Genomic DNA, 219,026 nt, shown 5'->3' with positions numbered 1-219,026 from the left:
GAGATAAATACAGTGTGTGTGTGTGTTTGTGTATGCACTGACCATATGGATGCATACAATGTGTGCATGTACATGTATGTGTGCCTATAAAGCATACAAATGGTAGATGCTGTACAGTATACAACCTATTTATGGTCACTCTCCTTCATGCATGGAAAATTTGTGTTACCCGACAATATAAAAACACGGACAACAAAAACACGGACAATAAAATAAGAAACATAGACTTGTTTAAATTAAGGTCAGCAGGGCATGTGAGGGGAGATTGGAGTAAGGAAAGAAACATGGACCAGTAGCACTGTTGACAGAGCACAAGTAGTGGTTTCCTGAGCCCATGGATGTACCCTTAATGAGGAGATAGCTGGAAATTTCATCTTCTGGACAACAGAAGGAAAAAAAAAAAACACACACAGTTTTTCCACCACTGGCAGTTACTTATATATCAGAAGAACAGCAGCTTTCACTTTCAAGTTTTTTAAACCCAGGAGAAGCTCAAAAAAAAGAACCTTCCTCTCTCATTTTATTTTACATTCTTTGATGTATGAGCTTCTATTTATTGCATTAGTTAATGCTGAATTAGAAATCAGCTTACAGGGCACGGCATTCAGCTGCTTCCGTGACAAACATTCCTCACTGGAACCTGGTTGTATCTGATGCTTACATACAGTCCAGTGCCATATAGCTTTGACTGGCTACCATTTGCTACACAATAGAGAGGCCTAGAGCACAGTAAGATAAATCACTATATGTAGGTAATACCAATTTCACTGTTGCACCAGGAAAGAAAAAAAAAAAAAAAAAAAAAAAAAGTGCAAAAGCCAATCCCGGTCTACTTAACATTGCAGAAACAGTTGGTTAGATACTGTAATTAAAAGCAGGATTCCAATGGAGCTCATTAGCTTTAGGAGGCCAAAAGTAGGACTAATTTCTTATGGTCAGTTGCACATAATAAAAACACAGGCAATAAATATGACATATGGTGTTTTAAATGTATTTGGTCTTTTAGCAGTGAGTGCTCTGAATTTTTAAGGGAATAGCAAACAGCTGTATGGTTGGACTTCGCATCCAGCACTGATTTTGGGCAGAATATTAAAAGCAAAACTACACAGGGGTGCGTGTTGCCATTTCACAAGAAATTTCTACCTTGCTTTTTATTATTTTCTAGATACTCTGGATTGGTCCCAGACCATTTATTTTCCAGGAGTTTTTTGCAGGATGAACACTACAAAAATCCTGAATTTGAGAGTCTCTCTGCTAATAGGAGCAGACTCTGCAAGAAGCCTGATGAGCTGCCGAGCAGCTGGAAGGGCTGCAGCTACCAGGCAGCAGTGCCGAGGAGCTGGGGCTACCAACCCGAGGACACCGCTTGCCTCCAGGGCGAGTGGAAGAACAGAGTGCCCAGGGGAAATCTCCCCACAAGCAGCACCACGGGTTTTGCAACAAACCCAGCCCACACCACAAAGGCTGCTGCCTTACATTTGACAGAAGTCCTTCAAACCATTAGGTTTCAGACACAGCAGTCAGGCTCGATGAACCAGAATTTTTTCTGATCAGTTCTACTTACAGATGAGTTCCCCAAAGGCAGGAAAGTCACCCTTTGCCTCTGCTGCTATTGAGTTTTATATTTTTTTTTTTCTTTTCTTTTCAAATCTTGTTTTTTACAGTCCATTTGCACCATTTTCTGCTAAGTCTGGCCCTTCTGAGTCAGCGCTGGGGCAGGAGACAATAAATCAGTGCTGTCCTGGACGTGCAGCAGCCGGAAAACTGCGCTAGCCTTCCCAGCAGGAAAAGGAACCTGCAGCCACCTCTCTGCTCTGTGTGCCCAGCGTATCTCAACTGAATGGGAGCCTTGTCTGCACCCTGCAGAGTCACAAAATCCAGAGGGGAATCTCTGTGTACAGTGAGTAGTCAGAAGACAAACTATGTGCTTGTGTTGGTTTGCACAACTTTCTCTTCAAGCAGTCCCGAGTAACAAACACACAGCAGAGGAGCCCCCAACTTCCCTTTGTTAACCCTCAGTGAAAGCATCACTTCCCTCAGAAAAAAACTGCCTCTCAAAAGCCATTCAGGCAGCTCTAATTGGCTTTAATTTTAGGAGAAGTTTTTAAGAAAACTCGGTATAGCATAAAGGAACTGGGATGGGTTGTTAAGTATCTCTTGATTTGAAAAGACACCCGATTTGGTATTCAGGAACAATATCCTGCCTTTTCTTTTTAGAGAGCTGTGAAACTGAGGTTTTGACTCCATGCATACAGGAAATCCTATGGCAGCTTCTGTAAGAGCAGGATCATTGCCAAGCCCCTGCTTGGTGTTAAAAAGTACCAGGATCAAACAAACAAACAAACAAACAAACAAAACAAAACAAAACAAAACAAAAACTCATAGAATTGCTCTCAAATCAGAGCATTTTCAAACACATAAGCTTAATTTATATCTTTTTACATTCTCCTATTTATTTCCTGCTTTGGGGAGTCACACTGTCAAGCTTTTTCCAGTCACAGTTTCTTTCCTCGCTGAGCTAAGATCCTTGTAAGATCCCATTATACAAGGATATGCACTTTTAAGAGCAGCAACAAATATTGAGAGACTTGCCATAAAATAGCAAGAGTTGGCAGTGCTGTAGTCAGGATATTAACTTTTGTGTCCTCCCAAACTGCACTTTCTATAAATAGCATGCCTGCTTTTACTCCTCCTGCAGTTAATTACAAAGATTTTCCTGCATTTCTGCCTCTGCTGCGTCCCTGGGAATTGGTGGTATGTTAGCTGGTGGACTGAAGCAATGGATGTGGCCACCTTTGACATAAAACTACTGTAAAAAAAAAAAAAAAAAAAAAAGTTTTTCTGTAAGTGGGAAGGTTAAGATGGCAAGTGGTAGCTTCTGCTTTCCCACTGCAGAAGGGGACAGCTTGTGTCCCCAGTGAGAATTCACTACTATTCACTACCAACTCACCACTGAGAATTACATTTTGTTGGCAGGTGTGCCAGGCCACAGGATCATGACATGGCTGCAGTTTCTCATTCACACTTCTCTGTTGCATGTGCCCCATCTGGTTCAGTCTCATCCTTTGTGGTGTTCTGTGCTCCGGACTTGCTTAGGCAAGGCTTTAAGGGGGAGATTCACCTCGTCCAGCTTTGATTACCTACCAGGGAGATACCTTCCTCTTAATGACTTCTACAGTCAGTGGAAGATGATAAGTGCTTTTGAGCATGGGCTTCACCTGACCTGCTTACCTACTGACCCACTTTAGGATGTTCTTGGTGCCCTAGAAGTGCCAGCCTCTCCCCACTAACCATGATGAGACCTCAGCTCAGGTCCACGTAGCATTGCACTTCCTAAGGGCAGTAATGTTGTACCATTACACAAGTGCATTCCAGCAGGCACAAGGTCCTACGCTGCAACACTGAACATCTCTTGTTCCTTCACACATGGAGCCTGCCCACCGTGGGACCTAAATCTGCCCCCTCCAGGAGCGCAAAAACAAGGTACCGGATTTGGATACTGCCTGTGGTCCATACGTACGGATGCCTTTGGATACTGCCTGTGGTCCATATGTACAGACGCCTCCGTGTGTGCACGCACGTCTGTGTGTATCTATCCACATATGATGATGCCAGTATCTACGAAAGATGCCAGTTCGGCTGTTGCCTCTCCCCTTCCAATTTTGGCATTTTTAGCAGGCTGTTCACACTAAAAACCTCTTGCCTTCTTTCGTGCAAGCCTGTCCCCTTTATGGAGAGCCAGATGGGATATGTCTCACCTGCAAAGGGTATAACAGATTTTGTCTGATGCGTGGTACCATGTCTTTACAGCTATTTTTATAGCTCTGCAAGTCCCAGATTCTTACTGAGGCCTCTGGGTGCTTCCATAATATTAAGCATATTAATATTAAAATGAGTCCTTTGGAACAAAGGTGATACTTTATGAGAACCAGGGGTAATTTGATAGATGTTTCTGGCAATATCCAACATGAGAAATCTTTATTTTAGGATTATATAAATATTACAAAAGTGGCATAGTAAATTAGAAAATGTGTTAAAATTAGATTTGCTTCACCTCCTGACAATAAGAAGCAGTTAATTTTTAAAACAGAATAATGATAACTCCAAGCATTCCAAAATCATGACAAGTCAAATCATGAGCTTTTATATCAGTAATATAGCCAGGATCCTTTCTCCTTGCCTACAAAAGCTTCATCTTTAGAGATCAGGTGTATGCCATTTTCATATTCTTCTGTGTAACCACCAGGCCAAAGGCATTTTTTGGTCAATGATCTTCACATACCCACGTAACTCCAAAACCATAGAAAACACTTTAAATATCATCAGAGTTGATGACCCTGAGAAGATGAGAAAGATAGATATCCTACCTCTACAAAACCAGCCTGCTCACGTAATGAGCATTCAATAATAATTTTAAGCTAGAGGGTGTGTGGCATCTAAAAGGCCAAGGTAACACCTGAAGACTCAGCTCTTAATGGCCTAGGCTATCAAAGATGAGCTCATTAAGCATATTATCAGCATAATTGATGCTTCTAACCTCTCTCTTTTCAGCTTGAGTCCTTGATGAGAAAAAAATCTGTACAGTTGAAGAAGAAAGTCAGCAACAGGAAAAGCTCTGGGGAGAGCATGAAATTCAAAGATACTGGGCATTGGAGGCTGGACTGTGGTTAACAGCAGAAGAAATCAGAGAGCAGACACCCAGCAAAACACAGAGAGGTTTGGCCAGTGGGATGGAGGATGGCCAGAAGGAGGCATGAAGAGCACTGCACAGAAGGGAGACATCTACGAATGGCAGGATTGGTGGTATCAGAGCACAGAGTAATCCTCTGACACTTCCCAGCTTTAGTGTTTTCATTCAGTTAACCCTCAAAAGAGCAAAGGGTCTATATTTTGGTTCAGGTTATCCAGCAGATCTAGTCCTTGGCACTTGGCTCCTCCAGCTTTTCCAGTCACATTGTGTTTCTAGATGGTAAAACCTTGTAAGGACCATGCACAATCCGAACTGAGTTAAAGCCAACCTTCTTCTGCCTCCTTTCCTCCACAAGACCCCATAAGAAGGAAATGCACACGTATCCTAACTACCAACAACATACTTGCCATTTTGCAACTCAAAAGCTAAGGCCAGACTTCTGTACATGCGTTTTGCATAGCTCGAAAGTTAAGTTTGCAGCCTGCCTCATATATGCAACCTCATCTACCTGGACTGGTGTGGGCAGGGAGCACTAGGATATGAGTTCCAACACAAATATTTATGATTCTCAAACCTTACAAACAAAGTTTTACTTAGAAAGGGAAAGGAGAGGCTGAAATCTTGGGAGTGTCTATATTGCCATTGTCTTTGGCTAGCAAACACTGCATAATATAGGCATCTTAAGCCTAGCCCTTTTTTTATTAATCATGGATTACAGGTCCTTAGGTTTTAATATAAATTTACAGGACTTTGGATTCATTGTGTGACTGAGGGGTTGTTATATTCAATGGTAAGAAATTCACTGCCTAGTGGTATTCTAGCTTGCCTATATTAATAATTAAAACAAACAAACAGTCCTGCCACCGACCCCACCACCACCACCACCAAAAAGTTTACCAGCAACAAAGAGTCCTAGATAATGAGAACAGCAGTTTTTCAGCTCTTGACCAGTGGGGTATTGCATACCTTCTACACTTTTTTTTTTTTTTTTTCTTTTCATGGTGAAGTTTTTCAAGGGTGGCCCTTGACTCTGACATGTTCAAATAAAATCTCTTTAAACTGTTTTGAAATTAAGGTCCTCAGAGGTTCCCACCCAATCATTCCATTACCATATCTATTTGTGAAACTCAGCTATGAGACTTGGTGATTGCATAAAAACTTTTAGCTTCTGCTTAATATATTAACACTAAGTTTGTTTTTTCTTGCTCCTTTACTTGCAGGAGAAAGCTTGTTAATGTGAACTCTGAATGCTCAAAACACAGCACAAGCAAAACAGTTTTGGAAATACAGACCACCAACTTACAGACTTTCTCTCAGTTGTGGGGTTCTGCCTGACAAATGTGGAATATCTGGTGTTGAAGGATCAGCCAGTATCACTTAGCCTAAGTACAATTCATCCCTGGGTTAGGCTTTCCAAGCTTGCCATCACACAGGCATTTTCCCTAAACAAACAGCTTAAGGGTCATACAAACACGAATCATTTCTTGGAGCTGAGCATTGCGATTGAAAGTTTAATATTACCACATACACAATCCTTAATTCACTTTCAGTTACTGTTTGCTGAATATGCAGTACAAAACCTCATCTACGCACCTTTTTTATATGGGATCAGAGCATGAACTTACCTATTTCTCAGTGGCTCAGCTCAGCAAGCAAGTGCTTTTCAGTATTTGAAATGTCTGCTTGTTTTAGCATCTCTGCTAGCATTTATAATAATTATTCTTTTTTTTTTTTTTTTTTTTTTTTTTTTTTCTAATAGAGAGATTGGACCACATTTTTAGGAAAGCTCTATTACAGATTTTCGACTACTCAGAAGCCACACATAGAGTAAGGCCTCTAGAAAGGGCCAGCCTGCATGTAGGACCCCAGGTGAACACCTGGGAGATGATCCAGACATTTTTGAAGTTGATGGAGATAGGAATTAATTCCTAGGGTGGTTTTTGTCTTCTCATTGTAGTTCAGATTCCTAAAGGCACTGTTTCCCAGCAGGCTGAGCCCTTTCAGAAAATGCTGCAACTCTCCAGTAGCTCAGGGTTGATCATGGTGGATGTCACTAGCAGCACCTACAGGGAGCCAACGCTGAGACCATCCCTGCTAGGTCCCATGTGTCTCCAGACAAACATCTGCAGGCACAAACGCTGGGTATCAGGGCTATGGTGGGAGACAGCATGGCCACTCCAGCATTTCTGAGATATGGTAAAAAGACTTTTGTTAATTCCTGATCACCCATGGAGTTAACCCCATGTATATGCAAGTTGGGAACTGGTTAACCAAGGAAAAAAAATTACACATATTTATTTATTTATTTATTTATTATTATTATTTCTCTCCTTTTTCCGTGCAGGATAATATTTTTGTACATTCCCTTTACCAACAAAGCAACAGACTTCAGAAACCCAGGCCAATCCTCCCTTTTCCCCTTGCACAAACCAAACCTGTTGGCATTTCCATGTTCCAAGGGCTGGGAAACCCAGGAAACCCCTGCTGGGTCTGCAGTAGCCCCAGAGCAGATAGCAGGATTGGTTAAGTACTCTGCTTTAGCATTGGGTGTGTGGGTTCACCCAGTACTAATATCAGGCTGTGTACTGTGGTGTGATATTAAATCCCACCCTGAGGGGATGCTGCAATGCCTCACATCATGTCCAGTGGAGATAATCATAGAATCATAAAGGTTGGAAAAGCCTTCCAAGATCATCTGGTCCAACCACTCCCCTGCCACCACTGTCACCCACTAACCCATGTCCCCAAGCACCACGTCCAACCTCTCCTTGAACACCCCCAGGGACGGTGACTCCACCACCTCCCTGGGCAACCCGTCCCAGTGCCTGACTGCTCCTTCTGAGCAGAAATGTCTCCTCATTGCCAGCCTGAACCTCCCCTGGCACAACTTGAGGCCATTCCCTCTAGCCCTATGACTAGTTATCCCCAGCTCCGCACATCTTCCTTTCAGGTAGCTGTAGAGAGCAATGAGGTCTCCCCTGAGCCTCCAGACTAAACAACCCCAGTTCATTATTCCCACAGTATTTTGGGGCCCTGCCACGTGTCTTCAGGGCGATACCGTGGCGCTGGAGCAGGGAGCTGTGGGCTCACTCACTGATGGCGCCTGCCCGCGGTGCTCGCGGCCTGGGACGAGCACTTGAGTGGAAATATTTTTTCTTTCTCTCAACCCACACCTCCCCGCCGTGTCACGGAAAGTCGAAGGCGGCAGATAACGTGGCATCCGCCGCCTTGCACCCAGGGCTGTGTGTGTGTGTGTGTGTGAGTGCTGGGGGGGGCTCCGCTTCCCCGGGCAAGCGGCAGCCCCGGGGCGAGGCGTGGCGGCTCCCCCGGGGCCGTGTGGCCGCGGAAGCGCCGCTCTCGCTCCGAGCTCCCCCGTGGCGTGGGCGCCGGGGTCCTCCCCACCGCCACCACCAGCAGCACCCCCGGGTCCTTCCCCGGCTCCCTCCCCGTCCTCTCGCTGCTTGGGGGCGTACAGAAGCGGCCCCACCATGCCGAAGGGTGTCCCCCGCCCCCCCACCTCTCCCCGCCCCAGTGCCCCGGGCCGGCTCCGGCGTTGTGCCGGGGCGAGGCCCGCGGGAGGAGGGCTCGGCTCGCCGCCTGCCCACGTCCCCTCCCCGGCCGAGGAGGGGAGGAGGAGGAGGAGAAAGCGAGCGAGGGCCAAGCGGAGCAGTTGGGAGAGGGTTTGCAAGAGCCCTCCTCCCTCCCCCCCGGAGGGGAAGAGGAAAGCGAGAGCCGTGGCGAGCGGCTGAGGATGATAACTTAGGGCGGCGGGGCGGGCGGCTGTGCCTCGGGGAGGGGAGCTGCCCGCGCTGCCTCCGGCGTTTTTTTTTTGGAGCCCGGAGGGAGGCAGAGATGTCCCAGGGCGCTGCAGGAGGCGAGGGAGCGCCCCAGGTGCGGCCGGAGGGGAAGGAGAGGCAGAGGAAGAGGAGGCGGCGGCGGAGGAGGAAGGAGAGCCAGACGCGGCTGGTGCGCTCCAACTTGCTGCTGCTGCCCGAGGCCGAGGCGGAGAAGCCCAAGAGGACCTCGCTGGCCAGCAACCGCCTCAAGACCACCAAGTACACGGCCCTCTCCTTCCTGCCCAAGAACCTCTTCGAGCAGTTCCACCGCCTGGCCAACGTCTACTTCGTCTTCATCGCGCTGCTCAACTTCGCGCCGGCCGTCAACGCCTTCCAGCCGGAGCTGGCCCTGGCCCCCGTGCTCTTCATCCTGGCGGTCACGGCCATCAAGGACCTGTGGGAGGACTACAGCCGCTACCTCTCCGACAAGGAGATCAACCACATGGAGTGCCTGGTGTACAGCAGGTCAGGCTGGGCGCCGGGGATGGGGAGCGCTGCGGGCGGGCTGCTGGGTGCATGGGACGTGGGCTAGGGGATGTGTGGGCACATGGCAGCGAGGACATCTGCCCCCGAGGGGTTTCGTGTCCACACCGAGCGCAAAGAAGCTCTCGGTTGTCCTTGGAGTTGGCATCTCCCGTCTCTTTCCTCAGAGCTGCAGGTGTGCCTAAAGCCCGGTACCTTTGGATGAGAGCGGATTCACTCTGATCAGTGGGACCTCCACAGCACGTTATAGATCTATGAGTAAGCGACAGTTAAGTGTAGGTCCACGTAACTGGACCTACAGTAGTTACTAAGTAGTGTTTTAAGTTTTAGAGGAGGGACCGTGCATCACAGAGGGACAGCAGCGTCGCAAGTGTTGCTCGATCCACAAGCCCTTGTGCGAATACTTCCCAGTGTGAGCGGCCAGTTACACTGGTGTGTAGTTTCAGGCGTTCATTTGGTTTAAGTACTGTGAGACACCCTTGAAGTAATCTACTAATAAATCTTTGCTGTGCTGGGGGTAGAGGCCGGAGGCTTCTGCGTTTGAGCTAGGAGTGTGAGGTTTCGTGTCATGAATTGGTGAGCCTGACCTGTGTCCGCATTTCTGGAGAATGCGAGGCTGTCCCTTCACTGAACGTGTACTTCTGAGTGAATCGTCCCAAGTGTCATCATTCCCCGAGACCTTGCCATCTCCCAAAGGTTGTGGTTGGAGCGCTAGATCATTTATATCCTTCAGACTTTTCTCGTTGTTTTTAATGATCTGAGTGCCAGGTTTAGACCACGTCCTTGTTATCCACAAGTCAGACTGAAATGTCTTTTACATTAACATTCATGTGTAAAAAAATCCATCTTTAGAAAACTTTAGTTTTGTTTTCCTCTCCGTGCTAGGTAGGCACCTCATAGCAGCTCAGGCCAAGATTTTTTGGGGGATTGCGAGAAGAACATAGTTTCCAAGAGTGTAGGTTTCGTTTCTCATTCTGATGTGTAGATCTAACAGAATAGAAACACGTGCCAAGAAGCTTTAGCTCCTATTCCACAAGCTGTCTGGGAGGGGTCCTCTGGGCTGACGTAAGCATGAAGGCAGGGAACAGCTCTCCTATTTCAAGAAAGGCGTGTGAAAAAAAATAAAATGCTAAAAAGAACTCGGAATAGCCTGCAGTTTCAACATGCAGTGGGCTCAGTTTGTTATTTTACAAACTCATATCACACAAGAAATCTCACCCTGGGATATTCCCCTGCCACTAGACATGCATGCCTGGGAACACAAATAAAACAGGCTTCTTTCTATAAACTAAAATGAATATAACCCAGCCACATCACGTACGTGGGCATTGCTAGCCCAGGGCTCTGCCCAGTGCCTTGCTTGCTTGTAGCCATCCTTAACTCTGCGAATGCTTCTGGAGTTGAAGGAAATGAGTGGCAGGAGGGCCAGTAAGGGACTATGCTTGCACAAAAATAAAATAGTACTAACGTGGATGGCCCCCACCAAATAAAACCAGGTTAGAAATAAGCTGCTGTGTCTCCGAGGTTGAAAAGCAAGAAGTACCTGTTGCAGAAACTGTTCAAGATACTAATGAATACCAGTACTGGAATGTTAATTCCGGAAAGTTTATCCCCCTGCAATTTTCCATACCCCTCTCTGCTGCTGAAAAGGTGGATGCGATGATGAGAAAAGGTGTCCCTTTGGTCTTGGTATCACTTGTACCATTTTGGGTGTCCCAGCTAAGTGCGTTGCCCTTTGTAGTGCTTATATTGTGCCAGAGTAAAATTGAGAATTGTTTCTTTTGCTGCAGAAGTCGGATTACTTTTGAGTGGCGCTTGTATGGATTAATTTGGGAATAGTTTGAGTAGTCTCTGCACTTGCAAGAAAGGTGCATTTGGGCCTGAGCCCTGCAGGGCAGTGAGTGTGGAAGCTGAGGAACTCTGACAGCTGTTCAAATAGAGCTTTCTGGCTAGGAGCGGGGATGGGAGATGCTTCCTTACAGCTGTCTGCAGAAGCCTAGTTCCTGATAGCAGCTTGACTATTTCTACCCTTAGGCAGTCCTTAGGAAAAGCTCCACTCCTGCAATTGAAAAGGAAAAACAAAACAGGTAGTTACAATGATTTGTTTATATGCCTTTATTTACACACTTTTTCTTCTTTTTCTGTCCTTAATTTCAACATCACAAAATCACTTTTTAAAATGTCCTCCAGCCCCAGTGGGTGAGATGGGACGAGAAACTTGCTGGTTTTGCAGATACAAACAAAGATTCTTGGTAACGTGCGTGACGTCTGGAGCTGAAGTGGGAAACAGGAACCAAGGTTGAGCGGTATCAAGGTATCAAGGTCGTGGAAGTTGCTGGGCGTGGGTTCAGAAAAGCTGCTTTCTCCAAAAGGTGTCGTGCTAGGAGAAGCACAAGGAATTGGACGTGACTGTTACTTTGTTTCCTCAGACTCTTTGTTTCTGGAAAAATGCTGAGGTATAGGTGCCACGTGAAGAAGCAATATGTGACAGCTTTTCTCTCCACATCCGTTTCATGCTGATCACTTTATCAGTTCTGCTACCTTTTGGCCGAGCCAGACTGATTGTCTCTTCCTTGTGGTGACAGTGGAACTGACCTCGATGCAGATGCTGCCCTCAGTACGGGTGCTTCTGTAAGTAGGGCAGGTTGATGGACACAGCTGCAGTCCCGTGCGGCTACCAGGGAGCAGAGACCCTTCTCTTGCTGCCCATAGATCTGTAAGACGGGATGTGTGTGAGTGCCAGGTTGGTCCTCCACGCTGTCCTGGCCCCCCCGTTCCAGCCACCCACCCACCCCACTGAGAGAACCACTTCAAACACCACCAGCAGCGCTCAAACACGGCCAACAGCAAGTGACAAGCTGCAATCAGCAGCTTGAAACAGGGCCTTTTGCAGAGAAAAGCCCTCAGTCTTGGGTAATGTTTAGCAGCTACGTGAAGTTTCGTGTCAGATCACGTATGTTCTGCCGTGTGTCCTCTATGCCAGCTCGCTAGGAAGAGGCTCCAGCAGCACGAGGGCAGCACCCACGGCCAGGTTCCCTGGAACAGCCCACACGGTCTGGTGGTGTCAGTAATCTGAACTCGGGGGTTGAAATGCTGCTCTCCTGCTGCGCTGGCTGCTTAACAGCTGGTGTGCAGGCGAGGCCTCCTTCCTCCCGCCGTCCCAGCGGCGTGGACTCAGATGACCCGTTCGCGTACAACCACTGCCGAATCAATGAGTCAGTGGCTCAGAGTTGGCAAAACTTATCAGACGATAGAACAGCAAAGGATGATGCAACCTCAAGTAAAAAGCCGGAGATGCAGCTTGCTTTTGCAGAAGGAGGAGACAGCTTTCATGTAGAAATTCTGGATGTTTCGGAGAGTCCCTCAAAAGCTGTTGCTTTCTAGAGTCGGCTGGCGGACAGGGAAAAGACCCAGTTCTTCAAATAAATTGAAAGAAGCTGTTGATTTTGAACTGGTAGCATATGTCATGGAATGAAACACTGGAGAACTGCACGCTTGAGCTGCTGCGTGATGGATTTTGCAGGTGCGCCTGTTAGAGCATGCAGGTTTGATAGGCAAAGAGGGAAGGTTTCTTAGCCAAGAGGAGGCAATAGGGCCTCTCCCTGGAAGCCTTTCAAGGCACCTGTCCTGTTGAGACGACAGAGGACACTCTTTAGGAGGACAGTTGCACAGGTCACCTAGAATTTAGATTCAGTGCAGGTGCTCAGGCTAAAAAGGCTGGATCCCAGAAGAGTGCAGAAACTCTTGCGTAGTTGGTTTAAATGGAGGGAAGTTACAAACGCATTAGAGCACAGAGCAGAATATTGTTTTGCGTGCATGACCGTTGCAACTCGGTGATCACCTTAGTTATCATCTCTTTGTTCCTCTTCCTCATTTCCATGACCCAGAGATGGAGGTCGATGACTGGAGATGACAAATTTGCAACCTTGCAGTGAAATCTTTGGTTTGTTACATTTCTAGGTTATTATCTTGATCTTGGAGGACAAAAGGGTGTTTTTTTCTTTGCAGTTGCATGTAAATGCTCACTCCAGATAATTCCAGGATGCGCACATTACTGCTGCTCTTAACTATTTGGTAGAACTAAATTTGTCACTGGAGCCAAAGTGTTAAAACTCTTCTAAGCAGGGGCTTTGCTTTGGGTGTGCTGTTACAAAGTATGGTATATATTTGCATGGTATGTAAATAGGAGATGAACAGTGATAACTACAATCACAACAAATAATGGCGCTCATCCAGCAGGGAATTACATTTTGTTACTGACTAAGTGCTGTGTTGGTGAAATAATCTCTTCTAACGTTTTTCTGGGAGCCTTATGTTCAAAACCGAAGGGCTTTGCTTTTTAAATCTACTCTCTAATTCTTGCTGTGTCCATTGAAGAGTATTGTGAAAGACTGTAATGGTGTCTGCATACTGATCAGAGAGTGATAACTGCTTCTTCTGTCAACCTGTGACTTAGAAAATCCATGACAAATTGGAATTTATGACCTGGCATTTGTCTCCCCCGAGGTGTGGAAAATGTTTAATGGGGCACTGAGGCAGCTATCAAAGCAAGCTGGTTTACATTAAATGTTAATTTCCTTCTGCAGAACTCAAGAGGAGGAGAAAAGAGAGCCTGATGTGGGCAACTTGTTTCACACAATTTCCAAAATATGCTTCCTTCTTCCTCCCCTCTGTCAGCCCGCCAGTGAAAGCAATTCCAGCCCAAGGGAAAAAAGATAGAGCTGTGTCACCGAAGCCTCACAAGGGCACTGCTGGTGCCACTCGTGGCCTCTGAAGCAACCACACGAGGACTCGATGTGCAGCCGCTCCAGTTCTTGGGTCTCACACATTTTCCTGGCAACGCCAGCCTCTGGGGGGGTGGGTTGTGATCATCTCCCACACTACCCGAATAGACCAGAGTAGCTTCGTGTCCCGGGTACTGCAGGCAGGGTCTGACATTTCTCTCCAGAAGAAATACACTTGTCTCATCCCCTCCAGAAAGCAAATGTCACTAGATGTGATTCAGAAGGAAACTACCTGGGATTACTCAGTTTCCTCTGTGAGTGAGCTTCATGCACAGAAAGCTGAAAGCAGAAAGTAGTGGTCTGAATCTGTGTCAGAGAAGCCAGTGTTCCCTCCTCCACTTTTGGAGAGGTGCTGCGCTGTTCATCTCACTGTGCCTTTGTCCTCAGCTTCGCTTTGGGCCAGGCTGGCAGTGAGTAAACTCCCTGAGAGACGTAGCAGAGGCTTTTCTGTTAGACGAATGAAGTACTTTGATTGTGCAATGGAGTTTCTTCTGTTAGCAAGGGCAGCCTGTGCCAGTTTGCCGAGATGCAGCCAGCTGTGGTGCACAGGAGAACCCCCGTGCCCATCTCACTCTGTGTATGCGGTTTATTTGCCGTTCAGCGGAGGGCACATTTTCCAGATGCCCGAGTTTCACTACTTGAAAAGGCGAATGCTTGCTTCTTATTAATAAGCTCTTCAGTTTGCAGAGGATGTCCTGAGAGCAGTTGCAGGCTGTTTCACACGCTTCTGGCTAACTGCCAGAGAAGACACTGGTAATCTTGACTGAAAGACCCAGCGATGCCCCCAGATTAATTTGTGCAGAACCATGCCATGCTCTGTAGACACACCATAGCTCACGTGAAGCAGGCTGCAGCCCACACGTACAGGTGGCCACCTTGTGTGCAGATCTGCTTGCTGTCATGTATCGTGTCAGCTTGAGGTGGTGCCTACTGCTAGAGGTGGCTGGAAGAAGATTTTGTCGAAGTGTCTTTCCAAAGAGACTGTATGAGGCAAAAACTGAGGCCCCTTGGTTTGCTCAGCCCCGAGCAGAGCAGGCTGAGGGGAGGCCTCATGGCGGCCTGCAGCTCCCTCACGAGGGGAGCAAAGGGGCAGGCGCTGAGCTCTGCTCTCTGGGGACAGCGACAGGACCCGAGGGGATGGCATGGAGCTGGGACAGGGGAGGGTCAGGCTGGGGGTTAGGGAAAGGTGCTGCACCCAGAGGGGGGTCGGGCACTGGGACAGGCTGCCCAGGGCAGTGGGCACGGCACCAAGCCTGACAGAGTTCAAGTGTTTGGACACTGCTCTCAGACACAGGGTCTGATTTTTGGGTGGTCCTTTGTGGAGCCAAGAGTTGGGCTGAATGTTCCTTGTGGGCCCCTTCCAGCTCGGGATATTCTGTGATTTTACTGTGGGAGTGTCAGGGGACTGACTGACGTTGGCTGATAAGGAAGATGAAAAGAGAGGAAGGACGAGGCCCCCTGCCGCTGGGCAGCCCCATCCAGGCTTATGCAGCCCTGCCAGGTGGGTGGGCAGGCTGTCGGCCTCGACACAGCAGCAGGTGCCGTCTGGGTGCCATGCCTCATAGCCCAGCACTCTGCACACTTGCGGTGTCATTGCTGTGCCCGAGAGCAGCCCTTTTGCTGGAGCTGTCGTGTATACGCAGAGTGAGGGCACTGCAGCTGGCCGGCCAAATGCACGGCCTCAGGCTTGTGCCTGGTTTTCAGGCTTTACGCTGTGCAGGTGCGGTTTTAGCAACCACATGTATTGAGAGCAATAAAGCCCACGAAAAGCAGAACGCTTTGTTTCACTTCGCACAGCTGCAGAGGCGAACCCGTTTCCACAGCTTGCCCTCGGCCTCGGCGATTGTGCTCGGGAGCTGGCACCGGCACAACTATGCTGGCGGCCGGTCGTGCCTGTACCTAGAAGAGATCCGCAGCAGAAACACGAGGTGAGCCCTGCTGCAGTACGCCCTGCCTGACCCTGGCCCTCAGGGACACGGGGAGGGGAAGGATGGCAGCCAGAGTCCATGCACAGGGCAAGGGAGAGAGAATTTCAGTGAGTGGCACGATGACAAAGCGAGGAGCCAACGTGGAGCTCAGGCACTGCCCTCTTCCTGGTACCTCACGTAGATCCAGGCAGCTGCTTCCTCTGGTGTATGTCAAGCACAGACACTGACCCACACCCAAAAGGCAGCCGCAACGCAGAGGTGTGAAAGACACAGCTCGTAGCTCTTCCTGAGGTACCGCTTGTGGTGTCGTGGAGGAGAGGGGAGGCAGAAAGAGCGTGAGAGTGACATCCTGTACCGGGAGCTTGAGTAGGCTTAATACGAAGCTCAGCCCAGGCTGCGTACAGACACAAGATACGTCTTTGAACTGGAAGATTTGATAAAGCCAGCTTCAGATTTAGTTAGAGGAAGAGGACCCGCACATTTCTGAATGAGCTGGTTTAATCTTTGCTGCATGTCCAGGAAGTGGGAATGAGGGGGTTTCAAACTAAGAGTTTTCAGTGCGTGCAGGATGTCAGCTGAGAGGAACAGCTTGCTTTCTTTTCACCGTTTCTAGGATACAGCTACACAGCAAACGGCGAGCTACCCGGCGAGTGCTGTGCTCTGCCCTGGGGACTGCGGAGGCTTGCGAGCTGGCACACTGTCTAGTCCTGTGCTCCAACAGGGGCAATGTTTCATTCTCTCCAGAGTATTACGGGTGAAAATCTCAGCTGTGGTCAGCCTACATCCTTAAGGCCATGGTGTATGGTGCGAGGACAGTCTTGCACAGGCAAGGCATGCATTTTCTTCACTCAGAGGGTGGTGATACCCTGGCACAGGCTGCCCAGAGAAGCTGTGGATGCCCCATCCCTGGAGGTGCTCAAGGCCAGGCTGGATGGGGCCCTGGCAAACCTGATCTAGTGAGTGGCATCCCTGCCTATGGCAGGGGGATTGGAACTAGATGATCTTTAAGGTCCCTTCCAACCCAAGCCATTCTATGATTCTATGATTTTAGGGGGTGGGAAACATCTGCCATCTCTATTTAATTACAATTTTATTCATTTCTGACCACAATTTCTCTGGAGTGGTGTGGCAAGTAGGCCAGTCTCTCCCATGCAGGAACCAACATTTGCATCATCCTCAGTTATTTTATAAGCCCAGACTCTGCTGGAGATTTATTATAATAGGCATAGAGGTCACTTGTTTTATGTTCTGGTTGTCAGAAATACTGACCTACTTCAAGAAAGAATTTAAATGTTTGACTGACAGCTGCACTCCAGTTTGGATATGTCTCTGCTGCCATTATAGTAACCAGAAAGTGTAAAGGCTATTGCAGAATATTTGGTATTTCTGTAGTTTTGGCTGGCTTTAGTTGTGTTCTTTAGAAGAGACAGTCCATCACAAAGTAACAGCATTTGTAATCACAGCTCTTTATCTTTGTATTCTGCCTTGTGCTTGCTAGACTTCTCCTGGACCATGCAGCCATACACCTACATGCTTGCCCTCTGTGCATTCGCCTTCTCGCCTCCCCTTGGCAGGTTCCCATGAATAACAACCTGGACGTGCCTATTTTGGCTATGTTAGCTGATTTTGTTTGTTCACCAACAAGTGCTTGGACAAGTTGTGAAATCTCCCGAAATACTGAGGCCAACATGCAGAGTGCTGAAGAGTAGTCACCTAAATGCAGCAGTGAGCATGCTTGGGATCTCACAAAGTGCAGGCACGGAGTAAGGTACCTCAGAGGGGATGCCAGTGGACAAATTTTAGCAGGCTTATTTAGCAGCCAAACCTTTACAAATGCAGGAGATTCAATAAATGCATTAGAAAGAGATACCTGTTTGGGGCAAAAGTAAATTATAAGAAATCCAATATAATCCCCCTAAGTCTGATGTTGCAAGTGTGGTGCATTCTTTTTGTGGATGCTCCCACTTACATTTGGGGTTTAGATGTTTTCTGCAGTTTCTTTTTTGTCCCTTTTCAAATTCCTGTGTTCCCACTGTCAGCTTCCCCTTGCTGTACACCTGCAGAGCTGTGAAGAAGTGTGGTCTTACACAGCTTACTGAACAAATAGATTTATTATTTTTATTGAGAGCATTTGGATCTTCCTTCTTTGGCTGTCCCATGTTCAGATTTTATCAGAAGTGCTTGGAATCCCTGTCCTCCTGATAGACGGGTTGATTCCTGTTTTACCTCTTCTGCATATGCCAGTAATTGGCTTCCACTGATGGTAGCTGTCAGGAAACCTTCTCACGTGCTAGTTAGGTGCTCTCTGACCTGGCAGGGGCATTTCCTGAAGCAGTCTGTCAGGTTCTTGCCAGGACAAGAGGAGAGGTTTATTTCAGCTTAGAGTTAGGTGTCCGATCTGACCAAGTCATCTAAACTTCTGCCACAACCAGAGGAGAGCATTAAGCACTTCAGGGCAGGGTGAGGAAATCCTTCCAGCTTGTTGGAGACACTTTCCGTAGCAGAGTTTGAATCAGGAGGTCCGTACCTCTCTAGTGATGACACAGGTGAAGCCTGACTAGATGGCCTGCTGAATTTGGGCAAGGTGAATCCCATTTGTAAACTCAGAGAGGATAGATTAGAATTCCTGTCAATGCTCCATACGGTTTGGGGGCTGTAGAAGAAATGCCTGCCCTACTGCTTGTATTTCATAATTTATTTAAGACTTCCATACTGAGAGTTGTAGACACAAGTATGTTCACCTGTCAGGTGAAGGCAATAACTCAGTACCTACCCTTTATCTCCTGACACATTTTGCCTTCAGCATTAGCCATTAACATGTTGTTCATACTTGAGAGTTATGTTTATATAGTTTACATAGTTTATCTCAACGCTGAGAAACAATGTAAGAGATGAGTTGCGACCAATAAATAATTTTCCCATTTGACTAACTGAAGACATTTGCATTTCTGAGGCGTTTTTCAGGCAGCCCACGTAATGTGAGGAATCTTGGTATTTTGGGATGCGATTTGCTCTTTAACCTCAGATGCAGCTTTTGGGGGGGAGTGTTGAAACAGAAGGTAGGAGGTTCCTACTTAGGCTTTCTGCTGTTTGTCTGGATGCACCTAAATGCAAAGTCAACTAAAATGTCTTTTCAAGCTGATGCAGAGGGCGTGTGTTTGACATACATGTGGCTGTTACAAGAGGCATCACTGTCAGGTATCTCGCAAATACCACATATGGCTGTTATTTGGCTTATGCTTGATGTCTGGCAGGATGAGATGTTAAAATCTGCTAGGGATAATGCTGAGTGGTGAGGGACAGTATCAGAGGGATCAGTGGTGAAAGTTCCCTGCTAATTCTGAGTATCACCAACCTACCCTTGGTTGTCAGTTTCTGTGGTGCAGTTGCAGTGCCTGTCCCTAAGCACATGCAGACACACCGTATAGCCATACAAAAGGTGCAGCACCAGAAGAAGTCAAGCCACTGTTTGCTGTACTGAAAGTCCTAAGTTCTGTTCACTTGATTGCAGTATTTGACGTCTGCTCTTCCTGTTCATTCAGGTTTAAATGTCTGTCTCCTATCAGGTTTTTCTTACATATGTCTCTCATTCATTTCCAGTGCAGTTCCTTCCCCCCTCTGCTTTTGGTGAGAGCATCAGGGTTATGTGTGGGAGCTCCTATTTCTGTCAGACCCTGTGGGAGCTTTCCAAAATGCATGTTCAACAGAAATCTGCGCCAGGGCTGAGCTGACTATCAGTCTAGTGGTGCTGCTGTCTAATCTGCAGCACCATTTTCCAGGAGCCCAATTTGAAGTCTGTCACAGCCCTTGCCACGGACTGAGCAATCCATGATACCCCCTCAATTTGGGGACTGCCAGAGTAGACTCCATTTTTTAAGTCCTACTGCACTGTGTAATAAGCTTGATGTATTAACAGCAAAATAGCTGCTGGAAAAATACGTGTGTACCTGTAAGGCCAGCTGCCACAGAGCCTTGTGGTGTAGGATCTTCAGCCTGACGGGGTAGCACTATGCATAGGGCTCACAAACCTAGCGCTGAAATGTAGTCATGATGAAAAGTCAACAACCAGCGGGCTTTGTGTATTTGTCAAGTGTTCAGTAGTTGAATCGGTTTTTATTTTTCTCTAGTTAATAAGCCAAGTAGAAGCTACCAGTTATTTTCAATCTATCAGTTATTTTACAAAACTGGCTAAGAATCTGTCTGATCACTACCAATCCCACTGAAAATAAAACTCATGAAAAAAAATAAGTCCAAAAAGGTGATTCCTTTTCATACATAAGTACTGAATATAAGAGTGAAGAATCTACCATGATAAAGACAGCAATAGTGTCTCCTAAGCTCATACAGCGTCTCTACCTTTTAAAGCTTATGTTCAGCATTTCAGTGTAAGATTTCTCTCAAATTCCCCATGGTTATTCTAAATTCAATCCTCCTTGGAATGCAGGGAGCAAAAGAGAAGGAGGAGAGTTTCTGAGTTTATTTTCAGTGGCATTTGGTTTGGCTTGGAGGATTTTTATAATGCTTATTTTGTCATGGCATATTAATTCATGTCCTTCCTCTGCTGCTCCTAAGTTGGAAGCTTTCCATTTTACATCTGGCAGGCTTGTCCCCAGTTGTTTAACCTTTATGCTTTATCACTGGCAGTAGCTGTTCTGTGCAGCCAATCCAGCCTTTTAGTCATAATAACATTCCCTTAAGCTCTCCTATCTAGCAGCTTCTGGGAAATATTTTTGTTTTGTTTTGTTTTTATTTATTTATTTATTTATTTTAACCACCGTCCACTTTTACAGAAAGTATGCCTGCGTTGGTAGTGCTGCACCCTGCCAAAAAGTCTTAAGAAAAAATGCGGTCTGTATTCTTTACTTTTCACCCCTGAAAGAAGGTTTAGATCTACAGCGACATCCACACAAGTGGCTAAGGCCAACGGTGCATTGCCCAGATAGCCAAGCAGCATTCAGATTAAACTCAGACCCTACGGCTGATCATTTGAGAGCAGTGTTCTTCCTTTTCAGTTACTAGGTATACAACCAGACGTCCAGCACTTCCGTGAGACATCTCCTCCTACGCGTCTTGCACTTTTCTGACCTGTTTTTGTTAACTGACCAGTTCTAACTTGACACGGCAGCTTGTTTCCTTGAGGTCGCACACGGTATGGAGATGCTGCCAGCACGAGGCAGGGTCCCCAGTCAGCGTTTTCCCTCTAACTTTTTTTCAGGTGCCACACACCAGTACATATTTACGTTGGGAGCTTTAAGGTATGCAGTTCACAGTGGGAAAATATGAGCCGTGTATTTAGAAAACTTAGTCTGTTCATCTTTTTGGCCATGTACAAATCAAGTAATATGCAAAGCTTGGAAAAAAGAGGATTTGCTTTGTTTTCAGGTTGATTTCCTAGGCAACTGCTTACCTGAGTGCCAGTCCTTCAAACTCACAGCTGTAAAAAGTGTGTAAAAGTGTGTGAAAAAGTGTCTTTATACTGCACACATTGAATATGAAGCAGGTCTGTCCCAGCAGGTATGTCCAAATACCTCCAGATCACCATGCAGAGGTAGGTGCTCGCTGCTCTGGAAGCAAGGTGGGCCCTTGCTGCTGTGCTACCTCTTAGCAGCGCTTACTTGCTCGAACACAGCAAGTTCACGACAAAGTTTTCTGTTTGGGGATGGGGCGCAGCTGGTAGGCTATGGGGCCCTGCACCCTGCTCCATTTTGTACACTGCAAGTGTAAAAAATACTTAGACTGAAACAAGCCCATGCACATTTTCAATAGACAGAGATACAAATTGCATAGCTTTATTTTCAGGGGTCATTTCAGTGTAAGTGTGACCAAGTGGCAGGTAAACCCTAATTCTTGTTACTGGCAGTTAACACAGCACTGTTTCCTGTGTGATTTTGGCTGAGGAAATAATTTATTAATTTGTAAAAAAAAATAGAATCCTGGTAAAAGGTTGTTGTTGCTGTTTTTTTTGAAAAACCTGTGTATAATGGTATAGGTGTGATTTACCGTGTCAGCACAGATCAGATTAGCAGAAGATTCGTAATCCGCAGTTGAAAAGCAACCTAAACAAGACGGATATAAGCTTGACGGATATAAGCTTGGATATAAGCTTAAGAGATTCAGCAGATGTTAACAAGTATGACTGCATATTGTTATCCTTCTACCTTATTTCTGTCACCTGAATCCATTTTTACAGAGAACTTCAGTGAACTCAAAGAGCTGCTTTTGAATGCTTAAGAAGAAATCACAACAAGGTTTGCAAAGCTTCAAGAAAAGAGCGTGTGCTGCAGCAGCTTAGGCAGCTCATGTTCCAGAGTAATGTTTACCCTGCTTGAAGTCAGCAGGAGAACTCTCTTTGAGCCATGATTTTTCCCCTGGCTTTCTAAAATAAGATCATTATGGCAAGTCAGACACAGCAGAATCAGAATTTTGCAAGAACATTTAAATCCAATTTTATAAAAAAAAAGGCTAAGTGGTAATAGAAAGCAAGTGTAAATAAAAACTGCTAATGACCGTAAGCGGTTATTAAAATATTTGTAAATAGTCATAAATAATTTTTGTAGAATTATGTAGTATAATATTATAAATACTAAATAACACTAAATTGTTTTTTAAAGACTTTTCAGACCCAAACTTCTGGTTTTAATGTTCCTAGCAAGAGCTGGGCTGTAAGCATCTAGCAGTAGTGTTGGGAGGGATCGTCTGGGAGGGAACAGGAAGAAAGTTAACTAGCAAAGGGACAGGCCGTGTGCTTGCTTTAAAGGCCTAAAAAGTGAAAATTAAAATACCTCCAAAAAGCTCCACTGTCTTCTCACATGGCACATATCTCCTCACAGTGAAGCGGCCTGCCTACTTCTGGACAAAACTCCCTGGGCCTCAGAAACCCAGCTGGCTGGGGACCTTCCCTTACTCAACCTGATGTCCACAGGGTGAGGTACTGGGACTCCCTACTTAATCTTCTGACTTTCATACTCGATGTGTGCCCACGTCTGTCCCTGTAGCAAGCTTTATCCATGTCAGTTTGTGTGGAGAGCTCAGAAGGACATTTATGCCGCCATTTATGGGTCTCATTTATGAGGCGTGTGTTGGCACTGAAGCAGGCCGCTGTGTGTCCATGGGCAGAGCACAGCGTTATCCAGATCCTCTCAGAGCCACTCAGCAGGGTTTGTTAGTCTGTGTGAGGCACATGGTGCTCCCAGACGAGAATATAGGACTTTCGTCCTGATGTCTGTACAGGACTTGGCTCAGATATCTCCGATTTCAGGCTTATTTTGCACCTTAGAGGTCTCTGTGAATCTGGTTTTCATACGTATCCTGGTCATGAAAAAATGGTGAGGTTAAATTGTCCACAGTTGTAGGTAGCACCATAAAACATTGAGTCTTTGAACTGGGAAAGTATTAAAAAGACGACTGGCAGTTTAATAGGTCTTAAAACCTCTGTGAGTGGACTCAGTCTTGTTTCTCTGTAAGTATGCAGAGGGCATTTTGTAAACAGTCGATTTGCTTTACAACGGGTTAGAAATACAAGGAGAAAGAAAACTGGAGACAAAAAAGGATTAAGGCATCCGTCTAAGGTCACTCAGGAAACTGCTATAAAATACAAGGAAATAATCCAAACCTAATTATTTTCCTTTCTCAGAGCCAAGATGACAGTTCTGCTCTCTTGTCAAGAGAAGGTGTGAGTTCACACCTACCAAGTTAGCAGCTTGTATGCTGGGACCGTTGTCTGTTTCGTGTAGCTGTGCAGATATCAAGAAACCTCCAAAAACTTGACCACCTAGTGGGTAACCATTACAAAAGCAGGGGTAGGTCTTTGTCCACAGGCCTCTGAAGACTCCAGAAGCTGATGGCCAAAATAATCACAGTATTTCCATGGCACTGAAAGCGGGCAACACGCGGTAGCCGAGAAAGTTGAAATCCAGTCTTTTTACCTGGAATGACCTGGAGTTATGCTCCGGCCAGCTCCAACATTTGGTGCTACTTTTTACATTCCCAAGAGAAGTGCTTTACTTCTGAAGTTGTGCTGTGAGCTCTGCAGGCACGGAGATGGCTGGTGGCTGACAAAGCCCAGCCTGCTAGGAGAGGTAAGAACAGAGCCAGGCTTCATGGATCAGTAGCACTGGCTTTGTCTCCTTCTGTTTGAAGATATTAAAATAACACTTCAGTGGTTTTTTGGTTTTTTTAAAAGACATTTGCCTTAACTGTTCTCTGATGCCCATAATAATTTTAGATGCTGGGAAGTAAATATTTTTGTTCTACCAATGTGTTTTTTTTCCCACTTGGCACATATTGGTGTTTGGAGGTTTTATGTTTTGTTTTGGTTATTTTTCTACAGTGTTTAGGTTGAAGTAGAAATTAGTTTTGCTACCAACACCTTGCAGATATACATGCATAAAATACTTGAACTTGCCAAAACAAGTTATTTTTGCACCGGCATTCTTGAGGCTTTTTTTTTTTTTTCTGCTCACATGTTTTCAAAAAAGAGTGCTTCTTACCAGCTGCTGTGAACAAAACATTGTTTCTGCAAGATCTACAAAATGATAGCATTTTAGTTAGTGCTAGTCAGTTATGGGGGAGACATTTAGAGAAAAATGGAGAAAATTTGATTATTTGAAGGACTTCTTGGATAACACCAATGTTAAGATAAATTAAAAAGTAGGACAAAAGGCAAATGTGGTTCTGACCTCTAATGCCAGAAAAATGAACTGTTAGTGCTTAGAGCCTGGGCCTTGAAATTACCCCCAGGAGGAGACCGGGGCTCTGTGATGGTTTTGATTTACATCCAGCCATCAGTTTCTCTTTATGACGGACAGTTTTCTATATTGTGACAGGCTATAATTTTGCTTCACTAGCACATGAGCTCTTCCTGCAGCAAGATCACCTCTGAGGGAAAGCCACCTGTCCCAAGGCAAGCCATTTTCTTCACAACCCAGGGCTATAGGGGTATCAGGGACTGAAGATGGCTTCAGTATCCATCCTGTTCATCCAGAGCACTGCTAAATACCCTTATGCTTGAGCTGTGCCCACCTCCTCCCCACCTTACTTATTTATTTATTTGTTTGTTTGTTTTCCTGTTTGGTCTTGCTTCTTTTTTTTTTTTTTTTTTGAATTACTGAAAGGCCTTCAGGCATTTTGGGAAAGAGGATAGCACTGAATTTTAACCACAGTTACTGGGACTCGGGAGATCTCCACTGGGGTCTTGGATGAGGTCGTGAGCAAGTTACGTTATCCTTTTGTGCTACAAAGTGCCTATCAAATAGGAATGGCATGATTTATTTCACAGGGGTTTTGAGGTTTGAACTGGGACATTTCAAAGAGGTCTTTGTTATGATTTAATTTCCCCTGAAACAATTGGAGTACAGCATCTTGATTTTCTTATGTCAGGGATTTTCAAAGGAGCTAGTTTATGTGGAAAAGCTTGGTGGTTTTTGGTTTTGTTTTTTGGGGTTTTTGTGTTAAACTGATTTCAAAATCGGTTTAAATGGAGTGAAAGACAAGTTAGGAAAAAAACCTGCAGTCCCAGCGATAAGAAATCTGTATTTACTATCCATAAGGACTCGATCAGTCCCAACACTACAGTGGTAAATGGCTTAGAATTACTTGTCCCATCATTCTCAGGGAAACTCTGAACTTGAAAAAAGATTTTAAACAAGCAGTGTGAAGTGCCCCCAGAAGAGACGGGCGTGTTTGGAGGTGCCATGTGCAGAAATAACCACTTTCAGAAATGCCTCTTCTGAAAAAATGTTCCTGCACGATGACCATTGCCAGTTGGTAGACGTGGAAGAATCGGGAAGGAAAGAAACAACGCAGGACAAAAATGTACAAATTGCAGGTAGAAAGAGAGAATATTCCAACTTCTCCATTGTGTTCCTTAGCTACAAATAATCAAATAATCCTGTGAAATATTTGTTCCAAAGGTCGAATTAAAAAAGGCTTCAAAGCAGAAAAAAAAAAAAAAAAAAAAAAAAGGTAGTAATGAAACTGTCTCTAGCAGGTTTATTCTGAAAATATTTCAGAATGTGAGAAACCTCACTCAGACAGCAGTCTCGTGGGGTTTTACTATAGGTAATGAGCTCTGCAAACGTTGAGATGTTAGGATCTCATCTGCCATCACAGTAAAACAGAGGTGTGTGTCCTTGGAAAACTTGTTTGGAGGAGAAACTGCGGAGTGAGGGGTGCATTAGGCCCAGGTCTGCGCTCCCCGACCTTCTGTAGGACCGGCCTGTGCAGCAGGGTAAGGGACTTCAACATGAGCACCCCATCAGAGGGAAAACTGGGATCCCAGAAGGGGCAAGAGCAAGGCAATAATTATATTCAGTATCTACCAGCCAAACTTTATTTAAGCTGCTGAAGTTGCCTGTTTTTCTCTGAAGCCATCTAGAGCAGCATGAGTTTTGTCCTGCTTCACTTCAGCATTTTGGATGTCGGGCATGCGGTTCCACCTCTCTCTGCAGAGCCTGGGCAGGACTGCCATCTCCAGCGAGCTGTTTGTCCCAGACATCCTCTGTGAAGGATGTTCTCTCTGAAGAACCACCCAGCGCAAGTCCCTTCTCTCCTTTCCCATTTGCAGAAGGCAAGGAGCCCAGGCGAGGTCCCTCACTTCTGGGCAGCTGACATCAGGTGAAATGAAAACAGCTTATCAGGAGGGTATGGGTGGATGTGTTGGCAGACTCTGTTAAGACTTTTAGCTTTAATGTTACAGAGTTTTAGAGGACATCAGAGCTTTTGAGCCAGTTTTAGTTACTGCTCTTCAGTTGCTTCTCACAAGCCAAGGACAGGCGGCCTCCAAAGCAGCTCTCACAGCACCAAATCCCGTGCTCCGCTGTAGGCCTATTTTATCAAAACTCCCATGATTTTGTCAGTGCATGCACTGGTTTTTCTAAAAATTGTCATGCTTCATTTGTCAGCAGAGAGATTTTTTTTCTGACAAGTGTGACTGAAGTTAGGAAACCTCGCAGCAAGCCAGAAGCCAAGAACTAGGCTTTCCCAGCCCCTGCGAGCTCAATGCCACAGCAGCCCTCTAATGTCACCGTAGTTTCCAGCCCATGGTGCCCTCCTGCCTCCGTCGCCTGCCTCCTTTCCAACCAACATGACACACGGCTGGGGGCATACCAAGTCCTCTTGGATCCACTGCCAGAACAAAGACATTATCCTTCAGAAAAAGGGCTTGGGAGATCTTCTTCCGTGTTCCCTACATGGTACTTGGTTATTCTTAAATAAAGTGGGGCACCAAAATGCTACTTTTGGACATCCATAATTAAGAAATTGAAATGTATAAAGAGCTCTGACATCTTTCTGGGAAAGACTTTGATGCTGCTGCAGGAAGCATTCCCCTATCAAATATTCAGGCATTTTAAACACTCTTTCATTTTCAGCCCCATTGAGATCTCTACAAAATGGAATCCTCCACGAAATGGGGGAATATCTGAAAATGTTAGGTATTTTTAAGTGTCAGCCCATTGTTTATCCCGTCTTCTGCACCTCTACAATCATTTTGTAAACACTAGGCTGTTCTGAGAAATACAGATGTTCTGCTTTTCCCTTCGATATATGGAGGGGATTTCCCCTATATAAGGAGGGGAAAGAGACATTGCTAAGGGTTAGAGCTGATAGGAGTATGTTGTTTTGTGAAGAAATGGAAATTTTACATCCAGTATGAATTTTTCTAGATCCTGTTGGTGGTAGTGACACACCTTCTTGAACCTATCCAAGCTTGCATTTTTTTTTCCATTTGTTTTGTTCTTCACTAGCTGGAAGAAACAAAAAAAAACAAAAACAAACAAACAAACAAACAACAACAACAACAACAAAAAACAGAAAAATGAGACAGAGGAACAAGATTTTAACTTTGTCAAATTCTGCTGAAATTTAAAAAATAAATAAATAAATAAAGGTGAGGAAATGGAGGAGATCTTTCCTGCCAGGCATGTAGAATAGCTTTGGGCTATAGCAGTCCAGGTATGGGGGCAAATGCTAGGACACGGGAGTGTTGGAGTGTTACCTTCCCTGACTCTGACAGTCTGCCTGTGTGGACATTTTCTCCTGAAATGCACCCAGCGGTAGTTTTCCACCTGCATTTACAAATCCGAGGAGATGCGGGCGGGTGTACCTGTAGGTTCTGTGAAAGGTAAAAACAAGCTTATTGTGAGTAGGCTTAAAAATGCTGCATCTGTACCTCACTAGAAAGTGCTTGCGTGTAAAAAATAATCTGAACCTCAAAGATCTCTGCTGTCAATTATGCGAAGTGAAATGGTAAATTTAGTGAAGTGTTTGGGACTGAAGCCTCACACTCTGAAGGCTCTGAGACATCTCCTTATTTGAACCTATCCAGTTGAGCTCTTCTGATCCATCTCAGCTAAGTTGCTGCCTCAGCACCGTTTTGTGCTATTTTGGAAGGTTACAAACATACCAAGTGGACAAAATGTAATTTAGTGCACTTTCCTTTAAAAACGTGCTCAATCATTCTGTTATCACACTTTCTGCTGTCTCCCCCTTGTTTACTTCTAGGCCACGCAATGATGAACAAAAGCAATTTGGGGTATTTCTTCAGGGAGAGAAGACATAAATTTATTCTATAAATACAAACCGAGTAGATTTGTAGGAAGAGCTGAGTTGCATGTGTTCTTTAAGGAGGGCTGTACAGTAGGTAGATAATGCCTCAAATAAAGGGATCCTTGCTCATCTTTTCTGAATGGAACAGAGAGCCTCTTTCCTCCAAAGAATATTTAGCTTCTTTCTCTTGGGAAAACAAACAACAACAAAAAAAAGGTGCCAAACAAACAGAAAATGGAAGTGTTCCAGCTATCTGTAAAAGTTTTGTTTTCACACTGTGCTTCAATCTCATTATAGCTTTTGAGGAATAACAGTGATAGGCAGACATTCCTCAGATGGGAAGTGATTAGGGTGTGAATCGCTGTAGAGAAAGCACTATTTCCAGTAATAACACGGCAGGTGTTTTGAAAGAAGGCTTCTCTAACCTTTCAGACTACAGAGGCATCCCAGTAATTTTAAGAATCACAACCTACAAATGCCTAATTTCACTTCTGCATTCCTAATTAAGAGGGCAAATAAAGGTGCAAGGAAGCAGATTTTTAAAAGATGTTCTGCAAATTAACAGCCTCCCCTTTCTAATTTGTCACTAGGAAGAGGAAGGGCATTCACATGGAGTTTCAGGACATCTGTGCTTGGGCACAGTGCTGCTAGGCTAGCATTGATGGACACTCCAGGTACAATAACTTGTGGTTTGGTCAAAGACAAATAACTTTAAAGGTGTTGAACCATGGAAAATAGATTAGAGTTAATGGCATGAAAATGATTGTTGTCTGATAATTGTGTTGTCTTTATGGCACAGGAAGAAAACACTTTAAGCAATTTCTTTGTGCATTAAGTTGGTGTTTGGTGTGGAAAGTCTTGTCTGATAGATTGAATTGAATCTGAATGGAAACCACCGCATCCCTCACATCCCTTTTGACATCTTCCCTGTGCTACGGTGGAGAATTTGCATGTTATTTTCCATCTGATCTTTGTTTAGATCCAGTTCTGAGCCAGTGAAACTTGTCTTCCTCACCTTATCACCTTTCTCAGAAAGCTGTGCCCTGAGTGGCTGTGAACAAGTTTTGATCAAATAACTTCCCAACCCTTCTCTTTGCTAATTTATTTAATTGACCCATGGTACAAAACCCCAGTATTATCCTTCTTTTTCAGGATACATCACAAACTCAAGATTCGGTTAGATTTTCCTCCTACACAGTTTTACATTATCTATTCAGCTTGCCAAGCAAAGACCTTTAGTTAAATGTTAATCCTTGATAACCCAAATGATAAATAGCACTGAAAGGATCTGGGGTCTTCTCCCACTTTGAATCAACAGCACAAGTCCCATTACTTGTAATGGATGCAAAATTAGTCTCTTTGCATGGTAAAAATGGAAGAATCAGAGGGAATGTGGACTGTTGAAGAAAATAAAACTAACCAATGTCATATTTTCAGGGCACAGATCACACGTTGCTTTATTACTTTAGCCCGGTATTCTGTTTTTCACTGCTCGCTGAGGACTACATTTCGCCTTCAGTTTTCCTGCAAGTCAGCTACTGATATGGGGAGAAATCCACAGTGTCAGACATCGTGTGAGATATTATGCACACTGTGAGACTCAAACCCGCTCCCATCGATCCCAGCAGAGGAGCCTAGGGGTTACTTCAGAGCCTTTTGCTGGCAGAAATCTGATTGTATCAGAGCCCTGTTCCAGAGCACACGGAAATAACTGCAAAAAAGCTCAGCGACTTCAGTGAGTTTGGGAGAAAGCACTGGGACTTTACTGAAAGGAAAAAAATGGCAAATATTTCTCATTGTAAGTCTCTTTAAAGCAGACTGCTTTGTTCTCAAAAATCGCTTTTAAGGAGCTGTTAGAGACGAAAAAACACGTGTAAGTTGATTAGTTTGATGTCTAGGATATTTTTTTCCTGCTTATTCTTTTTAGATGATGAGGAAAAAAAAAAGATATTTTCTTACAAGCTTACCCCAGATTGATCACAGATAAATTAAAGAGCTTTGATGTGGCCAGCAAAGCATACTTACTGATCTAATAACAAATGCAAGTGTTCTTGGAAAAAAACTTCTCGGGCGTATACTTGAAATTTGGTGTTTGTTTTTCTCCCCTTTTTTTGAATAATAAAAAAAAATTAAACCCATTTATTTTCTTTCGGGAATGTTTCCTCAAGCTGATTGTTCTGCTTCGGTTTAAGCATACACAGTGTGGCAGAAAGGATAAACAAGTGGAGCTTTGTACTTGGTCCAGACCAAGAGACCCTATGTTTGAAATCCTTGTCACAAACAGCTGAGAGCTTAACCTCACGTAGGTTTCTGGTGTTTGGCTTTTGCTGCTTGTGAGATTTGGGCTCCTAGGCCTGTTCACTCTTCTGTCTGCCAACGTTAGGAAGGAATATACAGAGATTAGGATATTCTCTTCTTTGTCATAAAGTTAAAGGGCGAGATATCAACTCCCCATTCCTCTGGTGGTCGATAGATCCTTCTTTAGATGGGGAGCTGTGAATTACGATGATGCCCAGGGCTCAGTTCCTGTGGCCTCTCTTATCTGACCGTATGGCAGCATGCTTTCGGATGGCCAGATGCTTCTCCGACATCAAACTGAGGGCACTTGCTTAGGAACGACAAAGGTGCCAGGGCTCACTGTGTCAGTGCACAGGTCTGCACAGAGTTCACTGGGGTCTCAGTGTCTTTGTTTTCACCAACTCTTTCCCTTACTGAGGAGCTGAGATGGGTCTGGTTTGGTTGCCCTGCCCCAGCTCACCTCATGGCCTGGCCTGAAGGTAGCTGCGCTGTTGCTCCAGCTGCTGCTACAAGGAGGATGCCCAAGTTGAGCTTTCTGTGATCCTTAGAAGCCACATTCTTTCCAGCCTTAGTTTTTCATGGCCAGTTTTATACCTACCTGATCTTATCCAAGGGTTTCCCTCCTGATTTTATTACCATTCTCTCCCCATCGTGTTTGCTCGCATGGAAGCATTGGAGCCACTCTCTGGGCTTTGTTTCAGAGGCCAAGAAAACCAAGCAGGGCTAGACGGAAAGGAATTTTTCTTTGATTTACCTTGAGATCATTTTAAAAGCTGGAAGTGGAAACAAAAGCTTTTTAATGAACACAAAATGTTCTTTTATTGCCAAAATTTGATCTCTGAAAAGCTTGAAGGTATTCTTCATTCTGGACGAAAACACTTTTTTAAGTTCTAAAGTCATTAGGGAATAGCAGTTTGAAACAAAGTTGTTTTAAAACAGCAAAACAGCAAGCTTCTGAAAATGCTTTCGCTGCCCTTGACACACCGGCTGTTCGGAGCCCTGGGCTTTAGAAGGAAAAGCCCTCTCTAATTTTCAATTTCTTATAAATTATCTGTTTGTTGTTTTTTTTTTGAAGATGCCAACCCCTTGTTTCCAGTGGTAGGTTCTGTATGGATACACTTGCTCTTGTTTATAGTTTGTTCCAGTGGTTATTTTTGTTGGGGAAATTTCTTTGAGTAAGTGTGTGCTGTGCCTAGCTGTTAAGTTAACAACGGGCGGTTCTGTTGAAAACTGGAAGCCGAAGGGTAGGGTTTTTTTTGTTCTTTTGGTGTTTTTTTTTTTTTTTTTAATCCCCTGAAGCTATCTGGTAGATTTCTGTCATGGCTGACTCCAGAGCTTCTAATGAAAAACAGAGCAGAACAAAGTTGTTGGGAGACACATAAACCTAATATTAGTTTGGAAGGAGTAAATATTTATCCAGGGAGAAGGAGATGACTTATTTAAAGACTGACCTAATTTATTATTTAGGAAAACCACCTTTCTGTATCCACCCTGCAGCCAAGAATTGTCCTTCTTTTTTCCTGGGGATTATTATAGTTTAAGAAATGAACCGCACAACCCAGAATATACTGGCAGGGGCTGCCTCCCAGAATGGAACTACTCATTAAACTCATTTATCCTCCTAACAGATCATTGTGAAGGTATTGCAGCGCATTAGGAGCAAAGCTGGATGGCTGAAAGGTCACAGCTCTCAGAGACGGCAGCTCTAGTGGGAGGCACCCCGGTCAGGTTTGGGTTTATACCAGCAATTTCACAGGAGGCTTGTCCATGACAGACACCTTCACTCAGCAGTTCCGTTCAATGCCTTGTTTTTAAGCTACTTGCCAAGCATGCCCCCAGAAAAACAAGTCTTGGAAAGTGTGAAGGGGTCAGGGAGGTTGTTTTTGTTTTCCCCATTTCATCCTTGATTAAGGGAAAATACTGGAGGAGGCAGGAGATTAGAAACATAGCAGAGTTTCTTAGTCGAGGGTGATCTTTTCGTGTGCGTCCTGTCCAGTCTAGTAATGGTAAGGACATTTCGTGTTTGCTGATAGTGTCTAATAGTTACGGTCCTAGCTTAGTGGGCAGTGGACAGGCCACCACAATTATTGTCAGCTGCGGTGCTTACTCAGCTGAGAGGACTTGAAGATGCTTAGAGAAAGAGCAGAAGCATCCTCTCTGAAACAGAGCCGGGGACAGCAAGCAGTGTGGTTACACATCCTGTGCTAGCAGCAGCTGAGCACTGCAGATGCGGTTACCCCCAGGACCCTCTTCCACCTCCTCAGTTGCTCAGCTTAACTGCTGCCTCACTTCCTAGCTCACTTCAGTCAAAATGATCCAGATTAGCCTCAACATTTGTAAGATGGGGATTCAAGGCTGTGTTGTTGTGGGTTATTTTTGGTGGTAGTGGGTTTTGTTCTGTTTTGTTTTGTTTTAACTGACCTGACCTAAAAAGCAGCCACACCAGCAGTTGTGCCAGCAATCGGAGCCATCAGTCACCTATTACAGGAAAGCACTGGTGAGTAGTCTGTGGTGAGCTAGAGACAGTAACTATTCCCCTTGGCCCAGCAGTACTCAGAACAGGAGAAGCTGTTGCAATACCTTCCTAGAACACGGCCAGGAAATCACAAAGTACCACCGCCTGTGCTGGGTCACTGCTTGGGGTGAGCCAGGAGGTTATCAAGCCTTTCCCACACTGGAGTGGGAATAAAATACGGGTACAATGTTCTGTTAACATTGGTGGGTGTAGTGCTGCTTGGGTTTCCAGGAGTCCCATAGTCTGTGTTGGTGTAAATGCTGCCCCGGTGTAAAACACTTGGTGGGCTTTCCTTCCTCTGCTTCTGTCTGTGCTCCTTTGTGCCACACTAAATATGCTTTCCCTCTTTCACATAACAGCTTGCAGTATTTGTAAGTTTATCGCGTCTCTGCAGATCTGAATGCACTGTACAACCTAGTTATTTTTATATTTCCTCATAAAGCCCTTTCCATGTTTTTGTTCTCTGAACTCTGCCCAGATTCTCATCCCTTTCGTTCCACTGCTGAGGTCCCTGGCAGTGTTTCAAGCTGCAGAGCGGTAAGAGGAGTAGAAGTCCCTGACAGATGATGGGATCATCTCTGTGTTTGTCTACAAGTTGTGCTGACCCTCAACTGTTGCCTTTCAAGATAGCATTGCCATCCAAACCCACTACTAGCATGAGCAGGACATGTGCTTCAGTGTGTTCTCAGGTCCTAATCTCTGTGTCATCTAGACCTGTGTCTTGACCAGAGGATATCACAGCCTTCTTCCACCCACACTCTACAACCCCGTGCTTATGTGTTGTGTTCAGTAGCTTGCTTCATTTCTTTTTGTTACACATAATTTCCATTGGGTGTTCAGAAGGGGAGCTCCGCAGTGCTGCTGACAGTGATCAGAAGTCTTGTATTTAACCTAAGTACCTCGTGTCTCTTCCACAAGCACCCAAGTAAGAACCTCTCTCTGAAATAAAGAGCTGTCTTACAAACTGACTTGAGTACAGGCTCCTGCTAATAAAAAAACATCTTTTTTTTTTTTTTCTAATATAGCTGTGCCTTTGTAATAAAGCAGGTATGAAATAACTTACCTCGGTAGGTCCTGTTCTGTATGTACGTGGTGTGCCTGGTTTGCCGTCGTGCATCCAACTGCCTACAGATCATTAGCTTTGATGGTGACTGAAACTGGAGTTAATCAAGCGCTCCTCTGGGACTACCTCTCACTGCTCCTTACGCTGTCATTTTATTATTAACTTATGTCAACAGCCCTTCAAGTAATTTATAAGCCGTATTGCACCGCTTTTTGCACCTGATACCATTAAAAGTAACACTTCCAAAAACCTTTCATGGTCAGACTCTTGCATACTCTCTTTTTTCTCATACTTACAAGGTTTTGGAAAGGTAATTGCATTTAGATTTACGTCCCTAAAGGTGTTTTTCTGTAACTGTTTATAGTCAGACAGGCCAGCCAAAAATCCACAGTTGTGATCGGTGGGAATTTTGGCACGTAGCTCTTTGAGAGGCATGTGATTTGTTGTCGTTGTTGTTCATTCTGGAGCTTAATATGAAAATGCAGATTTTGAAACTAATATTACCCAACTCTTTTTCAAACTTATGGAAAAAAAATAAAAATGTGAGATTTTGAAGTATAGCTGTGTAGTCCCCTGTTACAGTGGGGACAAAACCCAGGCTCACATCTCGTCATTGTCACTTCAGTTAAGAAACCACTGTAATAGCCCACATCTTTCCATAAACTGCAGAGTTTCTCATAAACTATTTTTTGAAATATTTTTAATACAAAATTGGCTAAATACTGTCCAATAATAACGCAATATGATCAGTACTTTTATTTACAGAGCTATTCCTCCCTGCAAAGACATATACAGTGGCCTTCATACGTGGTTTACTTTAGGCACAGAGTTGAATGAGGCACATTAGCAGTTAAAATAGTGCTGGTCCCCAGAGAGCTATGTCTTTGCTCATTTTTCCACTAAGCTATTTTAGAAAAGTATAAAAGCGTATGATTCGACTTGAAGAAAGGAGTGCATGTCTTTATATAAAAGGGAACCATAGGTTATAACTAAGGGAACAGAAAATTCACCTCCATAGGTTGTAGGCATAATTACTGGACCTTAGATCTGACTGGTTTCTTAGGTTTGCTTAGTCATTGATTAATGCCGGAGAAACATGTTTCTCTAATTTCTATATTATGCTTCCCACAGCTAGACCTAGAATAATTTAGTGATACTTACAGATGATATTGTGACTTTTGCTGAAGTACTGGCATGCTGTCCGTCCAGAGCCCTCAAGAGAAGTTTCCACTGAAAGCTGGGTGTCAGCTGAACCAGGGAAACTTGGGGAGAATATGAAAAACCACTACCTATTTCTGCATAGTTCTTAAAAGTACAATTGTAATTTCAAAATGCTTTATTTCAGTGTTTTATGACCTGGCAATTTTTATTGTTTTCTTAATACATCATACTTTTTTTTTTTTCCCTGTTAGAAAATAAAGAGTCCTCTTTGTTCTTTTTCTCTGGGTTTCAAAGGAAGGTGCCACTGAACCTGTGCCAAACACAACTTACTTTGGCTTAGACTGACTGGTTGGCTCTAACCAGTAGCTCATCACTACCTTGACACTTCGCATCTGTGTCAAGCTGTAGCTGGAGGACTGTTGGACTTTGGCTAAGCCTATTGAAGTTTCAGTGCCAGGATTGCCTGACAACCACACCCGTATCTAAAACCTGTATTTCATTCTGAAGCTGTACTGTGTGTGCTAGCTCGAATAAATAATGCCTCGGTACAGATGGGTTTTGAAGTCTAATCTCAATTTCCACACCTTGAAATGTCATGCAGTGTTCTGTTGGGGAAATGCTGAGTCCAGCCTGAGTCCTGAGCATCTGAATCCAGTTTGATACTGGAGAGCTTTAGTGGTAGCCATCAGCAGATGGGGCTCCACTGGCCTCAGTGTTAAAGTTTAAGGTTGTTAAAGAGCATGTAGAGTGCTCAGTTTGATGCAAGATCAAATCGTTTGAGGGCAGAAATAAGAAATGTTTTGTTCTGAGGGCAGAGAACAACTTTCCATTTGATAACTTACTTCCAGTACCAGTTATTTTACTTAAATCTGTTCCTCTCATTCATTGGTATGTTTGGTTGTTAGAAGTTACTGAATTTGACTGTAGTAGCCACTTTGTTTTCCTTAAAAAGTCATGTACCTTCCAAGTACCTTATTTCCCTCACATATCAGTTTTCCTTCATATTTAATACTTTCTTCTTTTTTTTTTTTTTTTTTTTTTTTTTCTGAAATCCTGTTAGTTAGCATCATCTTGGTTTTGAGGAGACAGAAAAATTCATAGAATCAGAGAACAGATTAAAAAAAATAAAGTGTTGCAGTTTGCCTTATGCAAGTTTATTCCTACTTATGTGAAGTTTCTGAGTTTTGTGGTCATGAGTGGAGGAGGATATGTAAGGTTTATTGCTGATTTTAATATCAGTCAGTATAGGATCGGCTCTGTGCATTGTTCATGCAGGTGCTCCCATGTTTCAGGTTACCATAAAGGTAGATAAGGTAAGATCCAACAGTGATTTCTTTGATATGACTCTGCCTTCACTTCATGTATTGGCATTTCTATTAGATGTCCTGCCATAAAACTATTTGGATTAATAGTGAAATTCAGATCTTATGAAATACTGGGAAAATGGCTTTGTATAATGCCGATATATTATTCCTAGGATTTGCAAAGGCATTTTCTGAAGCAGCAAGGCCTCCAAAAGCTTAGTAACTAAAGAGAGGCCTGCAAAAGGATGGAGCCTGACTCCCATCAGAATGGGAACAAGCATCTCTCCGCCGGTAGTTGTTTCCTTTATAGGTGTGTTTAGTGGAGGGGAGTCCTGGGTTCTGTTTCCTAACCCTGTTTTCAACTCTTGAGGCCTGTTTTTCTCTCTTCATAGGTTTGTGAATCACTAATGCTGAAAACAACAAGCTCAGCACTTTTTCTGCATTTTGTTGTGTTTGGCAGCTGTCCTGGACCTTCATTTGGTTTCTCCCAGTGCAAGAAATAGTGTTCTAGGCCATCTAAAAGAAAACCAGAGGAACTGAAAACAGTCAGGACAAGGAGTTGTCATCTTCTGTTCTTTCAGTAACTGAGTCAGAAAAGTTTGATAGTTCTGTGCATGTTAAACTGTAATCCAGCCCTTGGTGTATATTAAACACATTAATTTATTTCCGAACCCTGGTCTTCAAAGACCATTGTGGCCTGCAAACTGGTGGGGTCCCAAAACTAGTGTGGCAGAGCCAGAAGGCAGAGCTGCACAGTGCTGCTCTGTTTTGCAACCCTAGCAGTAAAGTTTGGGAGTGCACAGCAAAGGTACAGTCATAGAGAGAGTAGCCTTTTATTACTAGCCAGCCTTTGTTTCTCCCCATTTTCAAATTGCTGACTGAGTCTCTCCAAAAAACAGAACTTTTGCTCTCTTGCATAAGTTAAATAAAGTTTTCCCTGACAACCTTTGTTCTATGTTTTGAAATTGCCATGAGCTCCTTTTCTCTGTCTGCTTTTTGGCTTCTTTACAGGCTTTTTTCCATGTATTCCGCACACATTCCTCTTTGTATGCATGCCTCTTGTGTATGTCTTCTCATCAGTCTGTCCCCATCCAGCACACTCTCCTGCTGTCCGTCTTCATCAGTGTCTAAAACATACTTGCAAAATCAGGATTCTTCTAGAAGAATGTAAGTCCAGCCTGAAGGAAATCTTACTGGTATCAAGACAGTAAGAAAGGAGATAGTTGTTCCTTGTTACTTGTCAAAAACAAACATACTGACTGGTAAATGCTTAAGGTTAGAAGCCATTTTTTAGTCTGAATTCAAAATTAATTGCATTATAACTAAGCTGTGGTTTGATTCCGTGAGTGCCTTTCCTTAAAGTAGTCCCACTGCACGGCACCAAGCAGTGTGTACTGCAGGAGTCTCGTCTGGTGCTGCCTTAGGCTATGGCAAATAAATCATGTTACAAACCAGGTCATGGTCTTCTCCAGCAGGTTGCCAGCTGTGACGGAGTAGTGCATAGACAGTAGCATTGGTTTCAGAAACCTGTTCACTAGAGGCTTCTCTGAGAATGCCACTCTTTCCCCAATTCATTTGACAGTCTTCAGAGATTAAATATCACTAATAGTCCATAGTGAACTGTATGCTAGAAATGGATGTGTATGTGACAGACACTTTATCCATTGCGGAACACAGCAAAGTTTCCATTTATTTTGAGAATTTATCAGTTTGAATTTCTTGAAGGCATGCTCTGTAGTCAGAGGAAGAACTTGCGACTGCGAAGATCAGGTTACTGTTTCTGCTTTGTCCTGGTTTTTAAAAAGATGAAGGAAAATGATGCTTTGTACATAAAGTTTTCAAACAAAGTTTGGGGCCAGTAGCAATATTTTTTTTCCAACTTAAACAAAAAATGATTGAAGATGCTTTCGTGTGCTCCATAAAACATTCTGCTTATTTTTGTGCAGAATAAATGGATATGAACTTAAAAATGTTAAGGAAACATATTTGTTTGGATTACATTCAAAAACATTTTTAACAATCTTTTGTTTAACCCTGAAGAATTTACACATCCTTCTGACACCACTCTCTTGCAGTAATACCACGTTGCAAATAGCAGAGTAGGTCAGGGCTATCTAGAGGTTGCAGTGGTATGGCTTTTGTCTCCGGAAACAGACGAAGCTGAAAGCCACCATCACACTGAGTGACCTGCTGCGTGTTGGAAGGCCTCTGGACTGAATTTGTCACCTGATGACACGAGCAACTCTTGACATTTTTACAGAAGAAATGGACTGTTATGAAGAATCAGAAAAGCATTTTCAGAATTGGTAGTATACCTTTACAAAGCAGCTTGGTCAAAATTCATGCCTGCAGATGAAACAGGGTTTTCTGTAGATGAATCAGACAAGCCTCTTTTGAAGGGAAATAGCAACCATAAGTTTCAGTTTTACAAATTCTACAAGCTCAGGTGTCTTTCTGATGGAGAATTCCCTTTAGTTAACTTCATAGGTATGGAAGTAAACGCAATCCACTCAGTGGCTGGAAAAGTGTTTTATCTGTACGAGTCATAAAAGAAGACGTAAAATAATAACTCATGAGGTGCCAAGAAGAAAGATCACCATTTACAGGGGTGTTGCAAAACCTAGAGAAGGAGGAAGAAGTTGCTTTGGAGTCAACTTAGCTTTCAACTGGTTGGAGCAAAGAGGAGCCGCTGGGTTCAAAGGCACTACTTACTGAGGATAGAGGAGGAAAGCGGTGGTAGCAGTACTGGTGTGGACAGGGCAGGGGCAAGATAGAAATGAGCATTTGGTAAGAGCTTGGCATTAGAAAGAGGAAGAAAGGCACACGCTTCAGATGTGGTGTGGAGAGAGTGTGAAAAATAACCCTCAATTACGAGTTTGAGTACTGGAGATGAAAATGATGACATGCAAAGGACATGCAAACATTCAGCTAGTGTTTGAAGACATTTGAAGACCTACGTACTCTGTAAAAAACTGATTCACATTTTTTAAACCTTTTTAAATTTCTTACAAACTTGTGGAGAAAGGGCTTGGGGTAAAAAATACTCTTCTTAGGTCTGCAAGCTTTACCTGCAGGAGTATATGGGTTTAGTTTGGAACAGTACATTGAGAGATCAGAATGAAATTTGAGTTTAAAACTGATTTCCATGATTTTTCTAATTTAGCTTCTGCCTAGAGGTAGTGACACACGCTTTTTGGTCTTAGTACACTCTAGGCTGCAGAGTGCTGCTTTTTTCTGTAGACAACCAGGGTGGTCTGCCACCTGCTAAGGTGTTTCAGATCTCACAAGTTCTTTAGGCAATTTGTTCTCCCTCTGTGATTCAAACTCTTCCAATAAATAGTCCCTTTGTAATTGGCTCTTCTAAGCTCAGTTCCTGGGATTGTCAAAAGTGGAGCTGCTTGCAGCCAGTCGCTTTCTTCTTTTGGCTGCAAAGACCTTGAAATTTATTTTTTCCTATGGTATTGAATTTCAGTGTTTTATCTTTCAATGTTTTCAATTTTCAATGTTTTATTTTTCCCCTCAAAGGGAGTTATGAATGCGAACTACAGAAAAATTTGCTTTCTGGATTTTGGCCAGAAAGAATGCTTTTCCAACTGAATTTAGACATACATATAGGTACCTTGCTAAATTGGGGCCAAGATTTGTAGCCTCTTTTGTGGAGTTCAGTGAATAATAAGTGGAAATCATGCACGCAGATTTTTTTTCTAATTCTGAGAATAATATTTTCAAGCAAATTTTTAGTAATTAACAAGAAAGATTGCACTTGAAGAAGCATCCCTTTTGTGTAAAAAGAATCAAAACACACTATTCATTCCCCTCACTACAAGAAGGACATCGAGGTGCTCGAAAGAGTCCAGAGAAGGGCAACGAAGCTGGTGAGGGGTCTGGAGAACAAGTCTTACAAGGAACGGCTGAGGGAGCTGGGATTGTTCAGCCTGGAGAAGAGGAGGCTCAGGGGCAACCTTATCACTCTTTATAAGTACCTTAAAGGAGGCTGTAGTGAGGTGGGGGTTTTCTATTCTCCCCCGTGCCTGGTGACAGGACGAGGGGGAATGGGCTAAAGTTGCGCCAGGGGAGTTTTAGGTTGGATGTTAGGAAGAACTTCTTTACTGAGAGGGTTGTGAGGCATTGGAATGGGCTGCCCAGGGAAGTGGTGGAGTCACCATCCCTGGAAGTCTTCAAAAGACGTTTAGATGTAGAGCTTAGGGAAATGGTTTAGTGGGGACTGTTAGCGTTAGGTCAGAGGTTGGACTCGATGATCTTGAGGTCTCTTCCAACCTAGACAATTCTGTGATTCCTACGAGGTGGCCTGCTTACGTTTGAAAGAAATAAAATACAAGGCTTCAAAATGAATTCAAAAGGAATTTCCATGAACCAGTGTTCATGAATGATCCTATTTCTTCATAATAGTGCAATACTGAAGAAAGGTTTATTTTATATTTGTAAGTCCATGTTTTTGTTCGAATGTGTACAAATACATACCAAAATTCTCTTGAAAACGTTCAGTCGACTGAAAACTGCCCCAATGATTTTTAGAAAGTGTGGATGATTATAATGGAAATATATACTTTGTTGTGAAAACACATTGTCTACTAAACTGTTGGAAACAGGCTATCAAAATTTATATTGATAGCAAGTCATTCTATATAAATTGCCCTTTCTACTGATGATAGTTCAGTAGTTGTGGAGAAGCAGCAAAGATGACTTGCTTCCCTGCAGAGCTGTGTAATTACAAGGTCTCTGAATATCCGTGTTAACAGGTTGAGATGTACTGTGTGTGTTACGGGGCTCTACCTCGTGATTCCATTGTACTGTCTATAATTTATAGTAAATCAATGGGACAGAAGGAGAATTCATTTATCTCCATGAAAATAAAAGCATTACTCTAGCTTAGAATTTCATATTCAAATGTATTCAGTGACTGGCTCCGGTAAGTTTTGAATATTAATAGATGGTGACCGATATCTTTAACTTAGGGAAGCAACAGATTGTGTGAAAACATGGGCTCTCAGTATAGCCAAACTGACGATGAAAACACTAAATGAATTCTCATCCTAATTTTTTTGTGTGTGGGTACCAACAATAGTCAAGTTGTATCTGAACTAGTTGAATGTTATTAATGGCATCTTACATTTCCTCAGTAAGTAGACTTTTGCATTTTGTGGTTTTCACTTCTTCAGTGTGGATCTCTATTACTTATTTTCACCGAGAATTTTGAATTTAAAATTTGCATCCATAGACATACTTGTTTTGACTCAAACCTTCAAAGATTTGTATCTCCACATATGATTTGCATAGAGTTAGGTCTTCTAGTTCTTCTCTGATGGGAGTTAGGAACATTTTTATACTCTGTGAATGTCTGTAGAAGCAAAACAGTACTGTAAAAAGATTGATAGGCCTGAATTCAAACTACATCAGAACCTAAAGCATCACAATTTGAGGCTTTTGCACTCCCTGCTTTCAGGCTGAGGCAGGATTAAACCCAGCGTATGTAACTCAGTCATGTAACATTGAGAAGTCCTCCGATGTCCCAGTTTGGATGTAGCCTTATTGATCTTCATTTAGAAAGCATTCTTGGGAAACACCTTGTGACTATGTTATAGCAGAATTTTAGAGATTTTCAGACTTCTATTTGTTATGAGAGCAATAAGGTAATTCAGGCACCTCAGTAGTGCAGTACAGCTTGAGGCTGTTTGCTTTTCCTTGTGTTAGTATTCTTGTCCTGTTGGGGCAAGTGGTCATCCCGAAAGGCAGAGACCACATAACCTGTGAGAGCAGCTAAATATAGAGAAACTGGTACATGTAATGTAGGATAAGTCATTAAGTTTAAAACTTTAGCTGTGCTTCTCAGATCAGCCTGAAGTGCTAGTTTTAGTTAAGGCCTATCGTCCTGCCAGCAACACAGAAGAATGAGGATTCCTCTGAGTTGTAATTCTTTCTACTGCTCCTTCACTCCTGGGGATATGGTAATGCTGGAAATAGATCTTCATGCTTCAGATCTGGGGCTCCCCAGGGATTTACACTGATATTGCCTCTCACAAAGCAACATTGTAGGTGTAAATTTAAGTTATCGGGCGTTTCTTCCACTTTGGCTACACACTGATGAAAGCAAGGCAACAACCTCCAGCTTTTCAGCATCTGGTTTAGTGACGTCTCTTCTGAGAAGGCTCCTTGCTCTCGTGTTTAAGAAACTACATGGAGAAATATCAACAAAGAAGAGTTAATAATAGTAAGTACTAAAATAGGCTTTGAATAAAAAGATCTTTATGTTCATATTTCAGGTCCTTAGCTGACCCTTCTGTTCCTCCAGATCAGGAAAAATCTTCCAAGAACACATTTATTCCAAAATTGTTGCCCTCATTTCAGCATACTTCCTTGAGTACACCTCCTCTGACAGAGAGGAAGGTAATTCCTTAGTAACTCTATATAAAGTTCATAAGAATTGAGGAGTACAATGAAACATACTTCAAATGTCCTCGCAAACCCACATATTACATAGTTTCACATCTCAGTTTCAGAGTAGAAAGAACTGTTAACATGTTACACAAAGATATAGCAGCCAACTTTGTTTTCTTCTTCAAGATTCTTCCAATAATACTACAGACAACATGTATTTTCCACTTTTTATAATTATGAGTTCTTTGAAGAGTTAACTTTTGTGTGGCACTTCAAGTAGAATAGTCTTGTGTGTGGACTAAATCTAGTTTGTGGAACTGCAGCCAGAAGAAATTTAGAGGCAGCAACATGAAGAGCATCACCTCAGTTTTTCTGAAATAAATATTTTTAATATTATAGATAAATATTTTTCAGAGAGTAAATAGGATATATTTTTCAGATAGTAAATATTTTACTGATAATTAAATATTTTTCCTATCCTCAACCTGAAATTTCGATTGTCCAAATGAGAAGAGATGAGAACATCCAGATGTGATGAATGTCATGGATAGACATCAGCCAGACAAGAAGAGAAATGGAAGGAAAATGTAAAATGTCCTAATTTTTTGAGGAGGAACTGGAGAAGAACAAAGACTTGCACTTCAGTCTGAGATATTAATTTTGCTGTGAAATACAAAAGTGTTGAATATCAACATTGTTTTCAACAATTCTCTTGCTAACTTAAAATAGTATCTGAATTATGTTAACTTGTGGGGTGCTTTTGTGCAGTGATTAGATAACGTGAGCTTTAAAGGAGGTGTGTTTGTATGTCATAGTTATGTGGAGAAAAATAGTCTTCCAAACTGAATATCAACAACTCCATCAGGTCTGTGCACGTAATTAACAGGAAATGCCTTTCCCAATAAAAATTCTTTCAGCTCTTACATGAGCAGTTTAGCTGAAAGAACTGGAATGATTTTTCACATGAAAACTCTTGCGGTTAAGAAGCACCTTTCTTTAGCAGTTCTTTACAGATGACTTTGTGTGTATATGTAGTGAACATAGTAATGCATTTTTGTGAGCTGGGTCATGTAGCCCTGAGATAGAGTCAGGCAGGTGTGTAGAACCAGGGGAATGAGAAGGGGAAAAAAAATCGATTGAAGTGTCTGAATCTGTTAAAGAATCGATTTCCCTCATTAACTGCAGAGCCATACTAAATTTGCCTTTTAAGGTGTATCATTAAGGCATGAAGCTGTCCCTTGGACTGGCCAACCAATTACCCTGGCCTAAATTCAGTGGGAGAACACCCAAACATAGGATTCAGTCCAACAAATTTATGTACATAGCATGCACCTGAATTTTAGACACTCAGACGGTTCTCCTAAGTGTCCTTATGTTATTAATTATCAGTGTAGAGGACAAAAATTGCAAAATCGCAAAAAGTTGGCACCTAAGATCTCCCTTGGAAGGGTTCCCATTTCAATTGTTTAGGAAGCAAGCACAGATGGAGGTAGGCATCATGAGGTATCTCTAATTTGAATGGCTCCCCTTCAGGCAGGGAATCGTTTCTCCTTCCATGTTTGCACAGCACTGAGCTCAGTTGAATCTTTTTGCTGTTACTTGGAGCACTACTGTAGAGTAAATATTCGATCTTAATATCTGTGATAAGCAGTTAGCAGTCTTCTCTCCCAGTATATCTGCTTATTGGAACAATGATACAAGTTTGTTAGCATTTTTGGCAGGAAACATAGAAGTGTTGGAAGTTATGCCACTTATTAAAAATAGGATACTAGACGTTTCTCCAAAATTGTCTTGAGAATTTTAAAACCAAGTTCTGGAAGACAGCTTCTTCTTTCTCCAGTTTCGTTGCATGGTCTGCCTTTATGTTTCATGTTGTTATCGAAACAACAAGTTTCTTGGCTGAAAGATTAGTTATTCCGGTTAGCAAATGTTTCATTATAGTTAACAATAGTGAGGTTTATTTCAACAAGAGGTATAATGGAGATAACACTGCCAAGAGAAGTTCAGTGATTACTTCCACATTATAAACCTGAAACACTGAAGTTTCATGGGTACATTTTTTTTAATAACAAATTTGACTTGTAACAGAAAAATGAACAGAAAAATCAGTTTTCAGAAAGTGTGAATTTACTAAAAGGCACCTTTATGCCTTGTTATTGCTCTGCAAGCATATTTGCTTCTAGCAGCTCTAAGATGCATTTGAACTTGATAATCCAAAAAAAATGGGTATTTGAAGTCCATGAAAACAAGGAAACTTTTTGGTGCTCTTAAAACAATGCGAGTATTAAGGGATCTATACCGAAACAACAGTCGTGGAGAATTTTTTTTTCCTCCAACATTTCTCAAGAACACTCTCTCTTAATGTCTTGTCTGATTAATATCAGATTCGGAGCCTCTTCATGATTTATTTTCATAGAAACAGATGTTATCGTTTGTGGTGGAATGAAGACATATTCTGGGCATTATGTAACCTGCTTTGGCATTAACTTATGCTACATGTTTTTCCTTCATTCTGCCACAACATTGTAATTGTACCCAAATGGTGCTCTACGTGTTTCCATAGATACTTAGCATGTTCAGGCTTTGTGTAATGTATGCCTCGGTCTTGTAGGTAGCCCTTGTTTTTTAAACCCCGGGCTCTGCAATACCTGTAGTTTTCAAATTGTAGTTGGTGCTGGTTGTAACAGCAGGGTTTTTCTGTGTATTTCAGTGTTGTCCACCAACTCTGCTTTTGAAGACTGGGATGCTGCAGTGCTTGGCTCCTGCCAGTTGTCCTCAAGTTTTTTAGCTAGTTTGTTCCTAGGCAGGAGACCTGTCACGGCACTTGTAGCCAACTGACTTGAATAGGTTTGAAGTCGCTGAGGACAGAGATGTACCAGATGCTTTCTTTAGTTCTCCCCCACTCTCTTTTCTGCCTCCAAAGATGGAAGGGGAGGACTTGGCTGGCATCACGAACAGCTCCAAAGTATGCCTTGTACACGGCTCTTTGACCTGCCTTTTGTGGAGAGATCTCCCACACAATTAATTTATTGCTGTGTTTCTTTTAAAGCCTACTGGTTCAATGGCCAGCTTCAGCTGGCAGGGAAGGCAAAGGAGCCAGATTTCTTTTGAAGTGCAGACAATAGTTACTTCAAAAGCAGGTCAGCGGATGGGCTTGGGCCAGGAAACAACATTTCATTTGGATGCTTTGAAAGGCTTAAAAACTTGTAAGCTGCAGTCTCAACCTGTGTAGGGAGAAGCAGTACACTGGGTGTACACAGACGGAACACCCCAAAGGATAAAGAAGCAAATTCTCTGTCTTCTCCTAAATGTCTTTGACAAGCTCTGCTGAAGTTCATAGAGGAGCTTATGTTGGGACTAAGATGGGGCAGAGCTACAGATTCCCAAACCACTCACTTGAAGCAAACCTACATCGGCCATTCCCACTCATTAACTGTAATTTTTGTCAGTGGGGAAGGGTAGGAAGCAAGAAACAATTCCCTTTTAGTTCCATCTTCTTGATTTAAGGTGTAAAATTTCTAGTGTAGAGGAGGCCTTGTACCAAAAGAACGGATTGTGGCTGCATGGCTTTCACATTTCATAACAAGTCTTGCTTGTGATATTTTCATCAGACTTTGTTTGAAAAGGGATTGAGAGAGAGAAAGAGACCAGGGAAGATTCCTGCTAAATTTTATGCATGCGGAGCTTTGTTATCTACATTTAAGTATGCTCAATTTGAATAATGTCTTATCACACTGAAACAGTTAAAACTTGTTCAGAAAAGGGAAACAGTTATTTCGTAATCTTCAAGCAGAGACAATTTACAGTCTTCAGCCTTTTGTAGGTATAAACTGATATTTATGTGGCCAGAACCATAAAATTAGTGGCATGATCTTTATCAGCATGTACTAAGAACAAGAAAAGAAGAGGGAAGGGTATTGGTTAACAGGAAAACAAAACTAATTTCTGAGTTTCTGTTTTTATTTATTTATTTGAATATAAATTTTAGAGACAAAAAAATAGTATTTTTGGTTTGGTTTTGGTTTTGCTACTGACCAATGCCATTCTCAGATTTGACACAAATTCTGCTTCAAAGCATAGTGTGGGCCGAGTATATGCAGTAGGTAGACTAATGCAAGTTTTTAGATAGCAGCTAGAATTATTTTCACTATCTTTACACACGTAAAAGGAAGTTGCAAACTTCCCTGTGTGTTTGAAAGTGAGTGTGCTGGAGTAATTGCACGCTGTTGCAAAGAGCATTAACCTCTGGAGGAGTTTGCCTCCTGCCAGCACCAGGTTTGCTGTTGGCAAACAGTTGATGTCCACACGGCTGAGCCAGCTGACCTGTTAGCCATCCATCTTCAGTTTTCAGTCCATGCCTACCTGCAAAGATGTGCTTAGAAAAGTGAAAGCCCTGGCAAGTTCTGTTTTAGGTTGTGGCAGAGAGGAGAAGGAAGGTTTATGTTACTAAGAGCGTACAACCACAACTTACAGGTCTGTTCTTTGCCTGCAGACGTGTTGATCAAGATTAGGTGGTTTTAAAGAGGCCGGACATCTCTGGTATGTGAGCCCCACACAGCACCTGACCTAGCTGTCTGAAATTGGGAAGAGCTGTCTGAAATTAATAGTTCATCATCAGCTTGTTACAGGCACTATAACATACCTGCAGGCTTGTTACACGTGGGGGCAGGTGGTGGCACTTGAGCTGTGGCTACTGGCTTCTGGCCTGGACATGCACAGCAGGCCTTCCTGTGGGGTACGAGGGGCTGGCCTCACGAATTCGGTTGCTGTCTTCCAGCCCTCTTCTGCTAGAACCCCTTGAGCACTTCCACATCACATATCAGGAGACGACATTCACAAAGCCAAAAGCTTTTGTGGAAGAGTTCCTTGCAGGCAGTGCCTGAAGTGCTGGGACTCTGGAGGACGGGCACTGACCACACCATAGCTAAAGACTCAGGACTAAGCCAGAGGAAATGGCAGGGTCCTGAAGAAATAGGCCCAGGTGTCTGTGCTTTAAACACTAATTTATCAGCTGTCTAACTATAAATGGAAAGACAGCAAAGTTTGCTGGTTTAGGACATTAAAGACCAGAGAGACAGGAGGGCCTTTCAGAAGCAGCTACCAGGTAAATGGACAGACAGGACTTTGCCAGGAAAAATCGTGCTCACTGCTGGATGAGTAACAAGTACCCACATTACTGCGTTTCACTGATGTCCTGCTGTAAGAGTGCGTAGTGTCTGTTCTGATTTCTCTTCTGGGCTTGGTCTCCATGACATAAGTGCCTGCAGGCACAAGGAGCGGGTCTTGGTGATCTCCATTACAGCCCTGTGCTATAAACTGCTGATGTCCTCTAAGCCTGGCCATGGCTGTGAAGAGCTCAGCTAAAGCATCTGCCTGGCTGTTATATTTGCTTTGAAGGAGAGAACTATAGCAAACCATTTGAAAACAATACTGAACACGTAAAAATGCACATATGCCTCCACATGGAGAGTGTGTTTAGTTCAGGTTTTTTATCACAACAGGCTGATGCTAAGTAAATCATTAGAGACACGGAAAGGGTCCCTTCGGAATAATGTCTGGAGGATACACTGAGGCAAAACTGCTCAAATCTCTGAACTTCAAATAAAATTTAAATCAAGCATTCCTGTGTGCCACACCTTACAAACACAAAGAAGGGCGTAAATTTTAAAGGCAGGCTTTCTCTTAAAAGACGCGTGGCATTTCTAACTCTATATCATATAACTTCTGGAACTTACCAGTACAATATAACAGCAAGAATAAACATTTAGCAGGTAGTGTAAGGCTTGAATGATAAAGTCCTGTCTCTGCTAGAGTCAATGGGAAAATGGTAACTGTATTAACAGGGTCACTTGGTGTGTTTGTACTGCTTAGAGGTATGAAAGCTGTTCTTAAGCGTGCTGGAGCATCTGCTCAGAAGAACAGGACAAGCACACTAAAGGAGTGCTCCAAAAGGCCTGAAGTCTGTCTCGTGCACCTAGTATCAAACCTCCAGGTCTGAAGGCTGTACTAAATACTTGCAGTGACAATTCATGTGTTGCAGTGGGACAATTATGGTTAGGGACTGGGTTAAAGCAGCCATGGCTGAGGAGGATTAGAAAGTCATTTTCTTTGTGGGCTGGCAGTTCATCCACTGCAGGCCCCTGTTAGCTGAGAGCTGCATCAAGTCCAGTAATGGGACAAATTATTCTAGTGCTGCTGGTGAAGGGGGCTCTACCCCACAGTCCCAGTGCATGTGCAGGAGGTCTTATATTCATTTATTGATGCCACACAGGTGGGAGATGAAGAAATGCCAAAATAGCCATGCTTTTCAAGCAAGTTAAATAAAAAAATGCAGTCCTTATAGCATAGTATGGGACTCCTTGCTATTTGTAGCCTGATCATACGTCTGCACTGCAACTCTGTACGTGCATCTGAACATCACCCAGTCACACAGTTAAATTGAAAAGGATCAAGGCCGTGAGTGAAGTGATTTGGAGTTTCAGGGTGCAGAGCTGACAAGCTCTTCAGATCTGTGACGTGATGACTTGCACTGTGTTACAGCGTGCTGGGTTTCAAAGCAATTCGTACTCCTTAGCAGGAAAAATTAAATGTTGCCTTCACCCTGAGTGTGAAGGGAGTGGGTGATATCTGCAGCTTACCTGCCCTTGTGAGACTATCATGTTTTACACTTTGCTCTTATTAATCATTTTCAGGCTTTATCAAAATAGAAAGCAGAGCCGTTGTTTACATTCCTCTCTGTAAAGTGGATGTTAGGAAAAGGCAGTGAAATTCTGGGAGATAAAGCTTAATATGACTCATACTTCATTGTGCTATCTTTCATGTTATCATTCAGGGTTTAGGCTAAAGAAGTGAATAAAAGCAAACTAAGTTTCTAATTCCTGTAACCCCGATGAAAGCGTGACAAGGATGGCAAGGATGACTAGGTTGGGCATAGCATCACTAACAGTAACTCCAAAGTGACATCATTAGCAGGAGTTCCATATTTCCTCCTGTTCACAAGTCAATTCACATTACTACTGCAAGTAATGTATTTTTAAATGATATATTTTAAAGAACGTAAAACAACAGCCCCCATCATAATCCCCTGGCTCCAGTGTCAGCGGGAGAGGGCCAGCACTGACAGCAGTGCCACTGCCTGCACCGTGCAAGGCGGTGTGCTCTGACAGCTTGGGAAAGTGTCAGAACAGCAGCTTCCTGTTTTCAGGAGGTATTGTACTATGTTAACATCAGGGCTGTTTTGAGATGCATTTCTTTCAAAAACGCAGCAGAAGAAAGCAATTTACACAAATGCCAAGAAAGCATGCGAGCCTGGCTGTTACAGAACTAAAAACCTGAGTTTTAACTCGAATTAACCAAGCAATCAGCTGTGTCCTTTTCCTCTTGCTCTCAAGAAAAAGTTAAAAAATGAAAAAAAGCAAACTAATACGACCTATAAAAGTAGACAGGTTTAGTGACTGTGTCTAAATGCACATCGCATGGATCAGTGTTTCAGGTGGGTAAGTTTTTGAAAGAACAAAGAAATTACAACCCAAATAAAAGTTTCAGAGAAGCTAAGCAGAAATTGGCTATGTAACAGATGGCACTATGGCTAATATGCACAAATATTTAAAAGGAAGAGTCCTTTAAAAGGACAGTGTCCTTTCCCTGTACAGCAGGTAGGACTGTGTTTTTTTCCATGACGTGTCCTTGTAATTCTAGATGTAGTGACAAATATTGGAATTTTCTTTCATTAACAGACTTTAGTCTCTTTGATCCAAATATCACATGGTACTTGGGGCTTTAAAGAGCATCTGGTTTTCTTAGAGGACTTGGGAATCCTGACCTGGGGCTGAATTGGTGACAAGACACCTCCTGGCAGCCTTCACAAACTTTTGCTGGCATAACTTGAGAGTACCTGAGGACCTTCCAAAGGCACCGTATTCCTGTTACAAATGAAACTGGATTGTATGTGAGGCATTCTAGTCTACACATATTTTTTTAATGTATGTTCTATAAATGTCTTTTTTTTTTTTTTTCCAGGAATGAGAAGAAATATATAAGCAGATACTGGAAAGAAGTGCAAGTTGGAGACTTTGTTCAGCTTCGCTGTAATGAAATTATACCTGCTGATATCTTGCTGCTCTCTTCAAGTGATCCTGATGGGCTGTGCCATATAGAAACTGCTAACCTGGATGGTGAAACTAACTTAAAACAAAGACAGGTGGTGAGGAGGTTCTTAGAGCTGGTAAGTCACCCTTCTTGGCTCTCACTTAAGATAAGAATTTGTTTCAGGTAAGTTAATTGTTCACCAATCTACTTCACACCAGCTAAATCTGCTTGTTGGAGGAGTGCTAATGAGTTGCTGTTATGGTTGTCATTAGAGGACCAGCACTTGCCAGCAGCTGACCTCATAATAGTATCAGAAGTTTTACCATATTTTTTTTCCCTGAATTTGAATAGGAATTATTTGGGGCAATTGTGTGCGGTTGGAAAATGTTGGGGGGTTTTGCTGGCTTCTATTGTGGCTTGATTTTCGAAAACATTTTAACCACCCAATGAGAAGATACTCAAATATAAACAAACTACTTTTCCTGCCTGCAGACCAGATCAGTTTCAGTTAAGAATTTTGCCTAAAACTCTGTGCTGCAGAATCTCTCTCCAGCTCTGAAAGCGTGTAAGATTTAAAGGGGCAGGATGCATGCCTTCTGGAGGTGTGTGTGCTGAAAATCTGTTTTATTGCTCTCTCACGGTACTTATCTCTGCCCAGCAGCACTGTTTTAAAACAAAACAAAATGCAGGAGTTCAGTTGCTGTCAGCAGAATTAGCGGAAATTACCTGAAGGAAATTACTTGATTTAACAATCTTACTGAAATAGTATTTATTTGTATGCTCTCCATTCCCACCTCCTGCAAAACTAACCCCAGTTTCCTGTATTTCGCTGTGAAAAAAATAATTATCTTATAGAACTCAGCTACATCTTTTTCCATCGTAATTCTCATGCGAGAGATTTTGCAAACAATGGGAGCTTCTGCCCTTACCACTGTCATCAAAAGTTAACTACAGAAGCCTATGGCTGTACTGATGTGTATCAGCATTAATGAAATTGTAGCCCAATCAATAGGATAAAAATCAGTGTGCCTTCCAAATAACAGTTTATGATAGACAGAGCCTTTCTGTGAATAGCTTGGAAAAATGTGAGATAAAGACTTGTTTAACTGTAAGTGAATTCCACGTAGAATTTCAACATCACATGTAAGCTACCACCATGACGAGAAGCTTAATAAGCTACAGGCCAAATGTTTCAAAAACTCTGATTGTTCCAAAGAAGCTAATTAAATTGCTTCTTAAAAGTCCTATCCTGTTCCCACTGAGAGGAAATGTCTCCCAGTGGGTAGAGCTCCAGGGAGGTACTCAGATGATGTGTCCCAGTTCTCTGCTAACGGAGACGTCCTAAATGACCTCAGGCACATTATGTAGGACAAAAGCTATAGATGGCACGTAGGCTACTGAATACAGGGATGCTTTCATTATCATGCGTACAGTTGGAAGATAAGGGCATGGCCCAGCTCTCTCTCAAAAGAAAACCAAGGAAGGTACCAGCTGCCCCATTCATCTGCAGCAGATGGCTGGATTTTCATGATCCAAGACCTTCTGACACACAGCAGAAGGTGTTGGTAAATACAGTGAAAGAAAATGATGTATACAAGTACAGAGCATCACAAGAGGATGCCCGGAAGAATCCCTTTTACTTCATTAAGATCCACGGCCTCCCTGACAGCAGCCAGGGTTCAGCACCTGGAGTGTGATTCCTGGGGGGTACCTGTCAACCTTACAAACCCCTGCTCTGGAAGCTGTGACCCCTTAATGTGTGCCTGAGCCATGAGCTGTGAAGTCAATCTGTCACTACCTAGCAAACATAACGTGCATTAGTACATCTTCATTAATGGTCTGAATGAAGGAATCAAGTGCACCCTCAGTAAATCTGCAGATAACACAAAACTGGGGGCAGTGGCAAATTCACTGGAGTGTCATGCCACCATCCAAAGAGATCTCAGCAGCCTGGAGAAACGGGCTGACAGGAACCTCATGAAGGTCAGCAAAGGGAAGTGCAAAGTCTGACAGCCAGGAGGAACAATCCCAGCACCAGTACAGGCTGGAGGCCACCCAGCTGGAAGCCAGCTCTGCAGAGCAGGCCCCAGGGGTCCCTGGGGGTCCTGGTGCCCAAGCTAAACATGCACAGTGATGCTCCCTCACAGCAAAGGTGGCCTGCAGCCTCCTGGGCTTCACGAGGAAGAGTTAGCACCCACAGGTGGAAGGAGATGATCCTTCCCCTGTACTCTGCTGTGATGGGCCAGCTCTGGGTTCTGTACAACAGATGAAGACATCATGGACCAATTCCAGGTGATTAAGATAGAGTGGAGCATCTCTCATAAAGGGAAAGGCTTAGTAAAACTGGGACTGTTCAGCCTGGAGAAGAGGAGTCTCGGGGGGAACTCATCTGTAAATACCTGAAGCAAAGGTATGAAGTGAGCCAGACTCATTTCAGTTGTGCTGAGTGCCAGGACCAGAGGCCCTGGGAACAAACTGGCCCCCAGGAGGCTCCCTCTGAGCACCAGGCAGCACTTCTGTGTTGCGCAGGTGAGGAGCCCTGGCACAGGCTGCCCAGAGAGGCTGTGGGGTCTCCTCCTTGGGGATCTGCTCTGGGTGGCCCTGCTTGAGCAGAGGGTTGGACCAGATGGCAACCAGAGTTCCCTTCCAACCTCAGCTACTCTGTGATTTGGTGATTCTGTAGTACAGCTTTAGTAGGAAAACTGGGAAGGGACTATCCCTGCAATCTCATGTTTGTCATACTTGCTGAGGTTTAAGTTGCTGATCTAAACCAGGCAGCTGAAATCTGGATTTTGTACAGTTCGGCAAGACTTCTAACCTTTAGACTGTATGTGTGAGTGGCAGCGTGATTTCCTCCTCAAACAGGTTAAAGTTTATCAGAGATGGAATTGAGCCTCCTTGGGGAAGAAGGCTGGGAGTACCCACCAGCCACACAGCTAGGTTTATCTGCCAAGCAGCAGAGTCAAGGTATACGTGGCATGGCTTACTCAGCCATCCTTTATTCAATGGCACCTGAGCAGGCATTCTGAGGAAATCAGTTAACTTGTAGGTAGGTGTAGTCAGCTTTGTAGACACCTAACACTGTTTCCAGCCCATCCTCCTGTAGTTCCCTGTATCATAAGATGATTATGGAACTTTTCCATCCCAGAAGTATGTTCCCAAATACATGGATAAGTTATTTCTTAAAATAAATTTTAGATCACAGAATGCCTACCTAGGGTAGCAGTAGTGTCCATAGTAATTTGTCAGGGGTTAAACTAGCATCAGTGACAGAAAGCTCATTCATTTCAGTGAAAGAAGGACTGGAAAAAGTATCCAAGTATCTCAAGTATTGAAAGAGAGCTTGTAAGAAAACCACACGTGACTAACACCCCTCTCCTAAAATAGCTGAGCAAGCAGGAAATATCCAAGCCCAGGTTCCTGTGTCAATTAACTTGCAGGCAAAGTGCGCACCTGCAAGTTCTGAGTCCTCAGTGGCTGCAGCATCACAGAGCCTCTCTGTAACAGTGCCGTGTAAGTCATCCAGAAGAATACTTGCCATCCTCATTAAAGTCGTGGCTAAAACCTGTCTGAGCACACTGTTAATTCATGCACCAGTGTTACATTCCTCGCCTGATACTAGTAGTGGTGGGCTCTTACTGGTTCTTGAAGGTGTTGCCCTACTGAGAGTCATGCAGTGAGATACAGGATGCTGCTTGGGAAATGTTGGATGAATATGAGGCCCACAGCCACGTGGCATGGAATAGCAACATGATAGCAATGATTTGGAGTGAAGCTCAGTTCCCATCTGGGTATGTCTGAGTCACCACAACTGGAGAGGGCTTATTGTTAGATCTCATAAAGGACTTTGGAAGACCAACTTTTTCTTGTACCAAATGCTGACCATCCTTTTACCAAACCTCAGCAAAGCTCCTTCCTAAATCTTTACTATGACCTGCATCCCAAGCTACTCACGTGTTGGATGAGAATGCTTCTTTATATTTTTTTATTAACATTTGACACAACAGAATAACTTGGTTATGCTTGTAGCTCTTTGGTTCTGTCTCATTCTACAGCCTTGTTGTTCAAGCAGGAAAACAAACAAATAGATTATGTAGTCCTGACCCTCTCTTTCCCACACTGCTAAAGTCGTCCCCCACCCTCCTTACAGAATGACATGCCTGGTCATGTGGCTTATCATGGGACAAGAAACAAAGATTTTTTGGAAGCTTCTTCCTAAAATATCAGCTGCCCATAGCAGTCTTTGAATAATGCCTCTGTACCAGTATCTCAAACCTTTAAAAGAAGCTGTGTTACAAAGCTTGGCATTGCTGCGTTTCTTATATGAACTAACTGATGGCTTCTGAGCACGTGCCTGTGAAGTAGGTCAGTAAAGGATAGCTATTTCTATACCCACAGCTCTACTGGGCATGGGAAAGGAGTGGGGGCAGAGGCAGGAATAGTTGTTTTAAGCCACTTTTATGGCTTCCTACTTCTGTCGCTGCCCTGTGCCCACCCATGCAATTTACAGTCCCACAGGTCTACTGCAGGCTGTTTTCCAGCCAGCTCCATTATCCGTATGGGCTCGCTGAAGTGTGGTGTGCTCTGAGCAGTCCTCCTGCAGCCACAGCAGGCTCTCCAGTCCCCCGTTTGAGAAGACAGAAAGCCCAGAGCTGTCACGTTGGGCAGCAATGTCCTCTAGAGCAGCCACTGTTCAGCCAGGATGGTCTGAAGTGTTGCTTTGTGTCCCATTTCAGCATCAACAGCATATAAGGTCTGTAGTCACAGTGTAACAGGTCTTACTGTTTCCCTCTTCTAAACCTTTATTCAAAAAAAGCACCATTCTGATCTCTTTTTGGCCTGACCCTTGATGCAGCAATAAGCACTTACAGAAGCAGTTGTGTATCCTTGCCTCCAGTGTTTTGCAGACATTATTACGCTCTAAACATATGCTCAGAAGATCCAAGATCAGCATTTGTGGGCTTGGATCAGACCTCTCCACTTGTGAATTCCAAGAAACTGTTTTCTTTTACAGTGCAAGTGACCAGAAATACCACTTATTTTAGTGCTGCTTTGATTCGTCTGAGTAATTTATAGTACACCGGGAACATACTGCTTGTTAGCTTTGTGTTTGTTAACGAATGTGATCTGTCTGACACAAAACTGTGCTTTCTGTACACAATTCTGCATCCTATCAATAGGCAAGCTGTGAAAAGCTGTCGATATATTCATTCCTCAGTGGCTTCTATGTCTGACAATTCCAGTTAGAGGGTGTACGTCGTTGGACACTCAAGACAGTCAGTCTTGCAAGTAACGAAATTATGCAGTGAGTAGGTTAGAAATGGGAGATTTTTCATTTTTTCATCCAAGATTTTATATACTTCGGTCTTGTTACCCAGATACTATAGTGACAGGGTGCGTTAGAAATGTTTAAAATAGTCAGAAATGGATTTCTGTACGCTCTGCCTTTCAAGTCAAAAGGATAGGAGACTGTCATCACACCCAAGCACAGATCACTTCTGTGTGTGCAGCGTGACACTGGAGAAAGTACTTCACTGAATCCCCCTGTGGCTGATCTAATGGTGTCAGCCACGGCCAGTAAGCATCTCTTGGAAAAAAACAAGTGCTTCTTGGTATTGCACCAGTTTCCATCTAATTTCTAACCCACCCTTGCTGCTGTCTAGTCACAGCAGCCATTTCTGGCGCACTGGATCTAATAGGAGACACATTATGAAAGAAGAATCAATGTGTTTTCTGTATGACTCTCCGGGTTGCTTTGCCACCACACCCTGCATAATTGCGTGTGGAATGTTTTACATGCATGTGAAACATTTTGTCAGCCGCTCTTCACGGAGTGGATAAGCAGATACAGCTTTGGCTGCAAAAGCTCAAAACTCCCTTTCAGGTCTCATAAACTTGATTTAGGATATTTTGATAGTATGAATCTAGACTCATGAAAAACATTTACATTTTCTCGCTGCCTTGTAGTACGAAACAAACAAAATACTCCACTGTTTTCACTCAGTATGCCTTTCAACAAAGTCCACAAAGACTCACTGTGGATCCTGGAGCAGCTTATGGTTTATTAACCACTGGCCATGTCCTGGATGTTTATGTGGAAAGCTTCAGGTCAGCTGAAAGCTAGGTTAAATCTAGCAGCTGCCATCCCATTTGAGAAGGCACATGTATCCCCCAAAGAGCTGCTGGGAGTAGGTGATAGATTTGTTTTCTCTCTTTTTCTCGTAAGAGTAGACCTTTGTTCAAAACAGACTTGTACTAGCATGATTAAACAGGTTTAGATAGGCCTTGCAAATGACTTTGTGGCTGCTTATTTATTTTGTCTAAAAAGCACATTTGATTATGGTGTCTGCCTGTTTGGAGGGTTAATTTGCATGCAGACTAGCACCAAAATAACTCATCAGGCTGATTTACTTGCAAGTCAGTATGTGAACCCTTCTGGAATATGTATAAACTCAGAGCCTATGCTTACTGCAAGCACATTTGCTCTTTTATCCTGGCCTGGAAGCTGGGCTGCATTTACAGCTCTAGCTTTCATCCAGCCCTACCTGCTGCTGCACAGTGGAGGAAGCATCCTGGATACAGCTGGACGTAGAGAAGCAGTCCCACAGCTCCCTGTTCCAAGCATTAGGTCATTTATATGCCTCTTTCTTTCCCTGTAAGCTGGAGGCAGAAACTGGTCCAGAAGAGAAGATGAGACTGCTTTCTAGAAGGGCTGCACTCTAAGCTTGGCTGTATAGGCATTTGTAGGCTGCACTATCAATGAGATACTTTGAGAAGGGCAACTCATGCTTCTTGCACAAAAACAGCTTGCAGGGCAGCCCGGTGTCTCAGTGTGGATGTTCCTTGTGCATTCAAGCTCTCTTTCTTTCAAACTTTACCCTAGAAAATAAAAGAAAAAAATGAAAGAGGGGAAGGGAAGGGAAGGGAAGGGAAGGGAAGGGAAGGGAAGGGAAGGGAAGGGAAGGGAAGGGAAGGGAAGGGAAGGGAAGGGAAGGGAAGGGAAGGGAAGGGAAGGGAAGGGAAGGGAAGGGAAGGGAAGGGAAGGGAAGGGAAGGGAAGGGAAGGGAAGGGAAGGGAAGGGAAGGGAAGGGAAGGGAAGGGAAGGGAAGGGAAGGGAAGGGAGCAATTTCTGAGTTTTGATTTAGACTAAAAGAAGTTAAGATTTCTCACGTAGCCATCTGTGTTAGTTAAGCTAAGCCAGTCTGCAAGAACAGGTGAAGTTAACACAGCAGCCTTCCCAGACAAACTAGTTTTCAACTTGCTGATACAAGCTCATTGCCTCAAAGATTCTGATTGAATCTTCTAAATCAACACAAGAATGGGCATAGTTATATCCTCCTTGTCACAACTTGTCCCAGTAATAAACTCGCACTGTCATCACAGAATCATAGAATCACAGAATGGTTTGGGTTGGAAGGGACCTTAAAGATCATCTAATTTCAACACCCTGCCGTGAGCAGAGACACCTTCCACCAGACCAGGTTGCCCAAAGCCCCATCCAGCCTGGCCTTGAACACTTCCAGGGATGGGGCAGCCACAGCTTCTCTGGGCAATCTGTTCCAGCACCTTACCACCCTGTGAATAAAGAATTTCTTCCCAGTGTCTGATCTAAACCTACATTTTTTAAGTTTAAAGCCATTACCTCTTGTCCTATCACTATACTCTCTGTCAAAGAGTCCCTCCCCAGCTTTCTTATAGGCTCACTTTAGGTACTGGAAGGCCTCTAAAAGGTCTCCCTGGGGCCTTCTCTTCTCCAAGCTGAACTACCCCAGCTCCCTCAGCCTGTCTTCATAGGAGAGGTGCTCAAGCCCTTTGACCATCCTTGTGGCCCTCCTCTGGACTCACTCTTAACAGCTCCATGTCCATGTTTTGCTGGGGCTCCAGAGCTGAATGCAGTGCTCCAAGTGGGGTGTCACAAGAAAAAAGTAGAGAAGGGCAATCCCATCCTTCACCCTGCTAACCACGCTTCTTTTGATGCATCCCAGGATACGGTTGGCTTTCTAAGCTGCAAGCACAAATTGCTGGCTCATATTCAGCCTTTTCTCCACCAGAACTTGCAAGACCTTCTCTGTAGTCTCCATCCAGTTGTCGTCCAGCCTGTATTTGTGCTTGGTATTGCCTTGGGCCAGGTGCAGGACCTTGCACTTGGCCTTGTTGAACCTCATGACATTCGCACAGGCCCACCTCTCAAGCCTGTCCAGGTCCCTCTGGATGGCAGCCCTTCCCTCCAGTTTGTTGACCACACCACACAGCTTGGTGTCATCAGCAAACGTGCTGAGGGTGCACTCAATCCTACTGTGCATTGTCACTGATAAAGACATTAAATAATACCAGTCCCAGTACAGACCCTTGAAGGACACAACTCATCGCCGGTCTCCACCAGGACATTGAGCCATTGACCACAACTCTGCAAATGTCACCATCCAGCCAATTCCTTATCCACTGAGTGGACCCACTTAGGTAAGTGGGAACAGTACTCTGTTATAATCACTTAAATGAGGACTAATCAGCATACTCAGTCACATTTAGACTGCAAGTACTTTTAAAGGGTAGAATCAGGCCACAAGAACAGTGAATGTATTTCTAGCATCTTTTGGGGATTATCCCTTGTGCCTTGCTTTATTTGTGGTATTTTGGAAAGGTTTACAAGTTCAGGAAAAGTGACTTGAAAATTCCAGATATACACATGTTAAAACAGAAGATTAGTGCTCTGTCCCACACACATTGCCAAAATTAGATTTCCCTCGGGGAAAAAAAAAGAGTTTTTGAAAAAATAACTAAGCAAACAAAATAAAATAATGTGGTTGTTTTTTTGTTGTTTTTTTTTTTTTTTTTTTCCTATGCACTACCCATATATTAAATTAAAAGCTATTTGCTTACATTTTAGCTGAGGGTTCTAGTGAAACTAACCTTGTAAGAAGACCTGTGTTTGTCAGTGCAAAACACTTGCATGTCAAACCCCGTGAAGACCTTTTTTAGAGGTCACACTCTGAACGTTCAGTACATTTCTTTGATGGAGGTTGAATCACTCTGAAAAACACTACATCTATACTGTTGTATCTTTTTTTGGATAGCACCACGTTCAGAGATGACTTGTGTAGAAACCATGAACATCACTAGTTAAAGAGGAAGCGACTACCATCTCTCCAACAAAGAAAACAGGCATATAACAGCTGCTTGCAGAATGTCCTGTTGCAGAGCAGGATCCGAGTCAGTGCTTTGGCAAACTCTTGTGCTCTCCAAGAGTCCTAGAGGACTGCTGAGCACAGTTTTTCACTCTACTACTGGCCGTGGCATTTAGTCAGCAGCCTCACACTGGGAGGTGAGGGCAAAGGATGCAAATAAAAAACTAAAGAATGATGGTTCACTTCCTGCTCAGCCAGTTTCGATCAAGGTTGCCATCTCTTTCTGGTTTCCATCGTGCAGGTGTCCAGGCCACAAGTTCGATTGTCAAGAAAGATTAATCAGAGGGACAAAGAATTTGAGTAAATGTGAGACAAAATTTTCGGTATCTCGATCTAAGCATTGGGGGTGAAAGGTAGGGTAAAGATCCTGATTCGGAAAGGTGCTGAGTAGTTGATTTTTACCACTGATGTTAGCTGTTCATGCTTTTGTGTTCACATATTGGTTAAAGGGGCTGGAGTGGTGAATCTAAGTTTGAATGCCCTGGCTGCGAGGGACCTCCCATCCCCAGGGTAAGACTTCCTGCACCGGTGGAACAGTGGTGAAGCTGCATAAGGAACTGTGTTATGTCAGTGTTTGTGCTGCAACTGATCTCTAGAGAGGCGGAAGATTTAATTCTCTGTATGGCTAGTCCAGCATCTCCTCATTCTGCTGTTTCTCTGAAAAAAAAAATATTAAAAAAGAAAGGAATATTTCAGGTCTGTAGAGAACAAAATGCTGCTTCCTTTGTAGAGAGAAGTAAGCATTTATATGTAAAGCAATTTAAGAAGAGGTTTTCCCATTAAAGTCATCTTTTTGTATTGGTTTGTCATGACCTTTGTGATCTCCTGGCATAATTCAGTTTTACTAATCAAAAATTCAAACTGTTTATTCCTTCACCATACATTGGCCTCTCAGCTGGGAATGGGACATACCTGGAAACTGTTCTCAGAAATTAGATTTTGTAATATAATGCTGAGAAGTTCTGATTTTAGGGCCAGGATCTTTGAACTGAAAGCACATCTTAATACGCTTGTCTCTCACTATCCCAGCTGCGGTATCAAAAGCAGGAGGGTTGATGGTATTATGCCATGAGTACCTGCAGCAAGGATGGTATGGTGTCACGTTCCTTTGGAAGCACTGAGGTGGGGAAAGGGTCTGCTTTTCTGCCACAAAAGGCAGAGGAACATAATGAGGAAGTCCTGCCCTTATCTCAGCATCTGGGAAGTAAGCCTAATCCCACTTCTCTTTTCTCCACCTGCTACCCTCCAAGTCTACCTTCAGTTTTAGTACTGATAAGGCCACAGAGAGCTGTAGAAATTTGCATTAAAATGTTATTTACATGGGAAGTGGCTGGCTGTATGTCTCAGAACTGTTATTTCAAGAAATTCATGACAATTTCCATTCATTGGTTATACTCAGGCTCATATTTTCAGGGTCTGTTATGATTCTGTGGTGGTCATTCACTTTTTATATGTGTATATGCCTGTGAGAAAGCTACAAATGTCTTATGGTTTCATGACTTAAGATGATACTGTTCTCTGTAAAGAACTATAGTGCTTATACTTCCATTTGGTTTTGAATTAAAAGCCTCAGGAGTGCATGGAGATTTATGGACAGCAGCCTAATTCAGTGTTGTTAATGACACAGTAACAGACTGGTTTATATCAAAGCAGGGAGCACTTACCCTTTTGGCGTCTAGGAGGAAGAGATTTTGGTGTTTACCCTACAGTGTGGTTAGAAAGCAAATATAAGTTTTCATGAGCTTTACCAGCCTTTACTTAACTTTAACAAACTTCTTTGCTTCTTATATTTTTCCCTGACTTGATTAAGCAGCAGATTCAAAACTTTGTCTCAGGTGGCTAAGCATACTCATATAACAGTGTGACCTGTATGGCCAAGATCACAGGGATATGACTTACAGAGTGTTGAAGTGCAACAGGAAGGGATAAAAATGGCTTTGTCCTTCTATTAACTATGTAGAGGTGGGTCGTGTCAGCTATTAAGCAACAAAAAGGCATATGGAGTTAGTGGAGTTAATTTGTGCATGCCAGAGCATGAGGACTTGAACTGTAATACCCATCTGATAAATGTTTGTCCCCCTCAGATTGTTTCCCAGCTCTTCTGTCCTGTTTTGTAGCTGTCAAGGCCATCATGAGTTTCTTTTCATAAAGCCTGTGCAATCAGGTGGTATGTAAAAAAAAAATCACACCTTGAATTCTTTGAGTTTGACCTTCACTTCTGGAGTCTTTAGTGTATTGATTGAAAAGGAATTTGATCAATGGCATGGATAATAGATGAGAACAGATGGACCAGGCAGCAAAGCTCTTGCCCAAAGTGCTCTCAATGCCATGCTTGCTTTGGGAGCATTATGAGGGCAAGCAAGGGATGATGGCTGTGGTTACAAGACACAATTCCAAGCGCAGACTGTATGCCAGTGTCCAGCCTGGGGACATGCTACTTGGGTATATAACCTCACGCTAGAGACACTCAGAGAAAGGCTGACAAAACTGTAGCAGTGCTGATATGAATGCTGCTCTGTAATACTTGGAATTAAACGTCTGTTTTCATTAGGATTGCTTTTTTCCCTCCATGCTCTCATCTGACTGGTAAGGACTGGAATCTCTCTGGTACATGGGAGGTTGCTGTATGCTACAGATTTCCCCTCAAATCTTTTTTAAACATAATGTGTATAGCTCCTTTTGTCATGGTTTTCTGTCTTAAGGGTGAGACAGACACATCAGGCCTTGGTGCATGGGACAGGATTCAGACACTGCAGCCTTTCCTGTTGGGTTTTCCTGCTCATAAGGAAAAGCTTTCATTACCAGCCACGCTCAGTCTCCTATGACTATGACTCCTATGGACTCTGGTGATCTTTTTTTATTTGTGAAGTGATGTAAGAGAGATGCTTGGCACTTCCCTCTTCTTGTTTAAGGGTCTTAGTCCTTCCTACTCCCGTTTCTGCTGGCAGAACTTCATCCCACAAGAAGCTGGACTGGCCAACTGCCCAGCGTGAGAGCACGAGTAGGCCAAGGTATAATTGGAAGCTGACCTGAGCTGTGTGGTGTTCCTAAAGGAAAATGACCGTTCAATGCTTCTGCCACTAATCAAGTGAAATTTCTTCCAGCACTTATGAAACGCAGCAGAAAGATTGCTGGAAATATCTCCAGAAAGGGGAAAGTCCCGGTGAGTGGGGAGTGTGCCACAGTCTGTGGAAACGGAGAGAAGAAGCCTCCGGAGGAGCAATGCAGGTTGTGTGCAGAGTTTTGTAAGCCCTTAAGAGGCTTGGTCTGTGGTTGAGTTTAAGGGCTGAGCTAATGCTGAGGTTGGTTCATCCAAACTACGAACCCATTCATTTACTTCAGTGGCTGGTTTTTGAGACAGCCAGATACCGCTTTCTTAACTGTCCAGGTCTGGATCCATCCTTCAACCATGACATACTCTGTTTCCTTACTTCTCCCCAGCACTGCTGTGTTCACTGAACTGATTCATTCACATCACTGTAATTTTCAGTGCACTGCTTGCCGTCATCCTCAGAGATACTGGAACTTGCATGTTTGTATTTTCAGCATTAACATTTCTTTTGGTATTGTTGTCTCATGACTGCCTAAAAGCAGCTTCTTCAGCTGTCTGTCGTAGAATTACTGAGGTCCTCATAGGCTTTACCAACAACACATTTCTCTTCCCACAGGTTGACTGTTGTGCTGTTCCCTCATACTGTTTTCTACAAAAGGGAAAACTTTTACTTAGTTCAGTGGGAGGAAGATCAGCCCCCTAACGTGTAGTTGGCTTGCTCAGCTGTTCCGATGTTTCTAAATACTGGACATCTCTGTTCCATTTAAACAAACAGTACTGAAAAAAATCCAATTATAGTAGTAGTTGTCAGTGTGGAAAACAAAGCTATTAAATCCTGATGTACAGCTGGATCTGTTTAGTTCCTAAATAGCATAGATCAGACTGTTTCTTCCTTTTCTTGTGAATTAGTGGCACAAATAAATTCTGCCAGAGACTAATGCAGTTTAGACATGAAAACGTTTCACTGTTTCAGTGTATAAACAGTCTGCATGCTTTGGATACATAAAATCAATATGTAATTCCGGTTGCACATTAATAAAAGGTCAGATTAATTTTATGGGGTAAATGCGGGGTACTGCTATATAAAGCAATAATAGGATGGACCAATGCATTAGGGGGATACGTTCTTATTGCACTTCAGAGCTTTTAAACTGGAAATCTGTTTTTTGGCTGAGGCAGATTTCTGTCTATTAAATATTTCCTCTGAGTTGCGCCCATGACTCCATTTCTCCCCTTTTGTTTCCTCCAGACATACGCGCCAAAACAAATCCCAGAGCCCTTATCCAGCAATTGTACTGCAAGGAGAAGTCTGGATAAGATCCCCACCATAGCCAATAAACAGAATATGATAAATCGGGTAAATGTCGCTGTCATCCAAGGGCATCCTGGTGTGCTCATGCGGTCCTACTGGAAGGAAGAACTGCGCATCAAACTCCGGTTTCTGCAGCAGCAAAGTAGGGCAGAGGAATAAAGGAAAACATTTAATAACTATGCATTATTAATACCACTAGCAGGCCATTAAATCACCCATACAACACACATTTAATGAAGGGGAATATGTTGTTTGAACACTGTGTAATTGTCGAACTAACTCATTTGGCAGAGCAGTGTGTTTTGCGTCCTGAACTGACAGTTTCGTGAGGTTGCCAGCAGAGCAAGGTTGGCATTTCACTGTAGAGATTGAGAATGATCTCAGAGCCCTGAAGTCATGTTGGAGAGAGCTAAATTCGGTTGCCTTTTTTGTGACAGATCCCTATAGTTACTTGATTTGCCTACCTATTGGTTTCCCACTCTGTAGAAGAGGTCTTGTAACATCATCTTCCCCTCAACATTTTGCCTTGGTAGAATAAAAGCTTTCCATAGGGTGGTATATCAGCAGTCACCAGATATGTAAGGGACAGTGGTTTGTTTTAAGGAAAATTTTAAAGAAAACACCTTTCCTTTAGCTCTTTCCATTATGTTTTCCACTCCTTTGTACCTTTGTGTTTCCCCAAGAGACACAGCCCTATTATTGTGGACCTATGTTATTGTTTTAAATGGAACTCCTTATCAGGTTTAATAGGTTTCAGCAGAGCATTGTTAAAGCCTACACAAAACCCTTTACATCTGCAATTTAAATGAACTTTAATTTGAAATTCAGCTTTGAAGGAACCATTATTTAGCAGATTTTTGCAATCTGACTAAGTTTGCTTGCATATGGAAAACAAGCCTTCCCATTGCTATATTTAGAGTAGGAATGAATTTCCCATATTTTTAAGAAATTGGAAGGACTAAGATGTATAGGTAGGGTACTCAACATTTTCCTAGCAAGAAGACTTGTGAAGAAATGAAATACATTCTGTGGAATCCCTGAGTACATAAAATACCTAATATAAGTATCACTGAGTGTCCTTTTGACAAGTTTCAACCTTTCAGAAATACTTATGAGTTCCTAAAATGTCAGCACTTTTTCAGAGGAAGGCAGTGAACTAAGGCTACTTTGGCAAAGTCAAAATGTGAAGTCAGGTATTTGAGGAAAGTCAGTTTCTTCTTATTGAATTAAATTCCCTTTTTTTCTCTTTCCTTTTTTTTTTTTTTCTCTATTTTTTTCCTCTATTTTTTTTTTTTTTTCCATTTTGATATGCCATAATACAGCAGAAGAGCTAAGCAAGAAGTGGTCTTCACTCAAGTGATGTATCTTGTCCATCATTTCATTCTGCAGAAACCTTCAGGTTTTCTGTTTTTAAAATGATATTGCCAAGAAAGAATTCTTACTTCTGCTGCGAAGTGGATAATATTTAGTCACCAAAAGCTTCTGAATACAGGATATATGCAACCACAATATGGGGATATGCACGAATGTTTCTGTGCATTTGTGGCTGACAAAATAATGTATTTCTTCTTGATTTCTGTATTTCTGAAACTCTGAAACCATATGGGAATAAAAGATTGAAGTTATTGTAATTTACCTGCATAAAAAGAATTGTGTTGTATCATGATAGTCACAGCAACAGTTTACTGGGTCCAAGACCATGGATGAGGCATGCCACCAGTTTCATCTCCTCATTCTCTGTGTCCAGACCTGTATTCATTTAGTTTTTCAGACAGCATTTAACAGCCATCCATCTGTTCCCTACGTTCTCTAGAGTAAAGGCATACAGACACATTTTTCTGTTTTCTTTTTCAAGTAACTTGCATACTCTTGGTACGCAGGTAGTATTAAAGCTTGGACCCCTGCTGGAGAGTGACAATGTTGTCATACCATGACGGTGATGTGAAATTTGAACCCAGCAGGAGGAACAGCATCAGTCTTTTCAGAAAACAAAACCAGCAGAAAACTAAATTGGAGCCCATACAAATGATGCTTACATCTGTGTTTGCTGTATCAAAGAAGCAGGAGGAGTACCTAACATTTGGAAAAGAATGAAGTTACTCATTTTTTCAGTCTGCAAATGCTCAGATAGTGTGAATAGGATGGGTAGAGAGTTAGTTATACGCTGGTCCCATTTCTTGAAAAGAAAGGGAAGCAAGGGTTCAGGTCCCTTTTTAGCTTCATGGAAGACAAATCTGCATTTCTTGGCTCCTAAATACCATCCGTCTCTCATACTGTAGCTCTTTCACAGTTTCTAAGAGAATTTAAGGTTGATTGGACAGGAGGGAATATGATTGCGTGCAACCCTTGAGCATTAATGCAGGAGTAAAAACTTTTGAGTTCTGGTTGTTGTTTCTTTTTTCTTTAGAGTATTTGCATGTGCTTGACTTTGCTCAGGCTTTGATGTACATGGTGCTCATACAGGCTTTTTTCAAGGTTGGCACTCACGGAGATTAGTATAAACATTTCTGGCCCTTCTTTCAGACTTCTTGGTTCTCCAGTGACCTTCATGTATCCTTTCAAGCACAATTTTCTATGATGTCTTAACAACAACCAGATTGTGCACTGAATTAAAGCCTACTTAGTAGTAAGAACTGTGCCTTAAGGGTAAGCAAGCTATTTTGCCTTACTCATGGTTTACAGGGACTCATCCTTAGAATTAGTGATGGCAATTAGAATTTATATTCTAGCAAAAGGAGAACAAGTTGTTTAAGAGAATAGTCTGACTGACATGAACATAATTTAGCCCTGGCCTTAGTTTTGTGAAATACTCTGGGAAACTTAATTGCAGTCAGCCTGTATCTCCCAGGTTTGTATGAATCAGAAAATCAGTTGTTCAAACCCACAGTGCACAACACACAAACTTGGAAGACATGCAGAGGAACCATAGGACAGATGTACATACTATGCAATATGTTTGCTACAAAAGGAAAAAAAACACCTTCAGCTGCTTTTTGTGAGTGACCCAGTCTTGCTGACGACTACTGGGAGACCCTGAGAACACCAAATACATCATTTTTTTCAGGAAACTAGGTGCTGAAAAAACTCAATTGAGATTGCAGTCTGGCTGAGCACGGAGCTTTGCATCCTCTCAAGGTTGGTGCAGCTTTAATACCCAGTTGCAGTTTGCAGTTCTCTAAGTGGGAAGTAAAACACTTGAAAACCTGTTACATGAGATAACTGCTGCACAAAGATCTGCAGAAGGGCTATTTTCAACCATATATTGACCTTATATTCTTTATCTTAACAGTGACACAGTAATTCACTGTAAGAGAAAAAATAACGGTAGTGGGGGAGAAGTTAATATTTTTTTTTTCACCTAGAAAACAGCACAAATCATGATTCATGCACTTCAAAAGCAATACTTTTGCATTAACTTACTTCTAGCTGTAGCTTCCCTAGCTGTTAATACAGTAGAACATCATCACAGTTCATGTTTTATTTGTTGCTGAAGTGTGGGTATCAGCATAAAAAGGAACAGAACTTTGATCATGGTGGAATCTTATGTTAACATTGTGCTTCCTTATAGCCAGTGAAAGCAGTTGCACACAGGCAGCGTTTAACATATTTGTTCATTCATTTACCAGAAACATTTTCATTTCAAAACACTGTCATTAGCTATAAGATACAATGTATCTACACTTCCATTTCATAGGAAAGAGATGGAGATGCAGCTATTTGATTTATTAATAAGCCAAAGAAGCTTTTGCAATAAATCAGAATTTAGCAGCTTTGTTCCCTTATGTAAAATACTATTCTAATTAGATTTTCTCCCCTCCCAGATATTATCTGGTTAAAGACCATAATCACATATTTCAAGATAATTGTAAGAGTATTCAAGTACACAGACGGTTAGATTTAATGATACAAGACTTTTAGTTCCAAAACTGAATCAGAAATGCAAAGAATCCAACAAACAGGAGAAAGAGCATGTTCAGTCGTAGTGGTGAGGAAGTCAGGTAGGTTTGGTAATCTCTGATCTTGATACATTTTTGTGTTTGGTTTGGTTTAGTTTGGCTTGTTTTTGTTTTTGTTTTTTAGAGTTGTTGGCTTTGCTGGCAGGAATTCACAGCAGCAAGGAAGTTTGGTTGCTGTACCAATTAATGCATCCATATGGCACTGAAACCATGCTCTCTTTGCTGAGTTCTGCAACCAAAGAAAACCATTTAGTTATGCTGGTTTTGTTAGGTGTCTCCAGGATTCTCTCAGAGGCGTTCATCAAAGACACTAAGATTTCTTTCTTTTCTTTTACGAGGACCACTAAATGAAAATTTGCACTGAACTGAATAACACTCTTCACAATGTGTATATTGTAACCAAAAGACAAAAACGTTTCTCTTTCCAGCCAATATTTTCCCTCCAATTTGCAAATGCAATTTAATCTACTGTGGTGACTCTTCTTTACCACAATACTTAGGCAGCCAGAGAGTTTATTATTGAAACACCTCGAGCACTATTTATAGGTTATTTTTCCCGTACCTTTTTTTTTTTTTTTTTTCTGCAAAGGAGTATACCAAGACATAAAAGAAAAGAAGGTGGTGTTCTGGGGCAGCAGAGCAGGCGTTACAAAGACAGCACAGGCATTCCCAGCACAACGTGCTTCTGCATGAACTTCACCCTCTGCAAGAAGCTGACCTGAAGCCTGCTGCTGGCTGCTGCTGGCTGGTGGCATGGTGTTGATAAGGAAGAGGAATAAGGGTCAAGGGGGGTGAATGTGCAGCTTTACAGCATCTGCCCCGTTCTGCAGCCTAATCAAGGCTTAGCTGCCTCCACAGGACTGGGTACTTCTGAGCATTCCCAGCATCAAGCTTCAGTTACCTAGAGAAAATTAAGGCTAACCAGGAGAAATATCTAATGAGCTTAAGTACTGACAGTATTTGGTGTGAAGATCATCTGGACTTCTTGCAAAGGCTCAGGTGTTTGACTGCTGACTTTGATGTAATTTAGGGAGTCTGATTCTCAGCATAGGAGTCTTATTCTTTGCTCAAAGCTGGCCTTTGGTTTTGCTGCTTATTTTTTTCCTGTTTACAATCTGAATTCTGCATATAAAAGTGATTCTTCCCTGCAGTGGGCTGTAACTGTCTCAAAGTGACAGCCCATCTTCACAATTCTTACATCTCTTCTTTCTCAAATGTACAGTAAAGGTTTCCAAAAGTGTCAGGTGTAGGAGGTTTGAATTGTCTCCTATGTACTATAAGACTGTCTTTCTTCCAAGCGTAATTGGCAGAAATTCCACACCACCTCCCTTTAAGGAGGACCATTGATGGTAATCCTGACATATCTTCTAGTCACTTTTACCTCTTATTTTAAATGTAGTTTCTTGCACATCTTCTGAGTGGATCCAATTTAAAAATGTATATTAATAATAATAAATTGAGACTCCTGTGTGTTTCAGAGAAGCTGGCAATAAGACTGTCCTTTGGTTACTGATTTTCAGGCAGCTATTCCCATGAAGTAGTCTAAAAGGTGGTGGTTGGGGTCTACAGATGCTCAGCAAAAAAAAAAATAAATAAAATTATAAAACATAACATTTTCAATATGATCACTGTTGAAAGTTCAATAATATGATGATTCATAACTGGTTCTTTCATTCAAAGAGTGTGCAAAGCAGTTTTCTAATGGTTGTCCTTACTGATGGAGACAAACAGCTGTCTCAGCAGCACCAGAACTGGGCATCTGTCATTTCACTGCGTAGTTTGTTTAGTCTGGAAAAGAAGGAAGAATCTTGATTTTTATTTAACAAAATCAAGTAATTATGCTGTGATAAGATGTTTTTCCTCAGGCACAACAAGGTGGTGCCTGCAGGTAAACATATCTGCAGTCAGCAAAATTACTGGCTTCAGACTAATGTGGTAGAGAACCAAGAAGAGTTTTTAAGTGTTAATTAGGAAAAAGTTATTCTGCTATATGTTTCTAATTTACTGTAATAGTTTAATTTATCTTTGTTCTCATAAAGCATTTGAGAAATCTAGCTAATATTTCAAAACCTCACGTTAGCTTTTTCAGAATGGACAATGTATGGACTTACATTGTCCTAGATTTTCGGTAGCTTCATTGAACGTGATGTGTAGTGATACTTTTGAGTATTCTCAGCCTTCCCAGGTAAATTTGCTTTTTCCAGTCCAGATCAAATTCATTTGACTTCTGGGTTTGGCTTCTTGTATCTAACGGCTTTAAAAACTCATATTCTTTCACTTGCAGAACAAAAAAGTCATCTTTGTAAGGGAGATTTTACAAGGTACCTACAGAAATCTGGCGCCTGGGTCTCTTTGATTTTCAGTGCCAGTGGTCAGTGTCATTCAACTGATTGCCTTTGAAAAAATGGACTTTAGTATATTATGAAAGCTATTTAAGAAAGTGATTCTGACTGTAATTTGCAAATCTTTGCACTAAGTACTTAGTATTTTTATTTTTCCAGGACTCAGAATTTGACCCGTTGAAGTTCACCAGTGTCATTGAATGCGAGAATCCAAACAACGACTTAAGTAGGTTTCGAGGTTACATGTGAGTATTTCATATAATATCCTTCAGTATACACTCCCTTCCTCTGACATGGAATTAAGCACATGCTGTTTCTGTTTGGGCTGTGTTATATAAGCTGTGCCATCATCATGCTAAATATCTAGGGATGCATATGCAGCTCTTGTAGAGGATCCTGTCCTATAATGGAGGTGAGAGCCTTACATTTCCATTCCTTAGGATGAATGTGTTTTCTAGCTTTGATCAGTTTAAACTCCAGTACTGAATGCACAAAGCAGTGCAGTTATGGACACTCTTCGTCCTTTCCCTCACTCCGAGGATCAGAAAAGCCCATCTGGAAATGGGAGGAAATAGAAAACCAGTCCAAGAGAGCCAACAAACAAGCACAATCTGTTATACTCTGTTTTTATGAAGATGTGTCTGTTTGATGTTTCTTTTAATGTAAGTGTCATTGAAGAAAATCAGAAGGCAAAACTGATATTTCTTCAGCTATGGCAGTATTCCTTTACTCTCATTCAGACAAAATAAAACAATTATCTCATACAATGGGCGTGCTTGTTCATTACCATGCAGAATCACGTACGACCGCTTGACTTAATTCTAAACAAACAGAACTGCATTAAGTGGGTGCTCATCTCTGGCCAATTAGGCCTACTCAGAAACAAATGTGAAATGTTTAAGTATGTACAGAACACTTTGCTTCTAATGTAGCCAGGATTGTAGTGTGTGGGCATGCCGACAGTAGTGGTGACTTAGGAGGTGCACTCTTGCGTGACTTATTTTTCTGCAGTCTGTAACCTCATGCAGCATGAGAGACCAGGATACTTAATTTCTTTGTCTAAATTTTAATGAAAAGAGCTAAACAGATGCTAATTCTGTTTAGAATACCATAATTTATTATCCGTATGGATTAGGAGTTATGAGCAGTATTGAATTGCGTAAATAGCACAAAGATTGAAAATTACTGGGGCTTGGGGAGTTTTTTATAGTGATGCTATTTACCAGCTCGGTTACTACTCTCAGATGTCACAGATTGTGTAGGATGTACTGTCAACTGGTGTAAATCAGGATGGCTTTTTCGAAACTACATCAAGTTGTAGTGTGGGAAAATGTGTTCCTTTATTTAACACCACAAAGCCCTACAGTTCATTTAAAGATAAAAGTTTTGTATTAGACATTACTGTGTGAGGGTGTGCAACTGTCTACATTAATAGAGAGCCTGCTGTACTGCAGAAATGACATTTCCAGATATAGAAATGGAAAGTTTGGCAACTTTTCTAGCATACTTCATGTGTGTGAATCTTAGTCCGCAAAATATTCAGCATAGAATCACAGAACGGTTGTGGCTGGAAGGCAGCTTTAAAGATCATCTGGTACAACTCCCCTGCCATGGGAAGGGACATTTTAAACTAGATCAGAGTTGAATGCTGTAGAAGATACGTATACATGTGTCTTTCATTATGTATTTATTTATGTACTCCATGTGAAAAATGTCCGTAGCACGTAAGTTACAAAACCAAATTATGTAGCAGATAATACTGTAGTATGTTCTGGAAAGCTATTTCACAAATGATGTGGATGTATTTTGACTCAGCAAAAATCAAGACATCAGTTGTGAACCTGGCAGGAAGCATCAGGTCTCATTTTCTAGTTCTCTTCAGCTATGCCGCAAGAGATTTATGACTAAAGGGCCATAGGGCATTTGAAGAGTGGGGGCGGCCATTGACAAATAATATCTCGGTCTCCCAATTCATCAAGGGAGAGAGCCTTTTTTCCACCTCTTTTCAGATTTTCTTCATTAGTATCATGAAATCGAGAGTATATTTCACATCACATGTTAGCAAGATGAATAGTAATTAGCACATCTCAATTGAAACATGTCATTACTGTGTCAAAATCTTAACTCTTGTTCAAAATCTTACCAGTAGTCAGTGCTTGAAAGACAGATTCAGATAACTCCAAGCAGATAATATCTTAACTGCAAAGAAATGCTACTTAGGTATTTATATAGGGATGCTATGAACTTAGTAAGTTTTCATTTTTGAAGAAGTCTATGTTTTTCTATTTAAAATATGAACACCTTTGGTTCCAAGGTCTATGCTGACAGATCTTTAGGGGAATAGAAATATTTGAGTGTGTGCATGTTATATACATGTAAAATGTCCCCACCGTTAACCTAACTGTGATCACTGTAGGTAACCAACATAGCACAGACAGCTCAGGATGAAATGAGATAAGATAAACCAACAATAGTATAAACCTGCATTGAACATGCTCTTTATGTGCGAGATAGACAGGGAGGTTGCCTGTCTGAAGTGCTTGCTGTAATACTGTTCTGCTGTTTCTTCACCCTCAGAAACATATTTCTTCTTTCTTGTTTCTTCTATAAGTCTTGTGGGTAAAAAGAATAGAGAAAAACCTTACATGCCCTCTGACTGTGTGCATCTAGCCAGAGTATGTACAGTATGCATGGCAGGGATTCAAAAATCCTGTTTCAGGTTACAAAAAATAACAAAATTGGCTTTAAAATCTTGTTTCTAGCTTTTTGTATGTATGTGTGCAAGGGAGAAAGAGAAGTAGTCTTCCACCTTCTCGGCTTTTCTCTGAAAGGTAAAAGTTTTATCATTAGAAGAGTGATATCAGAAAAGTTGATTGGGAAGTTCCAAAATGGGTGTAGGAAGGAACAACAACAACAGTAATAATAATAATATATGAATGCATGTGTGCATTTCTATTTCAAAGGTTCTCCTGAGTTTACAAAAACAAAATAATATAAAATCACATAATCACATTGCAATTTTTTAAGGAAAAAAGGTTTGGCATCATTGTCTCTCTGATATACTGTAGTGACTCAGAATTTCCCAAATGAAACTGGAGTACGTTTCATCAGTGTTGAATCGGGAAGGTTCTGATCGAGTATGGCGACGTTTAAGTATTTTCTTTGGGATTCTCAAGTGCTGGGAAGCAATGACAGCTCCACCATTTGCTTTTTAAGAAATTTGAGTGAAAGAAAATACTGCCTTTTGGATTTGGCATTGATACGTCGCCTTGCTGCTTAACACTGGCAAACAAGGAAAAGCATGACAGAAGGCTGAAATGAGCGCTTGTCGTACTTGTGTTGGAGTTACTGTATTAAGGCATATATGCAGGCAACCCGGTGGTCTTGACACCTACATGTTATCTTCAGATACTGCACCATTGCTGTGGAGCAGGATCAGATGTGGTATAAGCTAAATGACAACAAAATCTAATAGCGTAGAAAAAGTACACAAGTAATTGTTGCCATGAACAATATGCCTATTGCAGTCCACTATTACTGCCAAGTGTAAAGAACTGATGAAAGCTGTAGGATCATAAGCCATTACTTTCTAACTAGGTTTATCTTTTAAAAGTCCATTTTTTAACAGGAATCGTAACTGTGGTTTGGAGACTTCATAGAAAATCCAAGCTAACATTCATTTATGAGGAAGGAAGGCTAATGTACAATTCAGTCTGAAAAAGCTGGCAGAACAGCAGAACCCTGGAAATAGCATAATTTCTACAGTATGGATTCATTAAAAAACTATTTCCCATAGTGTAAGCCCAATTAAATGTGGGTAATTCTCCAGCGGCAATCAGTGTTTACACTAATTGACACCTGCTGTTGGGCAGCTCCCAGTTTTGGAAGCTCCACTGGCAAAAGGAGAGGCAGTGAGTGACAGAGGGTTGCTGAACAAAACCTCTTCTCTTATACATGAGGCTCACAGGGTGGACTGAGCAGGGGAAGTTTTCTCCTCATGAAAAATAAATACATAAATAGATAGATAGATAGATAGATAGATAGATAGATAAAGCCTGCTGCAGCTACCTCAGCTCTCAGATCCACCTCTTTTTCACCATTTCCCTAGCAGTGAACAGCTAAGCATACCTGTTGAAACACCCATGCTTTTAAATTAATTTCTTGTGCTCTTAGAAGCAGGGAGTGGGTATAATATGTTATACTGAAATAAAAAGGACTATGCATGTGTCTATATATATATATATACATAAGTATTTATATTATTTATGGATGTGTTCCATTCATTCAGAGCACTGACTAGAGGCTATTTAGCATAACCAGTTCCTTAATCTGCAAGCAGTCCTACTAGTCTGGGAAAGGCTACAAAGGATTCAACATTGTGAGCCTTTTTTTTTTTCTTGTAGATCTCAGGGGATTTGATATAGGTCTTCAGGCCTGAGATCCTAGAAGCATTTCCTGAAGTTAGAGTTTTCATTTTCATTTAGAAAAATAAAAAATTCTAATGAGAAAAGCATGAAGATACAACCCAGGTATGAAGGCTTAGAAAATAGAAAGCAAATAAAAAGAACTCCTTTTTTTTTTTTTGTGTGTGTGTGTGTGAAAGTCACAATTTTAAGCCAATTTTTAGATTTCAGGGGACACAGGATTTTAAATGCTTAAATCTAGGTATCCATCATTTCACGTTATAACAGCACAGTGTAAATTTTAGCATTGCGCATTGCAATTTACCAAGATTCCAATTGCACTCCCAGCTTTTACTAATTTCTCATTGCAATTGTTTTTTTAGAACTTGTAAGTATGATGGTTTTGATGCTTTGCAAGTGAAGGCAGAACATGGACACATTTCAGATTGCTTTAATGTGCTCTGAGGCATTAGGATACTGCAGTCTGTTAAATTAAATTTTACTCATGCAGACAAGGTCTGAAAGGATTATTTGATTTTTCTTTTTTTTTTTTTTACCTAATAAAACATTGTGATGCTATGTTTTAATTGTTGTTACTATTGTTGTAATTTCACTTGTGACAGTTAATTCTCATAAGGCTGTTTTCTGTAGTTCTCTGACAACTGAAATTTAAGTTACTCCATCCATACATAGCAGAAGTTGCAGTGGAAATGTAACTTTCTGATTTTCACATGTGCACATCAACAGGAATCATCAGGGCGCATGCCCTCTTCTTTCTTAGACAGTGAGACACTTCTGAAAAGAATCTGTCTTGCTCTCACTGATGCACACATGGATATGTTTTCCTTTCTTTATTACTGAACTGACATGTATTATTCCTGGCACATCTTCCTTAGTGTCACTGCTTCTGAAGCACTGCCTTTTCCCAATTTCCCAATATTTCGTTTTGGGATTTCTTTGATAAAAACATGTGAATACCATATAAATGTTACTGACTACACAACTACTCTTAGATGGATTGGTTTTACTATTACTGAACATTCACAACTGTGCACGGGCAATCTGTACAAGCACAGAAGGTTCAATGTATTTTCAAAACATTAGATTGCCTACACACGTGGTGTAGATTTGGCCTTCGTATTGCTAGTGAACGTATGTCCAGTACATTTCTATATCCCATTTGTATATCCCACAGCCTAGCCAGAGCAACTAGTACTACTCCAGCTGGGCTGCTGCATGTCTGGGATTCCTGGGTAGGTATTCTCAGTTTTCAAAGTCTGTCAGAGGATCTTCCCAGGAGGAAGATATAAGGAAATATTTCACAGTCAGGGTAACAAAACTTCTTAAAATTTGAAGATGCTTCCTGGGCTTATATTACAAAGTAGTGTGATTTAACAAGCCTAATGTTTTGATATGTTCTGCTTTGTTCTCTTTTTAAATTTTCTGCAGAATACATAAAAATGGAAAAAAAGATGGACTGTTCAAAGAAAATCTTTTGTTACGTGGATGCACTATTAGAAATACAGAAGAAGTTGCAGGAATTGTAATCTACGCAGGTAAAAGTTGTTTCTTGGTCTGACTATGCATACTGTCTCTCCATAGTTTCCTTGAAACACTAACAGAAATCCCTATTACATAATGCAATTGCTTTTGCAGGGCATGAGACCAAAGCTTTATTAAATAATAATGGACCCCGTTACAAGCGCAGTAAGCTTGAAAGACAGATGAATGCTGATGTCCTTTGGTGTATCCTCATACTTTTAATCATGTGTCTGTTTTCTGCCATTGGTAAGTACTCTTTAAAAATAGAAACTTAAGTGTCAGACTCACTTGGGATTCATGTACTTAGCTGTACCAAAAACGTGTATATGCCAGAGCATGAAATCTATATAGCTGCCTCCATACTATCCAATTTTGGTTGTGTTTCCTTGAAATCAAGATGTATTGATACACAGTCCCATTACTTTCCTAGTATCGATCAAATATATGCTCTTAGTACCAGAGATCTGAATGCGTAGATTCTACCACCTCCAAAAATGTCAAGTCAAAAAGAAGCCACTTTATAAGCAGTGCCCTCAGAATTACAGGTGGTAGAGCATAACATGCCATTAATCAGTCAACAAAGTAATTTATGAGCAGAGAATAAACATAATTAGCACAGTTCTATTCCCCAGTACTGTTTATTAAATCAAGGGCACAGCGTACAACATTTATGCACTGTCCCTAAGGCAGCAGCTTTAAACCCAAAGAAATACATAAAAGTCTAAATCTGCATAAATCCAATTAGAAAACCCTCTAGACTTCCTGGAGTGTTTAAGGAAATGCTGAGGTTCAGGTTAATACTCTGCAGGCTGTTTTTCTGTTCACTTGTGAGAAAGAATTGAGTTTTACATTTGGCACTCAAAATGATTGTTAATATATTGCATATGAATTCCATATCCTTCATGTTTGTGTGTTCTCTAATGTTTGTGTGTGAGTCATGCTGCAGAAACACCAGAATGTTTCCTAACAACCACCGTGGAGTTTAATAACAATCCTTTGCCTTTTTAATAAGTCTCAGTGTGCCTTTTTCCAGGTATTGTTAAATACTGCTTAAAGATGAGTTTTTCCAGCTGTGAATCAGTCAGGGTATTTGTTTCCATTGAGTTCAAGACACTCGTGTGTAGCATCTCAGCATGGGGGAGAAGTGCTGCAGTGGGCTTAATTGCAGGGAGTCCCTGCCTGCAGCTGTCCCCTCTGCCACTGCAGCAGAGGCGATGTCCCCAGAGCAGTGGCAGCAGGCTGTGTGCCACCGTGGCTTCACTACAGCTGTGACTCCTGGGCTGCATGAATGCAAATGGGAGGAGGTGGCACACGGTAGGTGACACGCGTGGCATCATCTGCTCTGGCACATCTGCTCCGAGGACAGAAACCACCAGCAGAGGGCCAAAGCAAACCGCTGGAGGTGGTAGTAGCCACATAAAGCTGGGAAGAGGTTTGCTCAAGTGCTTCAAAACCAGAGGTGCCTGGTGCTTCAGGCGCGCAAAGCTGCGTTCTGTAAGAGTCAGGCAACTTCTGTGCCTCCTGTCAAGACAGTGTAAGTGGAGGAAATCTGAATCAGGATATTTATAAAACAAGTCTTGATGTAGGTCATTCTAAGTGTGGGAGTTCAATTTTTGCTCTGAAGAATAAAAATATAGACATCAGTCCGATGATATGCTCGTATTGGTAGCACAAGGACAAAACAGTTTTCTTACTTGGCTTAAGTATTGTTTTTATTTTTCAAGAGTTCAATGCTGTTTTATTGTATCAAGATGTAAAGGAAAGTGTAAAACCTAGTAAAATGTGCCTTTCAAAAGATTACTTTTAAAGTAGGCCTTTGTCCTCTTCTGCTGATTTTTGACATGCTGTGAAGACAATTTGAAGGCATATTATGGTGGGGGAATTATACTTTGGTTTTAACCCTAAAACATCAGGCAAACCACTTTAGATCTCTTGGGGGTCTTCCAGAAGATACTGGCTGCAAATCCTAGCACTCTACTTAAAAAGGCAACTTTCTATCTTTAACAAGAATGTGCTTTTCCCAAAATAATCATATCCTTATCTTTATGTAGTTACCAGCATGATAGATAAAAAAAGGCTTTTGGCAAGACTCTAAATTTCTTCTGTTCTTAGTTCCTCAGCTTCACTGCTGTTGGCTCTGCTGCTAGTCAAAGCTTAAACTAATAATTTAGACTAGCCAGATTGCTTTTTTTGGATAAAGTTACAGTAAGTGACTCTTAAATGCCATCCTTAATGCCAAACAAATACCTTTCCAAAATCTGAAACCCCTGTAAAAAATAATAATAATAAAATAATAATAACAATAACAATAACAATAACAATAATAATAATAATAATAATATCTTTGGGACCACTTTCAAGACAGAGAGAGTAGCTGAAAACAAGTATCAATTTCCTATGTAACTCATCTCACTCATCTCTAAGGACAAATTTGTATCATAAACCTTTTTTCTTTGAGTTATGGATCTTTCTCTCTTTCAACTCTTCTACAGGTCATGGCCTATGGGTATGGCAATATGGTGAGAAGAAGAAACCAGTTTTTGATGTTCCAGGGCCTGATGGCAAATACTTGTCTCCTGTTTTAGCTTCCGTGTATTTATTTCTGACAGCGATCATAGTTTTTCAGGTATCTGAGTTGTATATAACGTCACCTGTGTTCATTCTGTAATAAAGGTATAAATGTGCAGTGTGTGTAGTACCCTTTCTACAACTAAGGCATGTGAGAAGCTAATCAAGTACTAAAATTAATACTAAACATGTAGTCACTTTAAATTTTATCCACAGGGAATGTGATAATATATAACCAGAAATCTAAACCAAAGAAAGATACGGTCTACTCCGTGGTAAAAAGATGAGAACTTTTCTTAAAAATAAACAAACCAAACACTGTCAAACACTGTCATACAAACTGATAAGCTGTCAGAACTGCACACTGGTCTTCAAGAAGGAAACCATCTGAAATCCAACCTTCCGCAAAAGACTCAGGTCTATTTGATTCTATTTTATTAAAAAAAGTAGGAAGAGAGAGGATGCAATGGATCCTCCTGGGATAAAACAAGCTTTATGCTTCACATCCACCCACTGTGGAACAACACATCAGAGGTTCAGGATGCCACTTTGGGTACACTGTCCTGGTATGAACATAGGTTGCATACTTCTTTAGCCACTTTCAAAAACCGTGCTTCTTAACAACTTCATATCAGCTGAATAAATATCTGGAGGGAAAACTCAAGTACAAGATAGGTATTTCATGGATCTTTGACAATCTTTAGTAAACAGCTGATAATCTTCTCTGGAGACGCTTCTCACATCTCTTTCTTCAGCAGCTAAAGAATGTGTTCTTCATTCAGATTACCTGCAGTGCAAAAGCCATGGCCAAAGTGATTGTTCCTGTGGAAAGCTTTACAATTCTCATTTTGATTCTCTTACTGCTGCAAAGTGAATTTGTAAACAGTCTATTATTTATGCAGAATAAAATTATTCTGTTTTTTAAATATAAAATATCACATTTACAGGACTCTGACCATGCTGTTTTATTTTATTTTGTTTTGTTTTCCTGGTTAGTTTCAGGCTCAACTTAAAAGTCCCAAAAATATTTGCTATAATAATAATAATAATGTATTTACATAATAATGTATTTCAGATCTGCAATTCATTGTAGGTTTTCTTAATCTAGCTCTATAAATATACTTTTTTCAAACGTGTTAATAAATTTACAGTAGATGTTTAAAGTACATAGTCTCTTCGTGTTCTGTCCACTGCCAAATTAGATTTTATTAATTTAGAGTATCCTTGCTTGTCTCCTCCTAATTCACTTTCTTTTTGTGTATTCCAGGTTATGATTCCAATTTCTTTATATGTGTCCATTGAAATAGTTAAAATCTGCCAAGTATACTTTATTCATCAAGATAAAGATTTATACGATGAAGAAACAGACACTCAGCTGCAGTGCCGAGCTTTAAATATCACAGAAGACTTAGGTCAGGTGCAGTTTATCTTTTCAGACAAGACTGGGACGCTTACAGAAAACAAGATGGTTTTCCGAAGATGCACTGTTTCTGGAATAGAGTATTCCCATGATGATAATGGTGAGCTCACGATCTTGTTTTCTATCTAACTGCCGTACTTTGGTGCAATCTGAAGTAGATTAAAAAGTTGCTGTAATCTTAAATCAAAGAGAAAAATAAAAGAAATTGCATGCATCTTCTCGGCAGACTCCATAATAGCTGTTTTCAAGTTATTATAATTTGATGGCTGTGTTCAGCTAGCAATGACAATCTTATCAAAACGTTCTGTAACATCCACAGTACGGCATCGAGGCAGTTAGGGCTTCCAGCTTTAGCTCCTGATTTAGTAAAGCACTTGAGCGCATGGCTAATTTAAGCAAATTGAATAGTGCTGACGATACACAACAGTTTGCTTGAATATACTATGTAAAATACCAGCTTTAAGCACACAGCCAGATTAATGTCTGATTGAATACCTGGAATGAGGTTATCCTTGTGTGCTGAGAACAGAACATAAACAAAGCTTCTGCTTTTCATATTCACAGGAAACATAATCTCATCTAATAGCATATTTTATGTTACCTTTATCAGATTCTTTTCAGTGCTCCTTCATGACAGGTGTCTGTGTTAAAATACCTCCAGTGCTATGGGAACATTGCACTTGAGAGAATGTGCACAAGTATCAGACCTTTGAAACGTTAAAAAGCTGTTCTTTGTCACAAGGGAAGGTGAGGGTGGTCATCCCTGTGTCTTCTCATCACCCTCTTAAAATAACAAAGTGAATTCCTGTTGTTGTTTTGTTTTGTTTTGTTTTGTTTTTAAGCTGTTTTCCTCTAACGTTTATTGTTTGTTATGTAACAAATCTTAACTCTTCCAATCAAACTCCATCTGTGTACCAAGCAATATCAATACCTACAGTTTTGCATTTCTAATTGCAAAAATTAAGTTTCTTAATATGCAGAACATTTTAAAATCACTGATCAGAAAGTTTTCTTGAAGGCCATTAGGGAAGTTAAGCGTACAAAAAGTACCTAGAATAAGAGAAATAATCAAATAGACTGGAAAATCTAAAACATGCTTTAAAAAGTTCAGAATATTCCAAGGTAGTAAAAGATGTTTTGAAGCTTTGGATTATACAAGGATTGTTCTTTTTTTTTCTCTAGTACTGACACCTTATATTTAAGGCATTCAAAAAAAAAAGGGGGGGGGGGGTAGTATTATTACCCCAGTGTCACAGAAATAAGAACTGAAATAGGGAGAGGCTATCATTTCTTATCTCTGTACTGTAGGTAAGAAAGAAAGAAAGAAGAGTTAGAATTAAGAGCATGTTTCTGGACTCCGAGATGTGACACTCAATATTCATTCTTTTTTTCTTCTTTGCCATTGCTTGTTTGCTTGTTTATACTAATTTCAGAATGTACTGTGTTCCTTGGAGGAACGATGATGGTACTGCCAACTAAAACAGTGCAGAAAGGGTATTTTTATGAGTTTAAGAGCATCAGCCATTGTGGAGGCTGAACTCAGGCTCTTGAATTTGAATCTTGACTTTCAGATCCTTTTTTCTTCAAATGTAATGCATTTAACAGAAATCTAAGTTTGTGCATGCTTTCATCTATTAATTTCAGGTTATAATATAAATATTAACAAAAGCAGTGTGAAATTCACTACAAACAAAATTATCAGTTAAATACCTAGAATAAACTAATTGATTCTTTTTTTCTGTCAATCCTTTCGCTTACCTCTATGTTTGGTCTACTTGTAACTCCATTTGGTATAAAATTACAGACATAATTTTAAAATTGGTACTTTATTTATTTTTTCTCTTCTACAAAAAATAGAACTCTCTCTGCCATTTTATGCTTAAATTGAGATCATTTCTACTGCTTTTGTTCCCTATAACTAAGGAATAAAAATTATTCTTCATTCAAGTCTTTTGTGAGCTGCTCTTCAGTCTGATTTTCTAACCATCTCTTATCTTCTCTGTTGTTGAAATCTTTTTGTTTAGATATATAGTAAGATGTCTATCACAGCTGATTCCTTTTTAGTAAGAGAATCAATAACATTTCATTGCTCTGTGCTTAATTGCAAATGATTTGTCGGCAGCTTTTCTGTGTCTTACACTAGAGTATCTGAATTCCCCTCTGAGGTTTTGGGACATATGTTTTAACTGCTGGATGCCATCCAGCTCCCCTCCTGAGGCTTTACTGAAGATTTCATGAATTAGAAAATTCTAAACTCTCTCACTTGGCAAGTGATTTGGGGACACAATATATGCAAGAAAACCAAATAAAATGCATCTACCTTTTCTCATCCATTTCAAAGATGATCTGTGCCTTTCTTCACTTGTCTGAGTAATTATTCAGGCATAGTGATTTGTTACTAGGGATCAAACTCTGAGTAGTCTTTCAGATGTAGAACTGAATTTAAAATTGCTGTACACAGGTCAAGATCCAAAAGCTGAAGATAACAAGTCATTTTCTACTATAAAAGCAGATTATTCAGGATGGAAATATACTTGTTCTGAGCTCTTCGGCCTAAGTTTGTTATTCTGCTGTGGCTGGGTAGCAGTGCCTGTTATTAGAGTTGCTTGACCCTTCCCATGCTAAGATCCGGTTTTCAGCTATGGATAGTTTTACAAACCTTTTAACTGTTTGGTTAAAGTTTTCCACGCTAACTGTCTGCCTCAGGCATGAGTTCTGGGGGAGAAATTTCAGTCAGAACAGTTCCATTCAGCCATATCCAAGAATAAAGCTAAGATGTAGCGTTCTGGCAATTTTTACTCTAAAGTCATCTCAAGCCCCTGTATTCTGAGGTTCAGCCATGCATACACAGTCAGGGGGAAACTCATGCCCATGGTGGCAGATTGAGGTCTGAAATTTCCTCACATTGGAACTTGAATTTTCTGCTGAAGTATTTTTTCAGCATAATCTAGGACTGCTATATATCTGTTAATTGCTCAATCAACAGATTGTACATAGCCTTCAGAAATTTTATGCATGCTACATTGTAAGTTTTTCTCCATAAAATTTATTTTGCTGTGAACAGTTATCCCATTCTTTTCTGTTCTACAGTCATTGGCATCCCTCAGTTATCATCACCATATCTGAGTTCCTATCACTAGTATATTAAGCAATGTGTGACATTCGTTATGCATACATAGCTTGTTCATTCCCCTTCTTCTTCTCCCTTTGTGCAGTGTGCAATTTGTGTTGATTCAAGGGCTGCTTAAAAGGCATAAACTGTGCTGTGTTAGGTTTGGCATTTTGAGGTGGCATGTCTTTTTTTTGAGTGGTGGGAGTGTCCTTATTTTCTTTGGAAATTTGTTCCAAGGAGTCATGTAATTCACCATGTAAAAGGTGAGCTTTATGATTACGGGGAAGAGTTCTGTTTTCCATCAAAAGTGGGCATATTAATCATGGTTTTCATCACAGAGGCTTATGTGGACCTCATGCAGGGTTGAAGCAATTCAAATGTTTCTAAAAGAAAAAAAAAATGAAAAAGACCTGATACTTTTTTAGGCAGTGTAGGAAGCAAGGGACAGTTTTCATGAATTTGCTGGAGGAGACATTTTCCTGCAGAATTTTGCACTGGCTCTATGTTTCTTCTGGGGCTGATGGCACTATGCCCAAGGATACTGTATTGTTTTAGTCTAGACAAGAGGTGACAAAACCATGAATAACAGAGGCCAGTAAATTCCACCAGCGTGGGACAGAATCTCCTAGCCAACTGGAGACAGTACAGAGTATTACTCATGTGTACTGCTATGTGAGAGCTTAGCACCAAAGAGGATCCAGGAACACATGTGAAAGCTGAGAGGGAAGGTGTGAGCGTGCTTGGCAGCTGTTCCACAATGTAAACTCTAGCAAATATTCATCATTGTTGAACTCACCTATAATGTTTTGGTGATGGAATATGCACTGATCAGGATCAAACTGATCAGTGGGCCTTGTGGAGACTGTGTTGAAAGGGATGGGATCCTTGTTACCTAATTTTAGATATTTATGTGGAAGATAGACATCTAGTAACTTTATAGTTAATGGAGAAAATTGATCATTTGTAGGATGTAGCTCATCATACTTGTTCTAGACATTTAGATTTATTGTATATGACATGGCATTTTCTGTGTGCTTTAGGATTCTAAATACAGGTGAATAGAATTCCCATCTCATATCTGTGTTATGTGTTTTCTCAAATCTTGTTTCCTTCAATGGCTCTCCTTGATTTGGAATTTGTTAATTCAGGAGCAGGATATGTCATGGACCTTTCTGAGTGGAATAATGATTGTCCAATTCATCAATGTCCTCAGCATTTATGGAATACCCATTGGCACTATACTCTGGTTTAATCCCAGAAGTGGGTGGAGTGGTATCTGTCTCTTATTTCTTAAAGCTAACACCTTGCTGTGTGACACTTCCACAATAAGGTGATACTGCAAAGGAGTGCCACACCACCAAAAAAAAAAAATTACTCTTCTAATCAAGTACTTCCTCCTGCCCCAAAAGAATGTTAGCACCAAAAAACAAGGAGTTGTTGCCCTATACGTAAAACTACGTTGCCATACCACAGCTCTTTATTTCGGGCTAGTCTCCAGCTTCTAACAATTCCAGAAACTGGACATGGCCCAAGTCTATCTGCTGATCCCAGGGCGAGTAGGTGCCCAAAAGCTGACTGTGCTTGTGAAAGTCGTTATATGATTTAGCTACAACCAGATGCTCTTGGCCTGACATTTGTCCTAGATGTTTTCCAAATGCTAAATGAATTGCCTCTTGTCTATGGGGTGTGATCTCTGTTTTTCTAGTTTTGGCCACCCATTGTATGGAACTTTTGACAAAACACAAGTTGAAGCTCCATGAATGCAACCACACAATTCTGAAAAAAATATTTTTTTCAATCTTTGCATTCTTCTCACTTCCTTCCAATGACTGAGAAAATTCTAGAGAATGTAAGAAAAAGATAAGTGTATACGTTTTTGAAGGCAAATGGTGAAAACCCCGGTGATTTTCCTTTGGCTAGCAAAGTTTCTTAGTCACTGAATTTAAGAAGGAAGAAGTTTCTGTCTGTACTTTATTTTTTCATGCTGAAGATTGTTCAACAACTACTTTTCATAGGAAAGAGCATTATGTGGAAAAATCTTTTTCTTAGTTTGTGGGACTGTTTTGTGGTGGAACTTTCTTATTAATCAAAAGACATAGACTGCACATTCTAGCCACACTGGAGTTTACTAAATAAATTGAATTTACTAAAAAGTTGAATTTACTAAGTACATAAATAAATAAAAATCAATAAAGCCTTTTCCCTAAATGTGGCTGTTGCTTCCAAAGGGACTGCTCCTCTGCCTTTCTTTTCAATTTGATAGCCTTCAGAAATCAGGATAGTCCATTTAGGTTTTCTCCAGAAAGATCAAAACTATTAAGAGGACCGGGTGCTTCAGGCACTCTTTGTAGCTTGCCTGTAGTTTCTCTTTACATTTGTTATTGCTTTCTGAAAAAATGTAATTGGAGACTGTGGAGAGAACCAGGGCCAGCAGATGTAGAACCAAATAAATTGGGAGTGCTGTATTTTAAACTCCTATGGAACACAGAATAATTCATGATGGACAGATTTAGAGAAAGGTAATACTTTCTCCTAAGCGTATATCTACACTAACAATTTCTCTGGAAAATCTCTAGAGGAATAAGGATAATCTCCATTTCTAAGTGGAGTAAAGAGTCCTTAATAAAAGACTTAAGGTTATTCTTTTCAAGCCCCTGGGGTTGCCAAGAGGAGAGAAGATGGAAAATGTTGGTGTTTTCTAATCTCAAGACTTTCTTTACGAGGAAGATCTTGCAAAGTAAACTAAGTTAAGCTTATGCTAGCACACTCATACAAATTTATTGCATGCTAGCTGCTTGAGCGACTCTTTGTGTAGACACTAGAGAGCACTTAAAAGCAAAATAAGCTTGCACTCATAAATTAATTAGGAAATAAGGTGGTGCGAATACATACTGTACATCTAGACTTACTTCATGGTAACTCAGTAACAGCCTTATCCAAATGGTTTGGGGCGAAATTTCCCCATTTCCGTGGGGAAATTAGGGCTCACACACTGACAGCTGAATTAGTCTGGTCTAGGGGGGGTCTGGAATTTCATTCTGCATGGAACAAATTATTTTATAGTTTCATGATCACTCTTTTCTACTTAGTGAGACATCTGCTTGTATGGCAGTGGTGCCTCCATCAGCTTCTAAAATGGATGCCTCGTGGTAGAATAGAGGTAGCATGGAAAGTGTATTTATTTGACAGCTGAATAAGATAATCAAAACCAAAAAAATATAAGATAAAAGAGTTTTTTAAATACAAAAATAAATACTATTTTCAAATACATATCAACTACAAGAGGAGTTTTATTGATAGCGTACTGCTGTCTCCTGAAAGATGGAAGAGAGTTCATGGAATAAGTATTAATTATCCTTTCTTCTTTGTGCTGTAAATATAAAGTGAACTAGAGGACAGTGAAATTTGACTTTCATGAATTGCATTACTGTGCTTCTCAGAGCTGTTTGTGTCTCTGCCCTTAATAAAAAACTCTCTATCAGACAAAAGATCAAGGCCATGAATTTTCAGTGCTGAAACCAAAAAGCATCCCACAACAATGTCTTTCAGGTTGTAATGTTCATGCGAAAAGGTTCTGAATTTGAGAGGGCTGAGTGGGTGGAGAGAACAGAATGTTCCCAAAGAAGCACGCTTCGCGCTGTTGAAGCATTATGAACCTTAGCCATAACATAACAATCGCACTGTGCTTCATTATGTCTTCAAACTTCTTAATTCTTGCTGCATAATATGTAAGACTGCACTTGAGAAGATGTTGAAAGGTGCTAAGGCCTTTTTTTTTCTTTTTTTATACAAGCTTACCTTGGTATGAAATGGAAATAAAAGCCTCAGTATCAAAAGAGTTACATTTTACTTGGTTAAATGAGATTCCAGTCTTATATCTACTTTCTGCATGGCTCTTTCCTTCTCTGCATGCCTGGGTTTCCTGTGGAAGGAAACTGGGATGCTGGGAGAACCACTGAGCAGCCTGGCTCACATCTTGATCGAGGGCCTGGATCGGTGCTTACGGCACGCTGCAGGCTCCTTTTGATACAGGCAAACCTATGAGCTGTTGGATTAAATTCACAAGTAGGGATCTGCAGTTCCACTGGGAAAATGCATAGAGGCTTACAGAGCAGAAGAAGGTGAGAATTAGTGAGCGTGAGTGATGGAGCAGGTCCATTTTGTGCTGCCATTTTGTTGCACACGCAACAAGTCCCAGGGAGCAGCCTGTGCGGGTGAAGTGAATTTTATTTCCATGCAGCCCATTACCATACAACAGAAGGGCCAAGAAGACCATAAACCCTCATTTTTTGAGCTGTCTTCTAGGTTTCGTCATTCGCATCAAAGTACAAGGTGGGCAGTGAAAGGAGAAGCCAGTGGTGCTGTGCTCTTCTGTGTGCAACTGTGTGGCTCACGGAGCAGCTGCCCTCACAGCGCTGGAGGTGCTGTTGCTCAACCTCTTTCCCATCACATAACACAGAGGAGCATGAATCACTCCAAATAATGCTAATGAAGGAACATCCTCAATCATCCAGTTGGTCTACGTAAATCTCAAGGTCCAGCCTCTAGGGCTGTATATGAGCTATGGGGCAAAACTTATCTGCAGTGTGCCCTGAACTCTGCTCTCCATGTCTCCAGAAGCACTGTGGCCCTTCCTACCTCCATGGTCTGAATTTTCTTCCAGCAAAATCTAAGGGTGTTGCATACTCCAGACTGCTCTAGGCACACAGTCAGAGCAAGGCCTGGGTGTGTATTTACAGCCAGGAACTGGGAACCTCTCCGAGCTCCCGCGTTTCAGACAGAGCCTGAACACGTTCCAAATAGATGTGAAAAACACTCTGATGTACAATACTGTACTGGTAGAGCTATCACTAGATACTGTGTGTGGTCCGACTTCAATGCCTCTGACCACCTTCTGACAGCTAAAACATGTTTGAAAATTACAGCGGATGGCAAGGATGGGTTTTTCTTTGATCATAAAGCTAGCCACATTAAAATGATCCCATGCCAAATGCACTGTATGTGATACAAGCTTTTTTTTCCCAGGAAATATTTCGAAAGAAAAATCTTCATGTGCAATTTTTTTATTTTTTTTTTTTGTTAAAAGCCTGAATAATTAACTTACATGCTAGTGATTTATCATTTGACTTTAGGAAATCTAATTTGTTACACTAGGGAACCGAAACAGAGCAGAGCCACAAGTATGTAACTTGTACTGTACATCTGCATAGTGTGGATTATTTTGAGAGTATAATGAGAGGCTTTTCAATGAATACCTAATGAAGGAATAAATAGGTACCTGTTAAAACGGCATGTGCCTGTCTAATGAATAACCTAGGCTATTAAGCGCCCGTGATCTTTAGGAATGGAAAAATATGTTATACATCAGTTACAACTAAATGGAAGCTGTTATTAGATGGGCTGGATTGCACAGCTCTTTCACACCTTTTCCTTCTGCTTCATTTTTATCTTCTACACATCGAAATGTCTAGATTGGTTTCTAACTGTAATTGTTGTAGCTGGAGTCTCGACTAGCAAAGTACTCCTCTGAAATGCCTCATTTGGAAAAATGGGCTCATTCTGTGCATGTACAGCAGTTGAAGGTACAGTAAGTGTGGTACCGCGTGTGGCATTGCTCCCTCTGTCACGCCAGTCACAGGGGAGGGGACAGACCCCAGTGTGCTTTTTGTAGTAGAATGGGAATCAGGCATCTGGGTTCACATCTCCCCTCTGCAGCAGATGGACCTGACTTTGAGCAAGGCTTTCACACAGTCTGAGCAAGTTGTGCTCTGTAGGCATGCTTGGAGGGTAGATGCTGGACACTCTGGTTGTCAGCTAACTGCAGTTGGATAGATGTGACATTTTTGCTGGAAAATACTCGGCGAAATTTCCATATGCTGTTGGGAAGGACAAGAAAGTTTTCTGGATTGTTTAGTTCCGTCTCAGACTGCAGTGAAATCCCTATTATTTGGCTGATTTCATCAAGCTGAGTTGTGGAATAGTCTTCGGGAGCACAGAGAGTTACCACAGAGTCTTAACTGCCTCGCGGAGAGTGTGATGATGAGGGAGGCTGTGCATTGCATCACATTTCTCATTATGTTATCTGAATCCTCCCTTAGATACTACCAGGCAATTAGGACGTTGTTATCCCCTGATAATGGAATCATTCATTCTCACTGGGAAAGCACAGTATAAGAGTAAAACCAGATCGCTTCGACAAAGTCAGCATGTCCCTTTTCCCTCCTTCTCAGCCACGTTTAACATATGCAATGTGTATTTTTCCTGATAGCCAAACGGTTAGCGATGTACCAAGAACCTGATTCCGAGGAAGAAGAAGCAGCCCCCAAAGGAGGAAATTTATCCCAGCGTGACAGTATCTGCAGCCATCAGAGCATCAAAGTAGTCCACAGAAGCCAGAGTACCAAAACCCACCGCCGCACTGGTAGCAGAGCTGAAGCGAAAAGAGCAAGCATACTCTCGAAGCATACTGCATTCAGTAGCCCAATGGTAAGTCGTAAGAACTAAATGTGCAGCGTCCTGTATTTTTTAGCAGAACAATGTCCTGAAAAGGGAAAGATAAAGAAAGCTGTGGTGCATTGCGTACCTCTCATAGATTTCATCTTGGCATTTTTTCTTCTGGACTTAGAGTTTATACAAAAACAACCAAATGCAGCCATAGATCTTATCTAAATACCTTCTCTGTAGGAACAATCTAAAGGCAAAGAGAATCTGAAACCTTTGTTTTTGATTTTGAAAAGAAAATGTATGCCTCCCCTTTATTTACAGAGGCTGAGAGTAGCATAGGGTTGGAGATAACGGATTCTAATTGCTCTGCTTATGCCTCTCCTTTTATTTTTTGACAGAGGGTTTTAAAACTAACAAGTGCTGGACTGCAATGCTCCATTCTTAGACACTGCTGACATACACAACAGCATAATTTTTATTGTGATTCAAGAATATCAGTGGATTGCACATGTATTAAAAAAAAAAAAAAAGAAAAAAAAACTTTATGTTTCAAATGCTGGTGAATTTGTGTCCTTACAACTTTGCTTTGGTTAATTTATTTTATGCTATTGTAATTCCATGGAAATTTTGCCTGAGCTGAATCATAATAGGAGAGCAGAGAAGCCAAGTCTTCTCTATCTAGGGATTTGTATTGTTGTACTGTTGACACAAATCCACCCTCAAAACAAACTATGAATATGGGCAAAGAAAGATGCTGTTTGCAGTGGTGGAACTTCACGATTTCAGTCAAGAGTAAGTTCTTTCAGTACAATTTGAAGCTGTACTTTTTGCACACGTGGTTCAGTGGTTGCTCATATTCATCAGCTGCTGAGCATCAGCAGATAAAATAAAATTCTACTGAAGAAAAAGCCTCAGTTCGGTTTATCTATTAGCCTTTTGTATCCTAGTATCCTGGTATCTTAAGAAATACCAGAGTTTGCTCTGATAAGAAATAGATGAAAGAAGTGGAAAGTGCTGATGAAATAAGAGTAGAAAGTGCTCTGTGTTTCTGTATAAAAAAAGCACAAAGTGCTCGCAAATGTGTGGATAGAATCTGATCTCTAACAAACAATCCACCAGGCAGAGGAATATTACTGTGTAACTCTTCCCCTGTCCACTACTCCTAAAGTAGATGAATATTGCCAGTATAATTATCCAGTATAATTAGTAGGGAAAAAAGCTGACAACACAGTTACTCACATTTCCATTTCTATCAGTAGCCGTATTATTAACTGTTTATTGTCTAGAATGGGTGTACTACAGTCCTCTCCACCTCCACTCTGTGGCATGAGGCCACCATAAAACTCTTGGTGTTGACACTGTTTTGGACTCTTTGATTGCTTGATGCTGCTTTGGAAACTTGCAGAGTCAATGATACTAATCACTGCTATTTATTATTAGGAGAAGGATATCACACCAGATCCTCGCTTGTTAGAAAAGGTGAATGAATGTGCGAAGCATCTGGAGATCATGAGGAGCCATGAACAGCCATTATCCCATCTGAGTCCAGAGCTATGTGACATTTTTGACTTCTTCATCGCTTTGACTATATGCAATACGGTTGTGGTTACTGCACCAAATCAGCCCCGCCAGAAGGTAGGTTAAAGAAACTGCAAAACAGAGTTTAAGGGTCACTTCTACTGATACTAATTTATCTCTTAAGAGGGAGATGTGAAAATTGCTTGTTCTAGTGAGAAACAACTAGAACTAGTTGCGAGATGATTCCTAGAAGTGCAGTGTGAATGAGCAGGTTCAGTCAAGCATTGGTTACATGAAGCAAGTTGACTATTTCATTTACCTTCAGGGTAAGAAATGCTTATATATATATATATAAGCATTTATAATTTGAAGATACTTCTGAAAATTTCCTGAGTTCATGTACTGTAACTTAATTGATAAATATATATATACACGTATATGTATATATGTAAGTATTTAAGTCTGTGTGGAAACAAATTTGTAAATATGCAAGGCTTCCCAGAAAAGAATATAAGCTGTCAGTGCATGTTTTGTAAATATGGATTAAATTAAGAAAAGGGTCAGATGTTTGTGTTTTTTTTTAAAAAAAAAAAAAAGTTTTGAAAGAGAATATGCTTGAGAAACATTGCTTAAATCTTTCAAACTGTGTAAAAGATGCATCTTTAGCTCATTGTGAGAAATAATGATCACTAATGCTTGAATTGGCTTAAACCAGTATCACTGATGAATAAGGACTTCAACAATGCAATCCCAAGATGATCTGTAAGACAAAGCTATAGTGGAATGTAGTGTTAAAGCTAGCCCACAGCTGGAATTTCCATTCTGGAGAAAATTCTGAGATCTGTTTCTGTTCCAAATTGGAATAAAATTTGAACTAGTCTGCAAGATCACATGGTTTTGTGCCAGGGAAGCATTTGGAGAATGCTAAATTCTGCTGCTTTAGGAATGCTACACTGTTATGCAATAATTGAAAATATATTACTATGAATGTGCTATTACAGTTTATAGCATTGTATAAAGGATTTAAATAAACTAAGGTAAGTGATAAAGTGAAGTGAACTGAAGGTAAAAGAGAAGACAGTAGAAGTTATTTATAATATATTGCTACTGAAGACATCACTGACATTGGAATATTCTCATAAAACTTTTCTGGTACCACACTTCTCAAAAGAAAGCTCTGGCATTAGCGTATTTTTTACTACCTTCACCAAATATGCACAAAGAATGCCAATGCTTCCTGCTAGCAATAGCCTTTCAGTATGTACTACTGGTGGTGGTCCAACACTGATCGTCTATCCATTAGTCATATCTGAGGAGGTGAAAGGAGAACTAATATTTTAAATGCAAGCATACATACTTTCACAAAGAGACACAGTTCTGAAGTTTTAGGTTTATGGTTTTGGTTTTGTTGTTGTTTTTTTTGCTAATAAGTCAGTTTTGTCCATTTACTTTCCCTTCTCAAATGACAAATGCCATTACTTTCTGCCCTCAAAGAGATTCCCTTCTTAAGTTGGAGCTCCTTAGACTGAATGTCACTGTCTAAATTCTTGTACAACTTTTCTTTAGGTTTTGTTCATTGGTTTGTTTCTTGCTTCTCAAGGTTAGAGATCGATTTGAACTAAAATCTCCAGTAAAAACCATAGAAGACTTCATCCGAAGATTCACTCCCAGTCGCTTGACCTCTGGATCTAACAGCAGCAGTTCATCTAGCCTAGCTACAAATAAATCAATGCACAGATGTGGTTTAAGTGTTCTTTCATCTACATCTACTGAGAGCACTTTATTAAAACTGGAAGAGAAGCTGGCATACTCTGCACAGATGAATAACAATGGCTACAGCTCCCAGCAAGGCAGGATACCTGTAGGGAGTGGACCTGAGGAAGGAGAACTCCGTTATGAAGCAGAGAGTCCAGATGAAGCTGCTCTCGTCTATGCAGCAAGGGCATATAACTGTTCTCTGGTTGGAAGGCTGTCTGACCAGGTATCAGTGGAGCTACCTCACCTGGGAACATTAAACTTTGAAGTATTACATACGTTGGGCTTTGATTCCATCAGGAAGAGGATGTCAGTAGTGGTCAGACATCCTCTCACAGATGAGATAAATGTTTACACTAAAGGAGCAGATTCAGTTATTATGGATCTTCTTCTACCCTGTTCTTCAGGTATGTCTCTCCTTTGGGGCCTGGGGGAGGTGGTTCTGCTTTAGTGCTGAAAACTCACGTCTTACTGCCTGCTCTAGCATGTAGACCTGCCTGCTTTTGTTGTGAATACAGGGAATGGTAGAATGGCAGCCATCTCTCTTCTTTTATAATACTTTGTTATTACAGCAAATTTTCTGTAACAAATTACTGGTTCTTTACCTTACAAGAATTAGTTAAAATAATTACTGTACAAGAACTTCGACTAGCAAACTTTATTTTGAAACTATTATATCTTGAAACTCTGCCAAAGCAAATTTCTTCAGAAAAACTTGCCTGGCGGTGCTTGGCTATTTCAGTATTTTATATGAAACTCAAGTGGTTCCTACTCCAGCTCCTCTATGTGTTTAATCTGTGAATCTTTACCTCCTTTTGTTATAATATGTTTACATAAATCAAAGTTTTTGTATTGCGTTTGACAATGATGCTAACAATCGGACATCAGAACAGAAAGATAGTGGCAAAATAAGGAGAGATGCTGTTCAGATGAGAAATTTTTGCGTCAAATAGAACAGACGTGTAGCTGGGAACAGGTGACCATGGACTACTTCCCTGAAGTCTGAAGCACCCAGATGTCACCTGAAACAGGGACAACTCTAAATAGCTGCTAATCGTAGTGTGTTAGATTCAAGAAGAACCCTGTAAGATTTCAGAAGTTAGTGGAAACACAGGGGCGTCAGTTCGCATGAATCAGTTTGCATCTAATTTACTGCATGTTCAACACTGAATTTAATCGAGTGTTTAAGGGTTACCCCAGTATGAATGGACAGAACCCGAAAGTGCTAGAGGTGCTTCCTGTGTGTCACTAGTGCATTGACTTTGTGGTTACATTGACATTAGCTGGAGTAAACAATTGTGAAAGGCTTATACTGTGTAATTTTAGTTTAATGAAATACAGAAAAATGTTGGCATTACTTTTCTGTTTACAGCGACATAAATCAAAGCACAGCCAAAAAATTAAGAACAACTTGTCCTTAACTAACAACAAAGTATTCATGAATAATTTTCTGGTAAAGATCTGATATCACAGAAGGTACATACAGCATCTTTGGAAACTTGGTTCCCTCTAAAGAACTGAGAGAATTTGGAGTACTGAGAAGAAGTACTAATAACATACCCGGAAAACAGTGTTTGGGAATGAGTTCTCAGAATGAGAACTGAGCATTAAAATGAAATGATTATTTTATGCCAAGTCTCAAATATTTTTTCACCTCCGTAAAATAAAAATATTATAGACTATGTTTGAAACTACTGTGTACATTCATGGTAGATACAATGGGTGGAAGAATTTTCGAGCAAATTTCAGGTGGGTCTAGGATCTAGATGGGCAACAAGACCAGCTAGAAACCAACCAACGGCAACATTACAAAAGTTGGTGTGGGTCAGAAATGCAGGAGCAGGGTTCCTGTATATTGTTAGCAGCGAGGAAATTCCATAGCTGGGCAAATACAGTGATTCCAGCATCTTCACAGACAAGCGAATTGAACAATGCTTTGAGTTTGTGCTTTTCTTTTTCTTCTTCTCTTTTTTTTTTTTTTTAGCCCAAAATGAACTGCATTTTAGTGTATTTTGCTTTAGCAAGCAATGTAAAGTGCAGTCACTATAACTTCATAAGCAGTTTCCCTTATTTTCTAGCCATCTGATCCACTGCTGGCTTCAGTAATTCTGTGAGTTTCAGCGGATCTGTCTGAAAAATGTTTGACATTTCTCTTGAACAGCTTCACTCATGGAATTGAACTCAGAGTCTCTGCTTGCTGTATCCTAACATTAGTGGACAGTTTGTAAATTCCTGAGGGAGATGCCTCTTTTTCATGCTACGGGGAGGTATTCCCCAGGTAGAGGGGTCCTCCAAGGACTTATGCTATGAATATTATATATATATATCGCTGGATCCATCTGTGGTTTAATTCTGTTCTCTGTTGATAATGGTATGTGTGAGGGGAAATGTAAATATTACAAGAATTCAGGCATTTATCCTTTTAAGTAATGGACCAGTAAGTGAATCAATGTGACAGCTAATCCCAGTGCTCTTGTTTTGCTATCTTAATGCCTCAGGGATGTGTAAATTGTACACAAGTCAAGTGTGCATTTTGAGACTTTGTGATACGTGTGCTCTCAGTCTGAAAGATCAAGGCAGTGCTGTGTCCATAATCTCCTTGCACAACTGTGTCCTACAAAACACAAAGGTTCTGTTTCTGAGGAAGAGACTTTTAAAATGCCACAAGGAGCAGCCCAAAATTAGATGCAAAAGCACTGTGCTGTAGCTTCAGTTGTATCTCATCAAAAAAAAAAAACAAAAAACACTGTGAGCTTTGAAACTTGCAAGTTTCTGAATTCCCTCCATTCGTTCTGCTTGTGCATCTAGCTGAGACCCTGAAAGCTGACATTTTCTGATAGCACACAGATATTTTCAAAAGCCTTGAAATGATTCCCAAAAGCATATTGTTTTTACTTTATCTCAACAGTCTCTATGTTCATAAATAAGAAAGTTACTGTTTGAGTCAATAACCAACTCGCACAGGAACTGTGAACATAAGTCACTGAGAAAACAATGACTGGGCTGGCTTTTTACAGCTTGTGATTATGGAAGGAAATGAAGCAAGCAAAATGCCACTAGCTCTCTATCATTCTTCTGTAGAAGACATATTTACTGGTTTTCACTTCCATAGTGCATGCGGTCGTGCTGCTAAGCATAGGAACTGCATCATCCCAACTAAAAAGAATCTCCACTACTGTATTTTGTCTGCAAGAGATTTCTTCCCCCCTTTTAACTTCTGAACCCAAGGTGAATCTCCAGATAAGACCGATAAGGCATATGGAGAGCTAGCAGGAGTTTTAGCTCTCATTGGTGTGCTGGTGGAGGACAGAAGTGCAGTCATTCCTGCTGGAACTGAGAATTCACATGGAAAGTGGTGCGCACATCTCTGTTTGTAGAAAATTACTGTCTTTGTTCATTGAAACATTATGATCTTGCATTAGTGCCCATGGTATTCAGACAGATCTGAAGTGATTAACGCCACTTAACCTAAGAGTAGGTAGAAATGGCTTTTGCTGTGTTTAAGCACCTTTTCAAATTTGCACTGTTTGAAATCAGTGAGTGACTGAAATAACCAGTAGCATAAGACTGTGTGGGACATGCAAGAAATACAGCGTTTGTCTCTGGAACAGTGATGTATCACAATAAATTAGGAACAGTGCTTGCCTACTTTATTCTTTTAAAGTGAAAAAAGGCTGATTCAGTCATACAAGCAGCCTCCAAGAAGATGTGCTGCAGTACTTCTCCCAGAAAAAAAAAAAATAATAATAATAATTTATTATACAGCCAACTCGCATATGCCAAAAAGACTATTATGCACAGATAGAAACAAAGCTAAATGAGTAATACATCTGCACTATCCATCTGAGAAAATCTGTATATAGGTAGCATTAATAGATAGATAGACAGGCCTACCAGGATATTCCTACCAGTATTTGCCACATGACTTTAATTAGAGATGAGGAATGCAAGGAATACTCCAGTCTTTCCGGAGTCCTTTAGGAACATCTGGGTGTGTGCACTTCCAGCTTTGCAGACCTGGAGAAGATGAAATAGTCTTTAAAGGTGACAAAATAGCTATACAGAAAGTAAAATACGCTGACATATGGTCAAGGTAACAGGATCGAAAAACAGAATATCGGGATTCCAAACACCCAACTGCTTCCTTCCTCCAGTATCAGAATCACAAAATCACAGGATGGTTGAGGTGGGAAGAGACCTCTGGATATCATCTAGTTCAACCCCCCTGCCGAGCAAGATTACCTGCATATTGCACAGGATGGCATCCAGGCAGGTTTTGAATATCTCCAGAGAAGGAGACTCCACAACCTCTCTGGGCAACCTGTCCTAGTGCTCTGTCACCCTCCCAGTAAAGAAGTGCCCCCTCATATTCAGCCAGAACCTCCCGTGCTTCCGTTTGTGCCCATTGCCTCTCGTCCTGTCACTGGGCACAACAGAAAAGAGACCAGCTCCGTCCTCTTGACAGCCTCCCTTCAGACATTTATACACATTGGTGAGGTCTCCCCTCAGTCTTCTCTTTTCCAGGCTAAACAGGCCCAGTTCTCTCAACCTGTCCTCGTACAACAGGTGCTTCAGGCCTCTAATCATTTAGTAGCTCTCCTTCGGACTCACCCCAGTAGCTCCATATCCCTGTTGTACTGGGGAGCCCAGAACTGGACACAATGTTCCAGGTGTGGCCTCACCAGGGCTGAGTAGAGGGGCAGGATCACCTCCCTCGACCTGCTGGCAACACTCCTAATGCACCCCAGGACACCATTGCCCTTCTTGGCCACCAGGGCCCATTGCTGGCTCATGGTTCACCTGCTGTCCACCAGGACCAGCAGGACAGCCCCCAGCCTGTACTGGTGCTTGGGGTTATTCCTCCTGAGGTGCAGGACCCTGTGCTTCCCCTTCTTGAACTTGATGAGGTTCCTCTCCATCCAGCTGTCTGGCCTGTCGAGGTCCCTCTGAACGCAGTACTGCTAAATGTACTGAAGCCTCCAAATGCCCAATTAGAGATGGTGCTGCTGTATAAATAAAAAAGTGTTGATGTGTTTAGTAGACATATATATGTACACATGGTCACATACAGCAAGATCAAGTTGAGTATGGCTGCATGCTGAGAACATGGGCACTGAAAAGTATAAACAAGAGGAGATTCCTGTCATCTAATTTAGATAGCTACATTTTTGGTCAGTTGAGAGAGATATGCACATGCAGTGGTCAGCTCAGAGCATCTATATTAGGTCTCTGCAAGCGCTCAGACTTCTGGTGTTGAGTAATGCTCACCTGACTCAGTGGTTACAGTACAAATACCAGATACAAATGACACAAATAGCGCATTAAGAAACAGCTCCAATTACAAAATCATAATCCTGAGATGATTCTACAAAGCCAAAAAACATGCAGACTTTTTTTTTTTTTTTAAATGAATGACATCAGAGAATAGGAAACTTGCCTCAAGGCACCAGTCATCCCCATCAATGGTTTCAATCTAAAAACAGTTTCCTTTAGCAGTAACACTGCAATTCGTATTATTGAAGGTCGCTATGACAGTACATTGTACATGAACCTGTCTTGATCCCAGATGATAAAAAAGATACATATCACCTGTTTTTAACTTTTGAAGACCTCATTTCAGGTAATGAGATGGAACAAAATGTGTTACCATCATATTCATTAATCTTTTTGGAGCACAGTGTGAGTACATTGAAACAATCCCTGCTAAAGGGAGAAAAGGAACAGAGGTTCAGTCCCGATTCTGAACTCTGACACATGGCTTTAAGGGGGGAAAAAACTGAGTAGAAGTTGGGCTGATGCACTCAAGGTAGAACTAGTTGTGAGGTCTGCATAAATGTAGATTGTGTTTTGAATGCAATCAAAGTCACACCTAGAACTTCTTGCATTGACTCAGACCAATAGGTAGTGTAGTATCCGTACAGTACTGACAGTAGTACTAGTATCTTCATATCCTTAGATATACAAAACAGAGCACCGCTTCTCCTTCTTTTGAGATATTAACCTATGAGGAAAACTAAGTGCTATTTTTAAAAGTATCATTTTTCTGTACGTAATGATATGTACAGAAGCCTTTGCTAATACTCTATTTGAAATCATACTTCTCTTTCTGACATTATTGTTTGCTGTGAAGATTATCAAGATTTCTCAAAGTATTCAAGACAAACAAATACTTAAGGAGTTAGAAAAAGACAGTCTTTCTAACATAAAATCACAATGACATTTAAAGAGAGAGGAAAGAAAAGATAGAACAAAAAGATACAATTTTTTTCTAAATTGAATGTTTTACTTGAAAGTTTTCCAAGAGATATTAACAGTTCTTTAAAAGTTTCAGTTTTAATGTGGTGGTACAGTTAGTACCGTAGACACATTCGTATTCTCTGAGGCCATTCAACTGCTGTTATTTTTCAATCACCTTTTATTCTGCTCTAGGTGACCCTCGGGGCAAACATCAAAAAAAAATCCAAACCAAAACCCAGAATTACCTTAATCTGTATGCTGTAGATGGGCTGCGGACCCTGTGCATTGCAAAAAGAGTAAGTAATAAGAATAAGTAAAAAGTTTGACAAAGATTACTGAAGACATTTATTAATTTATTGTTCTTGATTTATAACTTTCTTTTTCATTTTATTCAGTAAAGCATGAATACCTCTGCATCACTTTGACTGTGCCCTCACATACTCTTTTAAACAGGTTCTCAGCAAAGAGGAGTATGCCTGTTGGTTAAAAAGTCATTTGGAAGCAGAATCTTCTACAGAAAATCGTGAAGAACTCCTGTTTCAGTCAGCACTGCAGATAGAGAAGAATCTGCATCTGCTAGGTAATGAAATGAGAGCTGGACATGAAGTTAAAGTGTGTTAAAAATTCTGAAAGCTTGGCTATGAAATCCATTCTTTCCTTTAAATGCTTTGTGACAGTACAGAAACTTGCTTCTTTTGGACTTTGTTGTAGCTGTCATGTGCAGCACCACAAAGGAATGGGATTATAATTAATGTAAAAGACATATCCTGTTTTTCTTGCTCCTGCAATCATTTTATCACTAGTGAAATGAGTGGAGTAAAACAAGAGATGCATTTGACGCAATATCATAAATGGGAACTGCTGCTCTAAGTAGGAGGAGGACTTGTCCGAAACCTGTCTACAGAATTTCTTTGGCTTAGTGCCACTTTACCATGTCAGAGAGTTCCATGACTCCAGGGGCACCAGAGATGCTCGTAAAGCAAAGCTCATAAACTACAGTTGTGAAAGGCATCAACTCTCATATACATCAGGTTTAGCACGTGTTCTCGGGGCCTCTGTGGAAGGGGACTGCAGTACTTTGTAATGGTGTAGATAAGATCAGTGTATGTAAAATGTATTCCGAGGACAAAGTCATCCTGTTTCCCTGCTCAGCTGAGATGTAGAAAGCACTGAGATTCTAAAATGTTATATACCCTCTATTACTCCAAACATCCAACTGCTTTTTCTGGCAGGAGAACTGGGACAGTCATCACACTGAGGGAACTAACAACCTTCAGTATTTGCCAACAGGCCTGTCTCTGGGAGGCGAGATCCACCTCACCCAACTTCTGATGTGTCTACTCTAAATCTCTCAGGCTCCCTATATAACCAGAGGAGAGAGAAAAAAAAAAAAAAAAAAAAAAAAACAAAACAAAACAAAACAAAAGTGCAGTTCATTTGATCTGACTTAGATACCTGCTTTAGGATTAGAAGCATGGCTTCTCTCTGACTTAAAGGGGTCCATGAGGTCACTAGTTCTGACCACATTAATTGGGAAAATCCCACCATGTTTGTCCCTGTTGGCTCAGTAAAAAAATAGTGAAATTGAACTGTGGGATTAGTAAATGAGCTCTAGGCAGAAGTAAACTACCTGTTCAGCCAGGGATCATTACCCAGGAACCTCATAATGTGGTTTGTGTCTTGCAGTGGTCAGTTAAGCTTAGGTTTTGGGAATAAAACAGTGAGTCTGGTAAGGGAATGTCTTTTCCTTTGTGCACTGTTAAGATAATAAAAGCTTTCATCACATTGCACTAGGAATGTGTTTTCACCTACATGACTGGTGCTCAGATTTTGGGAGGATTTCTAATGCTAAAATGTTTTTGTTCAAAGAACAGCCATAGCAATAATAAATAGCTGACAGAAGTTCACTTTCTTTTTCCTGTTGCTCCAGGTAATTTGCATGTTTGTTATTTCCAGGTTCTCTGGTAGTGAGGGCTTACATGTCCTTGCATTGAAACTACTCTGAAACTCAGTGGAACACTGACATGTCAGTGATGACATTGAATTTGGTTCTCAGCTGCTTTTGCTAGAGTATTTGAAAATGGATTTATGAAAGCATAGGAAAGATACTCAGTTTACTATAAGTAAGTAGGAAGATATGCTGAAAGCATGAAAAAGCCACATTTTACTTCCACATCATGACCAACAGATACATAATTTATTCTCTACTACATCTTGTTTGGCAACCAGTGTCTTTCTGAAAGAACAAAAAGCAGCAACAAGACAGGAAGAGGTATAAGTCTAACGCCCAATGTGCAGTTGCCAAGCTGCAGTTCTGCTGTCATTCCCCTTTGAAAGGGAGAAATCTCTAGTGATCAGGCCTCTTTTAGTTGAGGAAAAGCAGTCAGGACCCTTTAGAAAAAAGCTACCTCCTAGAATCAGTATCTTTTCTAGCACCATTCAGAAGAAATGGCAAAGATACAGAGCAGAGTCACAGTAAGCAAAGGCACATCAGCCTTGTGAACCACTGATAGGACAAGTGGCATCAGGTTGCTTTTGAAGTTTTGAATTCTGGATTTGTTGTTGTCTGTTGATGCAGGTGTTTACCCTAGCTGCTTTATACTCTCTCCTGATTCCTCTAAAAAGCTGCCTGTGCAGTCTTGTAGCTATTGTTAGTTTAGTGTAGCTGTTTCCCAATGTAAGGGACTTGTTTTTTTTGAAAAATTCAAACTTAGAATTTGAGGTGAACTCTTAAGTGCTTATTTAACACGGAATAATTTGCTTTTTCTGTCTGCTTAGGTGCAACTGGCATTGAAGACCATTTACAGGACGGTGTTCCAGAAACCATTGCAAACTTGCGCAAAGCTGGGTTGCAGATTTGGGTTCTTACTGGAGACAAGCAAGAAACAGCTGTTAATATTGCGTATGCCTGCAAGCTACTAGATCATGATGAGGAAATCATCACTCTGAATGCTGAGTCACCAGTAAGCAGATCCAGTACTATACTGAAGTCTATTTGTGAACTAGCTTTGCTTTATTTTCAACTTGTACAATTAAAAGTTTGATGGCTTTTTTTCCTTTCCCTCTTTTTTTTTCTTCTTTTCCTGCTTCAACCGTAATTTTCAGGTAGGACATGTCTTTGAATACTTTTCAGTGAATTCTATTTCTAAGTTGTAATGTCATGTCATATACTTACTGCAGACATTTAACTGTGTGTTGGGATCCACCACGAATGAAAACATGCCATTAACAGCATAAATGCCTGCCTTTGGTATGCATTCTGAAAGCATCCCTAGTTTTGCTTATTGACACCAAAAGCAATCTATTATTAAATGCTTGTTGAGGGAAAAAAAAAAAAAAAAAAAAAGCTGAATTGAAAATTTCTGCTTTATTTTACACCACTGAAATGTAGTATTTTGATAACTTCATTCATGTTTTCTCGGGTGTTTTATTCTCTGGAGTTAGAAGCAGTGCTTAAATTTCAGTGCTAGCACTCAGAGTCAGAAAACCACATCTACATTAATGGCTTGCTTCCTAACAGACCTTTTCTAATTCTTCTGAATTACTGATCTTTCCTGTGCTCAACTTGTCGCAACCAGACAGTCACAGTTTACTGATATGGTCTAACATACAAGGAACCAGACCGATAGTGCTATAGTCCTTTAATGAGGTGATAAAATTGGACTTCAGATCAGCAGAGGAGAGGTAGGCCAGCAGTATCCAGCTCCAATTCCTTTCGAAAAGGAAGAAAAGATAACAGCATTTTCCGTTCTTGAGTGTATCAACTGAACTGGTAAACTGACTTTCCGTGATCTTTCGTTTTTTGTCATACTTTGCTGTACAACCAGTAGCATTTCATTTTAAATGTTCATATATTCTCAATAACATCTTTTAGTTGAGTATGTCTAGGACAGAGAATTCAGTTTAAATAACCTTTAATTGGCCTTTAACAATGCTTAACTACTTGATATGAGTTGTAGGCGTATACATGGTGCTCATCACCATGTTTAACTTGGTACTGATACTGATTATATCATTCCCCGACACTGTTATTCTGAGAAGGAGCAAAAAGAAATTAGTTTAGCATACAATAATGCATGTTAAAGAGGAGTGATTTTTTAAGCTTTTCTTGTCTTCATTGCTGTCATATCTTAGGCCAAAATTGTGTTAAGAGCTAATAGCAAAAAAGAATATTAGAGATTAAAACTTTCACAGTGCAGCAAATATAACACATTCTCCATATTCCTTATGCTTAAATATACAGCAAACACAGATGTTTGAATACATGTTCTTTTCTCTCAAGCATATTTATTCTGAATTTTTTTTCAGGAGACATGTGCTGTCTTGCTGGAGCAGTGTCTGCAATGCGTAGAGTCTAAATTTTCAAACAACACAATAGACGAAGCTACTGGAAACATGACTATTGGGTTCACCCCTCTCTATCCACCCTCTTCCTCTGTGCTTTCCAGCTTGGGCCTAGTGATTGATGGAAGGACTCTAGCTTATGCCCTGGAACCTACTCTAGAAGATAAATTTCTTGCACTAGCCAAGCGATGCCGTTCAGTACTGTGTTGTCGCTCTACCCCACTCCAAAAGAGCATGGTAGTGAAACTAGTCAGAGACAAACTCAAAGCAATGACCTTGGCAATAGGTAAATATCTCATTTTAAATATGCCCACATTGATGTTTATTGTGCCTTGATAATCTTGGGTTTTGACTTGCAACATGATCTTTCCAGCTGCTGTACAACTCACATACCTCCTAGTTTTGTCTGAAAATGTGTCAGACCACTCTAACAAGTTTATTCAAAAACAATATAAAACTCTGGAGTAGTATTTGGGATTTCCTCCTAGAGAAGTTAGGTACAGGCGATCTAGGGATGCTATGAGGTTTTAGCATGTCCAAACACTGCTGTGAAGAATTGTGTTAGCTGATACTGCGCAGAACACCATTTTGCAATACTGTGTTACACAGACCAAAAGTGTGCTCATTGTTTTTTCATCTGGTCATGATTCAGTTCAAGGTTCTGCATTTTTCATCACAAGTACGTCATACAGCATAGGCATGAATTGGCCATCTCTGTATAAGGAATGAATTTATGACAGGCATCGTGCCAGCTCTTACACTACATCCCTGCTAATTGTTCCATTGGCAGAGGTCAGATTTTGTCAGACACCCTGGTTTAAATCTTTGAGCATTTTTCATGTTTCCGTGATTTTTACGTATGATTTATGTATGACATATCAACCAGCTTTTCTTTCCCTATCTCAAGTTTAGGGTCACGTTACGCTAGAAGATACAATTGTAACATACATTGTCACAAAGCACCCTAACTTTCACCTAGATATCTTGGTTAATCATAACAGCAGCACACGTGGGTTGGACCTACCCATCAGAAATCCTAAGTATATATAATAATAGCCAGACTCCTGTGACATCCACAGCACCAAATGTGTGCTGATTATAATAATTCTCATGCCTACTGAATTATATCAACTCAACTATGCCTTCCTTGCACTTAATTTATGTCTTTGGCTGTCTGACCATGGAAATAATCATTTGAATACATGGTCAAAATGTCTAACTGGTTAACTTGAATTATCCAGAAAACTTAAAAACATTAGTGGAGACTGGGCAGCTTTGTTTTCATTCTGAGCAACATAAACATGTGGGTTAAATTCAAGCTCCTGCTCTGGCTTGAAAACTGAGTAGTTCCACTTCACTTTTAACCAACATGAGCTAACTTTGGTTGTTTCACACAGTCACAAAGACATCAGTTTTATCTCCTATCGCTTGCAGTATCATGACTAGAAACAGAGCAAGAAATGGTGACCGTGCAACCACTGTAGATAAATCTACATGTGGTGAAGTATTAAAGATCTCAGACTGGTCAACCCAAGTCAAGAATTCGTGTTTGCTTTTTAACTTTATTGCACTTTTCAGTATGTAGGCATCCTCATTGGCTTTTGGCATCCTTGCACGTTTCATTCTTAATCATACCTGACTGCAGGCAGACACTTGTCAGGAAGCAAGTGTTAGGAAGCTCATGCTTGGGAGTGTTTTAGTATTTGTACAGTTCAGGCCTGACATTTAGGTCTTACTAAAAAGAGAGGTGTTTAGTTTATTTTTGCTTGCCATGATAAAAACAGTCTACAAAGATCAGAATGTATCGGCAGCTTTGCCAAGCTTTGAAACTTATGTTCCAAAGATGGATCTTTTCCTACATCATCTCCCTTACTATACCCAGCCAAAACTCAATAATAACTAGTTTTCCTTTCCTTTGCTGTTTCCAACCTTTCCTGGTCTACTAATGACAAACAAAACCGTATTTTGCCATTTTTAGGTGATGGTGCTAATGATGTCAGTATGATCCAAGTTGCGGATGTTGGCGTGGGGATCTCTGGTCAAGAAGGCATGCAGGTAACGTTGCTCGGTCACTGAAAAGCACTCCCATGAAAGGCTGAAATAGGCACTTCCCATGCGCTAGCTTGATGAAGCTGTCTGTGGATAGCCAGCACAAATAAAGGAGCAGCTGCAAGTTACACTGAGGAGTGCCAGTTGTGCTCCATAAGAATGCTTTCAGCTTGAGTTTAAGCTTTCATTTGTTCTCAGAGCTGTGCTGAGCTTACACATGTAACCATCTCAGAAAATTCAACTTACCGGATCATTCTAAGCAATATATTTAGAGAAATCATTTATTAAATACTGGTTTCAAGGAGGAAAAAAGCTTTTCCATGTATTATTTAGACAGGAAAAAAGGTTCACTTTATTCTGGCTTTATCTTCCTCTCTTGCATTGCTTGGGTAAACTGACATTGAATAGCTGCACAAGCCCATTCAGCTGAAGCAGCTTATTTGCATGGTGTGGTGGTATCTCTTAGCCCAAACACCCACACATCTCATTCACTTAGCCCTATTCAGACAGCAGATCAGTGAAGAAAGAGAAAATTGCAGCTCTTTGCAGAACCACTGCTCCCAACAGCACCATTCCAAGTTTTGGTTTTCGCCCCATTTCCTGCCACAGGGAACATGAAGATAAAGGGACTTCCCGTGCAGGTTTTTGGATGTGTTCAGCCTGTTATTATTGTATTTGCCACTGTATAAGAGGCACTTCTCTCATCCCCAAAAGAGAGTATGTATATTTATAGGATATATTTACCTACTGTACTACCTAGTGCCTCTGCCTCCTAATGCTAATGCAGCTCAGTTGCAGTGCTAGCACCAGAAGTGGCAATAAGATGCAGAGAATGAGGAAGATACATCATTTCCACAACCTACCTTCTATTTAGTCTGGGTGCAGACAAATTACATGAGAAAAGAGTAGCTCAGTATATGACAAAGAGTTCGTCAGGCAAGATGGGAAGTGTTTCCATCCAGAGAACGTGAGCAGATGAGCATACTCCTTAACTTAGTTACCAGTGGGTGGTTCTCTGCCCCACATTGTGGTTTTTTTCAACGCTGGCTGGATGTTTAGTTCAAAAGGGAGGAAAGGCCTCCTTCACACTGTGTACGAGCTGGTGACAGATTTTTATTCCATGGAGATTCATGAATACTGTGACTTAACTGGGTTAAAAACACAGACTCATGAAATAACAATCTCATGGAACCAATGAACTTGGATGGCAACTCTGTGCATTTTTGACATGCAAATCACCAGAAGCTAGGACAGTACTCTGGAGAAAAGCCAAATGTTTTTCCTATTTGTTTGCTCTTCCAAAGGCATCATCTCTTGGCCCTTGTTGGAAGCTGAATACTAGGGAAGATATGCTTCAGTCTGACCCAGTTGAGCTATTACATTTTTTCTACTTCCTGTTTTAATTGTTGAGTGGGTTTGGTCAAAGTCATCTCCAGTGCAAGTGGAATTCTATCAGTTCTATTCATACAGAAAAATTTCAGGCTTAACATCCATTACAAATGCTTCTTCAGAGATGGTAGCATCTTTAACTTAAACTGGAAGAAGCTACCACAAAATATTCAGACATTCATTGTGCATATGGCATCCCAGCCCTATGGTTCTGACTTTGGTGGATGGAGGGGGCAGGAGGAAAGAAAGTCTTGGATTAAGCTAATGCCAAGTACATTCACTGCTATGTAACAAAGCCCCGAGAGCTTTGCATAGCTTCTGCTGTATCACTCTGCAGGCATGGCTAGGATCCACAGAACCCAGAGGAGACTGTGGGGTCTCCTCCAAGCCATCAATTTTAAAAAGGTCTGCCCCTAGCTCCTTGGGTCTTAGCATCTCTTATCAATTTATCAGTGCTTATCACCTATGTATTAATTCAGATCACTGCCTAACGCAGACATAGGTAATGCTCGTGGTATTTTTTTTAACTCCTCTCCCCATTATGCTACTTTGAACAGAGCTCAGGCACTTAAAATAACTAGTCCTCAAATGCCCCAGGTTTTTGCATGTATTTAAATCTGAAAGCTGTTTGTTCATTAACCCATTAAACTATCTTTTTTTGTTTTTTGTAAATGAAAGTTCAATAGGGTGGAAAATATTTGCAGATCCCATCCTTTGTTCCAAGGTCCTAAGAACTTTGCAGGCCTTCTTACTATAAACAACTGTCAGAATCGTACACATGCAGATACTCAAAAGGCGTTGAGGATTTGGATGTCTAAAACAGCAATACTGTCTGATTTATTTTCTTTCCACATTCTATGGAAGTGTGTGGAGTATGAATCATGTTTTCCTGTGAAAAAGCTGGAAGAAAAAATGTGAAAACGAAGAGGATATTTTGAGGTGAAATAAACATGCAAATGTAATTGGATAATACTGTCTTTCCATATTCCTCACACTAATCAAAATGGAATTTAAAAAAAAAACAACCTGACACTTCTCACAATGCGTTGTGAAGTAATATGCTAGAAACATAACAGGAAAGAAGCTTTAATATTGGAATAGACCGAGATAGGGTGGAGGACAAGCAAGCAGGTGTGGCACAGCTCTGCTCTCAAACTGTGGAGAGCAACTTTTCTGCAAGACAAATAAGGCTGTTGTGTACAGTGACGTTATAACAACTGCATCTCGGTACCTGAGAAATCCCAGTGTGGGTCAAAATATTAAAAAATGTCCCAGTGCTCATATAAATCTACTGCTTAAATTACACTGTATGTATACTTGCTCCTGCGTGCTGTTTCTCCTGCATACTGTAGAGTTTAATAGCTTCTAAAAGCACTTACTGGTCTAAACTGAGCCCTTTTGATGATTTAACAAGAAAGGGGATTAGGAAGAATTAAATGGAAAGAAGCCTTTTGTTCAAAACCACTGCCAAAATAAACCCGACTGAGTATAAGGAAGACTTGGGTCCTCTTGAGATTTTCACCTTTCGTCATGCTTCTGCTGAACTTTGAGAAAAATGTTGATATAAAAATTAAAATTGAAATGTAAAGTAGTATTACATGAAATCTTAATGTGATCCTAGGGATATGGAAAGCCATGAAACAGCTGTGATAACCATTATTTACAAGACCGTCTCATCTAGATGTACAGTGCCTTGAATTTTAGTCAGTCAGAAGTAGAAAGTGGGTGACTCATTTTGTCAATGTGTTTGGCAGGCTGCACTGCCCCAGAGGAGTCTCATCTAGGATGATTTTTCATAGACGGTTTTAGCATGCAATTTAAAAAATCCCTCAAAATACTGATACCTCAGTACATTTGAGTCAATATTGTAAGCCAGGTTTGCAAATTTTATTTTAAAAATAGTATTTTTATTGTTTTGTATTTTAAAGTCCAGTGATTATGATGCAAGCTCTTAACTGCTTATTTCTTATTTTATCTTCTGGAATTTCATTTTGCCCTGTAAGTAACCCTTTGGTTTTAGAGAAAAAGACATTACAGACACCAAGATGTTCACACATGTTAGTACCCTGAGTCTTCATGTTCATGCAACTAATTGCTAGCCGTTCTCCCACCTCTCACTTTCATGCTGCCTGTCACCACCTGGAGTGTGCACCGTAACCTCCTCTGTGCAAGGCCCAGGTCTCCTGGCATGTTCTGCAAAGCCATGGGGTTTGCTTATGGGTATTCCAAGGCCATCGCTGCATTTCACATGCACTGTAGTGGATTTGATGCCTCATCACCACAATTCCCATTGTTTGTATGAGTAGACAAGATGACTAGATACACTGGCGGGGCTGAAAGTGGTGCTTTACAATAACGGTTCCAACTTTTCTCTCATTAAAGGCGGTGATGGCAAGCGACTTTGCAATCCCAAGGTTCCGGCATTTGGAGAAGCTCTTGCTTGTTCATGGCCACTGGTGTTATTCCCGGCTTGCCAACATGGTGCTGTATTTCTTCTACAAAAATGCAGTAAGTGTTTAACTTGGCAGTTTTGTGGCACCACATGTTTCCAGCGTTTATTCTGTGCTAAGTGAGCATTAGGTCAGCCTTCAAACAGTTTATAAATAAGCTGCAAAGAAACTTGCAGAGTTGAAAGACAGCTGGCTGCCATTTGCAAAAATACAAGACCCACTCCATAACAGCTACAGTGTGCTGCTGAATGTGCAAATTAGGTAACAGAAATAACAAGCACTGCTTAAGAAAAGTTTCTTTATAGAGTAGTTTTGCAAAATTTAGCTAGACACGGGAGTCTTTAATGCCAAGGCCATCCAGAACTGGTCCAAAGTAGCAGTTGGGTGTGTTTTCTCTTCCTGACCCTATCTTGTAATCGCTTATGAATCACTGTACATTTTCCCTAGTGACTTGTGATAATTTGAGTCATCTGTGTGTCTCAGATGCCAAGATTTGGAAGATGTTTTTTATTGATTTATCTTATTCCCAACTAACCCAAAGAATTCATTAGAAAGGAAGCACACAGAGGTAAAGAACAGACTATGGGTCTGCGTTTCCTCTCTGGTGCATTCAACAGGAGTTAGTCCAGTACTGGGCACTGAGCCAGTAGCAGCTCAACTCCTTGGCTCTAACAAAGTCCCTTTGCATTGATCTTGGAGTATAAACGTGATTGATTGAAAACTGCTTAACAAGACAACCAAGAATTCCATCAGCTGCGTGGGAGTCACTACCTGGCACACTGATCTGCTCACTTTCAACACCTACAAATCACCCTGGGAGCAAGGGATATGAAGAAGCAGGAAAAAGAAAAGAGCCAGAGCTCTCAGACCTCTGCTTGCTCCAGAGGTCTGTCTGTGTAATGTGTGAACCATGAGTGGAAGAGTGGATTTCATCCTCAGTATCCAAATCTTACTGAGAACAAATGTAGTTCTCAGTTTTGTAAAAGCTGCATTCCAAATTCTATCTAGACCTCAATTTTTTAATCAATGGTAACCTTATTATATAAATTCCTCTTGGCCTGACTAATCTTTTTGATCTCAATCTGAAGGTAGGTTTCTTATCAGAAAAAGACCATTATTTGCTATGAATTTTGAATGTCATAGGAAATGCTAGAGGAATAAAGCATTAATAAACTAGCTTTGTGTTAACAGAAGTATGATAGAATACATTCTGTGGTCTGATCAGAAACTGCATGCAAGCACCCTTCCAGACACAAAAAACAGGGACTGTGAAAGTCTGAATTTCTGCCTGAGTACGGAATAGCAAGCAGATTTAAATAATGTTGCAGTGCATGGAGATCCACCTGTTGAAACACAGCAGTGAGATACATGCTGGTGTTCAAATGCCTGAGTATTAAGGCTTGATACTGAACATCTGTACTCCCACCCCCAGTGCTCTACATTTCAAGATACCCTTTGGTGTGACAATATTGAATCTCATCAACTTCTAAGAAGTGTTTTCAGAGCCATCTTATATTAAAATAAATAAAATAATAATAATGAAGTAATACACGTAAGACATTCCAGCAATCAGCAGCCAGAGCTGTTGTTTATATACCTACATTTTTGTTCAGCCCTTGTAAAATCTTCCATTTCCTTTGGTACAACTTCCCTTGATTACAAGTATTATTTCTCATGCCATTTTTAGTACAATGTTTTCAGAAGGTGCTACCTCAAGGCTAGAATATAATGGCAGAATATGTCTTTGTGTTGGCTCTGCCTTGACAGCTCTCAGAGATTTCTGAGCAATACTTGTTTCTACTGACTCTGAAACTGTAGTGGGATATCCAGCATATAAACGTGAGTATGTCTGACACAGTGCCTGCCCTTAAGGAAGGAATATTCCAAAATGAAAGGTGGGAGCACCTGATCCTTCTGCAAAGAGAAAGTTCTGGATGATTCTCCACAGAGATCAGGACAGCTACACTGCAAATGTTCTGCAAGTTTTCTACTTACTCGTGGTGTTTTTCCCATTTGCTCGCATTATGAAATTTTCCATTCTCCAGTAGAATCTAACTCAAAGTTTAAACTCCAAATTGCTGCAAAAGCCATTTGGAAACTCAGATGGCTTATCCAAGTTGTTTGGCTTGGTAGAGATAATAAAAATACAAATAAAATATAAACCGAAACATAGCTTGACAGGAAATATCTAAGTTGATACAAAGGGATTTCATGAAAACAAACTTCTACTACATAAGCATGTATTACTTGTTCTCCTTTATACATTATGTCTGCAAGAGAGCACTGGACATCTTTTGATATATATTTTTTTCATGGAGGTATTCCAATTTGGGCCAAATCCCTAACAGAATCTCATCTTGGAGAATAAAATAAAATAAAATAAAATAAAATAAAATAAAATAAAATAAAATAAAATAAAATAAAATAAAATAAAATAAAATAAAATAAAATAAAATAAAATAAAATAAAATAAAAAAGAAACCTTTTTTACCTAACATCTAATATAATCTTTATATCAAAAATTTCATTAAGTTTAATTTGTTTTGACTGTTTCTCAGTGGGGGTAATGCACACAAATGAGGACATGCTATGTTTGAGATCAAATTAAACTCTTGTTTAATCCAAAATAAAATTTCACAGGCAAAAAAAAAAATAAATTTGATTCAAGCCTGGTTATTTAAATGTTATTTGTACAGCTTTCTTTGACAGCACTGCTAAAACCCATATTAGAGATGGTATGAAAATTTTCAGCAGACTGTATTTCCATCAAACTACCCGTTTTTGTCAAAGCCAAACTGCTTCCAAGACAGGTTAATTTTAGCAAGGCTCTAGAGAGGAAAATATCTTTGGTCCATGAATAGCAGGATTTTGTTTATTTAAAATGAGCAAGAGAAAGGTATCTAAATCCATGTATTTATTGCAATTCCATTTTGTGAAGACTCGGGAAGTTTTATTGTCCTTTGGGTGTGGAAAGGAAATGAATTTCAAAGTCTGTTCAGTTGTGAAATGAAATTGCTATCTTCCAGCCAACTGTTCAGAAAACAGCAAGCTCTGGTAACTCAGTCTTGTTTTGGGCAAAGGAAGGTATTTTTCCTGAAATATACGCAGCACTTTTAGAAGTGATCCTTAAGAAAATGCAACCGTTTAACTTGTAATAGTCTAGTCTATAATATGGGCTCACAGACTGTGAGGTATGTTGCTACCGATATACAAGCTACTTCAATGTAGTATGAAAATATCACCTGAACATACACATACTGTACATCTCTCTCTCTATATATATATATGCATTTATGTATAGCACGACTAAGCCTTTTATTCTGTGGCAATTTCCCTGTACAAGATACTCTCTTTACAACAGTTTTCACCGGCTAAGCAGTCCATAGCTGCTTTTGTCCCATGCTTGAGTTTCACCCAAATTTTATGGTTCAGATAGCACAGATATACATTTTCCTCTGTAGACTTGAAGATGAAGAAAGGGTTAATATATTCCAGATGGTTGAACATTTTTGAGAACAAAATACTAAAAGAAGAGGAAGTTAAAGGAGAGGTCATGTCATTTCCCTTCTTCTTCGTGGTTAAAATGAGGAAAACCCCTGTGGGACAGTTGCCAAGGTTTTTCTGGTTGCCTTCTATGTAGTGTTAATCACTTTACAAAGACTAATTAAAATTGAAGTTTCAGGAGGACCAAACCTGAGAGTTTATTTCCTTCCCAAGTAAGCTGCCCATCTTTTTCCAGGCCTCAAGTCTCCCCCTCACAGGTGAGATCAGCACCTCTCCGGAGCCCTGAAAACCTCTCACGAGGCAGAGATTGTAGAAGAAATGAGTTCATTGGGTTCATGTGGGCTCACTTCTCAAGCTTATCCAGATCCTTTTAGGTGGCTTCCCTTTCTTCGGTTGTATCAGATGCACCACTCAGCTTAGAGTTGTCTGCAAACTTGCTGAGGATGCACTCCATTAGTGACATTGCACTGTCTGTGTCATTGATAAAGATATTAAACAGCACCAGTCCCAAAGAGACTCCTGAGGGACACCACCCATCACTGGCCTCCACCTGGACATAAAACCACTGACTGGAAACCTCTTTCTGCAGCCATCAGTCAAGTCCTTACCAACTGAATAGTCCGCCCTTCAATTCCATCTCTCTCCAATTTAGAGATGAGGATGTCACGTGGGACCATGTCAGAGGCCTTAAAGAAGTCCAGATAGATGACAAGGGTCAGTCTTCCCTTGTTGACTGATGCAGTTACTCCATCATACCTCAGAGAGCTGCTCATTTTCTGAATTTCAAAGCACAAAGATCAGAATAGTTAAGACAACTGTATTAGACCCTATTGTTTCACATTCCTTGCTTCTGGATGGTCTTGCTCCATGTTGGTCTTGGAAAAATGCTGCATTTACCTTTTGAAGACTAGCTGATCCTCCCAAAACATCTCAAACCAGCAGGAGGTATTATTATGGAAATGTTTATTATTACAACAGTAATGTAAGTGCTAGGGGATCAGTACTCACTTACCTAGAGGTCAACAATGGTTGGGAGATCTTTCTATGTTTAAATTCTCTCAGAGTTTCACTTGAACAGAAAGTTAATTTTGTGTGAAGCCAGCACTAACTCATATGGTCTGAGGTTCCCGAAGCAGTCACTTCAAGGTTTGCCGAACTGTGGCTTAGCTAAGTGGTATGTGCATGAGGAACAGCAAATTCAAGACTATCTTTCATTGCAAAATTCATTCATTTAGAGTTCACAGATGAATCCTTGCAGCACTGGAAGCAGAATGGTATCAGCACACAATGAGATGATGATCCTGTTTCTCCTATATTTACAGCACTGCTGGTTCTCTTTCAGATGTTCGTGGCCCTTCTCTTCTGGTACCAGTTCTACTGTGGTTTCTCTGGCTCATCGATGGTTGACCAGTGGTATCTCATCTTCTTTAATTTATTTTTCTCTTCCCTTCCACAACTGATTACTGGTGTGCTGGATAAGGATGTGCCAGCTGAAATGTTAATAGCTGTACCTCAGCTTTATAAAAGCGGCCAGAATATGGAGGTAAAAACTTCTGCTTTCTGTTTTGTTTTTTTTTCCTAGATCCTTTCAATTTCATCTGGAAACCAACCTGGCTCCTAAAGGGCAGGTGACCAGTAAAAAGGTCCAAGAAGCCACTATTGCTATGTCTCGATATTGCTCATCTTAGTTAAAGTATCTGTGTGACAAAAGTACACTTGAAATAACAACAAAAAAGACCAGCTATATTTTGAAATATGTAGCAGGCAGGAAGCTGGACACTTTAGGTCAGCCTGAGCTGAACACCTACCTCCTGGTCTAGACTCACAAATAGCTACTAAAGTAGATGGTACCTTGTAGACTAATGCAGATTTTCACAGAATTACCTCACCATACCTACTCAAAACTTAAGGCCCCAGTCATTTACAACTAGGCAGAAGACAAAGATGGCTTCAGGAGTAAGCACACAGGCTGATAGACTCTGAGGGAGGTAGTCATCAGCAGATGACAGATTCTGAAAGCTTTTGTTGAAAACACCTTGTCCCATCTGCTTAAATTGTGCAAAGAAGACAGAAGGAATTGCAGAAGGGATTGAAGCAAAACCACTTCTGGTAACAGCTACAATGTGCTTCAGGAAAATCTTTCTGCATGGTAAAACTATCCATACCCAGGCACTGCTTCCAAGGCAAAAAGCCCTTCTTAAAAATGCCTGGCGTTGTGCTGTCTGAGGGGAGACGGTGACTGTTTTGCCTCTCACTGTACACCTGCCCTTGGTACACTACACATCTAATGACATTGCTAGGCATTGTCATGGAAGGATGAAAGGAGAATTTTAAGTGCAAGTTATCTTTAGTACTATAATGCAAGAGCTCTCTTTTTCACCCAGCTTTAGTTTTCCATTTTTTGTATTTCTTCTATTCTACTGCATTGCACTTTAAAGATCTGTAACGTTGCTACCTACCTTTCTTGCCCATTTTTAAGGTGATAAAAACCTTGTCACAGCTTAAGCTTGTTGAGAATTTGTGTCTGCCTGTCTTCAGCTGGCAAACTGAAGAGAGAAATCTCCCACGTTCATAGTGCAATTATTTCTCATAGGCAAACCGAGGACCATTCTAAGTTTTTTTGAAATCTGGTCAGTGCTTTCTCTGAATAGTTTCTAAGAAGGCATTTAAAAACTTGACAAAAGTCCTGCTTGAGGTAGGATGTCTTTCAAAAAGAAATCACCAATTCAATGCCTATAGAATTACAGAATAATTTTGGTTGGAAGGGACTCCTGAAGGCCATCTTGTCCAGCCCCCTGCTCAACCCTGCTAGGTGAGCTTACTCAGGGCTTTACTTAGTCCAGTTATGAATATCTCCAAGAATGGAATTTGACACTCTGAGCAACCTGTTCCAGTGCTTAACCACACGTTATTTCAGTGGACCCAAGAACACCATAATTCTTTCTAAGCATCTTTCAATTCTCATTTTTAGGCTTCAATGAGAGTATTCAAATAGGAAAAGATCCGTGAGGAGCTCAGTGGTTAGAGATGAGGCCTATATCCCAAAACAAATATATACATATTTTGCCATTTACAAACTATTTTTCCTTACACCTGGGTCTTTTTTATGATCATCCACACCACTACAATTGTATAGTGCTTTAACTCAAAATGTTAATTTTGTTTTTAGCAAGCAATTTTATGCACACAGATACATGTATCTAATTCGTTTTTACATATGTATGTATAACATAGCATAAATTCCTGCATGAATTATCACAAAAATCATTGTAGATCTTCCTTTCTAAGTAATGGTGCATATTCTGTTTTCTCTCTTGCAAATATATACTCTGTGCTCATGTGCATATGATATAAAACCCGTTTAGTCTGTGCTCACACCTCAGAGAACTCCTGAAATCAGTGGTCTAACTATTGTGCATAAATTTGGGCATCTTCATAAACGTTTGATGATCTGAGTGTGTGTTATGAGTGTCATAGTCAGATTACACCTTCTAATAGGGAACAAAAAAAAGAAGTTTCTCTCCCTCAGTAGAGTGACTTGCAGATATACTCCTCATACTTCATCCCTAAAGGTATTTAACTAATTGGCAAAGTGTTGAGGATATTTGCACAAGCCCTTAAAAGTGTCCATTGGAATGTTTCCCTGAAAATACCTAACCCAGCAAACAGCATTTTAACTTAGGCTCTGATTTTCTTTTTCATATTTCTTTTGGTGCCACAGGAGTATCAACCACACATGTTTTGGATGAACATGATTGATGCTATGTATCAAAGCCTGGTTTGCTTCTTCATTCCTTATTTTGTAAGTGTTTGGTTTAAGATATTCTATTTTAAACATTTTGAGGAGAACTGGAAACATAGCTTGGGCTAAATTCTGTCTCCTTCTTTGCAGACTTACTATGATTCTGAGGTGGATATTTTCTCCTGGGGAACTCCCATCACCACAATAGCTCTTTTCACCATTATACTACATTTGGCTATTGAAACCAAAACTTGGGTAAGGTACCCACAGTCCACACAGAAACTTACTAGCATATTGTAATTCTTTTCTTAATGCCATTCTTCAAAAACACAAGATGTTCATTTTGTTCCCTCAGCAGACTCCTTTTTTTATCAAGTGCTGTAAATAAACATGAGAAAGATTTTAAACAGTGACTTATGCATTGCTTTGTAGTGTTGTGTATATAATTTTGAAAATATAAAGCTCTAAATTCTTTACTGTGCATGGATTTGGCTTCAGAAATTATTAGCTATTAATCCAGAATCATGTTCCCAGAAAATAAATAATCATTGTTCTTGTTTTGTTGTTGTTGTTCTAGACTTTTCTCCACTGGTCATCTTGCATCTTCAGCATCCTTTTATTTTTCTTTGTGGCTCTGGTTTACAATGCTTCCTGCCCAGTATGCCATCCTCCATCCAATCCCTACTGGACTATGGAAAGGCTGATGGGAGACCCCATGTTCTATTTCACTTGCATTATATCACCAGTCGTTGCATTGCTGCCCAGGTATTGTGTCTTCTCTCATATGTGAAAGTACTTCATACATATGATGGGGAGGACAAGAAAGATTTCTTTTTCCTCTTCCTTTTTTTCTTTTCGTCTTACCAGCCAATTCAATTTTTTTAAACGGGTCGTTACATGAAGTCAGGTTGTCTAGCATTTTCTGTGCTCCTTACCACAGGAATGGACCTATGATATTTGATATTTTCTCTTAATAATACCTCAGGTACTTCCCGTATTTCAGTTCTTTTCATGTTCACATTCTCCTCTTGCAGATTTCTGTACAGAACGCTTCAGGGAACACTATTCCCAACGCAGCTGCAGCTTGGACGCCAGTTGAGTAAACTTCCCCCAGAGATTCGCACCCAGCTCCTGACCAAGTTGAATGTCAAAAAGGAATCAATACATCAGACGCAACTCTTTGCAAACAGTTTCTCACCAAACCTTGTCGCAAATGCCAGTGATTGTTGTAAGGCTTATAACCAAAACGCACCTTTGCCAACATCTCCGAAAGATGAGTCGCTTTTCCAAGAGCACACAAAGGCAGAATATACAACAGATCGGATTGTGGCAGCCTCTCCCCAGGGTGCTCTGCAGTTCTCTTACAGTGAGAACAAACTCCCCTCAGAAACAAGTAGTCAGGATACGTCCATGGGGTTTCATGGCACTTCAGAGATGGATTCACTGTCCATGGGAGCAACTTTCCCATGGAGCCCAGCAGTCGATCAAACAGACTTCAGTTTGTTGAAGTGGATCACATCAACTCCGCTGTTCAGTCGCTTTGGAACTGTTTTACAGGTGTCATCAAGTAGTTTACAAAATGAAACACAGGACACTATGTGTGTGCTTGGCTCTTCTTTGCATGAGGACTTCAAAGGCTTAAAAGAACAGAGCTCAAATAACTTCCAGGACAAAATGAAAGGGACCCCATATGACAGTTGTAAAAGTGACAATTCTGAGACCACCTTTTTATGACATGGGCCTCAAATATATTTATATATTTTCTATTTGCACACATTTATAGTGAGATTACTCTATTTGTTTCCAAAGGTGAAACAGAAAATCAAAGGTACAGAGTGATTATTTAAGAATGTTTAAATACAGTATATTGAAATAAGAGCTTTAAATATAAAAAGAAAACACTTGAATGTTCCATTTATATTGTTTTATTTTTTCATCTCATTTTGTAAGGAAATGCCGTCTCTTTATTTTCAGATGCTTCTCTTTTTTTCTTCTGACACATACTGTAAAAGCAAAGGACCTGTCTACCATATCCAAAAGGATTAGATGCAGCACCGATTACTGGTATCGTTATAGGCCATTCAGTAATCAAGGATGAAAAACCATTAAAATAAATAAGCCTCTGCATTCCATCCATTGTCTGCTTGCCAGAGTGCTTTGTTGCAAGAGCAAACCATTAGGCAAGACAATGGAATTATTATACACCTCTCTGTAAATGCTAACAGTATCTTACCACCGCATTAATAATACTGGTATTTTATAAGAGACACCATATTTTGATATTGCAGCCATAGCATTTTATGTGTCATGATAAAACAATAAATAAATGACCATCCATATTGCAAAGTGACTTCCCAGTCTGGCATTAATAGTATCTCAGCCCTTCACCTGAAGTAGCTAGCATGATACAGGTCGTGACCTTGTATATAGCTGCTTCTCATTTGTGTGCAACTGTGGCAAACAGCTGGTGTCCACTGTGGAGTTGGACTTGGAGAGATCTGTAATTTTTTTGTGCTGGATTCCTACAACAAAGGGGCTGGTTTGGCTGAAGAAGTGAGACCTGCTTGCTAACTGGTAAGCAGGGATGAAAGTTCTCTTACACATCTTTACTGTCATTTCAGCCAGGTTAAAGAAAGCCTTGGAGAGCAAGAAGGGGTATGGCAAGGTCCTAGAGCCTGGTCTGAGACAGGCTAGCCCCAGTACCAAAATCAGGGAGCTTTACTGCTTTTGAGATTGTGCCAGAACCAACCTTACATGGTTGTGGATAGTGCTTCTCAACAAGCTGCCACTGGTGCAGTGATGTATAGCTGCATTGTGTCAACCTGATGGACCCCAAGGGGTTTCACCTCGGAAGGATGCTGGTGTTTTCATACCTAGTCACCACGATTGTGTATAAACCGCCACACTTCCTAGTTTCTTCAGCACAGGTTTTCAGATTGCATCTGCCTTGTTTACCATTGATTGTGTAAGGCCATAGCTTGTTCATGTCACGTACCATTTCTTGGCAGCACAGTGCCAGGCAGTTTGGCTCCCACAGGACTGCCTCAACCTGTTAAGCCATGGTGTCTACCATATGTCACTTTCTAATGCGCTTGGGATCTTTTTTTAAAAAAATTATATACATTGGCCTCTTCCCCAAAGACAAAATTGGTAGTAAGGAAGTGGAAAATGCCAATGAAACAAAGAGATGAAAGCAATCTAAATAAGACCTATCAGTCTGTAAACATTACCCTGATTAGACGTGACACATCAACATGTATCTAAACTATGTTTTGGAATTAGAATTAATTAGGGATGGAACATTTTGGAATTAGGGACAGAGCAAAGATGCTAAAAGATTCGTGGGATTGCCAGTCTCTTGTGTGAACAGTTTTAAACATGTGATTGACACTTGAAGTTCAGGTTCAGCAAAGGCAGCCAGGCATTGGCACCATCGATGCCAATGAACAAGCTTGCTACTCTAGGCCTTGAAAGCAGGGGAGAGGTGTTGTCCTGCCCTCAAAACACTTTTTTGTCTGCTCTCTGGAAAGGGAGCCTGTATGACTCAGCTCAGGTGGAGAAATCTCCTTCTCCACTTTCTCTAGTTGGGACACCTATTTCAGACACCTCTACTTGTCTCTCTATCAAACCCAGCCCCCTAGGTCTTGATAGTCACTCTGTTGGGATGATATTGCAGGTATTTTTTTGGCAAAGTTAGTTAGCTGTACGTAACACAAACTGTGCAGCAGTTGCCATTCTAAATAATTCATCGATGTGGTGCTGCAGTATCTTGATGTCAGAGGGGAAACTGTAAATACTGCCATCTGGTTAGGAACGTTGCCTCACTTGTAAGACAGGGTCTCACAGAAGGACACAGTGTGAGATAACAGGTAGGTATCCACAGGCTTGCAAGATGTTAAATGCCCTCTTCAGTGATGAATGTCCTGGGGTTGTAGCAGGAGTGTGTGATGGACGTCAGGTGTGTGTGCCCTTCCCCACTTACTGCAGCAGCCTAGGCAGGTGGGCGAGGGCCTCTCAGGCTCTTTGACTCATCCTCAGCTTTCCACAGCCCATTTGGTGTCCCACAGTGTTCAAAGCAATGTTTTGTGGCTCACACCAGCTGACCACTGGTCTGTAGCACTGCTATGAAAAGAATTTAAAATACACACACATTTTCTGCTTGTGCAATCCAAATTTAGGCTCTGGTTGCGAGTGAAAGCTGTCATGGCACCTCAGTGCTAGATACCTTTCTTCGAAAGGCTGGGGAGGCCAGTACCGACCAAGGCCGGATCCCTGTGAGACGCGGCAGTGTGCAGGTATGCTGGGATGAACACTGCCTTGTAGCGTTTGCAGGCTAAATAAGACAAAGCCGCTTAAGATCCAGCACAGCTAGCAGGTAACAGAGATGGAAATTGAGTCCTGGTTTTATTATTTGACCAGGCTGTGCTCTCTGCAGCCTCCCCCAGACAGTTGTAAGTTCCCCTCCTACAAGCGGTGCTTTGAGGGCTCGACTACTGCTCCTGGCCCCGGGCCTGCTCGAAATCTCTCCAAAAACATTGCAACACCTCAGGAACCTAAGAAAAGTTTTACTGATTACAAAAATGCAGCCACTCTAAGGCAAAACATGGAGGCATGAACTGTTTTATCCATTCATACAGAAATAATGCTCTCCACTGCAGAGCCTTCATGGGACAGGCCTGGTGCTGGCAGCAGAAAGGGCTGGAGTACCCCAGGGCTTTGGTCCAGCACCCTATATGAAGATACCTGCATCAAAACGAATGTCCTTCCATGCTAGCAGTGCCTTGTGATGCAAGATCTGGTTTTGTTGCTGGGTTTTCAGAATTTGAAAGTCATTTGTGGAGGTGAGGGATAAAAGTGTTGCTTTGGGGCCGAGAGCTGCTTGTGCACTGCCAGACAGTTGTGTTAGTTGCCACTACGAATGAACGTGTGAGCATTACACCGGTGTCATGAATGTAGGGAAACTCAATGTTCCTGTAGATCATTGCAGCAGCTTCTGTTTCTGCAGTTTTTTGGTGGTTTTGTTTGTTTGTTTGTTTGTTTTCCCCAGCTGGGAATCAGGCCTTGATAACTGCTGCGTTTTGTTTGAAAAAAGAAGATACTTAGAGATATGTTTTGAAATACATTAAGTGTAAATGCTCCCTTTGCACTAAAAGATAAAAAATCTTATTATGGTGGCAATCCTGCAAACATCTATGAGTTTAATCTGACATAAACCAAATAATCCCACTGACCTTAATGGCACACAGTGACTTCAGCGGGATTGCTTGCACGCTTGCAGATAGGAAGATCCATAACACTGAGGCCTCCATGTGCCAGAAGTACTCAGCAAGATACCTAGGGCACAGAACCAGGTCAAAGTAAGCAAGATGTCTCCATTTTTTAGGGGGAGATAAATTCTAAAACGGTACAAATAAAATGTAATTTTAACCACAGAGAGGAGGGGGAAAAAATCACATTTGGAAAGAAAATACCAAGCAAACTAATTCTTTTCATTTCAAATCAAGTTCTCTCTTCAGCTGCCAGAAGACAAACATCAAAGCATATTACTTGCTGGGCCTTAGGGCCTGACAACAATTTGAAGCTGCTATTAATATTTGAAACAGTTTAAGAAACTAAATACCAATAGCTTTCTGAAGCTGTATACATTGATTTTAATAAAATAGAAATAAATTTATAAAGTTATTCCTGTCTGTGCAATTGAACAGTTGTCATATTTTATGAAACTTTAGATTCATGAGGCCAATCCTCAAGAAGCACACAGCTGCTTTTATGAAACAATTCCACGAGACCGTTAAAACAATACTCAATTTCAGTCTATGGCCAACACTGCCTCGAGTATTTGCACTGAACCCTGCAAGCGCTTTTACATCTGCAAGGCTTTGCCAGATGAAGCAGTCCAAGCTGAAATTAATGACTGAGAAGAGCGCTGTGAATTAAAGCATCACTGTGGTCCATTTTTCTTGCTCTCATTTGTTGGAACCAACTTCTTTGTGATTTATCCACGTACAAAATTCTCTTGGATGCATAGAGGTCTTTGAGAAATATCCAGAACCCTTCTATCAGGTTAGCACTCTAACCTCAGAAATAGGATCTCACACACACGCCAGAGCAGAGGAACTAAGCGTATAAATGTCAAAACAAACAAAACAACACTCAGGTATTTTTTTACAAGATGCTCCAGCTGTAGATCGCTGCTCTGTGGGCCAACAGTCACACACCTGTTTGCCATACTTTGGCATCAGATCTAAAACCATGATCACATCCCCTGATGGTCCTTAAATGATCTTTTATGCTTTTCATAGACTGGAAAACTGATGATAGTGCTGACTCCTCACTGTGGTCAGTTTGTCTTGATTTAATTGCTTTCTTCATGAGGAGATCTCATCCTTTGACCAGCTAAATTTCCTTAGATCCTTTCAAAATATTCAACCAGAGACTGCTCTTTCTTCCGTGATAAAACTTTTCCATCTACCTTGCACTGAACCTTGGCTTGTAATTTACTGGTACTCAGTTCTGCCTGGGTCTGCAGTCTGTTCTTGCTCCCCGTACTTCTGCAGGCTCTACCGACCCAATTAATCAGTGCTGTTTCGTCATGTCGTGGCCTTGCTTTCTAGTGTCACACTCAAATTTGGCTCCATCCAAGGCTTACACAACCCGTATGTTGTAGGCTGGTCACCCAATCCACATGCAGCAGATATGGAGGATTTGAGGAGTTTTATCCATTAAAGGTGCTACACAAAAGGGGTTTGTACTAATACCAGTTGCAGTATATGGGTGCATTAAGCTTAAATTAAATTATACCCAAATTGCACATGGTTGAATCATCTCAGAGTCACACTTCCTGTCCTAATCCTAATCCTAAAATCCGCATCAAAACCTGAACAAAAGACAGGAATAACTTCACATTTTTGAGTTGTTGATTTGAACTGCTCAGCACCTCAGGCTTTATTCAGTCTCACATTAAATTTAGATGTGTGCTTCTGTAATGAATGTGTGTGGATGTTCAGGAAGCCAGCACTGATACAACAGCCCATGCCCTGCAATCCATACCAAAGACACTGCAGAAGCCACTAGAGACAGGTTTATGGAGATGCAGTGTAGCAGGGAAGGAGAATTGTTGATGGATGCTGTTCAGCAGTCCCAAGGCAGACAGAATGATGAGGGAAACCTCAGAGCTTTCCAGCTGTGTTGTTTTCACACAGTGTTTCTTCACAACTTCCTGCTGGCAGGCTCCCCTGCACAAACCTTAGACCTCACTAGATCTACACCACGGGTGAATTTGTCTCCTTGTCTCTGGCTGAACACGGCTAAGGGGGTTGGATGCCTGGCCAACATTGAGCAACGCAACTGTACTGACTTACTTGGAGGCTGGAGGTGTTTGCATTCATTCCCTATTAGCTAGTACTTGGTACGTTTACTTCCTTCCAGCCCATAAAGCCAATAAACTTCCCAACAAAGTGCAGAAGCTCATGAAGGGGTGGTTTCCTGCACTTGTCCCCTCAGGGGCCATCACAGTGTCCTGTAACAGAGGCAGCCCTGTTGTAGATGTCTGTACAGAAGGGTCAGCACAGTAGTGCAAACCTGCCTTGTCCAGCTCCCCTGTTTTATTCCTATCCACAGGGTCATTTCTGGACTCAGCTCCTTCACCATTGCATAAATATTTCATTTTTTTTCTCCCACACCTCTCAGTATTAATTCTGGCCATTGTAACGCCCCTGGGATGGCTGTGCAAAAGGATGCATGTGCAGTCAAAGATGCTATGGGATGCTCTATGTCTCCACAAGGAGTGGCGGCTGGAGACAGCCCCAGTGTGTCTTCAGTTTAAAGGGAAAAAAAAAGAAAAAAAAAATTCCTTTTGCCCTGACTTTAGAGGTTCATCATAGGGAAAGACATGCAAATGTCTCTAATTTGGGACATCCTGAAGTAGACAGGTATTTTCCTGTGCTGTGAAATGCTGGAGTGTATTGCACATTTCAGATGGATCTCTGGTGATTTGTGTACTTCAAAATGGGTTTCCTGGGGCTCTTGTGGTCCCACAACCCCAAGATCCAGCATCAGAAACCACTATTCAAATCGGTGATGATGCCACAAAGGCTGCATTTTATTTACATGGGAAAAGAACAGTTAAAGATTTTTCTATACAGCTGTGTGAGGAATTATCTCTATTTTAAGCAGCAGCTCCCACATGCTTTTAGGTATGGCTGTTTGCTCTGTGCAGTAATGTCTCCCTTGATATATAAAGTGCAGCACTACATAAATCCTTCCAGAAGGAGGGCTCGGCACCAGCAGCCAGCTCCTGCAGCCAGTTCTGCGGCTCTGAGGACTTGAGCTAGCTCAGCTCTTCAAGTCCTGCTTCATCAGCTTGTCCTAACGCCCAGCGGCGATTTAGCCTGCTAAGGGCTCTGACTAAACACGAACCTTGTTAAAAGCAGATTAAAGTCTTCGACATTCAGCTCAGTGTTCCCAGTGTTACTGCAACGCGTACAGCGCAGGCATGGATATAGTTTGCCAGTGAATACGCAGCATTGGAGGAGACTGGAAAAAGTGTCAATGAAGAGCTGGCACTAGGTGAAAACAAGTTACCAAGTGCTTAATTCATTTTGCAGAAGTGTGGCCCTGTGCTTTAAAGCCTGATCAGTATCCAGGGCATTGCTCCAAGATGCATGGGGCAGGGAACAGCCTCCAGCATCAGCACCAGCTGGGGCGATTTGTGCCTCACACCCCGGCTCCAGGCCCTCATGGGCCCTGGAAACCAATGCTGTGCTGCTGACATTGAGGCCAGTAGTGCTCAGCTTGAAAGGTCTCGGCAGTAAGATATCGCCAGTGACAGAGCCCAGAGAGGCTGTGGGGTCTCCTCCTTGGGGATCTCCAAAAGCCGCCTGGAGATGGGCCTGGGCAGCCTGCGCTGGGTGGCCCTGCTGGGGCAGGGCTGGGGCCTGGTGGTCTCCAGAGAGCCCTGACAGCCTCAGCCCCTCTGTGACTTTGTGAGTGTAAGCAACAGAGGAGAGCAGTCTCCAGGGCCCTTTGGTTCATGAAAGCAGTGGAGAAGCCTCTCAACCAATTCTACATTTGGTCTCCATACCCACCACAGCTGCCCACTGAAGGAGATTCAGCAGCAGCCGAGACTGCTCTCATGCTCACCTTTCCCTGCAAACTCTTAGAAACTTGGCAGAAAAACTGGCGATATTCAGCTTTTCCCTCTACATACCTGAAAATGTAAAGCACTTTTCTTTCATCAAATTGCTGGTGAAAACGTGAGGGTTAATTCCAAGTGAAAACAACCTTTTTAAAGCTACATGTCTGCCAGTATTTATATTTATTTAAAGCCCAAATTTCTGACAACCCCCTTCATACAGCCCTGTGTACTACTGTAGCTGCACAAACCAAATTTATGCTGAGTGGGCTGGGTGTTTGCAGTTTGTAAGATCCCTGTCATTTTGCAGACACAATTAAATTTGTAGCTAGTTTGTTTTGCTAACCCCCCAGGAACTCAATACCAGTGTTATAGCTGGAGGAGGTTCAGCATTCAGCTCCAAATAAGCTGACAGAAATAGAAAGTTTGGGTTGGCGTATGCTGGAAACAGGGCAAATGATCACACCGTGGGAGAAATTACGGGCAAGGGGTCCTCTCCCCTGTGTGCGCGTGGAAACGATCGAGATGAAGGAAGGTATCAGGAGCTGCAGTTGACCTGAAGATCTCTCAGATTTTGCAGTGAATTTTGAGGTTTGAGTAAATCAACTTATTTATATTGGTTTGTACTGGTGGGGTGTGTAACCTCATGAATAAGGATGGGGTGCCACAAACCAGCAGCCATGTAGGCCTCAATGACAGCACTCATCAGAGGGTGTGCATTGGCAGTGATGGGTGAGACCTTTGGCCACCTCCCTCTCTTTCCAAGCCAAACCTCGCAAGGAGGTCATGAATCAGTCAGCAGGAACAGCAGCATCATCCTCCAGTTTTGCCTTTCCACGTAGGACTTTGCAGTGTCATCTCACGTGCTGCAGCCTGGGTTCACTCTGTGCCCCAGAGGTCTATTACAAGAACAAAACCTACAATATCACATTTTTGCAAAAGGTTGGGCAGAGAACAAGGACCAGGTCCAGGACACGAGTACCCCCTGGGGCTGTGAGCACCTGGGGATGCTCCACCAGATGAACAACTTCACAGGCGCAGGTGCACTGACAGTACTTTCTGTCCATGGCACCCTGGGGTGGAGGAGAAAGCTTTCATTTTTCAAACCCAGCAGAGAGAAGCACGCAGACTTCTTCAGGTTTAAGTAATAGGCTCTTGAACAGTTCTTAAAGATAATTTATCAGAGGCATTGTCTGAAGAGAGGAGCAATTTGCATTTTCACTTGTTCCTACTTTGTTGGGAGCAGGAAAAAGTCAAGGGGAAATTTAAGTGGCCGTATTACCACAGTGTAGGCTTTTCTTTCTTAGTCAGCTGCTTGAAGTTCAAAAGCCCTTTTGTCCCTCCATCATGCCAACAAAAAGAAGCCTTCCCCCCGTTAGGAAATCTGGCCCCATCCCTCTCTCCTGTGGTTAACAATTTTCCATGCAGGGCTTTCCATTCCCAGAGCTCTACAAATGGGTGCAGGGGTGTGCTGCTGGGCTTTGGGCACAATAAAGAAACAACAAGGAAGCCAGAAGAGAAAGGAGAATAGTGGGGGGAGTAAGTTTGTTTCTGGCATCAATGCAGAGGTGCAAGCCACGGCAGGAAAAGCAAAACGGCTGAAGAGGTTTTGCAAAAGCAGAATGAGAAGAGGCAGCCCCTGCTTCCCCAGGGGTACTGCCGGAGGAGGTGGTGCCCACCAGCCTGAGTCCTGCAGGACTTCACCCCAAAAACCTCCTGTTACTGCCCACATTACTGCACCGGCGATGGGAGCTGCAGCTTGCTCTGCCTGCCATGCTGCTGCTTGGTTTTTGGAAGGTGTTTTCTTTCTTTTCCTCTCCTTGGTGGCACGTGTGGTTCTGTAAAACCTGACATTCAGCAACCTCACCCCACTCTGGTCCTCTGCAACCACAGTGGAGTCTTGTTTATAGGGGAGTGAGCCACCTTCCCAGCCTAAATTACCTCTGTGATGTGATTCATTCAACAGGCATCAATTGAGTAAACCACAGCACTTACACTTGGGTGCCATCTTTATATGAGCCAGGGAGGGCAGGTTGGGACAGCAGCATCTTTCCCCTGAATCAACACCACTGGAAAGAGTACTCAAGCTCTCCATCATGGACAGGGCAGTGGGATGTAGCAGGACATGAAGGGATGCTGTGGGATTCAGGAGGGGGGGAACTGGGTCAGTGCAGGGCTCTCCTGGCTGCTGCTGAAATGATGATGCTGAAACAAGGAAAGCTCAGCCTTTGGCTTTCCTCTCACTCCACAGGCTGCGTTCACTGGGGTCACCCTGCAATTTTCTTCCACAAATCACTGAAAAATTGTATGACGTTTTTTTATTAAACTGCCGGCACTTTAATTTGCTTGCCTTTGAGGGCATTGATTAAGTCAGGAACACAGCCTGTCCATCTAGGAATGAGTTAGCTGCCTTTTTATTTATTTGCATTCTCAGTAGAAAAAAACAACATTTTTTTAAAGTGTTGGTTTCCTTAAAAAATATCAAACAAGCAATTAAGGCAAAATCAAGTACATTCTCACTCACATAAGTTGATTCCTGTCAGCTGAATTGATTTAGAAAGGCATTAGCAGATTTCTGTGCTTTTTTGTTGCTGTTGTTATTTTCTAGATGAGGTATTTCTAGAGCACATAACACATATAGGATGTACAGCAAGAATCCAGCAAAGTATTGTGTGTGATTGCGAGGCAGCTGACCCTAAATCTTGCTTTTAGCTTCGCCACTCACTTCTTTTTCCTTTTTTGATTTATATTTTTAGCAGAAGCTGCACCCCCTGAGCCTTGCTCCAGAGGGAAATGCCCGTCCCCATGCAGCACTCTGCATCTCCGGGGAAATATTTAGCAAAATTTGGGATCCTGCCATTACCCTGTCAGGCAGTTCACACCCACCTTGGCACTGCCACTATTTGGGGGTGCCCTCGCCGCGTGGCAGAGGCTGATGCTGCCTGATGCCCAGGCAGGAAGGCTTTCCACCTCCTGCACGGGGCACAGTCACTTGTGGCAGGTCGACCCGCTGACTCACAGCTGATAACAGATTTGGGAGGCGCGAGCCGGAGTGGTACAGCTCCTGATGCCTGGGTTTGTCCCATTTCCTCTAGCCACGGCTAAAAGAGGATCCCTTGCGCCAAGAAAAATCCTTTAATTAGTTCCCACATTTACAGGAAGCCCTGGAAACCTGGCCTCGGGTATTTTGATCACAAATACATCAGGCGACTGGGGAAATCTGTGGGAAACACTGATCTTTTCTTTTCTATTCTTTTCTTTTTTTTTTTTTTTTTTCTTTATTTTTTTCAGCAGTTGATGCAGTGCAGCCCACATGGTGTGGGAGGCGGGATGCCTGCAGGGAGCAGGATGCGGCCAGGGGCAAAGCAGCCGTGCAGATGGGTTCATTTGTCCTGACCGCGGCGCTGTGCAGCGCCCGCCACGTATAGCATCCAGATTTAATTCATCTTCGTCTGGCTGTACAGATTACCAGTGGGATTAATATACCAGTGGGATCAATATACGTACCTTGTCCCCTGCCCTCACGTCTCAGCCATTCTCAGTAAGCTGAGAGGACAGTGGAAAACCTCCGCATTGCCTTTTTTTTGCCTTGTTTTTTTTTTTTTTTTTTTTTTTTTCCTTTGGCATTAGGTTGTACACAAACATGAAAACGATTAAATAACATGCCTTTCAGGGCATACATTTCATAATACCATAGAGAGCATAAGCTTTTAAAGCAATTCTCTCCCCTAAAATTAAAACAAACTGCTCCAAATAGCATTTTTAAGGCTCAGCGGAGGCCGGGGGATGCTGATTTCCATGCTACTCCTGTGTGCCCTGTTAGCAGACATTGAGAAACATATGCAGTTTCCTTAAAAAAATGCAGTTAGGAAGTCATCGCCCATTCCTCAAACGATTTCACAACGTGTGCACTTGCACCACAAGGACAAAATCCTGAGTAAAGCCTCCAAGTGCACACAGGTGTGTGGAAAAGCCATCGATGGGGGTCCTTGAGGGAATCATCCTGCTCCCAGGAGCTGGCTCTTGGCCCTGGGGTGCAGGAGGGGAGGGCTGGCACGGGAGCTGTTGGGCAGTGGGGATGGACTTCATCCCAGTAGGAGCAACTGAATAAAAGGGCTGAGATCAGACAAGAGAGCGCAGAGGACCCGGAGCCTTAGGGAGGCAGATGGGACATCAGCAGTTGGAAATGGCATGGTTGGGTTTTGTGTTTTTTTTTTTTTACAATACCTGCATGTCCCTACAGGATTTTTGCAAACCCCACACATCTATCACAATAACCCTTTGCAGGAAATATATATATATATATAAAATATATATATATATATATATATATATAATGTATATATATAAAATAACTTAAGAGTTTCACAGTCTTAAAGCAGTGTTAACATTTCCTTCCATTTTCTTCTTTCTGTAAAATTGGTATCATGGTACCAGAAATTCAAATGTAACTATACCAAGGAGAGAAGAAGATCATAATTAATCAATGTTGTTTTCAAAAACACCTGCTTTTAGGGCTCAATAACATCTTGACTTTATAACCCAGTGCCTTGAGGCTTAGCAGGACTTGAAGGAAATGCTGTGCCCCGCTCCCATTGCCTCCTACCCCTGGGCCAACAAACACCGAGGAGAGGCTGCGGGGCTCCCAGAGGAGCCCAGGACCCTGCACATCCACATTTCCCTGCTCGCTCTCAGTGAGCAAACAAAGCCCAACGTGAAATCCCAGGCAGAGCAATTTTCATTACAGCTCTCTTCCAGCAGAGCCCCCGTGTGATTTCAAAGAGCAATATTGATCTAGGGTATATTTTGATAACAAAGGTATGCATTATGTTTGCACAACTAAAGCGCTTTTCAAAAACAGGCACTTGTCGAAAACAGAAAAATTGTGTTTTGACTGCACGGAGAGACCCGCATATTCCACATTTAACTACTGTATTTTTGCCCAGGAGTCATTTCGTTCCATAGCAATCTTTTAACACAGTTAGCAGCATTTAACTCGGCATGGAGCATAATCGTAGCAGTCACCTATTTGTCTGATGGAGCTGGTAAACTGGAAGCCGCACGTGCACAAAAGAAAGGAGAAGAAAGGGGCTGAGCCCGGAGAAGCACGCGGGCAACCAGCTGCGGTCTGAAACTGCGGGCTTCTGCTGGTAAAAGGTAAGAAACAGGACAGAGGATTTCAGTAACAAGCTCTTGCAGGGACAAAAAGGTGACTGGGAGGGTTTTTGGAGCTTTGAGGCTACAAGTCCTGCAAGGCAGGAGAGATGATTGCCTTCAGCAGTAAGCAGAAGAAAGCATGTATTTAAAAGCCCAGCAGGAATTACTTCTGCTACCCAGGCCTCCCCAGCTTGGTTTGCAGGTCACACTCTGTTAGATTTCAGTTCACGGCTGCTTTTCTTCTGCCATTGTCTTCAAGGTGGACAAGGAAAGACATGAGGACACAGCCTGATGTTGTGGCAGGGGAATGGGTAGAGAGCATGGTGCTCCTCAGCCTTGAAAGCACCCGTCTACACCAGGTCTCCATGACCCAAGACTTTCCTGAGGAAGGTTTCCATGCCAGGGAGATGAGGTGGTCAGAGGCTTTGCTCTGAGGCTGAAGGACATCCCGTGGGCTGGCCATGAGGTGCTCCAGCAGGCTGCAGAGTCCTCCAAGGGCTCGTGAGGAAAATGCTGCACCCCAAGGACACCTCTACAGCAGGGGCCGGCTCCTGCCCACCTGGGGGTTAGGGGATCACTGTACATGGCTGTTTCCTCCTGAGGTGTCTTCGGTGGCAGTCAGGCATTGTGGAGAATGGTAGGGGTAAATGTTTCTCCCCTAGTTATACAGAAAATCTCCACCAGGCTTTTAGAAGGATAAGGGGAGGTTTAGAGAAAAATTCTGGATTTTTGAAGGATTTTTCCCTTCATTTGGAAAGTTGATAACGTTAAACCCAACAGCCACAAGCAATATGGGAATTGCCCAGGTGAGCATGCCTATCCTGGAGCATCTGAACACGTGTGCATCACACACTTGAGACAGGCTTGGAAAGGTCATTCAGAAGTGCCTGTTGCTTCTGAGGCAGCAAGATGACCACCATGCTGTCCTGTTTCATTGTGGTGACCACCAGGAGCAGCCCAGCTCCCTGGCTGGAAGCCGCAGCTTGGTCTCTGAGCCCACAGAGCTTTCAAAGCACCAGGGAGGGTTATTAGTGTATAATGCACTCAGCCTGATCACAGGAACATGGCACAGCTGAAGAGGGGCTGACAGAGCTTCCCTGGGGGAAAGTCACCTACTTGGACCTGGCTTTAGAGGCAGGCAGTGATATTTATTCACTCTATTACAAGCCAAGAATAAGCTGGCTGGCGCGGCTCCAGGCTGACCTGCTGTGCTACTACAGAAAATGCACCAGATCAAACCGATGCTCATGCCTCCACTCTCGACCATTAGAGGGAATTAGGATTTCTCATGCCACCTCCTCCTGGCCTTTTATCTCCTGTGCTGGCTGCCGGGCTGATCCCACTCAATGGGATCCCTGGTGCTTTCCCTAATGCCTACAAAACATGGGAAGGAGTTCATGTTGTTCTGCTGCACAACAGTGTCTATTCCTAACCCCCCCCCCCAAAAAAAAAAAAAAAAAATTGTTTTACAGTCATCCTTCCTTTATGAAGATCAAAATATTTTCTCTTCTCCAAAAGAAATTCAAGGCTAGTACACCCTAGTGTATTTTAGGCTGGAAATGCTGTTTCCCATAAGGACTGGTGATCTGCTCGTAAGGCACACATCCCTCCTTCTTTCTGGGGTGTTTTCAGACGTATGCCCAACAAACATTTTGTATGCAGGTCGTCAGAAGGCTACACAGCATAATAAACCCTCGTGGGCATGTCTGTGGCTACAGGGACAGACAGGGCACGCAGTCTCCCTCTGAGCAGTTCTGAGTTGCAGAAGATTTGAGTCCACGTCCAAGCACCTTGGGTAGGATCCTACCCATGCATCGCGTGGCTGAAGCAGAGCCCTTAGTATATGTTATACTTCTAGAACCAGGATTGTCCCTTTTTGTCCCTTTCGTGCAAGTTGATTTCTATTCCTGAGTGTGTGGAAACATAATTATGTGTGTAATATATGTGTCTATCTATATAAACACAAGGCTTCCTTTTTTTATAATAAGACACACTCATCTACTTAGGGCGTGCATAAATGGACCCAGAGAAGCCTGACTATGCCATCCTCCAGAGAAATGCATGTATATATATTCTTACATAAACACATACACTCACACATGAAGGCTATGTATAACATTACAGGAAGCTCAGCATCAAGCTTCCTCTGGTTGTTTCCTAAGTGCCTTGCAAAATTGCGTAAACAAGCACAATACAAGGATATAGAAGGGTGGGAGAGTCTTTTTTTTTTTTTATACTGCACAGTAGTATGAGGAGCTGATAACAGCAAAAATAAGCGATTGCCTCAGAAACTGGAAATCTCGATAGCTGAATGGTGCATTTTCTCCCTTTTGACCTCAAGAGCATCCAGGAGTAAGAGGTTATTGTCCTACTTTGCTGTCTCATTCAAATCTGGTGCTGCAGCTGAGTTTCAGCACTGAACATGTGCTCAGGGATGTGTTTTTCTCCCATTTCTGCTCTTGTTGCAGACATTTACAGAGTAGAAGTTTAAAAAAAATAATAATTTAAAAAGGGTGCCAAAACTGAACTCCCAGAGGAAGGCAGTTTTCAAAGATTTCTGATCATTGACAATAATTTTGTCTAATAATATTCAGGAGAAAAAAAATCAGAACCTTTTCAGCAGGTACCTGATTGCCATGAATGCTCAAATTAAGGAAGCTCAGAACTGAAGGGTGCATTATCAATAGTAATCATGTTAATAGATATCATTGTTGATGGATGTGGCTGATAGATTTGCAAATATTGAGTACAATTTCCTCTTTTTTTTTTTTTTTTTAATGCACTGCTTGGCACAGCTATCACTCTCATTTCTCTGCAAACTCAGAGCAAAGAGATTCAGAGCAAAGCGGTCTCTGTGAAGATCCCAGTCCCTTGCCATGGTGTAATGAGGCCAATGTAGCTTCAGCAGGCCAGGCTGTCTCTCTGTGGAGCACCTACCACAGCGCATCCTGTTGTCTGGCCTCTAATACCCCTTCATAATGCCTGATCCACCACAGGATAGCTGCCCACTAGATAACACCTGTTTAAATTCCAGCCTATAAATGCTGCTTAGGTCTATCCTCTCACTTTGTACTTCAGATAATGAATGTGGAGGGGATGGGAAAGCTCCCCTTGGCCTGCATGAAGGGTCAAGGCCATCAGCTGCACTGAGATAACCAGGAACAAAGAGCTGGGTCAGCTTCACATTTTGGTGGACGTGCAATGAGCCTGTTTGTTAGCTTCCAAAGGGACTTGAGGTGACTGTGGAAGCTCTGAACTCGGGTGAGATGAATCCCACTCTTGAGAAGCCCAAAGCTTTCTCTGGATGGCCTTTATTTATCACACTGAGGTCTTGTGCTGCAAGCCAGGGTCAAACCTGGTTCGCCTCATTCTCCACCTGCAAGTGGTATATCCCCTCAAATCTGTCTCATCCAAATGCTTTGTTTTGTACCGTGCAGAGCTGCCATTTACAAATAACCTGTGAGTTCTGCTATTTGACAGGATCCTATTATAAAGAGCCGTTCCAAGATTCAGCTAAACATAGCTTTTCACTTTCCCAAAGAGCACGCACTTACGGAAATAGACTTTCCTCCCCAGCTCTGCAGTGCGATAGCACAAACTTTAACGACGCAAACTCATTTAATTAGGATTGCAAACCATACCCACCCTTTTTTTTTTTTTTTTCAGAGCTCTGAATGACTTCAGCACAGCGCAGAGTTGCTTTCCTCCCTCCTCCTCTGCTCCAGTCACCAAGTACGCAACAGCCTTGCAGCCAGATCAGAGGCAGCCAGACGGTTCAGAGATTTATGGTATTACTTAGTAAGGGCAAGTGAGAAAGTCAAATGGTAACTTCCCAAGAGAGACTGATTACTCTGAACTGCAGCTCGTACGGTTCGCTGACAGAGAGTTATGAAGACGTCAGTTCACAACAGGGCAGAGGACAGCTGCCACGCGGGTGCTGGTGCTCCTACCAAACACCTTCGGGAGGTACAGCTCAGAAGTGTCGCTGCTTCAGACACCCATAGATCCCAGTAAAGTCCCCCTCAAGCCTTTAGGAAGCTGTGTTTTCCACTGTATTCTTGTTCAATGGCATTGTATATTCAAAGCGGCAGAGCTCCTGCAGGGAGCACTGTTTGACATCACCTTGGCATTTTATCCCCTTGTGCAGTTTAGCTGCTCATGCCTCCATCTGAAAGCCACGGATGTAACTCACTTGTTGCATTTCCTTGAAGCTGACACATCTCCACAACACTTCTCTTCATTGCAGGAGCCACCCTGAGCACATCTGCAGCCAGTAAATGGCCAGTTCGAGCCCTTTCTCAAGCTGCTGCTGCACCCAGGGGTGCCCTGGGGCAGGGCTCCTAAGAGAAGACGTGTGCCTCAGCCCTGCTATCTGCCAGCTGTCCTTGGGGCTCAGCATCCCAGCACCTGCTTTCAGGACCGCTTCTCCATTCTCAGTCAGTTCCACCATTGGGAGGATGATCCCACTGCTTGCACCAGGGCTCAGCTCAGCCCTTCTCCTTAGTTAGCAAAACAGGACACTCCTACCTTTTTCTGTTTCATTTTTATGATTTTTTTTTTTTAAGAGGGCAACTGGGGAGGGAAATTACAGGGAAGGGTTGAACATTTGATTTCATTTAATGAGTTTTGCACTTGCCCTAAGAGCCTGCTCTGGAGAAAAATCCTTGCAAGATTTAATTTACAGAGCAGCAATGGAGGAAGTTATGGGGGGCGGGGGGAGGATGAATAATTCTTTTGGAGCCTTTCTTCCACTTACAAAAATGAAATGTATTGAGGCTGTGGGAATGGCTGCTGTCTTCTGGGAGCTTTAATTCTCTGCACTACCAATCAGTCCTGAGAAGACGAATAGCTGAAGGAGTCCTCCACAGATCACTTCATTACCCTCCAAAGACCATCAAGGGAATAACAGGCTCCGGAGGAATGTGAGCCACCATTTCTGGGGAGACTTGGGGAATTTCACCTCCACACCATGAAGCTTTTTTATTTTCTTATGAAAAAAAATAATAATAATAATGAAGAGCTGAATTTGCAAAGACATTCCTGCAGGTTTTTTCCACAAGAACTGTGGAACTGTGGAAAAGAACTGATGCTCCTCTCAGCAGAAACCCACTTCAGTCCATATACACGTGTACGTGTCTCCTCATTTATCCTGGACAAAGCCCATCAGCAGACAGCTGGGTGAAATGAGGGGTCCAGGACGGCTGGATACGCCTCAAGGAGGAACTCTCAAATGCACAGGAGCCGGCTGTTCCTGCGTGCCCTAAGATGAGCCGGTGGGGAAGAAGACTGGTGTGGCTGAAGAGAGAACTTTTGCTGAGTGTCCAAGAGAAAAAGAGAGTTTATGTCCACTGGAAGAAGGGGCAAGCAACTCATGACAGAACAAGGAAGTTGCCAGCATATGCAGAGAGAAAAATCAGGAAGGCTAAAGCCCAGCATGAGCTCAACCTGGCCGCTATGGTTAAGGATAATAAAAAATGTTTTTACAAATATATTAATGGTAAGAGGAGGGCCAAGGAGAATCTCCATTCTTTACTGGATGCAGGGGAGGACAAGAATACTGAGGATAAGGAAAAGGCTGAGGTTCTCAATGCCTTCTTTACATCTGTCTTTGCTTGTCAGACCACTTATCCTCAGGGTACTCAGCCTCCTGACCTGGAAGTCTGGGACAGGGAGCAGAAGAAACCCCCCATGATACAGGTGGAAACAGTTAGAAACTGCTGCTCCACCTGGACTGTCACAAGTCCATGGGGCTAGATAGGATCCGCCCCAGGTTGCTGAGGAATGTGGCAGATGTGATTGCCGAGATGTTTTCCATCATCTGTCAGCAGTCATGGTCATCCAGAGAGGTCCCGGATGACTGGAGACTTGCTAATGTGACTCCCGTCTCTGAGAAGGGTCATAAAGAGGAGCCAGAGAGCTACAGGTCTGTCAATCTGACCTCAGCGCCAGGAAAGGTGATGGAACAGGTCATCTTGAATGCAATCATACAGCAAATGCGGGACAACTAGGAGATCAGGCCCAGTCAGCATGGGTTCATGAAAGGCAAGTCCTGCCTGACCAATCTCATCTCCTCCTATGACTGGGTGACCCACCTGGTAGATGAGGGAAAGGCAGTTGATGTAGTCTACCTAGACTTCAGCAAGGCCTTTGGCATGGTCTCCCACAGTATTCACCAGGAGAAGCTGTCAGCCCATGGCTTGGACAGGTACACTCCTTGCTGGGTTAAAAACTGGCTGGATGTCCAGGCCCAGAGAGTGATGGTGAATGGAGTGAAATCCAGCTGGTGACCAGTCATCTGCGGTGTTCCCCAGGGGCCAGTGTTGGGTCCCATCTTCTTTAACATCTTTATTGATTATTTGGATGAGGGAATTGAGTGCACCCTCAGTAAGTTTGCAGACAACACCAAGTTGGGGGGGAAGTGTTGATCTGTCGGAGGGCAGGAAGGCCCTGCAGAGGGACCTGGACAGGATGGGTTGATGGGCAGAGGCCAGTCGGATGAGGTTCAACATGGTTAAGTGCCGGGTCCTGCACTTTGGCCACAACAGCCCCATGCAACACTACAGGCTTGGGGCAGGGTGGCTGGAAAGCTGTGCAGAGGAAAAGGATCTGGGGGTGCAGACTGATGCTCTCCTGAACATGAGCCAGCAGTGTGCCCAGGTGGCCAAGAGGGCCAACAGCATCCTGTCTGGTATCAGGAACAGTGCAGCCAGCAGGAGCAGGGAGGTGATCGTCCCCCTGTACTCTGCTCTGGTGAGGCCACACAGAAGCACAGAATCACAGACCTCGAGTGCTGTGTTCAGTTTTGGGTCCCTCGCTACAAGAAGGACATTGAGGCCCTGGAATGTGTTCAAAGCAGGGCTACGAAGCTGGTGAAGGGCCTGGAGCACAAGTCCTGTGAGAAGCAGCTGAGGGAGCTGGGGGTGTTTGGGCTGGAGAAAAGCAGGCTCAGGGGAGACCGCATTGCTCTCTACAGCTACCTGAAATGAATATGTGGGGAGCTGGGAATAACTAGGTGATAGGACTAGAGGGAATAGGCTCAAGCTGGCAATGAGGAGACATTTCTTCTCAGAAAGAGCAGTCAGGCATTGGGATGGGTTGCCTAGGGAGGTGGTGGAGTCACCATTCCACAGGGTGTTCAGGAAAAGGCTGGACATGGTGCTTAGGGCATTTAGGGTGTTTAATGGGTGGCATTGGTGGTAGGGGGATGGATGGACCAGATGATCTTGGAGGGCTTTTCCAACTTTAATGATTCTGTGATTTTATGATTCTGTGAAATCCTACCTGCTTCAACTTGGCTTTCTGAGAGATCGTTGTTCCAGCTGCCTGGCTGTGTTGTAGCCAGATCCCACTGAGAGAGACCCATCCTTTCCCATTTTCCTGCTTCTTCACCACACAAAGCCCTGTAGCCAGCTGAGTCCAATTAGGTGTCCCAGAAACACAGAGGAAACCCGAGGAGGAATCACAGCAGCTGTGGAAAGACCTCCTCAGCACAAGCCCTCTGGTCAAGAAGGCAGAGGTGGCTGCATCCAGCCATTCTGCCCCAAAGTTGCCTGCATTCCCTCCCAGCACCTTTACATATGCACACAGCAAAGACTTTTAAACCCAGCAAAAAGGCGAACACCAGAGATTTATCACCAAATATGTTTTCTCCATCCGGTCTGCCTGGATAACAGTGTCAAGTACATGCCTACCGATTCCCTATTGCTGCTATAAATTTTTTACCCTACTTTGCATTCTGCCCGAGAGAGTAAGTCACAAAGATGGCACCTCCCATCTCATCCCAAATTCCTCTGCAAATCATATCCCACTTCCTGAAGCAGAAGCAGATTTCCACCTCGCCAAACCAGACAGCTGTGTCCTGAGGTGATGGTTTACATCCATGCAGAGAACCAGTACAAGAATTCAGGGGCAATTAAAGCCTGCAGAAGGGTCATGAGGACTTGGACTGTTGGTTGAAACTGTCTGCTTGAGCACAGGCCTCTAGATAGGTGACATTTATTCCCCAAGATAAATCATATAGGCAGGCAGTGTGATCTGAAGCCAGGGGGAGTGCAGGATGAGCAGTGATGCTGTACAGTAAAACAAGCAGATGGACTCCTCCGGCAGACGGACTACCCAGGCATACACAGGATTTTACCAATTTATGGGGCTGGAGATGAGCACTGGGACTCTTTCCCCACATCCAAGACATGGAGTGTGATTCTCCTCTCGTGAGTCCTTGTGCCAGAGGACAGAAAATAACCCTCAGGGTCCTGGTTAAGAAAACCCCTGCATTTCATCCTGACCATACAGAGCAGGGTTAGGCCATAAGCGAAAACTTCTTAATTAGCTAGTGTATTGGGTTTACATTACAAGGTTTTGGAAGTGAGGGGCTGCAGGGGTGGCATCTGTGTGAATAGTACAAAAGATGCACCATGTTAGATAAGGGCCAGTTTCTGCTGGCTCCAAAGATACCCTCCGCTGGCCAGAACTGAGCCAGGGAGCAATGCTGGTTGGGCCACTGGGAGAGCAGGTTTAGAAAAGGGAAAAAAAAAAAAAAAAACACTGCTGCACAACAGCAGCCGGGAGAGAGGACATGAGAGAAGAACCAGCCCTGCAGACCGCAAGGTCAGTGCAGGAGGGCAGGAGGTGCTCCAGGCAGGCAGCAGCAGTTCCCCTGCAGCCTGTGCAGGGAGAGGTCCCTGTTGGAGCAGGCTGTCCCCCTGCAGCCCATGGGTCCCACATGGAGCAGATCTCCACGCTGCAGCCCGCCCATGGGTGGAGGAGCCCCTGGTGGAGCAGGTGGATGTGGCCTGGAGGAGGCTGCAGCCCATGGAGAGCCCCTGCAGGAGCAGGCCCCGGGCCGGAGCTGCAGCCCATGGAGAGGAGCCCACGCAGGAGCAGGGGTCTGGGGGGAGCTGCCGCCCACCCGTGGGGGACCCGTGCTGGGGCAGTTTGCTCCTGGGGGATGGACCCCGTGTTACGGAGCTGTGTGGGAGCAGCGCTTGAAGAGCTGCTGCCTGTGGGCAGCCCCCACGGGCTCAGTTTGGGAACAACGGCATCCAGTGGGAGGGACCCCATGTGGAGCAGGGGCAGGGAGTGACCATGAAGGAGCTGTGGAAACGAAGCGTCAGGGACTGACCACAGCCCCCATTCCCCATTCACCTGTGCCACTTGGGGATTGGGAGGGTAGAAGAGAGTGGATGGGGCAAAGGAGTTTTTAGTCTGTTTTTTGTTTGTTTGTTTCTCACTGCTCTAGTTTTTTAGTAATAAGTAATAAATTATATTAATCTCCTTATGCTGAGTCTGTTTTGCCTGTGACAATAACTGTTGAGTGATCTTCCTGTCCTTATCTCAACCCATGAGTCTTTTCCATTGTGTTTTCTTCCCCTTTCCCTCTGAGGAGGGGGAATGAGAGAGTAGCTGTGGTGGAGCTCAGCTGCTTGACTGGGTGAAACCACCACAGCCAGTCCCTAACAGAGTGGGTGATACTAATAAAGGGAGGACTAAAGGCCTTTTGTGCACTTTTCTGAGGTTTGATGAGTTGTTTCACAGATGGGGATAGAGATGCAGAGAGCCCCTTATCTTTGACATATACACTGAGAGATAGCAACATGTCACAGGGACACTAATTCAGCAAGGATAACCTTGCAGAAGGAAAGACAGCAAATAGAAGAATTACATGAATGTTCAAAGCACAAGCAAAAATTAAGGATTAGTTTATAGGCACAAGGTTGTACACTATTTTTTCTGTTAAACACTCAGCAATGACTTCTCAGTGTGACATCAGCTTTATATCAAGGCCAAACAAAGACAAACATTGCAAAACACAGGCAGGATTACTATTTTTTCAGAGCCTACTCTTTGTGACAGGTTAAGCCATAATTTTGCTGTAACTCATTCCATCCCTGAAGTTGCTGACATTTATTATGGTGCTTTGAAACATTGGTATACCCAAGGATTTTGAAACATTAGATTTGGCATGCCACGTTAGTTCATCAGCTCCTTCCACAGCAAATCCACAATGTGGTGGCTGAGGGCATGACAGCTACATGGTGCCAACACCTGACATGCCCTCCAAAGCCCCATATTTTGTTAGCAGGTACACTGAGCCCCTGTTAGCTGTGTCCGCCCATTAATGGAGCAGAAATGTTGCCTGTAGTTGATTGTCTAACTACAAGAAAACAGAGATGTGGCAGATGTGAGACACCAACATATTCCTACTGTGGGTGCAAGTCGCAAGAGGAGGTCTCAAAGGATTCCCATATGATGCTCTTTGTGAATGGTTCCTGGGAGAGGTGAGCACCCAAAGGAATAAAAATAAAAGCCCAAGGACTTAGGAGACAGCTGCTTCCTCGAGAAAAGAGTGATCAGAAGAGGCATGGCCTATCCATTGCAGGGTCTCAGGAGAAAGAAGCCAAGACCCTTATTTTGATACTTGTCTGTTAGGTTGTGGTCAGGGCAACCAACTTTCAGCAGCCTCTCTAGGCTCATAGGTTGAAAAATCTGGTTAGAGTCACCCCAGATGTGCTAGCATGAGACAATAAAGCATTTGGTGTTTAATTCAGGTGTAACAGCTAAGTGCTACCCTGCTAGCAGATTATGCCACTCAACGGCACGCAAGTGTTGAGTCCAGGTGACGGGGATTTATCCTTATGTGCCCCTGCTGAATGAAAAGGCCTTTATAAAAATAAACTAGAGGTGAAGCAAACTCTTTGTGTACTTTCACTGTGCCTTTAGTAAGATATTTGTAAACATCATGTCTGACGGTTTATTTTCCTCCAATTCAGTGTTGCATTTCTTAATCATCGGCTTGAATCCTGTCTCTCTCCACTAAGCCCAGCATACAGGCGAATGGTAACACTACTGAGTGAGGTCTTTTATCGGACCTGAAACTGGCCTTCTGATGAAGGAGAAGCTTTCCCACCACTCTCTCAGTACAAGAACAAATACAAATACAAATACAAATAAATGCAAATACAAATACGAAGTTGTGTTCTATTCAGGACAGAAGGGAACACAGAGGATTGTCTGGCTTTATCAGCAGTAAAAATGTTGTTCAAGCCACTTAGGTCTAGTTACTGTAAGTTCCTGTTTAATTATAATCCTGATGTTCTTGAGGCCCTCTTACCCTCTAGCACACTTTGATGAGCACTGTGCAGAGGAAATGCAGCTCCGCAGTTTTCAGGGTTAAGATGCTCTTTGGAGACCATGCCAAGAGAGCTGCTTTGCGTGGAGGGGAGATGGGGTCTCATCCTACATAACTAGGGGGTTATTTCAATCAATATAAATTGTAATAGTGTCCTGAGTGGTAATTGGAGAGGCAGGAGAGCAAGCAGCTCCCCACCCCTCACTAGGGTTTGCCCACATGAGCTGATCCTGCCTACTCAGGCCTTCCTTAACAGCACCTGCTAAGATGTGGGAAGATGTTCAACTCATCACAACCAAAGTGGCATCCTCCAGCCTTCTGAAAATGTCTGCACGATGTCTGGTTTGTTTTCCCTCATAATGCCCTGTTCGCTTTCTCTTTTGCTTCTTCTATCATAGCCTGTATGTTTTGTTGCTGAGATAAAAAGCGTATTTCAGTTCCTATCAGTCTAAATGCTATTTTGGTTCTTTCAGGCTAAAATCATCTCAACAAAAAGGTGTAGCTTAAACTATTCAGAAATGACCTGGAAAGAGAGGGTAAAAATAACATTAACAAAGACTTCTAAAGACATACTCTGAACAAAGTATATAATGAATTAATTGACCTCATTGCTACAGGATACTGCAGAAGTCAAAAACATAACATGGGCATCGCATACACTAAAACAACTTTTTTATGTCCCACCATAGCTTTTGTCTTTTCTGTTCTAATTGCAAACTTCTTGTTTTCCACATGAAAGTCAATCATTTTGAGAAAGTTTTCCTTTTGAACATTTAAAAAATGTGCTGTTAAAACAATGATTGCCAAGTCACACAAGATTTGCTTCATTTTGAATGCTCCTCATGTGTATATCCACATTCATTTTGAATGTGGATATACATTCATTTTGAATGTGGATATACAAACCATGGATGTATGTCTCAGAAAAGAATCAGAGACTGGGGTTCTTAACAATGATCACAACTAGTTAACGGTCGCTGCTAATGCAAACTAATAGTCTCTGTCTGCTTGATGGAAACTAATAACAAACCCTCTGAGGTTAAGAACAAAGTTTGTCTTCCTGATTGGCAGTGGTGAAGGCTTACCTCATTTCCTTCTTCTCCTTTTGCTCAGATACAGTAATGAAGTTGCTCGGTATATACCACATGTAAAAGGAGATAAAGTGGTTCTGAACTTGAATTCTTCTCTATTTAAAAATAGTTCCTGAAAAGTTCCAACAACGATTTCAAAACACCACATCCTCTTAACAGAAATTTAATATATACTCATCTTTAAAAATATTGTCATTTCTGGCCCAAGCACTATATTTCCTGAGCTTTAACATCAGTAACTAGTATTATATTTGTATTTTTAAGGGATTATATAGTATTGCTAACTACAGCATCTTTCTAAACACATTTCCCAAGCATGTTGTGATTTCTATAGTTCTGTGACACAAAATGAGATTCAAGAAAAAATACTAAGTGCAGGCATGAGCATTGACACATTGACAAAGTGGACAATATTTGGGGACATTGACAAATCTGCAGAAGAACAAAGGCCCTGAAGTTCATGTATTCAGGACAGACATTAAAAGGTCAGATGTCATAGACAGAAAGGAGTTTCTAAAAAATATAATTTTTGCCTCTGCAATTACATTTTTAGTAGATCCTTCCAATTTGATCAGACACTGGATTGAGTATGACAGTTCCAATTTTGCTCTAATTTTAGCAAATAGTCCTGCTATTACATTGTTAGACCAGAGGAAGATTCTGCCATCCAGTGGTGAAACATTGCTCTTTTATTTTAAGGCCATGGTTTATACTAAAAACACGTTATGCCTCTAATCAAATTGTCATGTTTGAGTTGCTATGAGAACTTCATTTTTTTTTGTTCCTGCACCAGCAAAGAAGACAAATTTATGGAGGAGTACTCTAGTAAAACTCACAGGTATGCAATGCATGCACATGTTGTCCCTGTTGTCAACAGTCAGCCTTCTTCTCTTATTAGTGCACTTGGGCTCCTTACCCAGTACAGTACAGGATTGCCTTTGAGCCCCTGAGCACAGGAGGATTACCTGTGCTTTTTTTTGGGCAAGCCATAGCCTACAATAGCTGCAGAAGCATGCACAGAAGCCTGGTGAGACACGATCTGACAGCCCTGACAGCAGGTGAGGAACCTGAATTTTTGTCTGGTACCAGTGCTGTCATAGTCCCAAATGGACTTACCCAGCCTGCAAAACTGCTTTGTTTTACCAGACCTGGCCTACAAAGTTCATTCCTTTTGGATATCCCCCGCCGTTAGCTGAGATAGGCCTGGGCCCAATGTTCTTCAGCAAAGGGTTGATTAAAAAACGCCTTTAATACTCTTAAATTTATGAACCCCTAGTATATTGAGTATCAAATTAGCTTATGATTTGCTCTTATCCTTTAAACAACAGCAGGACACCTGCACCATTCAGGGTGCCTATTTGCCAGAAACAGCTTTGAGCATACACTTGACATACAAATGTATATGTTGGAAAAGTACCCAGAGGCATTCTGATGTTGCAATTGCCAGCAGTGGGAGAGCTCAGACCCCCTGAAGATGTCCATCCCTCTGGGAACTCAGAGGTCCACCAGCTCTGCTGGGAGGGGACAGCCCCCACATCCCTGGACTGGGAGCAGGAGGATCAGTGCTAGCAGCCTGTCCCTCTACCAGTGCCACAACAGCTGGGGCGTACCTCACAGATGACACCTAAATTTAGTTGTTTTCATGTAGGTCTGAAGAGCAGATGTAGACATCTCTTTCAGGGTGCTCTGGACAGTCCCTGGACTGCCTTGACAAAATACTAACAAGGTATTAACAACAAGCAGAGCTGCCACTCTTGCAGGGGACACCTTGTGCGCGTAGACTTACATGTCCACGTTTGGATCCCAGCAGGTCTGTAGGGTCAGGGAGGACTAAAAGCCAACAGGGCTGGAGTTCATAAATGCAGCAGGCAGACCTCTGCCCATAGGGGATTGGCAGGGGAGCCAGGCAAGTGGATGAGATGAAGCCTTTCTAAAACAGGGTTGAGAGACAGCCCCCAACAGGGCTGCGTTGATGGACTTGTTAACCACCACATTAACACACCATGCTCCACTTTACAAGTTCTTTCTGAGGCTTTCTTTTCCCGTGCAGGCTCTTCAAGTATTGATTGGGAGAGTGCTGAATTTTCTCACTGATCAGTAGGAGAGCCATAGGTGGGTGGGCTTCAGATTGCATGGTGCTCTCAGGAAATACCCCTTGAAGAAAATACTTTTCAGCACAAAATCATACATTTGTGTTTATTTTTATCCATATGTGTATAAAAGAAAAACATTCTTTGAACTGAATTGGGCTTTAGAGATGGCGAACTGCCCTGGTAGCAAACTGTTAGCATTTACCTTAAAAAAAAAACAAGAAGATTGTGAAACGTCGTCATGGCATGAGTTTTGCACTTCTAGTGTGTTGCATTGAAGTGTTTGCCTTGGCTTTATTTTCTATTCAGAGTTTAGCTGATACCTTTACTGCCGGGAGAAAACTGGATTATGAGCAAAAATGTAACTATTCAAAGAGAAAACACAGTTGACCTATCTTTCTAATCTAGTATCCAGGTAGATAAAAAAATATGGTATGAAAAAAAAAAAATCAATTTTAGATGGGTGAAATCCCTGCTTCTACCATCCTTACTTGGGAGCCAGTTTTATTTACACAACGATAGATGAAAATCACAAGCACAAGCTTCTCTCTGCACAGAAGCAAATCTTTCTCTGGCAGATGTTCTTTAGAAGAGAACTGCATCTCCCAAAGACATTTCTGGCTCCGGGATTCATATTTTCCGCAAGGTGCTCTTCTCACTGAGCCTTATTCCTGCAACTTTATGCTCACAAGACAGGTTCTTTTGACTAAAGTTATACACGTGCTTAATCAAGTACAGAATAGGACAGCGTTTATTCACTATTTTTATAAAGCAATTACGAATGACTCACTTGCATGTGATTTGTTCCATAAGAATTATGAGCCTTTTACCTCTCTGCTGCTAACACCGGGGAGCTTTGTTTTGTGATTTATAGTCATTTTCTTGGAAGGGCTGGTGCCACAGGTACATGATCAAATACTCCTCTTTGTCCTCACTGAACGTGTGTGAGGACTGCCCTCGCCCTCCTGTGTGAGTGACGACCCAGATAAGTGGAGTGCTGAGCCCCTGTCAGATCAGCATCAGACCTGCCTGAATGCTGGGCACAGCCTGAGAAAAGCAGAGCAGAAGACACTCGTGGCTGGGTTTGGACCCACGTCACGAGCTTTCCTTGCCAAACAAAGGGCAGTGCAGCTCCCTGAAGAAACTGCAGAACCAGAGTTTCTGCTGGCAGATGCCATCAATGTCAGCAGAATTACACCCCCAGGGAACTTAAACCTTTCAAAAGTGGCAGATATTTAAAAGACTATTTTAAGAAGGTTTCAAAGGGAAAGATTACTCGGAATGCTTTAAACTCCCTGTTTCTAAGAAGTCAGGAAAATCTGAATTCCAGAAAAAGGTTATTTCCTCTGTGAGTAAAAACGAGCTGGCAAAGACGCTGGATACCAGGGAGGGAAAGCAGACAAATATTGGTATTATTTTGTCTGAATAGCATTCATGCCCCAAGGAATTGTTTTATTTCTGGACTACCAGCAATGGAGTTAGATCAAATGCATTTTTTAAGGGAACCAAGTAGGAAATGTGAAACAATGGCCTGCTTAATGCTCCAACAAAAGCTCAAACCCTCATCCTGCTAGTTTTGGTGACATTGCTGTTTTACCAGGGGTGAGATGCTGGAGATCAAAAGGTCCTCATTCATGACAAAAATTGCCTTCGTGGGAGCAAAGAGGAGAATGAGCTGTCAGCGTGGCCACTCTACAAGGGGTCCAAATGAAATCACTGTGATTTCTAGCAGAGTAATAGCCTGCTCATCCCCAATAAAAATATGACAATCTAGTATAAAAACATGACATTCTGTAAAGCTGCTGTACAGCTAAATGACATTTGCTTGTCACTTATTAACAGTAAAAAATAATACATACAGTCACAAGAAAAAATATCACCAACATCTGAAAAGAAAAGCTGGAGGAAACCTGTTCCTTCAGAAAGGTGAAGTAAGCTCAGAGACAATACAGAATATTCATCCTGCCAGTGATTGTTTCAAAAACAGGAGATATCCTTTTCTTACATACCAGCAGCTAGTTTCAAAGGCTAGCAAGGAGATGGAGGAAGTGAAAGAGAGTAGAAAAGCTAAAACAATAATGTAAAGAATGCCTCTTGGTTGGGCACCAAAGGAAATCCTTGAAGGAAAAGCTCTGGGCTGCTCAAGGTTTCTGCTGGTTTCCACAAAGTGCTGGCAGGGCTCTGCTTTGTGCTCCTCTTCACTCTAAACTCATTGTCATTGAACTGTCTTTCCTAATCTGCTTTTTTATTCTAACACCTCAAAACACGGGGTGAGGTGTACCATATAATGGCAGGTGCTTGCACCCTGCTGAACTCTCACTTTCAGGATATGTTTAATTAGATGTATACCAACATATGATGGTGACAATGTTTTCTGGTGAGAAAGGGTTAGTTATTTACACAGAAATCAACTCCCAGCACTCTTGCAAAAGGCATCCCCTGAAACACAACATTCATTCTTATGGCTGTGACAAATAAGCTTGTGCTGAGGATCAAACACTTCTGCATCTTCCTTTGCTGTCAATGAAGCATCTCAACCATAAATGTCAAATTCGATCCAAATATCCACAAAGTCTGAAGCTGCTTAAATCTGTTGTTTTGTTCACATCAGTTTTATATAACAAATTTTAGATCAGCTAGTTGACATGAATTTTCCCGGTGGGAATATAGTGTTTTAGTTTGGGCCATCCATAACATGGCAAGTAGCTCTACAACTCCATCATGTGCCAAAAATAATACCCACCTGTAAAGAAACTAGTCCTGTTAATTTCAAGTATGCTACAGAAGCAGATAGAGGCCCTTCAAGCCCTTCCACCTAAATTTGACGTACCAGCCACCAAACACAGTGGAACAAACAATGAATTCTTCCCTCTGAACCCAATGACAACCTCTACCTGCTTGTGAGACCAGGAAATGAAGATATCTGAAAAATAAATGCACTGTGGAAATGTGGGTTTTGTATGGGTTACAGGCAGCTCCTGCGACCAGAAGTGGAAGACCCTCCCTTGCATGTGGTCCTGCACATCTTTGCTTTATTATTTACCCATCTCAGTTCTTCAGTTATGAAGGACTTATTCCTGTGCAGGCAAAAAAAAAAAAAAAGAAAAAGTCTCGGTGAAATGAAGATCTACTAGCCAGTAAGAATTTTCTCAAGGAAGATGTATATGCCCACAAAACATACCCTACATATTTTTCAACCATTTGAACCAAAAGAGAAAAGAATACTTCGTCTGGAAGAGAAAAAGATGCTGAAACACCAGATAAACATTAAACTAATTAATTGATAAGAAGAATGAAAATCCAGCCACAGCAACAAGAATGATTCAGGTTCTGTAAAACCCAGCTTTTCATCGAACACAAGGAAGCTCATTCTTGTTAGTCTGCAGGATCAAGGAGAAGAGCATTTGTCTATAGGCATGAGATGATCAGCAGAGAGAAGAGCTTGGATGTGAAAAGACTCCTTATGGATCAGACACAGAGGTGTATTACAGTTACGACAAAATCACGATAGAAATAGGGCAAAATCTTGTAATGTTTAAAGTAGTTACACACTGGGGGGGGGGAAAAAAAGACTTCTCTTCTCTTGAAGTCTTGAGTTGTTGAAGTGAGACCAACTATATTGTCAAAATGACTGGGTTTAGTTACTGTGGGCTTTGTGCGAATTTCTAAGTAAAAGTCTATGGGTTGTGTTAAGCAAGAGGTCATATTACACATTCACAATGTCCTTTCTGGATTTAAAATCTATAAATTTCTATTAGGAGCATTGGCTTTCACAGGCTGCTAACTTTATGATAAACTCTCTGCTGGGCCTCTAATTCTTCATGTTTGGTCTCGAGGGACAGCATTGTCTGTATACTAATTTTGAAAGAAAATCTTCAATTGACTAGAAATTGAGTGAATGAAATATCTTTTCAGCTTAAAAACAAACGAACACAGACACACACACACAAAAAACCAATTACTCAATTTCCTTTGTGGAGACTCTTTGCTCAGCCACTGAATAAAAAATGGTTAATTTATGTAACAGAGACTGCCACCACTGAGAGTCAGACAATTCATTTCCATGAGAAGATGAGAAGATGTGCCAAGCCAGAGAGCTAGGTAGAACTTCTGAGCAGGCACCCAGAGCATAGCTGGAACTAAATGGTGCAGCTGTACTACACAGGCAGTCCTGAGACCCCACCCCTTACCCTCTGTTCCTGAATTTTGTACAATTGCAGGAGTTGCAGCCCCTGACCACAAGTACAAGGTCACTAGTGACATTATCCACTGCCATTTCTTACAATATAGATATAGGGGGGAAAGCCAAGCTGAGGCCAGGCTCCTGTGCTGGCTGCCTCCCAGCCTCAGGATGGTTTCTGGGATGGACGGGCTGGTCCCAGCAGGGAAGGCCCTAAGGAAGAGGGGTGCTGAAGCCACAGAGAAAGACTGGAGGTAAAGCACCCTTTTGGCCAAGACAGAGCTGCAGGAGACCTAAAATAATGGACAGGAACAGATTTGTGACCAGACAGCACCCACACCAGGTAGGTCCTCTGTGATGAGCACTGAGCAACATTCACTCTTCCCTTCTGAGGCTTTGCAGCATCTGAAACATAAAAAAATATATATAATAGTTCATAAAACTATGTACACTGCTAAAATAGCAATGCCAAACAGTGCAGCAGAGCCTGCTTTAACCTTCTCTTTCCAAATGTTCTTCATTTGTTAGGTCTTTGCTTTTTTATCTTCATGAGAAATATCCCCATCTGTTTGGCAGCAATAATTCTAGGTTTCAGTGTTTTGCTCCAAGGTGAAGCAAAAAGCCAACTATTATTCTGTTCACTGAAGACTAGAAAAATGGCAAATCTTGTAACAAACTCTGATTGAGATGGGACAGAATCAGTTTTCCTCTGTGTAAAAGATCGATTGGAAAAATAATCTCCTTAAAAGAGCATGTCTGACACTTGCTTTTTTGATTTTCTGGAGTTCTCTTCAGAGACTTATTGGGACTGTGGTTTCTTAAGGTACAAGGACGGTATCATTTCCTGCACACTAGCAACTCTTTTCATTCTGCGGAGGAAATTCATTCCTTCTAAATGGATATATCTCCCTTTCCCTTCCCTTCCCTTCCCTTCCCTTCCCTTCCCTTCCCTTCCCTTCCCTTCCCTTCCCTTCCCTTCCCTTCCCTTCCCTTCCCTTCCCTTCCCTTCCCTTCCCTTCCCTTCCCTTCCCTTCCCTTCCCTTCCCTTCCCTTCCCTTCCCTTCCCTTCCCTTCCCTTCCCTTCCCTTCCCTTCCCTTCCCTTCCCTTCCCTTCCCTTCCCTTCCCTTCCCTTCCCTTCCCTCCCCTCCCCTCCCCTCCCCTCCCCTCCCCTCCCCTCCCCTCCCCTTCCCTCTGCCAGCATAACTGATTACTGCAGGATTGCACTTGGCCCTTGAACTATGAGGCTGCTTGCTTGCCTAGCAATGTATGTACACATTAAAAAAATATTTCCATTTTCTATAGATGAGCTGGATTGACTAGATGGGAGATGAACTCATCCTTAGCCATCACCTTCTGGCTACTTGTTTATTCTCTCCCAACCCTTTTGCCCACTACTTTTAAGATCAAAGTGGGCCACCCATTTCACCAAGCACGGTACAAGTATGTAGATAGTCATTATATCCACAATTCCCACACTGTTTATGAGGCTAAACACATGTGCAGGGAAGTGAAAAGGCTTCTCCAGCACAACATGGCTGGAAAACGCTCACCTGGTTGTTCTGCTTCCTCATGCCCCACAGGATAAGGTGAACTTGGAGGGCTGCAGTACCCTAGTGAGGCGCTTGAAGATCAGACCTTGGTGAGAGATCGGCCTTGCCTTGTGATTCGGGGACAATTGGTTTAGGATCGCTGGGGAACTGCCTCCCAGATGTTCAGGATTAGAGCTCTTTTGCTACCCCGCATATCTGGAACCATTTATGTATTTATTGGAAGCTTTTAATGGAAATTTGGACCTGGTTCTCCAGAAGCAGGCTGCTCCTGCTGGACACGGACCAAGAAATTGCACTGTAGCAATTACATTGCTGTCCTTTATGTTGGGTTTCATCTGCCTATAATTTGTAAAGGTAAATACAAGGAAAATACAGACTTTTTATAAATAATGACAGCAGTTCTCCTGAAGCCAGACAGGTACAGATAATTCTTCATGACCCAGGAAAAGGAAAATGAGAGGTGATCGATATAAATACTGAAATACGCGGGCAGGAGCACGTGTGCTGTAACTCATAGCAGTACGTGTTAAAGCACCAAATATAATTTGGGACCTAGTGGGTTTGCTTTTCTTTTTTTGAAATAGAAGATTCTCTTTTCCTTGAAAAATCTTGAAAATAAAGTTACTGAGGTGGCTTCTCAAAACCTTTCTCCCCAAAATTTACTGCTGTAAGTTATCCTTCTTATCTCTATATTTCTTCCAAGGAAAGTGATGTTAGCTGATACATACTTTTAGTGTATTTGGACTTCTAGTCCAAAAAGTTGTTTCTGTATACTGTTCCTTTTGTTCTAGTTCAGTCAGCGACCATCTTTTTCCTGTAATTCCTTTACATAAATTTTCTCAAAGTAGCATCTGTTTTGCCTTTTAAAAATTAACTGTGTAAGCACAACAAAATCAGAGACATGTCAAAGCTGTGGCATTTTCCCTTGCAACCACACCAAGCCAAGTCTTGGATGATTTTGCTGCAAGATGATAAATCATCTCTAGTTAGGGAATTTGGGTTCAGGTTCACTAAGGTGGTGATTATGAAGCTCAGCAAATCATTATTCACTCCTGGTCTGTTGTTGTCGTGCTTTTTTGTTTGTTTGTTTGCTGGGGAGAGAGAGAGGGGTGGTTGTGGGAAGTCCTAATATCATTATCCAGTTATATATTTCAAAGCCTTCCTTAGAAGAACCAGAAGTGCTGTCCTAAACCTGTGACAACTCTCATCAACAATTACAAACAGAGAGAAAAGAAAAAAAAAATTAGGGACAAATGTTCTCAGAGACAAGTGTTTGCAGTCAGCAAAAGAGCTTTTAGATACAGTTCTCTGAGAAAATCCTGGCAGATGAACTTAATTAAGAGAAGAAAACAATTAAATTGCAATGTGCGACAAAAATTGGCTAAACTAAAGTTCACTGTAAAATCTCCTTATTAGGAAACAAGGGAATTATCGTTCTGCTGTTTTCCACGGAAGGCAGGATGGCCTCTTTGTGTGTGCTCATGGGGCAATATAAGTCTCTATTCACTGTGGTCCAGCTGGCAGCCCACAGCTCATGGGCTGTTTCCGTGTGTCCCCTGCCTTCCCCGAAAGAGCCTGACAATCGTTTTGGGGGGAAAACGATGCTATGGCAGCCACCATACCCTCTGGTGCATGCAGCACCATGCACAAGGCTGGCCAGGAGCTACGTCCCCAGCTCCCAGTGGGGAAGTGGTGCAGGAAACCTCTGCACGCGCTTGCAGCCCAGCACGCATTAGTGGCTTTCGTCAATCCTGAGCATGGGAAAAGGGGGTCCCAAAAGCAGCTCCAGACACCACAGCTGCTCAGCTTTGAGCAGCCGATGACTCCCTGGCTGACAGACTGATGTGTAGCAAGAAACAAAAGCCAGATTTAGTCCTGTCCAATTTTCTCCAGCATGACTGCCCCGTAGAAACATGGGTCTGTTCTGATCCACAAGCTTCAGTGACTCCTGGCTTTCTTTTTAGAAAAAGTATTACCTTTCAAAGATAAATTAGATAGAAGAGTCCTCCCAAAAACTTCTGGTATTAGCTCCTCAGAGGATTGCTAGCTGTAGGGCAGTCCTGAGCCATGTCCTCCGTAGAGGACTGGCAGCTGAGGAACCATGATGGGAAGCATCCTTGTGGAAAGTCCCTCAGCTATGAGTGACTGTAGATGAGGTGAAGAGTCCCGTATGTCCTGGTTGTTCTTCCAAGGTATCTGGGCTTAGCCTGTCTTGGAGAATATTTGCTGTCCAAGAAGGTCTGACCCAAAATTGTCATTTTTATATGTTCCTAGGCAATAAGTATTCAATGGTCACCAAGAACATCTTACCCCAGTGACTAATGAAATTGACAGAAAGAAATCAGACATACTTCTGTGGACATGGGATAGTCCTATAATCTTTTGTGGTTATCATTCTGGTTTTACAGAATAAAACAACAGAGAATTTTAAAGTTCCAATTATGGAAAATCAGAGGAAAACATCAAAAATCTGCTAGCATGTGAAAAATTCAAAGTGTAAATGTTTAAAAGAAAATAAGGAAAATCATGACCCATCCACCAAAAAAAAAAAAAAAAAAAAAAAAAATTCAGCAAGTGCCAGGCAATCTTGTTGGCTCACAGATCTTCCAAGTAGCATATATAATAGGATTAACTTTAATTGCTATCATCCTATATCTAAAGATGAAGAACAGGATACCAGCTGTTTGGAATAGAGCTACCTTACCAGTCATTATCCATTAAAAAAAATGTCTGGCTCACACACCGATTGCCCATAAATTGGGTACCTCTTGAGGACACCTTTTTAACCTCACCAGCTGTCTTAGCATTTCATAAACCTCTGTCATCCTCAGAAGCCATACTCAAGCTGTTTCTTCTTCCCATTTGAGCCTGTGTCTTGCAAAATCTGGGGTGTTCTGCTCTTGCATCATGCCTAAGTGAGTACTTGGCAGTACAGACACAGTTAGGTCCACAGTTTTCAACTAGGGGCTATACTGGTTCAGTGCCAGAATGGTAAGTATTTTTCAGAATTTAGCCCTTTTTTGAGGATCTACCACTTTTTCAATGAATTGTCTCTTCCCCCATGAAGGAGACTGTTTCAGCTGGTCTGCTTTTGTAGTTAAATACTGCTCAGATTTAGCAGATAGCAGAACTACAGCTTTGCCTATATGTAGTGTACAAACCAAAGAGAAAAGTAATTCTGTTAAATGATTTCTCTTAGCCATTCTCTGCACTAGAATATACTTAAAAGAATAAAAAAATGTGGAATGTAAATGGGCAACTTTTTCTAATGCTCAGAATGTTTCATATGACCTTATAAAAGGTCCTTTTTTCTTTTCTTCTTTTTTCTTTTTTCCTCCTGGATGAACACCAATCTCACATATGCAATAGAGTATTCATTCCTCTTAGAGTAATTTCTTTCTCGAAGAAATTTATCTTTTAATATTGCACTGCAGATTCCCTTTCGGTGATAGAACTGCTGTTTTTTCTTTTTTTTTTTTTTTTTTTTTTTCTGAAACTGGCAATAGACTGCAATCTGTCCCCCTGTTTTTATTCTTCCCTTTTCTCCAAAAGTGTTTATGACCATAGCTGCTTCGATCTTTTTAAACAATTTAAACAAGTAGCAAGAAATATGGGAAGTGACTGGAAGATTAGAAAAGGATGTCAGTTCCGACACGGTATTAGAGTGAAAAATCCCAGTTAGGTTATTGAACCTTGTGATCCCACGTCCCTCATGCACCTATTGGAGTATGCATCCCACTCCATGTTTTCCTGCATCGTATAATTTTGCCATTTCAGCAAATGAAGCTGTCTAGCAGCACAGCATTTCTCTGGCTCAGCCTGTGTGATTGTCCCTTTTCCATCCAGACCGAATCAATTTATGGCTTGGGCCAGACCTTTCCACTTCCCAGCATGTGGGATCGGTGTGCAGCCTGGGGAGCTATCGCAGGCACCCTTGTGCAGTGGATGTAAAAGCAGAGCCTTCCTAAGCATGAGGGATGATCTCTCCGCACGGCAGTTGGCATGGCAGCAATGGATACTGCCTTCTGCTCTCTGCAGCTCTGAAAGATGGAAATTGTTGCCTGGCTTTAGAGTGATGGCTTGACAGCCCTCTGCACTCTGTGATTAGGTGTCTCATTGCAGGGTGAAACCACACAGCTTCCCCATTGCAGCTAAAGCCCTCATACAGAGAGTCTAATGGGAAGAGAAACACTTTAGGACTTGCAGGAATCCTCAGGGATCTTCAGAAGCAGAGGATACCACGCAGTTGCACAGCATGATGCATGCTGTGATTACCTCTTTACTCCATCAGCAAAGCAGCTTTTCAGGAGCAAGAACGTTCACACACCATGATGGGGTTGTAGTCTGGCTCCAGAACTTCTGAGGAGGAAACAAATTCCTACGGATCTGCAACATGAGCTTGCCCCAAGCGGCTATCACCCTAACACTACATCAGTGCAATAACATGGGGTTACTGCTAACTGGAACCCAGTTACCTTCTGGTACCTGGCTGAGCAATGTAGTGATGCAAACCACCAGCTGAGGACCTGCCAGGGGAATTTGGCAATGGTGTTCTAGGTGTAATATACCTGTGTGTTATCAGCATTACAGATATACCTGAAATTCTAGCAAGGTTCAAGAAAACGGGGTTCTCAACTTGTGCTGGGAACACTAATGGCACACACAGGCCCCTCTTATGCACTCTCGCAGGTGCCAATAAATAAGATCTCCACAAGAATGCTACTTGTCCTTTCTGCAGGGCTCACCTGGGATAGGTTTCATGCAGAAAGTGCTTTGGAAACACAGCTTCAGCTCCTGAAAGTGTGTTGTATTCTTCCTAATTCAGACTGAGGGTGGGAGCGTGCTCCACTGCCACCTAACTCGCTGTCAGATGAACATCATGAAAACATGGAGGTAGAATCAAAGTAGGAGTAGAAGGCATTTCTAGGCAAATACAAGTGCTTCTGGCAGACTGCTGATGGTCACAAGGCATAGGAGATGTTGTGATGCCCTGCCTACCTCCCTAGCAGTAGAGGAAGGGAAGGTCTGCAAAAGGATGAGAAGTTGTAGAAAAAGTGTGTTGTGGGATCACTTTAGGAGGAGTCACCAGTGAATACGTCATGTAGAGTCAGAGCAAAGCAGTGACCAGACTGCAAATTGGGTGTATGAAAAACCTGTGGAAAAAGGTTAAGATTCAGAGGCTAAGAGGAGCTGCTGTGATCTGGATGTATTCTCGGGCAAAAGGAGAAGGAGCTCCAGTGTGGAAGGAAAGAATAAGATTTACCTGACCAGATACAGATGCCTACATTGTAGGTATCTCTGCCCTATTTAGTATTCCTGGCTGCCTTGGGAGGAAAAAAAAAAATAGAAAAAGAAAAAAGAACAGCTCTAAAGCATGATTCACTTCATCCTTAAGTAGATGTCTAAGATATGTCAAATGAGTCACAGCCTAAAATTGCCTATTTCATTCCATTGATTATAAAGGGAGCCCGGAGTGATTAGTTCAGATGAAGACACCTACAATTATGAGTACATTAGATGAGCTGAATCCCCCCAAAAAAGTTCTCAGTAAGGGTACAGGTATGGACACGGGCTGTGGTACACACCAGTCCAGCAATGCAGAGATAACCTCTGGAGGCTTTATGCTGAAAGCCATCCACAAAAAGCCTTGCAGCTGGCTCAGGCATGAAAAGCAGAATTTGTACTTGTCCACATCACCTCCTCTTTTAAACACAGAGTGTTAAATCTACCCTATCAGTTATTCAAAGAGCTCTTATCTCTGACGGAAAACGTGTGATTTCTCAGTAAAAAATACACCTGACATTAGTCGTGTAGGTTTGTGCATCACAGTTTCCACATAAAGGTTTTGTGGGGTCTGGTGTTTGAACATCTAAGTCTGTACTTGGATACACAAACTGGTGAACTGAGCTAATGCAGAAGTAGGTGTTACATGTCTTTCTATTACAAAGATATTTGAAGGTTGGCCTATTGCTGATAACACAATGGAGTCTGTGAGAACAGGAATGATCTGACTGTTATTTTGCAGTGGAATTAGCTTGGTGGAAGACCGTATCTGGAAGAACTACAGGTTGGCAGAGGATCAAAGGGAAAACAGGACATGAGAGCAATCAGGAGGTCCATTGGTCCAGAGCAGAAGCTGGCTCTGATCTACACCAGGATCTTCTCTGATGTGAACTGCCCTTTCAGACCTCTGCAGATAGGGTGTGTTGGGAAAAAAATGTCCCCCTAGCTTTTTCTCCTGGCCAACTCAGGAAAAGGGAAGAAATGGCAAGAGAATAGGGACCCTGCTAGTGTGTCCAGAGCACTGTAAACAATATTGTTGTTGTTGTTGTTTTAATTTTATTTATTTTTATTTAATTGTTTAGTTACAAAACATTATTTGTACAGGCAGCTGTCCCTCAGCCACAAGTAGCTTATCTGATTTTTGGAGAAGCTGCACCAAGGTGTATAAATACCCGTGTTGCCCTCCTCAACAGTCCATCTTATGTCCAGCAACACATACTCATTTTTGTGCTGCACCTGTACAAAAAAATACCTTCATGAACATACATGGGGTGCAACAACTAAGAAGTTTCTTGATTCTGGGAGTGTTTGGTGCAGAAATCCCCAACCAACACTGAGAGAATGGGGTGGCATGACCCTGGAGGTAAACTGCTTCTTCTTGACCCATCACCACACCAGATGAAGAGCTGACTATGAACAGAAAGCTGTCCTTACTCACTGGCACGGTACAGGTCTTTGGCAGATTCACTTGTATTCTCCAAAAGAGCGCTTTGTGCAGAGGTGGTGTAACCTTCAGGTCTCCTGGCAAGGCTAAGGTTCCAGGTCTGCTCTCAGGACTTCTTGCCTCATTTGGCCCAGCTGTTCAGATGGGAAGAGCTGGAGCCAACAGTGGTGACTAAAAGTCTGAGAGTTCTTTATAAAGAAATACTTCTCACATTTTCAGCAAAGTGAAGATAAATCATGCAAGCTTCCCCCCGCCCCCAGACTAACAGACTGGTGACATTTGCAGGTCTGGCTCATGGTAGTCTTACAGGGCTTGACATCTGTGTGTGGCAAAAGCACTTATCTTCAGAGCTGCGTGCCCAGAGAGTGCTATCAGTGTGGAGCAAATCCTGTTCACTTAACAAATGCTCTGTATCATCTTGGGGGCTCTGTAATATTAGAATAACAGCAAGAGCAGAGTACTCTTAGAACCATCAAAAGAGCAGTCAAAAAAAAGCTTAGCACAGCTGGCCCCTCTGACTGTGAGCCACACACTGGTTAATGTGAAATAGATTTGCAGATGCTCTTCTACATGGGTGAAGTAAGAAATTAGGGGATGTGATGGTACAAGAAGCCATGAGCCTGGGATGCAGAGATGGCTTAGACACCCCGCAACGTGAGGTGATTGGCAATGTGGCTCTCTAAAGGAAGGCAGCAGCTCAACAGAAGATGGGGAATATGTGTCTCAAGTGTGTTAGCTGGCTCGGTTCAGGATGTGACCCTTCACCCTGGTAGGACTTCAACCGCCTGATGACCTGGAGCATGGTGCTGCCTCTGTTTGGGGGTGGCCATAATCGAGGATTTTGTTTTTCTCAGTAAAAATATAGCTCAGAAGTAGTATCCAATAGCAAAATAATATCTTCCTTTGGTCTCTCATGTTTCCTCTGTGGCTTATTTGTAAGAAGTAGATGCAACAGAGAGAGAGATCAGGAAGTGTTTAATAACCTCCTGGTTATTTAATCTGTAAATACCAAGCTTTGTGAGGACTTTGATGTGAAAGTACATCAAACGACAGGGTTAGAATTCAAAATTATCTCAACAAACAGGAGATGTAGGTTGAAAAAAAAAAAAAAAAAGGCAGCATAAAACTCAGTGAGATAAATACAAGTTTATTCAGGTATACAAGAATAATCAACTAGAGACCTATAGGGTGGGCAAAACCTCAGTAAGAGCTGTGCAGGGAAGGATGCATGGGTTATGATACAGCCATCACAGGCTGAATGTGAGGCAGAACTGTTATATGTGAAGGCAATGCTGAGGTGTATGAACAGGCATCTAAAGCACCCAAAACAGCTTTTGTTGAAAGTTCAGCTGTAGTTCAATGTCTGAGTACAGACACAGTATTTCAGAAAAGATAGAAACCATCTGGGGAGAATCCCAAGAGAAAAAATATGGATTGACTGGAAAATTTAGGTTGAAGGGGACTTCTAGAGGTCACCTAGTCCAAATTGCTGCTGCAAACAAGGTTAACTTCAAAATGCTGTTCATGGTCTTGGCCAGACCAGTTCTGAAATTTTCCAGTTCTACAGTCTTTCCAAGATTTGAAAAAGATTCAAGAAATTGGAGCTTGTCTCTGAAGAATTCAAGTTCAGCGGGCCTCACTTACAATTGCTAGGATTTAGATTGACTCTTAGGAGAAGCCTGGGTCTTCAGTGTGGGTGGACTAGTATACCTCTGATCTTCAGACCTTTCTATTTCCTGCACCCCATGGAAAATGCCCAGGCTGGAGGCCCCCCCTCTGTCTCCACTTTACCAGTCATTAAGTTGGTTGTGCAGCTGGCCCGTGCCACTGGAGAGATCTGATACAGCCTGGTCCTGATTCACTCAGGAATTTAGTCCTAAGTAACTATTTGCTAGAATCTATAAACTAAAAATGCTATGAATTTCTGTATTTTAACTTGTCAAATTATCTAAGCATATTTAAATGACAGGATAACCAGAAATCACAGGAATCACAACTGGGATGATTTAGAATCCATTTCCACCTTTACCCTGATCCTATGTCAATGCAGAGTCAGCCTGGAGACCACAACCAACCTTGAAGGAGTGAGAGCTTTTCTACCGCAAACAGTCTTCACTACAGTCATGCATCTAGCCATGTACATCAGGTCCTTTCTGTAGGCACCTTTATTCTTTCCTGTCCAGAAACAGACACAGAGCTCACCTGCCCAGGATGAATGGTGGAAAGGCTTGAAAAGACCATCAACATCTGACTGGGCTTTACGTGCCTCCTAAACTAATTCTAAAACAGAGGGTCTCCACTTAAATTTGGATAAGAGTCAGAGTCAATAGTAGACTGAAAATATACACTTTTTTTGATAGCTGGTACACGCTAATGCCCTACACACACACATAAACACACCCACATCTCTTTTTGTTTTGAAGTGATGAATTCACCGCCGTATAGCAATTATCCAATTCAGAAATGAGTCATATCAACTACCAGAAGAGTGAAATCTGTCCACACAGTAACTTTCAGCATTCTAAGTCTCTTTGAAGAATATGTTTGAATGTTTTTTTACTGATTTTTAAGGAAAAATTGAGGGGCCGGTTTAGTTTGGTGGCATAGAAGTAAGCCATGCAAGGACAGACAAGAGGCAGGCAATCCAGGCAGGACCAAAAACCAAGTGAGGTCTGAAAACTTGTTAAAGCAATTTTCAGCTCATTGCTGGAACCCAGTGAAACCTTCAAACTCATTGTTATTCATTAAGCAGATTGAAGGAGTGAAATGAAATTCAGCAAATTGTCCGCCTCTGCAGAGTACAATATGTTCGTTTTGAAGGGAAAGCGGTGTATGGATGGAAGGTGAAGTGTAAGCCATACTTGCATCGGGGGGGGCAGAGGGTCAGATGCTTTTTAAAAAATCCACGTCCCTCTCTTGGCTCACTTGCACATGCACTGATGGCCTGTCTGCCCCTTTTAGTCTGCACTGGTGACCAAGCCCACCTGTCTGTCCCCACCTGTGGCCCACACCGATGTCAGGGCATCCACCGTACCTGTGAGGGTTCACAAGTGCCGCTCCCACTGCAGTCCCCATGGGAGCCAGAGTCTCGAACGATCCTTTATTAACACTAACCCCTGGTTCAGCCCTGCTCCCATGGAATTTTGTGGGAGCTAATTCAAATTCTTTGTGGCTTGCTTGATTGAAATACAAAATTAAAAGTGAGCAGGGAAGACTCTTCCTTCAGCCATTGTGTGTGCTATCCTTCTGCCCAGCAATAAGGGGTTCAATCTTTTTATAATTATACAGACAAAACTCTTATTTGGTCTGCTGCAAACTTGACATCTCTGCAGAGAAACCCCATGGTCCCACCTGGGTTTCAGTCTGGCCTGCATGTCTATCATGATATTTCTCTGTTGGCCTGGGCAGTGAGACCTGTGGCAGCCCAGCTCAGAAATGCCCAGTTCAGGCTGTCCCTATCTCCAGCCATGGGTCCAGGCTCAACCTGAGAAACAGGGAGGGGAACAGGCATCTGCTGGGTTCATCAGATGTAAGGTAGATTCTACTTTGAGATGAGAGCAGTGATGTCCAAGGGACACCTCTATCTCTCCAGTAGCTGCAAAGCAAACCCAGAAAGAATATCTGAAATAACCGGGCTAAAAGAGATGTAGACATTGACATTAAATGAGATGACTCCCTCCTCAAATAATTAGAGGCTAGCAAAGTTAGGGGTAAGTAGTTTAAAGCAGAAGTTTTTTTTCCATAGTCTAGTTCTAGAGGTCCTAGAGACTGCATACTGCAACTTGCTGCTTCAGAGACTGCTTGTATTTAATTTCAGAAACAGTCACTCCTAAAGAAATGTCTCACAAATAGCATTTCTCCAAGCTTTAGTGGTTTATTTGCAATATGAAATTATCTTTTAACAAGAACAGCATTTTGCACGATTTTACTCTTTTCCAGTGTAAGCACAGCACTGTGCAGTTGTGGCCTGAACCTCTCACAACATTACAGTTCTCTGTGCTTGCCACAAATAAACTGGCAAACAGGGATTCCTCTCCGGGGCAAGTCTTGCCTTCTTGATGTATGCAATGCCTGGCAGGATGGAGCCCTGATCACTGATTAAGGTCAATCTGTCATACCCTCATACACAGTGCTCTCATAACCAATTAGCAGCTGAGCCAGGAGTGAGCTCTGGGTGCTCATTACACCACACACACTCCCTGGTTTGCTAATTGTGTCTGAACAATGAAAAGTCATTCCGGAATTAAATCTGGCATCGAATCCCTCAGCCCAAATGTGCATTTGTTTGGGACGTTTTGGAAGCGTGGTAGGTGGGGTAGACTGCTTGTGCCTTACTGCATTCATGGTTGCGTAGGCCCTGGGTGCCTTGGGGTGGTTCGGACTGCCTATGAGGGGGCCTCAGGAAGGCTTAGGAACATGCAAAGGCACTTAGGAAGATGGTGAATGCTTTAAAATGTCTACAGCTGGATAACACCAACCCCTGAGTCCGGTTCTCAGAGACAATAGGCTTTTGCAGCCCCACAGGGGCATGGGGCAGCGCAGCATCCCAGACTTGTGGGGTCCCTAAGGCAGGCTCAGCTCTTCCAGCCCAAAAACCCAGAGGGGCTGCCACAATAAGCAGCCCATGCATGACCTGCACAAGCCAGCTTCACCCACTCAATCAAGGCTAATGCCAGAACTGTTTAAAAACTTCAGACACCCATCTTTTGGGTGGGGAAGCAGCGAGGAGAAGGCCTGGGCCTGGCCCCAGCAGATGCTGCGTGTGCTCCGTCTGTGCCACCGGGGCCTCGCGGTCCCCAACCTAAGCGCAAATTTTGACTGCCATGGCAACAGCATCAGGCAGGTGCAAAGCACTGCGTTTTCTCCGCTGGATGTAAAGGAAAGCCTTTTTGCTCTGGGGAAGGGGGACTGTCAATTGTAATGAAGACTCTCCTCTCCTCTCTTAGCTCGAAGCAGAGCAAGGAAAACTCTTTATTGATTTTTCATGAGGGAACTGGGGCTCCAGGATTAATTATCTTCCGCTGTTTATTTTTGCTGCACAATAGGTATCCATACAGGCACAGGCAATAAGCATTTGGGCTATATATAGCACCATCTACAAAGCAGCCAAGGGAGTTTCTCTCTGCAGCAGATAAGGGCCACAAGAAGGAGGTGAAGTCGCTCAGCAGATGATGATGCTTTTCCCAGTGGCCCTACAGAGGGTCCTGGCCATGGTGTGGGTCACTTCTGACGAGGTACAGGTGCCCCAGGGATCTCCCTGGAGCAGGGATGGGGTGAGGATGCTCCCGGAGCTCAGGGCTGGGCCAGCAGGAGGTGGCACCACATCTGCTGAGATATCCTCTGTCACCTCACTTTTGAATCTATCACACCTCAGGAAAGCCAGAGGAGAGAGGACCCCAGCTGCATGTGTGCTTTCCTTATGTTATGTACCCAAAACCTCAGTAAGGGGGGTCTCTCAGATGAGGGGGACCATGCCCTGAAGAAGGAAAGGGGGAGGCATTTTGCCACATGTGTCTGCATAGCCTCCTGCTAGTAGCCTTTGTCGCCCGATCTGATTATTCGAGGGCTGTCCCTCAGGATTTCCAGGGGGGCCCTGCTCCACACAAGTGCTCTGTTTTACTGTTGAAAATATCAGAAATAAATAACCCTGGAAGAGAGGTTGGAGAAAAGTTAATTACAGTGAAGGGCTGAATCCCTGAGCGTCCGAAGTTTCTAAATCATAGATACCGATTTTTGTGTCCTTCTCTTTGAGTTTTGTCACCATTTTTGTCCTGACGTTGTTCTTGGCAGTTTAAAACAAATTACTCTCGGTTCCCATTAACTTTGCAGCCACAATTACATTACCAGAGGGGAGCCTGGCATGCAGACATCATTCCTTCCAACCTGACAGCCTTGGCTGCTCCGAGCTCTCCTTGAAACCCCTGTGAAGGCACAGCTGGCACATACAGCCACCTTGTGGTACATTTGGGTGGTAAAGTAAGGGCACACTTTTACGGTAGAGGAAAAAGGGAAAGTATGGTGTAGGGGTAGTTATTCACATTCTGTCCCACTCTGTTACAGAAGGGCATCGAACAAACCAGCCCTCTATAACGAAGTATCAACTTTTTCACTTTTTTTTTTTTTTTCTATGCATATGTATCTCAAATTTAATTTTGATTTGACGACTGTGTTCCAGGAAAGAGCTAGCATCCGAGCTTCCCCATCACTTTTTGTACTGTAACATTTTTGCTTGAGTAAGAAACTGTGCACATAAAAACCATTAGCCAGCTGATCAGTGTCGGTGTGTTTTCTGAGGACAAATAACTGTTTGATGCTGTATAATAAATGCTAATTATTAAATGTGTATTTCCATGTTCCATGTTTTTTTTCTCGTGTTCCTAGGGAGTCATAGCCAGAGCAAACATTTTGTGTATTTATCAGCATTATGGGCAATATCTGATTCATTGCATATCACAAATGGCCAAAACCAAGATTATTTCACTGACAGAGATAACTTTGACCTGTCAAGGGACTTCATAAAAGAGCAATGGAAGAGCAGCAAGGCCACCCATTTCAAAGACACTGAAGACTGAAGTTAACTGTATTCTGAATCACAAAAATTGCAAATTCAAAGTAACAAATGCTAACATCCCACTCCTAATGCAACCTTCTAGCTAGAAACAATACATCTAAAAATATATCTGCTGATGAGGTCAGTAGGATTATCCCTGGTGGGAGTCGGAAGGGCGGGAAATAAATAATAATGCAGAAACAGAAAAAAATGGTTATAGCAGTGGGAAAATATCAGGCTCTTTGTTCATGGTTTCAGCTTTCCTGACCAGCTCCAGTATGTGATCTCTTTCCTGTTGCTAAAACTTCGAGTTCAAATGAACACTGCCCAGAGTGCAGCATAATTATTACAATAAAAAGTGTATAAGTGTATTTAAAAACAACACTAGCAGCTACTAAATAAAAAAACATTCTTTCTTTCTTTTTTTTTTTTTTTTTTAAGTAGAAGATTCCTCCACCCCACACCATTGAATACAGACACAGATTTAGTGTAATTATGGCTGGCAGTGACAAATGTATTCATCGTGAGACAATAGCGTCCACTAGCCCATGAGTGTATAGGTGAAGATGGGATGGGCAAACTGTATTCAGAGAATCCTCTTCTCCTGCACTTATGGTTTTCCTGAGAGCCTGATTCATGCCTGGTGCATACAATATTTCCCTTCTCCCACAGTAGCCTTGTGCGAAAAAGAATATGCAACTACTTTTAGTCCTTTGAGCGTATTCTTTGAGACATCACCACAGCCAAGCTGCCAGAAACTTCCAAAAATAGCAAGAGGCAGCAGAGCTTTAGGGCAGTCAGGGGGGGTTCAAATGAATGAAGGAAAGAGAAAAACTAAATTCCACAACTGCTCTGAGGAGAAGCAAAAGGGTTTATGAAGAGCCCGACGTGGGACTGCTAGGGCCACTGCAGAGCAGAGGTAGAAAGAAAACATCAGCCAGCTCAGTTGCCACAGGCATTCACTACACATCTCTCAGTGAAGGAATCAAAACCAATTCATGCTTAAGATGGTAGCCTATTTAAAAAGACTCACAGGAAGAAGTTGTGAAAATAAATAAATAAATAAATAAACCTTGGTTTTATACTTCTGCCACACACTGCTAAGGCACAACCTGCAAATGTGTGCTGGGCTTGCAAATCATGCTACAGCATCTGTGCCTGAGGACCAGTCCTGCTCCGAAGTCAGCATTTTCTCCCCCAAAGGCCCAGATCAATGAAATTTGACCTTACTGACACTGCTGCTCTACAAGAAGTGGAAGGGGCCATTTACATCACTAAAGTGACTCCACTGAGGCCAAAGCACCACAGCACCCAAGGCAAATCCGCCTGCCAGGTCCCCAAACCACCTTCTGTGCGAGCCTGCATCTGCTCCCATTGCGACAAGTGCCAAACTTGCCTTTGGCTTCAGCTACAACAGGATCAAATGCTCTCTCGTGAGAAAGGCAAAGCTATCCCAGTGCAGAAAATCAGAGCCTACCAAATAGAATCACATACGGAACTCATGAAGTAATCCCCTGGGGGGATTTTTGGGGGAAAGCAGACCTCTATTTGCATTATTGCTCCTGGAGTCCTTTGATGAGACAGTGGTGGCTGTGAAACTCCAAGGCTGCCCCAGGAGGGACAGGGCTGGCAGGTTAAGGTGCAGGTCTTTTATGGCCACAGTGGTTGTTCCTTTTTTTTAAGCTCTCTGAATCACTTTGGACAGCTGAGCAAAGCTGACAAGACTAATAAAAGCCAAGCAGCTAAGCTGCAGCTGTAACACTGCTGTTTGTGGGGCATCAAAATACGAGGTCAAGCACACTGACTTCAGTCATGTTGCACTTGGAATAAACAGAGCCCGTGAGGTTTTCATTTGCTTCACAACTGCACTACGGCTCAGCTTTTAGATGTTCACAGTGTCACAGCCCTGGATGAGTACTCTAGCACTGCTGATTTCAGTCCAACACCTGTGTTTTGAAGCTCAGGATCCAGACCAAGGTACAGATTGCCTATATACTCTGGGCAGCCTGCGCTGGGTGGCCCAGCGTGGGCAGGGGGTTGGACCAGGTGGCCTCCAGAGGTCCCCTCCAACCTCAGCCAACCTGTAATTCTGTAATACATTTTGCCAACCTCATTTTGCCTCACCACCCTGTTTCTTTTTATTTATTTATTTATTTTTAATTGAGTAGAGCTCATCTCAGGAGAGGAGTGTCTGTTTCCTTTCTAGATGTCATGGTTGCCCTTGGGAGGATGGGCACTTCCTAATTTTGCTGTCTGTGTCTTTTAAACAGGTCCATAAGCTGGTTATACTCTCATGTTTCTAACATGAGGTGACTCCCTGTGTCTGTTATTTCTCAAGTGATCAAGATCCCTCAGAGCATGAGCCATTTCTCAGGGAGTAAAAAGTCTTTTCCAAATAACCATATACGACATTAACAAAATAAAGCTTATTTAAGGCATGCACTATCAAGGTTGTTATTTATCCTTGGAACCGTTTTCACAGACAGAAAGTCAATTTTATTTGTACCAATCATTATTGTAGATTAGGGGTACAAGTCAGTATTTGTTCAGGAAAAAGAAAAGGAAAAAAACATGCTATTGGAACAATAAATGCTAAATGCAAGTCAGAGAAAAATTTCTGGTGGATTAAAAAATATAATGATGCAGTTTTAAAATGTTTTTAAAGCATGTCTTATTTAAATCAGAAGACTTTTAAATGTTTAAAACTTGTGGAATTCCAGTTTAAACCTAAGTTTTATCAGCTGTTTCAAAGAGCCTGCAAAGTTCTCCTCTCATACATCGACCATCCTTTGCAGACTAAAGCACAGTTGTGTACTGGGTTCTGCAAATTCTTTGTCCTCTGCTTATCATTAGACACAAGAACACCAGTCACATGTATAGCATTAATCATATACGTAAGTATTTGCAGAACCGAGCCATCATTTTATCCCACTGTGCTGCTGAAGATAGGCAGTGTGTAGAGCAAGGAAACAAATTGCAAAGTCAGGGTGTCCTCCTTCAGTTGTATCCACTCAGTAAAAAACTCTATATGGAAATTAGTGGCGTGGTGCCTAATTAGGCATACAGGATCGGACTTAGCATCCAGTGCATCTTTCTGAGGGAATGGGATCTGGGTAAGAGTTGTGATTACATGTTTCTGACATTGGCTGCTGCTGGAGGGAGAATACCAGACGAGATGTACTATTCTAGCAAGTGCTAAGTCCTTAATTTAGGCACTTTATGGAAATTGTTGAAAAACAGTCTAATTGGAAGCAACTTCTGCTGCTCCAGCATATAATTTTCCCTAGTTTTTAGCACTGAGGCATTTGCATGAAAACAAGCTCTTTGTTTTTAAAATTCCACTGCTCTTGTTGTTTATTCCCCACTGGAATTCATAATCCTGTGTTTGCACAAAGCACTATAATTGGTTGCTGTGGAAGTGTTTCTATCAAAAGGAAATGATTATTAATAATCAAGAATGAACGGTTGCATAATAGAGATTAGTAAAATAAGCACCATTCTAATAATAATGCTAATCTCCGTGAAACCAATCTCTTCAAATGCTTGGGAACACAAACACGTCCTGGTGATACACATCATCTATGAACATGAAGAGCAGTAGGAACTTTTGGAGCCAGTACAGGTGGAGGTTGGCTGTATCAGCGGGAGCACTGCCTTTTGCTGCTGGCAGTAAGATCAAAATCCCACAATGAGCTGAATGCGTCCTAGACTAATACTGATAGGAGCCAATTGATAACTTCATATAGGCAATTCCCATGGCCCAAAACACATGTAATAATGGATTAATGTAAAGGGCAGGTTTCTCCATGTCATCTATTTCTAAAATTCTTGAGAGAAAGAGAGGCTTTGCTGGTAGTTTACTTACTTCTGATATGCCTACTGCAGACATGGAGGACTTCATTCTCTGGTTCATGACACTCTGAAGTCTGACACAGGGGATTCTGTTTATAAATATCCTGGGGAATCCATGGAGACAGTCCTACAAAGGGCTTTTGACCAGATCACTGTCCTAAGACAGTTTTTGAAGTCTGTCAAAATATCACCAAATCCCTGCAGACCTTCTGGTCTCAAATATCTTCCTCCTCGGCAAAGAACTTCCTAATTTTCCCTTGTAAAACACATTTCTTCTTTTCCTGCCTGCTCTGATTCCAGCTTTTAAACCTGAGCCATGCTACTTCAGTGGGGCTGCCTTGTCTACCTGTGGGACAATTCTGGGCACATAGCCAGGACTCCCAGCCCCTGGGACTACCTACACCAGACCTCCAGACACATGCCGGCTGCCTGCCAAGTCACTTGCAGTCAGGTTGAACACAAGTCAGGATTTAGGAATAAAATAATATTAACTTTAAAACATTGATATGCAATGATGGAAGAACTTTATAAAAAGAAAAAAATAAATAGTCTTTACAAGGGCATATCGAACAACAAGGATCCTTCTCCATAACAGCTAACTGCTACCTCTTTTTGTCCTAGGTTAAACAGTAATTTCTCCCAAATAATCTTTTTTTTTTTTTTTAATTTAATTTAATTTTATTTTATTTAATTTAATTTAATTTAATTTAATTTAATTTTATTTTATTTTATTTTATTTTATTTTATTTTATTTTATTTTATTTTATTTTATTTTATTTTATTTTATTTTATTCTGAGACTGTTTCTGCCTTCTCTTGCATCTTTTCCTCAGTCCCCCTACCTTCCCTCTCCCCAGGAGGCAGTGACACAGAGGAGCATTCAGACCCTTTCTTCATTACAGGCCAGCTTGCTCACTTCTGACCTATGAAACCTCCCCCTCATTGCCTGTGCCTGGGTGTTAGACACCACTTGGACCTGCATGTTCAGTAAGGAGATGGCCTTTATACCACTAAGCAAAACAACTGTATAGCTAAAGATCTTCCTGCTCTGCCCACCTAACAATTCAGTTCAGCTAAAAGAGGAATAAAAATCAAAATTGAAGGTATGACCCAAAAGCAGCCCTATCCTGAGTGGCCATGTGTCAAAGGAAGTCAGAGCTTCTGTTTTTTTAAAAAGGGCAAACTCTACTGCTTCATATAAAGATTCCTCCTAATAATTGATTTTAATTAAGATTTACTTCAACACACGCCCATCTAAGATTTCTGCATACATTCTTTATATAAAATGATATAATTTACTTCTTAGTGAACATTATTTTTGTATGGCAGGAAAACTGCTGGAGCACTGGACAAGTGAGAAGTCTTTATAATGCCAGCCATTTTCTGCTGCCTCCCTGTTTAGTTCTTGGCAAACCAAGGGACATTTTAAGGTGTGGCCCAGAAGCATCTCCAAAGTAAACATAATTTCAATACATAAACATGAAAACACAGTCCTTAATATGGGCTCTAATATACTTCATGAATTAATGACAAAGATGAAGCTGAAGTCTTTATGTAATTACCTTTTGTTATGAGCTTTGCCAAAGCCTGCAGCTTGTCCTTTTATGAAGTGAGGCTGGATGAGCTTATTTCCCTGTGTTGACAGAGAGTTCAAAGTCCAGGTACAGCTTCTTCATGTGCAGTCTTTGTCATTAAGTGAATTGTTCAGTAGTATTATGACACAGGAGGGCTTGGACATACCCTTCCCTTGCTTCCCAAGGAGCTCTCTGGTAAAAACACACACTATCTGAGAGTGTAGTGAAAGGGAAATCTCGCTTTTATTTTGCCAAATAAATTGCATTGAAGTAATTTACTAAATTTAAGGCCAATCTGATTGATGTGCATTCACTTAAACTTGTTCAGTAAATAGACATATAGCTGTAGTTACTCTTTGCAAATGATCTTCTCTGGCACTTACACACAAGTAACATCTCTCAAACCCTACATGCCTATGTAGGAATCCTTATTCCAGGGCTTATGTAAGATACAAGATACTCAGTTCAAACCAAAGAAATTAAACATTTGTATGCAAGCAACAGGGTAGTATCTTGGAGGTATACATCTGGATTTTCAAAAGGCTTTGAGGAAGCTCCTCACCGAAGACTGCTCAGAATCTAAGTTGTGTTATACCTGTGGGCAGACACTCTTCTGGATTCATAACTTGTGAGAAGACACTATACAATGGACACAGAAAATGGTCTAGGTTTACAGTGGAATGAATTTCTCAGTGGGCTCCAACAAGGATTTGAGGGACCTGTATTGAATAGCGTATTCGTGGAAAGGGAAAGGGGAAAACTGAAGCAACAAAGTCCACAGGGATGCAGAGTGATTCAGAACAGCCAGACCTGACTGCAAGGAACAGCTGAGGTAAAGCTGACCATGCAGAGCTGCAGAGGGACTGCACAACATGGAGGTAATGGCAGGCAAATTTCAGTGTCACTAAGTGCAAAGGAATGCCCATGGGGTAAAAATAAATAAATAAATAAAATAAAAGAACCTTAAATTATATCTGATGGAGTCTAAAGAAGGTACAGCCAGTCAGAGGAGAAATTTTGAAACCATGTGGATAATTCTCTGAAAATAACTCAGTACTCAACAATGGTCAAAGGGGTGTTTAGGGAATTACTAGCAAAAGAATAGAGAAAATAAAACAAAACAGAAAATACCATTATGCCATTGTATAAATCCCTGGAGCATATATTCATTGAATATCGAGCACCATTCTGGCCATGCCACCTCAGAAGAACTATAACACAATTGGAAAGAGCACCGAGGGGACAACAGGATGATATGACATCCACGTAAGGAAATGGCTAAACAGACTAGGAGTTCACTTTGGAAAAGATATGATTGAGGGGGTACAGAACATGGGGCTCCACCATCAGCAGTACTGCAGCTAAAGTGGGGAGAGAAAGGCTGCTCGCTGCTTCCTATTTTTCTGGGAGCAGTGACATGACCTGGCAGCAGGTTTAAAACAAAGAGTAAGAAAAACTTCTTCACACAGCACATAATTGTACAGCTGAACTCCTTGACACAGGGTAATGTGCGGTGCAGAAACAGCAATCATTTCAAAAAGGGGATTAGATCAGTTCTCAAAACTCCACCAAAGGCTATTAAACGTGATGATCTGTCTGAAGCTGCTTGCTGAGGAATAGTCCCTCAACCACAGGCAGAATGAAGCTGGAAAAGTGCACCAGGTAATACCACACAGGTGCTTTACATCTCTCATTTGCCTCAGCTGCTGATGACTGGCAAAAGCATGCACCAGGCACTAGGTCTCATCTGCTACAGTCACTCTCACCCTAACACATTTACAGTGACTACAGTTTCCATACCGGTAACGTGGGGTCTGGATCACAGCTCATTGGAGCTGGATGTCTGCTTTCCTGACATTTAATATCACCCTACCAAATCATTATGAACAAGCCTGTCTCACTGATGTCAAGGAAGGAGGCAAATGCACAAATGTTACCTTACTCCTGGGTTTTCCTTTGGACTAAATGGATGATTTTCTCCTGAAACACAGACACTAATCTCGCAGGCATACTGCACCCCAGAGATTGCTGAAGAAAAAGGCAGAAAGGACAAGGTAACACCAGGTTTGGCTCTCTCCAGCCTGTGCAGCCCTCTTGTGCTTTCCTAGCTGGCTCTGTGCCCTCGGTCTCTTACATGGTTCCCCAGGGCCTCCAACACCACACCAGCACCGTGCTGGAAAACCATCGCTCTGCTGGGCCGCAGCACAGCCCTCTGCTTCCCCAGGCACTTTACATGAAAAAATAAATACATTTAAATTAAAATCAACAGCAGCAACAGCAACACAAGCACAGCCACAGGAGTACCCTAGGTGGCCTGAGGAAAGCCCAGTGCCAAGCAGTATATGGTGGGACCAGATGAAGCTTGCTGTACCAGAGGGGACCAGCCTTGAGCCAGTGGAGGTCTCCGAGCTGAAAGCCAAAGAGGGGAAGGAGTGAAAGACAGACTTGCAGAGGTTCGGTGTATGGTGAGAGCAAGTCCACGTAAGGTGAGGAATTACGTGTGAAAGTTTAAGGCCAACCTTGTCGATGCTTTGCCTGTGGGAAGCTCAGTGAAGGACCATACCAGGAAGCCCAGGGGCCAGAGAGATTTGCAACCAGCATCCACTCTCACCTGCAAATGTTTCCACATTTCTGATGGCCAAATGAAGATTTCTGCTTTGCTGCTTCAGCTTATCCAGGAGTCCTTGTACCAGGCAATGCACTTACCTTATTTTTAGCATACACAGGAAAATTCCATTTTGTTTCTGAAACATCCAGTTCTCCCAGCCTTTTCTACTGAGCTTTTGCTGAGGCCATACAGTTTTACAGGATTATAACCTCTGCAGCTCAGCAGAGTCAGATTCATCAGATACCAAGATGTGTGAAACTGCAGAGTCCAAAGGAAATTATGAACAGCTCAGTCAAAATGAGAAATCAGAGTTAAAAGAAGAGTTCGTTTTTATCATCCTAAGTAAACAAGATATGTGTGTGAGCATGATTTAGGCTTTCAAGGATGTAGAAGCCACATTAACTAGTAAGTCTGACAGTACATCAGTATGACTACAAGATTAACTGTGTTACTGCAAATTATAACTTCTACATATGTGATAATTTTCTGTATCATCTAATACATCTGGTACTTTTTCTGTAGAAATCACAGAACTATGTGCCGCATATTTATTTGTACTAGTTTTCAAAGCCTGAAAATTACAGAACATTGTGCCTGTTAAATTAATGAACCACTAAAATACTGGAGCAGTTTCCAGAGCAATATATTTATGTACAGTTTATGTACAATTACAAGAAATTAAAAGGCACAGGTATTCAGCATCTAATGAGGAAGAAAAACACACAGAAGGAGATAAAAGAAAGTGCTGACAGTGCAAACTCCTGCCAGTAGAATGGCAGAAAGAGAAGTATAAAACCCAGTGAAAACTGGTACTTTTATGTAGAAAAAATACTCCCCCAAGGGCAGTATTTCTGAAATAGTAGCCAGAATGTACTATCTGCAGTCAGGTTAATGAAGGTGAGAGTATGTGAGTAGCTAATCAGACCTATAACTTCTGTAGCTTTATACTTCTATATGACTTTTTCTCACTGGTTGAGTTTTGTTAAAATTAAAATTGTACTTTATCCCCGTAAATCTTACAGTTTGTTCCAATTTCCCTTCCTCTTTTTATAGCAAGATACTTTTTACACTCGAAGCAGTTTTTGTAACTGGGAAGAATGAATGCAAAACTTTGTTAATTTTCAAAGGTGCACAAATAATGTTAATTTATTGTAGTAGCCCACTAGTAGCCCACCAAGGGATGGGGTTCCAGGTTGGATTTCCTCCCCTGGAAGATTAACCCACCTCATGCCACCCAGTGTCCCTGGGAGAGTTCCAGTGCTGCTGAGAGAGGCCCAGCAGAGGAAGGGTCCCTCTTTACAACCTCAGCTTTGCCTAGCAAAGGTTCAGTGGGAACAGAGAGGACAGGAGCTGGTCAGGCTGTGTGCCTTAGTGGCTAGATGCCCGTCTTGGACACAAAAGTCATAAGAGAGGACAGAGCCACCAGCCAGAACCACCCTCAGCCAAGACCCAGGCCTGGATGTGTGGCTTTTACCCACACTTCTAACCCACCTCACCAGCACCCTTGGGTCCCCTGGCACAAGATGCTCCTGCAGGATCTGCTCCTGCAGTACAGCCCCATCACAGCAGTGTTTTGGACACAGGACATCCAATGTTCTCATCCTGTTTAGGACACACGATGGTATTTTTATATGCCTAAAGAGCTTTATTGATCTGATCTACGATGAGCAAGGACAGCATGCTGTCTGTACAAGTAGCACAAAAGAGTGAAGTCTATTAGCGCATTAAGCATTATTGAACACTCCTTGTCCTAACACCTGAAATGCCCAGCAGAAGAGCGTGATGGGCATAGGCTCACTCACAGCTCCTCCACCCAATGCCACCTGCCTCTGGTCTTGTCCTGGAGAGGGATGAGGGAAAGATCAGCTATCTGATGTTAAAAAAAAAAAAAAAAAAAAAAAAAAAGGATGCTGATAGAGAAGGAAATTCTTCAGGTGAGTAACTGAAGTTCTGTGAAAAATAAGAAAGGAAAAAACGCAACAGCAAATCCCTATGAGAGTGGGTTTAACGATCTTATTTGTCAGGCTATTCATAGACCGTGTCATTAAAACTCCCAGCTCCAGGCTCTGCTCCCCCAGCCCTCTCCAATACCAAGGCTCTCTGCTTTCTAGTTCCAGAGGAAGAAGTATATATTCTGGTAGGAGGATAGTGCTGACACAGTGGCACCTACCAGCTGTCAAACTGCTGGCACGGGCAGCTGGGTATGCCAACAGCCCTCGAGCTGTGCGGCATCAGCACAGGGCTCTGGCACAGTTGGAGACAAAGAGTGACTAACATCAGTTTAAAGGAGAAAATGTTTTTCTGAATTGATTCCCTCTTGTTTTTAATCATAAGCAGCATTTGCCTTCATTTTTGCTTTCTCTCTCCCACTCCTTTTAAAGGCCCATCCTACTCTCACTGTCATCCTTATTCGTGCCAAGGCCCAGCATGGTTTACAGTAAGTCTGAATCTTTCATTTCATCACTGGTAATACAGTAGTTAAAAACTTGAACAACCAATCAGCAAATCACATAAAGGCTGGGGATTTGAAGTTGTTGGCAGAATGCCATGCTGATAAGATGTGGTGGTTGTTCTTGGCTGGCTGCCCAATGCCCACCCAGCTGCACTCTCACTCCTCCTCCTCAACAGGACAAGGGGAAAAATTAGGGTGGAAAAGCTCCTGGGTTAAGATAAAGACAGTGTGATAAGAAAAGGAAAAGCTGTGCGTAGAAGCAAAACAAAAAGATGAATTTATTCACTACTTGCAAGCGGCAAGATGTCCAGCCAGACCCAGTTTATAAGAGTGGGAAGAATCTGATCAGCTAGCTATATTATGGGGGAAGGGAAGGGAAGGGAAGGGAAGGGAAGGGAAGGGAAGGGAAGGGAAGGGAAGGGAAGGGAAGGGAAGGGAAGGGAAGGGAAGGGAAGGGAAGGGAAGGGAAGGGAAGGGAAGGGAAGGGAAGGGAAGGGAAGGGAAGGGAAGGGAAGGGAAGGGAAGGGAAGGGAAGGGAAGGGAAGGGAAGGGAAGGGAAGGGAAGGGAAGGGAAGGGAAGGGAAGGGAAGGGAAGGTGACAAACACTGCCTGTTCTGTAAACAAGCCTACTACAGCCAACCATACTCCTACAATTAATCCAACTTCATAGGTGACTACTCTTCCAGCACCAATTAATTCCTTGCAATTTAGGCAATAAAGAAGAGCAAGCTCCGTATCTGAGATTTACACATCCTCTGTCATGGACACATGGAAATTGAAAGAGGCCTTTTAATAGTGTGCAAGATAATAGTTCTTATTGGCTCACGTTATACATTCAAAAATACAGGCGGATGGTTTGGCTCATCATTTCTTCATGCAGCAACAATTACAATCTGATGATACTTTCATTTTGGAAAGGTCGCCCAATTGGAGAAATAATACTGAGAGGCTTAAGCTCTACAGATTGACAGAAATTCATTCTGGTGCTCTGGAAGCATGAATACCTGCAGAGCTGGATGAGCCATAAAGGCAATTGGAGGCAGGGCTTTGTCTGTTGCTTGCCAGACAAGACCTCAGGAGCACTACCTCCTCTCTGTGCCCAGATGTGATTTTGCACTGGGAAGCTGCAGAAAAGAGAAAATCCAGTGCCTTTCCCTGGAAAGGGAGAAAAAAACATTCCTCGCAGGTGTAGTAAGTGCTGAAGACTTTGGTCTTAGTGTAAGCTCAGCAAAGGCTGGAGCTATTTTCTGAATATCTGAAGCCAGGTAGAGTACCGAGGGAAAAAAGGCTGAAAAGGGAGTCACAGACAGCAAGGCATGGGTTCACCTCACTTAACACAGTCATGACAGAAAAAGAGAGTGCCCAGGTCCTGCTGTAGGCACTGGAGAGAAACTTCTGAAAGCCATTTAGACCTTATGTTGGCTGAATCCCTGTTGGGTTTGCCTATCACTCTCCATCCACAACAGGAACAGTCTAGCAGAGTAGCATTTATGCCTACAGAGCCTGTCTGACTTGGAGACATAATTTTAAGGTGCTATGAGCCAGAGACAGTCATAGAAATATTTTTTTTTCCTGTGCTTAATTTCATCTTGATGACTAACAAGTGAAAGAGAGTCTTAACTTACAGCTACTCCCCTTTGAACTTGGCTAATAGTGCCCTCTGCAACCAGCAAAGAGATTACATGTGGATGGACAGGAAAAAAAATAGCAGCTCAAATTGAAGGCACTGCACTGAAGGCACACTGTATTGCTAGACATTCACACAGTGGAAGCTAATCACTAAAAGTCTTCTTAATCATTTATCTTTTGTGCCCTCTTGAAGCTAAATAAATGTTCATTTGCTGCCCGGTAATAGCTGACAAAGTCCTGGATACTGAAACAAAGCATTCAGCACTATTTAGTCACATTCTGGCAAGCTATTTATGTCTGTTCATTATTATTATTTATTTATTTATTTTTAACACTGCCTTATTAACAGGAACGATCATTGTTTATACACTAAAAAAGTAGGAAATATGTCTGTGTGCAAAATTTATTAGTGAGAGGCTGTTGCCTGGTGTGACAGAGATTGGTATAAATTCCTAATTTTTCACACAAAACCTTGTTTCCAATAGGGAATTGTTGAAAGTGTTGATAAATCTTCCCTGTGATATATTTAAACGCTGCTGGTGAACACTGCAAGGCATGAATCACAGAAGGTGGCATGTTTAACTAGTAAATAAAAAGTAAATGAAAATATCATCACATAGATTTAGAGGGTGTTTGACAACAAGGACCTACAAGCGATTTTTTTACTAGTAAGAGCTCTAAACGGGGAACGACAAATACTGGAAGTCCATATTGCAACCCTGCATTTCTAAGGCAACACCCTATCACCAAAACTTGAATTATGATTACCTCCAGCTGAGAAGGATGATATAATACAGCCCATCACACATATCAACAACCACTTTGCTCAACTGTGGAAGACTCTGAACGACAAAGCACAAAGTGGTTGGAGGGATGGGACCAGGCAGACCCACGTGGAGATCTTAAAGTCTGTCCTAAGCAAAGGAGAAGTGTTACACAAAGGAGAGATCCTACAGTTATGTGAAAAAGGAGAAAACAAAGCAAACAGAAACAAAGCTGATGACATGCTGGCTGGCAAGCACCAAGTTCAAGCAGTAAACAGAAATAAGAAGCTGCAATTTGCCACCGCTGGCAGGTAGTGCCCCTATTATTTCTAGATGTGCAGAGTGAGACTTGTCTAATCCAGAATTTCCCTTCCTACCAATAAAGTGCAGGTTTAACTCAATAACCCACATATAACCACATAATGCACAGAATGAGCGGTGTGCTTGTTGCAGGCTGGGGTGTAGCAGCACGGGGTCAGGGTGCCTGGGCACGACCTTCTTGAACCTCCTGTTACCAGCATTGGCTGATGGGGTGGCACTGATCAGCAGCCCCTCTCTGACACGAGTCCTCCCAGGGCACAACAAGTGCTGGGAGAGGAAGACGAAGGGCAACGTGCTCCTCCTGCCCTCCTTCAGCCTGCCCATGGGGCAGCACAGGGTGCCAGTGTGGTTACAGACAGTGAGCTCAAAATCCAAGAAAGTCATTTTTACTCTCTAAAGAGATGCAGGGCAGCTTTCTCTGGTTTACTTCACACAAAATTGAATTTTCAGTGTCTTGAATTTCATGGGGTTCTGCTGGAATTTATCCGGGCTATGGAAGTCTTAACATGAGCACCTTTATTTACAGGGGTTATTCAAGAAGTCTAGAACCTCATCTGAAACATTAAGCTTTTCCGTCTCAAGTCTTATAATTTCTATGTTAAGAAAGATGTTCCTGGCTAGAAGGAACAACAGAATGTATTTGCTGGAAGAAGAATTACCGAGAGCAGCTTAGCCCCATGTACATTAAACTAAGCCTAGGTTTTCTGCTGGGAAAATTATCTGGTACGTATGTGTATCATCATACCTATATTACACTTCAGTGCCCACAGTGAAAAGTAAGCTTTGCCTTTACACATGGAAGGATGAATGGATTCCAGGCAAATTTCATGTTATTGCAACTTTGGAAGGGTGAAACCCTCCCTTTCCTACTGCCAAACATGGATTTAATCAGCTTTTGGAGTTTGAAATCAAATTCTTCAAATTGAGTGGTGAAGAAGTGTGTGAGTGTGGATTTCCCTTGAAAAAAAATAATAAATCCCATATTTTTAATAAGTCAATCCAGATTTTTACCAGAGTCTTCCAATAGCTCCAAGGAAGGGTATGAGGCCATTAAGTCAGTGGAGCTATATCTGCAATTGTGTTTTCTTCATTTGGTGTCAACGGTGTTGCGAACATTTCTCCTTTTTTAAAAATAAACACAGACAGACTATTTTATTAGCACCAAGACTCTAGCTAGGGAAAAGGATGAGGGAAAGTTAAATTGAGTTTCCTTCATTAGGATGTAGTTTGCATAATTACTGTGATACTGAGATTATGCAGCTGTTACTATCTGCAGGTGTTAAATGCTGGGCAAGATTTTTGTGTCACTGCTATGCTCATTTTTAGAAGCCAATATTAAGTAGAAACACTGTGCAGATTGAGTATTTCAAATAAGCTTCCATTTCTGTCAATTTTGACTACTTAGGTGTTCACGTTTGTAAAACCGAGTATCATAGAACTAAAATACTCCTTGTAACACGATGTAGTGGTCACAGCAGGAGAGAAAGGGATATTAATGCCCTCAGCCTGTCACTGAACAAAGTGACCTTCCTCCGCCTCTCTGCACCATTTGTAAAAGAGGCTTTTTAACTATCACCTCGAGACTGTGACCTGGTTTGACATCTTAGCATCCACAAAGCACGTTGTGCTCCAGTGGAAGGCTCAGGAGGGGCCATCTACTCATGTCAAAGTTGCGTTTCTGCTATTAGCCTTTGCTCTGAAGGAAACAAGCCTAACACAATCACACTGTCTGCCTGCATGTCCACTTTTTCCTTAGTAACATCCAACACATTGGGCAATTTCCACTGGACAGAGGCAGTAGTGGTCTCAGCTGTATGTCATAGACATTTCATCAAGACAGGTGGTAAAGAAAATCAGAGAAATCCTGCTAATGATGCCATAGAGGAATGGCAGGAGGAGTTCAGCCATTTTTAGCTTGATCTGGTAGCTTTACCTTGATTTTTTCTCTCCTTCATGCCTATGAATCCACAGAAACATTTTGCATACTGTGGCAGAACACGGCTTTGCAAACCCCCTCATTCGCTTTTCCAAGCCTCTCAAAGGCCACCTCTTCCCCCACTAGTTCATTTTAGCTTTGCTCAAAGGCATCTAGGTATAAAGAAATGAAAAGTCTTTATGGGCATTTCCATGGAAATGTTCGACTTTCAGACAAAAGCTGAAACCTTGCCTGTGAGTACTGTTGTGTTTCACAAGAGAGCTGACCCTTTCTGCTCTTCTTTCTGCTTCTTCTGTGGCATGAGCTGCCGGCTGAGACGATCCATCCCACAAGATAAGGCAGTGCCCCAGATGAAGAAGTCTTTGCAACCTGACTGTGTGGAGCCCTGTAGGCAACCCAGGGCACTGAGGAGCTCAGGAGCATACTGGGCATGGAACAAGACGGGGTGATCCCTGTGGTGCACCACAGCACTTTGTCCTAATCAGGAACTGCCATTATCTAGAACCTGCCTTTTCACAACATAAATCTGTTTTGTGGTATGTTTTTTTGTTTTGTTTTGTTAGTTTGTTTTTAAAGGAGAAGGAGGCATTTTTCAAGAGAAAGTGTAATCCAGCAAAGCATGAGTTTTCCATCAACAACAGCTTAGATACATTTTTTTTTTTTCACCAATTTCCTAGACCCAAAATCTTTCCTTTAAGGCATTTTGAAGGAAAAGCATGGGGATGCATGGGAGGTCCAGGTGTGAGCTGACTGCCTCCAGCCAAACCCATTCACAGAGCCTGGAGCACTTCAGAAAGGTTCAGCCCATGGCAGCTTGCTTTAATCCTGTCGGTATCCAGAAAGCAATTTATTTATTTTTAGGAGGCAACAGTGGTCTTGTTTCAATGTATTTTGATTACACCATGGGTGAGATTCCTAAATCCAAGTGCCCAAATATGCTAGGGGTGAGGTTAGTGTCACTGCTATCCAGTGCCACTTGTCAGCTGCCACTCCAGAAGGAAGGACACAGATGTACCCCTGGCCCAGTGTCATATCTGCCAGTGAAGTTATCTCAGATACCTACACCAAGAGGCCTCAATGCAGCCCTTGATTTCAGCTGGTTGGACATCTGGTTCACAGCCAGATGTTCGCAAGCCCACATTTAACTATAGGTAGTTAAACTTCAGAGCTGAAGCCCCTACTATGCCCTTACTCTGATGACAGTGAGATCCGATGACATTACTAGTACCTGTGTTTGCGCTGCCCTATTTCAAGTGACACTCGGGCTGCAGATTAGGAAGTTTCAGTATGGCCTCATTGGGTATCCGAGCTTTTCCCAGTGCTGCTGAAGGAGCACACGCTGCATCTGTGGGATGTGCAGATTTTGAGCTTTCCCTCTCCTCTTACTCCAGGTCTGCATCAGGTGTAATTTACACCCCTGACACTGATAAATTCCTCTCACAAGCAGCGATCTCTCCCAGAGCTGATCTATTCACCGTGGTGTATTTTAGTCACAATACAACCCGGGGAAAAGAATATGTCTCCTCTAACTCTGTCAGACAGGCGTTTTGCATTTGGTGAGGGGCAATTTATAATGGTTCTCCACCAAGCTGAGAGCCAGCAAGTGTGGTGACCTTATTGCAAGCAGAAAGAGCATCTGATGATGAGGAAGTGCCATGTCATTCGGGAGCCTTCTGAAAACACACGGTCACTTTCTGGGAAGGAAACCTCTCAGATGGGCCACCCAGATCGCTGAAGGGTGTCCTGACATGGGGTCTTCATCCCTACGTGAGGCTGGTGCTGGTGGACATCCTGCTGTCCTGATAGGCACCAGTGCTGCTTCCTTGAACACTATCCCCATTCCCCAGACCCCAAGCCCACCAGGAGCATTATCTGGCTCCTCCTGCCCCCTGCTCTGCTTTGGCTCTCACCTCTTTGGCAGAGTCTCATAGGCATCTCCTCCTCGGCATGAAAAAGATGTATCTGAACTCAAGCTTTTCCTCCCTGCCTGACAGCACCACCTCAAACATCTCCTCTAGCAAACTCTTCCCACTCCTGCTGAAGTTAGTGGAAATGCCGAATCTGCTGCAGTGAGTTAGAGAGAAGGGTAAACGAAGGCTTGTGGTGGAAGCCAAACCCCACATATGAACATGGGCTCAATGGGGTTTGGTTACCTGATGACTCCTTTGTTTAAACCTTTTTTTTTTTTTTTTTTTTTTATATTGAGGCTTCACGAACAATGGAAAAATAAGAAATGGGTTCAGTCCACCCACAGCATATTTTGTACATCTCTTCATTTCTTGTTATTGTTTCATAATTTCAGAAATCAAGTTTGCTGTTAGGACATGCAGAGTCAAAGAGCACAATTTAAAGGGGAGACTGAAATAGCTCAGCAAGGACTGCTCCTGGAAATCAGTGGTGAAGTTCCTCAAGGAACTCAGGTCTGGACCATCTTGGGGAGTATCTTATCAGGGGTCTTCAATCTGGACATAGATGATGGCTCAAATTTTCCCATCATGAGCTCCTTAGGGGAATAAAAAATGCTTGGTAGAACTGATGTACCGGTGAGACCACATTTAGCACAGCACCCTGCTTCTGCTCACCCTGGGGAAGCTGAGAAAGGGCAGGTACAGTGCAGGCCTACTTCAGTGATGGAGAGCCAACACCATAGCAGAGAGCCAGCGCCTGGCCTGTCCATCTCATGGGAGAGATGCAGGAGGGGAAGGGATTGTTTTCCTAGAAACGCGTGCTGCAGGCCAGAAGAGCTCCTCACCCCAAAAAACAATGCTGGCATTGGGATGAATGCCCATAAATAACGCAATCTGGAAACTCAGTCGGAGAGAGGGGTTTGGCAGCGACCTTCCCGCAGGACAGCGGGACAAACAGCCTCAGCTGCTGCTCAGCTGGAGCCTGCAGTGTTGGGAAAGCACAAGCGTGTTGGCGGGGTGAGCAGATGAGCGAGGTTAGGGAAAGACAGTATTTTTTCAATATGCTATAAGTGGAAAAACGGTGACCAAGTTTTCAGGTGGAGAAGCCCTTCCTGAAGGCATTTTGCAACTTCAGGAGGACACTGCAGGCTGGAGAAGCAGGGCAGTACATGCCTCTGCCCTTCCCCAGCTCCTTTCCAGGACACCTAGTGACATCCCAGTGGTATGGTGACTGCATTTCCCTCTGTCCATGCCCTCTTGCTTGTTTTAAAACACAAAATCACCACGGCTGAAATCTGGAACCGTACAGCTGTGGCCATTTCTGACATCCCCCATTGAGCACACCCCATTCCCAGCCCTGCCCTTTGGCCAGCAAGCTCCCTGGCTGCCTGTCCTCACCTGGGTGCAGTGCAGCACTCGGGCTCGCTTGCCACACCGGTGTCTGTGCTTCTTTATTGTGGTGTCTGCATTTCTCTGCAGTGGTGCTTCAGTTGTGCACCAGGCACAGCTCGCACCATCACACTGCATGAAGAGCAAAGCCCTCCCGTAGCCTTTCTCCAGGCTGAAGAGCATCACGCAACATCTCTACAAAAGAATAAGGATGCAACTTGTTTCTACTAAAAATTTTTGAGTCTCCTGGCTAACTTAGGTACAGAGGGAAAAATGTTCAGCTATTCTAACACTTACTATGAATTTTGTATGTACATAAGCATCATATGAACCTACACATTGAATAAATAAAGCGTAGGTATGGCTAGTCATGATTTAATCCTACACAATTATGTTGTGATTAAATCACTAAACTATTTGTCATGACTAAACCCAACCAAACACTGCAGTGCAGCAGTGCCTGTAAGGCCAGCTAAAGTTTGCCTCCACCCTTAGACGTGCCTGTCTGGCCCCATAGCCTGCCCTCAGTCTTTGTGCCAGAGGCAGGGGCTGAGGGAGCTGCAAAAACACAGCAACATTTTCCCTGGTTTTACAGCAAATCGGCACACCCTGCCACTTTCACGAAAATAAGCAGCTCTTACTCTTATTCCCCAACGAAAATGGTCTTCTGTGGCAGCGTTATTTCACTTTTAAATGCCAGCCTGCAGTAGTTTTTTTCAAGGGCCCTTCACTGCCTGGAAGCGTGTTTATTTGGTGGGTGAACAGTGACATCTGCTGGGTGAGTCCCTGGGACGAGGACTGGGAGCCTGGGGCATGCAGCACCCCCTTGCACCTCCTGTACCCCCACCAGGGCTTGCAGAGAGGGCTCTGCCCCAGCTCAGCTCATTCATTAGGTGCCCCTGTTCATTCTGGACAGGCAGAATTAAAGCCTATATAATAATTACCTACCTGACTCTGTCAGTGAGCATAAAACAGCAGTCATCCCAGACTTTAAATAAATAAATAGCATTGGCTGTGCACCCCCTGTGTGTGTCAGTTCTTCACCTCCTTCCCAGCCAGGGTTCCTCTGCTTTCCCCACTTTATTGTGAGATGTTCTCAGCAGGGCTTATCTGAAAGTCAGTTTCCCTGGCGGGGTTGTACAAATAGTACAACATCGGGTCGATCGAGTTCTCCTTAAAATACCCCCCCACATACACACCAGCCAAAAAAAGAACTTTATGTTAGGAAAAACACAACATGCTACCCCCAGAGCAGCACTGGGCCGTGACGTAGCACACCGTGTGCTTTCTTGGCTTCTTTGAAGTGTCAGTGATGCACTCCCCCAAAATATTATGGAGTTTAAAATGAGTAAATGCAAGACCCAGGCAGCATATCAGACTTTCAGTATGCTCAGCAGCCCTCAGACTACCTGCCAGTGGCTAGGTGACTTCTGTCTTGCAGTTTCTCCTTGTATTTCAGAAGTGCCCAAGGAGAGGGGAATGGTGTGAGCCCAGCACTGGGCACCAGAGATACACCTTGTATGTATTATTCAGAGGGCTTCTGAGCCAGCCTTCCCATGTTATTGATACTGCAAGAGCTATTGTAATTTAAGGGTTATCAGCTCACGATGACCATTGCATAACTTTTAAAAAGAAAACCACTTCTGCCTCCAGCCAAAGCACATCCTGCTGCAGGAAAATCTGGGCTGCTCACCAGCCCGGGGCTGCTCCTTCTGGCACAGAAAGGCACTGGTGTGGGAGGTGCTCACCTTCAGCAGGAGGGAGAGGAAGATGCCAAGCATCTGAACTTGTTCGCCTGCAGAGAGACATGCAGTGCCCCAGGCTATATGCCTGGATTTGCCTTCAGCTCGAGCTGCCTGGCTTGGCAAATCGTTTGCTGCAATAGGAACTTGAAGGAGCTGCTGCCTGAGGAGCGCGAAGGCTGGGGACTAAATCATGCTGGCACTGGCACTCCTCTGGGGGCTGCACAGCTGCCGCAGAGCAGCTTCAGTGCCAGGAAGTGGGCAGCGCCCAGAGGCTCCCTGTGCAGTGCCCCATCTCCCAGCCCTTCCTCTCCTGTGGCAGACCCTGGCAGTGTGCTGCTGGAAGCCCTGGGGGCACACAGCAATTCTCAGCAGGCGTGGACTTTGCCCAGACAGGGATACACAGGCTATATCCAAAACAGGGCTATGTCCTCATGCTGTCCTCCTCCTCCCTGTGCTGGCTGGGTTTCTGCACAGGGCATCCCCCGAGAGGCACAGGCTAGGGGTGAAGCACAAATCTGAAAGGGTGTTTTGCTGGGGAAGGTAGCTCTGATGACTGCCAGCTGTAGCCCCCGCGTCTTGCAACTGGGAGATATGATCACACAGGGCAATGTACCTTCTTGCTCTGCTTATCAAAACCCAGGCTAAAAAAAGACCCAGAAGTGTCTCAAGAAAGCTGCAAAATGTCCCCAGGGAAGCTAGGGAAAGGACTGCACCAAGGTGAACACCAAGGTGAGGCGAAATGTCCTAAGCCAGGAAGAGCAGATGGGAAGCATGTGAGGGAGCTTGGGAGAGGCAGGGCGAGGGAAGAGAGAGGAAAACCTGGGAGATGTTGGGGAAGAGAGAGCCCATGGAGAAGAAAGACATACTGAAACGGGGGCTAGCCTATAAGCTCATTTTTTATTTTCTTAAGTTGGGAGTGGGGCAACTTTGTAACTGAAATTACACATGAAACCATAACTATTTCTTAACTGTGGAAAAAATAAGTAAAAAATAAACAAACAAATAAAAAAACACATGCCTTTCTGTTTGTGATTTGGGGAAGGACAAAATCAAAGTAAAAACTCGTGAAAGATTCTTTGGAGAAAGCTTCATTTTCACATTACTCCTCTGTTACTCTTCCCACATAGCTGAGCACGTTCACATGAATCACCAGTTTACTCGGAGGAGTAAGCACCCAGATCACGCACGGTGAGGGAGGGCCGGGGTGACCAGAGATGCAGCCTCACCTGGTTTAGACCACGAAGCTGGAACAGCCACAGCAGGCACCAGGAAACCTTCCTCACTCCTGCATTGAGGCAGGAGAAACTGATGGGAGAAAAGCCAGCTGAACAAAGTGGTTAAGAAAGCACCAGCAAATAAATATTTTGGAAAAGAAGGACTAACTTATCTGGCTGTGAAGCTATCACTGTACATCTGCCAGGCAAACACTGCTGTTTACAGCAAGCAGGACTACCACACAGTCCTACACCAAGAGGGAGGCTGAGTAACTGAGCCCCAGAGGGACTGTGTATGCATGCATGTGTTTGGGTGTGCATTCAAATTTAGCGTGCTGGCAATAGTGCTACTGCCAAGTGGTCAAAATCTTGAAGTTAACACACAAAAAAAAATGAGGTTCAAAACATACCCTGGGGAGACTTTCTGCTCTTTGTGCCATTATCGTATTGTGCCTTCCTCATGTGTTCAGGCTTTTCCCAGAACTAGAACGGGGAGACTCTCTTTTAATGAAACCAGAAATGTTGTGGTGTTTCCTTTGATTTTAGCAGCTTTATAAAGAGAGAGCACTGCCAGCTGGTGACTTGAGAGGGAGAAATGGCAGCCTTTACTCCTTGATGGAGCTGGCCAATGCTGCAACTTCACCAAAGGACCAGAAAGATAAAGAAACAAGAAACAGCCTCCCCTGATCTTGGACAAGACAAAAACCCAAAGCAACACCATGGGGAACCTGAAGTGGAAAGGTAAAATGCTGCACTTCTGAAACATGGTGTGTAATAAGGAGTAAATGTTTCTCCAGTCCTCCGTCATAGGGGACCTCTTACAATTAGTGATTCCTGAAGGAAACCCCATGGGCAGCACTTCCAGGTTAGTTTTTGTAAGGAGCAACCTCTGAGGACTTGCACAAGGAGGCTGTGCCACCTGTAGAATCCCATTGTGTCCAACCTTAAATACAGCTTGGTTGTGTTCATGTTCTGCTTTGGCATGTTTGGAGTCATGAAACTAAGAATAAAAGTATTTATGCTAGGACTGCAACAGGCTCTCTCTCTACTTTTCATTTCGGGGCTGCTCTACTGCTGCTAAGTGCTCAAGGGGCTGGCTGGTTGAAGTGAAAGACCAAAGGTGTGTTTTCAATTCGTGAGCACCATCTGTGGATACACCAAGTCTCCAGACACACAGTTCACCATACAAAGAATAGGTTTTCCCTTGAGTAATGTCCGTAGTAGGAGCTTGATGCAAGTCCTACCAGCGACACCTTCATTGCTCCCAGGTGTTGCTTTCTCCCAGATAGCTATGCTAAATAATGCAAAAAAAGCCTTAAAAGAACCAAAAGAGAAGTTCTCCAGCACTCCCCACCAGCACAGGCACAGCACAAGTACGGTGCTTTTGCAGCCTTCACAGCTCTACGCATCTCAGCACTACCTCCCTGCACTGCACAGAGCACCACGCTCTTCTGAAATTCAGGAATTTTGTTGTTCCCACAAGGCAAGGTTAGACAGGCTGATAATGAGCCTCACAGCAACCTCCTCCCACTGCAACAAGTGCTATTAGAGATGTTAACGCTGTACAGGTGGATTGGATAAAGAGAAATGAGGTAGGTAGTGGCAACATTCAGAGTCAAGTATGGCTGTTGCACTAACAAGTTTCTTTTATTCCTCTCCTCTGCTCTGTAGCATCTTTTCATGAGGGGTACCCTGTCTGGGTAGGCTTTCTTCTCTTTTTTCAAAGCGAGCATTGACTGCTCAAGAACAAGTTCCTCTGTTGTTAGCACTCAAGCTGTTCTTTTCCCCCCTAAACTATGGGGCCAATGTGCACAGAAGGTACTCAGGGAGTGGCAAGCACTTTCCATTTTCTTCTTGACCAAACTTAAGAAGAAGCCAGAGGCACAAGGAGCTGTATTTGTATCAGCATCTCAGACTGCATAAGCTTGTTGCTAGTGGGAAGGGAAGGGAAGGGAAGGGAAGGGAAGGGAAGGGAAGGGAAGGGAAGGGAAGGGAAGGGAAGGGAAGGGAAGGGAAGGGAAGGGAAGGGAAGGGAAGGGAAGGGAAGGGAAGGGAAGGGAAGGGAAGGGAAGGGAAGGGAAGGGAAGGGAAGGGAAGGGAAGGGAAGGGAAGGGAAGGGAAGGGAAGGACACCCATTTCATATCTTCAAGCTCTCCCTATTAAACATGAAAGACAGACTCTTTAAAATGTAACAACATATGCTCAGGCATTTGTTGTGATTCTAGCAGCTTCTAAGACCAAATATTTTTTAAAAAACAACCAATAGTAAATGATGGCAGGCTCCTGTTTTCTTTAAGCCTAAGGATAGAATGGTTTCAACAAAGGATTTGAATAAGCGTAAGCATCAAGCATCATGTTTCTGCATCTTGTTTCTGCTGCCTCCAAGCAATTCAGCTGGTGGATTCAACTTTCAGTGCTAATGAGCAGACAGTACTTAGGTGGGGAAACACTCGTGGTGTAACAGCCTGTATGCTTTTCAACAGCTTTCATAATATGTGATGCAGAGTGACATGGAGCTGCACAGGGAAAAGACTACCAAGCTAAAGGCAGAAGCATATGTACGAGTGTGAGTTGTGGCTATCCATACATAATGAAGCAACTTGGTGGGGTTATCTTCTCTCTTCCTCCGCTCCCACTCAGTTGTCCAAGCACAGTCATATATGATATGTCTGGGTGTTCTCATGGCTTTCAAGTGCTGGAGACATCTCCCAGTCTTTTGGAGGATCATATCCAGGTATAACTAATACACATTCTTAACACAGGCAGTAAGAGTGAGAAACATCTGGCGAGCATTTTTCAAAAAATGCTTTTGCATGCAAGTAATGAAACCTAAACCTACTATAACTAGGAATGTGCACTGTAAGAGCCTGCCTGTTATTAGTAGTGAGTGATCACTTCTACGGCTAAATAGAAAAAGGAAAAAAAAATGTATTTCAAGTTCACTATCAATTTCACAGAATTTCACAGAATTTTCTAGGTTGGAAGAGACCTCAAGGTCATCGAGTCCAACCTCCAACCTAACGCTAACAGCCCTCCACTAAACCATATCCCTAAGCTCTACATCTAAACGTCTTTTGAAGACTTCCAAGGATGGTGACTCCACCACTTCCCTGGGCAGCCTGTTCCAGTGCCTCACAACCCTTTCAGTGAAGAAGTTCTTCCTAACATCTAGCCTAAAACTCCCCTGGCTCAACTTAAACCCATTCCCCCTCGTCCTGTCACCAGGCACGTGGGAGAACAGGCCAACCCCCACCTCGCTACAGCCTCCCTTGAGGTACCTAAAAAGAGCGATAAGGTCGCCCCTGAGCCTCCTCTTCTCCAGGCTGAACAAGCCCAGCTCCCTCAGCCGCTCCTCGTAGGACTTGTTCTCCAGGCCCCTCACCAGCTTCGTCGCCCTTCTCTGCACCCGCTCAAGCACCTCGATGTCCTTCTTGTAGCGAGGGGCCCAAAACTGAACACAGTACTCGAGGTGCGGCCTCACCAGAGCTGAGTACAGGGGGACGATCACCTCCCTAGCCCTGCTGGTCACGCTGTTCCTAATACAAGCCAGGATGCCGTTGGCCTTCTTGGCCACCTGAGCACACTGCTGGCTCATATTCAGCCGACTGTCCACCATCACTCCCAGGTCCTTCTCTGCCTGGCAGCTTTCCAACCATTCCTCTCCCAGCCTGTAGCTCTGCTTGGGGTTATTGCGCCCCAGGTGCAGGACCCGGCACTTGGCCTTGTTAAACTTCATGCAGTTGACCTCAGCCCATCGGTCCAGCCTATCCAGATCAATGTGAGATGAAATATTCAGTCATTTATATGGTGCTTCTGGTGGATGAGGCAACTGCTTCATCTTAAAGCAATTCCTGTGTCTTCAACTATAGCTGTTTCAAAAATAAATCTTTTTTAAAGCTGTTAACAATTCATTGACAATAGAAAGACACTTTGTATTTCATTAAAGATCTCTCATCAGCAAAACAATGAGAAGGATTTGATTTATATTTGCTCATTGTGATGCCATGAAATAAATGCAGAATAAAAGTATTTTAAAAAATGGAACTACTTGGACCAAACAGAATTGTGTTTTCCTTCAGAAAATCCCTTGAAGTTCAAACTTAATGTAAGATGACATGCTTGTTGTCGTGGTTTAACCCGGCCGGCAGCTAAACACCACGCAGCCGTTCGCTCGCCCTCCCCCCTCCCTCTCTGGGACGGGGGAGAGAAATGGAAAGTGAAGCCCGTGAGTTGAGATAAAGACAATTTAATAAGACAGGAAAATAATAATAACAAAAAAAAAAAAAAATAAAATAATAATAATAATAATAACAACAACAACAACAATAACAATAACAATAATACAATGGTGATAATAGGAAAGTAATAATAATATGTACAAACAAGTGATGCACAATGCAATTGCTCACCACCCACTGACTGATGCCCAGCCTAACCCCGAGCAGTCCGGCCCCCTCCCCCCGGCTAGTCACCCCTATATATTGTTTACCATGACGTCAGATGGTATGGAATACCCCTTTGGCTAGTTTGGGTCACCTGTCCTGGGTCTGTCCCCTCCCAGCTCTTACTGCACCCTCAGCCTGCCCATTGGCAGGACAGAGCAAAAGGCTGAGATGTCCTTGGCTTGGTATAAGCACTGCTCTGCAACAATTAAAACATCGGGGTGTTATCAGCACTCTTCTCATCCTAAGCCAAAACACAGCATTCCACCAGCTACTAGGAAGAAAATTAATTCTGTTATAACTGAAACCAGGACACTTGTGTAACATCACCTATCAACCTAAGGCTGGAAAGACAATCCTATAGATTTTAACTCCTGTGTTATGAATAAAGGTCAACTTACTCTATCATATAACCAATGTATGTCACCTCTCTTTCCCTTTTTCACACCAGACTCCAGTAACAGGAGTTCATTCAATATGGGAGAAGAAAATATTTATTCCTATTGGGATACATAACTCACTGCAAGCTCCATGATTTATCAGTCTTGTAACTAATGCATAAGTATGCCTCTTTCAGTGAGTGAACGGAGGATTTTATTGTGTCTTTCAAGGAAGACTACTTTTATGAATGACAAAAGAACATACTCTGTCTTTAAAAATACAAAAAATCTTCTTAAATCTTTAAAAAATATACTGGCATTGCAGCACTTAGTACTTAGTCTTTCATTGAAGATATATTTTTAACACCAGACTGAATGTCAAGCAACTAATGACAGAAGGTTCAGCTATCCCTGCATGGTCTAAATACTCCAATGTCTTAGCTAATATATTAAATGTATTTTTAAACATATATTTTTACCCTTATTTAGATAATCCTGAGGAAAAAACATATGAGTAAGGCAACAGTTAGTAATAGAAAATTCAGCGATGTTATCATTCATAATTGATTCTAGAGTCACACTTCTATGAGGTCCTCTTCTTCATATGTCAAATGAAGCAAACCATGAAATAGTTCATGTTTTTTTGCTCCATTAAGGGTGGCTGAGGAGTGTGACTAATAAATATACAAATTGCTAGCTCCTTCCGTGGTAAGATGATGTCTTAGCACAGGTATAGAAGTGAGAATATATATAGGATCATAATGGTGAGGAAACAGCAACTGTTCTACTGATGTTTTGTTATTTTAAATGATAATTATAGCATTGTGACAAGAATATCTCACGAGTCAGTGCAGCCTTTTTAAGCCTGAATTCCTTTTTCCACTTTCAGATCTAGACATTCACCATGGCACCAACTGGAAAGTGTTGGTATGTACAAATTACTTAACTGTCTTTGCCATCAATTAAGAGAAAATAACAAGGATATTGTACTTAAAACTCACACATGTGTTCATGGAAAGGCTTACACCCTCTCTTGACTTCTTGTAGCCATGAATCACCTAGCTAAGTCTAAAGATAACTATTTCTGGTTTATTTTGCAAGCTCTTAGAATAGTTCTTATTCAAGATGCATGTAATGTGTTCTTCAAATTGCTTGTTTTTAATTAAAAGTAGAAATTCCACCAGAACTCTAAAGCCATTCGTCCTGAAAAACGTGTATCCATGAAGCTTTGGTTCATTAAATCAAGAGACTTTGCTATGTTCCTAAACTTAGTTTCCGCAAATCCTCAAAGTAAAAAAAAAAAAAAAAAAAAAAAAAAAAAAAGGTCATATTATATGGAAATTTTATGTTCTTTTGGGGGGAAAAAATGAAAGGATAAAAAATTTTCAAATATTTTTTTCATACTGAATTAAGCCAGTTATAATGAAAAAAATGAATGGTTGCATTCAGTCAGGAAGGACCCACTGTGAGATCTCACAAATATTGCCAGTACCTGTAGCTGTAAGCCAGGGTTCCACCATGCCATTTTGGACATCACACAAGACAATACTGAGACACTTAATGCCTGTCAGTCTTGGGGAGGAAACTGCAAAATGCCTGCTTGCTGCTGGCCCTATTCACTGCCCTCACACTTCCCGCTGAGCATCCATCCTGCCACCTGCACTTGGAGCAGTGAGGAGCATCTCAGCTTTTGCTCTCACAAATGCAAAAGTGCCTGACCTGATGTATGGTGTGTGATGGGGAGCTAGATGTCTGTCTCCACCCTGGGCATAGACACATTTCACCTGGCCCCATGTTCACAGCCTTGTGATTCCTACTGAAAGGCAGGTCAAGACAGTTGTCAGACTTAAAGGAAGTGTCCCACACACTTGGAAGAGATCCTGGGGTCAGGCAGCACAGCGATGCACCCCGAGCAACAGCCCTGAGGGCCCTGACTACACAAGAAGTTTCAGGGCTGTGGCTTCATGACTGCTAGTTTAAACCCTGAGGGTACATCTGCTCTCAGACAATTCCATTCTCCTTCTGGCCTCAGCTCCACACTGTGTAAATGTTTGTAATTTTTTTGGCTGCAGGCTCCAGGAGTGGCTCCCAACAAGCAGTATGGAAATGTCCGCAACACCTTGGCACCTCTCCACCTTCTGCCAGCCTCAAGCACCCTCCCCACAGGATCCCAACCTTCACATCCTCCCACAGGTTTTCATGCCATAGCCCCAGGCACAAAGCTTGTAGTCTCAGTTTTCTGCCATTAAGACATTGTTGCAGCAGATTAAAGCAGAGCCTTCAATCTGTTTTGGAGGCTGAACATTCAAAAAGTCACACATCTTCATCACTACCATCATCATCACTGGGCCGTGAGGCTGCACCCAGCCTGTTCTGGAGGGAACCATCCCTACGCCATCTGAACAGGACTGTTTTGCACAGCCTAGCCTGCCCGGGGGGCATGGTGGTTGGTACTAGCCAAAACTGCACTGGAGCTGGGCTAATCCAGCCAAGCTGTGTAAGAAACTACAGGGCAGTGCTCAAACCTATGCCCTGATCCCTACAAACATGGATGTAGCTGAGATGCCTGGAGTGCTCCAGAGGGGAATGCAATAGGAAAGGAAGTAACCTGATGGTTTCATGAGAGGAAAAAATAAATTGATCATGAAGGTCCGGAGAGGTAAGTGAAACAGTGAATAAAGTCCTCTAGATATCTTGAATCAACAAGCATAAATTGCCAGGACCAAGTGCTGCAGCATTGCTCTTGATGTAATATCTGGCAGCCTGTTGCCATATCAACACAGTGCAGGAGTCTCAGAGGGAACAGCTCGAGCCATGAGCACAGAAGAAAGGCATTGGTGATTTTTAATTTTTTTTTTTCAAGTGAATGTACTGCTTGCAAAAAGTATCGTGAATGACAGCTCCAGAAGCAGAAGGGCTGGATGCATCTTTTCCAGTACTCACCGTTACAAATGGTGGGACATGTGTAACCCCATCAACCCCACATTATTGAATAAAAAGACACCCATGCTGAATATAGTATGACGAGTCTTAAATCTGACAACAGTGTTGTTAACAAACATCAGAAGAAGAGCCTGAGAGGAAGGGTGATCTCTGTGGGTCTTTCAAGCTGTTCATGCCAATATATGGGAATAATGAAGCCAAACTGGCATTTTCCAAGAGCTGTTAACATTTGCCCCAAGCCTCTCAGAAAGTTAATTGCTATTATTCTAGAAAAATGTTACTCATGATGTCCTGAAAGGATCCCTGAAAAGCTGAGGCAGGAATTAGATCTCCATACCCATACAATTCTTTGTCATTTTAAACTCAGTTAGTGGGATTTTCTGATGTTATAGATATGAAACAATGATAATGGACATTTGCAACCCATAACATAATCCTCGCTATAATCATGTACCTAGAATTAAAAAAAAAAAAAGAAGTGTTTTTTAAAGCAGAACCGAATAGCTTTTAATACAAATAATCTGAAAGACGTGACATAGGAATGATCTTAGTCAGTCTATCATACTATCAGCCTCAGGTGTTCAGTTATGTCCCATATTCTTCCTCCAAGTTGCCATAAACTGAGACACTGGCAGTTGTCATGTCCTCTACAAAATACTCTGCTGGCATTGGCTCTTTCCCTTCTACTACTCTGTGCTGATCAGCCACGAAAACACCTAGTACTGTTTCATTTTCTCTTTTGCCACATCCAGAGAAGCTTGCAGGGGGCTGCCTGCCTCCTGGCATCGGGGCAAACAAGCCCAGCAGCTGGCAGCCTTGCAATGGCTGGGATTGCCGTGTCTGGGGGCAATAAAAAATCCCTGACCCTCAGATGTGTCCATAAAATACTATGGGTCCAAATGAACTTTTTTATCAGAAATGTGCAGCACTGGAAAATGGCTGGCCTACTGTATTGGGTTTACATGGCAAGGATTTTGTAGCGGGGGGCTGCAGGAGTGGCCTCTGTGAGCAGATCCCAGCAGCTGCCCCATGTCAGATCAGAGCCAGTTCCCAATGGCTCCAAAAGGGACCTGCTCCTAGCAAGAGCCGAGCCAGGGAGTGATGCTGGTTGGCCTCTGGGACAGCAGATTTAAGGAAAACCTGATGTGCAACAGCAGCTGGGAAAAAGAAAATGTGAGAGAAGCAGCTCTGCAGCCCCCAAGGTGAGTGCAGCAGGAGGGCAGGAGGTGCTCCAGGCAGGCAGCAGCAGTTCCCCTGTGGCCTGTGGAGAGGCCCCTGGTGGAGCAGGCTGTCCCCCTGCAGCCCATGGGTCCCACATGGAGCAGATCTCCACGCTGCAGCCCATGGAGAGGAGCCCACGCAGGAGCAGGGGTCTGGGGGGAGCTGCCGCCCACTTGTGGGGGACCCGTGCTGGAGCAGTTTGCTCCTGGGGGATGGATGGACCCCATGCAACAGAGCCATGTGGGAGCAGTTCTTGAGGAGCTGCTGCCTGTGGACAGCCCATGTGGGATCAGTTTGGGAAGGACGGCATCCCATGGGAGGGACCCCACGGGGAGCAGGGGCAGGGAGTGACCGTGAAGGAGCTGTGGAGATGAAGTGTTAGGGACCAACCGCAGCCCCACTCCCCGTTCCCCTGTACCACTCAGGAAGAGGAGGTAGAAGAGGGTGGATGGGGGGAAGGTGTTTGTAGCTTGCTTCTAGTTTCTCACTTCTTGAGTCTGCTAGCGATAGGCAATAAATTATATTAATCTCCATATGTTGAGTCTGTTTTGCCCATGACAATAACTGGTGAGCAATCTCCCTGTCCTTATCTCAACCCTTGAGCTCTTCCCATCATATTTTCTCCCTCTTTTCCTTTGAAGAGAGTGAGAGAGTGGCTGTGGTGGAGTTCAGCTGCCCAGCAGGGTAAAACCACCACTCCAGATGAATGGACTATTGCCATCTGTTGTCCAGCCACTCTAAGCTTCTCCATCAGTACTTACTTCATAAAAGCCCAAACGTGCTATGGTTTTCTGTTTCCACTGTTCAATCTTATGTATGACGTCAGTTAATAATACACAGAAAAAATATTTTTCAAGTAATGCGGTATATACTCATTCCATTATAGTCCTATTGTAGTTGACACTGAATCATTGTTCCACAAATGAGTAGGCACAGGAAGGAGCAGGGGTTCAAATATTTCCAGCATTGGATGACTTCAGGTCCTTCAAGTTTCCATCATGTTACCTCACAGCTTTCCAAAGGAGCAAAATTAGGATGTGCATGGGAGGTCTGCTTGACCTGATATACTCTTTAAGTATTTAATGTCAACTTCATGTAGCACGTTAGATAGTGAGTGAAGAAAGCCGTTGTGGTTGAAGGGTCTTTCTGATCTCAAGAATTAACTCCAGAAGTCACCACCAAAGCTACCTGTTCTGCTAAAGGTTGTCATGTTTCCACCACCAGACCCATCCAGCTCTGGTTAAGGTGAAACAGAGCAGTTGCAATTTCAACCACTGCCTCAGGAGCCAACTGAATGCTGTTATAAGTTTTATACTGGGGGAAAGTGGTTTTACAGTGCAGAAAACAGAGCTCCTCCAACAAAAAAAAGTGGTTACTTAATTATACCACTCCAATATACCTAATACATCTTTAATAAACAAAGTATGTGCATGTAATTTACATCATTTGGAATATGAACTACCTGTACGGTGCAAAAATATTGCTCTTAATTGCTTAATTAAAATACAGCTCAGCTCGTATGTATGTGGTTTGTCTGGTTGCCAATGCCTAGGCATACTCACTTCCTGCAAATTCAGACAAATAGGCACAGAAGATGGAAGCAGATTTGCCTAAGTCTTTCACAGATCAAAACCACCATATAACCAGTTTTTCATCAGCTGATATATGTACATAAATATACTGGCATCTCTCCATTGCTAAGTGAAATCTCTAAGAGCTTTCTTTTGAATCCGGTGAGCTCCACGGTGAGTCACTGACCCACCTCTGTCAATAACCACATCATTTAAACCAAGGATAATAATAATTCATCACCTACCAGTATAAAGCAGAAGAAACATCTTTAAGCCATGACAAAACACATCATTATGTTTACCCATTACTGATGGTTTTTGTTAACCAACACAGGCAGGCTGAAACACAGAGGTTCAGTGAGTTACCAGGGCTCACCTGGAGCAATAGTTTCTAACCAGTAACATGGGCTTCAGAGTCAAGGAATGAGGATATTGCACCTGAAACACAGCCTAGTGACTAATCTAGCAAATCCAGAAGTCCAGTGAAGGCTTCACAGTGACTCACTGGCCTCAGGACCTATGAAAACTGGGAGTCACTGCTAAGTTGGAGTGTAAGGACCAGTAGGTCTATGTGTCAGAAAACCTTAAGTCTGAAGGGGTTTCTTTCTCTATCTAGTCACCAAATGACAAACCGATTGACAAACAGGCACCATGACTGCTTTTTGCTGGGAAGATATATTAAAAATATTTCACCAAGTTCCTAGAAGTCTGTCGTGGTTCCGCTCGAGTGGGCAGCCGAGCTCCACCACAGCCGCTCTCTCACTCCCCCTCCTCAAAGAGGAATGGGGAGAAAATATGTGAAAAGGGCTCAAGGGTTGAGATAAGGACGAGAAAATCATGCAATAATTATTGTAACGGGCAAAACAGACTCGGCATAAGGAGATAGTAAGATTTATTGCCTATTACTAACAAGCGAGAGAAGTGAGAAAACAAAGGAAAAAGCAAACCAAAAGCACCTTCCCCCCCATCCACCCTCTTCCACCTCCTCCCCCCGAGCGGCGCAGGGGAACGGGGGAATGGGGGTTATGGTCAGTCTACAGCACTTCTTCTCTGCCGCTCCTTCTCGGTCACTCTTGTCCCCTGTGCTGTGGGGTCCCACCCACGGGATGCAGTCCTTGATGAACTGATCCGGTGTGGGCTTCCCACAGGCAGCAGCTCTTTCAGAACTGCTACAGATATGGGTCTGTACCACGGGGTCCATCCCTCAGGAGAAAACTGCTCCAACCTGGCTCCCCTACAGGCAGCAGCTCCTGCCGGGTCACCTGCTCCTGCGTGGGCTCCTCTCCACGGGCTACAGGTCCGGCCCGGAATCTGCTCCGGCAGGGGTCTTCCACAGGCAGCAGCCTCCGTCGGTGCAGGGCCACCTGCTCCACCGTGGACTCCTTCACGGGCTGCAGCATGGAACCCTGCTCCACCGTGGTACTCCATGGGCTGCAGGGGGACATCCTGCTTCACCATGGTCCTCACCACAGGCCACAGGGGACTTCTGCTCCGGCGCCTGGAGCACCTCTCCCCCTCCTTCTACACTGACCTTGGCACCTGCAGGCTGTTTCTCACTCCTGGCTGCTGTCTGGCGCAGCGTTTTTTCCCTGTCTTAAATATGCTCTCACAGAGGCGCAAAACAACATCGCTTATTGGCTCAGATCTGGAAAACAATGGGGCCCTTCCCAAACATGGGGCAGCTTCTAGATCTTTCTCACAGAAACCACCCCTATGGCTCCCTGCTACCAAAACCTTGCCACGTAAACCCACTACAAAGTCTAAAACTCTAAAGAGACCTTTGGGTTGCCATGTCAGATTTTCAAGCTATCCATCAGCTAGGGCCAGTCATAGCCCAAAGTTTGTAGAAACAGGAATTTCAGAAATTAGGAAGTGAAGAGTTCCCTTAGACACCCATAAGGAAATATCAACACAGGACACCCTGCCTTATCCCGAAAAGGATCCTTATCCCAAAAGTATTTGAAACCCTATCTCTGTTCAGTATTCTCAGCCAAAATATTTCTGAAAAAAATAGGTGTATAATCCAGGTCAGCCTTTTGCCATGAAAAAAATATGTGGAGAAAAAAGACGTTTGTCAGTCCTGTTTAGCAAATAGACAAGTTGCCTTTCTTCCAATCTATTTAGTTTTGTATCTCTCTTACTGTTATGCATGCTGCCTAACACAAAGAAAGAAAACTGTGGTGAAAGAAAGGCTAAAAATTGTTTTGCACAGGCCTTAGGTTATAACTGCAAGCCCAAGGCACAGGCAGGCTCACCTCCTTTTACTCTTCTCCCACTCTACCTTCTTCCCTCTCACCCAGGAGTGAGACTGAAGTACAAGTTATCCCACAAGGAGTTGGCTCTCAAAAAAAAAAAAAAAAAAAAAAAAAGGTAAGCATGAGGATTTTCAATGATGCAAATGAAGCAGAATGTGGATTTTAAAATAGGTACCCTAGAAAAATGCCCCTGACTCTGAGGCACAAGAGAGCACTGGGGTGTTCATGCCCCTTCCTGGCTCTTCTCTGCTTGAGAACTCAGGGTCTCTATTGTGGGAAGGCCAAGAGGCTACAGTGGGTTGGTTTGCAGGGATGTTTATTCTGAGAATCCCCTGGGGCTTGGGGATGAGTGGGAGCAAGATTAGCTCAGCAGGCTCACCATGAAGGTGATTTTGCCTCTACATAACCACAAAGCAGCTCCCGGAAATGACAGATTGTTAGGGGCAGGTATGTTTAAACTTGGACCCGTTCTGCTGGGTTGCTTGGGCAGGGAGGGCAAAGCTGGTGCAAATGTGAGCTGGACCAGAGTTGCTGGTCCACTGCATTAACCTGGAGCTGAACCCAAGGTCTGCTCCAAAAATGCTTGGCTTCTCTCCGTACTGATGCAGGTTTATGGCTTCCGGAGTTATGTCTGTAAACCTACATGGGGTAGGAAGAAGTTGAGGAAGAGCTGTGCAGCACTGCTGGCATTTTGACAAGCGTGTGTGCAGGGGACAGGCTTTGCCAGGCAAGTGCAAGAGGAGAGCTGTTTTAATCCTGTTACTGCTCAACTGTGGGGCTGCTGAACATTTTCTACAGCATTATCTGACTAGAGGCCAGGATCCACCAAGATGAATGTAGCTGGCTTGTTGGCTTTTCTGAACCACAGCTAAATGAAATAAATTGGGAAGAGCTGGCTAGGTGCCCAAGTCATGCCTTAAAGACTGTTGTCGCTGGGGGAAGAGTAGCATGCATCAGTATGAGAGGCTGCAGGCTTTTGCTGCCAAGGATTTTGTAATATCGTGCCTGATTTACAGGGGTCGGGCTTGGTAGGTGTCTGACTCTGCAGCTCCATCTCTTGGCAAGCACCAGATAACAGACTGAGAGGGCTCTTCGCAGTCCGTGTTATAAATACTTCGCAGTACAAAATATTCCTTATTCCCTTAGCAATAACTCTCCCCTAAAATAGAACAGGGAATTCTCTCATGTACTTTCTTCAGTGTTTGTTATGTTATCAACTGTTGCCCTGGAAACAGAGTCCTGAAGTCAGAAACTGGCAATTCGTAGAGAAGAAACTGGGTTTTGTAGTTTTTTTTTGTATTTTTTTTTTTTCCAAATGCTTTAAAAATCCATAATTACATTTTTTGATCCATTACTATTTTCTGGTGATGTGAGTTGCCTTAGCAATTCCTGGATAACCATTTTTATTTAAAAATAAAATAAAATATTTGGGATGTTATTCTTTTCTCTTCAGCTAGTTTGCTTCTGTGGCAGCTGATGTAATCATGACATACACAACCAAGTTGTTCTCCTTTTGCGTTGTTTGTAGGTCAGTATCTCTAATGAAAAATGCAAAGCCCAGAAATTATCCATCAATTACTATTATTTGCTGCACCATGGCCTTCTTCAGCCTGTATGATTGATGAGCTGGTTGGTGTCTCTTTCAGAGTGAACCGCAGCAATTTATCCTAGTTGATGTGCCATAAGTACAGTCTAGTCAAGCCAAATATTTTCAGACCCAATAATAAATCATAGTAATGCCTTGATCTGACCCGGATTTAAAGTATTTTAAAGATGGACAACAGTAATGTAAGAAGCACAGGTGTACTCTGGCTCTGGGAATGGAGAGGGATAAAATGCAGATACAAAACAATCTTGGAGAGTCAAGTGACAAAAGGTTTTGGCTGAGAGAGTTGGAAAACTAACAAGGAAACAGGAGAGCAGAAATGGTAGAAGGGAAAAACATTTAGATAAACCAAGAGGGGAGCTTGTATGGAATACCAAGCAAGATGCCACCACAGGTGCCTTCTGGTAGGAATAATATGAACTACATCTTCTGGCTTCTAAACGCAACTGTAAAGAGTCAGAAAAACAGTTGTGTGTCACTGTAAGCATTTTGAAGAAGATGTCTTTCAGTGGTAAAAACAGGAATAGTTAGTAAGGAAGAAGAATGGAACAGAGAAGTGATGCTGAAAGTATTTCCTATTATCCCAACTTAGTGCATTGTAGCCAGTTCTAGACACCCTGAAAAGGACAAAGCAGAAATAAAATGAGTTCAGAAATTACAATGAAAATAATTAGAGGCATGGAAAACTTCTGGATGAATAATATAATTGAGCCTGTTCACTTCAGAGAAGGGAACAGATGATGGTGTTCAAAATAATGAATGGCACCAAAGAAAGTGAGCCCTGTTCATCGTTTCCCATCCTACCCGAGCAGGAGGGCATTTGCTGAAAAGGAAAGGTAGAGGGGTGAAAAGCAGGCCTTTCCCACAGCCTATGATTGTCTGGCGGAGCTCCTTCCCACCGTAGGCAACTGAGGCCAGGAATTTCACAAATTAAAAGGGAATGGAAGTGTGCATGGAAAACAAAACAAAACATGACATAGCAACAACAACATCAAAATGTTAAGTTCTAAAAATAAATTTTTAATTTGATTTTAATGGAAATAATTTCTCAGATGGCTGGTGTCCAAGTAACAACTGGAGAGTGTCTTTGCTCCTACAGACTACCAGCAACACCCCCTGCTTCCCTAACCGCTTTCACATTCACCCCTGTAGTCACACATTGCAACTCATACTCACTTATTTTACTGTTTTTATTGATGGTTTTCCATTGCCATTGCTGTAATTGAAACACACCAGAAGAACAGATATATTATTTCTTTTTCATTAGCAGATTAGCTAAAACTGAATCTTTCATGGCTCTTTTTTAATTATTATTGAATATATGAAATAGAAAAATATTACCAGATTTGGCAAATGTGGTGTATCCCATTTCTTTCATCATTCTTTGTGTTATAATTTTCACAAAGACCCACAGTATTGCTTGTGGGCACTGTATGAACACACAGTGATGCTTTGCTACCTTTTGAGATGTAAGGAATGACACCAAGCAGGAGTTCTCCTCTACCCCCTCGCTATTGAGGAACCCAAGGCAGGAAAAATGCCTAGCTGAGGAACAAAGGTTTGTGGCTTAAAAGATATGGTATAAATCACACACAACTTCTCAGTATTTCATAAATGTTCCATCTTCTTCCATGTTTCAGTATCTTGTTGAGATGCTCTCTCTTTCCCAGTAGCACAGTTCTGAGTCCTGCTATGACTTGAATTTAAAGTACAACAGATACTCTTTTATGTGAATGGATGGCAGTTCCTATCCAATTGCTTTTCTCCTAACAGAATGAGTTCTGACCCATGGTTCTTATTTTTGTGCTGTTTTAACTCTGCGTCTCTCACCACATCCTCTAGTGCAGCATCATCCTCTGCTAGCACAGTTAATCACACACTCCCTCTGCTTGAAGAGTTAAGCACGACACATGCTTTTACACAGCTAATTTTTCTTGGGTAGGGCTTTCCAAAGCTCCAGGGGAAAAGACTAACTCTATCTATGCATTACCTGTGTCTCTTTGCTTGGTAATTTGAAATTTCATTGCATTAGAAAAACACATTTTGAGGTAGTTTTCCTTTCCCCTAGAGACCTGTAAATCATCATCTGCTACAAGCTCTTTCAGTCTTTTTTCTATACAGGACAGGCCACTGCTTTGAGGACCATGCACCCTCTCTGAATCTCTTCCCATTTCTGCATAAGAAATCCTCCTCTGTGCACATCTAGGTAAAGAGGGGAGCAGGGCAGACCAGCAGGGGAAAATAGCGAAGCATGAGGTACATACACATCTCTGCCCTTCAGTCCCTCAGCACCTACTGATGCATACAGCTGAGAGTAACACCAACCTGACCCACTGCTTGACTATTATTTTTTGCATAGAGGGCTTGTTCTGCTACACAAAGAATTGTCAGAAAGCTTGTGAGGTTTTGCAGTAAGCAATATAAGCTTCAAGACGGAGATCAGAACAGCTGACATTTAAATACATATACAAATACATGTTTCTGCACTGGTCAGTCAGTATTAACCAAGGGAAAAACTTCTGCACAGATCTCTCACAGTTCTGTGCAAGCTTACAACTTCTTAAGCTGATCAGAGGCAGGTATAGGGATTTCAGTGAAAAAAAAAGTGAAGTCAGTATCTTTATGCAGCTCACAGCTATGCAACTTTTTGAACAGAAGATAAAAGTCAGTGAAAGAGAGAGGACAAGCTCGTCTGTGTGATCATCTCTAGCTCCAGCTTCTCTGCTGATGCTGGTGGGCTACAGAAGAAATTTAAAGCAATAAAATGAAGCAAGACAAGTCTGATTGCTTCAGCCCCTCCAGTGGCATAAGCGGGAATCACACAGCAGCCTGCGTTATCACTTGGTTGTTCATCCCCAACACTAGCTGATGTACTTCCCTCTTTTTCTGAAGTTCAGCTGAGGTTGGCAGCTGGAGTCAAACACTTCATCCGAAGGAGCCCCAAATGATGTTTGAGCATGCATGAAAGCTGAAAAAAAAAAAAAAAAAAAAAAAAAAAAAAAAAAAAAGAGCAGCTGCATCATTTCTCATCCTTAGGCTTGCCCTGTGGGAACCCCACCCAACGGCTGGTACTTGCACTCGGATATACAGCTAACATGGGTGGAAAAATATCTTTCTTTCCTGCCTGTGCCTTTGCAAGTAACAACTCCTCCAGCTGGGCAGCTGTGTATATTTATCTGTGTAAATACATGCCACTCACTGGCTAGGGGACGGTGTAACTTCAGGACGAAGGCTTCAGTGCAACTCTCTTATGTGAAGGAGACGAATTTGCTTTGCCAGCCCCAATTGACTTCACTCTTCTGAAATACAAAAAATAAAATAAAATAATTGACCTGCTAAGCCAGAATGTAAATCTATATAGTGGTTTGGATAAACTAAAAAGTACTTTTGAAAACCAGAATGAAAATATGAAAAGGAAAAACTATAACGCACCAATTAAAGCAGAACTTAAGTCACCCAAAATTCTTTTTATTTATTTATACTTTTATTTCAAGGATAGCCTTTCAAAAATATTGAAATTTAACATCAGCACCTCAGACCAGCAGCAGGAATGACAACAACAATAATAAAACACAGTATTTCAAATAGAGGACTGAAAAGCTAGGTCTTTCTAGTTTTATTCACTGTCTTAATAGCTCATATCCATTAAAATGCACAAAAATTTCCACAAGATCATAACTTCACTGCATGTTTGAAAATCAGCAACCAATAGATCCTGTGACATCATTTTAGGCTCATGAAATAAAAATAAAACTGGCAGGAGTTACAAATAAGCTTGTATTTTGTCAGTGTTAGCTGCCATCAGTTCCACTTCTGAATGAAAATTTGCACACACGTGCACACAGATATACATCCTCACATATTTTTCATGACTTCTTTCCTCCCTCCCTCCCTTCACACACACCGCTCAAAAAATGTGTTTGTTTCTTTTTTTATTGTTTTAATAATGCAGCTTATTGGCAAATCACACACTGAGTTGGTTCACTTATCAGTAAGATTTATTAAAACCAGTGGAAGAAAAAGTGCTTTAAAGTGGTATCTTGTAAAAGAGCCATGCACAGCCAGTTCACAGACCCTAAAACAGGCTTTTGGTATCCCAAGGTTATGAACATACTATGACAATAAAGAATTCAGCTCTGGAAAAGAAACCCACAACCAAAGGCCCACATCCCTTTAGCACGGATTGTTCGTATGGAGGAGGATAGAAGAGGCTGTAAGAGCTTGGGGAGGATCCTAAGCTGAGAGTAAGCTGATGAAAGCTCTGGTCAGCCACAGGAGTGATTTAGCCTCACTGGAAAATTTTTCCTAAAAGCTTATATGCTTTCTGGGACCTTTGCTTACTGCAACAACCATTACTGCTGCAGCATTGGAGGCACCTGCTGTCCTTGCCCCCTGCTTCTCTCCACTTAGGTTTGGACACAGATCCTTTTATTCGTGATTATTTTACTTTGGAAAACAGAGTGCAAGGGGGCTTAAATCCCCTCTGGGGAGCCTCACAGCCCCAAAGAAATACAAATAATAGCAAAATACACCATATGAAGCTGCGGAAAAGGCCTCCACCATTTCTACGTGTGCTTTCTGGGGGTCTGAAGCACCATGGGCTGAAATGTGCCTGCTCACTTGGTGGGAGAGCCCACCCCAGAGCCAGGACCCAGCTGGTAACCATCAGCAAATGAGGCAAACAGAAATGACAGGGTCACCGAGAAGAGTGCAGGGCCACCAGGCCCCCCCACATCGCCTGTCACGCTGCCGAGAAGCCCAGCAGATGCCACCAGCAGGAAGCCTGCCCAGAGGTGTTAAGCAATTCCCTCCTGATATGGGTTGCTAAACCACACCAGTGATTTTTGCTGTCCTTGAAACTCCTCAAAATACAGAGTAAAAGCTCTTTTTTTGTCGTTGCTTGTTTTGTTTAACCATTGTTAAAGCTCAGACTGCCCCGGATGTTTTATACTTTCAGTTCATTTGCTGGGGTGGAGAATACCTTTGGGCAAGGTCTTTGTTTCTGTTAGCTTAACTCGGCTGTGCTATCCACACAGATGAACAGGTTCCAAAATAAGGTACAGAGAAGTAGAGCAGCAAGTTCAGACTCCAGTTTCTTTGCCATATAGACAGTGTCTTTCCTTCTCACAGCACAGCCTGTGTGGCTTCTGTGTACTGCCTTCGGTTTATGCACCGCTTCCCCATTTCTTCAGGCCTCCTTGGACAACCTTGAAATTAGCCTGCCCTGACCACCCCTGCCTGCACACGTTGCTTAAAATAATCTCATCAACACGACTTCACCCAGCGGTGGCCAGAAGCTGCTCTTGCTCCCTCGGAGGGGTAGGATTAGGAACGGCAGGTCGAAACACGGGACGTACAGGTGGGGAGGCTGACGAGAAAAAAAGCGTGGAGGGAGAGCAGAAAGGAAAAAGTGGGGCTGACTGATTAGTGAGAGCATAAAAGAGCAAAGCAGAGACTGGTATGCAGCACGGCAGTAGGGAGAGTGCTGTATAAATAAAACATTGTATGGGAACCACAGAAGCCTGGAGAAAACTGGGAACGCAGAGAAAGGCGAGCACAGGAGGAGACAAAGCAGCACGCAAAGAAAAAGCAAAAAGAGAAAGCAAAAACATCCGTGCTCGGTTGCTTACAGGCGGTGAGACTCTCCTTGCTTTCTCCTCTGTCAAGAAATGCCATGAAAGTTTCCAACAAAGCGTCCCAGCTCTCCTGACACCGCACCCACCCCATACGAGGCAGCTGCTCTCCCTTGTGTCCTTCACCAGCTCTGGTCTTGTGGGAAATCCTGGTTGTTGTCCGGGCTGATGGCATGCCCGCGGGTACCGGCAGCATGACAAATGCATGTTTTTTTTGCTTTTTAGAAACTCCTGGTCTAAATGCCATTTGCCACAGCACATAGCAGCATGTAACTCCTCTAAGTGTGCATTATGAGACACAGCCCACAAGGACTCTGCACCGCTGGTGGAGGAGAAGGCTAGAAAATCTGCCCCCTACTACAGTGTACCACAAATAAACACGGTTTACTTCTTTTAAGATAAAATATTTAAAATGAAATATTTGGAGCCCATAGGGAAAAGAAAGAAAAAAAAAATTGTTCCTCTGATAGTTCATGCAAGTTCATGCAGGTTGAAGGGAAGCATTTTAATTTGATTTTGCTGGAGGAAAAATAGGAATTCCACTCCCAGAGCGACACAGCCTCACTTCACGGAGGGGTTTCCAGGTGAATCAAAAACCATCAGTGGGTTTTTCTTTTCTTTTGTTTCTGTTTTTGTTGAAATGGGATTTTCTCCTCAATGAGTAAACTTCATTTTTTTACCTGAAACTTTCTACTGTTGATCTGTAAAACATGGTAATGCTACCTATTAATCTCTTTGAGATGTTATGAAAATAAAACATTGTGAAGCACTCAGTTGCCATAGGAATTAGTATCATGGGAAAAGGCCTACAAGAAAACAGAGGATGTTGTCTTCAGAAAAGGGTTTAAATCCTGCATGAACCTTAAGACCCACAAGAACTGATGAGGAGAAAAAAACATACAGAGGCCCTGCCCATCCTGGACTGCGTAGTGAGGCAGAAATCCTGCAGGAATTAAAACACTAGCTGCTGGTAAAACTAAAGGCTCCACGGCTCACACAGCCACCTTCTTTTCTACATTTCCGGGGAGTTTTTTAGGTGACTTGGCAACCAGGAGAATGTTTTTATTAGTTAATGGGGTTTGTGTCAAACTCAATTTGATGTGCCCTGTTATGTGTAATTTAGTCTCTCGCCTGGATACCTGAGGAAATCATGTCTCTGTATGTTCTTTTTCCAATAGAACGGTCCTCATAACTAGGTCTAAAACATATACCATATATATTTAAAAGTACTTTGGATGATAACCTTAAATTTCTGCTCTAACCTTTGTCCACCTTCTTTTTTTTTTTTTTTTTATATATGTTCTTTTAATCAGCCTTTTGTTTCACTCTATCGCCAATAAAAAAAGAAAAGCTTCATAATCAGAAGACATGACGGGGCTTGTTAGGTTTTGAAATAGCAGTGTGCTTGGATGCTTAAGAGCATTTGGCTTTGTGCTTCGCATCTCGCCAACAAGCACACCTAGGTGAGCTGCTATTGGGCAGAGGCATAATCCCTGTCATGTTTAATCACTACATTAAAAGATTTAAAGACTAATGTTAAAGGCCATTCAATTTGGGCCCCGTAGACTTAAATGACTGAGCTGGAAAAGCCACTTGGTTTAGCCAGTCAAAACCTGTCGTAAAGCTTTGAGAACAAAAGGCCATGGGAGTTGAGAAAGGACCTTCTTCCTCACAACCTCCCATGGCTCAGACATCTATCCCAACTTCCAGCAAGCCTCACCTATGTTGTCCTATTTGCATCATTTACTTAAGCAGCTGCCATGAGGGGTTAGCTCTGGCCCACTTCTCTTCTGCTTGGTGCCAACCATCCCTGCTGGGTGCCCTAGTGCACAGGACAGGAGGGGCTGGTTCACTTTCCCTGAAGAATTTGCCACTGAATGTAACCTCTCCATCTTAAATCCCACTTTGTTTTGGGATCTGACTTCTAGCAGTAGCTGCCAGGGTTGTTCCTGCCTTTCCAGTTGTCTGAGGAGTTAGAAGCCTGTCTTGGAGCTGTAGACTTTGTTGCAGTGTGAATGCCATGTGCTTAACTTTGCTAGGTGTGAATGCCACGTGCTTAACCTAGATCTGAGAGAGCAGAGAAATAAAAGAGGTGCAATGTGTCTGCTCTGTTTTGTTCCCTGGAGCCATGTAAATCCTGTGTTGCATAAACTCCATTGGCTTCAGTGTTCCGTTTCCAGGTCCAACAACTGACTTTGATTTGCCAAAACACTTCTGATTCATCCTCTACATCTGAAAAAACACCTCCTTTTAATCTTCAGTCAGCAATTAATCAGCTGGAGGGCTCTGATGCTACACACAAACCACGAGGCAAATGCAATGCCTTCTGCAGCTATGTCCTAAAGACTCAGTCCCTCAATATCCAGATAAAGGGACTGGTAAAGGCCACCATGGATTCTTCCCTGACTTTCTTACAGATTTTCTTCCAGTGGAAAACAGGGTAGGTAGTGAGGGAGGAGTGACATATCAGGTCTCCTTCTGATGTGCCATCAGGATTCAGGTCCTGCTGCTCAGAGGCATCCTCATGGTTCCCCAGTTAGATGCCTGATACCTCACAGAATACACCATCCCTTCCCCTGGCAAAGACCAATTTTAATTAACTTCTGAGGATGCTTTGAGCATAATTAGCTATTTAATCAGACCATTTCCAGGGTCCTATTTGGAGGGCCAGAGATCTTGAGGGGTATTTTAGATCTTTGCTGACTACTTGCTTGCATGTTGTTGTGCTGGTTAACTTTACTGTTCGGTTTATATCTGTGGAAAGTGTAAATATATCTGGAGGTGGTACGGAGATGCACTAAATTAAATAACAAAGTAATAAAACTAATCAGCATATTGATTTTAACCATATTCCTACAATATAAATGGAAGCTGAAATTCTAACTGCACTTGAGATGCCTCCCATTAAGTGGGAGGCACTATCTTTATAATTGCTTTATTTACAGATAAAATTTAGATTTACAGATAAAATTTAGTTTTTCACAGACAACCCTACAGTAATCATCACTCTTTCCAGCTATCAAAACCTGCCACAAATAGAAAGCCTATTTCAATAATCAACATCTGCCAGCACCTGTGGAGCAAAGACATCCTTCCCTGATGTTTTCCCTGCACCCCTTTTATCTTTGCTGCCTTGAACAAAAATGTTTTCACAGCCACAAAGCTAACAATATCACACATCATTCCAAGCATCAAGTCTTCCTCATATGATAAAAAATAATAATATTAATAAATAAAATTTTAAAGCAGCAGACTACACAGTGATGCCCACTGCTGTAGAATAGATATCCCATAAGGGTCTCATCAGAAAGTCATTCCTTATGAACACTCATTCAGATTTACAACGCTTCTGTAGAAATGATTATATTGACAATATGAAGGGCAATTTAAACCCTGCAATCTTTATTTATTTATTTATTTATTTACAATTAAAATTATGCTACTGTTGTTTTATTGCCATTTTTTTTCATTGGGGTAGTACACATTGTCTTTTTCACAGCTGCGTGATAAACCCATACAGGTAGGTTTTAATACTCCAGAACAACCTTTGCAAATGTTAACCTTTATCATATGTTGGGCTCGTCTTTCATGCACCAGTGTACTTGTGCACACACAGAGAAATACACACAGAAAAGCTAAGGAAAGCAAAGCACCTTCCAAATCAACCGCTGCCAGCAGTGGTCACCTACCAATGAGACAAAGCACGATCCCCATATACAAATAATTATTTGCTCAAGTAGGGCAAGGAAGACTTGGCCTAGGATATTGTTTAATGTAAAAGTAATAAGAAGACTTTCCAGTGCAAATATTCCACCAGTCACATGACTTGAGTATAGTCTGTGGCTCAGCCTGTATGCAGAGTGGACTCATCTTGCACTAAATTATGTTGTGTGTTTTTGTTTTTTTAACATAAGAGAGTAAAAACAAAGATGTGAACACAAAAGAATCGTCAGTGCATCTCACTGCACGAGGCGGCCTTTTCAGTTCTCCCTCCACACAGACACATGTGGCTGAGAAAGGCAGAGGCTGCACGCCCTCTCTGTCTGTACAGCACAGCATTTCTTCTTAGGAAAGGTCAACATGAAGCACAGTGCCACTGTGCCCTGTTTACACCTTACCCAAATATTTGCCACAAGAAGACTGAGGGTGAGAACCTCACTTGGTGTTAATTTTCAGAGCTCACACCTAGTTCTGAGTGTCTTCAAATTATTTTTTATACTATTTTCATCCATTTTCAGCACATGATTTCACAGATTTGGCATCGCTTTATTCTGAGAAAAAAATATCTAAGCATAATAGCCAGTGTTTCAGAGTTAACTTAACTAGTTACTAGTCTTAACTAGTAATTAGGTGAACGGTACACTTCTGATGCACTGTATGAAGGTGGTATTTGAAGCACTACAAGCATTATAGCATTAGAAGTTAGGCTGATTCCAGGTCATAAATGATTACAAGCACTTACCACGTTACACAACTCTTAGCTGAAGATCCTACACACTTATAACTAAGCTTTTGAGAAGCCTCTCAGGGCAAAGATTTTATCATGTAAATCTTTCTTTCAGGTTCAATAGGAGTATTTTTATGGAGAAGAAAGAAAAAAAAAAAAAAAAGAAAGAAAAAAAAAATCAGGGATTACTTGCTATATTTAGGAGCTCATTAGTTTAATTGAACATTAAAGAGAGTAATAGTGTCTGCAAGCATGGAATTAACCAAATTAGAAGATGAAAACAGAAGGATGCTCCTTCTAGAGTATAACATGCCAGTCTTGGAAACATCAGCATCGGTATTTTAATGGAAGATAAACCCCAATCCTACACAATACTTCTTAACACATTTCCCCTCATTCTGAGGAACAGAATCTCCAGCAATTTCCAGTCATTAACTTCAAACTGGAGAGTGAGATTTGGTGGATTTGTATGCTGAAAGGAAGGTCTATCATGCCAGCACTGAAGCTCCTAGTGGTGACTGAGCCACTAAAATTCAATTCTTGTGACTCTGTCTTCAACAGCAAACCAATTTAAAATATACTGCACCTTTTCACCTCCTTGATGGTCATTACAGATCAGAAGCACTAGATCAGAAGCACTAAATAACAGACGAGCATCATGTTTGGCTCAGGCAGGAAGGACATGAAACTGAAAAGCAACAGGCTGCACAATGATGGCCACTGTTAGAGAATCCACATCATACAGGGGTCGTACCCTTAAAGTTATGCTTTGTGAGTGCTCATCTGGATTTACAATGCCTTCATGCCTGTAATTGCATCAATTTTGATTAATCTGGAAGCGTGCAATGGCATTTATTTTCATTATCCTCCGTAGGATATTGATGCCAGGTGAGGTACCTCTCCAATCGGATGTCACTGGTGAAAAACCTCTGACCTGCTGCTTCCTTTAGAAAAACCAATGTCACCGCAACCTCTCGGGGTTACAGAGCGATCCCTGGACACAGAACCACATCCGCTCTGTGATTCGTTTTCACATTTCTTTCCATAATTGCAAGGCTGTCAGGACCTTCTGGGCTTACAAAGGAAAAACTGTCAAGAAATCACAATTAACATTTATTGTATGTTTGAATCTGATTCTGATGTGCATCGCAACCACTGCAGTTCAATGACTCCAAACAGTGCAAAGTAGCTGCTGTTTTTTTAAGTGCTTGCAATAAATGATCACTGTAGGTTATTAAAGGAACTAATTCACAGGAGCTTGTCCATTCTTTACAAACATAGCAATTTAATCACAAGTTTGGCCTTTTCCATATTAGTAAAGTAAAAGCAGGATTTCACAGTTCACGCAGATTAAATATGAGCCTAGATAAACAGCACTAAAAGCAACACACTGTTTCATACCTGAGCAGACTTTCTGAGACATAGGAGAATTAAGATTCTGTTTTAAAATATACTGATTTTTAGTTCAAATGAGTTCTGGATCCAGACAGCTCCAGCCATTATATCCGAAAGAGAAAAGCAATGGGAACAAGGAGCTCTGAAGCACCTTGGTACTGTTCCAAGGTCTATTTCCATCCCAAGGGCCAAGCCTTTCAGTACACATTCATGCTAAAATCCCGACTATTTAAACTGGATTTTCTTCTGCCATGAAGCATTTTACCTTCTCTGTGCTGCATTTCTTCAGAATGCCAAACAGAAAGTATTATCTTCCTACACAACCAAATGCAGAATTAAGAACTGTGAAAGCAAAATCACAAATGGGCTAGATGTCCTGTGCTTTTCCAGACAAAGCACCTGCTGAATGCATTCGCTGGGTACACAATGGCCTGGATGATCTCTTCTGCTCCATGTGGACCACCAGCCCAGGGTGTCCGTCAGCCCCAAAATCCAGAGGTGTGATATGCCCGCATGCCAGCATCAGGTGGGGCTGAGACAGGGACTTTACAGGAGTTTCCATAGAAAGGCGATGCAGGCACAGGGCTCAGACACAGCCTGCAACACTCTCCAGCAGGCCCCAAGCACTGCGTCCTCCAGCTTGGTGCCACCACTTCTATGGTGAGCTCAGCGCTTGGGGTAGAGGTAGTCTGAGTAGGTACGCTGGCTGCACTTCTTTTAACCTCTTGTGTCCAAACACAGCTCATCCCCACCTTGGTAATAGATTAATATTTTCATCCTCTTCTCCCCAGCTAGGCTCTTTCAATGGCCAGTGCCCCCAGCGTCCTTGTCCCTCTGCCCCGTCCTCTGGTATTCCTTGGAAGTAAGGCATGGAGCAAGGCCCAAACCACAGGAATGAAATTTCCACCTCATACCAAAACCAGGCAATTCATGATGGGATAAGGCATGAGAGGCAGCTTAAATCCTTCTTCTTCTCCTCTGCTCCTTCTTCCCTCTGTGGTTTTGCTGTCTCTGCAGCAGACAAGGAAGAGCTACAGTAAGGTGAGTATTGCTGCTGAGGAAAGGAGGGAAGCCAGGCTTCACACTCACATCTCCTAACACCCAAACCAAGGCAAGCTGGAGCTGTGGCTGACACTGTTTCTTATGCTAAATAAGGGTTTGTTTTCAAGCAGACACCTTTCAGGAGCACCTTCCTTTCCAAATTAAAACCTCCCCAGACAACAGTATTACTAATGCAGCTGTACCAAAAGCACCAGGTGTGGAAAGCTGCATATTCTGTGCTAATTACTCAAGCCTTCAACTTTTCAATTATGTCAGGATGACCTTTTGAAAATCATTTATTGACTGGAAAAATATATATATATATGGATAGCAAGTTGGACCTGATTTCACCAAAGTGCTGCTGCAGTGCTATTAACCAAACCATGCTTTGTATTCAAGGATCAAGCTGTTTAAATAGGAAAGTAATTATGACATTAAAATGCCAAAGGGAAAAAAAAAAAAATTGAATTTAGCACCATGTAGTATAACACAAGGGCAAAGTGAGTTGCTGGCATGACATAAGCTTCTCTTGGAAAAATACAGTGTCTCTTCGCAAAAGCAATATTACCAATTGGGCGTTGTGTTGTCCCTTGTTTTAGGAAAACCTGTGCTGTGTTTGTGCTGGGATTGCTCGGCAGATTTTTTTTTAGCTGTGGCAGGTTGATAAATGTGGATGCCTGCACCCTTCCAGGCATTATTAAGCATGTCACATTAATTGCACAAAGTCATTTTGCTCTGCTCAGCATGTCAGGCTTCTATATATATCTAGGAAAAATAATGTAGGCATGTGGTCAGGAAAACAGCTGTGTCAGTCAGGCTTCTCGTTTACAACTGAAACGAGAGTTAACCCAAACCTGCAGAGCTGTGTGATGCAAGACAGTTTCAGCTGTGTGCTGCAGAAGCCACTGAGATCGCCCCGTGAAATCTCTGAGTAAACAGAAGTATTGCTTCTGAGCATCTTTCACAACCTACTGCAGCCACTCAAAGGCTTCTTTCTGAGACTGGACGACCTGTCGGGAGCTCAGGCCGGGCTGTGAAGGTATAGAAGTGTAAGCACAGCAGAGAGAAAAAAGGCAGGGAAAAAATGGGTTGGAAATACCTGCAGCGCTGGCATCCTCATAGCACAAAGAAAAAAAAAAATGATAGTGGCAGAAAAGAGCATTTCCAATTCATCTGCAGAGGTGACCAAAGAATATTTTGGAAACCTACAGCACCAGCCCTGCACTTCACAGGCAAGAATGATTGTGTCCACAATCTGACCCTGCAAGGAGACTGAACAAGGTCAGCATGAGGTGAGCAGAAAGATGGTCAACACAAAGACTTGGGGATGAAGAGGTGAGCATGAGCTGCTTCTCCTTGCACTGTATTTCCTTCCAGATGCCACTGTGCTGGGTGAAGCAGCCTCTGCCCTGCTGGGCGAATTGCAGTGAAGCACAGAGGGAAAGCTCCCTCATCTTGCAGAGAGGAACTGAAACACTGTCACAGGTCAAGACCAGCCTTGCAGGCAGAAGTGGGAAGGACTTCAAGGTGGCGTGAACCTCCACGTCATACCTTAGCTAAGAGACCAGTCAGCATGAAGAAGGTATGAACAGGTATGTGTTTCAGGACTCAGAAGTGTGCACCGCCTTTCAGAAATGCCTATGGAAAAAATAAATCCTTCAGGTTAAAATGAAGAAGCAGAGGTAAGTAGCTCAGGTCCTAGAATGAAATATTAAACACCACTCTTGCTAGCTTGCTCACTAAGCATCCCTCACTTTTCCCTCCTCCAGTGGGAATTTAAGGTAATCGGAAGCACGCCTGACACAAGTGTTGAGTAGAGGCAAGGAATCAAACTTTACTCTGTATTGCTTGCATTGAGCTTCTGTATTTTTCAGACCAACGTTTCTATGTCTCACAAATAAAAAGAGCAGCGTTTAAACCTGGCAGCGTTTAAGTATTCTCCATGATATTCCTCCATGCCAAACCAATAATAAAAGCTAAGACTAGTTTCAGACATTAAAAATTAACGCTGGCATAAAACCACATCTATATAAAAGCATGCGGGATGTGGGGGAAACACGTCTGGCCAGTCTCCAGAGGACTTTGAAAAGTGAAGTGCCTGTTTCCTTATTTCCACACGCTTCACTCACATCTTACTCTACCGAGAGCTTTACCACAGCTCTTAGCACAAGGAGGGTCACGTTTACTGCAAGTGGCAAAGGGTGGCTTCACCATGCTACCTCCACCATGCTGTCTTGGCTTCATCTCCCCCTTCAGCTAAGGATTACGCTGCATTACGCCAACCGACTTGCACTCCCCTATAGACAGCCTTAGGAGTTCAAGTCTCTCTGTCTGCACTGAAAATGAGGAGATCCGAGTCGAGTGTTGTCCCCATCTCCAAATTTCCTCTAGGGACAAAGAGAGGAGCAGATGAGATGACAGACCATCACTTCTTACCTCAGTAACAACCTATGTTTCCACCCCTGTCACCCAGTCACTGCAGAGATTTTTTTATCTCCCTTTTACCCATACGAGGCTCTAAGTCACTATTTCCTTATGTTAGTGACCATCTTTTCCCCTTCCTTACCTTTTAACTGCAAAGGGAGGCATAAAGTCTTCAGCTATCAGCAAGCTGAAGCATTTGGCTTGGCTCCCAAAGGCTCTTAACACTTCAGTGTATTTTTTCTGTCTAAAGAGGATTAACTAAGTTAGACAGCTCACAAAAAGATGCCTATCATCTAAGGGGTTACACTTACAAGGCTTCAAGATCTCATTTTCACTCTGATAATTCTTTGAAATCAACATAAAAAAAGAGTATTATCGAGTCCTTTGTACTGGGGTTTTCACATGAAATGAAAAAGGGATACATGCAGCGTTCTGCCTATGTTCACTAAGCCAGCTCTCATGGAAACTTTCTTCTACAAAGCTCCAAAGTGAGACATCAACCTCTACTGAAATTAATATGCAGCAGACCTGGTTCACGATGGCATTTCTCCAGCATCAGACATGAATGGTGAACTGGGCTTGGAATGCTATTTTTAATGAAAATTTTTCCTTTTCCTCCTGCTGGAAACCACTGCCTATTCCATACAACCTGTGTACAAGGCAGATTGTTAATGTTCTTCTCCAGCAGTTAAGAAAAGACACTTATTTCCAAATGTTCAGATGCTAAAAAATAGGTTTTCTAGAGGGCTTCTACATAGCCACCAGGTTATTAGCTGTAATTGTTTTTATATTTTAACCTAGCACTATTTGCATCAGGTAATTGAAGCACCTCGCTGCAGCCTGTCTGTGGAGGGGCTCGCTGGAAGCCAAAGCACTTGTTCCCCGCAGCTGCAGCCCACACCCATGCCAAAAGCTGCAGCACAGCTTAGTGAGGAGCAGGCAGCAGCAGCTTCTCCACCGGGAATTCCACTCACATTTCTCCAAGTTCAGGCTTTGCTCAGCTGGGAAGATACTGTTGCTTTCCACCAGCTGGCTATGCCAGTGCTGAAAGCACTCAAGGCAGCAAAAGCATGTCTATGCCCCAATACTCGAGCCCTGTGGAATATTTAAAATACTTAAATGAGGCAGGAGAGTACAATTATCCCCCTCCTAGCAGAAACAGCTTGGGGATGCCAATGGCCATAGTTATCAATGGCAAGTCAAGCTACTCCAGTGTAAAAAAAGTTTCAAATACGTGATATAAAACCTAACGATGATTTAGTACTTCCCCCAAAGTAGCAATTTATCCCTAGCAGAAATCAAAGCAAAATCCATCACACAGCTTGGTCATCCGTGCACTACTGCTACAGAACAATTTGCTCAAAGTATATTCCGTGATGTATCGTCCTTTGTATGTCCACAGCCAAGAAGATTTGTCCCACACCTCCTCGAACCAGAAGCAAGGCTGAGACTTTTCCCATCCATGGTCTGTTCAGAGAAGCTTTTCCCATACCTCTGGATGCAGTCAGTGCAGTACACAAGCACCTCCACCCACACCATCCACATCAGCTGGCTCTATACTGCACGTTTCCTCTGCCTGCTGTCATCTGCCTCTTTCTTAAAATCTCATTTGTGGACTAAGAAATATTGGTCTTGTTTCTTCAGAGGAAAACCTGTGAAACTTCTAAGCACTACCTCAGAGCAGTGATGGGCCATGAAATGACCATTACTAACTCAGGACAAGATCTCAGGATTGCAGTCAATAGTTCCACAGGAAAAAAAAAAATTAAAAAAAAATTGATGATCTGAAAGAGGGAAAAAAAATAAAAAGAAAAAAGAAAACAAACAAAAAAAAAAAAAAAAAAAAAAAGAAAAGAAGTGGCAGAAACTATTTGGAAAGAAAAAAAGGATAAAATGATCATTTCATTGTATAAACCCATGGTATCTGTATCCTAGATATTTAGAGCAGTCCTCCTCCTTCCTGCTACAAGGTTGTAGGAAAATTCAAAGATGACCAAAGGCCTCCAAAAAGTTGCAGAGAAGGTCTCATGCAGTGACTGAGTAGGACAGATCCCAGCAAGGACTTTAGGAGCACCACTTAAATGTGCAACAACATTGTGAAGGCCAAGGCCAGGCTGGAATCAAAAGTGTCGAAGATTGTGAAGGACAATAAAGGCATCTATTAGTCCATCAGCAGCAAAAGGAGGCCTAAGGAAATTGTGGCTTTGCTGACTGATGTGGCAGAGCACCCAGAAAAGACTACATCGGTGCTGTTGTTACTGTCAAGGTGTGCTATTGGGGTTCCCAGATCTCTGTGGGTAGCAGCAACGCCTGGGGGAGATAAGGGGCTGCTCACAGCAGAGGAGGATGGAGTTATTCAGGACTTGAAGTGTGCATATAAAAGCTCAGAGGATCAGATGGGAAACAACCAAGCAAACTGAGAGGTGGCCAACATCACTGCAAGGCCACCTTCTACCGTCTCTGAAAGATTGTGATGCTCACAGGAGGTGACCAGGGATCAAAGGCAAGGAAGATCTGGGGGTCTTAGGGCTGATAGGCTTCACCCAAAACTTTGGGAGGTTATTTGCAGGGTGGGAAGAGCCAGCATGGATGTGCTGAAAATGAATAATGCCTGAGCAGGCTGAGTAGGCCTGCGATGAGAGGACTGGCTCTGTGGGCAAGGGGAGAGCAGACGATGGTGTTTGCTTGGACTTTAGCCCGTGACTTGGCTCCCTGTAACACCCGCAGAGCCAAGCAGGGGGTGAGGACTGGACACAGGGGCACTGCAGCAGGGCTAAGGGGAAGCAGGAAGGGACCACATCTCACAGATCATTTGCTTCGTGTTACTATTTCTGGGGCGACAGGGGAGCTCGTGGCACAATAAACGTTATTCTCAGCCTGCTATTTTACTCATTAAAACTGGCAGGTTTGGCAACTGGGTGGCAGAGGGCTTCCAGACACAAACTCTGCGTGTTTTAGTGAGCAGTTTTAGAGGAGCACTGAGGCACGATGCCGGCTCGAGCCCAGCGACGCACCCCGCTTTGGGACCATGCTGAAGCCCGAGGGCATTTCGCTCAAGATTCATACCCCATATATATGTCTGGAGGTGCTAGGGCTGGGTGTGCTGCTCCAAAAATCTCTCACGTGAGAAATTTTAAAAATTCGAGCTAAATACGGGAAATAGTGAGTTCAAACACGGCAACAGAGCTGCGTTTTATTAAAGCTCTTAAACACACACGCAGGGTAAAGATTTGGCTTCGATTTCACGCCTTTGAG

At 42.6% G+C, this 219,026-nt stretch overlaps 1 protein-coding gene across 2 annotated transcripts; it reads left to right on the top strand.

The window, feature by feature from the left end:
• Nucleotides 1–8,376: 8,376 nt before the first annotated feature.
• Nucleotides 8,377–119,722, top strand: ATP10A (ATPase phospholipid transporting 10A (putative)). Of its 2 annotated transcripts, XM_082751675.1 has the most exons (21): nucleotides 8,377–8,991; nucleotides 51,024–51,228; nucleotides 71,099–71,184; nucleotides 76,792–76,898; nucleotides 76,999–77,130; nucleotides 79,377–79,510; nucleotides 80,720–80,972; nucleotides 90,253–90,470; nucleotides 91,869–92,063; nucleotides 93,547–94,108; nucleotides 100,131–100,234; nucleotides 100,392–100,518; nucleotides 102,717–102,901; nucleotides 104,247–104,568; nucleotides 106,261–106,337; nucleotides 110,103–110,228; nucleotides 115,017–115,217; nucleotides 117,396–117,476; nucleotides 117,567–117,671; nucleotides 117,994–118,181; nucleotides 118,451–119,722. In XM_082751675.1, the coding sequence occupies exons 1-21, from the start codon at nucleotides 8,543–8,545 to the stop codon at nucleotides 119,148–119,150; spliced, it is 4,557 nt and encodes a 1,518-aa protein (XP_082607801.1). In that variant the 5' UTR covers nucleotides 8,377–8,542; the 3' UTR covers nucleotides 119,151–119,722. The 2 variants fall into 2 exon arrangements, with proteins under 2 accessions (XP_082607801.1, XP_082607802.1); XM_082751676.1 differs by lacking the exon at nucleotides 8,377–8,991 and having other exon boundaries at nucleotides 51,094–51,228; nucleotides 71,099–71,165.
• Nucleotides 119,723–219,026: the final 99,304 nt, after the last annotated feature.

Source organism: Aythya marila (genome assembly GCF_965140915.1).
Source record: "Aythya marila genome assembly, chromosome: 1".
NCBI lineage: Eukaryota > Metazoa > Chordata > Aves > Anseriformes > Anatidae > Aythya > Aythya marila.
This window is presented reverse-complemented; position numbering and strand designations above follow the sequence as displayed.

Excerpts from the sequence above, each read along its gene's own strand:
- ATP10A (XM_082751675.1), top strand. The coding sequence starts at position 8,543 with ATGTCCCAGGGCGCTGCAGGAGGCGAGGGAGCGCCCCAGGTGCGGCCG. Across the intron at positions 100,519-102,716 it reads GAAGAATCTGCATCTGCTAG|GTGCAACTGGCATTGAAGAC; the intron begins GTAATGAAATGA and ends CTGTCTGCTTAG. Across the intron at positions 110,229-115,016 it reads ATTTCTTCTACAAAAATGCA|ATGTTCGTGGCCCTTCTCTT; the intron begins GTAAGTGTTTAA and ends GTTCTCTTTCAG.